The sequence below is a fragment of the Heloderma suspectum genome, chromosome 4 (genome assembly GCF_057233095.1).
Source record: "Heloderma suspectum isolate Gila_16-S chromosome 4, 16-S_ref, whole genome shotgun sequence".
Lineage (NCBI taxonomy): Eukaryota > Metazoa > Chordata > Lepidosauria > Squamata > Helodermatidae > Heloderma > Heloderma suspectum.
Genome location: NC_139461.1, coordinates 265,341,218 through 265,579,142, shown reverse-complemented (window position 1 = coordinate 265,579,142; position 237,925 = coordinate 265,341,218). Strand labels below are relative to the sequence as shown.

The window sequence follows — 237,925 nt, the reverse complement described above, 5'->3', positions numbered from 1 at the left end:
ACCATGGGCAATTAACAATGGTAGAGGTAGGGTAGGTCCCAGAGACAAGCCCTCTGGCAAAAATGTATAGAGATAACTAAATAGATTGGAACATATATACACATCCTGCAAAGGATATATAAATATTAGGGCTATTGTATTCACTTCTATACTCTATAGAGGTATGTAGCAGCTCTAAGTCTACAACAAAACTAGTGGTATATGCACAGTTGTGGCTGGGGAGAAAGATGCTGCCTATTCACATATCTTAAAATATTTGTTTTCATTTATTAACATTTAAAGCTCCATCTCAAAGATTTAGCATGGGTAATGGTGCATTTTCAGACAGATGAAAGTCAAGACATTAGACTTAATTAGATTCTTTTAAAGTGTAATGAAAACAGGTGACCCATTTGCAATCAATTATTCTGTGATAAGTGATCAAGCTTCAAGTTATGATTTTGTTACTGGATAGCCAATTCGCACCAAATCTGGTTTGCAAAGCTATTTTATTTGGCCCTCTTGTAGCCTTGTCAAATTTGAATTGAGGTGTGGAAAGAAATTTTGCCCACATGTTCACTCACAGAGGAAAAAAGAGACTGGTTTTTAAAAGGTGCAAGATAGAAATGTATTTTTATCAGAAATTTATTTGTATACCACCCAATAACAAGTGTTCTCTGGGTGGTTAACAAAAAAAAATTAGAAGCATAAAAAGTAAAACACAAACAAAAAACCAGGATAAAGCCAACTGCAGTATAAAATTAAGACCAGTAAAACTGGCCAGCAGCACATTAATATGGCAGAACTAAAAGCACTGACAAGATCTTAAAATTAAAATGTCTGGGAAAATAGAAAGGTCTTCACCTGGCACTGAAAAGACCATAACATGGGTGCCAGCCTAGCCTCTCTTTGGTGGGCATTTCACAACTGGGGTGCCACCACTGAAAAAGCCCTCTTTCCAGTAGTCTCCTGTTGCACCCCAGTTTGCAGGGGCACTTGAAGAATGGTCTTTGAAGATAATCTTAGGGTCTAGGTAGGTATATGTGGGAAGCAGTGATCCCTCAGCTCACCTGCCCCAAGTCATTTAGGACTTTAAAGGTTAATACCAGCATTCTGAATTGGGCCCCCAAATTAACTGAGATATCTCACACTGTCAAATTACCTCTCCTTGAGTTTGGAAGGACTTGGATTGCCATGAGACAATCTGTTTCCCGCCTCCCAGCTGAGCAGAGCAGAGCAGAGCAAGCTGCTCCAGCTGGTCCAGGGACTACAGAAGCAGGCAAGCTCCCAGAGAGCGAGCGAACAGGGGGAGCAAACAGGAGTTGGCCAGGGGAGTTCGGCAGGGGAGGTCAAGGGGGAGGCCCCTAACATTTTTTTTTAACTAACTTTTTCCCATTTATTTGTCTTGTAACACACACTTCCACACCAGTGGGACTCTGCTTTTAACCTCTACTGAGTAGAGGAGCAGGCACAGGCTAGTCTAGAACAATCACAAAGCTAGACACAAAAAGGGAAAAGAGGCTATGGAAGGACAAGACTCTCCAGTGGTGGTGACCTGCAAGGTGTGTGCAATGTTTGTTTTCTTGCCTGAGAACAACATGGCCTACACCTGCAACAAGTGCAAGTTGATCACGCTGCTGGAGGAAAAAGTAAGTGGACTGGAGCGGCGACTGTCAACCCTCCGGGGAATAAGAGAACACGAAGAGTTCTTGGACAGAATGGGGGAACTACAGCAGCAAAGGGCAGACCAGAAGCTTGAAGAGCAACAGCAAGATGAGGCAGTGGGAAATGCTGAGGTGAAGAAAAATGGAGTAGAGGATACTCCTTGGAAAACGGTGACAGTTAGGAGAAGAAGAACTAGACGCCACTCTGCACCAGTGGAAGCGGTGGAGCTGTGGAACCGATTCCAGGTACTTGCAGATGAGACTGGAGGACAGCCTGCAGAGGAAGAATCACAGGGGACCCTGCATGAGAGTGAGCAAGAGGCTAAAGGTCAGTCAAACAGAGGCGATGAAACCCAGGCCTACAAGAAGAAGAAGAGAAGAGTGGTAGTAGTGGGAGACTCCTTGCTGCGTGGGATCGAGACCCAAGTATGTCGCGAAGACCCGTGGACTCGCCAGGTATGTTGTCTCCCGGGAGGACAGATTAGAGACGTGACTGAAAGGTTGCCTGCACTCATAAAGCCCACTGACAGGTATCCCTTTCTTCTCATCCATGTGGGAACAAATGATACCGCCAAGCGGAGCTACGAAGAGATCACGTCAGACTTTGAAGCTTTGGGAAGGAAACTCAAGAACTTTGGGGCCCAGATAGTTTTCTCATCCATCCTTCCAGTAGTTAGAAGAGGGATAGAAAGGGAACGAAAAATACTCCGGGTGAATGACTGGCTACGAAGGTGGTGCCGACGAGAGAGATTTGGATTCTGGGACCACGGGCTATACTTCCTGGAAGATGGGCTGTTGGCTAGGGATGGGTTGCACCTCACAAAGGCTGGGAAGAATGTGTTTGGCCACAGCATGAAGAACTTCATCAGGAGGGCTTTAAACTGAATCCTACGGGGAAGGGAGATGTAATGTTGGGGGTAACAATGGACGTAGGCGCATGCACTGCAATGGAGAGAACAGCGCTGATAGCGCCCAATAATAGTCTTCAGACACATGTAGGAAGAAAGCCAGACTATGAAGCACATGGTCTTCGATGTCTATATACTAATGCCCAGAGTATGGGAAACAAACAGAACGAACTTGAACTCTTAATACAGGAGGGAAATTATGACTTGATAGGTATAACTGAGACTTGGTGGGATGACTCTCATGACTGGAATACAGCAGTTGAAGGATATAACTTGTTCAAAAAGAACAGGAGGAACAGAAAGGGAGGCGGGGTTGCACTGTATGTGAAAAATACATATCTCTGCACAGAAATACAGGAGGAGGAGCTTGGTAGCCCCATCGAAAGCATCTGGGTTGAAATAAATGGAGCAAAGAATAAAAGGAGCCTGGTGGTCGGAGTCTACTACCGGCCACCCAATCAAGGAGAAGCCAAGGATGAAACTTTTGAAAAGCAAATAGCCAATGTTTTAAGGAAGCATGATGTAGTAGTAATGGGGGACTTCAATTTCCCCGATATTTGTTGGGAGACAAATTCTGCAAAACATGGCCCCTCCAGGAAATTCCTGACTTGTGTGGCGGATAACTTCCTCCTACAGAAAGTAGAGGAAGGAACTAGAGGATCGGCTATCCTTGACTTGATCCTAACCAACAGAGATGACTTAGTGGATAAAGTAGCAGTTACAGGAACTCTGGGGGAAAGCGACCATGTTGTACTTGAGTTCTTGGTTCTAAGGGAAGCAAAAGCCGAGTGTACTCAAACGCGTACCCTGGATTTTAGGAAAGCTGATTTTAATAAACTCAGAACAATGATCAGTAAGGTCCCATGGCAAGCAATGCTAGCGAGAAAAGGAGTCCAAGATGGGTGGGAACTTTTAAAAAAGGAAATTCTCAAGGCACAATCACAAACAATTCCAACAAGAAGAAAAGGTGGAAGACAACAGAAGAAGCCAATGTGGCTTCACAAAAAGCTTAGGGATGACCTGAAAACAAAAAAGGACACATATAGGAAGTGGAAAGAAGGCCAAGTAACAAAGGAAGAGTACAGGCAGGTAGCACAGAATTGCAGGGATGGCGTCAGGAAGGCTAAAGCGGAGAACGAGGTGAGGTTAGCGAGGGATGCTAAAAACAACAAAAAGGCTTTCTTCAGCTACGTGCATAGTAAAAGGCAGAGGAAAGAAATGGTTGTTCAGCTATTAAATAAGGATGGCAAAATGATAACAGAGGACAAAGAAAAGGCAGAGGTGCTCAATTCCTACTTTGGCTCAGTCTTCTCCCAAAAGAGGGTCTATGACCCCCCTGGCAAAGGCGAAGTACAGGCTGAAGGGGCAGGATTGCAGCTTGAGATCGACAGGCATATGGTCAAGGAACACCTCATTACTTTGAATGAGTTCAAATCTCCAGGGCCAGATGAACTGCATCCTAGAGTCATAAAGGAACTGGCAGAAGAGCTCTCAGAACCGCTGTCTATTCTCTTTGAGAAATCATGGAGGACCGGGGAAGTGCCAGATGACTGGAGGAGGGCTAACGTTGTCCCTATCTTCAAAAAGGGTAAAAAGGAGGAACCTGGGAACTACAGACCAGTCAGTCTGACATCAATCCCTGGGAAAATTCTGGAGCAGATCATAAAGCAATCCATCTGGAAGCACCTTGACAACAATGCCGTGATTACTCGAAGCCAACATGGATTTGTCAAAAACAAGTCCTGCCAGACAAATCTGATCTCATTTTTTGATCAAGTCACCTCCCTTGTAGACCGTGGGAATGCTGTAGACATCATATACCTCGACTTCAGCAAAGCTTTCGACAAAGTGCCCCATGATATCCTGATGAGCAAACTAGCTCGAAGTGGGCTAGATGAAACAACGATCCAGTGGATCCACAGTTGGCTACAGAATCGGACTCAAAGAGTGCTTATCAATGGGACCTTCTCAAGCTGGGGAGAGGTAACGAGTGGGGTACCGCAGGGCTCAGTCCTGGGCCCAGTGCTCTTCAATATTTTTATTAATGACTTGGAGGAGGAGGTGCAGGGAATGCTGATCAAATTTGCAGATGACACAAAATTGGGAGGGATAGCTAATACTTTGGAAGACAGAAACAAAATTCAAAGTGATCTGGATAGACTGGAGTGCTGGGCAGAAAACAACAGAATGGCATTTAATAGGGACAAATGCCAAGTTCTGCACCTAGGAAAAAGAAACCAAATGCACAGTTACAAGATGGGGGATACGTGGCTCAACCACACTACGAGCGAGAAGGATCTTGGAATTGTCGTCGATCACAAGCTGAATATGAGCCAACAATGTGATGTGGCTGCAAAAAAGGCAAATGCTATTTTGGGCTGCATTCATAGAAGCATCGCTTCCAAATCCCGGGAAGTACTAGTTCCCCTCTACTCAGCACTGGTTAGGCCTCATCTGGAGTACTGTGTCCAGTTCTGGGCACCGCACTTTAAGAAGGATGCAGACAAGCTGGAGAGGGTTCAAAGGAGGGCAACAAAGATGATCAGGGGACTGGAAACAAAGCCCTATGAAGAGAGACTGAAAGAACTGGGCATGTTTAGCCTTGAGAAGAGAAGACTGAGGGGAGATATGATAGCGCTCTTCAAGTACTTGAAAGGTTGTCACAGAGAAGAAGGCCAGGATCTCTTCTTGATCATCCCAGAGTGCAGGACACGGAATAATGGGCTCAAGTTACAGGAAGCCAGATTCCGACTGAACATCAGGAAAAACTTCCTGAGTGTCAGAGCAATACGGCAATGGAACCAATTACCTGGGGAGGTGGTGGGCTCTCCCACACTGGAGGCCTTCAAGACGAGGCTGGACAGCCATTTGTCAGGGATGCTCTGACTTGGATTCCTGCATTGAGCAGGGGGTTGGACTCGATGGCCTTGTAGGCCCCTTCCAACCCTACTATTCTATGATTCTATGAGACTGATGCTGGGAGGAGCCGGTCCCTCCAGGAAGTGGGTTTTTGTAAGTAATGTCCTGTCTGCCTAGGTTCACATGCTTTGTAACTGCAGAGCACCAAATTGCTTCTAGCGCCAGCTTTATTAACGAATTGTGCCACCTGTGAAGGGGTCAGACTGGGAGGCAAAATATCAGCGCCTGGGCCATTGGCTGGAGAACAGAATGCCTCCCCTAAGAAAAATACAGGAGTTGGTCATCCCTGTTTTACATTTAATTTATTTATCTAGACACCTATATCCCACCTTTCTATGATAGAATCAAAGCCGACATAGCTTACAAATAAAAATCTAAGTTGTTGTTGTTATTGTTAATTACATTTCTATACCACCCAATAGCCAAAGCTCTCTGGGTGGTTTACAAAATATTAAAACCTTAAAAATACAATATAAAACATAATATGAAAACCATTTACATACAAAAACAATTAAACACAATAACAAAATTATGAGATCCAAAGGTAGCTGCAAGGTGAGTTCAAAGAGATGAACTATTCCTGGCAAGATCCTGGGTTCGTATCTCACCATTCCTCTACAATTGGAGCTTCCTTCCCCTTATGCAAATTGCAGGCACGGGGGTGGGGGTGGCCGCTGATCCCTGCTCTAGAGTGCAGCAGGGGGCAAAGAGCTAAAGCCCCCTCCCCCAATGCCAGGAGCCTGATCTGGATCAGGGGTCCCACACTGGCTGTTTCTGGAAGAAAAATTGTGCACTCAAGGGTGTGAATAATGCAGTGGAGGCTGGTGGCTCTGATGTCAGTGGAGGGGTGAATCCGCTCTGGGTTTCAGTCAGAACTAGTCAGAACTCTAAAGGAGCAATCCAAGGTGCTTCCACACCATGGATCGCTCCTTTAGGGTTCTGACTGAAACCCAGAGCGGATTTACCACCCCACTGACATTGGAGCCACCAGCCTCCACTGGAATAATGTACTAACTGGAATCAGGTGCAAAATAGTGACCCAGGGAAGACATGTACTTAGTAGAATTAAGGAACTGGGTGCCTCTGCATGCATAGTTCAGTTGTACCAAGAATTTGTTTTCAGTATCAGAACTGAGCTCACAGTCCTTCCACACAAAAATCCACTCCTGTTTCCCATCCCCAAAGTTCTTCATTTCAGCAGCCTAATTTAGAGGGTGGGGTAAAGCTTTTTAGCAGTTGCTATTATTGTTAAATAATTGGAAGTCAGAAAACATTGTAGATCTGCTGCAGTTCACCCAGAGATCTACCAGGAAACCTTGATTTACTTTCTGCCCACTCCTAAAGTAGACAATGGTGGGGCTGTTTTCTTTGGGGACTAAACTGTACATTGTGTTAGATATGTAGCATGCAGCTTAGACTTTCTTTTTTACTTATAAGGAAGCATGTGGGGCCCTAGTTTGAAATGGGACCACCACACGTGGGTAGGGGAGATTTAAACCTTTCCCTCCCAGCTGCTTGTTTTCCTGAACCCCCCCCCCCCCACACACACACGCTTGGGGGCTAAAGAAAAAAGCCTCCGCTTGCACTAATGGATGCTTTTTTTTCTTCCTTTAGCCTCCATATGGGGAGCAAATTTAGGAAAATAAGCAACTGGGAGGGGAAAGTTTAAACCTCCCCCACCAATGCATAGTGCCTTGATCTGGACTGTCTACAGTTCCATGGTAAGTACATGAGCTGACAGAATGGTTGTGTCACTGAAACACTGGAATCTCTTGGCTGTGTTGACAGTTATACAGTCATAACGGAAAAAATTAACAAGAAAATAAATTCCAAGTGGGATTCAACAAAACAATCTAAGATGTTTAATACTGATGAGACTGTAAAGTGGGGATGCTTGTAAAATTTGCCTCTCAGCCAAATTCACACCTGGATTTTTGTGTCTCCGTATTTTCAATATGTTTTCTGGATTGCAACTTGGAGAGGCTGGATCTGTTTTGGTTAGGGCCAGCCTTAGGGGGCAAGCTGGGTGGTCACTCAGGGCGCCAAGCTGTGGGGGGTGTCAAGCTGGGGGTGCCAAACTGAGCTCAGTGGCTGTGTTTTTTGAATGTACTGTCTGCAGTGAGCTAGGGTGGCAAAAAGCAAGTAACATTTCTTTCAAGGTTCTACAGGTTGTTTGGGTACTAACTACAAAAATGATCTTCCTTCAATTCGCTTAAAGTATGTTTCCTTTTGAGTTTCCACTTTGCTGTCATTTGCGCTAGGCAAAACTCAGTAGAACACAGCTTTACTTTGCGGCAACATTACTGAGCACTTAGCGCTAGTAAGCACTGGAAGCATGATATAAATAATAATAAAATAAAGCTGAAAGCTGCAAGGGGTCAGCTGGATACCTTTTTCATTTATGACTTTTCTTTATTATTTTTAAAGATAAAAATAATGGATATTCTAAAATAAAGAATGCTTACCAAAAGATAGGAACTGCTACAAAACAAAAAAAATCTTATAAGTAAAGCCCGTGATAGTTCTGCTGTGTTGCATAGCGCACTGCCACTGCTCAGAAGGTGGGTTTTCGAACTTTGGCTTGTTCAAACTGTAGCACAGTGGCTGAGAGATCAAGGTTTTGAGCGATGTCGTTCTCGATGGACATCACACCTGCACCAGGCCCCATAAATCCTCTGGGCGTCCCTGCAAAACTGACTGAGGAGGGCACCAAAGGCACTCCTTGCCCAGGGCACTATTTATCCTAGGGCCGGTCCTGGTTTGGGGGCTGGATTCTGGGCAAATATTTTGGGAGCCCCCCCCTGCCAAAAAACGGAACTACTACATTTTAAAATTAACTTTGTTTCATTATTTTCTTTAAAAAAAAGTTGTGAAAGTAGTGCAGCCTCCCCCAACTTGGTGCCCTCCAGATGTATTGGACTGCATCCCCCATCATGCCCAGTCAGCATGGCCAATGGTTGGGAATGATGGGATTTGCTGTCCAACACATCTGGAGAACCAGGTTAGGGAAGGCTATCCTAGCATAAGTCTCAACAGGATAGCTCTATACTCAAGGGATCACCTTGAGAGGAGGTAGCAAAAGAGTTGACATACTTCTCTCTAATCCTCTTTGCCTGGCACTGCACACCATTTGCACTGCAGTGTAAGTAGCATCAATATCAGCCAGCAAATAAATAATCCTGTCAAAATCTGTCACTCCAGAAAAAATTCTAAACAGTCCTGTGAGGAATCTGCCTTTAGGATCCTTATTACAGCAGGCAATACAAAAGGCATCACACAGTCTGCCTTTGTATTGCCTGCTTCCATAAATATTTGCTCATATATACACTGCCATTGATTCTCAGGAAATCCAGAAAATCTACCAATTATCTAAAAATACCCACAGTGTGCTTTGAAAATCCAATTGGCAAAACCCCTTCTTAAAGAAGTGAGGGTGGGAACAGTTTCAGAGCAGGAAGCAAATCCAGCTAGTATTTCTAATAATGCATTGGTGATACTGCTAGCTAATTAACTGATTGACAGGTTAAATTAATTTATATTAATATTTATCTCCTGCCTTTCTAGGCAAATGCCCACTCAAGACAGCTTACAATGTCACAAAATATAACAAAACAAGCTAAGATAGGTCAAATAATAAAACAATAATAAAAAACAGCTGAAAAAGAAGAGCAAAAAAAAAAAATCAATTGGAGGAGAATTTACTTTAAAATGCCTGCCAAAACAATACAGGCTTCAATGCCAAAAAGGCAAACCTCTCTGGGGTGATGTTTCCATCATCAGGATACCATGATGGAAAAGGCCCGTTCCCTCAGCTCCACCAACCGAGCTTCTGTCCGGGAGTGGGGTAACAAGTGGAGCCTCAGGAATGGAGTGTAGTCAAGCAGGCTCATATGGAAGCAAGTGATTCCTGAAATAGCCTGGTCCCAGACCATTTAGGACTTTAAAGGAGAATGCCAACACCTTGATTGAGCCAGGAAACAAACCAGCAGCCAGTGAAATTGACATAAAACTGACATAATGTGACCCATTCTTCTGGTTCCTCCCCTCAATCTGTCAGCAGATTTTGGACCAGCTGAAGTTTCCATATTGTCTTCAAGGGTAGCCCTATATAGAGAGAATTACAGTATACCAAACCTGGTGGTAACCAAGACATAAATGACCCAATTGATCTTAGAGCAGGGGTAGGCAAACTGGTGCCCTCCAGATGTTTTGGACTAGAAGCCCCATAATCCCTGACCATTGTTGACCTGTTGGCTGGGGCAGATGAGAGTTGGAACCCAAAGGGACTGACTTTTAAGGCGTGATCCTATGCTGGCTGGAGCATGCTGGGAGTTATAGGCCTTTTTCTGTCTAAACTTACATAGGATTGTTCCCTTAATGTGTGATACTACATTTTTACACTGTTTTCTATTTAAAGTATGCACAGTGGTATATAAATAAGGATATGGTCAGAGTCCAATGCTAGGGGCTCACAAACCTTTTACTGGCATTTTCCTCTGTGTCTCTTTTAATAATGTACAAACATTTACTCACAAATCTCATCCCCGGTCAGCTCCATTTCTTAAATAACCTCTGGAACTCATCTTCAGGTGAAGACGCATGAAATATAAAAAGCACACCTCACAGTGAGTCTAACCTCACTGTGCCTAAACAAAAGATTGAGTGCTGGGCCCTTCCAAATCTGCTGCTCTAAAAATATTTAGCCTGTTTTCATGGGTCTTTCCCCAACCTGGTGCCCTCCAGATGTTTTGGACTATAGCCCTCATCAGCCCCAGCCAGTATATGCAGTGGACAGGGATGATGGGATTTGTAGTCCAAAACATTTGGAGGGCGCCAGGGTGGGAGAAGCTGGTCTTTACCTTTTCTTACTACCTTACTGAGAGACCTATTGTGTTCTGCCTCTCAGAGCATATTGTACCCCTCCTGCTTTTCTGAGTGTATAAAGAATCACTCTGTCACTTCCTTCCCAGGCGTTCATCTCTTAGCCTCCTCCCAATAGATCCAGGTCCCCACTTCTTTCCACCCACTTAGCATATATTATTGCTCCTTTGACAATGACAAGTTGTAACATAGTTTGGAACAGCTGCTCTGACCCTGCCCCAAGATGCTAGGCTGACTCTACCCGCCTGCACACCCCCTCTTGTGGAATGTGGAACAGACCCTTTCCCTGTGCTGACACACAATATTTCCAACCGTGCTTGCTCCGGGGAGACTCAGCGGAGCCTGAAGTGAAGGGAGCAGATGCTCTACTGAAAAGGGGTTGTGGTGACAACCTCTCCCTGGGGACCATGGCTCCCTGATGACAAGATTTAAAGTCTGTGAGGAGTTACACTCCAGGATATGGTGTAATATCTCATAGCCATCTCCTAGAATACACATAACTGTATTTTTTCTCTTCTCAGGCAACCAGAACAGCCATTGCCAATGGGTCTTTTTAAAACCATACTGTTACATTTGTGCTTCTGAGTGGTGAGATGTTTCAGGGGTTCGAACGCTTACCCAGGGTACAGTTTTCCTAGAAGGAGGTCACTGGAGACTTGTGGCATTTCTGTGATATAAGGTTTACTCACACATGAATACAGGCTGGGCATAAGTTGAGGGTTCACAGCATTAACACACTAACCGATCACAGCTCCCCATTAGATATACGAGGGAATCCACAGTGCCGTACGCTTTCCTGCAAAGAGGAAAGTTGTCTTTCTGCCTCCTTTTCCTATCCAGTTCCAGCATGAATGGACTAAAAATGACAGGACAGTTCAGCTCCCTCCACTTGGCCCACTTAGTAGGATGAGTCATCTTCCATTGATCACCTTTTCCAGGGGTGCAGAACCTCAGGCCCAGGGGCCAAATCTGGCTCTCTGGGGTTCCCCAGAAAGCCACACCCCTTTCCCCTGCCCCCACCCCCTTTCCTCCAACCACCAATTGTTTGGTGGTTTCCTGCCTTTGATGCAGTTTTTTCCCCATTCTCAAAGGTTGAAATGCCGCTCCTCAGTTCGGTTATTGGCAGGAAGAGCTTTAAGCTACAATATGCTGGTATTTTGTCACCGCTGCTTTTGCCTTTGGTCCCACCCACCACTGGAATGTGGCCTCCAAAGCTTCTCCCAAATGGAATTCATCCCTCGGGTTGAAAGATGTTCTGCACTGTTCCTTCTTGGGTCCTCCTGGCTCCCACTGAAAACACATTGCCGGAACATTACCCGCTTTCAGTGCCATTTATCTTATGAGATCTTGCCTTTTAGGGCACCTGCATGGATAGCTTTACTCACAGCGCAAGTACTCTCACAGAGTTGGAAGGGATACTGAATCCAGCGGAGGCTGGTGGCTCCGATGTCAGTGGGGCAATGGATCCACTCCAGATTTCAGTCAGAACCTTTAAGGAACTATCCAAGGTGCAAAGCTGAATCTCTTTGCAATCAGAGGCACTGCATTCAGACCAACCCCAAACCTACAACAATACTTTGCAAAACTGGATAGTGGCAAAATTCAGGTCAAAGGAGGGTGCATGTTGAACCTCATTGTACTGCAGGTCTTTCAACAGGCGCTAACAATCCTTATGCACTCACAAGCAGAGAGGTTAAAGGTGGGTTAAAATGATGACTTTTCACCACCCTGGCAATGCATGCTTAAGGATGGAATGTCAGATGGCATTAGAGACTGTGGCTACAGTCCAATGCAGCGTTAAGCATGCTTAAGCCCATTGGCTTCTATGGACTGAAGCATGCTTACCTCTGTGTTGGACTGTGGCCTATGGGTTTTTGTGAGCCTCAAAGTGTGAAATGTATACACCATGGCTGGTTACCAAGGGATGATTCACATGACTGCCATGGCGAGACTGCCTTGAGTAGCCATTGTGGGGCCATGGCGCGTAATGTTGGCTGGCAATGGTGGGAGTTGCAGTCCAACACATCTGGGGGGAACCAAGATGGGAAAGGCTAGCCAAGATGTTTGTTGTTATATATCTCATTCATCAGATACAAACACGCCCCAAATGTAGTACGTGCTAGCTGAGTTATGAGATCCTGTTGCCAAAGTCTACTTGCAGGCAAGGTCTCTAATGTTAGGTGCAAATCCAGTACACACCAACAACCCATATATATGGCAAAGGTACTGTACATATTTAAAAAGACTGTCTGCTTTCTTATTCCACCTTACAAGCTGGGCACATGTGAAAAAGTGCCATGGAGGAAGGAGAAGAGAGACAAGGCAGAGAGACTGGTGTTTTTCCCTGACCTTCCCTCTTCCCTCACTGGCTCCAGAGTCCAGCTAAAGAAATCTGCACATGGGAACATTTATTATTTTCTGGATCAAGAACGATGAGCCTCAATTGGATGTGCTTCCAAACATGTATGCTGTCTTTACTCTGTCCAGGGAATGGGGGATCACACCTAGGGCTGTATGAGAAATTCATATCAGCTTGTTTTTTATCAGAGTTTATCCAGCTCATGTCTTCTGGACCCAACATGGACTTGGATGCAATCTGCGGTTGAAATCCATACATTTCCGAGCTTGCAATGTGATTTGCAGACCAAAACAAATGTGTTTGACAGCACATGTACATTTGAAAAATGCTCATGAAACAAATGCATACTTTTGAAAAATGCACACAAATACGTTTAATCAATGGGGGAAGAATGTGAACATTTCAAGGATGTGCACAGTTGATGCATACATTTGGAAAAGACATATAAAAATATGTGCAGATTTTCATGCGAAAAAAAAAAAACAAAGCTCACAATCTTATGGACTTGAGTCGGAACAAGCTTCAAGATGGAATTCGAAGAGCTCAAGTTTTGCTGATTCACACATTCCTGCTCACACCCATGCTGCTCCTTGCTGCCACTGTCTACCAGCAGTATGAGGGCAGTGAATATTGCATAGAGGGTTATTAATGGGTGTTTTTTTAAAAAGGATTTTCTATCTTATCCTGGGAATCCTTCGCAACTGTAGGTGTTCCCTCCTCCAGTCCCATCCCTTTCTCCAATTTGGCACCCAGCAGCTCATCACTCCACACAGGACACCTGCTGTACAAAGAGGGAGAATCTCATAAGAGGTAAGTTTCCCAGTCTTTCCCATTTCATCCACTTTCCCAAGCTTTCTTTGGAGAGAAACAAAGTTGCACAAGTCCCCCTAATGGGTTGTGCAGCTAAGCAGAGATCTTACTTCAAGCTCAGCAGTTTCGTCACTGCACCACACCACTTACAGCAGAGATTAGGATCAGACTGCAAAAGCATACTCAGTGCCGGCTCCGGGTTTCAGAGGGCCCTTGGGCAAGAGGCCATCAGTGGGGGCAGGGCGGGGCTCCCTCAGTGAGTCTAGCTTCTAAGTGGCATTGACTGCCACCCCTTGCTTGCTGCCAGGCAGAGCGCCGATGCAATAAACAAATAGGCAGTGGCATCTACTGCTCCTCCTTCATACCTCCATTGTCTGGGCCAGAGGAGAGGCAGGGAACAAGCAGGTTGCAACGGTGAAGAGGTCCAGGGGACTGTTATCTGTAGGCCCCTTGCGGGGGTGTGGGTCCTCAGCAGTTGCCAACCTGTGCATACCACGCACTCAAGAGTATCCCATTTCTCAGGACGTCTGTTTCTGGAATATCTCGCACTCTCTAACACAGGCATACTTTAGTCCCATTTGGAAAAAGATGGTCCTACTTATCTCCTGAACTGGGTAGGGAATCTAGTTCAGTTCTTCTGGATAAAACTACGTATGGAAGAAGTCTGAAGTTGTCACTGACTGACCTGTGCTGTCTTGTGAAGCAGGCACTGTAAGTCACTTGTTTTACTCAGTGTTACTGGCTAAGCAGTTTTGCAGCACTATATTTCACCTGAGTATTTGAGATGGTCTGTTGGATTCCACACTCTTTTGCACTTTCTGGGGCAGTTTGGCTCTTGCTAAGCACACGCTTGAGGAAGAACTGTGATGACATCAAGTGTTAACAAGGGCTTGCTTGCCCTGGGATAGCAAAGGGTGATGAGACAGGTGGCTGTTCCATGGCAGAGCCCTGAAGGAGAAGGATTCTGAGTGATATGCAGGGGCAGACAGAATCAAAAGGAATGACAGCTGTCTGACCATTGAAATAATCTAAGGAAAAAAGCAGAGTTTGCAAATGGCCTGGAAGGGTCAAGCAATTCAAAGACATCACTTCACCTTGATGTTTTTAGCCTTTAACTTCATTGTACACACTGCTGATATTGTGCTTAGCTCACAAACAGGTGTTTCAGTTTGATTCAGGTACATCTCACAGATTGCTCCTGTTTCACCACAGCTCCCTGCAACATGAAACCATATTGGCAGGAATACTGGTTCAAAATGAGCAAATGCAAGCTGGATGACAGCAAAAAAGGCAGTAGGATTGGGGGAAAGGTGTATGTGAGTGAAAAGGTCACATGAACTGGCCCTTGGCACTGTAGCAGGCCATAAGAGACCCCAGGGCCAACTAATGGCAGTGTCAGGCTGGGAGAATCCAAGCTGGGGGCTGAGTGACAGGAAGCATTGATCATAGGAACCAATTTCGTCATGTACATTATTTCACTTTGATAGGGAGCCACTGAGTGAGATCATACGGAGCTTTGCAGTTGGCCGCCGTCAGCATACAGATGACATTTAGCTCTATATTTCTTTAAACCAGGGGTGGGGAACCTCAGGCCTGGGGGCCAAATCCAGCCCTCCTGGGGTCCCAATCTGGCCCTCCAGGGTTCCCTAGACAGCCAGACCCCCCCCCCCAATCGTTTGGTGGTTTCCTTGGCTTTGTGCATTTTTTCCCCATTCTAAAAGGTTGAAATGCCTCTCCTAAGGCTTAGTGACTGGCAGGAAGAGCTTTAAGTTACAATTGGCTGTTATTCTTTTGTATTTTTGGCTCCACCCCTTTTGCCTTCAGCCCCACCTGCCACTGGAATGTGGCCCCCACGAGATTCTCCAAAATGGAATTCCGCTCTCAGGCTGAAAGAGTTCAACACCCCTGCTTTAAACTAAGCAGCCAGGAGCAACTATAATGACTCTGAACCAGTGCCTTGAAGCCATAGTCAAAGGGATGAGGGTAAACAAGCTGAAATGGAATTCCGACCATGGAAGCAACACTGATTGGGAAGCTCCAGGAGTATATTATCTACTATTATTGAATGTATACATAGATCATAGAATCATAGGGTTGGAAGGGGCCTACAAGACCATCAAGTCCAACCCCCTGCTCAATGCAGGAAGCCTGATTCCCAGGCGGAATCTCATCCAGGTACTAACCAGGGCTGACCCTGCTTAGCTTCCGAGATCAGACGAGATCAGGCACATCCAGCCCTTTGCTTGTGCAAGGGCTGGATGTGCCTGATCTTGTCTGATCTTGTGTAGGAGAAGATTCATACCCTGGTCATTATCCAGGACCTATTGGGCAAGGAGGTAGTGGCAGTGGCCAGGGGTGCTTTTTATCAAGTATTATCTGACAGGCTGGCTACATTCCTTTACAGATAAGCAAGTCTTTGCAACAGTTATTCAGGCTACCCGCGTAACCTGAAAGACTGACTACTGCAATGTGCTGTCCTTGGACACAGTTTGGAAGGCCCCACTTGGGCAGAACACCATGCTGCATTTGCTGGAAGGTATACGACTGAACAACAACAACAAATAGGCAGATGAGAACATACTATTCAGTCTGTTCTGTGCCAAATGGCCTGACTGCCAGTGACCTTCCAGGCCTTGGACTGTCACAACGGAGAGAACATCTTTCCCCCTAAGACTTCATTCACTTTCTAAGATCATCAAGAGTTCCAGTATCTCTAGGTTTGGAAGAGTACATTGCCAATGGTAACAAGCAGGGGGTTTCCAGTTGTCACCATGGCTCTGTGGAGTGATCTCCCACAAGAGCTTCATCACTGTTCCCCCAGCCTGGTTTTTAGATGTTGTATACATTTCATAAAGCTTTTGGCTAAGAGGGAGGATCGGTTTTGCTTTCTCACTGTGCCTAAGGTGGCCATGTGTCCTAATTTACAGGGAACAGTCCTCTATTTGAAGGACTGGTTTAAAAACAAAGAACAGAGTCTAGTTTAAAGATAAAGAACCATAAGAAGGGAGTTCAGGGGCCCCTGAAGTTGTAAATCAACAGTTGGTGCTTGGACAGCAGACTGAGCAGCCACACAGGGGACAATCTTTCCTGCTACAGACATGTATTGTCTTTCGATTTAAATGACAGTAATTATTTATAAACATGCATCTATACATATGAATGAATAGATGTAAAATGCATGCAAATCTGTGCCCTTTTTTGTTTGGTGATTCCTTTTGTCCAATTTGGATGATGAGTGAGTGGCTCTGCTAGCTGTGCAGCTATTTTAGTGTTTAGGTTTTAGCTTGTTTTGCTGATGGTTTTATTACATAGGTATGTTATTTACGTATGTATGTATGTATGTATGTATGTATTTATTTATAACATTTATATACCACTCTACATCTAAACAGATTCCAGAGCGGTGAACAATAAAAGATACAAAATAAGATAAAAGAATAAAACATTGTGTTAACATTATTCGTATTTTAAAAAGAAATTTAAAATGGGATTATAAGCTCTTTTGAGCAATTGTGGCAAGGCAGGATAAACATTTTTTTTGTTCTTTTAAATTGAATGAGGTAAGTGTGTTCTGTGGAAGGGCAATTGTGGTAGGAGAAAATAGGTTGTACAGGTACCAACAGCAGATGGACTGGTAATTTTGAGATGAGAAGACAGTGGTATTGGGTGGATTGGCTGCCAGGAATAGCGTGTCACCAGTTACGTGACTTGTCACGAGGCCTTAAAACTTTTCCTCCAGTGCACATTAGAGTTGTCAAAGAAATATCACCAAAAACAAAATGTGGGAGGCGGTGGGGTGACAGCGGTTCTGCTTTGGGTAAAACCTAAAAGGAATTTGGAGGGGAGACAAAAAAGAGTTTTGATAAGGCTAAAGAACTTTTGCAGGGGTGGGGGATGTCCACACACCCAAGGTTTTCCTAAAACAACTTTCCAAGCAAATTTCAAGGTTTCTCTTCAGGCAAAACATCTGAAGCCCCAAGAGTTTCAATAAGGCTAAGAAAATTTCTCAGGCGTTGGTGGGTTCTGCCCACAGCCCTAGAATCCATACAAGCAGGCTGTTGAGTCTAGGTTATGCAGAGCAACTGTTACAAGCAGAAAAGGCAACAACTAGGCCTGACTTTAGCATTTAGCGAAGCCTATTATGCTCTCCTCCAATATTTTGGCCATCTAATGCGAAGAGAAAACTCCCTGGAAAAGACCCTGATGCTGGGAAAGACTGAAGGCAAAAGGAGAAGGGGACGGCAGAGGATGAGATGGCTAGATAGCATCACGGATGCAATGAATATGAACTTGAGCACGCTCCGGGAGAGAGCGCAGGACAGGAAGGCCTGGCGTGCTATGGTCCATGGGGTCACGAAGAGTCGGACACGACTGAACGACTGAACAATTATGCTCTTCGCAGAGACTAACCTTGGAACCTGCCTGACTCCAAACACCTTGTGGGAAGAGAGACAGAGCCTTGCTCCCTTGCCTTCTCCACAGCCTGGCACCAGATTGTGCCTTTCCCCTCCCCCTTCTGTTGTACTGATTCCTCCTTATGGGGCAGCTGCATCTCCACCCTCCCTCCCAGTCCCAGGTTTCTGGAATGATAACTAAGCTCCTGAATGCGAGACATGCTTTGGGTTCTGGCCCACACAACATGGTGCATTGTAAACATACTGAGTCATGCTGGGATGCTCAGCTGTTGAGTTGCTGAATGTGGTGCCAGTGCCAAGGAAAAGGCTGCCAACCTATATTCTAACACATGCTCTCGCCCCAGTCACACTAATGTCATCCCACAGGTCAGGGCACGATCGGCTTGACAATATTTCTGTCAGGACCAAACATTGGCCTGGCTGGCTGTCTCTAAGGGTTGTCCTTTTTTCAACCCCTGTGCGTCAGCCTTCCCCACCCCTTCCTTTCATATCCTCCCTGTCCCCAATTTCTCTGCCCCTGATCTCTCTTGAAGGAATGGCCACTTCCTCACAGCACAGTGTCTCTAACCTGGAGGTGGGTGCTTTGTGAACATACCCAAGCTTTGATGGTTGTACGCAGTGAATGCTTGCAAAGCCCTTGAGCTTTTAAACATGTTCTGGTTGAACACAACAGCTCGATCCCCTTTGGAGTGAGCAGCTGGATGTTCCCTAGTAACAATGGCAGGCTTGGGGCTGAGGCTCAGACTAGACCCTACATGTAAATGCAGGCATCTTTCCCCCACTTTTAAAAGCAGCAACAACAGTAGGGGGCCACTTATGAATCATTGAGGGGACAAAAGAGGACAGTGGTTTGCATAAAATGTGTATACGTCCAATTTGGATGTATAGATGCAAATCTAGAAATAATTATTCTAATTTAAAGAGAAATACAGTACATCTCACCATAGTGCGGAAGACTGTGACCAGGTGAGCTGTGTGCTTGCCTGTTCAGCTTGCTGTCCAGGTGCTAACAGTTGATGGACGACAGGACTTGCGGGTCTTATGATTCATTACCTTTAAACTGGAATTGGACAGGGCAGCCCTTCAAATAGAGGACACCTTCAAACAGAGGACAGTCCTCTGGCAGCCATTCAAACAGAGGATTGTCCATTGTAAAAGGGGACATATGGCCATCCTAAGCTGCAAGTTTTGAATGGAGGAAAAGTGGGGAAGGGTTGATGAATTCTTTCCCCTTGAGTTGTTTTTTCAGCTCAAAACCCCATCCTCCTCAGCTTCCTTTCTGCTGCAGTGGAAAAGACATGTGCCAATACCATTTTGTTGATGGGGACAAAAACAGGTTGAGGGAACAGGTGATTTTGAGGGGAAATGGTAAGGGTTAAACAGATCCTCTTCCACCTTTCTCTTTTCATACAGGTACCCCCTTTCCAATAAATAAATGAATCCCTAAAATCATTATACTCGCAATAAAATGTCATCAGCTGCTGTGCTGCTCTTAGAACTTTTGGACAGGTCACAGGAATCACAGGTAATTGTCTCTCAGCTAGAACTAGATCTAGTGTCCTATTCTAGAGTGTTCAAACATACTTTTTGCTCCCCATCTAGCTGAGTCTTTCTTTAGCTCAGCTGTGATGCTGGGCAATTATACGTTTGCAGACATTTGAATGAATTAACGCATGCCATTTTTAGCTTAGGTGTCAGGCTAGGCAATTTTAAATTGGCATACATTTATTCAGATGAGATATGACACTGCAAGCAGGCCATGTAGGGTGAAGCAGTTACATCCAGTTCCTTCCTTTCTGCCTTCCACTTAATCCACTTGGGTCTCATTCTAACACCTGGGTATCATTCTAACACCTGGGTATTGTGGTTTTAATATTGTGGTTTTAATGTTCTATATATTTTAAATTGTTTTATTGTGTGTTGTTTGGTTTTAGTTTTTGTGAACCGCCCAGAGAGCTTCGGCTATTGGGCGGTATAGAAATGAAATAAATAAAATAAAATAAATAAATCAACAAACACAGCGATGGAAGTAAAGAGAAGCAGCAGTCTATTTGCACTTGCTTACTATGCATAGTACCCTCTAGTGGGAACAAGAAGTTGGACTGATCTGTTCTGCTCTTGGGCTTTTGGGGAAACACTCGGATCCAATGCTCCCTTCTTGCATTCTGAACGGATCTCAGTTCAGTACTTATACCAGCCTTTCCTATCTTGGTGTCCTCCAGACATTTTGGACTACAACTCCCAGCATTCCTTGCCACTGGCCACGTTGGCTGGGGCTGATGGGACTTGGTCCTAAACATCCAGAGGGCATCAGGTTGGGGAAGGCTGACTTATATACAGTGACTACACCTGACCTGCCAAGAAATAAATTTTCTTGGTGAGAAAAATGTATTTAATATTTGGGAATTTAATTCAATCACTGGGATTTGTTTCTCAAGAGAGGTGAATTGGAACATACAGGGATGGTTGCCACCTCTGTTTCCACCTCTGTAGTTCAGATAGTTTATAAATTATGAGCTGAAAATAACTCACTGTTACTGGAAACTTACTGTTTCCAGAGGGTTAGCCATTTTTGGCTGTTGTAGCAAAACCAACGGAGAGTGTTGTTGCACCTTCCAGAGTAACGATTATCATTGAACTCTAGTCTATTAGAGCTTTTCCTATAACACATTTGTTAGTTATTTAAGGGGCCACAGGATTCTTTGTTATTTTAACCCAATTTACAGTGTGCTTTTATAGATGTATACTCAGAAACCCAACTGAGGTCAATGGGACTTATTCCCAAGCAAGTGTCCCAGGGCATAGTCTGAAGGCACATGAGGCAGCCACCTTGCTGAAGCAAAGCAGGTCTGGGTCTGGTCAGTGCTTGGAGGGGAGACCACCTGGGAACCACGTGTAGCCACCTTGAGTTCCATGATGAAAGAAAGGTGGGATATAAATGTAATAAATAAATAAATTATAGAATTGCAGCTCTAAAGACATTTAACACCTGGTGAAGAACCCTTGATAAAAGGCATAAAGGATTTTACTCATGATATATCATAAAATAGTTTAAATGCCATCATACAAAGCTCTTTGAGCCAGGAATATGGTAACTGTAACCTTGGACAAGATATATGGGGAGAAATTCATGTATCAGTTTCCATTTGCATTCCTTCCTGAGAGAGGCCCATTATAAAGCAGGGATGGGGAAAGTGTAGCCCTTCAGATATTGTTGGACTGCAAATCCCATCCACCCTAGCTAGCATAGCCACTGGTGAGGGATGATGGGAGTTGAAGTCCAACATCATCGGGAGGCCCACATGTTCCCCATTCCTGCCTTAAAGATTAAACACAAATATGGGGGTAAATACATTTAGATGTTGGGGAGTATAACTTCCAAGATGCTAATATTCAACATGTTTGTTGGATTTACCCCCAAATCCAAGACTATTATATTTATTTACTGCACTAAGTGTATTTATTATTATTGTGTTGTGAGTTGCCTTGGAACAATCTGGAAGGCAGGATATAAATAAAGAGTACATATTGTCTTCAGGTATTCCAGGTTACTTTTTAGATGATGGGGTAAGAGGGTGAATTTTGATATTTTCACACCTATATTAAACTACCTGAAAGACTATAAGAACATAAGAAGAGCCATGATGGATCAGACCAAAGCCTGTCTGTTCCAGCATTTGTCCTCACACTGGTCAACCAGATGCCTTTGGGAAGCCCACAAGCAGGGCATGATCACAGTTATAGCACACTCCAAGGGCCAAACTAAATGTTCTGCTAATCACACCTAGTATAGCTTTGCATAATATGCTTCCTTACTCTTGTGTAAACATGCATGATTCCAATTTGGATTGGGGCCATGGCACTCCAGGAGGTTTTTTTTGTTTTTGTTTTTAACACCCCCCCCCCAATTTCCCTCAAAATTCCAGCCCTGCAGTTGAGGGGGTAAAAAAAAGAAAGAAACCCATGCTCCATTGTCAATTAAGACTTTTTTTAACCCCCTCCCCACACAGTATTTTAGAGAAAAAATGGGGGGGGGGTTATCCGTCCTCCCAAAGCACCATGGTCCTGGTCCAGATTGGTTACACTTATACAAGAGTAAGGAAAACTATCACACATGAGTGAATAGCAGAACCCTGGTTGATGCATTGGGGAAGCATTCCATTTCTATGCTCTTAAGGCTGTGGGCATTTTCTGAGGATTTTGGACAACGATGACAATGTGAGATAACGTGAATAAACCAAAACTGCTACTAACACTTGCATGGGTGGGGTGGGGCTGGAGAAATGCCACTTTTAATATTTTATTTTCCATCAAATTTGGGAATATTAAATATGGAGCATTAACATTACAAATAGATTCAAAAACAAACAAGTTCAAGTCCAAGTGTATTGTGGGAGTTTACAAGACAGAGCGGCATTGAATTTAGCTGAGCACAGCCAGCTCTGATTGTGTGTAGTTCTTGTTGCAACAAGGAAAGCCATGAGAGTTTACCTTGACAAGTCAACTAACTGTTGGCTTTGGATGCAAACTGGAAGAAAAAGTCATCTTTGGCACAGGAAGAAGGAAGCTGGTGCATCTCTGTGAGTCATATGGCAGATCTCCCAGATTTTTTGCTTGTAATCTGTTCCTCACATTACAATGATGATCTGTCTTTAATTGGCGATTGAAGTTGATCAATCAAACCACGATTAAAGTTGGCAGCTCTATTCCAAGTCCATTAACATGCTGGGGTAAATATATCTTTAAATTTTTATTTAAAATTGTCTTTAGGCTGCCTTTAAGGATGAAACCCTCTCCAGGCTGCATCCTTTTGAATATATCACCAGGGAGTCCCTCTGAGTGAAATGAGAGTATTCACGACCCACCAGTAACTTTCCAAAGCAGCTGGTTCACACTTATTCAAGTTCCCTGTACAAAACAATGCCTTACATCAAATTTGAATGTAATTTGGATCGGTGGCACACGTCGCATCTGCTAGCTAGATCACATTCTTGTTAGGACAGAGGTGTAAATGCATTCTCAGAATAGCCCTGCTGCTTTGGAAGTGAGAAGTTTCACAGTTAAAAAGCTAAGCAAGTGCCTTCCGGGTGGGGCACAACAACTTTATTGGGCATCAAATAAAACCTAGATATTATGAGCCTTAGTCATTACCCTTATGCCTGGACACGCCCTTCCCTCGATGTAAAGGAGCAGTCAGTGTCCGGTGTGCTGTGCTCATGCTTTTGAGAGGAAAGCCACAACGCATGCTGCGCCATCGACAGCCCCCACCCAGCACCGAGGCCACAGTGACTTTTGCTATTCTATGCTTCATCATAAGAGGGCAGCAGCAGCCTACTGAAATCAATTGAGGTTAATGTCTCAGGCCAAATCCAGTTCTTGTGGGCTAAATTCAGAGCCTGAGTCCACAGGCCCTTTGTAGTGTGGTAGCTGCACCATTATGTCCACGCAGAACCTGACAGTTCTGTATTAGTATACTAACCATTGCTTGAGGAAGGGACCATAGTAAAGTCCCTTTACATATGCCCGTGCTGGCTCCTGGTTTTTGAGGGCCCTTGGGCAAGAAACCCTCCGTGGGCCCTCTCCCTCAGTCAGTCTACTTCCTCGCCGCCACTGTCACCAGCTGCTTTTGGTCCTCATCCTCTTCTCATTGCTACCACTTGCTGGCTTGACAGGCAAAGAGCCAGTGAACAAATGGGCAGTGGCATTTACTGCTTCTCCTCTCACCACCGCTGTTGTCTGGGGTGGAGCGAGAGGCAGGGGAACAAGCAAGTTGCAGTGGTGAAGAGGAGCGGCAAGTCCAGGGGGCCCCTGTCAGTGGAGGGGACGTGGGCCCTTGGCAGGTGCCCGACCATTCCTACCTCTAATGCCAGCCCTGGCACATGCAATGCATGTGGAAGACCATCTCCAGTTTAAAAAGGAGCAGGTAGGAGCAGGCGATGTGAATGAATGACCTCTACTTCAGACCCTGAAGAGCTGCTGTCAGTCAGGCTGGACAATACTGGGCTAGGCAGACAGTCTGACCTGGTATTAGGCAGCATCTGATGTATTTATTTATATATACATCCACACCATTGTAGGCCAGTTTTTAGGACATAGTCTTTACAAGGCAGCTCACATAAAAATAAAGCATAAAATATGATATAACCGGGACGGGGGGGGGGGGAGGCGGGGGTGGAATCTTCACAACAACAGGATGAGAAGCGCATTGGAGTATTATCCAGATTTTCATGGAATTGGCTTTGGTCCGTCAGGGATACACGAAGCAAAAAAAGTCGAGTGTGTAGCATACCTTTAAAATCCAGTTTTCACGGGTCGCACAGCACTTGAAAAGAACATACTTCTGGGGTTTGGTGGGGGGAATAGAATGGAATGTTATCAACCTGGCAGGGGCTGCTGAACTGATGAAAGAGGATTGTTTCCTGTCCCTGCACGAGGAAGCCCAAATCCCCGATTCTCCAGTGAAGCATCTGAGGGCTCTCCCTGAGAGCATCCCCCCCATTTCACCCCATTCCAGCAAACTGTCACGGAGTTATAGCTTCCACCACCCCCCTTTCTCCTTTTCTGGGAGCTTTCTCCCTGCTCACAATGACAGGATCCTGAGACCTCACCAGATCACTATTGCAATTAAGCTTTTATGAGCATTGGAGAAGCAATTTAACACAACATTGGAGAATCAAAGTAACAAACATCAGAGAACGGCATGATCACTGAGGCTAATTACTCCCACTGGCAAAAAGGTGATTATGAAGGCTTGAAAGAGCGCTCTAGGGCTTTTATGTGTTGGAAAGGCAGGTGAGTTATTCTAATTACCTAGGCTACTGAGGGTGTGGCCAGGTGAAAGACACACCCCTAGGAATGCCCCGACCATTCTGAATTTGAAGCAGAGGGATGGGCACACAGCAGCTGAACTGCAGGGGAGCCGAATTAAAGAAAAACAATGGAGTAAAAATGCTCTGCAAAAATGTGGCTTCCCCACAGGCAAACTCTGGGGTGGCTGCAGAGTGGCGGTGACATTATATGTACCTAACAATTTTAAGCCACAGCAACATCAGAGAAAACCTCCCATGTAGATGGGCCCCAATTCACAATAAAACCAGCAGCAGTGGGAAAATAATTTTACACATAGATCAGTTGAAATATAACAATAACACACTCAACAAATAAGAATGCCAAGCCTTCCAGTGACTTGTTAATTTTAAAACAGCAAACATAATTCATGAAAAAGTAGCCCCAAATAAATGATTTTTAAAACCTGTTTGAACACTAACATAGTTATAGTTCCTCTTCATGGATCACTGCCTTGTTGTGGTGAAGGGGCTTGCGTAACTCAGTGAAGCCATAAGCTATGCCATGCAGGGCCACCCAAGACGGACAGGTCATGGTGGAGAGTTCTGACAAAATGTGGTCCACTGGAGAAGGAAATGGCAACCCATCCCAGTATGCTTGCCAAGAAAACCCCATGGAACGTATCACAAGGCTAAAAGATTTGATGCTGGAAGATGAGCCCCTCAGGTCGGAAGGTGTCCAATATACTACTGGGGAAGAGCAGAGGGTATTTCCAAGTAGCGCCAGAAAGAGTGAAGCGGCTGGGCCAAAGCCTAAAGGACACTCAGCTGTGGATGTGTCTGGTGGTGAAAAGAAAGTCTGATGCTGTAAAGAACAATATTGTTTAGGAACCTGGAATGTAAGGTCAATGAATCAAGGTAAGCTGGAGCTGGAGGTGGTCAAACATGAGATGGCAAGATTGAACATCGACATCTTGGGTATCAGCGAACTAAAATGGACAAGCATGGGCAAATTTAATTCAGGTGACCATTATATCTACTACTGTGGGCAAGAATCCCTTAGAAGAAATGGAGTAGCACTCATAGTCAACAAAAGGGTGGGAAAAGCAGTACTGGGATACAATCTCAAAAACGATAGAATGATCTCAGTACAAATCCAAGGCAAACCATTTAACATCACAGTACGTCAAGTCTATGCCCCAACCACTGAGGCCGAAAAAGCTGAGGTTGATTGGTTCTATGAAGACCTACAACACCTTCTAGAACTAACACCAAAAAAAATGTCCTCTTCATCATAGGGGATTGGAATGCTAAAGTAGGAAGTCAAGAAATCACCGGGATAACAGGCAAGCATGGCTTTGGTGTACAAAATGAAGCAGGACAAAGGCTAATAGAGTTTTGCCAAGAGAACACGCTGATCATAGCAAACACTCTTTTCCAACAGCACAAGAGGGGACTCTACACATGGACATCACCAGATGGTCAATATCGAAACCAGATTGATTATGTACTTTGTAGCCACAGATGGAGAAGCTCTATACAGTCAGTAAAAACAAGACCTGGAGCTGACTATGGCTCAGATCATGAGCTTCTTATTGCAAAATTTCGGCTTAAATTGAAGAACATAGGAAAAACCACTAAACCATTCAGGTAAGACCTCAATCATATCCATTATGAATATACAATGGAGGTGACGAATAGATTTAAGGGGTTAGACCTGATAGACAGAGTGCCTGAGGAACTATGGACGGAGGTCCGTAACATTGTTCAGGAGGCAGCAACTCAATCCATCCCAAAGAAAAAGAATTGCAAGAAAGCCAAGTGGCTGTCAGAGGAGGCTTGACAAGTAGCTGAGGAAAGAAGGGAAGTGAAAAGCAAGGGAGAAAGGGGAAGATATACCCAACTGAATGCAGATTTCCAGAGAATAGCAAGGAGAAACAAGAAGGCCTTCTTAAATGAACAATGCAAAGAAATCAAAGAAAACAACAGAATGGGAAAGACTAGAGATCTCTTCAAGAAAATTGGAGATCTCAAGGGAATGTTTTGTGCAAAGACGGGCATGATAAAGGACAAAGAAGGCAGGGACCTAACAGAAGCAGATGAGATTAAGAAGAGGTGGAAAGAATACACAGAAGAACTATACAGGAAAGATCTTAATGTCCATGATAGCCATGATAGTGCAGTCACTGAACTTGAGCCAGACATCCTCGAGAGTGAAGTCAAGTGGGCCTTAGGAAGCATTAGTAACAACAAAGCTAGCGGAGATGACAGTCTTCCAGCTGAGCTATTTAAAATCCTAAAAGATGATGCTGTTAAAGTGCTGCACGCAATATGCCAACAAATGTGGAACACTCTACAGTGGCCACAAGACTGGAAAAGGTCAGTTTACATTCCAATTCCAAAGAAGGGCAATGCCAAAGAGTGTTCAAACTACCATACAATTGCGCTCATTTCTCATGGCAACAAGCTTACACTCAAAATCCTACAAGCTAGGCTTCAGCAGTATGTGTACCAAGAACTACCGGAAGTACAAGCTGGGTTTCGAAGAGGCAGAGGAACTAGAGATCAAATCGCCAACATTCGCTGGATCATGGAGAAAACAAGAGAATTCCAGAAAAACATCTATTTCTGCTTCATTGACTATGCTAAAGCCTTTGATTATGTAGATCACAACAAACTGTGGCAAATTCTTAAAGAGATGGGAGTACCAGACCACCTTATCTGTGTCTTGAGAAACCTGTACTTGGGTCAAGAAGCAACAGTAAGAACCGGACATGGAACAACCGATTGGTTCAAAATTGGGAAAGCAGTACGACAAGGCTGTATATTGTCGCCCTGCTTATTTAACTTATATGCAGAGTACATCATGAGAAACGCCAGGTTGGATGAATCACAGGTCGGAATTAAGATTGCCGGGAGAATTATCAACAACCTCAGATACGCAGACAATATCACCCTAGTGGCAGAAAGCGAAGAGGATCTAAAGAGCCTCTTGTTGAGGGGGAAAGTGGAGAGTGCAAAAGCTGGTTTGAAACTCAACATTAAAAAAACTAAGATCATGGCATCTGTCCCCATCACTTCCTGGCATATAGAAGGGGAAGAAATGGAAGCAGTGACAGATTTTATTTTCTTGGGCTCCAAGATCACCACAGATGGTGACTGTTGCCATGAAATCAAAAGACGCTTGCTCCTTGGAAGGAAAGCTATGGCAAACCTAGACAGCATAGTAAGAAGCAGAGTCATCAACTTTCCGACAAAGGTTCATCTAATCAAAGCTATGGTTTTCCCAGTAGCAACATATGGCTGTGAGAGCTGGACTATAAGGAAGGCTGAGCGCCAAAGAATCGATGCTTTCAAACTGTGGTGCTGGAGAAGACTCTTACGAGTCCCCTGGACTGCAAGGAGGTCAAATCAGTCAATCCTAAAGGAAATCAACCCTGAGTGCTCATTGGAAGGACAGATACTGAGGCTGAAGCTCAAATATTTTGGCCACCTAATGTGAAGAGAAAACTCTCTGGAAAAGACCCTGATGCTGGGAACAATTGAAGGCAAAAGGAGAAGGGGACGGCAGAGGATGAGATGGCTCGATAGCATCACCAATGCAATGAATATGGACTTGAGCACACTCCGGGAGAGAGCGCAGGACAGGAAGGCCTGGCGTGCTATGGTCCATGGGGTCACGAAGATTCAGACACGACTGAACGACTGAACAACAACAACAACAAAGATGTGACTACCTGCAGATTCATTGGCTAAGCAGGCAGGTGGCAGCAATGATGAGGAAGAAGAGGAGGAGCAGCTGGTGATAATGCTGGCAAGAAGGCAGACTCACTGAGGGAGATGAGCCCATTGAGGGCATCTTGCTCGAGGGCCCCCCAAAACCTGGAGCCGGCACTGAGCTGGAGGTGACCAAAGCTCCCTCTTCTGGACTTTCAAAAGTTGCCAAGCACAGTAAGAGCATTACCCTAGGCATTCATAATAGCGAGCCCTTACTTGCTTTAGGAGACAAACTAGCATTCCATAGAAATATGTCCATTTTCTGGTCTGCTCCCTAGCTGCCCTGATTGTCAGGAGTTTTAATGACTTCTAGGTTTGCTTCTGCACAGATGGAGTCCAAGAAGCGGCGGTTCCCATGGCCCTGTTTACTGGCAATGTGCTCCCCAGGATCCTTTTTCCTGGTTCCCGTGTCACAGTGGGGTAATTCTGATCCATTTGGTTAATTGTTTCCTTGAAGAAACTGCTGATGGAGGCTGACACTTTTGGCAAGCAAAGCATCTCTCACGGTGTTTTAGATTGCACTTGGAAATTTGTGCTCAATTTGCTCCAGGAAATTTCACTTGACCCCCCACCCATATCTATGGGAGGTAAGGATTTGAACTGAAATAGGCAAGGTTTCCATTCCCCTCTTCTCCTTCAAGAGTCACCTTGAATCTTTCTATTAGGGCTTCATCCCCTCATCGCATTACTTGTTTTTCATGTTCTCCTATAGTATATATTGTGTCAGTTTCACTTGGAATACTTGGAAAACAGAGCTAAGACTGCAGTCCTTAAGCACCCTTCAGTGTATTTAGGATCAGGCTAGCATGAAGGAAGGCTACTCTTGCCACAGTAGGGATAGCCATGGTGCTGTTCTCTCTTAAAAAAGAAAAGAAAAAAAGATTACTCTAAATGCAAAGTCTGAAGATCAAGATTACTCTCAAGGCAAAGTCTGAAGATCTTTGCCAGTTACAACAATAGAAACCAGTTCAACTGGTGCTGATTCCAAGTTTTTGAGGGCCCTCAGGCAAGACATCCTCCATGTGCCCTCTGCCTCAGTGAGCGTACCTTCTCACAACCATTGGCATCAGCTCCTCCTCTTCCTTATTATTGCTACCACCTACAGAGAGCCAACAAGCAAGAAGGCAGTGGCATCTAGTGCTTGCACATCTCACTATCACTTTTGTCTGGACCAGAATGAGAAGGAGATGAACAAGCAGGTTGCAATGGTGAAGAGGAGGAGGAAGTCCAAAGTTGGTGTTGAAGCCCAAAGCATCTGGAGGGCACTGTGTGGGCCAACCTTGCCCTAAGTAAAGTTCAGGAAGTTGTGGCTGAGAGCTTGCTGAGGTTTGGGAGATGTGTTTCTAGGTGAATCATGTGCCACAGCTGAACATTCGAACTAATTTACTGTAATGCAAAGTTTCTATGGCAACACGAATGGCCTTCATTGTGCCAGTTTGTGCAGGGAGCCATTTATCCTGGGGCTGAAAACGAACAGGTGTGCGGGGGGGGGGATGACAATGGCAGAAGTATCAGTGGCCTGATGAGGCCAAGACCTGATCAACAGGAGAGAAACAGACACTTAACATCTGGGCAGAGGAAAGGAAACTTCTTTCACTAACAGGAATGCATCTCTGTTCTGAAGCATCCGCCCTGAGATTTCTAGAGAAAGCCCATCCTTTTTGTCAGAGAAGCAGGCGCTGTGGAGAGCATCGCCCACCTTCCTTTTTCAGCTCATCCCCACCCCGTCCCCAGAACAGGAGACCATCTCTTTCTTCTCCACACCTGAAAGACCTCGGCATCCTCATTCAAGCACAGCTTTGGTTCTAAACAGAATTGCCATCGGGAAAAACAGGTCAGCTCCCATCACATAACTGCTCCTGCTCACATCTCGCCAATGAATCCTGGTAGCAACACATGTCGTTCTTTTGGGTGCACTGTCAAATGTGCCATGAGGATTTGGAGACAACCTCCCCCCCCCCCCCCGCAACCACCTCTGATCGTACCAAAATGTACTGCCATTCTCCAGAGAATGCCTATATAACCTGCCTCCTCAATGCACCCCTGTGGCCAGAAACGCAACATCTTAACTGGGTCATGCAAGTCTTGGTGCCCCTCTAAGACAGCGCTGTCAGGCTACATTTGGCAGTTGGATTAGGTGAAATGACTTCAATGGCCATTCTGAAAGTTGTGAGATCAAGCAGAATTTCATAGAATCTTGGAAGGGATCTACAAGACCGAGTCCAGCCCCCTGCTCAGTGCAGGAAGCCTGATTCCTGGTCTCCCATCCAAGTACTAACCAGGGCTGACCCTGCTTAGCTTCCAAGATCAGATGAGATCATCTTGCTGCATTAGACTTGGGGGCTTCAACAAATGACTCAGTAAATCTAGTCTTCTTCCTATGTTCCTTAAAGATGAATCCATTACATGAGATGCTCTCTCTCTCTCTGTCTCTCTCTCTGTCTCACACACAGTCTATAAATAATATAATATTATAATATTATATATTATATATTATATATAACATATTAATAATACATACTAATATGTAATTTATTATATAATACATATTATATATTACATGCATGCACACACTTCATCTTTCTTTTCCTTTTAGAAGTAATTGTCTTCCACCTTTCTACCCTCCTCACAGCCTAGAAAAACAAATAATAATTAATTGCCCAGTCCCATTGACTTGGATGAATGTAAGCAGGGTATACACCCAGTATGTTTAAGACTGCACCCATACAGCACAATCCTCTGATGTAAGCCCTGTTCCAGGTAGGCATGCTTAACATTTCAGTCTTAATATTTCCCAAGATTTCTTTGTGGTCGAGCAGGGATTTGAACCCACGTCTCTCCAATCATAAGCCTGTATGCAAACCAATATACAGTACCACATTGGCTCTCAAGTGCCTAATGGCATAAAAGTATAAGGGTATTTCAGGTTGTGAGTACATTACATGAAAAAGGACCTTCATTTCCTATACATCTTTCCTATCAGCAAATCGCATGAGCTGCCATAGAAAACCTCTGCTGGTATTTTTCTTTCTAAAAGATTGCGTCACTGATACCTCTTTTCTCAGGGCAATCTGTCCTTTTCCAGGCTGATGGTTGGAGAACCCAGACCGTTTTATTGCATCTAAGCTCTGAGGTCACCAGATCAGAGTGGTGCTTTCATGCACTCTTCCACGTCTTTAAGAGTACAGGGGGTGGGGTGGGGGAATATTCTCTGAAGCTCTCTTGCCGAGGGAATTGATCTTATTTATTCTTTAAATTGCAACATGCTGGTGCTTTGGATGGAAATGTTTGGCCTGTGTCTGCCCTGCACCAAACATTAAATTTGTTATAAATAGTATTAGGAAATACTCTTGGAATTATTCCCAGGTTGATAAAATGAATACAATGAACTCTTTCCAGTGATGACTGAGATTAAAAAAGAGAGACTCAGTTAGTGGAAGTGTTTCAGTGAATTAAAATCAGAAGGATCCTCCTACATAAACTGAATTCAGGCAGAAAAATGCTGACTTCCAACCCTACTATTCTATGACTTTTGAAGGAGTTTCTTCACCAGCAAATGCACCCATCTGATTCAGGGTTTCTTTGGAGATCACTGTCCAAGGATTGTTGGGGATGGGTAGTGGCTAGTGGGTGAGAAAAGGAATGCTTTGTTGCAGGCAAATCAAACAGAGCCAACCCGCCCCTAATAGAGTTAATTACCAATTAGGGAAAGAGCAAATCCAAGGTCACTGATTGTGCCAAGGGCAGTTTGGGCTGAGGTGCTGCAGTTCCTGGCACTTTAGAAATTTACCTGCTTTGCATTAATTCAACAGATGTTTCAGTCCCAGTGACCTACAGTCCTGAGGACATGGTGCCCAGCTGCTCACAGGGCCATTTTAATTTTCTGAGTCCCCCTCCAGTTGCAGATACATGACTGATGTCAAGATTTATGCAGTCTTTCCAGCGGAATTGCCACCTATTTACTGGCAGGCAGAAATTAAACAGGTGCAGTGTTTCCCCATCACTTTGTTGCCATGCACTTTGCCAGTTTAATTTTTGCACCTGGGACAGCTGTTAAATGCATCAGCATCCTGTGTTAACTCCATCACCCTTTAACCCCCAGGATATGCAGCCCCAGCAGTGCAAATGCAGCTTCTCCTGGTATGACCTGCAAAGGGTACCAGGCCCAGGTCTCCCCACCCTGATGTCTGCCCTCTACGTGGAGGGACAAGTCAGTATGCATGGCAGGAGTGGGCAACTTGTGGCCCCCGGGGTGCATTGCCTTACAACCACCATCATCTCTCGCCATTGGCTTTGAAGCCCAGGGCTGAGCGGAGTTGTAGGCCAAAACATCTGGAAGGCCACAAATTGCATACAATTGGGGATGTACAGATTTTGTAAAATCCATTCCATGTGCATTTCATGGATTGTCACATGCCTTTGTTCTGTCGTCCACTCACTGATGGAATTGGATGTTTTCCATTTTCTGGAATTTGCACAAATTTGTATTTGCATAAATGCGTAAATCCCCCCAAATGCGCAAAACCCCTCTCTAAATGTGCATTTTCACATTTTAGCCTATGGGGGAAATGTGCATTTTCAGCCGGCAGTTTTTTATTTATTTATTTATTTATTTTTCTATGACTAAATTTGCATAAAATTCTGGAAAGGAGAAAAACACAACAGTTTGCAAGGCCGCAGAATCCATATGACTCGGGAAAAGCTGGTAGCTGCAGAATCGGCAGCTTGGATTCATAGAAATCCAAACTCATTTGATTCCACTGTGGATTTGTCCGACATCCCTGTTGCCCACCCCTGATGTATGGGGTGCTGTGAGAAATACAATAGGAAGCTTGTAGAAATCTGCTACTGCTCTAGTGAGGGTTAGGTTAGCACTGCTGCCAATCTTTCAGCCTTTCTGTATGGAATAGCAACATCCATAATCAGCATTCAAGTTGGTGGGCCGTATCTGTGCTCATGGCTGCTCTGGTTCAGTGAGACCTCCTTGCCTCACAAAGGCCTATTCATGTGCCTTGCATATTGCATCTTGTTTGTGTTCATGTCGAGTTCACGTCAATCACTGCAGTTCATTTCCCTAAATGATATCACACCATCCAACCAAATATTTATTCCTCTGGCATAGTTCACTTTTTAATTAAGTATTTAAATCATAGATGAAGGAAAGTTTCCAGACAGGAACGTCAAAGCTTCTGGGTACGTATCAGGAGGATTTTGCATGCACACATGCACAAGGCCAGGTCTCTTCTCTCCTGGTATCAATTGCCTTCATACCAGTCATTCCTTCTGGGATTTGAAAGCACAGCACTCTCTCCCTTTAGGTCAGTTTGCCTTTGGTAAGAGTGAGCTTGTATCTCAAGGACAACCTTTTGACTGCTGCATAATACCTTTTTATTTAACTTGGAGCAAACCCATATAGATGACATAATGTACTGCAAATCACTAAGCAATTAACACACTTTACTTCAATTCTCATGAACTTCAAGGATTAAAAGGAAGAACTTATTTGCACTCTGTTTTCCAGATAAGTTAGCTCTGCCTCAGATCCAAACCAAAGTGCATTGCCTGTCTGAAGCTCAGCAACCCACTATCCAAAGCAGATTCCAAACCAATTCTTCCCCCTCCACATTGCACACCCCTAGGAAGTAGCCCCAAACGTGGTAACCTTCTTCCTAGAGGAGGTGCTCCAGCCCATGGAGCATTTTGCTTGCTCTTTTCTGCATCTTTTCCAGTTCCTCAATCTCCTTTGAGATGTGGCAACCAGAACTGTACATAATATTTGAAGTGTGGCAGCAGCATTGATGTGTAGAAATGCATTACGACATTGACAATTTTCTTTTTTGATCTCTTTCCTAATGATTCCTAATGGAATTCAGCTTTTTCCACAGCTGCCACACACTGGCTTGACATTTTTATTGAGCTACCTACCACAACCAATTTGGATGGCTTTGAAAGGGGGTTAGACAAATTCCTGGAGGAAAAGGCTATCAATAACTACTAGTCTTGATAGCTAGGTACTACCTCCAGTACCAGAGGCTGTGAGCCTATGTGCACCAGTTGCTGGGGAACATGGGTGGGAGGGTACTGTTGTGCTCATGTCCCTCTTGTGGGTTCCTGGTCGACAGCTGGTTGTCCACTGTGTGAACAGAATCTTGGACTAGATGGGCCCTTGGTCTGATCCAGCATGGCTCTTCTTGTGTTTGTATGTTCTTAACCCCAAGAGAACTTTCCTGAGCAGTCACTCTGGGCAGGCCTTCAAATTGCCCTTAAAGTCTCCTCTCTTTCATACTAATAACAAACCGGTACAAACCATCAAACAGATGGTGTAGTACAGAGTACGTCCTGCTGTTCAAAATAATATCTCATTGTTAGATTGTGTTTTTCTCACCTATTTGTTGTACCCACCAACTGCAGTCACCTTATATGCTGAAATTCCTCAAGCAATTCTGTCTTTAAGAAGGTGTTCATATGATGAATGAGATACCAATTTCTAATGGAGGCCCTGGAGGAATTCTATACCATATGTAATGTATAACAACTAGTGTAAATGATGGAATGTATTGCCACCATTATCAGTGTTTTATTAATACAATTACATTGCATAAACATAAAATTTTACATATTATTACATACACATTTTCAGTCAGTAAGCAGGAGAGTATGATAGACCTGGGACTTCCATTTCAGTCAAGAGATCGGAGTATGGCCTTTGGCAGACCACTATATGTATATCATTATGCACTCACTTCAAATGGAGCTTTACTGTTTTAATGTAAGTAAATCCAGTGTCCCTGCCCCAAAGACTCTAGACTTTCATTTTAGATGGGGTTGGGGGTTGGGATATAGGAAAGATGACAATAACAAGGGATGAATCTGCTTTTGTGCACATTCACCTCTCATTAACTTTATATCTCCCTCCCTTTGCCCCACAATCAACATTTAGATTGTAAACTCCTTGGGGCAGAGAGCTGTCTGTTCTTTAAGTTATTCTGTAAGACACAATATATAGTGATGGCACCATAAAAATAATCAAGAATAATGAATATAATCAAATTCTGTTCATATAATTAGGTTTCTTTTCAGTTCTTTTCAGCTGAAAGGATTCAGTTCCCCATCTGAAATGGGAACTGAAAACAGTAAAATGGGAAATATAATCATCTAACTTATAAGGTAGTGTGGTTATCACACCTTTTTTTCCTTCTGCAAGGAGCCCAAGGCAGCTTATATGGGTCTCCTTCTCTTCATTTTATCCTCACAACAACTGTTGAGGTAGGTTAGGCTGAGAGTCAGTGACTGGCCCAAAGTCATCCAGTGAGTTTCATGGCCAAGAGGGGACTAGAACCCAGATCTCCTGAGTCCCAGTCCAACACTCTAACCACTACACCACACCGGCTCACTTAGAGCTTTCACTTCCAGCTTGTGTTTAGATTCAGGCTATGATCATGCAAAGACTCTCATGGGGCTTGTATCTGTCACACTTAAGTGCATTGGTTTATTTGTTTCTGGCAAAACCTGGTCAGCCTTTGCCAAGATCTAGTGAAAGCTCTTGAGACTGGCAAAGAATTCTGAGCCATTTCCCCATTTCTTATTTGAGAGAGAACTGGATTCATTCAGGGTGTAGGTCTGTTTTTGCCACATGCCATCATATTGCTGTTCACCTGTGACCCAATTCTTAAAAGCAGCATTAATCATATGAATATTACTTTCCCAGGATGCTTTTTTTTTTTTTTAAACTGATCTTTCAAACAATGGTTCAGATCCTTCCAGTGTATACATGTCTACTCAAAAGTTCAATGGGACTTACCTCCTTAGGTTAGGGTGTATAGCACTGCAGAATTAGCTGAAGGAAGCTCACAGAGGAAAAGTTTCCCATCCGCTCCTCCCCCTGCAGCCATCTGTGCCAGCAAAAGCTGCTCCAGGAGTGGGAGGCTGTCCTGAACTGTGTGGAATGGAGTGCAGGGGAGAATTGCCCCAAACTGGGCAAACTCACCCAATTTTAGGCAAGCCCCCCTTCCCGTAGCAGCTCCAGCCCCCCCCCCCAGCATCTTAGGATCCAAGCCAATGTGCCCTGGAAAATATTTCTGTACAGAAATATTTAATACTGGCCACTGCCTGTAGTTCTCCCAGACTTTAATCAATGCAAAGCAAACTTTTCCATTAGAAAATCAACTCTTCATTTTTCCATTTTTATTGTATTGCTCATGATGCAGACAGCTTTCTCACCATCTCGCTTCTTTCTCTCAAAACCTCTTTCCCGCAAGCTCAATAACCTCATTAAGATTCCTGTTACATTTTTCAGGGGGTGGGGGGCTGTTCGTGGGAAGGTCAGGGGGATACAGGTACGGCCATTGATCGGAGCCAGAGAGACAAGACAGGCAGGATCCAGTCCCAGATAAGAACTCCAGTAAACAGGGATGGTCAGGGTAGTGCTAGGCTTGAAGTCAAGCCTGATTTTGCTCAGATTCTCATTTTTCCACTGCTAAGTTTGTTCTTGCCCAATTCTGCATCAGATTGTCATATCTATCTATCTCCTGCATGAAAATTTGTGTTCATTTTTTTTAAAAATGCATGTTTTATATGCTTTTTAAAATGTACACATTTTGTGTGCTTTTTGCAAAAGTGCCCATTTCACCCCACTCAATAAAGTTTTTGTGTACATTTAAAAAAATACACATTTTTGTGCACATTTTAAAAAAATATACACATTTTTGTGTGCTTTTAAAAAAACAGCACCTTCGTTCATGCTCATGATTTGGTGAACTGCATTGCAAACTTCAGAAATATATGGATTTTGGCAGAAAACTGCATTTGGGTTTGTGCTGAGGTTCTGGAATTACAAATTTAATAAGTGTGCATTGAAATGCTAACTGAACAAATTTCTCACCCATCTGTAAGTCAGAGGCAGGTCTTTCTGGGCTCAGACAGGGCCCAGCGGGTAGATGACTTGTTCTAACAGAAGCACAGTCTCAGCTGAGCCCTTTTATATTTCTTGGGCTGGACTAAGGAGTGTAGAGCCTTAAAGGGCACCCCTCTGCCCTGAATGGTAGTACTCCATTGCCTCTCCATGATTTCTTGTTGGCTGTATTGGTGAGTAGGCTCAGTGGAACACAAGGCCCTTGGGGGTGAGGATGTAAGCCCCTTAATGAGATTGGGTTGGAGGGATTTAGTCTCTGGGGCCAGGCTTGGGGGACTGAAGCTCAGACAGTCATACAAACATAGGAATCTTGCCTTATACTGAGTTAGACCATCTAGCCTGGAATTTTTAATATTGACTGAAACACAGGAGAGTCATTGCCAAGCAGGATTCTTTCCTAGCCCTACCTGGAGATGGTGGGGATCAAACCTGGGACCTTCTGCATGCAAAGCAGGGGTTATACCACTGAGCTATTCCTCTCCTACTTCCCGGGTTGTTGGGCTCAAGCTAACTGTTGGGACTAGGATCCAGCATCTCCTCCTTCTCTGCCACTAGCCCATCACCTTCTGGGTCTGGATCTAGGTCTCTGCTGTAAGTTGCAGTCATGGTTCCAGGTGGGTCTTTTTCTGGTCAACTGGTAACCCCAGTACAGATATTTCCAAATGTTATTTGGTTTGTACTGAGAATCTCTATTTCCTATGCAACTTCCTTAAACATCTTCAGCAGCGTTGTTTAAAGCATTCTAATTCTGAGTCAGTTTTGTGTTCCAGATGTCTTCCATTTTGTTGTTTTCATCAAAGACAAAAAACAATGCATAGGACTGACCCCAGGACTGGAACTGATCTCTGCAGGATCCTCTTCCTTCTTCTTCACCATCATCACCATCATCATCACCATCATCACTTGACTGTGACCTTTCCAACCAGCAGAACTGCCTAGTGGTAGTTAATCCTATACCATAGTACTCCAATGTGCTTCTGCAAATGTCAAGTAGAAATGTGTTACTTGCTGAATTATGCCTGCTGTAAGGACTGAACCACATGGGGGTACATAGATCTGGACACAGATCTGAAGATCCCCAAGTTGAGCTCTGGTACATCCTGGTACATTCTCCTTATCTATTTAGCTACGTCTCCTGCTGGTAGGATGGCAAGAGCAAAGGACGACTCAGATTCTGTACCATTCATCTTTTTCTCTCTCTCTTTCCCTGCTAGCAGCAGTTATTACACAGCAACAGGGGGTGTGGACTTTTGTTACCTTCGTATATGAATATGAATAGCAAACCATATTCAGTGTGCCTCTGACACTGATGCAGTGTATAAGATTAAACTTGGCACGAGCTTATTTTTGGGTCTTCTGTTGTCATCCAGTCGTGACAATTAGCAATTCATTTCTAATTACCAATCTGTCATTTATGAATGTTCATATACCAATAAAGAGGAACTAATTGGTGTGAAGAATGATGATGATACAGGCATCAAAATGTCAGTTTGAGCTGCTCTTCATTGATTTCAATTGGGCTTTGTCTTCCACTATTAACAAGATTAAGTTTGCATCAAGCTTTGTCATATCTTCATAAATCATATTTTGACACCCCGCCCCATCCCATCATGAGCATTCCCTCCTTTCTAAAGATTTCTTTTTTAGGAATGGGCAAATCACTACAATAATGCCCAACTCATCCTAGAATAGCAAGGCTCAGTTGACATGACCTAAATGCCATATGGCTGATTGGATCAATGCACTTTGGTTCACTGATCAAGGAGAGCACATCCTTTTCAGGTCCAGTCTCCAGGTAAATCTGGGAAGGATCACTGTCTGAAACCCCGGAAAGCCATGACAGTCAGTGGAGAGAGAGGGGTCCCCAAATGTTTTGGGTCAGTGGGCACATTTGCAATTCTGACAGAGTGTCATGGTTACTCTCACAAAATGGCTGCCATGGGGGGGGCTTGCTCATTCATTAAATGGCTGCCACAGTGGGCACTGCCGGTCACAAAATGCTCATTTCCCAGAAGGCAGACTGGTGAGACTAAAAGTAAAGTGCCCCAAATCCTAATGATAAGGCAAAGGTGGTGGTCTGAGGTCTGCAAAACATGAAACCACTTTTTGGAATCCAAATGAACATGGTACTGGAGAGAGTGGCATTTTGCTTTGCAGCATGGCAACCTCTCAGTTGTTGTTTTTAAAAGTAAGAAATATTAAAATCAGAAGGGGCAAAGAACTTTGTAGGCATCAAGAGAGGTGTCTGTGGGCACATTGGTGCCCCGGGGTCCCATGTGGGAGATCCCATGTCTAGACAATCCTAGGCTAGATGGACCAAGGGTCTGACTTGGTACAAGGCAGCTCCCTGTGTTCCTATCTATGCTCAAAATCACTCCTGCCTTGAAGCTACTTTTCTTCCCAAGGAGAAAAACATACAGAATCTTTCAGCTTCCCCCCTCCACTGCCACCCTAGATTTCCCCTTATTTCTGTACCTGCCCTTGTTCCAAGCTAGCACCATTCACACAGCATCCGAGCTCTGTGTATACCTTATCTATGAGCCAATGTGTGGGGAAGGAAGGAGTGGGAACCCGCTCCCTCGAGGTCTGCGCATTCAGCGTGGTACCTGCAAAGGGGAACCTACACCTCAGCAGCTGAGCGCACAAAGGCAGTCCATGGACCCCTTCGCAGACCTCGCACTGAATGTGTAGACACAGAGGGGGCAAGGCCAGCGGTACAGCCCTCTGCTCCTGTTTACCATGTCTTTGCCTTGTGCACGGAGAAGGTGTGAATAGTGCCGATGTCTCAGTATAAAGCGGGGAGATTAGCTTAGCCAATGGAGGTAGCTGTATGCATGTTCACCATTTTAAAATCAGTCAGTCAGCAAATGCATGCCCCAGCACTGGAACAAGCAAATACACAACCTGCAAAGAACCATAAGTAATTTTTTAAAAGCGGAACTCTTATGAAATAGTAGGGAATGTAGCCTTGCTGGTGCTCACCGCATTTTAGGGTTCATTACATGGAGCTTTTATCCTGCTATTGAGATGGCTCGCTCTCTGAAGTTTGCAGGTTCTTTAGATGACACAGGGTGTCATCTATCCTCCAGGGTGTCTCCCGCCATTTCCTCTAGCCTATCTCATGTTTTCCCCCCCAATGTGGTATTTTTTCCAGCCCACGGAACAGGAGCGCCATGACCTCCCTGTGAAATTCTGCAAGAGTGGAAGAAACCGCTGTGTCTGCCTGCTGTGGGCGCTGGTTTTCAGTTGTTGGGGGCGCAGTCAGGATGAGATTTGACAGGCGCGAGGGCAAGAATTGCCAGATCGCGTCTCCTGCCTCTGCATTTCAGAGGGAGACGAGGGTAAATGCCTCCCTGCAACAAAGGGAGACACATCTGATCCCCCACCCCACTTAGCTCTGAAGCAACATCCTCTGTTGTTTCAGAGCACCCTATTACGTTCAGTGGGGCTTACTCCCAAGTAAGTGTGCCGAGGGTTGCAGACTTACAGGGCGATCTTACATTTTATGTCTACTCAGAAGTAAGTGAGAGGTTTCCTGGGGGCTGTGAGAAAACAGTACAGCAGAAGTTAAGCTACGAAAACAGGACTCCCCCCCCCCACACACCTTTGTGCACATGCCAGGGAGGGAGGGAGGCAGTCCCTCAATTCAAACCAGTGGCTGCTGTGTAAAGAAGCCCTTCCTAATCCCGCAAAGAAACCGAAAGCAGGAAGCTCTGGAAAGGGTGTGGGTTTTTTGCTTAATGTAGAAACACCCTAAATGTCATGGGGGTCTTGAGATGGACTGGCCTGGGGGAGAAAGCAGCTGCAGGCATTCAAATAAGGCTTTAGCCTGGAGCTGCCCCCAAGACTGCTGGGAGCAAGAAAGGCAGATAAGTTTGACACCCCCTCCCCCTATTTTTGAAAATATGAAATCCAGCTGTTACAAAGAAATGCCTCCATCTTGGGAAAGGTACATAGGTTCCTTTAGCAGTGGAAACAAAGAAACTAGGCAGCTTTTACATTAACAATGCTGGATTTGATTTTAGATGCTGTACATAGGTTTAGAAAGTCAATCGAAGCCAAAATTGGATAGGTTAGGTTTACATAGGAGTTGGAGGGGATGAAACCCCAGAGAATAAAGTCTCAGTTTTAGGTGGTGTAAAATCCTTTTCCTCCAGTGTAGGGTCCCACTATAGGATGGCTAAATTCAGTGTTCTCCAAATCACACAAAAAGCAAAGGCAGCTGTGTTGGCTGTAAGTAAAATAAAATCCAAAATACATATTAGTGTTTTTATTAGGCCAACCTAAAATATCATAAAGAATGTGCAAGCTTTTGAGTTCACCAGATCTCTTCATCAGGCAAGATGTAACAAAAAGCATACAACGTTAACCAGATCACCCCTATGCACATGGTTGCTGGCTGAGACACTCATCTTATATCCATTTATCATGGAGTAAGTCCCATTGAACACAATAGGGCTTACTTCAGAGTAGATATGTATAGGATTGTTCTGGAAAAGATTCATTTCTGGCACTAATCTGCTTTTCATTTCAGATTTCTCTTTCTCCCTCTCTGGTGCTGATCTGTTTCTGGACTACATTCATACTGTAGTATGGTTTTGGTTTAAACTCTGATTCTCTGCTTGCTATTTATACTGGGATGCTGAAGTAGTAGCAGGGGATGGGGTGGTTGGACTAGATGACCTTTGAAGTCCCTTCCAACTCTACAGTGGTATGATCTATGCCCCCCACACATTTTTTTAAAGTTTTCATTCAAACATTTCTAGGCTGCCCTTCTACACCAGTTTTCAGGGTGGCTTACAAAATTACAAAGGAAAATAAAACACAACAATAAAGGAAAACATCATGAAACAACAAAAGCATCCATTAAAAGCAGCATAAAACCCAGCTCGAACAATGATAAAACTCCTGTGACAATAAAAAGGTCTCTGCCCGGTGCCAAATGGATAGCAGCAGCTGAGTCTTATTGGGGAGAGGATGGCATAGATGGGGTGCCACAGCCGAAAATGATCTCCCGAGTTGCCACCCATCAGCCCGCAGAAGGTGGGGACACCCGAGGAGAGCATTTGCAGGAGACTCCAGCACACCGACAGGTTGATGTGGAGACCGCTGAGCCCAGCTTGCAAACACGGGGGCGATTCTTCCCGCTGCCAGGAGGCTTAAATGCTTCCAAGGACGCAGTTCTGAAGTCTCTGTTTCGACACCTGAGGCTGAGTCTTGGAATGGGTGAAGCAGTAACACAAGAAAGTGTCTTTGAGCACGTGCAGAGTCCCTTTCCCTAGTGGTACCGCGTAGGTGCTCAGCCCGTGCTCACACACCGAGGGTTACGAGGCGGGCCTTCCCGGGAGCCCCTCTCCACTGCAGAAATCAATAGAGAGCTCCGCCCTCCGGGGCATGGAGAAGAGCCGCTGCTCGGGGCGCCCCCTCCGACGCAGCGGGCTGCTGCGGCCCAGCGCCCTAACCTGCAGACGCGCACGGAGCCCCATGCGGGGACCCACGGAAAACGGGCGGCGGCCGCTTTAAAACTTCGCAGGCGCAGTGTGCCGGACCATGTGACAGCTGGAGAGGCTGCGAGCAGGAGCCGCGGGAGCGGAGCGGGGCCAGGATGGCAGAGCTGCCCGCCCGCCTCGGGGCGCAGCGTCGCCGCAGCGAGCCGCAAGGGCGCTCCGCCGTCCGGGGCGTCGAGGCCGCCGCGGTCGGGAGAGCAGCGCAGCGTCCGGCAGCGGGATGCCGAGAGGCGCCGGGGTCTAGCTGAGCCGCCAGCCGGCAGAATGGTGCCTTCGCTCCCCCAGCCTCCTTGCCCCGGGCGCGAGGTGTTCGCCCGGGGGAGAAAACAATAACCCCCGCGGGACCCTGTGTAGGACCGAGTGAGTCTGCATCTCGCCCTTCCTTGCCCGTCTGGGGCAGTCTCCCCCCCCCCCCCAGCTTATTTTGTGCTTGCTTGGCCCCATGGCGCGGGGGTCATTTCTGCAAGGCTGCCGGGTTATTTCTGCAAGGTTTATTTGCTGAGGTGGTGGGATGTCATCTAGGGGCAGGGAAGTAGACAGAAGCGGGAGCGGTGGGAACATCCTTCCAAGCGGAGAGCACAGGGAGGAGGGGGCTGCCTTTGCTAGTGAAATCAGGACCCCTGCAGAACAAGATGCCGCCCGCCCGCCCGCCCGGAATTTGCTGTACCATTTGGCCCTGAACCGTAGCCCGGGAAGGGGTAAGAGAGAATAGCCAGGTAAAGGCGGAGAGAGGCTGCGGATCGTCAGAGGTCAGTGGGGCGAATAGCAGGGGAAAGCAGGGATAGAGGTCAGGCGATGGTCACTGTTCTCAAGCCAGCGTCTCCCCTCTGACCTGCCGGGAGAGCAGGCCGGTCCGGTCCCCAGAATGCTACTCTGGATATTTCAAGCAGATCCAAATGGGAGGAAACTGGCAAAGGAAATATGAGAGGCAGTGGAAAGATATGAAAAGTGTTGTGGTACTTCAGCTGCGCTGACCTGGGAGTAAGCCCCATTGGACTCAGTGGGACTTACTCTTGAGCAGGCTTGCACTGTTGGAGAGGAACAGCGTTATGCATCACTTGAGCTTTTCTTAGGCTCCGAGGCTGTGCACAAAGGATAGTTTATCTGCAACAAGGGGCACCAGCCCTGATCCAACACCCACCGCTTTCTAAGTGTAAAAATGTAATGGAGAAGGCGTGGGCGAGCAAGGACAGTCTCCCTGCTTGAGGGAAAAGCTTCGTTCCAAAAGTGCTCTGGTCATGGGGGCGGGGGCGGTGGGGGAGGAGTGTGTTATTTCTCATAGCACCATCCAACAGGAGCTCTTGACACCAAAACATATACACACCTATTGCAACATCACCTGACACTCACCTGAAGGCTTTTTTTCAGTGTTCAAGTTTTCTGGGTGCAAAACCAGTTTAATCTGAGATCATGATGGGGCATCCAAAATGAACTTGTGTATCCCAGATGATAACAGTGTTATGTACGTTGCACCAAGAAGACCCATTGTTTGCACAATAAATCTCCACCGGCTTCCCATTGTTTCGCCACAGTTTGCATGACTTCCCTCCAGGTAGCAGCCATAATGCAGAGATGTCACTTTTTCCAAACACTCAAACAAAGCACAATATTTTGTGCCTGAGGAAATGGGGTAATTCCTTTGCATTGTGCTTTTGTGGCTATTGAATCTTGCTTGTGGTATGATTCATTCCAAGTGACAGACCGCCTCCCCCATGCCTGCCACTCTCTTGTGAATCTTTTGCTTTTATTTATTTGGAGAGTATATGGTGGCCTGTTTTCTACCTCTGGTGCAGAAGTTGACATCTAGCTAAAATTTATTTCTAAGTGGCAAAGGGAAGCCTGGCTATCCACCCCATCTGCTATGTGTTGGACAGGATATTGCATGATTGTCCCGCAAGAGTTACTCGCAGAAGCACTGGCTACAAAGCATTCATGGCACACTTTCTGGGATGATGTGGAAAGATCCCATGTCAAAGGAAGAGGGAGAAGCCCTAGCTCAGCAGTAGAGAACATGCAGAAGGTGCCAGGTTCAAGCTGTGGCTGGCATCTCCAGTTAAAAAAGAATCAGGTAGCAGCTGATGTGTAAGAGTTCTGCTAGATACCCTGGAGAACTGATGTGAGTCAAAGTAAAGGATGCTGGGCTGAACAGATGGAAGAAGAGGCAATTGCTGGATTGGGTGATAAAGTTGGCTGATGGCTCCTAGACAAAGAAAATGGCATATTATATAGCATCATGGAATCAAAGCATTGGAAGGATCCTTGGAGGTCATCTAGTCAACCCTACTGCTCAATAGGACCTGCAATGAAGGATGCAACTTTGCAACTTCCTGGCAATTGGCTGTCCAGCCTTGGTTTAAATAGTTTCAGTGCAGGGAAGCCCACCATCTCCCACGGCCGTCTTTTCCACTGTCAAACAGCTTGCACCATTAGGGAGTTTATCCTGATATATTATTTCAAGGAAAAGTTTGGGAAGCACCATTTCCAGGTATGCCAGGAAGATTCATAATGCTAACAGTTGGTGCAGGCCTGTTAGAGAGAACTTGATCCATTGAAGAAAGGGAAGGCTTGTTCAAGTATATCACTTGTATTAGGTGCAATGCAATGCATTCCTTTGAATGGTACTATTGATCTGCTTCTTGTTCCCAACAAACACTTGGAAATGCATCCCACTGATTACGATGGGACTGGTGTACTTCCAAACATAATGGAGATATAACAGCTTAGGTGCCAAGTCATGCTTCATATTGTTTTGTGTGGCCAGGGAGCATGTGTGGTGAGTGATGTGTTGAAGTGGCAACACCTCCAGGTGTTGCTGGACTCCAGTTCCCATCAGCCTCAGCCAGCCTGGGCATTGGTGGCTTACAATTGGTGGGGGTGATGGGAATTGAAGTCCAACAACATCTGGAAGGCCACTCCCTGACCTCTGGCATATAGGTTCTATGCAAAAGTTATCACTGAAAAGAATGTGGAGAAACCAAAGGGTTTTCTGAATTCATTAATCTATCATCTTGATAATATACAGATTTGGCCTTATTTCATGGCCAGTCTTAAGAGCTTTGGCTGCAGGAGGGTCAGCTTATACCTCTTTCTCAGATGGCGATAGCAGGGAAGTTCTTCCACAATGATATGTGGAATGGGCATTATATACAAGCTTCTTAGAACAATTGCTCTAGGGTGGTTGGCATCATCTTGTTCTAATCAATAGGGTGCTGTCCTGAAGTAGTTACTCTGGCAAATCTACTCACCCCATTTGTGCCTGTAATCCTCTTGAAAGTGTTCCCTCGCCTTGCTGTTGCTAAAAAACAGTGGAGGGCAACGTGTGGCCCTCCAGCTGTTTTGGCCTGCAATTCCCATCACCCTTCACCATTGGCTCTGTTGGTTAGGGCTGATGGGAACTGTAAGCCAAAACAGCTGGAGGGCCACAAGTTACCCATCCCTGCTATAAAAGCTGCATACAAGGCAAGAGAACTGGTTCTGTACATTCATATCCTCCATGATTTTAGAGCAGAGAAAAATAATAGCCTTATGCAGATGCAACGCTTCTTTTCTCAGACCGCAGATAATTGCCAGAGCAACCCCTCCCCTCCCACTGCACTATCACTAATCGCCAAAGGTTCTTCGCTGCCTGCTGTTATATATGGAATGTGTCTTAAGTGCTGCTTCTTTATTAATTTGCCCTGAAATTGCTTGTCCTGCAGCAGCTTGCGATGTACATGTGGCTGGTCATCTGACAAAAGCAGTTCCCTTTTTCAAAAGCTAAGACTGCTCACTTTCACTGGTTGTCAGTGTTGCAGCAACATAGCTGCAATTCTCGATGCATGCCTCCAGCCAGTGTTCAGATTGTGGACGAAAAGGGAATGTGTGTCTTAATGAAACCTGCCAGCCCCAGTCCCTCTGCTGTCTTCTGAGAGTGACCTCTTGTGAGCTGTGGAGGCATGTAGAAAGGTGCTCCCAGTGGCTGCAGTCCAGCGTTGGAGGTTCATTGCTTTAGAAGTCTGCCAGAACCTGATCGTCTTACAGAACTGATGCAAAATAGTTTCATTTAAACAAGAATCTTGCAGATAGGAATAGGTGTATATGGACGTGACCACCTCTCTTAGGAACATTTTTGTTGTTTATTTGGTCAGTCGCTTCTGACTCTTTGTGACTTCATGGACCAGCCCACGCCGGAGCTTCCTGTCGGCTGTCGCCAACCCCAGCTCCCCCAAGGTCGAGTCCATCACCTCCAGAATATCCTCCATCCATCTTGCCCTTGGTCGGCCCCTCTTCCTTTTGCCTTCCACTTTCCCTAGTATCAGCATCTTCTCCAGGGTATCCTGTCTTCTCATTATGTGGCCAAAGTACTTCAGTTTTGCCTTTAATATAATTCCCTCAAATGAGCAGTCTGGCTTTATTTCCTGGAGTATAGACTGGTTTGATCTTCTTGCAGTCCAAGGCACTCTCAGAATTTTCCTCCAGCACCACAATTCAAAAGCATCTATCTTCCTTGGTTACTATGGGGAATACTATTGCTTTAACTATGCGGACCTTTGTTGTCAGTGTGATGTCTCTGCACTTAACTATTTTATCAAGATTTGTCATTGCTGTCCTCCCAAGAAGTAAATGTCTTCTGATTTCCTGGCTGCAGTCAGCGTCTGCAGTAATCTTTGTGCCTAGAAAGACAAAGTCTATCACTGCCTCCACGTTTTCTCCCTCTATTTGCCAGTTATCAATCAAGCTGGTTGCCATAACCTTGTTTTTTTTGAGGTTTAACTGCAACCCAGCTTTTGCACTTTCTTCTTTCACCTTCGTCATGAGGTTCCTCAGCTCCTCCTGGCTTTCAGCCATCAAAGTGGTATCATCTGCATATCTGAGATTGTTAATGTTTCTTCCAGTGATTTTAACTCCAGCCTTGGCTTCATCAAGCCCAGCACGTTGCATGATGTGTTCTGCGTACAGGTTGAATAGCTAGGGTGAGAGTATACAACCCTGCCGTGCTCCTTTCCCAATCTTAAACCAGTCCGTTGTTCCGTGGTCTGTTCTTACTGTTGCTACTTGGTCGTTATACAGATTCCTCAGGAGGCAGACAAGATGACTTGGTATCCCCATCCCACCAAGAACTTGCCACAATTTGTTATGATCCACACAGTCAAAGGCTTTAGAATAGTCAATAAAACAGAAATAGATGTTTTTCTGAAACTCCCTGGCTTTCTCCATTATCCAGCGGATATTGGCAATTTGGTCTCTAGTTCCTCTGCCTTTTCGAAACCCAGCTTGTACATCTGGCAATTCTCGTTCCATGAACTGCTGGAGTCTACCTTGCACAATCTTGAGCATTCCCTTACTGGCATGTGAAATAAGTGCCATGATTCGATAGTTTGAACATTCTTTGGTGCTTCCCTTTTTTCGTATGGGGATATAGGTTGATTTTTTCCAGTCTGTTGGCCATTCTTGTGTTTTCCAAATTTGCTGGCATATGGCATGCATCACCTTGACAGCAGCATCTTGCAAGATTTTAAACAGTTCAGCTGGGATACTGTCGTCTCCTGCTGCCTTGTTATTAGCAATGCTTCTTAAGGCCCATTCAACCTCACTCTTCAGGATGTCTGGCTCTAGCTCACTGACCACACCATCAAATCTATCCCTGATATTATTATCCTTCCTATACAGATCTTCTGTATATTCTTGCCACCTTTTCTTGATCTCTTCTGCTTCTGTTAGGTCCTTGCCATCTTTGTTTTTGATCATACCCATTTTTGCCTGGAACTTACCTCCGATGTTTCTAATTTTCTGGAAGAGGTCTCTTGTCCTTCCTATTCTATTATCTTCTTCCGCTTCCGCGCTTTGCTTGTTTAAAAATAATTCCTTATCTCTTCTGGCTAACCTCTGGAATTTTGCATTTAATTGGGCATATCTCCCCCTATCACTGTTGCCTTTTGCTTTCCTTCTTTCTTGGGCTGCTTCCAGTGTCTCAGCAGACAGCCATCTTGCCTTCTTGGTTTTCTTTTTCTTTGGGATGTTTTTTGTTGCCGCCTCCTGAACAATGTTGTGAACTTCTGTCCATAGTTCTTCCTGGACCCTATCTGCTAAATCTAGTCCCTTAAATCTATTCTTCACCTCCACTGCATATTCATGAGGAATATTCGTGAGCTCATATCTAACTGATCTGTGGGTCTTCCCTATGCTCTTTAGTTTGATTCTAAATTGTGCAATAAGAAGTTCGTGATCTGAACTACAATCAGCTCCAGGTCTTGTTTTTACCAACTGCATAGATGTCCGCCACCTTTGGCTACAAAGGATGTGGTCAATCTGATTTCGGTGTCGACCGTCTGGTGAAGTCCATGTATAAAGTCGTCTCTTAGGTTGTTGGAAGAGAGTGTTTGTTATGCACAGTGAGTTGTCTTGGAAAAATTCTATCAGCCTATGTCCCATTTCATTTTGTTCTCCCAGACCATGCTTGCCTGTAATTCCAGGTGTCGTTTGACTCCTGTAATGAGTCCACGTGTCCAGTCTCCTGTAATGAAAATAACATCTTTTTTTTGGCGTACTATCCAGTAGGTGCTGCAGATCCTCATAGAACTGATTTACTTCTGCTTCTTCAGCATGTGTGGTTGGGGCGTATATTTGGATCACTGTGATGTTAAATGGCTTACCCTGAATTTGAATTGAGATCATTCTGTCATTTTTTGGATTGTATCCAAGCACTGCTTTAGCCACTTTATTATTAATTATGAAGCCTACTCCATTTCTTCTGTGGTCCTCTTGTCCACAGCAGTAGATCTGCTGGTCATTTGATGTGAAGTGGCCCATTCCGGTCAGACCATTGGTCCACCTAGCCCAATATTGTCGACACTGACTGGCAGCAGCTGTCCAGGGTTTCAGAAAGGAGCTTTTCTAGTCCTGTCTGGATATGCTGGGGATCGAAACTGGGACCTTCTGCTGTACCATTGAACCACAGCCCCTCCTCTTAGGAATGGAGGCAGGGCTGTTCTGTGGCCATGTGAGTCAGCAGTGTGCAGAGTTGCTCTCTTAGCTGTTATTAGTGGAACACTATCTGATTGCTGAAGAGGACTGGTGGGGATCAAATATGGCCTCAAGGAAGTCCTAATCTCTCCTCGTAGCCACCAGGACAGAAGGAAGGGCAGATTCTCTGTACAGCCCCCTCATTCAGAGGACATTACCAGCACATGTGAAGTTCTTGGCATCTGCGCTCGCAGGGGATGGCAAACTAAAGCTGACCATTAAGGGCTCAGGCAGTGGCATGGGAAGAACCAGCCAACCTTTGATAGAACTGAGAAATAATCTGTGCAGTTTTGAAGGGATTGTGGAGGAGATTGTGAAATGCAAAAATAAAAATAAAATCTGTCGTCTTGCAAGACTTACTAACTACAGATCAGTGTGTGTGTGTGTGGGGGGGGCAGGCCTATATGAGAAGTTGATTGGGTTTGAATAATTCAGTGCAGCCTTCCCCAACCTGGCCCCCCTGCAGACGTGTTGGACTACAGCATGGCTGGCTGGGGATGCTGGTGGTTCTAGTCCAATATGTCTGAAGGGGGCCAAGTTGCGGAAGGCTGATTTAGTGGCTCCTTCTGTCCTTAAAATCTATGAATCCTTTCATCCTTTCAGGCACCATAAGGGTCCTGGAGCTCGCAGGCACCGCCGACTCCACCATGCCGTATGACATATCTGGCTTCCAGGCTGCCTACATCACCATAGAGGTGCTGATTGCCCTGGTGTCCATCCCTGGGAATGTGCTGGTCATCTGGGCTGTCAAAGTCAACCAGGCCCTGCGAGATGCCACCTTCTACTTCATCGTCTCGCTGGCCGTGGCGGACGTAGCGGTGGGCGCCCTCGTCATCCCGCTCGCCATCATCATCAACATTGGACCACAGATACATTTCTACAGCTGCCTGATGGTGGCGTGCCCTGTGCTGATCCTTACCGAGAGCTCCATCTTGGCACTGTTGGCCATCGCTGTGGATCGCTACCTCAGAGTGAAGATTCCTATGCGGTAAGAACCACTGCTTGGGAGGAAGAAGAAAATGCAGTCAGAGGCAGGATTAGATCCTCCTCCCGTCCACAATACCTAAGATTGTATTGCACAGCAAGGAATCAGTGCTTCTGCTATGGCAGGAGTGGGCAACTCTGGGTGGTCCGTGGGCTAATTTCCCTCTCTGGACCCCCCAGCGGGATACACCTGTGTCGTGGCAATAAGTCACCACTTACAGGGCTTACTGAGGACAACTTTAGCTTGGTTTTAAGCTAAATTTGTCCTCAGTAAGCTTCTGCCAAATTTCAGTGGCAAGTTGGCAATATATATATATATATATATATAGAGAGAGAGAGAGAGAGAGAGATGGGTTCTTTAGATGAGGTCGTGACCCTCCAGTTTTGCTTCTATTTTAAAGAGCACTTTTCTGCAAGGTTTCTTAGAGCAGGGAAAATGCGGTATTATTTGTGAAAGTGAAAGAAAATGGCTTTCCCCCCATGTGTATCTGTCCGATTCCACTATATCCCAGGGCCACCTAGAAGTTATGTAGCAGAAAAGCAGGAAATGAAATGCTCCTCATGTAGTGCTTGGATGTCAATTCTCCGACGGTTGTAGTCCAACATGTCCGGAGGGGTCCAGGTTGGGGAAGGCTGATAGAGCGGATTAACAGGCTTGTGTAGAAAAACCCTTAAAAAGCGTGGGCATTTTCTGTTGTACATTCTATGCAATGTAGATAACATATTTACATTATAAATTGAGGTAAGCACAAATGGAAAGGGAAAACGTTTTCTCTGAATAACATCAAGAGTGGGTCTTTAGGCAGGGCCAGTGCCAGGCCTCTGGGTCCCCTTGAGCATGGTGACCCCTGCCCCGCCTCCTCCTTGCTTTCACTGCCTGCCCCCTCTTTCCGTCACCCACCTGCTCTGCTCTCCCCCTGCTCACCTGCCCCCACTTGCCCCTTCCCCTTCCCCACTAATCCTTCCCCTCCCCTGCACCACTGCTTGCCCCCTCCACTCATCTTTTCCCCTAGGTGTTAGGTCTGGGTTAGAATCTTGGGCTTTCTAGCATGGAATTATAGACCTTTTGAATACTTTCCAGTTAGGAAATATTTGGGTATCCAAAGAGATGACAGGAATAGCAAAATCTCTAATTTGAGGCAAGGGCCCTGGTCTCCTTGCTTAGACTAGATTATTTCCTTGATCTTAAATGATGTCCGGCTCCTTGAGGATCCATGGCGAGGGGTGGGGTGGGGATGTTTATAGGAGGCTCTTTGCCCATGGTGGATTGGAGGACAAACTTTTGCGGGGAGAGGGAAGTGAAAGAAGCACTTTTAAGGGAAGTGAAGGAAGCACTTTTAAGGGAAGTGAAGGAAGCACTTTTGAGGTCACAGAGCTTAGTTGTCCCTTAACAATTTAGCCTCCTGTTGTAAGTACTTACTATTCTTTATTATTTTATTATAACATTTATATCCCGCCTTTTTCCTTTTTGCAAGGAACCCAAGGCAGTTACATGGTCCTCCTCCTCTGTATCTTATCCTCTCTTTTTATCCTGTGTGGTAGGTTAGGCTGAGAGTAAATGACTGGCCCAAAGTCACCCAGTGGGCTTCATGATTGGGTGGGGACTAGAACCTGGGTCTCCCGACCCCCCAGTCCAACACGCTAACCACAACACCACAATAACAGATTTAAGCAGTGCTGAGTATTTTTCCCAATGGTGAACTATTGTCAACTCCATCTTTGCAGTCATGAACTAAACTAGATTTGGAATGGGAGACCCATGAACATGGTCTCCAATTAAAAACAAAACATGTTTTAAAAAGTAAACACAGCCGCTGAGAGACCCTCCCTTTGGATCAGGGCTGTGGTAATAGTGGGAAGGTTAAACTTTCCCCTGTGCTTTCCCCCCAATTTAAATATCTTCCCCCAGTTGCTATTTGCCCTGCAGATGAAAACATGCAAGTGCCAGTTTAAAGAGTATTAGAAAGTGAATTTCCCCCTATCTTTTCAGTGCATGTTTATGGGGATGTGGTGATTCTGATTAGTGGTAAAGATTGTATAAATTGAAAAGTAGCAGTTATTCTGCATTAAGCAACACAGAGGACAAGAGTGTGGTTTTATCTATGTAATTAATAGGTAGCTTAACACTTAAACACGCATGCACACACACATACACAAGTTTCTAGTTTGGGAAAAGCTTCACCTCCTAAATTTCTGAGCATCCATCAAGTTTAGGGACAACAAGGGGAAAGTCAGGCAGTCGAAATTAATAGTAAACGTGATTTTATGATGAAGAGTCAGGGCTGACCCAAGGCATTTGGCTACCTGAGGTGAAGGACAAGATGGTGTCCCACGCCTTCCACGGATGACTTCAGCACTGATGATAGGATAGCATCCTCCACCACACCTGAGGGCTCTTCCCCCTTTAGCATCTATTGCCTGAAGCAGCCGCCTCGCTATACCTAATGATAGAGCCAGCCCTGTGTAGGGTTAATGCCTGCTAGCTCTATACCTTTCTGAGGGCAAAAACAGAGTTTATTTTAAATCCATATCTATCAGCTGCATCTGTTTTAATTTTTACTCTAGATAAGGCACACAGGACCCCATCTGGACTTTAAAAGCTCCCTGTCCGCCCATGCTAGGGTCCTGATCTGCCTACTCTAGACTAATAATAATTTAAAAAGATATAGCTGCTAGATGAGGATTCTAAATAATGTCTGTTTTGGCTGTGATTACACTGAATGTTCCAGAAAACCTGTCGAACTTGTAGCAAATAATTACACTGGTAACCTTGGGAATCTATCGATAGATAGACAGACAGACAGACAGACAGACAGATATTTTGGAACTGCTGGAAAACATAGTACTTAGCAGCTATAATTCTGAGAGAGAACTGAAGGGGGAGCAGAGAGAATGATCAGTGATGCACTGTTGGACAGTTGAGCACTGTTTGCCCTGGAAGCCCACCCTTGACTCTTGAGGCTTTAATTCTAAATGTGTGGAGAGAAAATGAGCTGCAGTCTCTCTGCACATGCTCAGAGACCCATTCCTGCATGTTTCAGAACTTAGCCATGCTGATGTTGAAAACCAGGATCCTTAGGATGTTGACTGGCAGAAATTAATCCTTAAGCAGGCACAAATTTCCTCCTTGGTTTGGGCTGTGTTTGCCTCCCCCAATGTACAGTCTGAGCTGTATGGGAACATAATATAGAATAATACTAACACTTAGTATCTGTATAGTTCCCCCCCATCAAAACCACCCCAACTGATCAAAGTGCTTCACATCACTGCAATAACCCTTAGAATGTCCCCCTCTTGCAGATGAGGCCAGGCTTGTGTAAGGCCACTTGATAGTAGAGCTGAGATCTGATCCAGGGATGTTTCAGCACAGAGGCCGCTACTCAACATCGCATCTCTAAATGATACATGATTCAGTTACAATATAAATATTATATTTATATTATAATATTAATATATAAAAACTCTGTGACCCCTTTTTTTGATGACGCATTTCCTCTTTTCTTGGCCACCCTAGATGGGGATCAAAAAACGTTTGTGGCAAAAATGAGGTAGGTGTGACTGGGGCATTTTCCTGTGTGTGCCTGACTGTATGCACGTGGAATACCATTGGCAGAATCCACAAACAGAGGAACACTGGATTGACTGTGGGATCAAAATGGCCTTCCTTTGTGACATGTGGTTGTTCGCTTATCTGGAGCATTTTGTTTTGTCAATGCTATTGTCTGTGCTACACTGCATTTAATCTGGTTATCACCGTAGATAAACATTTGTGAGTTTTTATTGATTGAACTAGTTGTTCAGGTGCTTGATAAACAACACACATTTTAATAATCATTTGTGCCTACGGTGTCCATTGACTTGGTTACCAACCCACCCACTTTGTCCTGACTTGGGAACAGGAGAGGCATGCCAGCTTATGCTTAAACCCCCACCAGCCCAAAATGTCTTATAGGCCTCTATAGGATGGGAAGTAGGACATTCTCCTCTGTAATAGCAGAATTGCTGCAGCTAAGCTGCAGCTATAAGCCAGGTGGCCGTAGGATATAGATTGTAGAACTGTTGGCTGTGCTGTGTTTCTACCCACATAGTCTGCTTTAGCACCAGATCTCAGAAGAGATTTTTTTAAAGTTGTTGCAAGTTGCAAGTGGATTGCAGTGAGCATTAGGTATATATTGGACTTTTGCCAACCCCCTCCCCCTTCTCCCTGTGGCTGAGAGAAAGGAAAACTACAGGGTTGGTAAGGTACTCGAGGTAAGTCCAGTTTTGATGCTTTGGCTAGTACTAGTGTAAGCACAGCCTGATTCTAATGAGCAAGGGCAATGGATCCAGATGATGGTGGACCTCATATTTTGGAGAACCTGAGATGCTTAGTGGATGAGGCTGCATGGATGGATGCTGGTGTGGATCAGACAAAAGAACCTTTGGTGCTAATTAAACAGCAACCTTCTGTTTGCTCTGAAGATCATATCAAGGCAAAGACTGTTTCTCTCTCTCTCTGTCTCTCTGTCTCTCTGTCTCTCCCTCCCTCCCTCATCTATCTATCTATCTATCTATCTATCTATCTATCTATCTAATCACATTTTTATCCTACCCTTCCTACAAGTCACTCAGGATGACTTACAAGGATTTCCTCCCTCATTTGATCCTCACAACAACCCTGTGAGGTGGATTAAACTGAAAGAGGACAGACTATAAAGCTGCCTTATACTAAGACAGATCATTGGTCCATCTAGCCCAGTATTGTCGACACTGACTGGCAGCAGCTCTCCAGGACTTCAGGCAGGATTCTTTCCTAGCTTTACCTGGAGATGCTGGGGATTGAACCTGGGACCTTCTACGTGCCAACCATGTGCTGGCCAAAGAGCACCTGGGTGATCTCTTGGCTGAGTGGGAAATGGAATCTGGATCTGTCCAATCTTAATCTGGCACTCTAACAACTACACCACAGTGACTCATGTTCAGTTGCCAAGAAATCATTTCCTTCGAGTCATTTGGGGCACAACCCACTGAGATGTGTTCTTGAGTGGCTCCCATTTTGTTTCAAGTGGGCACTCTGTGCCTTGGCATGTGCAAGAAGCCCAGTCTGTATGGAGCAATGCCCAAGTGTCAAGAGTGTCACACTTCACTTGAGCAATAGTATGAACTTTGAGTGAACTCCGCAGCTCGGAGAAGAAATGTTTATCTACTGTACTGCAACCATCTCTTCTCGCACGCACGCGCGCACACACACACACACACACACACACACTTCTCAGCTGCCAGGATTCATAACTGAGAGACCATAATTTTAAATAAAGTTTTATTTTTTATTTTTTAAATGACATTGTTTCCCATGGTGATCACACACACATTTCTTTTGTCCCATCCTCCTCCCTGTTCAAACAGGGCCTGCAGGGTTTTCTGAAGCAGTACTACAAAAAAAACCTATGAACTGAGACTATAATACAGCCTTCCAGATGGGTTGGACTACAACTCTCATGGTTCCCAGCCAGAGTGGGCTATGCTGGTTTGGGGATCATGGGAGTTGTAGCCCAACTGATCTGGAGAGGGGGCAGCTTGGGAAAGGCTGCTGTAATGGGATGGTTGAATATGTGCACCCCATTTCAGGAGAGTCTTATCCCTTCCAACAGCTTGAAAGTACATCATTCATTTCAGCCTTGGACTGTGACATGGGATGGATGTCGGAGCTGTTGGTACACGGCTGTGGAATGGGCTCTGGGTATGCAGTGATGCTGGGACTGCACAGCTGCAAACTCTCCCCTTAAGGTCGGGGATCAGTGGAGTCTGGTGGTGCCCATGTCAGTGGGGTGGTAAATCTGGTTTCAGTCAGAACCAGTCAGAACTCTAAAGGAGCGAGCCAAGGTGCGGAACACCAGCCTCCACTGCTGGGGATGTGCAGATGCGTGAGCTGGGGACCAAGTGAGTTCAAGGAGTTGTTCATCTTCTGGATGCCTTTGCTGAGCTTTGGCATTAGCAGCAAAGGGATAATTAACTGCTCAGCCAGTAGTTATATGCTGGAAGTTCTCTCTGGCCTGGAGGAAGGCAACCAGCAGTGTAGAAGCCTTCTGCAGCATCCTTCGCTCCCATTCTCCCCTGGTTCCCAAATGTCTAACTGAATGGCCCTACGCACAACAACCCTGTTGGCTTCAGGCCTATGCAGTTCTATTGCATTATGTTTGGGTTGTAAATTGAGTTGTTCCTTTGAGTGCAATGCCTGAGTGGCACCGTATAGTTCTAACACAGTTATCATGGTAGGGGAGCCAGGATTCTAAGCTTCTCAGTGCATCTTCTCAAAGTCTTTGGGATACAAAGATTACCAGGATGAGGGCCCCTGCTCTGATGGGCCTTCTTAAAAATGGGATGTTGACTTCCAAAAGTACAGGCATCCCCTAAAAATGATAGAGCCCTAGTGCAAGAGTACTGAGCCCCATTCGACCCAAGGGCCAAATCCAGTTTTGGAGAAGCTCCGGGAGGCGGGGGCATTCCAGTGGTGGGTGGGGCCAAAACACCAAAGATACCAGCATATTTTAGCTTAAAATGATGCTGATGCAGGGATGCTTTGTCACGTGCTAGGAATCAAATGGTAAAATGATAGAATCCTGATTCGGGGGGAGACTGATTCCCAATGGGGAAAAATATCCTGAGATTAAACAGTCAGGAGGTGTGGTCCTACCTGCACTTTCCCCAAATGCATCAGGCAAGGGAGCAGCCAAAGTGCTGCCTGCAGGGTCTGTAACCGTACCACAGGCAGGATGGCTTTGCTGCTGTGAACAGCATGACAAGGGGATTGGTGGCTTGAGAGGCTGAAAGGGCAGAGGTGGCCTCCCTGGAATCGTTCCCCACCATAGTGGCAGCAAGCAGGGCAGGCGGGGGAATGCTGCCAACGTGCTGCCACTGTGTCCATGTGCCCCAGCTGGTAGCAGGGACCAAAGGGATAAAGGCCAGGAAAAGCTGCCCAGCAGGCTGCCGCAATCCAGGCAGGAAGACAGCAGCAAGCGCAGCGGCACGCTAGGAGCCCAGCCTCCGTGATTAGACTCTGGAAAGCGTGAGCAGCATCAGCACGGGAATTTATGTGCAGGCATTCTCCTTTCGGAGATGCCGCATCGCAGCAGCCTTCTGCACGAGCCTGGCCCGAGCATGTCTGTTTGCTACAGCCTTCGGGGACTCCTGATTGATGGCACAAAGAACAGAAGTGATCCCTGGGCAGCCCCCGTCTGCCCCCACGTGAACACGGCTAAAGGGCTAATGCTCGTACTGTATCCATGCATGAGCTGGAACCAGCAGATTCTCCCAAGGACAGAAAAGGACAGGTGGTCTGTGGCCTTCGCTGCAGGCGCTGAGACAGTAAAGCCAGAGGGCTTCTCTGACTGGACTGAGAAGCATGAAAGGCATTTTCCACAGCAGGCTGAGAGAGGCTGCGGCCCGACTAGGTCATCGGAAGGACAAGAGCCGCCACGTTTCCTTGGGACGGGTCCTCTCTCCAGTCCTCTGGTCTGCTTCTCAGATGCAAACGGACCAGGCGCTGCTTGTAGGTAGGCTGGCATTGCCCAGAAAGAGGACAAAGGGGGACACCAATTTGCATTAACATTTGCTCACACTCATTTTAGTTTAGAAATAATAGCGATAATGTAAAACGTAGAAATGCAGGACATCTCACCATGGTGGGGACGACTGTGACCAGGTGTCCCGTGTGCCTGCCTGCGGAAGCTGTCATCCGGGGGTTGCTGGCGTGCAGCTTCAAGGCCCCTGGTGCTCTCCCTTCTCATTGTTCTTTATCTTGCACTGGACAGCCAGTGCAAATAAACAACTGTCCTCTGACAGCCCTTCCAGTAGAGGACTGTCGTCTGCAAAGCAGGACACCTGGCCACCCTGCTCGGTGGGCTGCCTTCATGTTTGCTCAGTGCCACTGACACAGGTGGTGTTCTGGCCATAGAGGCTAGTGATGCTTTTCCTGTGCGTTTGGTTGCTGGGGTCCTTCCAAGCAGCCCAAGGGACAGTGACTCATATCCAAACCGGTTTGCAGCCTAAGGCAAATGGAGCCTGCCTGGTTTCTGGAGCTTTGCTGACTGAGCCTTGCTTAGCATTTCCTGACGCACAAAGGAGGGGGGTCTTCTTGCACTTGCAGCCTTTTACTGGAATATTTATTATCTGTTCTGTGTACATGATGACCTTTAAGCACAGGCTGCTGCTTAACCCCCGCCGTCGGCAGAGGTGGATACAGACATCACACCGGCAGCCAGATCGCTGATGGGGAAAGGAGGGGATGTCATCCATGCTCAGGCCTTTCGTAAATGGCCTGGCTGAGTGGGGAAGGGGCTGCAGGTGCGCTGCTCAAGTGACAAAATGGGGGCTTCCCAGCACTTGCTTTCCCTAGCAATCGTAGTGCCAGTCAGGAGGAGGGAGAAAGAAGAATGCAAGAAGGAAGCCCAAGATATTTTTCTGCCTGAGGCAAAAGGCAAGATGCCCCCCCCTTTATGCCATCCCACATATAGAAGCTGACTGGACTGGCACCTGAATCTCACATCAACACTGGCAGCAGGAGAGAATCCTCCCCAGGGCCTGAAGGCAACAGGCTTGCTGAGTGGGTGTAGGTCAGGTTGTCTGGAATGCACTGCTCCGCCGTCCAACCGAGGGGAATGGGCCCCCTCCAGCAGCGGGGGCTGCCACTGCTGCACGCCCCAGCATCTCCTGCCTGACATGGCTGCCTTGCTCTGCTTAATGCCCTGGAAGAAAGTGCTTGCACAGTGGCTGGTGTTGCTGTCGCTGTGCTAAGGACAGCTATCTAGCTGGCCCGGTGGAGGCTGGTGGCTCTGATGTCAGTGGGGCGGTGGATCCGCTCCGGGTTTCAGTCAGAACTCCAAAGGAGCTGTTCTGCACCTTGGATAGCGCCTTTAGAATTCTGACTGAAACCCAGAGTGGATCCACCACCCACTGACACTGGAGCCACCAGCCTCCACTGGCTCAGCCTTCCCCAGCTTGGCGCCCTCCAGGTGTGTTGGACTGCATGTGTGTTTGTGTGCTTATATGTTGCATGTAAATGGTCTTTGTGTTATGTTGCAATATGGTATTTTTAAGGTTTTTAATCTTTGTAAAGCACCCAGAGAGCTTTGGCTATTGGGCAGTATAGAAATGTAATCAATGCCATGAAACGCTCCTCATTCCCAGCCAGCATGGGCAATGGGCTGGGAATGATGGGAGTGGCAGGCCAACACATCTGGAGGGCACCAGGCTGGGGAAGGCTGAGCTGGACAGTCCAACTGCATTACCAGCTGCCGTCAACATGGGCATTGTCCAAGGTTTTGTGTGGCCACCACAGCTGGGCAATTTGTTTCTTGGGACCAACCCAAATGCTGCAAAAGTCTGTGTCAGCTTTCAGGTTCTCCAGAACTCTCCGTCAGGCTAGGCGGTGAAAAGCAGGGGATGGGGGAAGAACAGACAAGCCCCCAAATTAGTTTCAGATGTTGTAGCCGCGAGGTCTGCAGTTTAGACCCAGTCTAAAAGTTGAGATTGCAGGCTGAATGGATGGGTTAGTAGGTGCTGCAGGCGCTGCATCACACCTCGCAGTCTGGCTCAAAGAAGCAATGGCTGACACTAGGGTGGCCATGTGTCCTTTTCTACAGGGAGCAGTCCTCTGTTTGAAGGGCTGCCAGCAGACTATCCTCTGTTTGGAGGCATGCTCTGTTTGAAGGGATGTCCAGTCCAAATCTGGTTTAAAGATAAAGATCCATAAGACCTGGTGCCCAGTGAATTAACTTCTGAAACAACCTTCTGTTTTTGAACATGCTCCTTCTTCGAAGGGAAAGGAATGGCACATGTTTGTTGAACTGCATAAGAAGAGAATTAGAAGTGAATTATATGCTTCCACTCTTCTTGAGTATTGTCAGGCCAAATGTACTCCCAGAGGCTTTAGAGTTCTCTAGGGCCAGGTATATTTAGAGACAATGATGATTTCATGCAAAAATGATGTGCTATTCTCAATAAATGTTCTCAAGACCTAACGATACTGATTATTGATATGGCTACCAAAATATATCAGCAAATACAGAAGCCCGTAGATGAACAGATTTGGAATTTTAAAACCATTCATAACAATAAAACCCTGGAACTTAAGTTTGAACAGAGTCTTGAAACATTTTCAAGATAAGTTGAAGGAATTCAAATGTAAGAATTTTTTACATGGGGTTCGATAAATTCTTTTTCCTCTCAAGACAGACATAATGGCAAGGGGGAGATATACATCGGCCAGAGAAGGAATGGCTGCAGGGGGCTTATGTCACCCTTTCCTGACACAAAGAACACCTATAAGAACTTTGAAACAAAGAACAGGTGCCTGAGTTTTGCTTTTTTCCTCCTCCCTCCCAATCCCTTTTCCTTTTGTGCCATCTCCTTTAGACTGTAAGCCTGAAGTTAGGGACTGTTTCATTATTAATCTTTATAAGCAACTCTGGGAGACTTTATTTAGCTGAAGAGCAGAGTAAAAACACTGTAAATAAATACATAATACTTGGCACCTTTGAGAACACCTTCTCTTTTCATATCCCAACTGAGAGAGTAATCCTGTGGTCCCTGGGAAAGTGTCCCAGGGACCATAGGAATGCTCAGAAGAATCCTTCTGAGGTTGGAGGTCATGCTTTGACCTTGAAAGGGTGGGGGGTCGCAGATCCACCCCCCTCTCCTGTGCATCTGGCACAGAAAGAACTGTGCCGGCTGCCCTCTGTGGTCAGAAAATCAACTTTGGAGAGGGCAAAAAGGGGGCGTTTCAGTAGGCAGGGAAGGGAAGAGACCGGAGAGGGCAGGATACAAGATATCCTGAGCCTGCCCCAGCCTCCTTCCCTCCCCCTCTGAAGTGCTTTTGCTAGATGGGCTGAAAAGCCCATATAGAAAAATCAGGAAAGACAGAAGATGGGCAGGCAAATGTCCCCTCCTCTGCTCCTCCTGCCCTGCTGGTGTCAGCCGGGCAGGGCATAGGAAGCTTAGAAGCCTCCAGGTTCGGATGAGTCACAATGAATTAGTCACTGGTAGGTGTTGCAAGTGTCCAGTTACACCTAGCATTCTGTGACAAGCAATGGCTGACCCACATTTCTGAAAACAGAAAGGCTGGCTGTAACTCAGATCTGTCCCTTGAGCTGGGTGAAATGCACAGGTTCCTGGGTAGGCAGAGAGCAGAAGAGAAATATGACAGCCTTTCTATTAGTGAAGCTGGAGATTCATTTTTCGTGCTGCACTAGGTCAAAAAGTCAGGTATGATATATCCCACTAATTCAGTGGCCTGCCACTTGCAAAAACCTCCATCTTGAAGCACTGTCAGAACATATCTACGTTACAAAGTTAGGCTGGAGACAGATAATGATTCCCGCGCCCTGAAAGTAATGATTTGGCAGAGGACTTGTTGCTCATATTATGTACTGTTGCCTCTGGTACACAGGTTTTGCAGGGATGGGTGAGGTCAGGTGACTATGTTGGACTGTGGACCATGGACTATGTTCAGCTCACCGAAGAGCCATGATTTGCCTCCAGACATGTATTGGCATTTTAGCCACATGTCACTGTCACTCTTCCTGTTTAGTTGTTTTTGCATGGCCTTTCTACATAATGTTTGCTCGCCATTGTCATCGATGCCGGAGAGATGAATGGTGCTGCAAGTACTTGGTGGTGCTGAGGAGGAGGGAAGCAGCACCGGATCATTCATGGTTTGGATGCAGACTGTGCATGCGTTGAAGCTTGCAATCAATTCCAAACTCGTAATACATCTCAGATATGCAGATGATACCACTTCGATGGCTGAAAGTGAGGAGGAGCTGAGGAACCTTATGACGAAGGTGAAAGAAGAAAGTGCAAAAGCTGGGTCGCAGTTAAACCTCAAAAAAACCAAGATTATGGCAACCAGCTTGATTGGTAACTGGCAAATAGAGGGAGAAAACATGGAGGCAGTGACAGACTTTGTCTTTCTAGGTGCAAAGATTACTGCAGACGCTGACTGCAGCCAGGAAATCAGAAGACGTTTGCTTCTTGGGAGGAGAGCAATGACAAATCTTGATAAAATAGTGAAGAGCAGAGACATCACACTGACAACAAAGGTCCGCATAGTTCAAGTAATGGTATTCCCTGTAGTAACCTATGGCTGCAAGGGCTGGACCATAAGAATGGCTGAGCGAAGGAAGATAGATGCTTTTGAACTGTGGTGTTGGAGGAAAATTCTGAGAGTGCCTTGGACTGCAAGAAGATCAAACCAGTCCATACTCCAGGAAATAAAGCCAGACTGCTCACTTGAGGGAAGGATATTAAAGGCAAAACTGAAGTCCTTTGGCCACATCATGAGAAGACAGGATACTCTGGAGAAGATGCTGATGCTAGGGAAAGTGCAAGGCAAAAGGAAGAGGGGCCGACCAAGGGCAAGATGGATGGAGGATATTCTGGAGGTGACGGACTCGACCTTGGGGGAGCTGGGGGTGGCAACGGCTGACAGGAATCTCTGGCGTGGGCTGGTCCATGAAGTCATGAGGAGTTGGAAGCAACTGAGCGAATAAACAACAAATACATCGAACTATGCTTGCTACAAAGCACTAGAGGCTGGTGGCTCCGATGTCCATGGGGCGGTGAATCCGCTCTGGGTTTCAGTCAGAACCAGTTAGAATTCTAAAGGAGCGATCCAAGGTGCAAAGCACCTAACGAACTGGTTCTGGAAACCAGAGCGGATTCGCTGCCCCACTGACATAGGAGCCACCAGTCTCCAGTGATACAAAGGTAGGTGAGAATTATGGACCAACAAGTTTCAGTAAATGAGCCAAATAATTATGAAATGTGGCAGCATCACTAACTGTAACCACCTACAGCTGAATGCTGTTAAAGTCTTCCATGCAGTTGGGAGTTCTGGGTTCAGATCAGTGGAAGGACTGTGACTGCGTTCAGCCAGGTGTTGTTATGGTCTCTCTTCAGACCTTCCCAGTCAACACGGGGAGGGTGTGTGTGGAGGAGGTGGGGCTGGTGCACACATTCCCATGTCCCTCCCAATCTTTCGGTTTTGACATTCCTGCATAGGGATTCTGTGTAGAAGTCATACTCTCAGCCTCCTCTCTGCTGGTGCATATTTCCACTTATTAAATAAGAATAACCTTTCATTTCCTGCTGGGCTGGTCACAATGCAATGCCACCCCCCCAAAAAAAAATTAATCCCCCCCAAAAGGGACAAAAGAAGACACAGATTTGCATAGCATTTGCATGTGCTAATGTATATATGCACATTTAGAAATCTATAATAATAAAAGAGAATGTGTGTGTGTGTGTGTGTCTGTCAATCATAATGCCAGGACCATGAAATGTAGGTGCTTGAAACTTGGCAAGCATACTAAGGGGACCCTAGGGGTTTGCTCCTCAGGGTTGTTTTGTTTCTAAAATGCATTAATTAATTTTAATTAATTTTAATGTGTCTATGTGGTTGAAGTCTGCAGTATCATCTTCATTCACTAGGGGCAGATTTCCCTAACAAGCATATAACTTTACAGTCTATACTATTTGAAGCCACAGGACATTATAGAAGGTTGAGGGGCACAGTTCTACACCTGCCCACTACCCCCGACTGTGGGGCAGCCCCCCTCAGGGGACTGAAGTGGATAGACCACTCCCTCAGGGGGCTATAGGGGTGCCCCATGGCAGGGGTTGTGCTCAGAGGTGCTGGTGGGCATGGCTTCACCAAGTTTGAATGGGCACAAGATATCCAACTCTGGCAGCTGTGTAAGTTTCCTTGAAGGCTTTGCTCTATCCTACCCGTGCAAAGCCAGATCCATTTGCTCGTAATTACTATAACTGGAGCAAGCCTGAACTTTTGAGTGCATTTGCTGCTTTGCTCCCTGTTCCTTGCTGCAGCCCCCTCCCCCCGGACTCAAATGAAGTGATCCCACTCAGAATTGCTGGGCTGCTTTGGTGTGCCCTTCATTGCATATCTTTGTGTGAGGGAGCAGGCTATTTGCAGTACCTACCTTATCTGTGGCTCTCAGACAAGGATGCCGATAGCCAGAGCTTTGCTTATTTCTGCCCTTGCTTCTATTCTCAGTGCTAGAAGATTGTACTTAGAAAGCAAAAGCTGAGATGTTCTTTCTGCTCTGGGAGGAAAATGTGGTTCAGACTAGCAGAATTCAAAAGTGTTAATTATATGTAGCGTCAACATATTAAGGGGCTCAAGGACTTCTGTGCAGCAGCCTTTCTGAACTGGTGTCCTCCAGATGTCTTGGACTGCAACCCCATCATCCCCAGCCAGCACCGATGGTGAGCACATGTTGGCTGTGGATGATGGGAGTTGTGGCCCAACACATCCTGAGGGTACTGTTTTGGAGAAGGCTACTATAGAGCAATTCCATTTCCATCCCCACCCCTCAGCAAATGTGCACTTCTAGCAGGCATCTCAGATACCAAATGTTTGCAATAATCTGGTTTTTATTTTGACGCTATCTCCAGCACTTGAACGTTTTGAACAACTCACTTATTTAACAAATAGGATCCTGTAGCAAAGCCAGAGAAAGCTTCACTGAATTTATTACAATAGTCAGAAAAGGCCTAAATATTTTTTTTCTTTTGGCCCCTTAAAGAAATTACTCCCTGTTTGCTCTGCTGCCCTGCCAGCTGCTCCCACTCCTACCACCAACTTGTCCTGAAGCCCCTGCAGAGCAATGTTATTTACTGACACTACACTTGTAGACATAAAGACAACAACACGCTGACACTCTAGGTGAAAACATGCAATGGAGCCCATGCACAATAACAGTCAGAAGCAAAGCCACAAGGGCAGGAGGAACAGAGCCACTCACCAGCCATGTTAGTGGTACTATCAGCCACCTGCTGTGATGGTGTAATAGTTACACCACTATAAACATTTATTGGCTTCGGTAGCACAGATATTTTTGATCTCTTTCTCTTTTGGTGAAAAAGAAAGTGAAGGGAGGGAAAGTCCTGAATACAGTAAAGCAGGGGTGTTGACTGTAAGGCCTGCATGCCAAATCTGGCCCCCCAGGGTTCCCCCCCCAATAGCCATGCCCCCTTCCTCCGACCACTGATCATCTGGTGGTTTCCTGGCAGTTGTGTGTGCTTTTCCCCATTCTAAAAGGTTGCAATGCCTCTCCTAAGGTTTAGTTGCTGGCAGTCAGAGCTTCAAGTTGAAATATGCTGGCATTTATTTTATGTTGTTAGTATTTGGGGCTTTGCCCCTGCCTGCTACTGGAATGTAGCCCCCAAGAGCTTCCCTGAAATTGAATTTGGCCCTTGGGCCTGGATGAGGCTCATCGCCCCTAAGGCAAAGCTTTTACTTTGCTGATCCTCTTTTAATTCAAGCTTAGCACAAGGGATTGGGGCACCAGCACAGCCAAACACAAACCAACCAACTGGCTTGTCTGTCTGTCTTACTTTCCCTCTCAGTTCTTTTCTGTTTTGTTTCTTTCTCTTTGGGAGGCTCCCTTTCCTTAGCTCCAGCTCTTCCAGCCACAATGTCATGTCCATCTGGGCTTTTCGGCTTGAAATGAAAGGAGGAGTTCAAGGTGGGAATCCCAGCCTTTAAACAGCTAGTCCATAATAAATAAACACTCTGTTGTAGAGAATGGAAGGAAGACAAATAATACTGCCTCCAGCTGGCTTTTGTTTGATGTAAATGAACAGAGCAGTAGAGTTAAGCCACCCAAATCTGGATGGCCTTTGCTTGGTATTTTGCAGATTGCAACACCCAGCTGGTGAGCAGCTGCAGGACCCAGCAGATGTGTTCCTTCTCCTGGACGATAGTGAGCGAGTGGTCCCATTGCTGCAGCCACAAGAACAAGCCCACATGACTTTTCTCCCTGTTAGGTTATTGATGAGCCATGGCCCATGCCGGTGGTATTTGTCAGTCCAGTTCTCTGTTGCTAACTCCACATATACCTGTAGGATGCAGTAGAGCTGGTGGCTCTGATGTGGGGCAGTGAATCCACTCTGGGTTTCACTCAGAACCAGTCAGAACTCTAAAGGAGCTCTCCAAGCACCTTGAGCAGCTCCTTTAGAGTTCTGATTGAAACCCAGAGCGGATTCACCTCCCCACTGACATCGGAGCCACCAGCCTCCACTGGTGGGATGTGAGGAGGCTGCAACATTTTGAAGCCCACAGAGCAAGGCATTATGTCCGGTCAGAGACCGGCATGGGAGAGAGGTATTGCTGCAGCCCAGAGTTCCAACGAGCTGTCTTTTAGATCTGAACCTGGGAAAGTTCTCCGTTGGGCTTATGAATGGAGATGTCCTTCAGCTGTATATTTTTATTTTCATTTTCATTTATTTGCTACATTTATATCCTGGCTTTTCCTCCAAGGAGCCTAAGGTATACGTGATCCTCCTCCTCTGCATTTTACCCTCACAACAACCCTGTGAGGTAGGTTAGGCTGAGTTGGTGACTGACCCAAAGTCACCCAGTGAGTTTTAGGACTGAGTGGGGACTTAAACCTGGAGCTCCCCAGACCCCCCCCCCCCATCATGGATCACTGCCTTGTTGTGGCGAAGGGGCTTGCATCACTCAGTGAAGCCATAAGCTATGCTGTGCAGGGCCACCCAAGACAGACAGGTCATGGCAGGGAGTTCTGACAAAATGTGGTCCACTGGAGAAAGAAATGGCAACCCACTCCAGTATTCTTGCCAAGAAAACCCCATGGAACGTATCACAAGGCTAAATGAACTTGAGCACACTCCGGGAGAGAGTGGAGGACAGGAAGGCCTAGCATGCTATGGTCCATGGGGTCACGAAGAGTCGGACACGACTTAACGACTGAACAACAACCCCAGTCCCAGTCCAATGCTCCATTACATCACACCGGCTCTCACAGGGCACCTTTATATAGGTTCCCTGTATAAAAGTGCTATTTAATGCACTGAAGGGTTTGCTCGCTGTCATGGCATCTGATGCAGCCTTCCCCAATCCAGTGCCCTCCAGATGTGTTGGACTACAACTCACATTGTCCCCAGCCAGCTGGGGATGATGGGAGTTGTGGTCCAACACGTCTGGAAGGCGCCAAGTTGGAGGAAGTTGCTATTTATGCTTTTCCTGCACTGATGCAGTGCTGCCGATTGAGTACACAGACCATTGCGACTATGCGGCAATTCTGAAATCAAAGGCATCAGAGATGAAGGAATGGGAGCATCTGTCAGGAACTCCTCCCAAACAGGAACCTGTCTGCCCGCCAGTCTTCCTGCAGATCTAGAGTGAAAACACAAAGAAATGTTGTCCCCTGCTTGCCTGTCTCTGTATACCAGCTAAAACACTAAAACATGCTTGCAGAGAAACTTGAAACTTCAGGGGGCTTCATGGTCTGAAAGGAAACCAAAGAGAGAAGCTTTAAAAAATGTATCACTGCTTTGAGAAAGTGACTAATAAAGCAAAGGACTGTGTCCTGGAAATAAAACGGAGGCTAGAAATTGCCTTTCCAGGCCCAGCATAAAGAAACCTGTTGGTAATACAGACCAGAGATACAACTATGGCAGTTTGAAGTTTGCAAAATACTATTGACAGCTCACTCCAAAATTCAGGTACATAGATATAAATATAGGGGTGTGTCTGTCTGTCTTTCTAATAGATAGTTGGCAAAGACTTCATCTCAAGGCAATTTGATCTAAGAGACACAGACAGACAGACTAGTGTTCCCCTCAATATTATATATTTATGATCACAGATGCATTGCTGTTCATGGTGGATACAGTCAGCCTAATGTTACATCTGGAAAGCAGATTTTGCAGAGCTTTCTACTGTTTCAAAACCTTGCAAATCATGTTTAACCAGAGGTAACAGGGCGACAAAAGTTGTCATGCATGCCATGGGTAATAATTCCTCTATCATATCACTTCAACTCTTTGAAAACATATTGTCTGTCTCCAGCCTCAGTGTACTTTAGGTTTCCTGGCACCAGTAACACAGTTTGCATAAAATTCAAATCTTGGTGCAACTCATGCAAAGAAAGTGATTTAAATTTAGGATGCTTAGTTTGTGTAATCTCACTTGGGTGCTTTGTTCCTGTTCCGACCAATTTATCAGGAACGACACGTCTCAAACAGGGTCCCTAGAAAAGAATCCAGAAAGCCTTACACCCAGGGTGGACAATCTTGTGCCCTCCAGATGTTTTGAACTACAACTCCCATATTAGCATAGTCTATGGTCAGGGCTGATGGGAGTTGTAGTCCAAAACATCTGGAGGGCACTAGGTTGCCTACACCTGCTTTCCACCATGCCACACCCCTGAGGCTATGACAGACTTGTCTCGCTGTATCTGTCATCCACTAAGCCACAGAGGTAATATCAACTCTCATGGGGCTGGGTTAAGTTGGCACCCAGTACCTTACTTAAAGATTACCCCATCCCCAGCTATACCACTGAAGATATTTAAGGTCTGGCTAGCCACATGACTCTTCATGTTATTAATCCTCTGGTTTTTGATATGTATATTCTCTAATGAGCATTTATATTGCACCTTCCCTCCAAGGAGGTCAGTTCAGCTTAAATCAATTTTTAAAAAATCACTATGTTGGAATTGGAGCCCTCTGAAATAGTGCTGGAGCTGTCTTAAGTTTAGAGACAGGAAGAGACAGACAGAGGGGGAGAGAGAGAGAGAGGGAGAGAGAGAGAGGCAGAAGCAAAACTGACACACAGCTTTTCAGTTTCAACTGCGGTCTTCCCTTCTCCCTTTGAAGAAACAGTGTTTGGAAACAGTACTTCAAAGGAGCCCCTTCAAAGGTCCAGAATGAAATTCTCCAGTTTCCTAGCCTGGTTGTGAAACTGACCAGAAAAATAAATAAATCAAAAGGCAAGTTTATGAAAGAGTAGAAATAGCAAGCTGGCAAATTTCCTAGCTCACTTGTGAAACTGGCCAGAAAAGTCAGGAATTGCAGCCCCTTTGTAACCATGTTTACTCAGCACACGCACGTGTGCACATGCACACAGTCACACAAAATCAGGGTGCTAAAATGGTGCTGAGAAGCACCTGCTTCAATACTTTGGGAGAAAGGGTGTGTGGTGACCATGAGGGGTTAGGAAGGGGGGGGGACAACAGTGCCCATAGGACTATGTTGCATCCACTGTGTGGACAGAATACAGTGAGATGCACAGACCCCCAAAGTGCTAGGCCCCCGGAAGTGTGGACAGTCCATGGTAATTCCACTTTCAGTGTACAGTGGAAGAGCCAAGATGGGCAGTGCTAGCAGCTGTCCATCTAAAAGCAGCTCTGTACCTCACCAGCTTAATCAGCAGGTTGCTTTACTCCAGTGCTTCTGCTTCTGAATCTGCCCAAGCTCCCCTTTCTCCCAGACACTCCATCCTATACAAAGAGAAATACAGGGAATGGTGATGGGATATCTAAGGGTGGTTTCACATGTGAGGCTGAAAGCTGTTTTTGCCTAAATCAGTTTGCAATATGAATATAAAACCAACATCAGCCAGAATGCACATTTCTCCTTTTGATGTTACAGTGACAACATACAGAGATGAAAAATACAAGAGAAGCTTAAAGGTAATTTAAGTTCATGTGCTACAATGCCTTCAGCTTTTAGACCGCTGTGCTAAAATCATGCATCCTGATCCAGCTTTTTGCTCAGCTGGGGTTCCAATACCAAAAGTGACTCTGCTTGAGAAAAAAGCACTTGAGAAGAGGGACTGCTGCAGGAAGATAAGCCATGGGAGGGCAGGAGTGTTCATCTCTCCTCCCCTCCATAGCCCTTTTACATTTAAGACTGGATCCCCCACTTCCCTCTTCCTAGGCAATTGAGGGCAATTCGTGTTTAAACTAGTGCTGGGCTGAAAATGTCTTGCACATTTTTCCAACCATTCTCAATCAATTTGAAAATAAGTTGCTTTCAAAAAGAAATTCTAAGGAGAAGGAAATTTTGCAGAAATTTTCATGGATTGGATTTTTTTTTTTTTTTTACCTTACTTATGAAGTGGCTGAGAAGTGGGTGCTAGTGTCTTTCATTGAACAATATTCTCTTGAGCAGCCTAGAGCCTCCTTGGCTTCCTGCACTTCAACTAAAGCCCAGGAGAAGACATAATGAGGTAATTCCTCCTGTAGGGCTTTTTGGATCATGAAGCGCAGGCAGCCTGGGAGCAATGAAGAAATGTGTAACAGAAAGAATAAAGCAGACACAGCACCCTCGGTCACCTTGCAGTAAGTAGGTAAGCTCAAAAACACAACCAAAAGGGATTCAAAATAAATTATAAAATGCTCGAAGAATGAGGCAGCAACATGGAAGTCTGTTTCATGGGGAAAGAAAACTCTCAGGAAATTGGAGGACAGATTTTGGCCCAGCACTAGCTCCTCTTCTCTGGAGCTGGACACAACACTGCCCCTTCACACCTGCATTGTGGAGGATGCAAAATGGGGCCAAGTTGCCAAAACAGTTGATGCTGTTGTTACCTGCATCAGTGCAAAAAACCCTTAGGAAAAAAAAGACCAAAGCTGTGCTACAACACCTGCCAGTGGTGAGCCCTACCAGTGAGAAACTGTGAGAGAGTTTTTCCTTTCCTTGGAGAAATTCAGTAGAATTGTCCTCTCAGTTTCTCTGTCCACAAATAGGGTGGAGAATTTCAAGAGGCCATTTGTGCACAGCTCTTAGAGATGGTGGAGAATTCCGCCACAGACTCCAGTGAGGCTGGATTCTTAAGAATCCGGCCCCCTGGAGCCTGTGGAAGAATGGAGCAACCCCCCCCCCACCCCGTGAAGCCTGCACGGACCAGATCCTACCTGCCTCTAGTGGGTCCGGATCCGGCCACTGCTATCCTCTGTCCAGTGTGTGGCCGTGAATGGCGTCATGCGTAGCAGACGCCATTTGCGTCCCTGCGGGAAGCCGTGATAGGCTACATAAATATTTACGTAGCCTATCATGGCTACCTGCAGGGATGCAAATGGCATCCGCTACGCCATTTGCGTCCCTGCTTTAGCCGTGATAGGCTACATAAGTATTTATGTAGCCTATCACAGCCCAAGCAGGGATGCAAATGGCATCCCCTACGCAGAACGCCATTTGCATCTGCAGCAGCCCTGCAGCGGACAGAGGCCTGGCTGCAGATTGACCCGGCCGGCGGCTCCGCCACAGAGCTGCAGAGCTGGCCGGGCAGGATTCCAGGGGGAGGAACAGATTGCCTCCCTCCTGTAGAGGGTTCCGGGGGGAGGAATGGATTGCCTCCCCCCCCCCGGCAGACCCCTGGTGGACCCAGGTAAGTGGGGTTTCGTGCACCCCTAACAGCTCTAGTTTAAACACACAGAATTGCTGCCATCATGTCTAAATTGGCCGTCAGATGCACACGACTGCAATATGGAGTAGGAAACAGACTCATCATTCTGTCCCTTCATTTACTATTTTATTTATTATAACTATTTCTATGCTGTCTCTCAGGGTAGAGCCCTTCCCAAAGCAGCTCACATATAGCGATGCTGCTGACTTTCGTAATGTAGTTGGCTCTCTGGTCAAACTTTGCCTGTTTGTAATGAGCCTGGACGAATTTGCTGTTAAGTTCAGAACTGATCGCGAGCTTCTGAGCATGTGGTTTCTTCACATGGAGCTTTTATCTTGTGATTGAGATTGCTCCTTCATGGATGTTTGCAGGCTCTTTACATGATGCCATGAACCTCCAAGGTGTCTCCTGCACTAAATGCCCTTTGTTCCATTTTTAAATAGATCGCACATAATGAGCTATCAAATTACCCCATTGTGTTCTGCTTGAGTTTCCATCGTGAAAAGAGGGAAAGTGTCAAGAAAAGGAGGGAGATCAATGAAAGATAATGGAAGACTCAGATATGGGGAGAAGGAGGGGGGAAGGGGAGAGGGGAAAGGAAGCTGGTGAAAAAGGGAGTTGTTGTGATCCTGCATTTAAAACGGAAGCAGAAAGCCCCATTTTAAATGCAGGATTTTAAGCTGGTGTAGAGATGCCCTTTATCTAAACAATGCTATTTCTGCACATGCACTGAGTTGGTCAGAAGAACCCTTTTCTTCCTTATGGTAAATTGTAATAATGTCACATCTCTTACTCTTGTCGGATGGGATTTGGGTCGTTGTTGTTCATAAGTACTTTCTTTTATTTTCTTTGCTAAATATACATGTATTTTACTTACTGTTGCTGGTGGGTGGAGTGTTTCTGTAAGAGGCCATGCAAAAACAACCAGTCAGGAAGCAGGTACACAACACGGTGATACATGATGTCATGACACACCACACATTTCCAGATGACAGCTCTGAAGATACACCTCGATATTGTGCTTGCTTGTTTATATGGAATGAGAGTTCATTTTAAGGGAGAACTCTGATCTGAGCTCACATGGGTGAATTCGTTATCATCTGAAGAAATAACAAATTCACCTAAGTTCCCCCATCACTACTTACATCCAATAAATAAAACATTAAACATTAAACATAATTTAAAAATCTCATTTCAATAAAATCATAAAAACCATTAAAACAGTGGTTTAAAAAACATTCCACAGCACAACACCAATTTAAACAATTAAAGCCAGTTTAGACAATTTAGAAGAAATGGTTTAAAACCAGCAGCAATGTAAACCATTAAACAGTCAAACATTCAGCTCAACATCTCAGATAAAAGCAGCTCAAAATAAATTTGTTTTACAGGCCTGTTTAAAAGCCAGTAGTGATGCCTCCAAGTGAAGTTCCATAAAGAAGGGGCTTTGGAAGGGAATTCTGTGCCCTCACCCTATTACTGGAAGTGCAGATGACATCACAGTTATCTGGGACAAGCCTTGGAAAAAAGTTGAGACTCCAACCTCTGGAAAACAGGAAATGCAGAGCTTATCTTCAGGCCAGACAAGCAGAAGGACATGCTAAATAAGGAAATCACAAACCTCATTTTAAATTCTAATCCTGGGAAGTTAGTAAATCAGATTATAAATCAGTTATCCTTGAATGTTATGTTTTCATAAAGACACTAGGCAAAGCAATCAGTTCACATATTGCCCAAATCTGGTCATCTAGCAACCCTAAGGATGAGTTCACACATGCACATTCATCATTCAAGGGGTGCAAGATCAAGTGATGACTTAGGACCAAAACAGACATTACATTAAATGTGTGTCTAGAAGCTATGTCTTTTTTCTTTTTTACTTGAGAGTAGGTGCAGAGGATCTGACCCAGATCTGAAAAGCGCCCCCACCCCCCATGGTAGGGTCCTGATCCATATCCTACTCTAAAGTAAAAAATGGGAAAAAATGTAATTGCTAAACACACGTTTAAAGTAATGTCTGTTTTGGGCCTTATACATGTAGAACAGAGAGAGGTTTGATGTCACCAGTCATCAACTCAAATTAATATACTACAGGCACAATCCTATCTAGATAGGCAGCGGCCTCCAAACTCGGAGGCAACCACCTATACAAAGCAAGGCAGGAGAAGTACGGGGGGATCATTCCCTCCGCACCTCTCCTGCCCTGCTATTTCTGCTAGGCAGCCGATTTTGGCTGTCTAGCTGCGGGGCGAGGGGGGGGCGAGTGGAAGAGGAGGCTGCTGTATGACACATAGGATGTGTCGTACATGCAGATCCAGTCTGCCCGCCCCGGAACGTCCCCAGCCCTGCCCCTTTTCAGCCGCTCCATGCTCCTCTTCCGAGTGCGGAGGATGGGGCTTCTCCATGCTGCCTCCGAGGCAGCGCAGACGTATGGGGAAGTCAGGTTTCCGGGAATTGACCTTGGAGTGCAGGCTCTGAGGTCGGTTCCCGGAAAACAGCATATCCTGTGGCTGTCTAGCCACTGTCTAGCGGCCATAGGACTGCTCCCTTGAGAACATAAGAAGAGCCATGCTGTATCAGACCAAGAGACCATCCAGTCCAGCATTCTGTTCATTCAGTGACCAACCAGCTGCCCATACGAAACCCACAAGCAGGACATGAGTGCAGAAGCACCCTCCCACCCAAGTTCCCCAGCAACTGATGTACACAGGCATACTGCCTCTGGTACTGGAGGTAGCATATAGCCATCAGGACTAGTAGCCATCGATAGCCTTCTCCTCCATGAATTTGTCCAGTCCCCTTTTAATATTTTAATGGAGGCAGTTCATACACTCAGCTGGGAGTCAAGGAATAAGTCGACTGATGAGATATTAAATACATTATGTGTGAACCACCCCTAAGAGAAGTAGTTGAGAATTTTCTGAACCGGGAAATCTGCTCTGTGGATGAAGGTCTTCCACCTTTCTAGATGATTTCACCCTTAGTTACTGAGGTCTTTGCTAAGCAGAACACCCATTTAGAAATGGTCACAATGGTTGTTCCTATACATAAAACCCATATCGCTATGAAAACGAGAGACAGGAAACGTAGATTTGATTATAAGAGAGAGCACGTGTGGCACTATCCTATGTAAAACAGTTGCAAAATGTCACTGAGTTCTAGAGTAACAGATCTTCCACAAGCACGGTACAGTGTGATAAGAAGACTGAGAATGACCAGAGTTAAACTAAACAAGATTACAAAACAGAACAAAACCCAGCAACGTTATACCAGACAAGAAGGTTAAGGTTATGTAGCAGTATTGGCAGGCCTTCAGTTGTATCTATACCAGCAGTTTTTCACATGACCTGCTTGCTGGTATTCCTGTGAATATGAGAATTTGAGCTTCATTTAACTTGGGGATCTCTCTCTCTCTCTCTCTCTCTCTCTCAAACCTCGGGTACTTCATGATCCCAGAACCTGTCTACTCATCTTTTATGGAAGCAGGCTGTTCTAATGGAATTTTCTTTCTCTTCCTCTTGTACTCAGACTAGTGGAGGCTGGTGGCTCTGATTTTGGTGGGACTGAATTCATTCTGGGTTTTAGTCAGAACCAGCCAGAACTCTAAAGGAGCTATCCAAGGGCCAAACCCATTTTGGGGATGGGGTAAGCACTCTGGATAGCTTCTTTAGAGTTCTGGCTGGTTCTGACTGAAACACAGAGTGGATTCACAGCCCCACCAAAATCACAGTCACCCGCCTCCACTGACCCAGATCTTGCTTGGGATGATGAGTTACAGGCCCAACTCACTGGGGTCGAAGCGACTACCCTGCGGCTTCGCCCCACACCGTTCTGGGATTGGTTGGATGCAGGAGCTACGTGGGCAGGGCCAACGGCATGTTTCTTTCCCACCATTGCCAGCAGTAAGGGAAAGACACATTCGATTGGCTTTGCTCATGTAGTTCCTACATCCAAGCAGCCCTGGAGTAGTGCAATGCTGTTGGCAGAGATGGTGTGAGTGGTGCCTGTGTCATGGTCAGGGTGGTTTATAGTACACAGCCCTTCAGCGATTGCAGTCCCCACCCCCCAGGCTGCTCATGATGCTGGCCCATAGTGTTCTGACAGAGGAAGTTCCACAACATGGTTTGTGCAACCCCACTTTCTTGCCTTACCTCCCCACCCGCTCTTCTGTCCATCCAAATGCAAAGCATTTGTCAATTTCACCTCACTTTTCTTTCTAATATTACTAGATGCTCCAGGACTGGTGTGCAGACATGACTATTTAAAGCAGGGGAGGGCAATGTGCCCCCCACCCTGCTTCCACTGGTGCACCCCCACTGCCCCTTGCTGTTGTCACCATGCTGCTGAAGTTTACAGCAGCAGCAGCAGCAGCAGCAAAAAAAAAAAAAAAAAGCGGTTTGCCACCTCATTTTATCAGCAAACCGCTACAGGGTGCTAAAACATGAACACGTGAAATTTGTCCTTTTTAGTGCTTTGTGGTGGTTTGCTGGTGCAGTTTGGCAGGAGTGTGTCCATGGCGGGGGGCAGGTATGAGGGCTTGAAAGTGGCTCCTGGACCCCCTCCCCCAAAGTTGTCCACTCCTGATTTAAACAGAAATAAAATAAATCTTAAAAGTGTTTGAGGATTGGGCATGTGGAGGTAGGGAGAAAGGAGAAGGACTCTGTTTAATAGCTACTAGCAAGCACATGATCATGGGCATGGAAGAAAAAGAGATGCCCATTTGCCTTTATAGGGGGTTGTGTTTTTAGGGAGGCTGTGTTTATAGAGAGCCTGTGTTTATAGGGGGCTATGTTTATAGGGGGTATGTTTATAGGGAAGCTGTGTTTATAGGAAGGCTGTGTGTGACATATTCTTGGGATAAACCTGGCAGGTGTGGCAGATTCAGCTTCTGCTGCTATGTTAAGGGATGCTGGAGAAATTCGAGATGGACTAAAATGAGTTTGGATTTCTAAGAATCCCATGTGCGCAATACACTGCAGACTGGTCTCCTCAGGCCATGCAGAGCCCGTGGACGTTCAGATTTTTTTTTTAACTTTCCCAAAATTTATGCAAATTTATTCATAGAAAAATATCCAAGTTTCTACTGAGACTGGAAAATATATGTGGGGAAAAGTTGAATGGAAAGGGGGACAATATGCTAAATGTTACATGCTAATGTTCTTATGGAATTATTTGCATATTTTTCTGCATAACAATTTTTTTTAAAAATCCGTCTGTGAATGGATGCCGGAATGAACAACACCACACAATCCACAAAATACACATAGGATGGATTTCACAATATCTGGACATCCCTAGCTATGTTCTCTCTCTCTCTCTCTCTCTCTCTCTCTCTCTCTCTCTCTCTCTCTCTGCTGCAGTTTTTTTTTTTAAAAAACAACATTATTCTTAACCCTCAGTATAGCACAATTTTCTCACCTTTCTGACTCTGATTAATAGTAACCAAATAGAAACTTCAGTATTGGAAAGAGAGGCTAAAGTTTAAAAAAACCCAAACTCCACCATTTTACAATGAGTATAGGGAGGGGGGGACAGAATCTGGAGGACTAAAACTGGAAAAGCTGTAGCTTGATGGTAGAATGCATTCTTTTCATGCGAAAGGTCCCAGGTTGAATATGTGGCATCTCCAGGTAGGGCTGAGAAATGCTCCCAGCTAAAGAATCCCGGAGTCTCATGTAACTCAGTGTAAATAGTTCTGAACTAGATATTATTTATTTATTTATTTATTGCATTTATACCCTGCCTTTTTTCCTCTTGCAAGGAACCCAAGGCAGCTTACATTATCCTCCTCCTCTCCATTTTATCCTCACAACAACAACCCTGTGAGGTGGGTTGGGCTGAGAGTCTGTGACTGTGACAGTGAGCTTCCATGGCTGAGTGGGGACTAGAACCCGGATCTCCCAGCTCCCAGTCCAACACTCCCGCCACTACACCACACCGGTGTATAGACCAATGGCATGGCTCCCTAAAAGGCCCCTTCCTGTGTTCCAATGAGTAGCATATCAGACAGAAGCATCTCTTCACAGGTGACACCCTCCCCCCGCCCAACATGCACACTCACAAGTTGAAATGTAGCCTTCCTTTATGGCTTTCATTTGGTTCAAAAAGCCAATACAAGTGCATTTAAAAGAGCATTTCTGGCTTTTACACATGCACACTAACTGGAGAAAGGCTCAAAACCCCTTCAAGTGGCTGATATGAAATCAGCATTTAGCATGGAAATGATTTTGTTGCTTAAATAGCAGAGTCACAACTGGGATGTCTCATGGATAAATTTCTATAATTTGGTCAGACATGGCTGTAAATTTACTAGGAAATGGACACTGGAAATGCAATAACAGAAGAAAGCTTGGTGCAAATCCCTTGGAGTTTATGAGAGGTTATTTGGGCGGGGGGGGGGGAGGTGTATGTGTGATTGACACAGGAACATTCCTGCCATAAAATAAGTTCCCAACAGCCACCATCTAGCCCAAAAAAGGGCCCTTCCGAGATAAATACATGTGGCTAGGGGATGGGGTAAAGCTAAGCTAAGCCAATATTATAAATTGTTTTAAATTCTTCTATCATCAGCAGCAAGGCATTGTTTTTCCTGGAGGGGACTACAAGGAATGAGGAAAAAATCCAGACAACTTTGCAGCTCAGTTGCAGCATGGGAAAGACTCTAGCCACCTTCCCTGCAGACTAGAGTCTTACTTAGCAGTCCCAGGAGGGTGGGAGAGGTTAAAATGCTTCTTCTAAGATTTTGGGGCAACACATTTTAGGTGAATGGATTTTCTCAATGGTCTTTCTCAATGGATTCCAGCTTTTTTCACTGTGAATACAGTCTTGGAGTTTGGGTCATCTCAATGAACTGACACTTGTGAGTATGAAGGCAGCCCATATTAGAAATCTTAATTTCCCCCTTCAGGGAAAGAAGTATGTGATGTAGTAGACTGGGCAAAAAAGATGGCATGGCTTCCAAAAAACAAGGGTGATATCTACAGGAAAAAGTATGTCTTGTAAATGGTCTTGGTTATAACACAGAGTCAACCCATCATCATTAAATCTGACAAAGCTTTAATTTGTGACTTCTAGGAATTCCATCCATCCATCAAAGGTGGGCATGCTTCCAAGAAAGAGGCTCTTTCAAGTATCTCTTTCCATTCCTCCTCTTCTCTTTTCATATCCCTCTTGCTCCGAAGGTTATCTTTGGAATGGGAGAGCTTGAAAATCAGGAGGTTTGCTTGAATGCGAGTAGAAATCTCAGCAGTCGAGAAGCCTGATAAGGCAGAGTCCGTGTTCATGCAGAGAGTTCTACTCATGTTCAAGTGATCATGAGTAGAACACCCTTTCAGACCTTGCCAGTCAGACCTCAAGGGGATGGGGGGCAGTGCACCTGGAGAGACGGCTTGGTCCCAGTACCCACATTAACCTTCACACATTCGCTTGAACAGGGCTCAAGAAACTGAGAAAAGGATGTGGCCATGAAGGTGAAGAGATGGGGCTGTACATTTTGGAGTGGCCTTGATTTTCAGGGATTGGAGTCATCAGGAACAGAGAGCAGGTTTACTCCATACCCCAAAGGAGTCCCCCAAATGCATCCCTTAATTTCTCTGCAAATGAGTAAACTGCTTCCATTTAAGTAAAGTGTCGCATAAGGGGATGCTAGCGGTGAGGTAAAAACCTGCTGTCCGCTCCTGACCCTGGATAATCCAGCTCTCGCTGACAAGGAGATGCACAGAGTGCACTGTGCATAACTTCAGGATCTGTGCAATTCTCACATGTAGCCCATTCATCATAATTTTGCTGGTGCAAGAAGAAACATGGGAACAAAGCCTCAAATCCCAGCCAGCGAGGCAATAGCTTGCACCTCTACCCTTATTTTTGATCGGGAAACTCATCTTAGTGGTATACGCAGGAGGTATCATTTCTCTAGAACTTTGTTCTCTTGTGGAGGCAGGCTTGTGACTCGGATCTTACGCAGTGTGCTATAGAGAAATCCTGCAATGTTGTCCATTCCTTAATGAGAAATTTAAAACCCAGATGTTAGCTGAACTAACAGAGTATTTCATTACTAATAAGGGTACAGCAGGTTTGTGCACCATTGAATGGGAGGCTAGTAAAGCTTTTATAAGGGGCTGAATTATCTCTTATGCTTCCTATAAAAACAAAAAGCTTAAAAAACTTCCACAGACGCACTTAAATAAGAAGCTGAAATCTCTCATAACTCAGTTTGCCACTTCCCTTACAGCACAACTTTATCAAGAGCTACAGAATACTAAGTGTGAGTTGAATAATATCCTTTCACAACAGGCGGAATTTGCTCTGACATGTCTATGACAGAAATATTGGGAAAATGGTGAACATCCTAGTAAGATCCTTGTGCATCGTCTTAAACAGCACCAACATCAAAATGTTATTTCAGCTATTAAAGATGGGAGTGGCAAAGTACATACTTCTTCTGCAGACATAAACTCACAATTTTTAAAGTTTTACGCTGATCTGTATAGTACCGGTAATAAGATATCAGTGCAAGATATGGATGCTTTTTTCCCTCAGATTCATCTTCCATGTTTAGATTCTTTACAACAACAGCTCCTTTTAGCTCCTCTACATTTAGAGGAAATAATGAATGCAATAATGAAAATGAATACTGAGAAATTACCCAGACCGGATGGATTCCCAACTGAATGGTATAAAACATTTTCTAGCATTTTAGCTCCAAAGTTGTATCGCCTCTTTAACCATATTTTTGAAGTGAGCTTCCTTTCTTCATTGTTAAATGATGCTTACATTACTGTGATTCCTAAGCCAGGCAAGGATCATACCCATTGCACAAACTATCAACCTATATCATTAATTAATGTAGATATAAAAATATTAACAGCAATCTTGGCTGATAGATTACAAGAGGTCATGGCTGTATTGGTTAGACCAGACCAGGTAGGATTTATTAAAAATAAACAGGGGGCTGATAATCTTAGATTAGTTGTTGATCTGGTTGCTTTAAAATCTGAAAGAACTGATCAGGCAGCCAACATTTGCTTGGATGCAGAACAGGCCTTCGACAAAATTCATTGGAAATTCATTTTTTACTACATTGACTAATTTTCATTTTCCTATAGAATTTCTGAAATGGGTTAAAATTGTATCCTCAGCTCTTAGAGCAAGAGGAGTGACCAATGGCTTAGTCTCAGCTTTTTTTCTTTTCTTTTTTTTTTACTAGGGCGGGGCACCAGACAAGGTTGCCCCCTTTCCCCATTGATATTCAATTTATGTTTGGAACCCCTGGCGTGTGCTATTAGACAAAATAATAGTATTCATGGATTTGTCCATTTTGGATTAGAATTTAAAATTAGTCTTTATGCTGATGATCTTTTGTTGTGTATCTCGAGACTCCAGTCGTCAGTTCCAGCTTTGATGAAATTGATTAATACTTTTGCCGAATTGTCCGGCTATTGAATTAATTGGTTAAACTCAGAAATAATGCTGATTGTACATAGGGTATACTCTAGTGTATTAGCCAATTGGCAATTTCGATGGTGCCCAGGGTTTATTACTTATTTGGGAATAATTATTCCTAGAGATATATCTCAAACAATTAGTTTAAATTTAAATAAGTTAATGATATTTCATGAGATATAGATAGATGGGCATCTTTAAAGTTGAGTTTATGGAGTAAGGTGAAGACACTTAAGATGAATACCATAACTTGAATTATTTATGTTATATGTAGGATCCCTACACTTATACCTGGCAAATATTTCCAAAAACTCAATGCTTTGCTTTGTAAATCCTTTTGGGGTTCCTCTCCACCAGGAATATCTTTACAAAGGATGCAACTTCCAATTAATAAAGGCGGGTTCAGTTTTCCGGATCTTGCTGTGTATCACTGGGCCTATTTGCTGACCTCTACTAAACTTTGGTCTTTTCCACTCAAATTAGATTTTCCTCCATGGTCAGTACTGGAATCTTCTTGTCTGGAGCCTCTCTTTTAATGGATGGCATTAGGTTCTCAGCATATTAAGGTAGACAGAGCTCCTCCCACAATTTTGGCAGTTAGGGAAGTTTGGTGTATAATGTCACGTCAATTACAGTTTGATCCATTTTCCCATGCTAAATTGACTTTATGGGGAAATCCAGATTTAAGAATTAGCAAGGAAATGTTTTTACGGCGGACCTGGACAGATAAGATGATCTTTACTTTAGCTCAATTAGTGGGGGTTGACGATGAGTTTTTGGCATTTTCAATTTTGTGAGATCAATTTGATCTGCTGTCTTCAGTGGAATGGCAGTATTTGAACTGAAACATCTATTGGTGTCTAGATTTGTTCCTGCTGCCTCTGAGGCTCCTTTGCTATTGGAAATACTGATTGAAGTTGATCAGATGTATGTATTCATGTTTATAAACATTTATTATCATTGAATAAATATGACACATGTGGTTCACAGCAGGAATGGAACAGGGAATTGGAATGTCCCATTTTGCTTAATCAGTGGACTGCCTCTTTGGCATCTGTATCAGACATTTCAATGGATCTTTGGTGACGCCTTATTCAGCAAAAGCTCTTGTTTCGGGTCTATTGGATGCCACAACATCTTTTCAATAAAGGCTTGTCAAATTCAGATAATTGTTGGAGGTAATGCAGTCAATGCCTCTCTTATTGATATGTTTTGAAAATGCCCAATGACCACCTACTTTTGGGAGGAAGTTATTGTACAGATAAATTTTGTATTGGAAAGCTCTTTAATATTTACTGATGTAAATATTCTTTACCTGCTTCTTAGAATGTAACACATGGTCAGCGTAAATGGATTTTTCACGTACTTCTGGTTGCTAAAAGACTGCTACTATGATATTGGAAGGATAAAAGCTCACCGCCTATAGTGCAATGGACTGAAGACTTAACGAGACTAGCAACATTTGAAAGAGTGGTATATAGGCGTAACTTTCAAATGGACTTATATGCGGATATTTGGTCTGCTTTCACTGAAGTTTATGTGTAACCAGAATGACACACATGAAGTGCACTGACACATGAAAAAGACAAGAGGAGAGCTGGCCCAAGACATTTTGCTGCATAGGGCAAAGGAGCAAATGCACCCTAAGTAGGGATGTCAGAGAATTTCTCCATGAATCTCTGGGAGGCCGAATGCCAACGCATTCGGCCCCCCGAAATTGGTGGAGAAACGGTCCGCCCCCCTGGCCCCCCCCCCCCGGGATGGGACTTACCTTGAGCGAATGTCCCTGGTGGCGGCGGCTCCCGGTGGCGGTTTGGCGGCGGCGGCAGCTGCGGCCGGTCTTCTGACCGCCTGCCGCCGCCGCCATTTCCAAGTAAAACAACAACAACAACAACAAACGTGATATAAAACGTTTGTAAAACGTTACGTGATGTAAAACGTAAAGATTTACTTAGCCTATCACGGCTAGATTTTCAAAAAACACCATGATAGGCTACGTAAATGTTTACGTAGCCTATCACGGCTGACTTTGAAAAAAAAAAAAGTGTACACAAATGGCGGCGCCCATGGGCGCCGCCATTTGCGTTCCTTATTTTGGCACAGGTAGTCTACGTAAAAACAAGACCTGGAGCTGACTGTGGCTCAGATCATGAGCTGCTTCTTGCAAAATTTCAGCTTAAATTGAAGAACGTAGGGAAAACCACTAAACCATTCCGGTATGACCTCAATCATATCCATTATGAATATACAGTGGAGGTGAGGAATAGATTTCAGGGATTAGACCTGATAGACAGAGTGCCTGAGGAACTATGGACGGAGGTCCGTAACATTGTTCAGGAGGCAGCAACGAAATCCATCCCAAAGAAAAAGAAATGCAAGAAAGCCAAGTGGCTGTCTGATGAGGCTTGACAAGTAGCTGAGGAAAGAAGGGAAGCGAAAAGCAAGGGAGAAAGGGGAAGGTCTATCCAACTGAATGCAGAGTTCCAGAGAATAGCAAGGAGAGACAAGAAGGCCTTCTTAAATGAACAATGCAAAGAAATCGAGGAAAACAACAGAATGGGAAAGACTAGAGATCTCTTCAAGAAAATTGGAGATCTCAAGGGAACGTTCTGTGCAAAGATGGGCATGATAAAGGACAAAGAAGGCAGGGACCTAACAGAAGCACATGAGATTAAGAAGAGGTGGCAAGAATACACAGAAGAACTATACAGAAAAGATCTTAATGTCCCTGATAGCCATGATAGTGCGGTCACTGAACTGGAGCCGGACATCCTCGAGAGTGAAGTCAAGTGGGCCTTAGGAAGCATTAGTAACAACAAAGCTAGCGGAGATGACAGTATTCCAGCTGAGCTATTTAAAATCCTAAAAGATGATGCTGTTAAAGTGCTGCATTCAATATGCCAACAAATTTGGAACACTCAACAATGGCCGCAAGACTGGAAAAGGTCAGTTTACATTCCAATTCCAAAGAAGGGCAACGCCAAAGAGTGTTCAAACTACCGCACAATTGCGCTCATTTCACATGCCAGCAAGGTGATGCTCAAAATCCTACAAGCTAGGCTTCAGCAGTATGCGAACCAAGAACTACCGGAAGTACAAGCTGGGTTTCGAAGAGGCAGAGGAACTAGAGATCAAATCGCCAATGTTCGCTGGATCATGGAGAAAGCAAGAGAATTCCAGAAAAACGTCTATTTCTGCTTCATTGACTACGCTAAAGCCTTTGATTGTGTGGATCACAACAAACTGTGGCAAATTCTTGAAGTGATGGGAGTACCAGACCACCTTACCTGTCTCCTGAGAAACCTGTACGAGGGTCAAGAAGCAACAGTAAGAACCAGACATGGAACAACCGAGTGGTTCAAAATTGGGAAAGGAGTACGACAAGGCTGCATATTGTCACCGTGCTTATTTAACTTATATGCAGAGTACATCATGAGAAACGCTGGGTTGGATGAATCACAGGTCGGAATTAAGATTGCTGGGAGAATTATCAACAACCTCCGATATGCAGACAATACCACCCTAATGGCAGAAAGCGAAGAGGATCTAAAGAGCCTCTTGTTGAGGGTGAAAGAGGAGAGTGCAAAAGCTGGTTTGAAACTCAACATTACAAAAATGAAGATCATGGCATCTGTCCCCATCACTTCCTGGCATATAGAAGGGGAAGAAATGGAAGCAGTGACAGATTTTACTTTCTTGGGCTCCAAGATCACCGCAGACAGTGACTGTAGCCATGAAATTAAAAGACGCTTGCTCCTTGGGAGGAAAGCTATGGCAAACCTAGACAGCATAGTAAGAAGCAGAGACATCACCTTGCCAACAAAGGTCCGTCTAATCAAAGCTATGGTTTTCCCAGTAGTAATGTATGGCTGTGAGAGCTGGACTATAAGGAAGGCTGAGCGCCGAAGAATTGATGCTTTTGAACTGTGGTGCTGGAGAAGACTCTTACGAGTCCCCTGGACTGCAAGGAGGTCCAATCAGTCAATCCTAGAGGAAATCAACCCTGAGTGCTCATTGGAAGGACAGATACTGAAGCTGAAGCTCCAATATTTTGGCCACCTAATGTGAAGAGAAAACTCTCTGGAAAAGACCCTGATGCTGGGAAAGACTGAAGGCAAAAGGAGAAGGGGACGACAGAGGATGAGATGGCTAGATAGCATCACCGATGCAATGAATATGAACTTGAGCACACTCCGGGAGAGAGCGCAGGACAGGAAGGCCTGGCGTGCTATGGTCCATGGGGTCACGAAGAGTTGGACACGACTGAACAACAACAACAACAAAGTCTACGTAAATATTTACGTAGACTATGGCGAAAATAAGGGCAACGCAAATAGCCGCCGCCATTTGCGTCCTGGCAGGAGAAGAGGTTTCGCGGCCGGAGAGACGGGGCGCTCCCCCCCGCCCAGAATTTCAGGGGGAGGGATGGAGCACCTCCCCCCCACCGCGAAGCAAGCTTCGGGATCAGGTGACTTTTGTCCATCCCTAACCCCAAGTCAAGATGCATAGAGCATGCACAGAATTGGCTTTAAAAGACCAGTTTGTTCCAGATCAGTAGACAGAGCAAACATCACACTACTATGCTGCCTGCCTGCTCTTCCCAAAGGGCCAAAGATATGGGCCTCCAAAACTCAAAGAACTGAGAGTGGACCAGAGATAAATATTTCCTTTAAGGTATAGTATATCCTATGTGTTTATGCATGCTTTGCTCCCTCTTTTGCTGCATTTTCCCATAAGGAAATACCTGTTCGACCTGATCCTATCCCTGTTGGGTTGGGGGCTCAGGAGAAACTACTGTGGGGGGCTGCTGCTAACCCCCAGCATCTGCCACCCAAGGGAGCTGCCTCAGTTTGCCCAATGGTAGGACTGGCCTAGTAATACCACATGTGCAATGGCCTGGTGAAAGTAGGGTTCTCATGTAAGCCAGGATACTCCAGACTGACATGTCGCCATGCTTCCACTAGGGATGGATGGATCTGTCAAGCCAGATCTGGTCAAGGTTCTCATTTTTTCACCACCAAGCTCATTCTGCCCCGGTTCTGCACAGAAATTTGTATGTATTTTTGTGTACATTTTTCAAATATATATTCTTGCTGGGGGGGGGGGGAGATTTTTCAAATGTGCACATTTTTGTGGGCATGCACCCATTGACTAAAGCATGTTTGTGCAAATTTTAGAAATGTATGCAGTTTTATTTGCACATTTTTCAAACGTGTGCATGTTAACAGATACGTGTGTGTGTGTGAGTGTGTGTGTGTGTGTGTGTGTGCATGTGTAATGCATCACAAGCCTGGAAATGTATGGATTTCCAAATGCAAACTGCATTTGTGTCTGCATTCAGTCCTGGGAGTTATGGGTTGAGTAAATCCATTTTAAAAAAATCGATGGAATGAATTTCTCAACCATTCGTAGCCTCCACACCCATCAGAAGGTAGCTACTCATGTGTTCATCACCCTATGGCGATTTACAAAGACATATTTTCCCCCTAACACAAGAAAATGCCATGGTGCTCGAGGAGAAATACTATCAACATCCAAGATGCTAATTCTGAGACATTTGATGAACTGGTTGAATTGGTGCTGGGCCACTTGGTGCCTTGACAACAAGATTGTTGCCCTTATAGATAGGCCATTTTGTGGGAATAACTCTAGAGAGTAAAGAACAGAAATGGTCTGTATTATTTTTTTAAAATGGAGGGGACAGCCATTCCATGTTTGTTTGGCCCAACATTCCTAGGTGTAACCTGAAACTTGCATTACATCTAACAGCGTCTAAACTAGCCTTCCAACCTGGTGCCCTGCAGATGTTTTGGATCTGACCATTGGATATGCTGGTGCGGGCTGATGGGAGTCAAAGTCCAAAACATCTGGAGGGCACCAGGCTGGGGAAGGCAAAACTAATACATTTAAGTCTGTACCTCCTCCTACTCCAATCCATTTTAAGACTCTGACCATGCAGACTTCATGACTTCACATCAAGTCAACCTTTTTTCTTCTCCTCTATCTTCTCCCCCACCTTTTATAACATCTTGCCTGGTGAAGGGATATGGAGATCTTGAAAGCTTGCCCACAACTGTGTGGCATATTTGGTTGCCCCTAATAAAGGTTGGTTGCCCATTTATTGCAGGAAGAACCAGTTAGGAGGGTTTCCCTGAAACTACTGACTTTTTACCTCCGAGATGGCAAGTGACCAAGGCAGAGATTAACAGGGCTAAACCAGTTTCTTTGCAAAGGTGATGGAAGTTGAAGGTATTTTGCACAAAGAGCCCTCGTGAGTCTGTGATCACAGATGTTTCCACAGAGGCTGGCAGGTATCCTGCACTACACAGCTGGGGCTGGACAATTCTGAGCATAGAAACAGTTTCCATTTGGTCTGAGCCTCTTCAGACTTAAGCAATTTATATGGCTGAAGCTGATAAATGTATGGAAAGGGATCAGCCATTCATTAATCTTTCCCCCTCCCTTTCCTAACAACCTCCCCTGCCCAGTGCTTCTCTCATGTTTTCCATCACTTTGCCAAAAGATCTTCATTATGCCTTCTGTGACAAAGGACCATCTGCAACACTGACATCAAACAAATATAGGGTGTGCATTTGTGTGTATGTGCAGATCCTGGTTTTATACATGCATAATTTGTGTGTGTGTGGTGGAGGCTAGGACAGAATCCTAGAAACCTTGCCCCAAAGGCAGGAGCATCCATTACTGGACCCTCAGCCAGTGCAGTCCAAGGCACACTCTGTCACAAGCAGCAAGGTCAGCAGAGTAAATAACTTTTGTGCTTGTTTGTAAAAAGATCACAGTTTTTTTTAATATATATTGGTACAGTTTCTGGTCAAACATTCCTTTGCTAGACCACTGTAGATTAATAATCCAGGATCATCGTTGATCTTCCGTCAATGGGAGCTAATGGTTAGCAACCTGGTGTCCTCCAAATGTTTTGGATTACAACTCCCATAATCAGTGTCCTTTGGAATGCTGGCTGGGACCTATGGGAGTTGTAGTCCAAAATATTTGGAGGGAACCAGGTTGCCTACTTCTGGATTGTCTCCTGAGAGTTTTGAATGAGATACCATTAGAGCAGGGGTGGGTAATGTCCAGGGGCCAATTCCACCCCCTGAACCCACTGGGCCGCACCCCTCCCCCTGTACCAACATATTTGCTGCCAAAATTTGGCAGCGTGGCAGCAAAAAAAGGGCGACTGTTTGTCTTTAAAACAAATACAAGCTGGGCTTTTTTCTTTTTTTTTTATGCTACATTACAGCATCGCTGAATGTCAGTGGCAAACTGCTGCTTGTTTCCTTTGCAACAAGGAAAAACCAGCCCTTAATTGCTGCCATACCACCAAATGTCAATGGGAAATTCAGTGGGGGGGGGGGGCTGCAAAAATGTCCAGCAAGCTGCATGTGGCCTGTGGGCCATGGATTGCTCACCCCTGCATTAGGGGGGAAAAGAGACACTGGTGGAGGGCAGATGTGTATGTGTGTATGTGTCAGAGAGAAAGAAACAGCAGCTGGCAGTTTAGGGACACACAGAGGCAGAGAGTGAGAGACAACGAAAGTGAGAAAGAGAGCTGAGGGTTTCTAGCTACCATTAGCTGAAACTGAGGGTGCAGCCTGGGGACTGCCCAGGTAGCAGATTTACTTACTTACTTACTTATATACCGCTCCACAGCAAAGATCTCGGAGCAGTGAACAGCAAAATAAAATACTTTGTTGTTGTTGTTCAGTTGTTCAGTCGTGTCCCACTCTTCGTGACCCCATGGACCATAGCACGCCAGGCCTTCCTGTCCTCCACTCTCTCCCGGGCTGTGCTCAAGTTCATATTCATTGCATCGGTGATGCTATCTAGCCATCTCATCCTCTGCTGTCCCCTTCTCCTTTTGCCTTCGATCTTTCCCAGCATCAGTTACCTTCTAGAATCTAAAAACTCAGGCTCCCCCCAACCCATCTCACACGCTGTCTGCCATTAATTCATGCTGCTGCCTTTGTCCACCACCCACATAGGCCAAAATAGCACATGCTTTACAGCAGTGGCAGCTGGTGGGTCCAATGTCAGTGGGGTAGTGAATCCACTCCGGGTTTCAGTCAGAACCAGTCAGAATGCTAAAGGAGCTATCCAAGGTAAAACACCTTGGATAGCTCCTTTAGAGTTTTAACTGGTTGTGACTGAAACCCAGAGTGGATTCACCACCTCACTGACATTGGAGCCACCAGCCTCCACTGCCTAACAGAGGGGGAGATACATCCCCTTCTCCAAAGGCTTTTTTCTTTCAGAAAAATCCTGCAGGAGTGGCTAGAAAGTAGACCAAGATCTACTGGTAGATCTCTAGATGAATTGCAGTAGATAAGCAAGGATTTATGTCTCCCAATTCTTTCAAAATAAGAACAGAATTACTCCCCCCATCCTGCAATCCTAAATTATACTGCTGAAATAAGAAAGCTTGGGGTAATTAGGAGTGGATCTTTGTGTGGAAGGACTGAGAGTCTTTTTGCAAGCAATTTCTCCTAGTATAATGCATTTTTGTTCCCTAGTTTCACCAATGTAGTTGTGTCTGTGTGCACGTCCTCCTAATATATGCATTTTTGGTATGCAATTTTTGATAGAACCACATTACAGTGCAAATACTGAAGATTGACTGCATTTTGCTTCAAGCATTGCAGGGGCAGGGAATCTGTGGTCCTCCAGATGTTGGTCTGCAACTCCCATCAACCCCAGTTAGCATGGCCAGTGCTCTGATGGGAGCTGTAGATCAGCAACATCTGAAGAGCCATAGGTATTGATTCAGGAAGTGCGAACTAGGTAGGTTTGTATTACAGTGTGAATTGAACACATTTCCCCCCATCCCTACATTTCACTACGAAGGACAAATTGGCTCACGTGAGTATGCACCTTGCTTGATTTGTCTGTACTAGATTACTGTTCATTTGATGGCTAGCAGTTGAGTGATTGAGCTGACTTCACTGATGAGCATTGTGTTCTGTGATGAAATCAACAATAGCCCATTCGCTCATGCAAATTATTACTCGATGTTGCAGTCATCACCTGACTGAACATGCTTGAGCAAACCAGCTCAAAGTTTTTAACTCAGAATTCATTGATAAAATGCAACAAGTTCAGGAGTCTTGGTTTACAACCTGCCTGCAGTCACGTCTGAGCCACACTGTGCTGGTACTGGTGATGGTCCACACTCTCTCCTTTATGGCATGTTATGATGTTTTTAGAAGTTGCTTGCTGAAATGCTACAAGAAACTGGTATTGTTCATTCTGGAGGAACAGCATTCTTTTAATGTCAGAGAACACACAGCCTTTAGGGCAGGGCATGAAGAAGGTGAGGTTGTGCTACAAATCCAGCTCTTGCTGGGAGGTGCTGCTACACCGCACAGAGATGCTTGTTGATGATCACTTCAAGAATCAGGTCATTCTATAAACCATGATGATAGCAGTCGAGACAGGGGGAAATTAATCTGAGCTCCAATCATGTCACAGAGCAAATGCCTGGGATTTTTTAAAAATCACTTTGTATCAGTAAGCCTCTCTGTGCATGATGCAAAACAAAAATTTCTGTACAGGTTGCACACCACACACAAGTGACAGCCTCTGGGCGGGCAGGTACATCTAGAGGACAATGGGTGGGTGGGTTATTGAGAGTTGGCTGCTTGATGCTGTATTTTCCTTATCCGTATTCCAGTAAAGCAGGGGAGAGCAGCTTTGGAATCTCCAGGAGCCTATTTCACCCCCTACCCCCACCCCAGGGGCTGCACCAGCGAAAGCAAAATAATTTGCAGTTTGCCACTGAATTCTGGTGACAAATTGCGACTGTGGCTTAAAATGGCCAAATTTAGCTTTAAAACAAGGCACATGCTGAAGGTGGCTGTTACAGGTGATGGGTGGATGAGAACATAAGAAGAGCTTGTTGGATCAGACCAGTGCAGGGGCCATTAAGGCCAGCCTCCTGTTTCCCATTGTGAACAATCAAATACCTCTGGGAAGCTCACAAGTGGGGCATGAGGGCAAAATGTTTCCCCCCAGCAAATGGTATTCTGTGGCATACTCCCTTGGAACTTGCAGGCTCCATATAGCCATCATGACTAGTAGCCATTGATGATAACCTCATCCTCCATGAATTTTATCTAATCCCCCTGTAAAAGCCATCTAATCTGGAGCCAAGCCAGTGGCAAATACTATGGCTTGCATTCAGACTTAGGCATACTTTGAATAGATCTATTGAAATAAATGGGACTTCGTCATGGCTGGCTTACATCCCATTGATTTCAATGGGTCTACTCAAAGTATGACTAAATCTGGATCCAGCCCACTATCTTGTTGCAATGAATTCCATAAGTTCTCTATGGATTCTGTGAAAAAGTACATTCTTTAGTTGGCCCAGAATCTAATACCCATCCATTTCATCAAGTGACCCTGAACCCTGGTGTTATGAAAGAAGGAGGAAATATTTCTATCCACTTTCTCCATACCATACATCATTTTATAATCCTCTATCAAATTTCTAGGGATGTACGAAAGTCACTTACCATTTCGCGGATCTGCTTCACGGTGGGGGGGGAGGCGCTCCATCCCTCCCCCCAGAATCCTCAACGGGGCGGGGAGGCGCTCCGTCCCTCCCCCCGGAGTCCTGCCTGGCCAGCTCTGCTCCGCGGGGATTCTGCGGAGCCACCGGCCGGCTCCGCCTGCAGCTGGACATCTGGCTGCTGGGCAGCAGGGACGCAAATGGCGGCGGCCGTAGCCGCCGCCATTTGCATCCCTGTATTTAACTGTGATAGGCTATGTAAATATTTACGTAGCCTATCACAGCAAAGTAAAAAAAAAAACGCGTATGCAAATGGCAGCGGCTATAGCGGCCGCCATTTGCATTCCTTTTTTTCGCCGTTTTAGCCTACGTAAATATTTACGTGAGCTATTTAGCCATTTGCGTACATGGTGTTTTTTTTACCTTGCCGTGATAGGCTACGTACATACTTACGTAGCCTATCATGGCCTCCGCAGGGACGCAAAAGGCGTCCCTGTGTTAGCCGTGATAGGCTACGTAAGTATTTACGTAGCCTATCACGTCTATGAAGAGGAAGCGAATGGCGGCCGCGGTGGCGGCCGCCATTCGCTAGTCAGTGCGGACAGCAGCAGGTAAGTGCTCCGTTTCGCATGCGTGTAGTGGGTTGGGGGCTCCGTTTCGGGCCCATTTCGTGGGGTGGGGGGGCTTCGTTCCGCCACGGATTTCGGGGGGCCGAATGCACTGGCATTCGGCCTCACCGTGATCCGTAGCAGAATAATCCGCCATCCCTACAAATTTCCCTTTGATTATCAGGGGAGAGTAATGAGGTAGCCACATTGGCAGATGATGTGAAATTATTCCAGATGGAGAAAACCCAAATGGACTGTGAAGAGCTCCAAAAGGACCTCACTAAACAGGGTAATTGAGCAACAATGTGGCAGATGAAAATGACTATAAATAAGTGTGAAGCAGAGGAGGGCAACATCCAGCCCATGGGCCTAGTCTGGCCATGCGGTTGCCCAATCAAGCCCACGGAGGTTTGGGCACCATCTGTGGGCCCCTCCCCTCTCCAAGCCCCTCCTCCTGTCCTGGGGGCAAGAATCCCCATGTAATTTGTGATCTCTGACCAGAGATAACAGTGGGATTCCTCTGTGGGAGGGTGAGTGGTGTGAAGGGGAATCCCTTTGTTATCTCCGATCCGAGATAACAAGGAGAGTTCCCCGCACTCCTTCAAGCCCCGGCTGAGTCCCCTTCCATGCCTCTCGCCCCCTGACTGGGCCATGAGCAGCATGGATAGGAGTGGCTTGACTCAGCCAGGGCTTGCAAGTTTTGACAGACTTGCTTTCTCTGTGCAGGGACAGGCATGGAGCTCCAGGCCTTTCTCTTCACAAGGGCCGGGGAGTTTGAAACAAAAAAGGGGGTGAGGCAGACTCAATGATGTCACAGGAGGGGTGGGGCTATAGGCAGGGCCATGCCTTCTTGACATCATCTGGTCTGCCAGCTTGGTCAGGGGGGGCAATCCAGCCCCCAAATCAAATTAGGTTGCCCACCCTTGGTTTAAAGTAATGCACATTGGCTTAAAAAAAATCCCAACTTTGTATTGTCATAACTGTAAGTGGAGAGAGTATGAAGGGGTAGAGACTGTTCCCCATATTGTCTTTTAATAGCTAACACTCCAGTGTTCACGTTTTTAACTCTGAAGCCTCTGGCATTAGCATCCCTCTTCAAAAGCATCCTTTTCATATACATCCCTCCCCCCACCCATGGTTCTTTGGTCTTTTTAAATGTCTGTTTCTATAAGGCACACTTGTGTTGAGTCCTCCCCCTTCTCCCTAGTGTAGGAACATTTACCTCATGTAGTGAAGTCATCACATTGTGTTGCAGCCAATCATGTGGAATGGGAGTGGGGAAACGCCCAAATGTGATGATGTCTTGACTTAGAGAAGAGCGTTCAGATATGTTGCGGTACAGAGCAACCTCCCCCTCCCTGCTTTTAAAACAGTGAGTTTGTATAATTTCATTAGTGCATCTATTCACCAGAGCACATTTTCGCACATCATATTCAGTGCACGGAGGGAGTAATTGGGCCCACTCACCTTGCTCTCAACCTCCATACGTTCAACTTAATGTGTGCAGAGAGCCTATCTGTATACAGCTGTGTATACATTGGGTTCTTTCTACATATTCAGGAATCCAGGAGAAGCAGGGTTCCCAAGTGAGTAGAAAGAACCCAACTCGCGTATAGTGGTGTGCGTGTAGGATCTATCAGTCCATTAAAATGAATAGGGAGGGATGAAACTGTCAAGCTCAATTTTGCTCAGGTCCGCATTTTTCTGTTGTTAACTTTGTTCCATCCTGTGGAACAAGTTCCATCCAGACTTTGTATTTTCATGTACATTTTAAAAAATATACATATTTCAATGCATTTTAAACATACACATTTTTATTTTTCCATTTTGTGTTTCCAATGCATGCATTTTTTCAAGTGATTTTCCATTTACTAAATTGTTTCTGTGCACATTTTTCAAAATATATGATTTTGTATGCAGTGTTTCAAACAAACACATTTTTGTACATTGTTTTGTGAACTGCATTGCAAACTTCAGAAAAATATGGATTTTGAGATCTAAATGAGTTCAGTCCATGTGTAGGTTTGAAAAGTGGGAATTTGGTAAGTTCACACGGAAATGCAAAACTGAACGAATCTCTCACACATCCCTAAAGCTGAACGTGTGGAGGTCAGGGACAAGGGTGGCACCAGATCTCCCATCTCTGTGTTTAATGTAACATGTCAAAAATGTTCTAGGCACTGAGGTGGACATCTCCGACAGTGTATTCCTGTGTATGTTTACTCAGAATTAAATCTCACTGTGTTCAGTGTGGGGCTTACTTCCAGGTAAGTATGCATAAGATTGCAGCCTTGATTTTGTTTAGTAGAAGCTAAACCTCACAGTGTCACAGTCTTTGAGCCTGGCTTTTCCCATCTCAAGACTATGCTCACCCTTTTACATTTTCTTGAAGTATATCTCACCTTTTAGATCCAAAGATTCCACAAGGCAGTTCACAAGGTCATCATAAGCAATGTAAAACAGGCATTAGGCTGCAATCCTATGGCCACTAGTCAGCGGCTAGATGGCCATAGGATAGGTTGGTTCCCTGGAACCGACCTCAGAGCCCACACTCTGAGGTTGGTTCCCTGAGAACCGACCTCCACCCCCTCCCACGGTGCCTCATAGTGAGTGCGGATCAGCCCTGATCTCCACGCTCGTAAGAGCAGCGCGGAGCAGTGAAAACGGGGCATTCCTGGGGCGGGGCGGGCAGAAGTGCCTTTCTGACACTTCCTATTTGTCTGGTGTCCACCCCCTAGCTCCAACTTCCCGCAGCTAGACAGCTAAAATTGGCTGTCTAGCCGCGAATGCAGGGCGGCTGAAGCATGGAGGGGAAGATCCCCTCCACCCTGCTCCTGCCCTGCATTGGAATGGCGGTTGCCTCTGAGTTTGGAGGCAGCCGCCTATCCCTATAAGGATTGCATTGCACCCTTAATAATAATTTAAACCCAGAAAAACAAAAATAAAACCACAGAGCAAGAACTAAAATTCAGAAAAAAGAGAGAGAAAAACTAGCAGCCATATCATCTGCTAGAGACCTTTCAGAGAAGAAGCATTTTTGCCATCTCCTAAAAACTGGTCAGGAAGGATCAGAGCTATCAGGGGGTTATGGACACAATTGCACAAACTTAGTATTTTGTAAAACGGGTGCAAAACCTCTTTCCACCCAAGGGTCGAATTCCATCTCAGAGAAGCTCCCGGAGGGCACATTTTAGTGGTGGATGGGGCCAAAGACAAAAGGGGTGTGGCCAAAAATACCAGCATATTTTAGCATAAAGCTCTTACTGTCAGTAACCAACCCTTAGGAAAGGCGTTTCAACCTTTTAGTATAGGGGGAAAGCTGCACAAAACCTGAGAAACCACCCAATGACAGGTGGTTGTGGGGAGTGGGGGGAGCCAGGGGTGTAGCTTGTAGAGAACCCCAGAGGGCTGGATTGGGATCCTGAGCCTGAGGTTTTGCACCCCTGTTGCAAAAGAAAAACAAACCAACCCCAAGCTCACAATTCCAGGAAGAGGCAGCACAGTTACTGGAAACATGAAGATTTATTTTCAGACAATAAGAGACAAAGCCAAAATGAATGTGACATGAATGCTGGTCTGGAGATACTCTTAGACCTTGTGTCTGTGAGGAATTATGGCTGGTTCAATTCTTTTTGAGTTTTGTTGGAATTAGGTCAGTCCCCGAAAGGATTTGAGGGGGAAATTATCCCTGCATCTAAGTGTAATGAGGCTTTGATACCAGATTTAGCAAAGACAATGTGATCACGCCCTACTTTATATTTGAAAAGATATGAGTCAAACAGCGTATCAGCTTGGTTTAAAGCTATGTGACGTTACAGCATGGAGAAGCAGTTCATAAGGTAGAAATTTGGCCCAGGTCTATTGTAAAAGGTCTTGCTCTGTTCCATACTGAATGGAGGGGGGTGGGGGAGAAAGCAAGAGCGGAGTGGAATTGAATATTTTAGTCATGTATCTAATTACAACAATCCCAGTATTTTCTGCCAACTTTAATCAAATCAGAATCCATTTTTGAAATCCTGCTCAATACAAGTTTTCAGAAATCATGACTCACAGAAGACCTCTGAGCACAATCTCCTCTCTACCATATCAAGCCCAGTGAAATTGCATTTGGCTAAATTTATCTCTTTAAGAAGAAAGTGTAATCTTGATTTGAAGACTTGAAATGATGAGATATCTTCCATCATCCTTCTCAAGTGGTTCTGATGGTTAATCAATTCTCTTGAAGAAAAAATTGTGCTTCCCCCCAACCCTGACCCTCCATAAACTGAATTTGTGCAGCTTTACCTCCTAGGCATTCCATCAACCTATGCTGTACTTGGATAGATTGCGAATGTTAATGAGATTTATGAGCTTCTTATGGCTCTTTGCTGTACTGCGCATCATTTTTCAACATTCTCCCATTTGCGCTTTCGCAGCTGTGTATGATACTCCATCATTGCCTCTTGTGTACAGGATCATTACTCACCCTGCCCTCTGCTCCTGTTTTGTACAGCACAGAATTCAGTTTGCCTTTTGGATGCAGCATCACCTCAGCTGCAGGGCTCACAGGTGCCAGCAGTGGCGCAGGAAGGGGGAGCTGGCGGATAGGAGGGCTGGTGAACCTGGCAATAGCATTGGAAAAAGCATACGCTCCTGCCTGTCTTCCTAGGGCTGTGCTGCTCCCTATTCTTTGGCTCGGTAAACTAGGGGCAAAATGATTCCAAGGCATGTTGAGCTTGTGGGCTGCATACATACGGTTATATATCCATTAGAGTGGCACAATCCCACATGTTGATCTTGACATTAGCATGTTTGCCAAAAATAAGTTGACCGACACTGGTCTTAGGGATGTTGCAGATATCCGGGAGACTGCAGTCAGTGGACCCTGCTGGCCGCATGACTATTTGGCATGGGGCATGAGCTGCCAGCTGGTCCACAGGAGCACAATGAGCGGTGCGCAGCTGCCCACTCCTTCACCAAGCCACCATTTTCCTCAAAACAGCGGCTCAGCGAGAGAGTGGGCAGCTCAATGAGGGAGCAGGTGAGGGAGTGGGCAGCTCGGCAAGGGAGCGGGCAAGGGAGAGGACAGCTGCACACCACTTGCCGGGAACCCGCGGACTTGCTGGTGGCTCATGCCCCATGCCAAACAGTGTCGGGCAGCTGGCGGGGTGAGAGGGGTGCACATTGAGCAGCGCACGAGGTGGACCTGGGCAAGTTTGCCCATCCCTACATTCTGCATGGACCCTAAGACTGGAGACTTATACATACTTTCCTGGGAGGAAGTCCCATTGAACACATGGACTGATGGACCATATTGGCCCAATCAGTGGAGAAAGTCTAGAGATGGACAGATGAATCTGGCAATTTCAGTTTCTCTCAGTTTCTCATTTTTTCCCAATCTCAAATTCAGCTTGTACTGAACTTTCAGAATTTTCCCAATCTTAATTTCATTTCATCCTGAATTTTGAAAATTCTTTAAAGCTTTTCATAACAAATCATGCTCATTTCTGTGCACATTTCTCCTAATGCATGCATCTTTGTATGCAATTTTTCCTAAAATACTACATTGCAAGCAATTTTCCTATTATAATGCATTTGTGAACATTATTTTCACAAATTTATGCATTCTTGTGTGCACCATTCCTTAATATGCACGTCTTTGTTCACATTTCTTAACAAGAAAACTCCATTGCGACGTGCAAATTTCGAAGGATAAAGAAGTTTCAGTTCAAACGTGCAAAACTAGGTAAATTTGAATGATACTGTGAACTGAATGAATTTCTCCCACCTCCCTCTGGGGAACTCTTCTGATTGGAGTTCCATGTAAATCAAGCATTGATTCGAGAAGCTTGAGAGCAGCCTTTAATCCCCCACAAGATCACCAGGCATTTTCTCCATCAGGGCACAGGAGCGGCCTCGCTGCAACACTGGCAGCATCTTGCCATTGGCTGGGCAGGGGAGCTTTCTCAGATGGCAGCTGAGCCATCTAGGCTGGCTTAGCCTCCGTCCCTGGTCAGTGGGCTGAAGCAAGAAGCTCTACCCTGGTGGAGGCGTCTATTGGCTCCGGTTGACCTGCCAGGAATGGACCAAGCCAAATGGAGCCAACAGATGGTAGCTGAGAATGAGCAGATCAGATGAGCAGGTCAGAATATGTCAGACATGGTCTACAGGACCCTAGACAGTTCTGGCAATGCTCAGAGCCAGACCGAGCCCTACGGCTGCTGGTGCAGGCTCTGAAGCCCAAGTCAGGCCCTGCTTCCCTGGGTGATGAATGCCTCCTTAAAGGGCCCGTGCTTATGTTTGGAACCTTGCACCCTTGTGGTTCTCAGGGATCTCTTGGCTGGCCCACTGGAATCTCTAGCAAGTGGTGCTAGATAACTGTAGTCTCTAGGGCAGGGGTAGGGAACCTCCAGCCTGCATGCCTAATCCTCTGCAGGCTCTTCCCCTCCCCAAGCCCTGGCCTGGAGGCTACCATGAGCTTGCACAGGAGGCAGGGAGAAGAATCCCCTTGTCTCCAATCTGTGATCCGAGATAACAAAGGGGTTCCAATTGGGAGGTGCCTCATGGGCTGGTCAAGTCCCAGACTGCTTGCCAGCCCGACCTGCAAAGGAATTTGGGTTTGCGTGCCCTGCAATAGGAGAAGCCATGGGACAGGGGACGCTGCCCCTGCTGAAGTGCCTGGTCATCCAGTCAGTGCTTCAGCTGGAGCGTCTTTGTTGCATGCAGGCCTTCCCCACTGGTGGAAGCCTTTGTGCACAGCAAAGCTAGGTCATGGGCAATGCTCCAGGTGGATCATCCCCCCAGTGCTGGGAACAAAATCATATCAGAGGGCAGGGCCATACTCTCTGACATCATTGGGCTTGATGGGGGTCATCCCGTCCCCATCCAAAAACAGTTCCCCACCCCTGCTCTAGGGCTATTGGTGGGATAGCCCTTCAAGGGGCTCGGGAGAACTTGGCTGCTGGCTCTTGTAGGTTTGCATCTGGCCGTACCACTTCCTCACTGGGCTGTTCCTCTGGAGATTGAGCCATTGGTTCAGCTGGGCTGTCTAGGTCCTGCATAGCCATTTAGCCACCTCATCCTGGTTGGTACCCAAGTCTGTTCCAGGACATGGATCTCCCTTCCTCCTCAGCGTTTGTGTCTGGCTGGCTGAATGGGGACATCACAAGAAGACAAACGCTCATTGGTTAAAATATTTGATTTGCTCTGTCTTGGGCATTCATTTTCTCATAAAACCTAGAGGAGAGAATGTGGGTGACAGCACAGAAGCAGTAGAAAAAAGTATTTTGAATAAGTGACATAAGAGCCGAAGTACCTACAGGAAATTTGGCAGCTGCATAACTATGAGTGTGAAAGGAAGATTAATGGCGGCAACTGGCTGGTGAAAAAGCTACTGATGAATTATCGCTACTCTCAGGCACAGCCTTGGAGAGAGGAAAATGAGGTGACCTGAACATGCTGCAGAGAAAAGCAAGCAAAGGGGGCAGGGTTCAGACAACTGTCCTGTGCACTGAAAGAATGGGTGAGGGGGTCAAAAGGTCATGCAGCCCACCTCTGCCCCCTACCACTGAAATGCACAGTGGCAGGGCCAGCCCAAGACATTTTGCTGCCTGTGGCAACAGACAAGATGGAACCCTCCCATTCCATGTATCAAAGCTGCACCTGAGGACAGCAGCATAGCTTAGGGGACCTAGAGCAGACTGTGTGGCGCACACAGCTTTGTCCTTCGACACCTTACATTGCTCTCTGCCTCCCAGCAATTGCTGCTTGAGGCAGCTGGCTCACTTTGCCCAATGGTAAGGCCGGCCCTGTGCAGCGGCCACACACACACTGCTGTCCACAAGTTTCGTCAACGTGTGCAGAGGCAATCCAGGTGTACTGATGTACAAGCATAGAGCTGCCGCACATAGAGGGGGGGTCACCTGGTTGGGCCAGGGATTCCTCTTTTGTGGTGGAGTTTTATGAGCATACGTCAGTATGCACATCTAGCCCCTTCACATTGGTAGCAGGAGGTGTGGCTGCTGTGCATCTTGTCAGCAGGGGTGGGGCTAGCCTGTGTGATCACCTGACCCCCCCCACACACATTCTTTCTGTTGGGAATATTGCAACCTCATTTGCGAGTCACAGGAAGGGGGCAGTGTTGCAGTTAAATAATGGGAACTTGGGCATAGCTAGCCTTAGGATCTCTATAGCCTACAATGTGTGTTTGCTGTGATTTGCTCCTCCCCTTCCTCCTTCCGACGCTCCTCTCTGACCTTACACCATTGCTGGGAACATGTGGCTTGCTCTCTCTCCTGCCTGTGTGAAGGAACACAAAATAGACTGAACTAACTCTCTTGAAACCCTACTCTCTGCCTGCATTGTATGTGCAAGAATACTTGTGAGTAAAGCTGTTTTCTTCTCTTCACTAAAGAAAGGTGTGTTCTCCTTTTTTAGCCTTTTGTGTACACGTGGGACTGGTAAATGCTCATTCTGTTCTGCCGTTTGTTTTTCTCTGCTAAACTGCAGCAATACCAAATAATCAGCAATACCAAATAATCCCATCACTTTCAATGTATGGCGAGTTGTCTCAACCCCCCTAGAGCCACTCAGTTTACTGCCTCCCTCTATACTGAAAGCGGCTTCAGTGTTGGGATAGGATGGGACAGGCTTGCACAGCTCATGACCCGCTAAACCAGATGCAGACCACCCACTATGTATTGTGGCTTGCCGTGTACTCAACAAGCTCCTTGGTTTTGCAGTTCAAGGCAGGCAGTGAAAAGATGAGCTTCATCAAGGTCCTGATGAGCTGCCATCCATGGCTGTCAGGCTGCTCTTGGAATAACGGGCCACAAAGTGCGTAGGATGTTCTTGAAATGGAAGGACAGTGGAGCAACCTTATCAAGTAAGATCCAAATCGAGCAAGTAGAATATCGTGTTTCCCAAACCACCTGCCAATTTCTTCACTGCGTAGAGATATTTGAAAAACTGCCTCCTCACATACAAACCTGCCAGTAGGTTGCAATCACCTTCTGAGGGCCTGTTATGTGCATTGCCACCAAAAGAAGCTTGGTTGATGGGAATGCAGGACAGGACCTTTTCTGTGGCAGCACCCCATTTCTGTAAATCCCACCCAAGAGAGGCTAGATTAGCTCTATCTCTGCTTACTTTTAGGCAAGGAGCAAAACCAGTTTTTAGTTCTGCCTGGCTTTTAAGGGTGTTTAATTTGAGACTGAAAGTTTCAAATCTGCTTGATTTTAACATCCTGTGTTAATTCTCTTACTGTTTGGCTTTGTGGTATTTCATTTTGTAAATCCCTTGGGGGGCCCTTGTTAGAGCTGAAAAGAATTACAGAAATGTCTTTAGCAATAAATAAATACAATACAAACTATTGAGATAGGGGTTTTGCATTTATAGGAGAGGGATAGAGGGCATGCCCATTCACAAGGAGGACCATTTTCCCAAATCACAAAGCTAACTGGCCTCACAAGAATCATGGCTTTCATAACGATAATTTCAGGATGTGAAAATTCAATAAGCGTAGGGCAAGATGGTGAACAGGAAGAGACCAGTGGTTAAGTTTGCTCTCAGAAAACTCTGGAGATCATAGGGCAGCCATGGGTCCTACTTTACAGAGGACAAGTAGAGGCTGGTGGCTCCAATGTCAGTGGGGCAGTGAATCCATTCTGGGTTTCAGTCAACAAAGACGCTCCAGCTGAAGTGCCGACTGGATGACCAGACACTTCAGCAGGGGCAGCGTCCCCTGTCTGTGCCTTCTCCTACTGCAGGGCACGCAAAGCCAAATTCCTTTGCAGGCCAGGCTGGCAAGCAGTCTGGGACTTGACCAGCCCATGCAGCACCTCCCAATTGGAATCCCTTTGTTATCTCGGATCACAGATTGGAGACAATGGGGGGATTCCTCTCCCTGCTCCTGTGCAACCTCATGGTAGCCTCTAGGCCAGGGCTTGGGGAGGGGAGGAGCTGGCAGAGGGAGCCCAAGCGTCCAAGGGCTGGATTAGGCATGCGGGCTGGAGGTTCCCTACCCCTGCCCTAGAGACTACGGTCATCTAGCCCCACTTGCTAGAGATTCCAGTGGGCCAGCCGAGAGATCTCTGAGAACCACAAGGGTGCAAGGTTCCAAACATAAGCACGGGCCCTTTAAGGAGGCATTCATCACCCAGGGAAGCAGGGCCTGACTTGGGCTTCAGAGCCTGCACCAGCAGCCGAAGGGCTCGGTCTGGCTCTGAGCATTGCCAGAACTGTCTGGGGTCCTGTAGACCAGGGGTCCACAACCCCCGGCCGTGGACCGGGACCGGTCCGTGGCCTGTCAGCAACCGGGCTGCAGGGGTGTGCGAAACCCCCTCACCTTGGGTCCACGGGGGTCTGCGGGGGGGGGGGAGGCAATCCGTCCCTCCCCCTCCCGCCCAGAATCCTTGCTGGCCCTGGCCGGCTCCGCTCCATGGCAAGTCTGCGGAGCTGCCGGCTGGCTCCGGACACTGGCGAACTTCCGGCCGCTGGGACACAGATGGTGTCCACTATGGGGACGCCATTTGCATCCCTGTTCTACAAGTAATAGGTTATGTAAATCTTTATGTTGCCGATTACTGCAAAGAATAGGGACGCAAATGGCGTCTGCGTAGTGGACACCATTTGCATCCCAGCGGCCGGAAGTCCGCCAGTGGAACTGCCCCCCCGGTCCGTGGAAAAATTGGACTGGTCCCTGGAGCCAAAAAGGTTGGGGACCGCTGCTGTAGACCATGTCCGACATACTCTGACCTGTGCTCTGCTCATTCTCGGCTACCATCTGTTGGCTCCATTTGGCTTGGTCCATTCCTGGCAGGTCGACCGGAGCCAATAGATGCCTCCACCAGGGGAGAGCTTCTTGCTTCAACCCACTGACCAGGGACGGAGGCTAAGCCAGCCTAGATGGCTCAGCTGCCATCTGAGAAAGCTCCCCTGCCCAGCCAATGGCAAGATGCTGCCCGTGTTGCAGCGAGGCCGCTCCTGTGCCCTGATGGAGAAAATGCCTGGTGATCTTGTGGGGGATTAAAGGATTCTGGGTTTAAGTCAGAACCAGTCAGAACTCTAAAGGAGCTATCCAAGGTGTTGAACCATCTTGGATAGCTCCTTTAGAATTCTGACAGAAACCTGAATTGATTCCCTACCCCACCAGCCTCCACTGCAGAGGACAGCCCTATATTTGAAGTGCTCTCCAGGCTAAGTCCAGTTTAAAGATAAAGAACCCTAAGAAGGGTGAGCAGGAGCCTTGCGTTGAAGTTGCCCATCAACAGTGATCGCCTGGACAGCAGACTGAGCAGCCATACAAGTCATGTCCTCACATCTTCCCCGCTATAGTGAGATGTATTTTAATTGTATTTAAATGAGATTGATTATTTCCAAATTTGCATCTATACATGTAAATTAACAGATGCAAATGTTAAGTAATGTCGCGGCTACCCTATCACCAAGATTTAGGAATTATGCTAGCAATATATGGAAATGGAGTGTGTGTGTGTGTGTGTGTGTATGGCTGTCGCACTTTTTTCCATTCAGCATTTTGTGCTCACTCTCTGGTTGACTGAGTGACACATGGGTTTTCAGGCAACAAAGGCTGAGCCCCCCCCCCCCCCCAGGCTTTGAGAGACATTTCCCAACCCTGCCAAATGCTACCCTGGGGAGTTAGTCAAGCATATTAATATTGTAAATGCAGTTGGCAAGTTGGAACTTCCCTGGGAGCAAGGAATGAATCTCTTCCACAGCCGGCTTGGTAGCAAATTGGCAATTACATCTATGAACCCATGGAAGGCAGGAAATATCCTTAGAGACGGGAGACAGTCTAATGGCTTTGGTGCCAGCAGCTACTGTACATCGGGATGTTTAGAACAATTCATTTTGAATGCAGTGATGGAAACCCCTCACCTGGGACAGCTGTAATGGGCACAGCCATACTCATAGTGCCTCTTCCAAGCATCTTTGGGGATTAGCTTTTAGGGCTATACAGTGATAGGAGCAGCTAGGTCCTGACCAAAAGAGATCAAGCGACAGCACCCAAAAGAACTCTGCCAGTTGCCAGCAGAAATTCTCTGGAAGAATGCTGTTCAGTCCAATGCAATCATGTTATGCTTAATAACATGGGGGGAAGTCCCCAAGAGAAGGGCAGATCTGGATGTGCATCAGGCTAGAAACAGCCAACTCAAGAAGGAATCGGACCCCATGTTTGGACTTCTATCTCCTGTTACCATTGCTCATCACAGGCCATGCCTCATCCAGTGACAGTGTATTGCACAGAGATGCTTCATGCATATTGAGGTATGAGGTAGCGGACAAAACTAGTCACTGCTGTTTCTGGTGAATGAGTCACATGAGCTGCTCACCAAGAGCACAAAGCTGCTATGGGTTGAAGAAAACATTCCACATAGCATGCAGAAATTCCACGCCTCCCCACACACAATTAGAATTGCATAGGGGAAGAGTGGGGATGAGCCCATACCCATGCTTGAGAAGGCTCACCACATGATTAAGAACCCTGCATAGTAGGGTTCCAAATCGCACAGGGGACCCACTTGAATAGTCAAGGCTTTCCACTGGAGAAGTTACCCATCCAATGCAAGGAGAGCTGCAGGGACGGGGGATGAGGAGGCAAGACTAACAGGCTCATCCCCGCTCTCTGTGTCACATGATTCCAATCAGTTTGAGGCATGTTTGTGTGTGTGTCGGGGGGAAATGTCTGAACAGGACTCCAAGTTCTTGTGACTGTGTGAATCAGCACATAGTACAATGTAATTTCGGCCACTGTTCAAATGTCTGCAGGAAGGGAGCATTCCTGCACACAGCTGTACATACACCAGCTACCACATGAGCAGGAACCATGATAGCACAAGGTTCCTGTTCAAAAGGAAGCCTATGCATGCACAGCTATATATGGGAATGCCACTCCCTATAGGCATTTGTGCTGTGTGCACAAACATCAGGCAGAGGGGCTATGTGACATGCACTACATTGAGGGTGAAGCTGCTCAGTGCAGCCCTGTCCCCATTCATGTCTTGAGGCAATTAGTTTTAAATAATGCCTGAATAGGGCTTTACTTGGCATCACTCTGTCCTCACTCATGTCTTGATGTAACTAGTTTTAAGTAACACCTGAATAGGGCTTTTGGCTAGATGACATTCACGTACCTTCCAACTGTGAGGCTTCTAGGAGTCTACAGGAAGCTGCAGAAACATCCACAAAATGGGCAAGCAGCCACTAATAGTCTCTCCACTATGTACTTTCTGAGAATTTGGACAAAAGGGATTTGATAAGTGTCTTGTTATTCTGACACATGAATGATGTAGCTCAGAGAAACTGGCCAGGAGTTGAAAAGTATTTTCGGACTTGTATCACCTTGTATGAGGGCTTTCTCTTACAAGCTGCAATTTATAATTTTGCCATTTCTGTTGTCTTGCCCCTCTGGAACTAAAACTGTTTAGAAGAGAAGAAATGTTGATGTGTCCAGCACTCTGGCGGATTAGAGAGGTACGTTTGGGTTGGGTGATGAAAAAGTCTGATTGCACAAATTCTTGCGCATTTAGCTCTATGTGGGCGGTTCCTGTATTGTTCTGTATAACTGCAATTCCAACTTTAGAAATTTCGTTCAATTCACATCTTTGCAAGTTTTAGTTCATCTAAGCCCTGTACAATCCACAGGGGCAGAGGTTACGCTTGGACTGTAGATCAGACCTTGTTATTGCTTTTCAGTGGTTGTGGGAAGGAGGGCTGACTCCAGACCTAACTGGAAAAAATTAGGATAATGAGAAGGAAGCATACAAGAAGGAAGCAAGGCAAGAACAAAGATTAGATCTAGGAAATGGTCAAATTTTTTAATTCCAGCTTGATAACTAAACTTCAAATCCTTGTCCAAACAAGGATGTTCAAATTCTAATTAGCTGAATGTGGAATGACCTTTAGACCTGAAATTCTAACTGCTAATGTAAGTTTCACTATCAGTTAATATGAACATGTTCCTTTTTCCTTCTTTTTTAAAAGCATTTTATTGTATTTCTTACATTGGTACAAGCATGCAAGAAAGCTTATTTCAATTTTAAGGATACCTTTTTCTTCATTAGGAAGTAAAGTCTCTGTATAAATTCTACTGGGTCTCGTTTTGAACCTGTAAAATAAAAACATGGCTTTTGTTTATTAATGTCTGTCATCAGCTTACATCTGTCCATGTGCATTCTTTGGTGCCTCTTTAAATATATCCCAGTTTATCCTGAACCTTTCCTGTTCAAATGGGTTTCTTGTGTTTGTACCACTGATTTTATATATGTTCCTTAACTTTAAAAAGAAATTACAAAACAAAACAAATGCAGGAAAGCTCAGAGTGAGCCTAATGAGAAAGAGGATACAGAGATGTCTGTGGAAGGTAAACAGCATCCTGCTATTGTTCCTTTAATTTTAATTAACTGTAATTAATGGGTGATAAAAATGGTGCCCACCACAAGGGTTAGACTGCCTATATGCTGAGCTATGATACTTCACCTGCCCACATCACTGCCCACATCAAACCACACCTCTTTTGAAAAGACAGAAGAGTAGCATTAAGGATACCTGTGGGGATTGCATTACTCTTCCATCCTTCTCAAAAAAGTCAGACTTTCACCAGTAAGAAAAAACGCTGTCGGCAGCACTGGCAAAAGACAGGAGGATTACCAATTGGTGATGATGTCAGGTGAGCTTCCCGTAAAATGTGAGTGAGCAAATCCTTGCCTGGAAGCAGCCTTAGTCACAATAAACTATGTTTGAGTGTTTTCTGCAGGAAACGCTAGTGTAAAATAGTGGTGTATCAGCACTGATAGTGTTTATGTAAACTAGTGGAGCTGCCCTTGGGCTCATGTGTTCTTGTTGTAGAGAGAGAAGGGACTATTCTGAGTCCTTTCCCCAAACTGTGGGGTTTAGAATCACTCTTCCTTGTGATGTGGAGCATCTACCCACAATGTTGGGGGGTGGACTGAATGCACAGCCAAGCAGAGCTAAGTTGACCCAGAGCTTAATATGTAATTCTGGCCTGAGCTAAGTGATTCATGGGAGGCTGATCCCATGCTTAATTCATCCATCATTATATAAAGCTTGTCACACCACCACTCTTAGCATCCAATACCAATTCCATTAGAGTTTAAAGGAGCATGAGCCAAAGGACTTTGTCATGACTTGCCAAAGCCCCCTTCTCTGAGAAAAAGATCCTGATGGGTGCCAACAGACTACCTGAGGCATGGCTGAACCTTTTACCTCCCTAGTTCTCCTGTAACAGACACTTGAGGGCTGCACCTATATCCTGTCCCTACTTTTCACTACCCCAACTCTTACAGTGAACCCTTTAGAGATTAAGGTAGGAGGATTGGATGTAGCTGTTCCACAACATCATCAAGGATGTAATCTTACTAATTTGCATCAATATTGTATTGATTAAAAGCAGCTAATATCTGTCTGAGTATGTGAGAGAAAATCATGGTTATAGATACCTGGTATGTAGATTACTAAGCAATAGCAATCTAAAAACTGGGCCTGTTATTGGTGAGCCCCTCTAAGCCATTGATTGAACTGCTGTGATGTCATGGAATGTTAATGAACATTCTAACTTCTGAGGGTGAAGCTATAAGCAATAGAATGCAGACACACAGTTGCAGCTTCAGAGAGGGAAGTCAAGAATATAAAAAGGAAGAGCGTGGCTATAAGATGAAAGAGTGGCATAGCGAGAGATGTTTAGAGGCTGAGGGATTATGGGCCAAGGAGCAAAGAGGGCAGGGAGAGTCCAAAGAAGCAGTGGAGGTTCTGAATTGTACTCTAATGAACTAGCAATATTTCATGGTAATTTTTTAATAGTAACAATAATGCTATAGACCACCTGGATGTTGTATGTGAGATGCAGTTATGCTATGTTGTTGCGGTAAGTTGTTATAATGATTCAGTTTCCGATCTCTGTGCTGTGACTTTGTTACCGGCCTGTCATTGAGATGCATGTTGTCTCATTTGTTGTTGTTGTTGTTCAGTCGTAAAGTCGTGTCCGACTCTTCGTGACCCCATGGACCATAGCACGCCAGGCCTTCCTGTCTCCACTCTCTCCTGGAGTGTGCTCAAGTTCATATTCATTGCATCGGTGATGCTATCTAGCCATCTCATATCTGTGCTATATTCTTAATTTTCTTCATACATTTGTGGGGAGGGAGATTACATAAAAATATCTCAAACCAGACCTGTAGTCTTATAGGAGTCATTTTTTAACTCCTGAGCATTTGAGGCTGCTTCTGCTGTCAGAATCAACTAAAATTAAACCTTTGTTGTGCTATCTCCAAGCCTTTTCCTTGAACATTGCTCCTGATGTGAGCACTGGATATCAAGATTGTTGATACCATTTTGACATATGTCATCATGGATCTTTGCCTATTTCCTTCTTTGTTTAATGATTTAGACTATGGGCAGTATCCAACACTGCTGCTCTGCTTTTGCCATGCACATAGCACTGGCATAAGTGTCCCATGCCTAGCTCCTGGCTTCTTTCATAGTCACAGGAGTTGAGTCCTTTTGCTAGACAAAAAAATTTATAATGCAGACTAAAAACAGATCATCATTGCCTTAGGCTGCAGATGTAATCTACATGTTAAAATTAGGAGCAGACCTCACTAGCCAGGTTTACATAATAAAGACTTACAAGAACTGCGGGTAACTGTTTCAGGTTACAGCAAGATAAGTGACCCTTGCAAGGAAACTGTTGGTAGGCTCCTATGGCTGTCCCTTCCCAAACTGAGGGGTCAGTCCAAGTCCCACTCTCGAGATGGGTCTTTACGCAGAGTCTTCTCTGGCTGCCAGCCTTTTGGAACACCTTGTGATACAGTGTTGCTCCTCCCTTCTCAGGAGCTGTCTCACCCTTGGGTCTTTTACTGCTAGCCTGTCCTCATTGGGATCCTGCATTCCCACAGTTTCACAGGTGTCTGGCTGGCTATTATTCAACAGATTAAACTGCAGCTGAGTTTCCTCCCCTCTGCTGTTGTTATTCTCAGTGATCTCCCACTCCTGCTGGGCCCAATCCCTACAGTAACTGACCTCTAGTACAATGCCAATAGCATATGCTGGTGCAACAGGTTTTCTTGGGAAACCCATTGCGCCAGCATACCCTATTGGAGTTGCACTAAAGGTCATTTACACTAGTACTGTGTCAGTGGTGTAAGTGGAGTGGCACCACTGGATACTGCCTTATAAGTGAAAATGTATTTAAGCTGGGAAAATCACATGCAACCCTATTTGGGAGATTGTGCAGGACATTTAGAGCTCTATTAAGTAGTGGATAAGGGAAATGGTTGTTAAGTGTATATCTCTGACATCAAGTAGAGGTTATGAAATATTTTTTGGTTGTAAATGTGCCCACTTCCTTCTGAACAATGCACAACTCCACTTCACTGATCAGGATAGTTGTGGAGCACTTCTCATGACTTGGGGGGGGGGCATTTGGGATGAATGGAACAGGCTAGACCAGGCAGCAGACAAATCCAGATTCTTCCAGATTTCCCATAGCCATTTCCACTCCCCGTACTTCTGTGTGTTGCGTCCACTTTTACATACAATTTATATACTGATATACAACTCCATCCAACAATTTTACCCCCCACAAAATGGCTTTTTAGAACTAACGTCAAGGTACGGATCCTTCTGCATCCTAGTTTTAAGACTATTTCAAAATCTGTTCTTACCATGGGACAGCCCATCTTTGGAATTCAAAACTCATAGATTGGCCAGTAATCTGAACATGTGTAGGTCCATTCGCATAACTGCATGAATGTGGACAATTTGACATTAATTACAATGTGGTTTTTAAAAGATAGCTGTATAATAGGAGGAATGATCTTCCACGTGAATCAGTGTAAGACATTTTAGGCACAATCTGCAGCTCTTAGGTCTAGGCCCGTTTTCCACTCCCAGGAGATAATATATCCTTCCTATAATATTTTTAGGTGTACAAAATCTTCTGCTCTTATTTGTCCTTACGATGTCCCAGTTGAATTGCTTGGGCAGAGAAATTGTGACTTGTTTAAGAGCATCACAGCTGAGAGGGGATTTGGACATTCCAATAGCATATGCTGTCCATTGCTCTATGCTGAGTGCTTCATGGATTAGTTCCCCTCACAACACTCTTCATCTGGTTTTATTCTGTTTTAAACTTATGGTTTTTATATTATGTTTGACTATGTTATTGTATTTTGTAGTTTAAAGTTTTGTTTTGTAAACCACCCAGAGAGCTTCAGCTAACGGGGCGTATAGAAATACAATAAATAAATACAGAGCAGTTTGCAAGAGACCCACTAGCCACATGGGAGCTATGCAACTTTATCCACATTTTCATCACTGCTTGTCCAAATGGACTTATATGATCAACACAGTGACCAGAGCAATAGTAGCAGCTAACTAGCCACCTCTGTGCAAATCACCTGTGATAGAAAGTACCTCTTCTTTGAGATACTTCTAAGGTGGCCGCTTGCGCATTACCAAAAAAGAGGATTGAAGAGGGCACTGATTTCTATAAAATGTGCATATGCTAAATTCATACATATGGAGGAAAATTTGAAAATAATTACTGCCATTTACGTAGAAGTACAAGCTATCTCCCCGTAGCAAAGAAAACTGTGACCAGGTGAACTATGTGTCTGCCTGCTCTGTCTGCTGTCCAGGTGCCACATGCCGAGGGGCAACTTCAGAGTCCCTGCTCTCCCTTCTTATGGGTCTTTACTTTTAAAGCAGGCATGGACTGGACAGGCCTTCAAACAGAGGATGCCTTCAAACACAAGATGTCCTCTGATGGCCCTTCAGGCAGATGTCTGTAAAGTAGAACACAAGAGCACCTGAGATACATTCTGTTGCAGTATCTGTATCAATGCTCCCATTGCAGAAGGAGTTGCTGTCTAAAAGCACAGTAAAGGCCATATGTGGGGCAATACATCGGTGACTCCGATGCCAGTGGGGCTGTGAATCCATCCTGGGTTTCAATCAGGAGCCATCCAGGGGGTTAAACCCAACCCCCCAAATAGTCTCAGCACCTTGGATAGCTCCTTGATTGTTCTGACTGAAATCCAGAGCAGATTCAGAGCCCCACTGGTATCAGAGCCACCGGCCTCCACTACCTTGTATGGCGCACTGTGGCCACCACCTCAAAGCATGTGGTAAAACAGCACAGCACATCCCTTCTCAGAAATTGGACAAAGCTAGCAATGCTTAGGTAGAATGACCACAAAACCTGCTCAGGCATTGCCAGCACAACAAAAAATCCTGCAGTATTATCTATAATAACCATGTATGGTTCATCATGGTGATTTTTAGCCTTCTGCTTCATGAAACCAGCATGACATGTTGTGACTATAAGCAGTAGCATGTGAGGCTTGTGATGCAACTGCCATTCATCCGGCCTGTCCTTACATGTAGCCTTCCTTCTGTTCTCTTCTGGGTGGCTGATTTCCCTAGTAAAGCTGTGGGGAATACATGGACTAAACTCTGTGATGTGGTGCAGCAGCTCCAAATTTTGCCGCTGACAGAATCAGGGCACTCAGAACCTTGCACTGCCTGCAGTGAGAAATGCTTTTGCAGTAATAGGCCTTTTCTTTGATTTTAATAGAATCATTATGCAAAAATGGGGATCCTGATAAGAATAGCAGTAGTGCTGCAGATCAGAGAAATCAGCTCTCATTGGCACTTGTTACATTCAAGACTGCCCCAAGAATGAGCCAGGGAGTTTCCAGCCTAAAACAAAATAAAGCTGCCCTCTCTTCACATTTCACTCAGAAGCAGTGGAGGATGCTGGGCCTGATGTCATCGGGGTGGTGATTCCACTCTGGGTTTCAGTCAGAACCAGTCAGAATTCCGAAGGATAGCTTCTTTAGAGTTCTGACTGAAGCCCGGAGTGGATTCACCACCCCACTGTCATTGGAGTTTCCAGCCTCCACTGCTTGGAAGAGAAGAGTCCTCCACCAATTCCTCAAGCCGGCCCCCTGCCCTCAGAATCCCAGCTCATCTTCCTCCTCTTGCCCTGTGAACCTGTCTTCTTGTACCCCAATAGTAAAGGACGGATAAAAGGGTGCTTTATGTCTTCCTCCTTACTATGAGTAGGCCAGGAGGTAGGGAGGCCATATGCTTGCATTGCTGTCTGTCTGCAAACAGGGCTGACCCAAGACATGCCTGAGGTGAAGGACAAGATGGCACCTCTCCCATTCCATGCACAAAAGGTGACTGGGCCCCAGCAGTTGAATCTTACTTCAATGCTGGCAATGGGACAGGAGCTTCCACCACACCTGAAGGCAGCAGGCTAGCTTAGGGAGTGGAGAGCAGGTTACATGGAACTGGAGATGTAAAATTTCTGGAAATTTTGAGGCCATGGGGAAAAAAATGTTGAAAAATTGAAAATTTTGGAAAAATTGAAAAATAAGCAATACTTTTTTTTTTTTTTTAGCGCTCCTTACAGATCTAAAGTCACATTGTTGCTTTAAGACAGCCTTCCCCAACCTGGTGCCCTCCAGATATTTTGGACTTCTGCTCCCATCAGCCTCAGGTAGCATGGCCAGTGGTTGGGAATGCTGGGCACTGTAGTCCAAAACATCGAGAGGGCATCAGGTTGGGGAGGGCTGCTTTAGGAACATAAAGAAGCCTTTCTGTTCCTAACATTATGTTATGTATGGCTTAGTTTGCTCATAAAATTATCATTATATTTTAAAACTTATAAATGTAAATTCAGTTGGTAAATTTGTAATTATAGTCTGAATAGATTTGAAATATATGAAATGACTGCTACAGCATCAGAAACACAGGACCCTATAGAACAAAGCCCAAACTGTCAAGAATGCTCATTTACTGTCAAGAATGCACAGTGGTGACTCTACTCACATGTTGGGAAACTAAGAATAAATATCTATCAGTAAAATATACTTTTGATCAATAATTTTAATGAGGAATGAAAGAATTAACTATGCTCGGAATCTTACAGAGAGGATTAAAAAATGCTCCCCATATTTCCAAACATTTTACATCTCTAGTCTTTCTATAAAAATGTTCTTATTTCATAGTTTTTAGGAATCGTTTTTGGGGGAGTAAAAGCTGGGTAACAATATATATATACTTTGTCTTAAATTCTAAAATAAAATATTTCATTATCCAAAGCTGTTCAATTTTTCTCATTTTTTGAAAACAAAAACACTTTTTCCCCTGAAAAAAAAGGGGGGGGCATTTTTTTCTGATTTTTTCTGGGGGTTTTCCCCCTGGACCTTCATATCTCTACATGGAACACACAGCTCAGTTTTCCAAAAGAGGGACTTGGTGGACAGGAGTGCAGGAGGAATGGCTACAGCTGCCCAGCCACACGATCAGGTATCTGCCACCCGGGGCGGTCATCTCATTCTGCCTAATGCGGTTTAGTGGTTAGAGTGCTGGACTAGGATGGGGAGACCTGGGTTTGAGTCTCCAGTCTGCCATTAAGCTCACTGGGTGACTTTAGGCCTAACCTACCTCACAGGGTTGTTATGAGGATAAAATGGAGAGGAGGAAAATCATATAAGCCGCCTTGGGCTCCTCAGAGGGAAGGTGGGATATACATGCAATAAAATAAATAAATAAAATAAAATAATGGTAGTGCCGTCCCTACCTGCTCACTTAAATACTGACACCCTCTAAGGGTGTGTTTCCACTGGCGATTTACTCCAGCCTGGCTATGTGTTGAGGTCGCACGGTTTACATGACGTCGTGGCCATCCAGCAGGCGTCCCGGAGCTATTCACAGAAAAAACAGTTCTTCTGAGGCTGGTTATAGTCCAACTTTTCCTCTTTACTTCGGTTCGGATGGGATCATAGTCCTGCCCATGGGGGCATGTCGCTCACATGCCTGTGACCTCACTGACCCAACCCTTTCCCTCCCCATTTTCTGAAAGTTTCAATGCTGTTTTGGAGCAGGATGCCAAGGGACCAAGTTTTTTAAAAAACATTGAAAAGAAGCGCAAGATCACTAGTGCATATAAGCATGCTACCGCGGGCAAGCAAGTGCTCCCACTATAGCCTGAAAATGTTTGATCTCAAGTTGCTTCCCCAGAGCTATATGTGGGGAGGATCCATGGCTAATATTCCTTTGTGTCCTTCGGTCCCCTTTTGCAAGCTTCATAGTTCAGCTTTTGTATTACATGCTAAGGCGCTATCTCATTATAACAGTATTGCACAGATCTTTCATCAGTACATATACCCTCTATGTCAGTATCTCGCTATCACTCTATCACAAAATAGTGCTAACACGCATTTGCGCTATCACACGATAACACATTAGTTCAGGTGCGCCTGCTGACTCCTGTTGTAGTCAATGAGGCTTGTCCCCGAAAATGCACTATCACGCATTTGCGCTATTGTGCTATCGCACATTTATTCAGGGGTGCCTGCTAATGTGGTAGCCTGGTATTTAGAGGGAAAGGAAAAAAAGATGGGTGGAATGGAGCATTGGTCTGAGAAGTCTACTCAGAAGTAAATCCCGTTGTGCTTAATGAGGCTTGTTCCCAAGATTGCCATTAAGGGGAGTAGAGCCTGGAGGGGGGAGCCTCTCCTATTTGTTGAGCAGCCCCTGCTGGTCTGGTGACATTCACTTCCAGTCCCCCCACCCCACCCGGAAGTATGTTTCTGTCAGCGACTTATAATGGTGCGGTGCAGCCCTTTGTGGAGCCATGTGCGGAACCATGCCAATTTCATGAAAACTCTGGTATTCCTTTGTTTGCTTCGCCCTTCCATTTTTGTGGAAACATGGCCTAAGTCACTTGCAAATTAGTTCTCCCCTTTCTGTTCTTTCATCAGGGCTTAATTTGAGTCAGGGCTTGCCAAGGTTCGGCCTCAGCACCTATCCTGTATCTGGATCTTGTGTTGGGTCTATATCTGCTGCTCATCTGTCTGACTCTTCTTTCTAAATTTACCCTCCCCTCCAGCTGAGCCCAAGAGAGTGCTCTTTCACAGCAAGGGCCATTAATCTTCCCTTGTTGCTAGATTCATCTGAATTGTATGGCCTTTCCCACCATTAACGAGTCATGTTTTTAGTCACTTCAGCATACGATAACGTTTTTTGAAACTACAGTGATTTAATGAAGGCAATGGGTTCAGAGCATGCAATTATACTGTAGCAGTGGAATATTATAAGAACAAGCAGTATGAGAGACATCACAGGATATGGATCTTCACTGGCAGGAAAAGGTGAGCCAAGCCTGGCATTTCCAGTTGCCTTAGCTGCCATGCTCCTTCTGCCTACTGCTTCTGGGTTTGTGATATATTTGTCAGGTTAACATGGTGATTAACCCAGAGTGAGCTAAGAAGCTCATGGAGCAGGATGGCGGAATGGTCTTGAGAAAACTGCCATTTCTCAGCCAAGCCTACCTTCTAGAGTTGTGTGACCAAAATTCCACTCTCAGGGCCAAATGAGGTGATACATTAAACACATATCTGCACTTAATGCATCTGATTGTTGTTGAAATCACTGAATCATAGAATAGTGGGGTTGGAAGGGGCCTACAAGACCATCGAGTCCAACCCCCTGCTCAATGCAGGAATCCAAGTCAAAGCATCCCTGACAGATGGCTGTCCAGCCTCATCTTGAATGCCTCCAGTGTGGGAGAGCCCACTAGCAACCGTGCCCCTATCAGGACTGTGCCATGTGGGGCGGGAGTTAATCTTTTCCACCTTTGCACCCTAGTTCTGATGAAAATCCCCTCCCCTGATCAAAGTTACTATTAATCCCAAAAAGTAAGCTTCCATTGGCTTCTCTTCTGGGGCAAATAGCAGCTTTTTGGGGAGAAGCTTTTAACTGGGACCATAATTGGGTAGGAAGGGGTTTAACCCCCTCCACATGCAGCCTGGTTCTGATCCTGATTGGGCCTCCCACAGTTGCCCCTCCAAAAATGTATGAAAATCACTGGACTGGATACTTTAGCCCAGCACTAGCGGGATTCCCCAACCTGGTGCCCTCCAGATGTGTTAGAGCACAATGTCCATCATCTCCAGCCAACACAATAGGGATTTGTAGTCCAACACATCTGGAGGGCACCAGATTGGGGAAGGCTAACCTAAATTAACATCTCAGGTAATAAGGCAGGGAAGGACTCCTGTTAGAAGTCTAGGAGACCCACCGCCCGGTAGAGCAGATAATACTGGTTTAGATGGAACAGTGACTATATAAGGCAGTGTCATATGTTCCTGTGTGAGCACCCTGCTCCTTCCATCCACCATCTCTCTCTCTGCCACCTCTCACCCCCAACTGCGGTCACCTCATTTCACAAACACAGGTTTGGGAACCCATGGTCACTCTCATAATGTGAGGTTCCATCTTAACCAGTCTGGAAGGATGTTTCTGAACGGAGAAATAAGGGAAGAACATCAGATCAAATCAAGTTGGTCCCTAGGGCAGCTTTGCACGTGCACTTACCACACGGCAAGTACTTGGTATGCATGGTATTGAAATATTATGGAAATAGGAGATTAACATGCAGCTGATCATTAAGAGTGGGAAAGAGACTGCAAGTATATAGGTAACAGTCTACTCACATAAATATGTAAAACTGTGTGTGTGTGTGTGTGTGTGTGCGTGTGTGTGTGTGTGTGAGAGAGAGAGAGGGGGGGAGAGAGAGAGAGAGAGAGAGAGGATGAGGATGATAGATCTAGATAGCTATCACAAAACCCCTGTGCATAAAGAAACAACTACCTCTAGAATACTGGGGATATACAGGTCCTTAGTGAGGTGGAACTGATACCAGGATCTCCCTCTATCCATTTCCCGAGATTCCCTGATATCATGAAACCAGCAGCATTTGCAGCAGTGCAGGCTGGTGCTCCGATGTCAGTGGGTCAGTAAATCTACTCTGGGTTTCAGTCAGAATTCTAAAGGAGCTAGCAGCTCCTTTAGAATTTTGACTGATTCTGACTGAAACCTGGAGCAGATTCACCAAGCCACTGACATTGGAGCCGCCAGCCCCCACTGATTTGCAAAGCAGCCTGTCCTTGTCACCGTGTGATCAGATCAGTGCTACATGCTGTGCTCTGTTGAGCTATGATAGCACTCAAGAGACCATTTCAACTCCTTCTTGTTCATGCCCTAGGCTAAGGGCCTTTCGAGACATTCAGTATAGTGTGATCAATGTCCAGTTGTTCATTTGTTGTACTGACTCTAGACAGCATCCCTCAAAGTAGTCCGCAATTTCCTTGTGGGAATATCACATTTCCCCAGCCCAATGTAGCCCTTTCTTCATTTCGAGCTTAATTGCCGTGTAGAATTGTAGTTGTGTGAGTGTCACAGGCACCTACTGGACAGTGCCTGTAACATCAACAGTAACGAGCAACTCAACTGCCTCCACTCCTAATAGCCATGCCATTTTAGGTGTTTTGTTTTTGTTTTTAATTGGGTGTGTGCATTTTGATTTATTTTTTAAACTTTGTTTTTAAGTGTTAGGAACATCGGAAGCTGCCTTATACCAAGTCAGACCACTGGCCCATCTAGCCCATTGTTGTCGACAGTGACTGGCAGCAGCTCTCCAGGGTTTCAGGCAGGTGATTCTCCTGCCTCACCTGGAGATGCTGGGGATCACACCTGGGAACTTCTGCATGCAAAGCAGGTGCTCTGCCATTGAGTTATGCCCCCTCCCTTACGTTCTTGCTGTCTGTGTACTTTGCATCATGACAGAACATTCACCTATTTATTTATTTATTGCATTTATACCCCGCCTTTCTCCCTCTCGCAAGGAACTCAAGGCGGCTTACATTATCCTCCTCCTCACCGTTGTATCCTCACAACAACAACCCTGTGAGGTAGGTTGGGCTGAGAGTCTGTGACTGGCCCAGAGTCACCCAGTGAGCTTCCATGGCCAAGTGGGGACTAGAACCCGGATCTCCCGGCTCCCAGTCCGTCACTCTCACCCCATCCCTACTCCCAACTCTGCCATTTCAGGAATTTTTACTGGTTTAAAAAATAGTTATTCATTGTATGTGCAAAACTAGTACTGTATTTTTCATCCAGCCTGTTCTCTGTCCCTCTGCCCCTGCAAAAACAATATGGCTCTTGCCTCACAGCAAGCCTCCCCCCTGCCTGCCCATCCCTGCAGAAAAATTATACTGGAAATTGCTCAGAGGGGCTAGTGAGTACAGCACTATGAAACAAATCCAGGAAAAATCCTAAGTGACATGGAGCTGGTAGAACAAAGTGATTTGCTTTACAGATCGACTGTTTTCCTCCCTTACTCCAGCTGGACTTGACAGCTAAGGAGATACGTTGTTGACCTTGTATGTGCAGATTCACCTGTAGCTTCTCATTGCATTTTTTATTGCTGCATTTAAAGCAATACCTGAGCTTTCAACCATTGTGCTACATGCGCATGGCAACAGTAGAAAAAAAGAGCCAGGCCAAGCCCCCTCTCTGACTCTGTAGCTTGGACTACCTGCTAGATCACAGAATCAGAAAATTGAAAACTGAAACAGGATCAAGGTAGGAAGGTGGAGTCCTGAAAGACCAAATTATTCTGGAAAGGAGCATGGCAGGTTGGGTGGCCACTTACCCATCACCAAAAAAGAGGGTGCAGATTTGCATAAAAAGTGCATATGCTAATTTCTATGTATAGATGCAAATTCAGAAATAATTAGAACAAAGAGTCTTGGGGCTGTCATTTAAATAGAAATACAATATCTCTCACCAGTCACACCATAGTGGGGAAGTCTGTGACTAGGTGACCCACGTGCCTGCTCCGTCTGCTGCCCAGTCTACTGTTGATAGGTAACTTCAGGGTCCCTGCTTGCCCCTCATATGGTTCTTTATCCTCAAATTGGACTTGGACCGGAAAGCCCTTCAAGCAATCCTTCAGAAAGAGGGTGTTGTCCAATAGCCCTTCAACTAGAAGACTGCTCTATAAAGTAGGACACAGCCCTCCTGCCTGGAAACCAGAGCTGATGGGACCTCACCAAGCCCCAGGACAACAAGCCACTTGGTGGTCTGAAGTAAGAGGAAAGAAGGAACCAAGATTCCTTCTGGTAACTTGGGGGTATTCCTAAATTCAGCTGTAGCTTAATAGAATATTATTCCAATTGCATCTGTACATTTTCTTCCTGTTTCCGTTTCTTTGCTCACAGATGCTCTGAGTTTCTCTTCTTTTAAAAAACAAACAAATCCTTTGTCACACATAAGTTGAAACAGCCTTGTATTTTACTGTTGGATTTTTCTACGTCAAACAGTTACATTCTTTCCCTGGAAGTTCCTTGCATGATCATGGCTCAGATTGCTTCTGGGAATAGATGATTCTACCTATCTAAGATTGTTGAATTTCTGTAATTTATTTTAAAGATTTGCACCTTGCCCTTCAAACAGCTTTCCCAGAACAGCTTTACAAAATGGTGTATAAGATCACAGCATCGGAGCCACAATACAAGTTATGCTAACATGTAGCTGAAGGTTTGCATTTTCTTTACTTTAGTGCAAGCATGGATAGTCCCAATTTGGATCGGGACTAGTACAAACCAGGAGGGGAGGATTAAACCTTCCCCCCCATTTCCTCTCCAAATTCCCTTGTGGGGGGCTTAAGAAAAGAATAAAAGCCTCCACTGATGCCAATGGAGACCTTCCCCCCTTTTAGCCTCCCCATCCCCTCAGGGGGGAATTGGGGGGGAACAGGGGAGTCACAATCCAAATCAGGGCCATGCATACTTACACTAGAGTAAAGAAAAAGCTAGCCTTCGGCTACACACGACGCGATTAGCGTTACGTGTGTTGGCTCTTAGTGCTACACAAGAGCAGAGCACTTCCCATATGAAATCAAGGCAGCTAACAAAATGTATAAAAACAAAACTAAAATGCCACCATGTTGCAATGGGCACCATCAATACATAGGGAGTAGAGTGGGGAGCAGGATAGCTGCAGGAACTGAATAAAACCTAAACAAATGTGGGTTGTGTGAATTGGTCCCAAGCCTCTTTGTCTACAGAGGCAGAGATCTGGCCAGACATTTCCACACTAGCTGCCCTCTTAGTGACCGTCCAGTCTCTCTCCAGATGTCTGAAGTAGAGCCAGAAATAGCAGCCAGCGACCAAGCAGATGCCTGGCCTTGAGATTTCGCAGCCAGCCTCTTTCCTCACATCTCTCATAGGAATTTGCAGGCTTGAACCCAGCATAGCAAAAAGGATTCCCTGACTTATTAAATGTCTTTGTGCAGTGTTGATGGCTGAGCAGCTGGAGACACAGAGATTATAACTCAAAGATGTCCTTCCTACGATATACTGAGAGACTGTGGTGGAGTAGCTAGAGTGTCAGCCTTGTCCCTGGCTTTGAACCCTCATCCCCATTGGCCATGTAGCTCCCACTTCAGTCACACTCATCCTAATCGCCTTCACAGGGTTGTTGTGAGGGTAAAATGGGATACACACTCATGCCACTGCTCCCTGCTGCCTTGAGCTGCTTGAAGGAAAGGCAGGATATAAATGAGAGGAATACATGGATGGCACATTGCACATCAATTATGGACTGGATAGCTTCACCAAGGTGCACTGACAACACAGGCTGAGACAGACCTGTATTTCAGATGTCTCCAGTTGACATTTGCTCCCTGGAAAATCCCAGTACAGGTATCCCCAGAAAGATTGGGTATATCTACAGTACAGATGCAAAATGGTATAATTGCCAATTCCCAACCTTGGGAGTTGTTGGGGCTTTTCAAGATTGTGGGACTGCTTACAGTATCAAAAAGACAACTTTCTAAACTACTTAGTCTCAGATTAGAAAAGTGTGTGGGTGTGTGGGTGCTCTTAACTAGTTCCTGGTTCCTCCCTAGGAAGCCCAACACACTGTGAGTACTTCCAGATGCTTCTATTGTGCAGTTGCATGGAATTTTATGGGATGTCCAGATAATGTCATTGTCCATTTGTAGCTCTCCAATGTTTCCTCATCACTACTTCTGCCTTTTTTCTTAACACAAAATATCCATTAAGGATGGAAAGATGGAATAGGTGTGCAGTGTCTTTTGACAGATGGTGCTAGGAGTTGTCCATCCCAGTCCATCTCTCAGGCTGCATCTAGTGACTTTTTCATATTCTTGCAAGGCTGAGGCACTTCGGATATTGAACAGAAAATTCTCAGAACATCATTGTGTTCTCTGCTATACCTTGACCGTTGAATTTTGGTTCCACACACATATTGGCAGCTTAACCACTTTTTTTTACAAGATTATATATAACTCCCTGACAGGGCTTGTAACACAGGCCTGCAGAAGAGTTTCTCCTAGGTCAAGGGGAATGGGGAGTCTGGTGGTTAGATCATCTTTAAGAGAACTGCGCACAGTTAATTCACTATGTCTCTATACAAAACACCTAAAACTTCAACTGTGTGTGTGTGTGTGTGTAAGTGTAAAAGAGATAACCACTTTATCTGTTTGATGTTCAAACAGCACCAAGCAGATACTGAGTGCAGCTATAGGATAGCCTCTGTGAAGATGATGCGTAAAGTAAGCTAGCAAATTCAGTTTATTAATCTGTGATAAGCATCCCGCTCTAACCTAACCCGCCGACGTTATTGTTAACAAAGTGCTGCAATTTTAAGCACTTTGTGGATATTAGGCTGAGCTTCTGCAGTCCTCTTCGTGAGTCTGTGTTGAGTGTCCAGATCAGAAGCAAAGGTAAGAAAGGAATAAGTAACAGAACCCTAAATGGAGCAAGATCAAAGAGATTTTGTCAAGGGATTTTCAAAGGCAGCATCACTGTCTTTTATTCTGCCTCTGGAATAATTAATGCAACAAGCTCTTTTTCAAATCTGACCTCACCCTTCCACTTTCCTGCCTTGTTTTGTTAATAGGTGTGGTATCTTGAAGGAATGATGAGGATGCAGCCAAAAGAATTCCCATGCCAGCTCACACCAGTGGTCTATATCTTGTAGCATCTTCTTGGCCAACTGAGGCCTTGCCAGTGCTTCAGGGAGATGCACAACAAAGGCCAAGAAAGTGATAGCCATCCACGTTTGTGAATCCCCAGGATCTGGTAGTCAGAAATACATAGAACCTGAAGGGTTTCTGTTTTCCCCTATCATGGCTTGTAGCCACAATAGGTCTGTCTTCCATGCAGGAGCATCAGCAAGAGCAAGGTAGAAAGGCCAGCATTTGGATGCATTAAACCTCCCTGCACCATTTGCTTCCTGAAATTCTCCTCTGCCCCCCCAGGAGGTTCTCTCTGTCTCTGTCTCTCTCTCTCTCTTTCGCGCACACACACACACACACACCTCCATTGACACCAACAGAGACTTTTTTTTGTTAACCCCCTGTGGGGGTGATGGATTTCAGGAGACAGAAGGCATCAGTTTTTGCAAGCAGTTAAAGCTCTAATTTGCTGCTTTTCCCAGCGTCATTGGGCATTCGATGCTGTTTTTAGAACTGGATTTTATTTCTACAATGTGTTGGATTTTACCTGTTTCCTGCGAGCCGCTCTGAATTTCAGAGAAAGAGGGTTATGAATATTTGAATAAATAATAATATTATTCCTAAGGAAGAGAAAGAGGATCTATTACCCCTAAGTTATTTTTACTGGCAATCTCATTTTGAAACCGCAGACGTCTGGTTTTACCAGTTAACTCCACTGATAAATTACAGGAAGTGAGTCCTTGAGGGTGCAGTACTATGCACCAGGGTTGAGAACATACCACAGCCCCCTGGTGTGGCCTGTGCCACCCCCATTGCCCTCCTCACCCTGAAAAAAGTAACAAAAACATTAAATAGTAATCAAAATGGTGTCTGGAGCACTATGGAGTGCTGGAAAGGTCAAATCTAGCATGTTTGTAAGCTAAAATTGACCTTTGGGGTGCTCTGTAGTCCTTTGGATTCCTTTTTTTGTAAAAAAAAACAAAAACAAAAAAAAAACCCACTTTAACACTTTTTCTTTGGGTTACCTGGCAGACTGCGGCCCATGGGAGATGGGGGTGGGTCTGTGTGTGTGTGAAAATGGCCCTGGACCTCCTGAAGATGCCCGCTCCTGCTATCTATACTTACCTGGTAATGCAGTGGGACTTACTTCTATGTGGACATGCACTGGTTTATGCTGAAAATGTAGTTGTAGCCCCCATACGTGAAGAATTTGCATGACTATACATGCATTTAGTGTCTTTTTGAAAATCGTAATAAGAAATGGCATTGAGAAGCATCAAGGGGGTGACCGTGGTGCAGTCAAGTTTGCTGGTCAGGTTCATCACTGGGGGCCCTTCTCTGTAGGCCTCTGCTGTCAGAACTAGGCCAGTGGCAACCAGAGAGGAAATTTTTCATGCCAGTCTTCCAACTCTGAAACTCTGTCCCCAGGCTTGGTGCCTTGCCTGATTAGTTTTAGGTAGGATGGGCCCTTGCTCACCACCAGAAAGGAGAAATTTGCATAACATTTGCATATGGGTGTTGGTGTAAATTTAGAAATAGGAACTATAATTTAAATAGAAGTACAATATATCTCACCATAGAGGAGAAGACTGGCTAGGTGACCTGTGTGCCTGCTCAGCCCAGGTGCTAACCATGGATGGGCAACTTCAAGGCTCCTGCTGCTCTCCCATCTTATGGTTCTTTATCTTTAAACTTTAAACTGAACAGCCCTTCAAACAGAGGACACGTTCAAATAGAGGGCTGTCCCATGCCAGCTCTCCAAAATAGAGGACTGTCATCTGTAAAGTAGGACACCTGGCTACCCTAGGTGCCAGGCTAAAACTGATGCTGCTATATTTGTGCATTGTGTTTTATCTGTGAAGTTTATTGTTGCTTTTACTGTGTAGGGGGTGCTTTTATTGTTTAAAAGTTATTTGAGAGATTTTTAAAAGGGTTCTTTTTCTGTTATTTCATTAGAATAATAGAATAGTAGGGTTGGAAGGGGTCTACAAGACCATCGAGTCCAACCCCTTGCTCAGTGCAGGAATCCAAGTCAAAGCATCCCTGACGAGTGGCTGTCCAGCTTCATCTTGAATGTCTCCAGTGTGGGAGAGTCCACCACCTCCCTAGGTAATTGGTTCCATTGTCATATTGCTCTAACAGTCAGGAAGTTTTTCCTGAAGTTCACCCGGAATCTGGCTCCCTGTAACTTGAGCCCATTATTTTGTGTCCTGCATTCTGGGATGATCAAGAAGAGATGCTGGCCTTCCTCTCTGTGACAGCCTTTCAAGTACTTGAACAGTGCTATCATATCTCCCCTCAGACTTCTCTTCTCAAGGCTAAACATGCCCAGTTCTTTCAGTCTCTCTTCATAGGGCTTTGTTTCCATTTCCCCGATCATATTTGTTGCCTTCCTCTGAACCCTCTCCAGCTTGTCTGCATCCTTCTTAAAGTGTGGCGCCCGGAACTGGACACAGTACTCCAGATGAGGCCTAACCAGTGCTGAGTAGAGGGGTAGGCTGTAGGCTCCCTTCAAAATGCTAGGAATTATAATGTGTGTGGACGGAAGTGTTTTAAAATAAATCAAGTAGGGATTTTGGAGAAATCCACAACAGAATCAAATGAGTTTGGATTTCTATGAATACGACCCACAGATTCTGCAGCAGACCACCTTTTCCCAAGTTGCACAGATTCCACGTATGTGTGGAATGTTGTTTTTTTTTTTTAACTTTCTGGAATTCTATGCAAATACATAAAATAAAAAACACTATCTGAAAATGTGCATTTCTCCCATAGGCTAAAGCATGGAAATGCACATTTTGGGGGGATTTACACATCTTTGCACTGGAAATTTGCACAAATGTGAATTTGTGCAAATTCGGGAAATTGGGAAAAAATCCGATTCTTGCAATGAGCAAGTGACGGAACGAAAGGTGCCTGACAATCTGTGAAATGCAGATGGAAGTGATTTTATGAAATCCGTACATCCCTTAATACAAGTGACTGGTTGAAACGTTGCCTCAACCAGGAGAAACTCACTAGATGGCATTTGGCAAGCCGCTATGATTCAATCCTGATCCTGTCTGAAATTTGGGGCTAATACTGATCTACCTTGAAGGGGTTGCTATGATAAGGATTACCAAGATGATGCATTTGGGTGGTTCCGGTTGGAGGCTTCCTAGTGCTACCAGTCAAAAGATATTCCATTTTTTCTTCCTTAATAAAATTTGTTGTGGAAAGTAACAAGATGGAAGACATGATGGGAATACGAGAGGGTTAAAAATGGAAGATGTCATTACCTAGACCCCCTGTAAAATTCTGTGAACAAGACAGAGCAATTGCACAATAAAAGCCCCTTCTGGATGCACCCTCTATATACAACTCTTCAGTTGCATATAAATACTAACCATGATTATCTAGATAGAAGCCAGAAATGGTTTAGAAATAAGCAGACAGATGCTCCTTTGTCATGCATTGCATATTGAATCCATGGCTTTCCTGGAAACGACTCTCTTACAGTGTAGTTGTATGCTGATAGTGTTTCTACATTTCCATGATTTCCAAAACCTAGAAAGTGGTTCAAGCCAGAGTCATGCTTAATCCTTTCCTGTAGTCATGGATATCATAGCTCCATTGTCCCTTGAAACTGTAGCTCCTGGTGGCTTTTGGAGATGGCGTTCAAGTTTTACAGCACAGTTCTATGCATGTTTACTCAGAAGTATGTCCCATTGTGTTCAATGGGCTTACTCCCAGGTAAGTGTGCGTAAGATTTTACTATTAGTCAGATGAACTGTTGGTCAGATATAGTGTGGCATTTTTTAGACACAGATCATACCTTTCAGCTGTATATTAATTACATTTGGCAAGTGTGAATTGCAGTGTTGACTTCAAACAGATTGGTCTTGTGATCTATTGACAGAAGGACTGGTTCTGTTTCCAGTTTCCAAAACACAGTTATTCTGACCTCACATTGGAAGCGGAGTCAGTACAAATTAACTGAGCTGATAGGGTTTTTTTTTTTTCAACTTTCCTTAGAGGTTACTTGTATTTGGTCTAGATCTGGAGCATGAGAAACTGATTGAAAGCTTCCATCCTCATGAACAATGAGCAATGCTGTGAAGATGTATACAGTACAAGTATATATTCTTAAATTGTGTGGTTTCCAGATCTGTTGCCAATTTAACTGGCTTGCTGATATTTCTCAGTGAAATTGATTTGAATCCAGGAGAAAGGAAAAGAAGCTGGGCTGGGATGACTTGACTGGGAAAGCTTCCATTTTTTCTTAATGTCTCTAACATCTACAATTAGAGATGCCTGGTATCAGTCCTAGTGTCATAGTTAGTCATTTCTAAGCATAGAGTAGACTTTCCACAAACACTGTGGTTAGTTATGAATGGCTGTGAACATTAAGAGTATTCCTGATAAAGTTCAGTGTTCTCTTGCTAGTCAACTAGATTGTTTCTGCTCAGAAGCTTCTCTGCAAGAAAGCAGCATGCATCTGCTGTTCTCTATCCAATTTTACATGTCTACAATTTTATTCCTCCACCTGCAATATTCAGTGGCTAATGGTACAATCCTAAACATGTCAAATGTAAGTCCCATTGAATTTAATGGGGCTGACTCTCAGGTAAGGGAGTGTAGGATTGCAGCCTAAATCTGTTTTACTGCAGGCACAGGGCCAATGAGAAATGGAAACTGTGCCCATTCTGCCTAGTCGACTGACCTTTCTAAGCCTCTGAGCAAGCTGATGCCTGGCTTTTCATCTACCATCTTGAAAATGTCCTCAGTTTTTTCATACTGAACAGAAAATATCATACATTTTAATATTGTTTCAATAGCTGTCAATATATTTGGTGGCCTATTTGCACCCTGTTCCCATTGTTCCATCCTAGGGGGTAAACTAAATGTTCATTTAATCTCACATAGTGTAGCTATGCGTGATCTTTTTACTTACTCTCAAGTAAGTGTGTGTGGCCCCAATTTGGATCAGGACCATGGCACTCCAGGTGGTTAAACCTTCCCCAAATTTTTGTCCTTTTTTCCCAATCTTTTATTGTGAATTTTTACAAAACAAAATAAACTGAAAACATTACAAAATCTAAAAAAAGTACGAAAATATGACATGTTCAAAAATCCTCAGTCTCTAATATTACAGTATTCGAGAAAGAAAAAAAAGGGGGGGGGGAAATAGGTTACACATAAACTTCAGTAAAAGCAGACCAAATATCCACATATAAGTCCATTTGAAAGTTATGCCTATATACCACTCTTTCAAATGCTGCTAGTGTCGTTAAGTCTTCGGTCCATTGCGTTATAGGCGGTGAGCTTTTATCCTTCCGATATCGTAGTAGCAGTCTTTTAGCAACCAGAAGGACGTGAAAAATCAATTTACGCTGACCAAGTGTTACATTCCAAGAAGCAGGTAAAGAATATTTACATCAGTAAATATTAAAGAGCTTTCCAATACAAAATTTATCTGTACAATAACTTCCTCCCAAAAGGAGGTAGTCATTGGGCATTTTCAAAACATATCAATAAGAGAGGCATTGACTGCATTACCTCCAACAATTATCTGAATTTGACAAGCCTTTATTGAAAAGATGTTGTGGCATCCAATAGACCCGAAACAAGAGCTTTTGCTAAATAAGGTAACACCGAAGATCCATTGAAATGTCCGATACAGATGCCAAAAAGGCAGTCCACTGATTAAACAAAATAGGACATTCCAATTCCCTGTTCCATTCCTGCTGTGAACCACATGTGTCATATTTATTCAATGATAATAAATGTTTATAAACATGAATACATACATCTGATCAACTTCAATCAGTATTTCCAATAGAGAAGGAGACTCTGAGGCAGTAAAAGCAGCAGGACCAAATCTAGATACCAACAAATGTTTCAGTTGCAAGTACTGCCATTCCGCTGAAGCCGGCAGATCAAATTAATCTCACAAAGTTAAAAATACCAAAAACTCATCATCAACCTCATCATCAATCATCATCAATTGATCTAAAGTAAAGATCATCTTATCTGTCCAGGTCCGCCATAAAAACATTTTCTTGCTAATTCTTAAATCTGGATTTCCCCATAAAGTCAATTTAGCATGGGAAAATGGATCAAACTGTAATTGACATGACATTATACACCAAACTTCCCTAACTGCCAAAATTGTGGGAGGAGCTCTGTCTACCATAATATGCTGAGAACCTAATGCCATTCATTTAAAGAGAGGCTCCAGACGAGAAGATTCCAATACTGACCATGGAGGAAAATCTAATTCGAGTAGAAAAGACCAAAATTTAGTAGAGGTCAGCAAATAGGCCCAGTGGTACATAGCAAGATCCGGAAAACTGAACCCGCCTTTTTTAATTGGAAGTTGCATCGTTTGTAAAGATATTCCTGGTGGAGAGGAACCCCAAAAGGATTTACAAAGCAAAGCATTGAGTTCTTGGAAATATTTGCCAGGTATAAGTATAGGGATCCTACGTATATCATAAATAATTCAGGTAATGGTATTCATCTTAAGTGTCTTCACCTTACTCCATAAACTCAACTTTAAAGATGCCCATCTATCTGTATTTCATGAAATATCATTAACGTGTTTTAATTTAAACTAATCGTTTGAGATATATCTCTAGGAATAATTATTCCCAAATAAGTAATAAACTCTGGGCACCATCGAAATTGCCAATTGGCTAATACACAAGAGTATATCCTATGTACAATTGGCATTATTTCTGAGTTTAACCAATTAATTCAATAGCCGGACAATTCACCAAAAGTATGAATCAATTTTATCAAAGCTGGAACTGACGACTGGAGTCTCAAGATAAACAACAAAAGATCATCAGCATAAAGACTAATTTTAAATTCTAATCCAAAATGCACAAATCCATGAATACTATTATTTTGTCTAATAGCAAACGCCAGGGGTTCCAAACATAAATTGAATTTCAATGGGGAAAGTGGGCAACCTTGTCTGGTGCCCCGCCCTAGTAAAAAAAAAGAAAAGAAAAAAGCTGAGACTAAGCCATTGGTCACTCCTCTTGCTCTAAGAGCTGAGGATACAATTTTAACCCATTTCAGAAATTCTATAGGAAAAAGAAAATTAGTCAATGTAGTAAAAAATGAATTTCCAATGAATTTTGTCGAAGGCCTTTTCAGCATCCAAGGAAATGATGGCTGCCTGATCAGTTCTTTCAGCTTTTAAAGCAACCAGATCAACAACTGATCAGCCCCCTGTCTATTTTTAATAAATCCCACCTGGTCTGGTCTAACCAATATAGCCATGACCTCTTGTAATCTATCAGCCAAGACTGCTGTTAATATTTTGATATCTACATTAATTAATGATATAGGTTGATAGTTTGCACAATGGGTATGATTCTTGCCTGGCTTAGGAATCACAGTAATGTAAGCATCATTTATCAGTAAATTGCATTTCCAAACATACTGGGATATGATCTGACACTACCAATGTATCAATCTTGCAGTCTTTGATTTGACATACTAAAGTTGTAGAAATAAAAAATGGTCTAAAGCAATTATGGTGAACTGGTGAAATAAAAGTATACTCTCTGTCAGCAGGATGTACCCCCCAAATGACGTTCCACCCACCCCCGTCCCTCAGAGGGTTAAAAAAGAAGAAAAGTCTCTATTAGAGTCAATGGAGGCATGTTTCCCCGCTTTTAACACTCTCCCCCCCAATAAGGGGGTGGAATTTTCAGACCAAAAGGGTGATGCAGGAAGGTTTAGCCCCCATTTCGAAACCACCATAGTGCTAATCCGAATTGGGGCTGCGCATGCTTACTCGAGAGTAAGTAAAATACATAGGTTCAGAGATTGAGCCTATGTGTGTTGCAGCTCAAACAAAACCCCCCTGTGTCAGCCATCCCTCCTTTGTCCACTGAGGAAAAGCTGAAGTTCTCTGGAAAACGTCAAACGTATTAAAGCATTTGAGAAAGGACATGTGTTATCCATAGCTGTGCATTTTCAGCAGAGGTGCACAACCTGTGGCCACATGTAGGCCTTGGGTAGTCCCTGTGTGCTGTGTGGGCCCTGAAGGTGGGGTACTGGGGAAGAAACGCTGTTTTCTGGTTCTGAAATCACTGCTTTTCTGCAACTAGTAGTGGTGGTGGAGAAACAGCGGTCTCAGTGGAGACGGCTCGGAGTTGGGAGAGGCTTTTACTTCCCCCCCATCCTTAAATCCCATCGAGCAAAGAAGAGAGATGTGTGTGTGTGTGCATGGGTGTGTGCGCGTGCATGCATGCATGCACATCTGTGGTCTCCAGGGGCCCCAGTCAACACCAGATGTGACTGTTGGGACCAAAAAGGTTGTGCACCCCAATCTATGGGATATCCACAGCACAGAAATAGATCCCTGCTGCCTAACTCTTAGGGGAGCAACAACACAAGACTGTATGGGGCGGGGGGGAGAGAGACAGAGACACTAGGAGTACAAGAGGATTTATACCTACTAACAGCTTGGCATCAGGAGGGAAGCAAACGATTGAGTGAATACAGTCAGGAGGTTCTGCATGCTGCAACTTCAAAGGCACTTAGTTAGGGATGTAATCATCGTGAAGAGGCAGCCTGCTCAGTTAGCAAACCTACATCTCATGTGAGCATCTCATCTTCAAAAGCTCTATGGCAACGGCTCCAGTCAGATTTGCAGGAATAAATTCTCCGTTTCTCACTTCCAGGGGTGACATTACTTCTCTACGTGACAATGACAAAAATCCAGCTTGACTTTTTCTAATGGTAGCCTTTAAAGGCGATCTCCACACTGGAAAGTGAACTTTTGTTTTTCTCTGTTTGACAGGGGGTGGGGGGTGTCTATTGTTTTATTTTAAGGCTTTTAATTTGGCTATCCTGATGGTTAGTATAATTATTGCCATTAGGGATATTTGACATTCTTAGTCATTAGATAAAGCGGCCTTTAGTCCATGAAAGCTTGTGGCACAATAAATACGTTTGGGAGGAATCCTAGCCTTGGGTGAAGGGAAGTTGAGCAGGCTCAGGATGGGCTTGGAGTTTGTCATCAGTAGAGACAAACTCTGTCAGTGGAGCAGCATGTCTGCTGTGGAGGCCCTCAGTATGACCACAGAAAGCTTTTTACTTGTTGATTTTAGTGGCTGTTTAACTGTATTGTTGAATTAAGTTTTAGTGGTTTGTTTACTGTTCATCCCTGCAAGAAACCTGCTGTCACTGGTGTTTCTACCAGTGGTAGGCCCTGAAATGAGGCATTCCAGGGGAGGGTGGCTGTGAATCCACTGGATCCAAAGCCCCCTCGCCCCCCAGCATGCCCCCTGATCAAGCCTGAAACCTACACCAGCCTTGAGCTGGCGAAGGCATTTTTGCTCCCATTGACTTCAACAGGAGTGAATTTTAAAAACAAAACAAAACCGGACAGTGGAACACAGCTGGAAAGCTGCCACCTCCCAGCCTGGCCACTGTGAGCTGGTAGTGCCCCAGATGTGGTGATGGCTCCACGACAGATCTCCCCAGCCCAGCCCTTCCATGTACATTGGATTTCTTTGCCCATCTTTAAGTTGCCACAGGACTCTTTGCCGTTATTTCCCTGAAGAAAGTGAGAAGAGTGTTACTTCCGGTATCTCCTTCCCACAACACAACCAGGGGTTATTGTTCCTTATTACTATTTTATGAGGCATCGATTCCGTTTCCAATTCGTTGAAGAAATGCTCTTCTTTATTTATGAAGACAAATGCAATGATGTACTTCTGCAGCCAGGCTGTCTGTGGTCTGTGGCCCTCTTCCGGGGTGTGTGTCTGCAGCCTGGATGTGTAGTGCCAAAGGCTAGAGGGTTATGTCAGTGGTGCAGAGGCCAATGTTGCATGAAAGCACACAGCACTGAAATCGAGCACCAAAATCAATAGGCTTAAGTGCACCTGATGCTGTGCTGGACAGGGTTTTGTCGGTGTTTTATCCACTCTGCTGTATGGCATGGAAAACCCCTCGTGTTCCAAAATGTCTCCACCTAACAGGTTTTCATTTGTCAGAGAAAACATCCATTTGGTGCACAGTCAGAACCAGTCTCTGCCTTGCCACCACCATTTCTACCCATTTCATGCAGTCTGTCTCTCTGGAATGCCCAGTAGGAGACCTCCATTGTCTTCTGCTCACTTTCTTGTAAACCATCGACCCTTATGTACTGTTTTCACCAAGGAAACACAGCTCAGTTACCACCTCCTCCCGGGAAAGCCCAAGTATATAATTTCTGAGAGCAAAAACCCACATGTGAAATTCTGAGCAAGGGAGTACATGGGTAGATAACCAAATCCTGGCAAGTACCAAACCAATCCTTGTCAGGTTGCAGGACACATCAGACATCAGCCCATTGCCTGCCGTTAAATCATGGAGTCCCACTCTTCATGAATGAGACCAGTGTTAATATCCTGTCACACCTTTTTGGTCATTACGCATACATCAGAAGTGGCAACCTCAGCCTAATTTCAAAGCCCTCTGCATGAGATCAGTTCAGATCTCTGGTGATCTGTCCCCTCCTTGGCAGCCCGTTGGGTAGGAAGAAGAAGGAGAGAGCAAGAGAGAGGCGTGTTTCCATGCTATTGGCTTCACTTTGTTTGCAACTTTGTTGTGATGTTTCCCCAATCACATCTTCTCCTTCGCGTGTTTCCACATCCTAAAACACCCGGCTTCTCATCACTGTAGCCTGGGGGTCTGCGCTGTTTCCATGGATCTCCAATCGCGTTATTCTCTTGATGGCTGGGTGGAGTCTGAGTGGAGTGGATTGGGTCTGCTTACCTCGTCAGTGTTCCCGCCTCCTCCTCTTGACAATTCCCCCTTCCCTCACCCCCTCTGCCCCACTGAAGTTTCCCACTCTGGGCAGTATCTTCCCCACCTTCCAAGCCTCCCCCCGCTTTCAGTGAGTTTTAATGCGCTATTGTACATGAATGACCGAGCAAACTCTCCGTTTTCCTCCTGCTAGCACCAGCACTTGATCCCTTTGGGATTTGCCAATCCACACCATCACCCACAGGCTTTGGGCATGCTCCCCCCCGCCCCTTTTCCCCTGGAGGACTAGCCCTTATGCCTTCTCCCCTTTGCCCATTTCTTACTCCTGTGTTTTCGCTAACATGCTGTAGCACGCTTGCGCCTTTGCCCCTGTATCATGCTTGGCTCCCCACCCAGTTATTTTGCCCATGCATCATATTTACCCTAAGAAGTGGGCCACCAGCGATTCTCCAGATGTGCAGGCCATGCTGGGAGTACTTGCTGGCTGCGAGAGTATGTATACCCAACTATGCCATATAGTTATCCTGCTCCAAAATGGTGGTGGAAATTCAGGGAAACATGGAAGTGAGGGTTTGGGTCAATGAGGTCACGGGCAGGTGAGCAACACACCCACAGGGGCCGGGCCACATGCCCCATGGGCAGGGCTATGCCAGCGCAATTGTGGAAACAGGTCAGTAATGGAGCCACGGTAAGCTGGAAAAGTCAGACCATAAGCAGCCTCAGAAGAAGCGGTTTTTCCGTGACAAAATGCAGTGCTGGGGCTGAATGGCCATGACGTCATGCAAACACAGACCTCACTGCGCAACCAGGTTGGAGTAAATCACCGGTGGAAACACACCCAGAGAGAGAGAGAGAGAGAGCGAGAGAGAGAGAAGGCGGTGGCAGAAAGAGAAAAGGGACTCACCCACTTTTATCTCTGGCCTTCCCTACTGCTGGCTTCAGCTCCTAACAGATTACCCATGAGGAAATATGGCCCTTAACTGAAAAAAGGTTGCCCACCCCTGCCCTACATATTGGGCTGATGCAACACATTGCGGGTTTGATATCCGACGAAAGTAGCCTCATGAACCCAGTGCAACAGTCCCAGCTCCTGAGGCACCGGCATCGTCTGTGCTCCTCTGCATCTGCCTTAGTGCCTCCCTGTTGGAGCGTTGCCACTTGCTGCTGCTTCCTCCCAACTGATGCCTGAGAGGATGCCATTGTCCCTGGGCAGTCTTCCCACCCTCAGAGGATGGACAATGTGCTTTGAATACTGCCCACCCATCACTTCTACATTCCAGCTGCTGCATGTGTAGGTGCAGCATGTCTATGGTAGACATCCATTCCATGTCTTAATGGATCTGGTTAGATAATAGTAATTAAGAAGAGTGTCAAAGGTGGTATGACAGAGGCATGGTTGCCCATAGCATGCATGCTTGTCTCTTTAGTCTTATTGTCACCTCTAGTCAACTACGTTTTGCAAATCTTGAAGTACTAGAAACACTTGTAAAAGCTGCTTACTAAACAGAGGCAAAGGTGCGATTAATGTACCTACCATAGGTAATGATGTCTCTTTCATACCACCTTCAGCTGTGCCACCTACCCCCGCCCCCCAGCCACAAAATCTTCATCATCATCTGTCTCCAGCCTTTTGTCACAGTTTCTGGGAAGAAATTTCAATACAGCACTAGTTTTGAATAATGTCCAGGCTTTCTGGAGAGATTTAGCCCTCTTCACTTTCCCTTTCAGTTTCTTTCTTTTCTTTTTTTTACCAGCCCCCTCATTTTTTAGGAGTTCTCTCTCTCTCTCTCTCTTTTTGAAGTTTAGTGTGACCCTGTTGGACTTTCTTCACAACTGTCCATTTACATATTGTTGTTTATTCGTTCACTCGCTTCCGACTCCTCGTGACTTCATGGACCAGCGCACGCCAGAGATTCCTGTTGGCCATCGCCACCCCCAGATCCCCCAAGGTCAAGTCCATCACCTCCAGAATATCATCCATCCGTCTTGCCCTTGGTCGGCCCCTCTTCCTTTTGCCTTCCACTTTCCCTAGCATCAGCATCTTCTCCAGGATATCCTGTCTTCTCATGATGTGGCCAAAGTACTTCAGTTTTGCCTTTAATATCATTCCCTCCAGTGAGCAGTCTGGCTTTATTTCCTGGAGTATGGACTGGTTTGATCTTCTTGCAGTCCAGGGCACTCTCAGAATTTTCCTCCAGCACCACAGTTCGAAAGCATCTATCTTCCTTCGCTCAGCCTTCCTTATGGTCCAGCTCTCGCAGCCATAGGTTACTACGGGGAATACCATTGCTTTAACTATGCGGACCTTTGTTGTCAGTGTGATGTCTCTGCTCTTCACTATTTTATCAAGATTGCTGTCCTCCCAAGAAGTAAACGTCTTCTGATTTCCTGGCTGCAATCAGCGACTGCAGTAATCTTTGCACCTAGAAAGACAAAGTCTGTCACTGCCTCCACGTTTTCTCCCTCTCTATTTGCCAGTTATCAATCAAGCTGGTTGCTATAATCTTGGTTTTTTTGAGGTTTAACTGCAACCCAGCTTTTGCACTTTCTTCTTTCACCTTCGTCATAAGGTTCCTCAGCTCCTCCTCGCTTTCAGCCATCAAAGTGGTATCATCTGCATATCTGAGATTGTTAATGTTTCTCCCAGCAATTTTAACTCCAGCCTTGGATTCATCAAGCCCAGCGCATTGCATGATGTGTTCTGCGTACAGGTTGAATAGGTAGGGTGAGAGTATACAACCCTGCCATACTCCTTTCCCAATCTTAAACCAGTCCGTTGTTCCGTGGTCTGTTCTTACCGTTGCTACTTGGTCGTTATACAGATCCATTTACGTATATGTTAACTTTAATAATATTGCTGATCTTCCAACAAAATATGTAACCTGTCCCTAAGATCACCTTCTGTACCAGAGGATGTGGAAAGAGTCAATGATCAGAAATGATCTGGAGTTTGGGGTGAACAGTGAATTTGGGGTGAACAGTGAGGTCCGATGTTTCCTGATGACATCCAATTATTCAGAGTGGTTAAAAACAAGAAGGGTAGAGCTCCAAAAGAATTTCTCCAAACTGGATGAATGGACAATAAAATGGAAATTGCAGTTCAGTGTAAGTAAGTATAAAGTGGGGCAGAGTGTACATTGGGGCAAAAAGAATTCCTGACTTCACATATAAGCTGCGGGTTGAGCTAGTAGTGACCGACCAGGAAAGGGATCTTTGGATTATGGTGGAGAGCTCAGTGAAAACATCAACCTAGTGTACACATGGTGTGAAAAAGGTAAATTCCATGTTGGGGATCATTAGGAAAGTGATCGAAAATAAAATTGCCAACATGATAATGGCTTTATACACATTTATGGTGAAGCCACACATGTGATACTGTGTACAGTTCTTGTCTCCACATCTCAAAAAGGATCTTGTACAACTGGAAAAGGTGAAGAAAAAGGCAACCAAAATGATCAGGGGGCTGGAGCAACTCCCCTAAGAGGGAAGGTTAAAACATGTAATTAATCTGAGAGCCATTTAGTTTACAAACAAAGCATAAGAACATAAGAAGAGCCATGCTGGATCAGACCAAAGGTCCATCTACTCCAGGATTCTCTTCATACAGTGGACAACCAGCTGTTGACCAGGAAACCACAGGCAGGACATGAGTGCAACCTCCCACCCATGTTTCCCAGCAACTGGTGTACATAGGCTCACTGCCTCTGGTACTGGAGGTAGCACGTAGTCATCAAGACTATTAGCCATTGATAGCCTTTTCCTCTAGGAATTTATCTAACCCCCTTTTAAAGCCATCCAAATTGGTGACCATCACTACATGCTGTGGTCGCGAATGCCATAGTTCAACTATGTGCTGTGTGAAGAAGTACTTCCTTTTATTTGACCTGAATCTCCCACCAGTCAGCTTCATGGGATGGCCCTGGGTTCTAGTACTGTGAGAGTGGGAAAGAATGTCTCCCTATCTACATTCGTCACACCATGCATAAGTTTGTACACCTCTATCATGTCTCCCTTTACTCACCTTTTTTGCAAGGTAAACAATCCCAGCTGTTGTAACCTTCCCTCATAGGGGAGGTGCTCCAGTCCCCAGATAATTTTAGTTGCCCTTTTCTGTACTTTTTCCAGTTCTACATTATCTTTTTTTTTAAGTTTGGTGACCAGAACTGTACACAGTATTCTAAGTGTGGTCATACCATAGATTTGTATAAAGGCAGTATGATATTGACCGTTTTATTCTCAATTCCTTTTCTAATTATGCCTAACATGGATTTTTTTTGCCCTTTTTTCAGCAGCAGTGCACTGGGTTGACATTTTCATCAAGCTGTCCACCACAACCCCAAGATCTCTTTCTTGGTCAGTCACCACTAGCTCAGATCCCATCAGGTTATACTTGAAGTTGGGATTTTTTGCCCCAACGTGCATCGCTGTACACTTGTTTACACTGAACCGCATTTGCCATTTGGATGCCCATTCTCCCAGTTTGAAGATTGGAGCTCATCACAATCCCTTTTTGTTTTAACCACCCTAAATAATTTGGTGTCATTATCAAACTTGGCCACTTCACTTCTCACTCCTAATTCCAGATCATTTATGAACAAGTTGAAAACCATTGGTCCCAATACAAGCAAATGAAAGGACACATGATAGAAGAGAAATGGGGAACATATGGCCCTCTCGATGTTGTTGGACTGAAACTCCAATCATCCCTCACCATTGGCTGTACTGGCTAGGGCTGATGGGATTTGTAGTCCATGAGGGCCACACATTTCCCACCTCTATGATAGAGGTTTATAGAATTATGCATGGTGTGGAGAAAATGGATAGACAGTTTTTTTTCTCATAATATGTCACACCCTGGATCTGGGGTCCCACATTATCCCAAGGAGGACTCAGATTTGGATAGGTCACAGGTCACCCCACTTCAGGGGGAACCCTCGGCACTCCTTTCTATACTATCCCAGCATGAGGACGTAGCTCTTTCTGAGGATGACTCACTTGCAGCTTCTCCTGCTCCTCTGCCATGCAGGAGCATGAGCTTGCAGAAACAGACAGTACATCCAGCAAGGATGGAGCCACTGAAAGACCAGGCTCTGCCAGCCTTCTTAAGGGCCTCAGTCCTTTGCTGGGACAACAGGTCCTTATAGGACACTACTCCAGGCAGCACTTCTTGCAGTGTGCTATTCAAGGTCCTGATGTGACTTCTACCTTGCTTGATATGATCCAGACAGCAAATGCTATGTTGCAGTCCACTTCCCCTGGGCCTCATGCCTAGTCTGGGCACACGGGGTCATCCAATGAAGTTGAATGATGGGAGATTCAGAACAAACAAAAGGAAGTATTTCTTCATGCAGCACAAGAGCCCTGCCCCTATTCAGGCATTTGGGAACTGTTGATTAAACATGTGAGGAGAGGAGCACACTAGCCAGCCCACCTTGGTTGTTACCCTCTACATGTGGAAGGTGTCTTTCTGAAGGAGAGATCCTCCTCTGTCCATAGATGCTCTCCATGCTATGTTGAATGTTGATTTTCCAATGTTTGAAATTGCATGGAGGGTCTCCATGGACACAGGTGGATCTCCACTTTAGAAAAACACCTTTGATGTGTAAAGGGCAATGAAAATGTTGACTGAGGGGCTGGGATAGTGTTCTCCCCCTCCTGCCATGTTTAATCAGCATAGTCCCGAATGCCTGAATAGGGCTGTAGTCAAACTATGGCATTCACTACCATAAGATGTAGCGATGGCCACCAATTTGGATGGCTTTAAAAGGAGATTAAAGGTGCAATCCTATGCATGTTTAGGCAGAAAAAAGTCCTACTAGTATTCCCAGCATTCCCCAGCCAGCCATTCTGGCTGGGGCATGTTGGGAGTTGTAGGACATTTCCTCTGGCAAAACATGCATAGGATTGTAACCTAAGTCATGGAGTGTAAGACTATCAATAGCTACTAGTCATGATGGCTTTATACTACCTCCAGCATCGGACACGGTATGCTTCTGAATACCAGTCACTCAGGAGAAGGTGATTGTGTTCATGTCCTGATTATGGGCTTTCCATGGGTGTGGGAAACAGAATGCTAGACTAGATGGGCCTGTGGTCTGATCCAGCAGGGTTCTTATGCTATGCCAAATCCTACACAATACATTTACTTCAGACTAATCAAGCTGATATAACTACCACCTTGCTTCCATACTTTCAATTAATAATGCAAATTAAAATTTCAGCTCTTCTGATAATCATGCACTGAAAGAGGAGAAATAACCCAGCAATTACACCACTTGTTAACCACTCTTTTGTTAGTGCAATCCCTGTGATTAAAATACTATGTAGCAGTAACTACATCTGCACTTACAATCTTGAATGTGAACTCCAAGGTTGCCTCTAATTTCTGTTCCACGTTTGAATCATTTAACCTGATTAGAGTTCTCTGAACTGTAGTCATCATGGCAGAGCAGGGCAAGGGGACCACTTACGCATCACCAAAAAGAGGACACACATTCACATAAAAACCACTTTTGCTGATTTATATGTATAGATGTAAATGTTTAAAATAATTGCTCTAATTTAAATAGAAATACGATACATCTCCCCTAGTGGGGAAGACTGAGACCAAGTGACTAGTGTGCCTGCTCAGTTTGCTGTCGAGTTGCTAAGCTAACTATTGATGGGCAATTTCAAGCCCCCCAGCTCTCTCTTCCTTTGGTTCATTATCTTAAGACCAAGCTTGGTGTCAGGATTGATTCTGAGTGCTGGGAGATAGTTAGCAGCTCAGATTCAGAAGAGGAGCAGCCAGAACTGGGGGAGGCATTTTCACAAGCCAGTTCAGATATGGGTAGGCGTGCTTCTCAGGTTACCAACTCCCAGATGGCCGGGCATGAAGCTTCCTCCTTACCCTCCTCTGTGAGAAGCAGCGAGCAGGAGGAGGAGGGGCTTGAGGACTGTGGCCTAAGAGATGCGAGGGAAACATCAGGAGCGGAGCTCAGACGGTCGATCTGGTTAGCGATGCATGAGAGGCTACGCAGGGAAGCATCATGCGAGGGGCAGGACCTCCCTCCCTAAGTTAGCCTAGCTAGATAGCCTCCCTTTCAAACTGCGAACAACTTTCAGTGATCCCATTTGAATCCCCTGGAGGCATTCCTTTGCAGGCAGAGAGTCTTCGAGGATTTACATCTGTAATGAACCTGTGAATAATGAATTAAAGGCAAAGGCGTGAGACTGAAGCCTCTCTATTTCTGTGTGTGTGAGTGCTTAAGGAAAGAGGCAGTCATGTAGGATACATGGCTGCCCTAAGCACTGGCTTCCTGAACATGTGGATATTTACTCCTTTGGTCCTGGCACTTTACAAAATGAAAATTCCTTTGGCTTGCCCTTCACTTGCAGGCATTAGAGTTGATTAATCTTTCATAAAGAACTTTCAAATGAATGAAGGGTGGATTTTTGGTGATTGCTTTGCTCTGCCAGGGTTCTTGTCTGTGGAACTGTGACTGCTTCCCTATGAGATCATCTTTTGCCTTGGCGGGATAGAGTTCCCCTTGTACAGGCAATGTCTAAGAGAGCCTCGAAGTAATTGCCCTTTGTCACCCTATTGCATTAGATTTACCAGAGCACTGCATTCTGGATACTCAGTTTTCTGGGGAAATGATATGGCACAAATGTAATTGCAAGGCCTTCAAGTATCTCTGAACAGGAGTGGGTGCAGGGTGGGGTGCGGGGAATGGAAGAAGGGTATTCTTTTGCAGTCTCTGGCTTCTTGCATGTCTTTAGGATTTGTCACTGGTATCAAACATTTCCTCTGAGGTGAGTGTAAAAACTAAGTGTAGGGTTTAGTAGAGATTTTGCTTCCTTATTTGTTTTTCCCCTCTCTTCCAGCATGTGGCTTGGCTCACTTCCATGAGTCATCTGGAGCCATTTGCTCTGCTTGCAACCTTCAGCAGTGCACCTGCTGTCTGCTTGTGGCATCTGTTGTCTGAGTTGCACAGACTGATCTGTGGAGATCTGGTAGGTGTGTAAGATCCTACTGTTGGATAGGGAATTGGCAGTGGAGGCTGGTAGCTCCGATGTCAGTGGGGCGGTGAATCAGCTCTGAGTTCCAGTCAGAACTCTAAAGGAGCTATCCAACATGCTGGATAGCTCCTTTATAGTTCTGACTGGTTCTGGGTGAAACCCAGAGTGGATTCACCGCCCCACTGACATCAGAGCTACCAGCCTCCACTGGGAATTAGACCAGATGGCTCTGGTCCCTTCCAGCATATTTGATTCTCCAATTTGCTTGCTTCCCTGCCTGTTTCCATGCCTGCTTGGCCTGACTACAATCCAATTCATTCTCGTAAGCCTCAAGAGATTCCACAAAACCAGGCTAGTATCAAGACATTGGGAGGTCAGGCTGTTTTTGTTCCCTGCCTCTCTCTCTCTCTCTCTCTCTCTCTGGCTTTCCCAAATATGGGATAAAGATCTCATTGCATATAGCACCGTACCTCCTCTGACATTAGCAGGATGGGGAAAGGCCAATTTTCCCACTCCAGTCCTGCCATTTCCCCAATTGTCTGAAATTCAGAATATCTGTCGTTTTACAGCTATGGGTACACTTCATTACCAACCCCTGCTTTGTGGAGTTCTTCACATTAACAATGCAATGTCTGCCCAGGAAAGTGTCATCTGCTGAGTTCCTAAATCATTGACTGATTATGTTTGTTCCAAAATGAGCTGCCTGCAGCAAAGAGGGCCAGTTCTAATATAGGCAATTAGAACTGGAAGTAGGTGTGGGTTGTTGTTTTTGTGTTATATAGTATTGTTCTGTTTGGGTCTAGACCAAACTTCTCTTTTTGGCTCTATTAAAACTATTTTTAATTCATTAAAAATTAAAAACAACAACTGGGGTGGGGGGCTGAAGTGCAGTAACTTGACTGCAAACAAATAATAATCAACTATCCCTTGAAGACTGGCATGACATGCTAATGTGTAAGCCAATGGTGTTTATATAAATGTGCTCGGGTAGGGAAAATTCTATGCAGATATTTTTGGAAAAAGAGCATGCATTTATAGTGGCTGAATTCTTTTCTTTAATGAAGAGCGTTCAAGCAGAAGGAATGCATGCACAAATACTAGCAATGCTGTCAAATATTTTAATTATTATGTAGAAGTTCAGAGTATATTAGGGGGTTTACTTTCTTTGATAACTTTGCTCTTATACATTGTAGGAATTGCATTGTTCATAATACTTTTACTTAAAATACCTTTCACTGTTTTAAATTACTTCCTGTAGGGAGAAAAAAAGATGTACTGCATTTTGAGCACTAGTTGGTTTCTAGTGAAGGGATTTTGGTTGCTCTGCATTTCTTGTGCTGCAGGACTTTCCATAGCCATTTCCTAATGTGTTCAAAGCACTTCACATATCTCAGCAATCTTTACAACACCCTGTATGGTAGTCCACTCATATTAGCCTCATGTTGCAGATGGGAATCTGAAAGAGAGCAGCTTGCCTTAGAATACTCAAGGTTCAGCTGAGATCCAGACTGGTGGGGTAGGGTCCTCAAATCCATACCTAATGCTGTTTTCACTCCTTAGCCCACTAGGGTACACATTTACCTGTGGGTTTTAGGCACAGATGCTGGGACTTTCACACAAGTTTTCACACAAGACGCAAAAAGTGGCTTTGATGCTCTCTCACTATTGCTACCATGTGTGGATGGATGGGGCAGTGGAACAGAATGTAAAAGAGAAATTGAATGTCCATTCTAGGTAGTGTGGTTTCAATGTTCGGGTTATACATCACCAATTTAAGCATTATGCAATCTAAGCCTTGTGTGTGAAAATGCCAAAGCAACCAACTAAAGAGCAGTGGATTAATAAAATTTGGGAGACTATGACTATGTATAAACTTACTCAGCAAGTGCAGCGAGGAAGGAATCCTAATTTGAAGAATGATATTACGGCACCGTGGTTTCCATTCATTTCCTTTGTTGAGGAACTTTTGAACGTCAAATCAAAACGTCAAACTTTTGATAAAGTTCCAACAAAGTACAGTTGTATTTTTTTTATTAATATGCACAAACACACAAAATGACATGCACTTACACACACTCCTTTTATATGTTGTAGAATTTGTATTTTTACTTTCTTTCGATATTGAGCTCCTACTTAGGTCATTTTATTGTAGATGTTCCATAAGCATATCTGTTATAGACTAAGATTTATAATTAGTGAATTCCTTTGTTTCTTTAGTGATTTTGATTTATTCTGATGTACGTTCTTCTTTTTGTTGCCTTTATTTTGCTAACCTTATTTTGAAATAAAACACAATTCCATGAGCAAAAAAAAATGCCTGTAGTCCTTTTGCGAAATATCTCCTTCCTTCTCCCCGCCCCCCCGCCCTTCCTCCCAGTGATCAAGGCAGAGATTCACTTTATCAGACTGCCTCCCTCTTTGGCAGGCAGTCAGGCCTTGACGTTCTCTCTACTCCCTGTATTAGCAGTAGACCAAACACATACTTAGTTCCACTTTGTAGCAATTTAGTAGGCATGTCTGCGCCAGCACCTTTCGCTTGCATTTCTTCATGCTTTCTTGTGTACTGCACCTTGTGCACTCTACTCATCCATGAACACATTCAACATGATCCTAAGTGTTTTCTCAGAAATGCCCCACTGAGTTAATTTTGGCTCTGGATGCCATTGCCTGTGTCTTGGGCACCTTGCCCCCTTTTGAGACTTGTCTAATGGACTACATCCCTGTACTTTTATCTAGTTTGTTTATTACCTCAGTCTCTGGGATAATCCAGTAATTCTGAAAAATGCAGACGTATTTATTTGGCACTGGGAGAAGAGCCGAATTATTTGGGTGGAATCTCCCTTTCTCTTTGCCTTATGTCTTGATAGCAGCCTTCCTCGACCTGGTGCTCTCCAGAAGTGCTGGGCGGCAGCTCCCAGAATGGCCATGCTGGCTGGAGATGCAGGAGTCGCCGTCCAACACCTCTGGAGGGCACCAGGTTGGCAAAGGCTGGAACCAGTGGAGGCTGGTGGTTCCAATGTCAGTGAGATGGTGAATCTGCTTCAGGTTACAGTCAGAACCAGTCAGAACTCTAAGCACCTTGGACAGCTCCTTTACAGTTCTGACGGGTTCTGAAACCTGGAGCGGATTCACTGCCCCACTGACATCGGAGCCACCAGCCTCTACTGGCCGGAACATAGGAGCTACCTCATAGTAGGTCAGCCTATTAGTCCATCTTGCCCAGTATTTACGTTCTGACTGGCAACGGCTTTCCAGGGTCTCAGCAGAAAAGCGTCATTCCAGTCCCCTGCTGCCTGATTTGTTGTTGTTTTTCAATTGGAGATTTGAACCTAGGGGGTTTTGCATGCATCGCTTGTGTGCTGCCACTGAGCTACAGTGCCTCCCCAAATGCTGTGAGCACTGGATTGAGATGCAAACCTGGCCTGCTGCCTGTAAGACCTCAGTGAGTGTGTGTTTTATTTCTTCTTCCCACAGCTACAGGAGTGTGGTGACTCCCAAACGTGCTGGGGCGGCCATTGCTTGCTGCTGGCTGGTCTCCCTCCTGGTGGGGCTGACCCCGATGTTCGGCTGGAACAACCTGCAGAAGGTCCAGGAGGGGAACGCCAATCAGTCGGAGCTCATCATCAGTTGCCAGTTTGAGCATGTGATCAGCATGGAGTACATGGTCTATTTCAACTTCTTTGTCTGGGTGTTGCCTCCCTTGCTCCTCATGCTCGTCATTTACCTAGAGGTCTTCAAGATCATCCGGAAGCAGCTGAACAGAAAGGTTGGGTTCAGCAAAACAGATCCGGAAAGGTATTATGGGAAGGAGCTGCAGATCGCCAAGTCCCTTGCCCTGGTTCTCTTCCTCTTTGCTGTGAGCTGGCTGCCTCTGCACGCCCGCAACTGTGTCAGCTTTTTCTGCCCCTCGTGCAGAACCCCCAGCATCCTCACCTATATTGCTATATTTCTGACGCATGGGAACTCAGCAATGAACCCCATCGTTTATGCGTTCAGGATTAAAAAATTCAGGACCACATTCCTGCAAATCTGGAACCAGTATTTTTACTGCAAAGGGGACAAGAACATGAACAATATTGATAACACTGATATTGCCATCTAGGAGTTAACCCGTGTCGGGCTGGCCCGCGGCCTCCAAGCCACACAGCATGGCCTACACACATCCTTTCCATTGTCCAAATGGCCAAGCTGGCTTTATCACCATCGTATGCAATGCCAAGAGCCAGTCAAGGGCATTATTTATTACCACTAGTAATAGTCATTGTACCATTTGGTATTCTAGGAGCTGTTCTTCCCACTGCCCCCACCTTTTTTTTTTCTTTTCTTTTTTTTAAGGTGACACATATTTATACATTTAAAGGGGAATTATACCAACCCGAAGCTGTGGCATATAGAATCATAGAACAGTAGGGTTGGAAGGGGCCTACAAGGCCATCGAGTCCAACCCCCTGCTCCATGCAGGAATCTATGCAATTAACAATTGCATGAATGGTGTAGCTGTTTTTAAATTTAAAAAGCTGCAACTACCAGGTGTGGGAACAACCTGATCCAAATCAGGACCATGGAGGGGGGGAGGGTTAAAGCCCCCTATTCCTATACAGGAGTCTTGATCATAGAATCATAGAATAGTAGGGTTGGAAAGGGCCTACAAGGCCATCGAGGACAACCCCCTGCTCAATGCAGGAATCTAAGTCAAAGCATCCCTGACAGATGGCTGTCCAGCCTCGTCTTGAACACCTCCAGTGTGGGAGAGCCCACCACCTCCCTAGGGAATTGGTTCCATTGTTGTATTGCTCTAACAGTCAGAATTTTTTTCCTGATGTTCAGCCAGAATCTGGCTTCCTGTAACTTGAGTCCATTATTCCGTGTCCTGCACTCCGGGATGATCGAGAAGAGATCCTGGCCTTCCTCTCTGTGACAACCTTTCAAGTGGTTGTCTGTGACAACATATCTTTCATTCCAATAAAGAGAAAACACATCTCTGTGGTTTCATTGGTGGGGAGTTGCTGTTCAACTTTGACTATGGGGTTTTGAAGGCTGGAGGCTGTTCAGATGACACAAGAGGATCATAAGGAAAGAGGAATGTGAAAGTTGTGATAGGTGGCTATGAAAACAGGGTTGCAATTTATTTATTAATTTTGCTAACATTAGTAGCCAATCAGATTTTCTAGGAGCAAGATAGGAGGAGGAATTTATGTTCTGACCTTTGCAGCAAGCCAGGTGCCCAATTACCACACATCACCAAAAAAGAGGACAAAAGAGGGCACAGATTTGCATATGACATATACTACTTTATATATATAGGTGCACATTTAGAAATAACTACTGTAATTTAAATGGAAATACAATACATCTTACCCTAGTGGGAAAGATTGTGACCAAGTGACCTGTGTGTCTGCTCAGTCTGCTGTCCAGGTGCTGCTGGTGGGAATCTTCTTGGCTCCTGATGTCCCTTCCTATGATTCCTTATCTTAGACTGGAAACCATTCAAGTAGAACAGGGGTGGGCAACTTGTGGCCCTCCAGATGTTTTGGCCTACAATTCCCATCGGCCATAGCCAGCATAGCCAATGGTAGGGGATGATGGGATTTGTAGGCCAAAATATGTGGAGAGCCACAGTTAGCCACCCGTGAAATAGAGGATGCCTTCAAATACAGGACTGTCCTCTGGCAGCCCTTCAAATGGAGAACTGTCCTCTGCAAAGTAGGACATATGGCCACCCTAGACCAAGTCCTTTTTTTTAAGGTACCACTAACTATTGGGTATCTAACGTATTTGCACTGTGCTGTAAATCTTCACAGACACCTTCCCAGTTATTCCTATGGTAAAATGAGAAGGCTTAATTCCATCCACCCTCTTACTGGATTCTACAGCAGAGTAATCTACAGCATGAAGGATTTGCACAGGTCAAACCCAAGATATTTTGGCACCTGGGTAGAAAATCCAAATCCTTCCCCACACACACACACACCCCGGCATGGCAGTAAAAATATAATAAATAACTGAGCATTTGTTCCACTTTAATTTATCCAAAATCTGCCACCTGAGACAGCCCGACCATTAAGCGGAGAGAGGCAGCCACCTCAGGTGATGGCAGATGCTGTGGGGTAGAGAGCAGTGGTGAGCTGTTGAACGGCAAAGCTGTGTGTGTCGTGCCACCTGCCCTGTACCCCATAAACTAGCCTGTTGCCGTCAGGTATGCTGGCCCATTGCCATTGTTGAACTAAGTTTCAACTACCAGTCTGGTTTACTTTTGTACATGGAATGGTGAGGGGCATCATCTTGTCCCTCATCCGAGGCAGCAAACTGTCCTTAGCCAGCCCCCGCCATCTCACTTTGCCTGGTGGTAGCACAAGCCCTTGGATTGTTATAGATGCAACATGACCTCAACTGCATTTCTGGCTGGGGCACTTCTTAAGGGGTGTAGGATCACTCCAGTTGAGGTCTGAGATTTCTCATGTTCTCAAGATTTATCAAAGGCTATACATCAAAATGGGATAAAGTTCAGATCTTCCCCACCTGGGAGGTGCATTCAGAAGGTGTTCTCCATATGCAAAGGACTGAGATAGTTCACATCATGGTGCCTTTCCCATGTTAAAAAAAATGAACGTGAGACTCGGCCTGTGGGCCAGTCTCCAAAAGGTGTAGGAGCACGTGACTGGTAATGGAGGCACATCACATACTGTCAGTGACTCCCAAACTGACCCACGCAAGGCCTTAACCAGGAGCCATGAGAACTTAATTGAACCAAGAAGGTGTTAGCAGCTGCTGAGACATTTCTTCTTTTTGCCCCAATCTTAGCAGAGCTGGCCCTACTGTCAGGCAGAGTGACAAACATGCCTCAGATGGCAGATGCTGAGGGGCAGGGAGCAGACAAAGCTTATAAATCTATGGTGTGACCACACTTAGAATACTGTGTACAGTTCTGGTTGCCACACCTAAAAAGGGCATTGTACAGTTGGCAAAAGTGCAGAAAAAGCAACTAAAATGGTCAAGGGGCTGGAGCAATTCCCCTATCAGAAAAGGTTACAACAGCTGGGATTGTTTAGATTAGAAAAAAAGGCGAGTAAGGGGAGACATGATACAGGTGTACAAAACGATGCATGGCGTGGAGAAAGTAAAAAGGAAGTTCTTCACACAGACAAAAGGAAGTACTTCTTCACACAGCACACAGTTAAAACTATGGAATTCACTTCCATGAGATGTAGTGATGGCCACCACTTTGGATGGCTTCAAAAGGGGACTGGACAAATTCATGGAGGATAAGGCTATCAATGGCTACTAATTAGCATCACCGATGCAATGAATATGAACGTGAGCACACTCCGGGAGAGAGCGGAGGACAGGAAGGCCTGGCGTGCTATGGTCCATGGGGTCACGAAGAGTCGGACACGACTGAACGACTGAACAACAACAACAGTGCCTATGTACACCAGGTGCTGGGGAATGTGGGTGGGAGCGTGCTGTTGCACTCATGTCCTGCTTGTGGGTCTCCCTTGGGGGAGTTTCCCTCGGTTGGCCACTGTGTGAACAGAATGCTGGACTAAATGGCCCCTTGGTCTGATCCAGCTTCTTATGTTCTTATGCCCTGCACCCCCCTAAACTAGCCTGCTGCACTCAGCTGCTGTGGAAGAGGCTGTCATATCATTAGTGTTGAAGTAAAATTCAACAGACAATCTGGTCAGCTCTTCTATATGGAATGGAGGGACGTGCTGTCTTATCCTTTGCCTCAGGCAGCAAAAGGTCTTAGACCAGCCCCGGATCTTGGTGTTCAAACTGTGCACAAATGAAGATTAATCAGCAATACAGATAGGTACTAGATTATCCTTTACGTTTGTCAGAAAGGATTTTTGTTATATTCTGTAACAATTTCATTAGGAATCTTAGCAGTACAGATTACTAATGTGGACTATTTCGACTGACCTGCAGGCCAATATAGCTTATTTCTGCAAAATGAAAGAACATTACCTCACAAAGCATAGCATCAGTGAAAGCTGGCTTGTGTGTACTGAATTGCTCCTTGCTGAAAATAAATGTCCCTGGCTTCAAAGCACGGATTCAATCTTGTCGTTTTCGGTAGAGCCTAATAAGATCAAATGCTAGTCAGAAACACCCTTTCCATGCATGCATGAAAGAAACCAAATAAATAGGTTACCAAGTAAATAAAAGGGACCCCCCACCCTCCTGTCTCATAAACCTACTAATTACTTTGTTGACTTGGAGAATCTTTGGGGACTATGCAGGTATGGGGCAGCCTCAAGAATTAAGGGTCTAGACACTGAAATTAACTGGATGCTAGGACTGTTTATAAGCATGCATGCACCACAGGCCCAATTAGCAAGCAACAGCATTCTGTTCAAGTCCGTGTGCTCGGTGAAAAGAATCCTGCTTGAATACTACAAGTATTATAGCACCACATTCCCAAGCACTCCTCCCATTTAATTGCCCCATCTTAATGCCTCTCCAGTGTATCCCAGAATACATGGCTGCATTCCCCCCCGGACACCAAAGCATTCCTGCCTAGGTGGCTAAAGCAAATTTGCCGGAGGAACTAAAACGGAAACCCACATCAAATGAACAGGCTTACACTGGCAGGTTGAAAACGGCTTAGCAACACCAGTGGATGACTCCTGCATCCCATGTCTAATCAACCCACAGTAAATCAGCTGAAGAGTAGGCACCAATTTATAAAAAATGGGAAAGGATACAATGGCTTAAAATAGCTATGAGCTTGAATTTCAGGGTTGGTTGGGACGGGTGTCTTTGTTCTTGTTCTGCGTAGGGGAATGGGGGTGGGGCGTATATTGAATTCTCTAGCCATCTTTTCCCCTCTGAGATGGGTGCAGGGAGCTGAGTGGAGAGAGGGACATACAGTAGCTCACTGGTGTCGTAAAGCCCTAACTTCTGCAAAATACAGCACCATTATTCTAAGTATAAAAAGAAGAAAAAAAGTCAATACTGATTCCTTCTTCTCTCCATGCTCTAGTACTCACTCAGGAGGTAAGACCTTAGTTCTGTGTGGATTTCACTGTGCGATGCCCCTGCAGACCTCAGGATCCCAGAGATTGTGTGTCAGTTCATCAGAAAGGTGCAAGTGCGATATGTGTGTACCCCCAGTTTGTAATGTACACATGTTTCAAGGATCTGTCCATAACAGAGTCAAAACACAGAGTTGGAAATTGCATCTAAAATGGATACTGTAGGACTGGAAAAGGAGCTGAAAGGGGCAACCAAAATGATCAGAGGGCTGGAGCAATTCCCATATAAGGAAGGGTTATAATGACTGGGGGGCTTTTAGTTTAGAAACAAGTTGAATAAAGGGGGGTTCATGATAGAGGTTTACAGAATTATGCATGGTGAGTAGGAAGTGGATATACAGGTTTTCTCCCTTTTGCATAATACTAAAACTTGAGGTCATTCATTGAAGTTGAGCAGTGGGAGATTTAGGACAGACAAAAGGAAGTACTTCTTCACACAGTGCATAAATTTAAGAATGTGCTACCATAAGATGTAGTGATGGCTACCAGCTTAGATGGCCTTAAAAGGGAATTTGACAAATTCATGGAGGGCAAGGCATTAATAGCTACTAGTCCTCAAGGCTATATGCTGCCTCCAGGTTCAAAGACAGTCTACCTAGGTACACTAGTTGCTGGGGAACACAAGTGGGAGGGTGCTATTGTGCTCATATCCTGCTTGTAGACTTCCCATGGGCATCTGACTGGCTACTATAGGAAACAGAATGTTAGACTAGATAGGCCTTAGTCTGATCCAGCAGGGATCTTTTCATGTTCATATGAGCTTAAAGGAAAACAAGTGAGAAACTGACAAATTAACATGTGGAGAACACATAGCAGATAGTTCTGAATGCAAATAGCTCCTCAATGTCATCAACCAAGCAACAAGGCTGCCGGGGGGGGGGGGGGAGGATACAGGCACTGGAGCATTTTTGTGTTATCCAGTTAGGTGGTAAGATGGAATGGCACTCTCACAGTGCACAAATCCTCCCCTGCCATAAGAGAAGACAAACTGATTTCCAGGTTGTGCACGTGAGAGGACTCACCAAAGCAATGTTTATCAAAAGAAATGAAAGGAGGAAAATAGGGTGGCCATGTGCACACTGCCCCAAAAGAGGAAACACGTCATCAAAAAGGAGGACAAAATAGGGCACTAATTTGCATAATATTTGCATACGGAAATGTGGATGTATAGGTGCGAATTTAGAAAGAGTAACTATAATTTAAATAGAATTATAATATATCCCACCACAGAGAAGACTGACTAGGAGACCTTCTCAATCTGCTGACCAGGTTCTAACTGTTGATGAAGGCCCCAGCACTTCCTTCCTAAGGTTCGTTATCTTTAACTTGAACAGCACTTTAAATACAGGATACCTTCAAATAGAGGACTGAACTCTGCCAGCTCTCCAAACCAGAGGAATGTGCTCTGTAAAGTAGTACACCTGGCCACTCTAGCAGGAAAAGGATAAATAGAAGGCATATGTGGCCGTTTTAATTTTCAGATTGGAACATCCCTTTTACACACCTTACTCTCATCAGAGCAGATTTGGGTCATCATTCATACAGCACTTTCTTTTATTTTGCTCAGTAAGTAGAAGTGCTGCTGGTGGGTATGGTGTGTCTGTGAGAGGCCACCCTAAAATAACCAATCAGGAAGAGGGTACATAATGTGGTGACATATGTCATCATACTATGCATTTCCAAACTACAGCTGCCAGGATGCACTTTGGTATTGTGCATAAGCAAGAGGTTATTCATATGGGACAGGAGTTCATTTGGAGAACTCTTGTCTGGGCTAGCATGGGTGAGTTTGATATTATCCGAGGAAATAACAAGCTCACCCTGGGTAAGTTCGCTTATCTCTACATTTCTATATTCTGATGACTTGAGATCAGTGGCAGTCCCAGTGTTATGAGAGAGACATCCGTGTGGCTGGAGTCTTGCATTGCTTTCATAGGTGCTCTGAGCTTTGAAGCTGAATAAACACATGGATTCTGAGGATTATTCACTCCGGGCTTCCTATTTAGTGACTTGCTTGTAAGCTTTGTTGCTCTGGAAATACTATGCATAAATGCTACCTGCTTTAAGCTATTTGGAGTGCAAAGAATATGGAGTGAGCTCAACCAATGCACAGATATCTGACCACATTTGCAGAAAAACCACAATAATAGCTTTGACCTGTGAAATACCTGATGCGTCTCAACATGGTCTCTCCCGCCTGCCGTCAATCCTGATTTTCAGTGCCAACATTGTTAAGCATCTCTATGTCCATCAAAGCAGATGAAAGGCTGGATCCACATTTACTCTGGATCAAATGTGCTGGCAGAACTAGACTTCCCTGCTCCCTCCTTCCCATGGCAGCCCCTCCAGACCCCTGAAAATGTTACTCATGGAATCAGTAGACCCTGCTGAATGGGGTGAGCTGTGATGTGGAGGGACGGAGGGTCCCCTCAAATTGGATGGAGGCACCTCACACAAGCAGAGCCCTTCCTCTCGCAGAAGTCAGAAGCTTTGCAGACCCTTCTATCTGGCAGGACGGACAGTTGCAGCGCCATGTGGTTGTGAAACTAAGCCATGTTGTTATTCCCATCCCCACCCCCATTAAATGAAACCAAACAGTTGGAGTGTGATGCTGTCATTCAGCTGTAGAGACTCTGAACCAAATTATGTGCTAATACTTTGGACAGCGATATTAATCAAACAGGAATGTTTTCAGCTCCAGGAAAATATGCTTAAAACATATTTTCCAATCTTATGCAACATTTTTCCTGCTCTATTCAAAGTGACAAAGCCCAGGAACAAGATGATTCCCCCTTCCTACCAGCCTGTGTTGGCTGGAATGAGGGTTGTCTGCACTTTTTCTACCCAGGAACTAGTTTTACCACCACCCCGTTTCTGTGGTTCTAAAAGAGCACCTGTGGCTATATTTGCAATCATATATATGCACTCAGCTGCATTAAAAAAAAACCCTAGAAATCTGCAGTTGTTTAATATCACACAGTCAACACTCCAGCTTTATGCCTTAGTCCTGCTCAAGTAGCACACACAGCAATATCAATATGAGGGCAAGGAGAGAAGGATTGTGCAATGTGGCCCCGCTTCCCCTATCCACATATTCACCCAAAGCAGGGGTCCCCAACATGGTGTCCAAGGGTACCATGGTGCCCACAAACACGTCTGCAAAGCTCTCCACTCCCTGCCCGCTTCAAAAAATTAGTTTTAAGAAAACAACCTTGAAAAAGGTTAGGGCACAAGTTTCTCCTTCCTGTTCCTGAACCTGCCCCTGATCAGCTGTTCAGCAGGCAGGAAGAGAAGGAAAGCACTGCTTCCTGGCCCCACCAAATCCTCCATCCACACAGACCCTTCCCTGTTGCCCTTTCTATCTCTGCACTCCCAGGCTGTAGCCTTGCTATTTCTCTCCCTTAACCATCCCTAGCCTTCCTTCTCCCGCTTCCTAGCCTCTAGTCTTGCTCTTTCTCTCCCCTCTATCCCTTTGCATTGCTATTCTCCCCTCCCTCCCAGCCTCCAGCCTTGCCATTCCTCTCCCTCTGCCCACTTATTTGACTAGCCTGACCCCCATGGCAGCCATTATGTGATTAGCCACATCCTCCATAGGAGCCATTTTGTGGTGGTGCCTACAGCAGTTTCCCAAGTTTGCAAACGTGCCCATGGGTCCAAAAAGGTTGGGGACTCCTGGCCTAAGGATGTACGCTAGCCTCCTCCAACCTGGTGGCTTCCAGATATGTTGGACTACAACTTCCTTCATTCCCAGCCAGCATGGCCATTGGCACGTTGGCTGGGGATGATGGGAGTTATAGTCCAACACGTGGCCAACCTAGCAATAAAAGTATAAATACAAGGCATACGAGGCCATTTTAATTTTACAGTTTTACTCTCTTGTTTACCTACAGAAGATCAGAGTGTCTTTGCTGTTACCTTCTCATTTGGAGCTGGTTTTGACGGATGACGATAATTTACACTCTGTATGAGTAGAGCTGCTACGGAGAGGTCTTCTTGTTTCTTCTTTTTCTCACAGAGTTAATAATTAAAAACAACAACACAAAGCCCTTCCACTGGGCCAAATTGCTTCCAGTCAGTCAGGGTGCGGGTGGGACTGGGAATGAACTGAGTCTGTAGCATAACTATATTTACTTTTAACAACACATGGAACTGCTGAAAGGGTGCAGGGGTGGGAATACAGTCCAGCCAAAGTAAAGTACTTTAAATCCCAATGGAAAAAAGTGCTTAGCTTGTTAGTTAGTTAGTTTCCTTAAAAACTTTATATGCTGCTTTCAGCAAAAATCTCAGTTGAAATCAAAGTGACTTAAAGTGGTGCTTAACTTAAAACCATGCCTAACTGTGAGTACCTATTAAATTTGTCATGAAGCATGAGTGTCAGGGCCAGTTATGGAGATAAGTAAAGATGAAAAGAAAATGAAAAGAGGACAATGCAGGATCAATCACATGCTACACATTTTTGAGATTTATTTATTTATGTTTTTTTATTTATGTTTTATTTAAAATGATCTATATACCACTTTTTCATTCATTCATTCATTCATTCATTCTATTTCTATACCCCCCAATAGCTGAAAGTCTCTGGATGGTTTATAAAGATTAAAACCTTAAAAATACATTATAAAAACTGTTTAGATACAAACACATAAACAGATAGCACGCACAGAGGCACACATATATCTAAAGAAATTTTAAACAACCAACAATAAGAAAAATCCAGGACCTGATTAAGACCTCATCATATGCTGCCAAATGCTTGAGAGAAGAGAAAGATCTTAATCTGGCCAAAAAGATAACAATGTTGGCACCAGGCAGGCCTCGTCAGGGATATTCACCTTTTATCATAAGAACATAAGAAGAGCCCTGCTGCAGAGGCATTGCTAGGTTCTTTAAAAATCTGAGGCACAGGCCCATAACACAAATGTGCGCGCATCTCTCTCTCTCTCCAAGTCTAAGCACACCTCTAACATGTGTGCGTGTGTGTGTGTGGTGTGCTTGCGTGTGTGTGTGTGTATAGATTACATACATACATAAGCAGTGTGCACTGACCCCTCACCCCACTTCAACTGAGACTCCAATTCAGCGTTTTGGAAAACATCCTGCTTCTGCTCTGGCCAGTTTTTAGTCGGAACACTTCAGCTCAGAACCAGACCTGAGTCAACGTTTGGAAAAATGAGTGTTTATGCTTCCTGTTGACTACCATGGGAAATTAGAAAAAAAAAGGTAGCTTTTTTCTCTTAGTCAGAACTGAATCATAATTTCAGGCATAGTAGCCCCCTAGAAGGGGATTTCACCTGCCCGATGTCAGAAAAATAGATGCAGGGTTTATATTTTGATTTTCTTTTAAAGGGAACTGCCAATAATATTTTTATTACTTGGAAGAACTGGGTAAACATTTCAGAATTCATTGCCCCATCAGAGGAGATCTTGTCTGCCAAATTTCAGAATGATAGCCACAAGGGGTTTGGTGCAAGGGTTGCCTTGGCATTTTGAGGTCTCCAAAAGAGGACATACTTATCTCCCTATTTTCCTTGTGAAGCATTGTTCTAAAAATTACAGACAGCCCAGAGTTGTCCCTAAGTGAGAAACCAGCAAAGTTTCTGAAGGATAGGTGCAGTAGTTCATGTGGAAGGGGAGTTCTCCAATTTGGGGGAGGGAGTAATTTGTTTTCCCTTCCCTTCACCCCTTCCCCAATAGGGTAAATTTTAGGGATGTATGAAAGGCACTTACCTTTCGCGGATTATGTTGATGGTGGGGGGGGAGGCACTCTCTCCCTCCCCCCGGAATCCTGGACGGGGGGGAGGCGCTCCGTTCCTCCCCCCCCGGAATCCTGGCCGGCCGGCTGTGCTCCGCAGGGATTCTGCGGAGCCACTGGCTGGCTCCGCCAGCAGCCGGACATCCGGCCGCTGGCTAGCAGGGATGCAAATGGCGGCGGCTGTAGCCACCGCTGTTTGCATCCCTGCAGTCAGCCGTATAGGCTACATAAATGTTTATGTAGCCTATCACGGCTGACTTAAAATACAACAACAACAACACGCGTATGCAAATGACGGCGGCCATGGCCGCTGCCATTTGCATTCCTTCTTTTGGCACGTCTTAGTCTACGTCAAGATTTACGTAGACTAAGACGGCGAAAATAAGGGGAACACAAATAGCGTAGCGTCCACTACGCTATTTGCGTTCCCCTTATTTTCGCCGTCTTAGTCTACGTAAATCTTGACGTAGACTAAGACGTGCCAAAATAAGGAATGCAAATGGCGGCGGCCACAGCCGCCACCAGTTGCGTACGTGCGTTGTTTTGTGTTTTTTTTAAGTCAGCCGTGATAGGCTACGTAAACGTTTACATAGCCTATCACGGTTTTTTTCCCAAACCTAGCCGTGATAGGCTACGTACATCTTTACGTAGCCTATCACGTCTTTTTTTTTTTTTTAACTGGAAATGGCGGTGGCGGCAGCCGGTCAGAAGACCAGCCGCCGCCGCCGCCGAACCGCCGTCGGAGCCGCCGCTGGAGCCACCGCCACCAGGAAGATCTGCCCCAGTTAAGTCTTGTCCGGGGGGGGGGCGAGGGGGCAGACCGTTCCACCACCGATTTCGGGGGGCCAAATGCGCTGGCATTCGGCCTCCCCGAGATCCGTGGCGGAATTCTCTGACATCCCTAGTAAATTTGCATGAAAGTGCACAGGTCATTCGCGGTATCCCCCAGGCAAGAAACCTACAAAATTTCTGAGGGATATTTGTTGTTGTTGTTGTTCAGTCGTTCAGTCGTGTCCGACTCTTCGTGACCCCATGGACCATAGCACGCCAGGCCTTCCTGTCCTGCGCTCTCTCCCAGAGCATGCTCAAGTTCATATTCATTGCATCCGTGATGCTATCTAGCCATCTCATCCTCTGCCGTCCCCTTCTCCTTTTGCCTTCAGTCTTTCCCAGCATCAGGGTCTTTTCCAGAGAGTTTTCTCTTCGCATTAGGTGGCCAAAATATTGGAGCTTCAGCTTCATTATCTGTCCTTCCAATGAGCACTCAGGGTTGATTTCCTTTAGGATGGACTGATTGGACCTCCTTGCAGTCCAGGGGACTCGTAAGAGTCTTCTCCAGCACCACAGTTCGAAAGCATCAATTCTTCGGCGCTCAGCCTTCCTTATAGTCCAGCTCTCACAGCCATACATTACTACTGGGAAAACCATAGCTTTGATTAGACGGACCTTTGTCGGCAAGGTGATGACTCTGCTTCTTACTATGCTGTCTAGGTTGGCCATAGCTTTCCTCCCAAGGAGCAAGCGTCTTTTAATTTCATGGCTACAGTCACCGTCTGCGGTGATCTTGGAGCCCAAGAAATCTGTCACTGCTTCCATTTCTTCCCCTTCTATATGCCAGGAAGTGATGGGGCCAGATGCCATGATCTTAGTTTTTTTAATGTTGAGTTTCAAACCAGCTTTTGCACTCTCCTCTTTCACCCTCAACAAGAGGCTCTTTAGATCCTCTTCGCTTTCTGCCATTAGGGTGGTATCGTCTGCATATCGGAGGTTGTTGATAATTCTCCCAGCAATCTTAATTCCGACCTCTGATTCATCCAACCCGGCATTTCTCATGATCTGAGGGATATACATGCATGCAAATTTAGAATGACTATAATTTATTTACATTTCACTGATGTTAGCAGCAGGGGAACATGGGTGGGAAGGTGCTATTTCACTCACGTCTTACTTGTGGGTTTCCCATGGGCATCTGGTTGGCCACTGTGTGAACAGAATGCTGGACTAGATGGACTGTGGTCTGATGCAGCACAGCTCTTCTTATGTTCTTAAGTATAGAGTGCCTCTGAGCATGTGTAGAATGCTTTTCATTCATCACTGAACACCTACATTCTCCCCCTACCAATTCTATTCCCCTCCATGCAACCATCCCTCCTCATCCTACCATCCTCCAGCAACTCTTCATAAAAACAGATGTCTTGCTTTGTGCAACTCTCCTTTACTTCCCCCTTGTTATACACAAGCTCTCATTGCATCTTCTTCCCCATAACTTCATTTGTGCCAAGACTCAGCCAATGAGTCTGTTTGCAAAACTAACACTAAGTTATGGAGAAACTCTGGGCATGTACTAAGTGCCTTTCCCTCACCACTGAAGCTAGAGCTCATGCAAAAACTAACAACCCCCCCCCCCCGCTACACACACACACACACACATACAAATGACAAAACATGTATAGGACTGAGCTGAAAGGGTAGTCAATTCATTAGACAGAATGGGGTAGGCACTGTATTAAGCCTGCAGTACCATGCTCACAACTCAGGACTTATTTCTGAGTAAACATGCAGAACCTCCCTGCATGTGCAAACCTCCCTGCAAAAGTAACTTGGGCTGGAATCCCATGCACACTTCCCTGAAGGTAGCCCTCATTAAACATAATGGGACTTCTGAGTAGGCATACATAGGATTGCATGAATTAGCAATATTTATCTCCCCTCCAACTAAAAAATAAACCCCAAATTCCTATTTTTATTTAAGATTTCTGTTCATAGGAACATAGGAAGCTGCCTTATACCAAGTCAGACCCTGGGTCCCTCTAGTGCAGTATTGTTGAGACTGACTGGAAGCAGCAGCTCTCCAGAGTTTCAGGATTCTTTCCTCGCCCTCCCTGGAGATGCTGGGGGTTGCACCTGGGACCTTCCGCATGCCAAGCAGGGGCTCTACCACCGAGCTACAGCCCTTCCTATTGCTGGATAATGGCAACTGACAAACAAAACAGCCCCAGATTTCTCTGCAACCATGTGAACCCGCTTTTGTCAAAGGCTTGAGTGAGAAGGGGAAAAACAAGCCCTCTTGTCTGTTCGTATAAAGTCAAATACAGTTCAGAACTTCTCTTGCCCGCCGAAGAGAGGTTTCTTTTAGAATTCCCCAAGGTATGCTCTGGGTGGAATAAAGAAGAGAAAGAAAGAACAGGATAGGGGAGGAAAGACAAAAAGAAGAATGGTGATTGGAAATGCGCCGGCAGCGGCGGTGGGGGGGAGTTCCCTAAGCCAGGTGGCTCCTTTCAGAGAGGTGGTACTTCAGAGGAATTTAGGAGGCTGTGGAGGGTTTGTAAGGATTGCGTGTAGTTAAATTATCTTTATGAGGTATGGTGGCAGAGGGCTTTTTCTAGCTTTTTTAAAACTGTAGAACCTATTTAGAAGCCCCAGCAGTTCTTCGATCATGATGCCACATAGCCCTAACCCTCCCTTTGGAATAATTTGAGTCCTACGGCTATTTAGGAGAAATTAAAGTGGAGGAGAAAGACGTGTGTGGAGGCTGATTGGATCCTTTGCTGTTCTGAAGCTACTAAACTTCTGCAGAAGCCAAAGGTTCCAGTTTGGGGCAATAAAATCAGACGCTGTATGAAATACCAGTATTTCACATGGAGCTCTTTCTTCCTTCTCCTTCTTCAGAATTTCTTTGCAAACAAGCTCCCTATAGTGGGCCTGTAAGAGCAGATAAGTAGGGGAAGAGTGGTGTTTTGCACTTCAAAAAAAACCCTACACCAGAGATTAGGGATAGTGACCTTAAACACTTTCTGATTAGGATCTCTAATCTCCTGTGTGGCTTGACAGTTTTTACTTTTTGTTTCAGTCTTTGAGAAAAGGAAACTTTATGCATGGCTAGCACAAAAGCTACTGGACCTGTCTGAAATTTGGCAGGTTCAGTCAGCTCCATAGGGGCTGCCAGGTCCCCAAATTCCATGAATTTATGTGGAAGCACAAAAAAATTAGAGCTCCTTAGTTTGACAGATTTTCTTGAAAATTGCAAATTTTACCTGTGACTAGCACAAAAACCACTGGACCTAACTGCCTGAAATTTGGCAGGTTCAATCAGCTCTATGGGGGCTACCAGGTCTCCAAATTTCATGTATTTAGCCTACAAACTAAAAAGTTATGGCCATTTCTGTTTCCAATGCAACTCAATGTGAAAATATTAAAAAATGGCAATTAGGACAGCTCAAAAGATCTGGGGCACAGCTCAGAAAGATCCCATGCCCATGCCCAGGTGCCCCCTTCTAATGATGCTCCTGCCCTGCTGGATCAGACCAAGGGTCCATCTAGTCCAGGATTCTGTTCACACAGTGGCCAAACAGCTGTCGGCCAGGAACACACAAGCAGGACACGAGTGCAACAGCACCCTCCCACCCATGCTCCCCAGCAACTGGTGTGCGTAGGCTCACTGCCTCTAGTACTTGAGGTGGCACCTAGCCATCAAGACTAGTAGCCATTAATAGCCTTTTCCTCCAGGAATTTGTCTAACCCCCTTTTGAAGCCATCCAAATTGGTGGCCATCATTATGTTTTGTGGTAGTGAATTCCATAGTTTAGCTATGCACTGTGAAGAAGTACTTCCTTTTATCTGTCTTGAATCTCCCACCAATCTGCTTCATGGGATGACCTCATTGGGTTCTAGTATTTTGAGAGAGGGAGAAAGATGTCTCCCTATCCACATCATGCATAATTTTGCACACCTCTGTCCTGTCTCCTCCTACCCTCCTTTTTTCCCCAAGTTAAATAATCCCAGCTATTGTAACCTTCCCTCATGGGGGAGATGCTCCAGCCCCTTGATCACTTTAGTTGCCCTTGTCTGCACTTTTTCCAGCTCTACAACATCTTTTTTCAGGTGTGGTGACCAGACCAGAACTGTACATAGGGGGGAGTCTCCATAAGTTGTATCTCCATTGAGTGTGGTATGACTAAAGGGGCCTCCTCAATGAAGTCAGTGAACAGGCTTGTCTAGGTGATGAAGGAGGAAATGGAGACTTGTGGCACCTTAGGGCACAACGGAAAAACATCCTACAACTCCTAGCATTCTCCAGCCAGCATGTGGGTGTGGGTGTGTGGGGGGGGGATGTAAAGAACAATGTCAAAAGGCCATAAAATGGCTGGCTGGGGAATGCTGGGAGTTGTAGGTAATTTTTCTGTCTAAACGTGCACAGAATTGCATCCTCAAAGACCTGAATATTTCTTGGGCCATAAATCTTTGCTGGTTAAAGCTCACTTCATCAAATGCATGAAGTGTTTACCCTGAGCTGGTAAACATACACACCGATATGCATGCATACGTACATGGATATATTGAGAAAACAATGTGGAAACAGTTGGGCCAAAAGGCCATGAAATGCGAGGAGCACAGTCTGTGACACTTCTATGCAAAGCTCAAGTTTCTATGTAAAGTTACACATTTGAGCTTTGCATAGAAATTTCACAGACTGCGCTCCTTGCATTTCATGGCCTTTTGACAGTGTTCTTTACATCCTCCCCCCACACACATACCCATATGTGTTTGTTTCTGTGCATTTGTGCACATGCATACATGCACCAATGGAAGTTAACACATCATACATGTGATGAAGTGGGTGCTATGCATGCCAGGGGGTGCTCGGTATTAGTAGGTGGCGGGGTTTGGACCTCTGGCACTCCTGTAGTTTGCATGTGGTTGTAGCTTGAAGGATTTTTGCCAGACTCATTATGTAGTAATAAAAAGGACAGTTGCGTTTGCAAAGCCACTTGATCTATACATGTTTTTTCGTGCTACCAAGCACAACAGTGGGCTCTAGTCCATAAAAGCTGAGGTCACAATATATCCATTAGATGCTAAGGTGCCACAAGATTCTTTTTCTGCTTTTGCTGTAACAGACGTGTACCCCTCTGTTTTTACATGGGTTGCTTGAGCCGGAGACAAATACATTGTAGATCAGATTTGCAAACCATCAACATGGACAAGGAACCTAAGGGCTAAATTGCTGGACCACAGTTTCACTTTCCTGGGTGAGTTTGGTATTGGGATGTGGTCTTCCAAATGTTCCTGGATGTGGCAAGTGGCAAGATTTAAACTTTGTGGATCAGAGCATTTTTTAATAGCTTACCATGATTGTACTGAGTTGTAACTTTTCCACTTAGGAAAAGCTTGAAAAGCTGCTTCACCATGCCAAGATCACCTGGAAACCTCAGCTCATGCTGAGTTCATCATGTGAAAGAAAACATGGTTGTGTAAACCAGCATTCATAGATGAGGCAGATTCTGCTGGCATATGATGTTCCTTTGGTTAGGAATGCAAGAACATAGTGATGATTGAGGACCAGAGGGCAGGAAAGCCTTTCTGCATTTTCTCTAAGGTGATGGAGGGGGTTCAGTAGGAAGAAACATGATGTGAAAGGCATCCCTCAACATGGAAAAAATTATTTAGACATGGCTTGCAAATGCTTGCAGCAACCACAAACAGCCAAAGATGTACACTATGTATGACATTTATATCCCACTTTTCCCCACAAGGAGTTTCTGCCCCCCCCCCATTTTATCTTCATAACAACTCTGCAAAGCAGGTTATGCTGAGAGACTGTGTGACTGACCCAAGGTCACTCAGTGAACTTCACAGCTGAAAGAAGATTTGAATTTTGTCTTCCCAGACCTAGTCCAACACTCCCCCAAATGTAACGTATCTACTTTTCAAGAATCTGTACACAACAAAGGGCTCCATCACACAGGTGGAGAATTCCACATCAATGCCAGTTCTTTCCCCATCCGGTATCATTGCAGGACTGGGTCGGTCTCTGAAGATGGCTGTCCCTGTCGTGTCATTTTTCGTTTCTTTCCTTCTCACGGGGGTGGTGACTCCACCTTTCCGCAAAAAAGCATTACACACGCTTGGGGTGTAGCAACAGCTCCTCCCTGGTTCCTGCCCTGTTCCCTCCCCTTGCATGTTATTGGTGGATGAGGACTGACACACAGACAGTCCCCCCCACCAATCTTCCCGGCCCCCCCGCCTCCCCGTTCAGTGTTGTTGACAATCTCTGCCATTCACTCACTGGGAATGCATAGTAGGGGGGCATCCCAGCAGGTCGGAAGGCCAGCCCGCTGCTCTGCCAACCTGCCGCTCTGCTGACCTGCCGCCTTGCTGTTCTGCTGACCTGCTGCCTTGTTCAGAACGCTGCAGGCCAAAAATGGCAAGGACCCAAAGTGGTGCAGGCATGGGAAGGAGACACACCCCACAGCCCATCGTCACTGCTTTCGCCATCATGACCACACTCCCAACAAGCCAGAACAAGCCCCCACAGCCGCCAACACACAGCGGTTCATTAGCACCAGGGGAGAAATACACGGAGAGGCCATGGTGCTCTATTTGGCATGTTTGGAAAAATACCACATTTTTTTCCATTTGAGGAAAACACAGGATAGGTGGGCGGAAATGGTGGGATAATGACTGGACAATGACGACGTCATGTAATGGACCTGCACAATTCAGTGAGTGGCCAATCACGGATGTGCAACAAACTGGAGGTGTAGAGACGCCCAAAGTCAAAAGCACAGTTTGGAAATTGTATCTAAAAAGGATATTGTAGAGCTGGAACAGGAGCAGAAAAGGGCAACCAAAATGTTCAGGGGGCTGGAGCCCTAACCCTAACCCTATGGAGAACCTGGGAGGACCTTCTAACCTGGTGCCCTCCAGATGTGTTGGATTACAACTCTCACCATCCACAAACAGCATAGTCATTGGCTGGGGAAGATGGGAGTTATAGTACAACATATCTGGGGCACCAGGTTGGGAAAGGCTGGTGAGGGAAAGGCACTCTGCACATGCTAAGAGGTACTTTTCTTCCCACATTTCAGGACTCAGCCACGGTATTGAAAACTCCTGGGGTGAGGTCGTGGCACAAATTCTGAGGGAGAGAGTGGAGGGACAGACAAGGTTAGCTTGCCTACAGCAATTAAGGCAGTGATGTGTGCATGTGTGCACAGTTGTGAAAAAAAGAAGACTGTTTTTGTGAACAGTTGCTGGAGGAGGGTGGGAAAACCAAGTGGTTGTTTGAGTGGAAAGGGGTAACATGTATGTGTTCTCCATTCATAATTTTCTGGCAACAGAGGTGGGTCAGCACTTAATTTCTAGAGAAGTGCTATACCTTTAATCTCTGTAAACTCTCCTTCTTTATTCTAATTGTGTGGGGAAGCTAGAATTCCTCAGTGGTGAGGGCAAAACATTGTGTGTGTGCTCAGAAGCACTCTTGTTATTTCTGCATAAGAATTCTGTGCCATGGATTCACTGACAGATCTTGAGCTAGTCTTCATGTATTGCTGTTCCTCATCTGTAAAATGTGAAGAGTGTGGTCTGAATGGTACAAATGCAACAGAGTGCATTGTATGTGCTTGACTTGCTGTGCAGCATGTGGCTTGCCTTATGCTTTTGTCATCTGGAGCCAGGGCCAGCTCTACAATTAGACATAGTGAAGCAGTTGCCTCAGGTGGGAGAAGCTAGGAGGCATCAGCAAGATGTTGGGGTAGAGAACTTTGTACCATGCAGTTTACTCTTCAGTCCCTAAGTTAGATTGCTACCTTCAGCAGGTCACTGTCTGATCATCAGTTCTGAAGGGAGATTCATCTGCCAGTCCAGTCAGCTTTTGTACTTGGAAAGGTGTGTGTGTGTGCGCGCGCGCGCATGCGTGCCATCTTGTTCTTCATGTCACACACCAAAATATTGTGGACCACCCTGGTCTGGAGAAAAACTGCTTGGCTGCACTGTCAGATTCCACTTTATTCTTGTAGCCTATTTGCATCTGGATTGTATTGACCTCACCATGGCCTTCCTAGTCACACTGGGCTTCCAGACTTTACCCATCACCCTACCCCACCTATGCACCCATGCATGTCCTTATTTTAACTTGTCAAATGCTGGAGGGTATGAATCAGGATACTTTTATATAGTGATGCTGCCAAATTTAATATTTAGTAGGCTTGCTGGTCAGACTTTGCTAATTTGTAATGCTCACCCTTTTTTTAACAAGCCTGGACCAATGTTTTACGAATTTGCTTTGGAATAAGTTTGGAATTGATCTCAAGCTTCTGAGCAAGCATAGCCTCTATCTAAACAATGCCATTTCTGCGCATGCACTGAGTTGGTTGGATTGACCCCTTTCTTGCTTATGGTAAACAGTGATGATGTCGCATCTCCCTCTTACTCTCATTGGATTGGATTTGGGTCACTGTTGTTTGTACACTACTTTCTTTTATTTTGCTCTGCGAGTAAATGTGCTGCTGGTGGGTGGAGTGTTTCTGTGAGAGGCCACGCCAAAATAACTAATCAGGAAGAGGGTACATAATGTGGTGACGCATGATGTCATGACGCACGTTTCCAAGATGCTCCCAAGATGCACTTTGATACTGCGCATGAGCAAAAGCTCATTCACGTGGAACAAGAGTTTGTTTTAAGGGGGAATTCAATGGCCATGTTGGCTGGGAATGATGGGAGTTGCAGTCCAATATATCTGACAGGCACCAAGCTGGGGAAGGCTGATGTAAACATTGTTTGTGCACAGGCTCTGTAAGCACAGTCTGGGACCCTGGAACAATTTGTACTCATGGAGGCTGTTTAAAACTTTGGGTAAGTGCATGGATGGGAGCTTGGACCATCAGCCTAGACCTCGTTCCGTTCTGTCACAGACTCAACATGTGGGGTTGGGGGGGTGCTCTGATGTAATGATGCCATTTCAGAAGAGCAAATATAGCTGTAACTGTTGCACTGTATCACCCACTGTTTGCCTGGGAACACTCTAGAGAGGCCAAGGGGCAGCCCTTCCCCACCAAAGAGCTACCTTGGGGAATTTGCTTCCCTCCAGGGAGCCCACAAGACATTCAGATTTCATTATGAACAGTGCTTGTGGAATGTGGCCTACTGGCTGTGTAAATAACGTACCAGTTGGAATCTACAAAGGTGTTCAGAGGTCTCAAGGCTGGATTGCCCATAAATTAAAAGTCGTTCTCACTAATGTTCTCAGCAAAGCTCTGCCAGATTTTTTCCGCGTGGACCTTGACGTATAGAGGTGACTCCTGAGGGAATTCTACTCTATTTGGGAAAGATCAGATCAGGGCCTTCACCTCTTGCTTCAGCATGCTACTCATTTATGTAACATGAGGGTGTTGACTTCACAAAGAGAGGGAAGAACTACACTATATTGAAAAGAAGTCAGTCTCAAGGATATTTATTAGGGGTGTGCAGCAACCACAAGATTCAGTTTGGACCCCAATTCAGTGGTCTGGAAAACAGTCCAATTCAGCTCAGTCTGATTTAGAGACCACCTGCTTTTGCTCAGATCCAAATCTTGATTCAGAAATCCAAACCTTCATGCTTCACATTGAGAATCCTCGGAAATCCACAAATGGCTATTTTTTTTCCTGTTTGTCAGAACTGGATGAAATCTCCAGGAACAGTAGTTCCATATGATGGGGTTATGTCTACCCAATTTCAGACAAATGTTTGCATAGGTTTTATGCTTTGTGCCTTTTCACTTTATTAAAAAAGAAAGAACTGCCAAATAACTTTTTGTTTCTTGGCCGAATTGGATATAATTTGCAGAGATAGTTGCCCCTTTTGAGGGGATCAAGCCTACCAAGTTTCAGATGAATAGGTGCATGGATTTTCATGCACAAACAGCCTTTACAGTTTGGGGGTTTCCAAAAAAGAATGTGCTTATCCCCTTATGTTTCCGGTGAGCAATTATTATAGAAATGACATACAGCATAGAGGTGGCCCTAGTTAAGAAACCTGAAAATTGTCAGAAGGATAGGTGCATTGTTTGGGGAGAGGGAGAGGAGAATGTTCAAATGGGAGAGGGAGTAATTCACTTCTCCTTATTCTTCTCCGTGGTTTTTTTTGTGGGGGGCATTAATTTGTATGAAAATGGCATATATCAGAGAGGTGTTTCTAGGCAAGGAATCTGCAACATTTCAGAAGGATGGGTGCAGGGACTAGGAAGTTATAATGGATGAAAAACAGTGTAAGACTTTTTGTTGTTTTCTCCTTAATTAGCACTAAAATCACAGAAAGGACAGGGGTGGACAATGGATGTGGAGCATAAAGCAGCAGAAGCAGGACTTGAACATCTAGCATTTTTCAAGCAAACTTCCAATGCTGCACCCTCCCAGGTCCCACAGACTCCCCCAAACCTCTTTTAGCATTCCTGATCCTGGGAGAGAGAACTACCAAAGAGCAGTGAACACTGGGTCAGTCCTTTTATATGTCACTGCAACATCCCTACCCCAAAGCACTGTAATTGGATGGTAAAACCTTTCACTACGATTAGAAGCTAGAGCTTCCAGTCATAAAACTACACTCCCTCCTCTCCCCACTCTGATGTTATTTTTATTTATTTTAGTACATTTCTAATCCACCCAATAACTAATGTTCTGTGGGTGGGTCACAGCATGATGTTTTCCTTATACGGAGAGCTTGGGGAGAAATTATCCATTTTTTGTGTGACATACTGTCTGTATTTCTGTGTCCCTCTGAATCCCAAATCTTCACAAATTGTCAGATTCAGACTTGGTCTACCTCGGAATAGGGATGTACGAAAGTCACTTACCTTTTTGAAGGGTGACATTTGCAGTGCGGGGGAGGCGCTCCGTCCCTTCCCCCGAAATTCTCTCCAGCCGGCTCCACTCCGTGGCGATTCCGCAGAGCCGCCGGCTGGGGCCGCCCGCAGCCGGACATCCAGCCGCTGGGCAGCCTGCAGGGACGCAAATGGAGGCTGCTGTAGCCACCCTTTGCGTCCCTGTATTTTGCCATGATAGGCTATGTAAATATTTACGTAGCCTATCATGGCAAAAAACCAAACAAACAGCAAACGCAAATGGCGGCAGCTATGGCGGCCGCCATTTGCATTCCCTTTTTTTTTACCGTGATAGGCTACGTAAATATTTATGTAGCCTATTATGGCAAAAGAGATGGGCACAAATGGTGGCCACTACGCCGTTTGCGCCCCTCTCTTTTGCCATAATAGCCTATGTAAATATTTACGTAGGCTATCACGGCCAAAGAAAAAAGGCAACGCAAATGGCGGCCGCCATAGCTGCCGCCATTTGCGTTCCCTTTTTTTTGCCATGATAGGCTACGTAAATACTTACGCAGCCTATCACGGCTTCCACAGGGACGCAAATGGCGTCCCTGCGTTAGCCGTGATAGACTACGTATTTACGTAGCCTATCACGGCTATAGTGAAGAAGCGAATGGCAGCCGTGGACGCGGCCACCATTCGCAAAGCAGCGCGAACGGCAGCAGGTAGGTATCCCATTTCGCGCGCCTCTCGAGGGGGGGTGGGGGGGCTTCATTCCACCATGGATTTCGGGGGGCCAAATGCATTGGCATTCAGCCTCGCCAAGATCCATGGTGGAATTCTCTGACATCCCTACCTTGGAAGAGTGCTGCTTCGATTTGGACATCTCTTGAAACTGTGCTGATCAGCCAGGAGTGAGAATCTGAAGCACACCCCTAGTATTTATGTGCACTTCCCCAGACAAAAAGGTGCTTCCAGATGGATGGCTTCTAGCACTACCAGTCAAAAGCAACTGTGCAGCTATCCCCACCTTTCCTTACTAAACAGATTTTGTTGTCCTAAGAAAAAAGGCAGCAGCAGCAGTTAGAAAAGGCAAGAGAGTTACAGACTTGTTGGTCTTGATGGTCTTCCAATATGCATGCACACATGAGATGGACACATCATCACACTGAAAGTTCAACAGTACCCAGTGATGGAAGCAGGAAACTGTTTGTACAGATGATTCCTATAGAATCTGCTGCAGATTTTTAAGGCTCAGCAGCACCAGACCCTGGAATTAAAGAACTGGTTTCCACACAAAATGCGTGATTTCTAGAATGAAGTTTGCAGCAAAAAGCAACATACTACTTGGTGACCAGTGAGGTATTTAAAAGCAACAAATACAAGAATTCATTTTTTTATTATTATATATATATATATATATATATATATATATATATATATATATATATATATATAAATGTTTGAAGTCAGATCCATTATTTTTGTGTCTAATCTTTTCTGAAAACTAGCAGATTGTAAACTGAGCAAATATCTGAGGGGGTAGCAGCAGCTGCCAGGAGCTCCACCCAGAGGGAAATTGGTGCTATGGTGCCACCTGGTGACCAAAACTACAAGGATGCACTTTCTAGAGATGGCCACTTTGAGGACATGATGGGCCATGGGAATGCAGATGAGAGTGATGGATCAGAAGAAATTCTCTTAGGGCACAATCCTATGTATGTTTAGACAGATAAAAGTCCTACAGGTCCCAGCTGGGAGCTGTAGGATTTTCTTCGTCTGAACATGCATAGGATTGTGCCCTTGAAGACAAGACAGTTCAGGAGGAACCATTCTCCCATGCTAGGCCTTATTCAGTGTGATCTCCTGGGGTGGGATGGTTTTGCATCCCTTGAAGGCAAAGCTCATACATAGCTCAGCTGCAAGTCTTCGTCCTCAGTGAGTAGTGCCACCACATACGCATTGCCAAGAGGAATTGTGTACCAAAAAAGAGAGCAAAAGGCTCTTTTATGTATTTGCATAAAATTGGCATGAGCTAATTTATATGGGTAGATGCACATTTAGAAATAATTACTATCCTTTAAACAGAAATGGCCATACATCTCAACATAGTGGGGAAGACCACAACCAGGTGACCTATGTACCTGCTCAGTCGTTGGCCAGGTGCTAACTGTTGATGGGCCACTTCAAAGTTGGCTGTCATACCAACTCAGACCTCTCAAGTGCACTGATTGACATGGCTATATCTGTTGACACGATCGCACCCAAGTGCCCTCTCCCTCTAAGGAGAGCCCAGCCAGCTCCTTGGTATACACCTGAGCTGAGGGCAATGAAGCAAGAGGGGAGACAGCTAGAATGCAGGTGGAGGAAAACTCGTGCTGAGTCTGACTGAATGCAGGTAAGAGCTCACTCTCGAGCCTACTCTGTGGCAGTGAAGGTGGCAAAGAGACAGTTCTTTTCCACTAGCATTGCATCTTCTCAGTGTCGTCCAGCAGAGCTTTTCTAAGTGGTTGGTGGTCTGTTACATTCTGGGCCAGGGAGAGAGACTGTGGAACCCTCAGTTGCACGCTGTGACGAGTTTGCATGGCACTTTGAAGTCGCTCAGATTCACCATGAATCGGACACCACAATTAATGCAGTTCCATTGGTAGAGGCATTCAGAGCACCGTCTGGTCGTTTTATTGGATGAGTTTCAGTCATTGAGGCCTGAGGATGCGGACAAGGTGCTTGGCCAAGTCTGATCAACCACTTGTGTGCTTGACCCTTGCCCTTCATGGCTTATTAAATCAAACGAGGGGATGTCCGGCTGGGTCCAGGAGGCTGTAAATTCCTCCTTGAGAGAGGGAGTGGTGCCGGCCACTTAGGCAGCAATCAGACCACTCCTGAAAAAGCCTAACCTGGACCTGGAGGATATTAACAATTATAGGCCAGTGGCCAACATCCCCTTCCTGAGCAAGGTGCTTGAGCGGGTGGTTGCAGGACAGCTCCAGGAACTCTTGAATGAAACAGATCATCTAGATCCATTTCAATTGGGCTTCAGGCCTGGTTTTGGAACGGAAACTGCCTTGGTCGCCCTGTGAGATGACCTCTGCTGGGGGAGGGGAGTACAACCTTGTTGATTCTCCTGGACCTCTCAGTGGCTTTCAATACCATAGACCATGGTATCCTTCTGGATAGGTTGTCTGTGTTGGGAGTTAGAGGCACTGCACTACAGTGGTTCTGCTCCTACTTGGGTGGCCGATTCCAGAAGGTGGTGCTGGGGAATTATTGCTCTGTGCCATGGCAATTGTGCCATGGGGTTCCACAGGGCTCTATTTTATCCTCCATGCTGTTTAACATCTACATGAAACCGCTGGGGGAGGTTATCCGGAGGTGTGGGCTGAGGTGCCATCAATATGCGGATGACACCCAGCTCTACCTCTCTTTCTCATCAAACCCAGGTGAGGCAGTGGCTGTTCTGAATCAGTGCCTGGGCACGGTAATGGACTGGATGAGGGCCAATAAACTGAAACTCAATCCAGACAAGACGGAGGTACTGTTAGTGGGTGGTTCATCTGCCCGGCTAGGTGACATTCAACCTGTTCTGGAGGGGGTTGCACTCCCCCTAAAGGATCACGTTTGTAGTTCGGGGGTGCTCTTGGATCCAGAACTGTCACTTGAGGCACAGGTGAACTCAGTGGCACGGAGCACTTTTTATCAGCTTAGGCTGGTATACCAACTACGCCCTTATCTGGACAGAGATAGCCTAGCTACAGTTATCCATGCTCTGATAACTTCTCGTCTGGATTACTGCAATGCATCATACATGGGGCTGCCTTTGAAAACCATCCGGAAACTTCAGCTAGTCCAAAATAGGGCAGCAAGATTGTTAACAGGGACTGGCCAGTGAGCTTGTATTACGCCAGTACTTTTCCAGCTGTACTGGCTGCCAGTCCATTTCTGGGCCCGATTCAAAGTGCTGATATTAACATCCAAAGCCCTTAATGGCTTGGGGCCAGGTCATCTGAAGGATCGCCTCCCCCCATAAGTGCCTGTCCGGACCTTAAGATCATCCTCAGCAGCCCTCCTCCATGAGCCCCTGCCAAAGGAAGTGAGGCGGGTGGCTACTAGGAAGAGGGCTTTTTCTGCTGTGGCACCATGGCTGTGGAATGAGCTCCCTAGTGAGGTTTGCCTGGCACCTACACTGTATTCTTTCCAGCACCAGGTAAAGACCTTTTTATTTTCCCAGGCATTTTTAGCATTTTAGCTTTCTAGAGTTTTAGCTTTGCTGTTTTAAATCTGTATTTTAAATCCCTGCATTGTTGCTATGTTTTATTCTGGTTGTATTGTTATACCGTGGTTTTAATGTTTTATATATTTTATATTGTTTTATTGTGTGCTCTGTGGTTTTAATTTTTGTGAAACACCCAGAGAGCTTCGGCTGTTGGACGGTATAGAAATAAAATGAAATAAATAAAAAAATCTGATTTAAAACCAATTTTAAAGCTGTTAGCTGCAAAACGTTACTAAAGCCTTATCGACAGAACTTGCATTTTTCCCCTTGTGAAATCCTCCATCAAACTTCCATGGCACTACAGCAGAGGTTGTCACACTATGGTCCATGCATCACTGGTGGTCTACATGTTCCATTCAGGTGGTCTATGGAAAGGTTATGGAACGATCAAGAATATCTGTACTTTGCCCTTCCCTTGATTTATTTTTTCTGATGGCAGAGACTGAGGCTGTTTTGACCAGAGCCAGAATATCAAATACGTTAACCAGGCCCTAGCCTAGGCCTTGTGATTTTCATAAAATGGCGTAACATATGCATTGCCCACACTAGGCAACATATGCGTAACATATGAGTTATGTATGTGCTTTGATTTGCCGAACAACAAAAAAAGTTTACTAACTGGTCCAATAAGAACCCCAGCTATTTTCAAGTGGTCTGTGAAATTAAAAAAAAGAGAGAACTGCTGAATGAAACCACATTAGTTCCCCTGGTTGACAAGATGTGTTTGGGGGTTGAAGGGGGAGTGTGATGTCGTTATTTCATTTACAGCTCTCAATGGCCTTAGCACCACTAGTAATCAAATCTTTTTGGAACAGCCTGCAGGTTGGGGAATCTACTTTGAGGTGGTTTACTCCTACCTGAGTGGGTAATTTCAGAGGTTAGTGCTACATAGGGATGCCGGAGAAATCTATTTAGGGGGGATGGAGTTCGACAGGTTTTCCTAGGCTTAGTTCACTGGACTTCATTTCAGTTCCTGCTGTGCTGCCTGACTTGATCTGCAGCAAACTGAGCCAGTTCATGGATTTTCTGGGAATTTTGTGGGGGGGGGGGTCTGCAATTTGCCCAGATTTCTGAGCAATTTGCACAAATTATGCAAATTACAGTCAATCCTGTGTAATTTGCTCAAATTGCTCAGAAATCTGCACAAATTGCTCAGAAATTTGCAGAAATTGCAACCCCCCCAGTGTAAAAAAGTTCCTGGAGTTTGGGGAACAGCCTGCAGCTCAGTTCACATATGCAAAGCGAACTCTATCAAGCAAAAGAACTGGATTTCTCAGCAGCAGACATCCCTAGTGCTGAATTACATCTATTCTGTCTCTTTGGAGTTGACTTGTGGGATACTGCAAGGGGCAACAATCACACACACAGAGTAGGGGAGGCTCATTCTTCACTTGGATTGCAGTTATCAGTGTGCTGACAATGACACCATGTAGAGAAAACTGCAGAATGTATCACTGCCAGTGATGAGTTGGAGCACCCTTCCCTAACCTGGTGCCCTCCCCACCTGCCAGTGGCCACGCTGGCTGGGAATAACGGGTGTTGTAGTCCAACACATCTGAAGGGAGCCAGGTAGGAGAAGGCAGAGTTAGAAGGTCCTCCCAGGTACTCCATAGGGATTATTTAATTGTCATGCTAAATGCACATTTATTAAGGACCTGTAATGACCGTATTGCAGGGCCAAAGACCAGAAAAGCATAAATGACAGCCCCCACATCACAGGAGACATGGTCAGTGCTCTTTATAGAGTTAATCCAGTAGCAAGTTCTGTCCTCTGTGAAGCTTCTGTTTTTTGATAAGACACATCAGCAACTTCACTTCCGACCTGCAGATCCCTTCTAGGAACCACAAAATTGAGTGTGAGAATAAGGCATCATTCCAGAGCAGGGAGACTAAGAGGGAATTTTGTGAAGGGCCTGCCTGCCCTTCCACAGCAAACACTGAAACAGAGAGAAGTGCAGAGTCAGTGGAAGGCACTGATGCAAGACACTCATAACAGACCCCTATTTCACTGAAGTTTGGGGCTCGCTTTCACCTGGCTGCGACTCGCCACGATAAAGCGCCACTCCTTCGTGGCCCTCAGGCACTCACCCCTCCCACGTAACTGAAATATCTACCTTCTCTCTCCCTCCCTCCCTCCCTCCCTCCCTCCCTCCCTCCCTCCCTCCCTCTCCCTCCCACTCCTCACACACAGACACACCACACCCAGTAGGCCTGCTTCTCAGATCTTATAAGACAGGGGTGGGGAACGTGTAGCCCTTCAGATGCTGTTGGACTGCAGCTTGAGAGCCGGTGTGGTGCAGTGGCTAGAGTGTTGGACTGGGACTCGGGAGATCCAGGTCCTAGTCCCCACTCAGCCATGAAGCTCACTGGGTGACTTTGGGCCAGTCACTGACTCTCAGCCTAACCTACCCCACAGGGTTGTTGTGAGGATAAAAGGGAGAGGAGGAAGATCATGTACACCGCCTTGGGTTCCTCGTAAAAGGAAAAAAGGCAGGATAGACATGTAAAAAATAATATCAGTATTAATAATAACAACAACTCCCATCATTCCTAGCCAGCACAGAAAACAGTGAGGATCGATGGGATTTGCAGTCCAACAACATCTGGAGAGTCACACATACATTCCCCATCCCTGTGATAAGGGAACCTTTCAGCCCTGGCCCAGATCTTCTCCAAGATCTATCCATACTATTATACGTTTAAACAATTGCCAAAAACAGCTGGTTACTTACTGGATCTGAGGTCTTTTGATTAAAGAAGTCCTTTATCTGTCTTGATAAATTTTCATTTAAATTAGGGTGGCATTGTAATCCACCTTACAGAGCAAGGTTTTGCCCACATGGTTCAGGGGCTATTGAGGGGTTTTCTTATTATGTACAGATCTGACCCTAAAGAGAAACTGTTAGGTCCTTTTTTGGCCACAGTGGTAGGCTGGCCATTGTTGTGATGGTGGATGTTACTTTAACAATGGCCCAGCTTGCTTTTTTGCCAGCTAAAGGTAGACAGAATTTTGTGGATAGGAATGTAGGAGGCAATGGGGGTGTGAATCAGAATCTTTCTTCCTTGAAAGATTCTGTTGGGGTGAGAATCAGAACTGTTCCTTTTTATGCATCCCCCCTTCTGCTTCCCCCCTCCTTTTTTGTTCTTCATATTAATTGTCATTACTGAATGCAATGTATATTTGTTTACATTACAAAATGTATACAAATATGTTTTATACATACAAATATGATTTATGCTAGATTATGAAGGCTTTTCAGTGTATGATAAATAATTTGCTTACTGGTCGAGATCCTGCCATTTTCAATTGTTTCAGAGATCGGTTGGCCACAAGACCCAGGAGCAGCAGAAGCCCCCATCACAATTTCATTGGGTAGTATGTCCACTCTGCATCCTTCTTTTTGCTATATCCCTGCTCCTGCATCACACAGCTAAATGCTCTAGCAGAAATGCCAGATGGTCTTGGGTTTGGTACTCATGTTGTCTCCAAGGTCAGATATGGACTATTGAACACAGTATATTCTGGGTGAGACTTAAGTTGTAATGATCTCTGACGGAGTTGCAGTCAAACCCACCTTGTTCTTCATCTGATTCTCCAACCATCCTCATTCTGAGACTGTAGAAACACAAGAAATGTGATAGCCAGTATGCAAGATTAGTTCCCATGCATCCCTTCATGCAACATGCATCTTTTTTGTCCTACTGGCAACATAAATGGCGACACCAGTTTTTGCCACAGAAAGCGAAAAGGACTGAAGAAAAACCCAGCCTACTGGCCAGAACATCTGCTACTAGATACTTTGACTCCATGTATCTCTATGGTGAAAACCTGCTATGTCTGGCATTGCCAAGGACTTCAGTTTAATACACCAGTAAAGACTGCATTGGGACTTGGGTCCTTCGGGAAGCAATTGTGATCAGCTGCAGTGCATCAGAGGGGAGTTACTCCTTTATAAATAACTTCAGTCTTATAGAAACGTTTCTTTATATCCTCCACAAGGACAAAATGCAAAGCAGATAGCTGCTTAGCTGACTCAAGTCTCCAGGAAGGTGTTTAGAGACAGTGCACTATATCTGATACACTAAATGCTTGAAAAGCTCTTGTTTCTTAGCCTTTCTCTCCCCAGCTAACTATGCTCTGTTTTGCTTCTGCAGTGTGAATGTCAACTACTTTTTGTTTTGGAGTTTTCCACTCCTGGAAAGTACGGTGTTTAAGCACATGCTAAAAAGCTCTGGAATCCCCTTCTGGCTTTGTTTCTAGTGTTCATTCATGAGAGATGTGCAACATGGCTGTTTCAGGGGAGGGAAGAAGGTGGTTTGTTTGTTTTTCCTAGCCCTGATGCTAGGTAATGCTTTCTTTAAAAAAACAGCAAAGGTGTCACCATCACAGAGAGAGAATTATGCGGAATCCAAACACTGATTAAAAAAAGGGTCCTACTTGGTCAAAATTTTACCATTTATTTGAGTAAGGCAAGAAGTGGGGAACTTCCGGCCAGTGGCGCCTTTGGATCTGGCCACAGCTTCCCCTCCTGGCCCCCATGTGGCAATTAGGCTTATAAAAAAAGGCTCCCATTCATGCAGATGGGACCTTTATCCTAAGCCAAATGGTATGCATGTATGCATTTATTTACTAAATAAATTGTATTTAACTCTGTCTGAGAATGTTGGCAACTTTACTGGGCAAATGCCAACCATTTTAGATCAACATCATGCCTCATACCCCTACCAGGTCACATAATTCCCTACAATAGGGCAGTTTAGAACAGATATTTGCATGAGAACAGGAAACCACAATGCCAGCTGCATGAGAAATGTCAATTGCCTTTCAACCACCTGGACTTTGCCATGTAACAAATGCACCAAGCATCTTGCAGGCCTGAGAGTAGATCTGTCACTTGGGTTAGAACTCTGCAATGAGAGGAACAAATCTTTCTCGATGCTTCAGTGTTCCATTTGTTTGCTTGGGGAGTCATGCCTTCTCACATTTGGGATGTGGGAAAAGGGACCTCTGAAACAAGGAAATATGAGCAAGAAGCCTTGTGTGGGCAATGAATTACGGCTACTCAGCTGGGCTGAGTCTGCTGTAGATGGAGAGGGCCGCTCAACCTGCTTGCAGGAGGATCTTTGCCATTAATACAGTGGTGGATAAATAAATATATCACCTACACAGTTAAGCTTAAATGGGTCTTATTTGGGAAATACTACAAGGCTGCAGGATTCCAGAGCCTGGAAACATGTTCGGGTGCAATATATGGTATTTCATCATTTCAGTCACTAGGTTTGCCAACAGGAAGACATTCACACACTCTCTTCCTCTCTCTTAGCTAGTTCTTATGTTTCTCTCTCTCTGTTTTAAAATAATTTTTGATTTGGGACCTGCAGCTACTGGCACAAAAGCAATATAAACCTAAACCAGTCAAGAGATTCCTGTCCATCACCTTCTTGAAAAACTCCAAGGAACAGGACAGGAGAAGATCATGCGTGGCACTGGGCAGCTGCACAGCATGCACTGGAGCAAATGAACTTGGTTCCGAGGGGATCTCTCTGCCACAAGTGGGTAGGTGGGGTCACTGCCCCACTTGCCTCTAATGTAGAGTGGAGGGCCGCCCACCACCACTGCAACTGCATTTCTCCACCTGGCAGCGGCTGCTGATACTGCCCCCACTGCTGCTGCTGTTGCCTGCCCGCTACGGAGCATCGCCACTGCTGTTTGCAATGCCACAGCAGGAAGGTGGCCGGTAGGGCTCACCAGAGCATTCCTCAGAGTGATGCACTTTGAGTGAGGTGGCCTGAAAACTGCCAGCACAGCCATGACAGCAGCAAATACTGTTTGAAGTACGTTTAAAACTTCTGAGCAAGGCATGGGACGGGTGAGATCGTCCGTGTTGCTGCCGCTAATGTGGTGGGAGGGAAAGGCAGGGTGGTGGAGGAGGCGGCGGCGGCAGGCCCTCCTGCATCAGGCAGTGTGACATCTTGCACTGACTCTGTGTGGCATAGTGCGTAACAGACTGAACATGTCCCTGGTTTAGTTCTGCCTCTGCCAGGTGGCCTTAGACAATCCACAATCCAATATCTCTCCTGCATTATGGGGATAATAATACTAACCTATCTTACAGGGTTGTTGTGGGATTACAACAAAATCATGTATGCAAAGTACTTTGAAGGAATACTCTCGAGAGCTATGTAAATGCTAAATATTGTTACTAAGCTGGTTTGCAGCAAATAGCATCTGCTCTGCCATATGCAAGGGTTGATATTACTGCACTTTTCTGGACTGAGCCACCTTCTTAATCTTAATGAATCAAAGTAGAATAAGCAGCATTTGGCAAGCTCCTAAGTAACTACTTGTTGCTGAATGGTGTTTCCTTGGGAAATGAAGAAAAATGTTTTGTGTAAAAGGCAATCAGTCCTGGAAAGCAGCATTAACAATGTATGAAAGGGATTCTGGGAATGTCCCAGATGGAAATGGCTGCCAGCAGTCCAAGCAAATGGATGGCAGAACACCAACCTTCAACTACATCCAGCAAACACAACATGGGCCCCTTCACACCTGGCTTTTATCCTGCTATGGAGATTGCTTGCTCCCAGAGGTCTGTGAGTCCTGTACACACTGCAGGGAACCTCCCACTCTTTGTGAGCTCTGTTGTGTTATTTTCCATGATGAGGAAAGTCTGGCATTTTCCCTTCTCCTGCCATGGATTCGACATAAATGAGGGTATACAGTTTAAAGTCGCTTTTATTACAACTAAAACAACACTGCCACCTAGTGGCTTTGTAATGAAACACATAGATCGCATTGAGAAGTTTAGGGTTTTTTTCAAAGCCACGTGGAAAGGACCTGATCTGATACCAGAAAGATTCCGGAAGCAGACGCCCCAGTAAATTGCAGGATATTTAGCCTTGTGAGTTGAAGCCTCATACATGTCTATCACTCCTCTACAGTGGGCTGAAATGCAGAGCCAACTCATTACATGATTATAGCTGGAATTCCCATAGAGGTACAAAGCACAAACGATTCGAAGTCTCTGTGGGATTCACCCAGAACTGCCACTTGATTCCCTGAAAAACTTAGCAATCACATCAAAACAGATAATCCCAAGCAAACAGCCCAAACGCTACATTCATACCTACGTACCTTTTACATTCAGCCTGCAGTCTACCGAGGCTTCCCCAAAAGGGTTCACGGCTTTGCAGGTGTAGACACCACCATCAAAGGGGCTGGGCTTGCGGATTTCTAGGCAGCAAACACCTTGGTTCACGACGGCAAGATACTTGGGGTCTTCTCGAATCTCCATTTGGTTTTTCATCCAGATCACTTTGGGCTGAAACAGAGTAAAAGTACTGAAATAGCAGAGATGAACCGACATCTGCAAAAAGGGGGGAGAAGATGTTTATTGGCCCCACATGGGCAGCAGCTTCCCCTTGTTAGTGACTGGTATCTAGACAAACTCTGTCCTTCGTTACTCTTGTACTCTTATCCCTCTTGGCTGCAGACTCACTGGGACTACTTCATTCCTATAATGTCATTGACACTCTCCCAGGGTTGTCCTAAGTTGCACCACACGTGTCATGTTTCCTGAACCAGGGTGGCTCGTGAATGTTCCCATCTGTATTCTATTGCTCATGAGTATCTCTGCCAGTTTCTAAGAAATTGCTGAAGATCCAGGGAGCTGGTAAAATGCACATTTCTCTGTTTTAGTCACAAGAAAATGTTCATTTCTTGTGATAAAGGCCCTCATCATGGACAAAGCGGGCTATAAGCACACAACCAACATTGTGTCAATATACAAAGGCTGAGAAATGACATGTATTTGTCCCTTCAGAGTGCTTACTATAGAAGACAGGGCAGTACCTTCTTTCCATGCCAACAAATCTGGAACACTCAACAGTGGCCACAAGACTGGAAAAGGTCAGTTTACATTCCAATTCCAAAGAAGGGCAACGCCAAAGAGTGTTCAAACTACCGCACAATTGCGCTCATTTCACATGCCAGCAAGGTGATGCTCAAAATCCTACAAGCTAGGCTTCAGCAGTATGCGAACCGAGAACTACCGGAAGTACAAGCTGGGTTTCGAAGAGGCAGAGGAACTAGAGATCAAATCGCCAACATTCGCTGCATCATGGAGAAAGCAAGAGAATTCCAGAAAAACGTCTATTTCTGCTTCATTGACTACGCTAAAGCCTTTGATTGTGTGGATCACAACAAACTATGGCAAATTCTTAAAGTGATGGGAGTACCAGACCACCTTACCTGTCTCCTGAGAAACCTGTACGAGGGTCAAGAAGCAACAGTAAGAACCAGACATGGAACAACCGATTGGTTCAAAATTGGGAAAGGAGTACGACAAGGCTGCATATTGTCACCCTGCTCATTTAACTTATATGCAGAGTACATCATGAGAAATGCCGGATTGGATGAATCAGAGGTCGGAATTAAGATTGCCGGGAGAATTATCAACAACCTCCGATATGCAGACGATACCACCCTAATGGCAGAAAGCGAAGAGGATCTAAAGAGCCTCTTGTTGAGGGTGAAAGAGGAGAGTGCAAAAGCTGGTTTGAAACTCAACATTAAAAAAACTAAGATCATGTCATCTGGCCCTATCACTTCCTGGCATATAGAAGGGGAAGAAATGGCAGCAGTGACAGATTTCTTGGGCTCCAAGATCACCGCAGACGGTGACTGTAGCCATGAAATTAAAAGACGCTTGCTCCTTGGGAGGAAAGCTATGGCAAACCTAGACAGCATAGTAAGAAGCAGAGACATCACCTTGCCGACAAAGGTCCGTCTAATCAAAGCTATGGTTTTCCCAGTAGTAATGTATGGCTGTGAGAGCTGGACTATAAGGAAGGCTGAGCGCCGAAGAATTGATGCTTTCGAACTGTGGTGCTGGAGAAGACTCTTACGAGTCCCCTGGACTGCAAGGAGGTCAAATCAGTCCATCCTTAAGGAAATCAACCCTGACTGCTCATTGGAAGGACAGATAATGAAGCTGAAGCTCCAATATTTTGGCCACCTAATGCGAAGAGAAAACTCTCTGGAAAAGACCCTGATGCTGGGAAAGACTGAAGGCAAAAGGAGAAGGGGACGGCAGAGGATGAGATGGCTAGATAGCATCACGGATGCAATGAATATGAACTTGAGCACACTCCAGGAGAGAGCGCAGGACAGGAAGGCCTGGCGTGCTATGGTCCATGGGGTCACGAAGAGTCGGACACGACTGAACGACTGAACAACAACAACCTTCTTTCCATATCAGAAATTGAGAAACAGAAACAGAGAGGGTAAGTAATATACCTGAGGTTACACAGCAAGACCATAGAAGAGTTAGAATCAGAATCCAATTTCCTGCCTACAGTTATCTGGATGAACCTTTTGCATCGCTTCCTGGCATATGGAAGGGGAAGAAATGGAAGCAGTGACAGATTTTATTTTCTTGGGCTCCAAGATCACCGCAGACGGTGACTGTAGCCATAAAATTAAAAGACGCTTGCTCCTTGGGAGGAAAGCTATGGCAAACCTAGACAGCATAGTAAGAAGCAGGGACATCACCTTGCCGACAAAGATTCGTATAATCAAAGCTATGGTTTTCCCAGTAGCAACGTATGGCTGTGAGAGCTGGACTATAAGGAAGGCTGAGTGCCGAAGAATCAATGCTTTCGAACTGTGGTGCTGGAGAAGACTCTTACGAGTCCCCTGGACTGCAAGGAGGTCAAATCAGTCCATCCTAAAGGAAATCAACCCTGACTGCTCATTGGAAGGACAGATACTGAAGCTGAAGCTCAAATATTTTGGCCACCTAATGCGAAGAGAAAACTCTCTGGAAAAGACCCTGATGCTGGGAAAGACTGAAGGCAAAAGGAGAAGGGGACGGCAGAGGATGAGATGGCTAGATAGCATCGCTGATGCAATGAATATGGACTTGCGCATGCTCCGGGAGAGAGCGCAGGACAGGAAGGCCTGGTGTGCTGTGGTCCATGGGGTCATGAAGAGTTGGACACGACTGAACGACTGAACAACAACAACAACTGATGAGGCAGTATTTGTGGTTGGAAAGCAGGGTACATCTCTTTCAGCACACCCACATATAGGCTCATGGGAGTGGAGAAACCCACACCAACTGCAGAGGGATACTTGAGGAATCCAAATTTTGCAAATTCTGTTACAAACTGACCTAATCTGCACCTCCCAGACTAATGTTTCTTTTTAAATTCTTTTAAATTTCTTGTTCAATGCTTGGAAATCTTGTTAGATATAGAGTGGTATATAAGTGCTTTAAAACAAAATAAATTAAATTAAATAATGTGTGAATCAGAATCCACTGGATTTTGCACTCCTCTGAATGTTGTGAATTCGCTCAAGAAATGTATGCATCAAAATGCATATTTTGAGATAAAATACATTTAGAAATGTGCATTTTGAGAAAAAATACACTAAAACACATATTTAAATGCATAGCAAAATGTGAATTTTCATGCAGATTAAAAAAATCCCGCAGCCTAATACGGAAATGGGACGGAATGTAACGGACACATGCAAAAGTGGACTGGAAATAGATTGATCTATCCATCCCTAATTAACCCATTCCCCCCTTAATGGGGAAAGAGGCAGGCCATACCACCCTTCACTCTTCCTGTACCTGCTGTAGAAACTTGTCTTACTGCAGATGATTAGTGTTCGGTGAGTTCCTAACCCACAGCAGAACTCACCTTTGGGAAGCCTCGGACACAGCAGACAAGTTGGGTACGGTAACCCAGAGTGGTGGTTCTGTCAGTCAGAGGCTGGGTGAATTTTGGAGGTTCAGAGAAATCATGGCTGTTGAACATCTCTGATTTGTACACGACCGCTGGGAAAATGGGGCAGATAGATATAATTGTAAATAAGAGGAAGAACCTGCTTCAAAGCTTTTTGTACATATATTTAAAAAGTGCAAAACCTGTTTATCAGAAGAAATGTGTATACTGTGAGCAGCAATTCCTGACCCCAGCTGCATGTGTACATTTCTAATTGACATCTCCATGAGAGGCAGCAAGGAGACGTTCCCATTCTTCTGTCAACTGCACCACTAACCCTGACTCTGTCTCCCTCATAGCCATTGCCTAGAGTTACCTGGCCTTAGATAGTCTGGCCGGAACAGTCTGGCTGCTATAGTTCAACCACCTGACCATCAGCCCTACAAGAGAAGGGATGCGGTTCTTTCCTACAAAACATCTCTGGCCCCTACCTGATTTTTTTATGTGTGCCACGTCCTTGGTGATAGCAGGTTTCTCACTGAGGCCACAGGGGTTCTCTGAGAAGACTCGGAAGGAGTAGCTGTTGCCAATGATGAGATCGGAGACTGTGCAGCTGGTGCGGTTGCAGTGTTCCAGAACTGTGAACCATTGCTAGAAAGCAGGGAAGACCAACCTTTAAATATCCGAAGTGCCCACATTCAGGGCACATGGCTGCCCTCTAAGCCTCCTTGGGGACTTGCTTGCTGAATTATACCAGCAGCAGGACCAAAACCTCCCCAAGGCAAGAACTATGAAGAGTTCTTTTTGAAGCCAACCAATCTGCCCTGAGGTGTTGATATGTTGGGGACTTTTGTTGTGGGGTTTTGCATGTGGGCAGACGAGGAGAGAGGGTGGCACTAATGGGAGCTTCTCTCCCATGCCAGACAGCAGTGTCTGTGTGCATATTCTTGTGATTTTTGTTGGGCTAAAAGTGCAGGACTCCCCCCATATGCTGCACTCTTCATCTTGCCAACACTACGCATTTAACTAAGTTGTAATTTATCCCTGCCATTTTCATTCCACCAAATGTCCCAGAGGGGTTGTCAGAGGAGAGAAACAGCCCACAATCCAATTCGGTAAACTGAGAAGGAAGAGGGAAGAGATGAAAGCCTCCCTACCAAGCATTCTGTTGCTGCAGGTATTTATATTGCATTGGGGTGGAGATTCATGACTGGAATTACCCTATGCACAGCAAACTACTCCTCAGTGTGGGCAACAACATCAATAAAGCAGAGAAAACATACCCTCTCTCCAGTCATCTAGCACATTCTCCCACTTACTTGAAATGTGTGTGCCATGCTAAGAACTGATAATATGCTGCACTGAACCCTGAATTCTTATATATTCGCATTTAAGAGTACAAGACACCTTGTACCTTGTAGCAAGGCCCTTGATTCTTAGACATGGAGGAGAATTCTTGCACATCTGGCAGTAGTGATGTACCTAGAGTCAGCCCTCCTCCCCCACATTTTGAAATGGTTTATTCCCAAGAGGACTGTACTGTGTGTGTTTCTGAACATTTGTATGAGTTTTCAGCTTGAATGGAAGGGCACAGAGTGTTTTACTTTATTATTTATTTAAAAGAGTTATACCCTGCCTTTTAGAGTAAACCCTCCCAAGGCAGTGTACAGCAAAAGTGAAAGCCACAAAACATAATAATGCAAATAATAATAAAAACAATTATAAAATCAGAATTAACAAGTAAAACCAGACAGTATCATATACACCAAGAATGGGGAACACGTGGCCTTCTGCAGCTCCCAGCATCTCTCACCCATTGGCTATGCTGGCTAGGGCTGATGGAAGTCACAGTCCAACAACACCTGGAGGGCCATGCATTCCCCACCCACGACGCAGTAAAAGTCTAACTCAGTTATAGGTCAAGGTAAACAGATGAGTCTTAAAGATCTGCTTTTAGGGTTTATCCTAAACGATGGTTTGTTATTTGTATGGGGGAGAAGGCAATTTAAACTGGTAGGACAGAACTGAAAGTCTAAGAAGAGAGGGCTGGAAAAGCAAGACTGTGGGTGGCTGCTTCAAATGATACAGTAGAAGCAGGTACATATTAAACATTTAGCATGAGACGTCTTTTTTTCCACTGCATGGAGAACCCACAAGAACGACAACTGGCCCCGGCTCTCCAATGCATATACATGGGATGAAAAGACTCATAGCTGTCACACATGATCCACACATGTACATGCTAAGTCTTTAATGTGCACCCACATTTATATGTGAAGTGTCCCCGACAGACCGGTGCCAAGGGTAGGCATGGCTGGGCACCTGTTGAGAGCCCACACCCACAGCAGGGGCCCACTGACAAAAGCCTGCTAGAGTTGCTCCTCCTCCTCACCACTGCAGCTTGCTTGTTCACCTGCCTCTCTCTTTGGCCGAGACAATGATGGTGGTGAGAAGCAGGAGCTGTAGATGCCACGGCCTACTTGCTCTCCGGCTCTCTGCCTGTCAAACAAGCAAGTGGTAGCAATCATGAGAAAAGAGGAGGGGTCGCAAAAGCAGTTGCTGACAATGGCAGTGAGAAGGTGGGCTCACTGAGGGAGGGGCCCGCTGAGGGTGCCTTGCCCAAGGGCCCTCAAAAACCCGGAGCCAGCCCTCCTCCCTGGGCATCTGGACACACAGGCTCATAAATGCTAGGAATACTTCTAAAGAGCAGCTATGTGAGGCACATGCCATAGTTCTGGGTTTCCAAAAAGAGCTGAGGGTGCCAACTCTTCCAGGGGAAATATGACTGGAAGGACCCCATGAACAAAGCTCTGTTACAAAGGCAAACCAGGCTGACCTACTGCCATTTCTGAAATAAATGCAGCCAATGGAGGATCAGAGAGGAAAGGGTTCTCAAGGGAAAGATTTGTTGGACTAAATAAGGATATATTTAGAGAGTTATTTAGGTTGTATACTTGTTTTTTTTAATCAGTTCATACATGGGGTTGTTGTTTTTTTACCCTGATTTTCCTTCTTATTCAAGATACTGTTACCAATTCATGTATTTTTATTTTTAAAATTTATAAAATAAACATTCCAAGCAGTGTCCATAGTTCTATTGTTCTTTTCCTGTCCACACTTCCACTAACTAAACCAGCTGTGGCCAAATTCTGTATTTCTGGGGGTCATTCCATTCTCTATATTGTGGTGTGGCTGCTAAAGGATATTTCGCCATAAAATCAAAGCTCTTCAAGGGTAGACAGAGTGTATAACCAGCATGAGAGCCAATGCAGTGTAGCAGTTAAGAGTGTTGGACAAGAGAGGCCTGGGTTCAAATCTCTGTCATGAAACTCACTGCTTAGCCTTGGGTCAGTTGCTCTTTTTCAGCCTTAAGTTAATGACCTCACAGGCTTGTTGTGAGGATACACAGGGAAAGGACTACGTATGGCACATTGAGCTCCTTTGACAAAAGGTGGGATAAAAACATAATGAATAAATAATAAAACATAACAGTGCCACCTAGCAGTAACAACTTTGTAGCTATGGAGCACTTCACTTGGGTATGCCTAGGCATTGCTCCCAAAGAAAAGAAGCAACATCCTAAATTATATAAACCCATAGTCAGTCATTGCTCCATATTCTTCAGTCTCTCCAGGTGTTGGACCAGGCACCAGAACAGAACAGAACAGAACCACTAAGGATACATCTATATGAGCACACATTTGCACATTGGTTGTGATGAGACCAGCTGCCTACAGTCTCACAACAGACCCACGGCATGGGCAGTGCATCAGCTCTGGGCTCATGCTCAGCTGAGCTATGTGATCCAAAGAACGTATCAGAGAAGTCACTAGTGTGACAGCTCAGCTGGCACTCTCACAAGGTTTAGTGAACAGGACATCTCAGATCATTCTGTTCCTGTTTTATTACGGGCAGATACTTGCATATCCAATCTGTAAATAATACAGAATAAGCAGATTAATTTCCCAGACATCCTCTGGATGCCCAGAATGGTAATCTAGAGTTTGAATTGAGACCCTAAACCAGGGGTGGGCAACTTGTGGCCCTCCAGATGTTTTGGCCTACAGCTCCCATCATGCATCAGCATTGGCTGTGCTGGCTAGGGCTGATAGGAGCTGTAGGCTAAAACATCTGGAGAGCCACAAGTTGCCCATCCCTGCCCTAAATGCTGGGGCATGTTAACAACATCAGCATGCAGTTTTTAGGGCTCTGAGACCAAAGCTCATGCTACACCCATCATGCTGTGAAACAGATTTTTTTCGTTGCCACCCTCCCTATTTCATGGTAGTGGGGAGGGGGCTGGTCAGGCTTCATTTGCAGCAGTGAATTAAGATAAACTCTGAAGAAACAAACAGGGTATCATTGTCTATTGTCACACCTCCACAACTCTTCCCAGGCTAACCACAATTTCTGCTTCTGTTTTCTGTGATGCAGATTTCCTTGCTCTATTCCAGCTTCCCAATCAGGCTGACGTTTGCTCCTCTAAATGGGCTCCATATCACATCCTGAGCAGCCATAATCTGGTTTCCTAGAACATTCTTTCCTGGATGCCTTTTCTGAGGAATTTCAAACACCCACTTTGCACAATACAAAATTAGATCCAAGCAATAGTAGCATCATCTTCTCTGGGATTTGTTTTGGGTTGATGGGAGGTTGCCATCAGTTCTTAAAATCCTCTTATGCTAAAGAGAATGTAAAAAAAAAAAAGTCCCCAAAACAAGTTCCAGAAAAGATTTTACTGCTTGAATCACATTTCGCAGTGCAAGGTGAGTGTTTGGAATCCCTCAGACACCAGGTTATGGTTTCTCATCCTTATTCCCAAGCTGTGCTTTTCTGTGCAAAATCTCACCCACTGAGGGCCAAACTAGATATGACCTTAAATGTATATTTGCATTTAATGTTCATTTTTTAAAATGTAAATTGCATCAGTTTGGTGGAGGATGATAATTACCTGGATCAGAGCAAGCAGGGAGAAGGAATTTAACTCTTTCCTCCCCTGCTGTGGTCCCAAGGAAAATCTCTCTTCTCAAGCTAGTATTTGCATTGGGAAGGCATTCCTTATTACAGCTTGGCCATCTGCCCTGCTGTCTCACATCACCACCCTAGCCAGCCAGCTGCCACCCTCTTAGCTATTCCCAGCTCCTTATAGCAATCTAATATCAGTGTCTCTGAAAGTAGCAGCCACTTCACAAGAATTGTTGACCCCACTGTGCCAGGTAACAGATTTCCCCCAGAAATTTCTAATCTGCTACCTCCCAATCTGTTGCACACCTTTTCTCATCCATGGCAGTTTCTAACCCATGCCCTTACAACTCAGGGCTAGGCCCACCTCACACAGCAGGAAACACAGACGCACGCTTGGGAAGACATATTGCCATTCCTGTCCTAGATACAGTGGTGGATGCTGTTCCAATGTCAATATGGTGTGGCTGATCAAGTATTTAAATAGGTATGGAGGACTCAGGTTCAAGTACCTGATCAGCTGTGAACCTCACTCAATGGCTTTAGGCAAATTCAATCTCAGCAGAACTCACCAGATGGGCTGTTGTGAGAATCAAAGGGATGAACATTGTACAGTGGTAAGTGCTATAGAATTATAATTATTTTTAATTATAATAAACAAAACCCTAAAATATCTTTACTAAACAGGAAGCTAGGAGAGGCCTGTAATATTATTTTTTGCAAATATATTGTTGTTTAGGAGGTACAACAAATTCAGGATGTATTTGAGAATTTCTTGGTTTCCTTACATGAAAGTAGGTACAATCTTCAATTAAATCTATGCCAAGTGCTAGATTAAGGTATAACCTTCGGGTACTTCTAGATAAAGGCTCTAGTAAGGCAAATAATGTCTTATTATTATGTCTTATTTGCCTTACTGCTAAAGGGCTTATCAGTAGTTTAGTTAAATCCATTTCAGAATATGGATTGGGGTGATGGCTACAGGACCCACTACTGATCCTTGCAAGAACTTCAACTCCCAGCTGTTCCATTTGGGGGGGGGGGGTATCTCCACCAGTGATTTACTGAGCTGGCCACGTGGATACATGACATCGTGGCGATCCAGCAGCCACCCTGGAGCTTATCATGGAAAAAACGGATTCTCTGAGACTGCTTAAAGTCCGTTTCTTGTCCTTAAGTTGGGTTCTCGCTGGCATAGTTGTTGTGTGGCTCAACCCCCACATGAGCGCCAAAGAATTGATGCTTTTGAACTGTGGTGCTGGAGAAGACTCTTACGAGTCCCCTGGACTGCAAGGAGGTCCAATCAGTCCATCCTAAAGGAAATCAACCCTGACTGCTCATTGGAAGGACAGATACTGAAGCTGAAGCTCAAATATTTTGGCCACCTAATGCGAAGAGAAAACTCTCTGGAAAAGACCCTGATGCTGGGAAAGACTGAAGGCAAAAGGAGAAGGGGACGGCAGAGGATGAGATGGCTAGATAGCGTCACTGATGCAATGAATATGAACTTGAGCACGCTCCGGGAGAGAGCGCAGGACAGGGGGGCCTGGCGTGCTGTGGTCCATGGGGTCACGGAGGGTCGGACACAACTGAACGACTGAACAACAACAACAACAAAATGCTAGCCCTGCCCAGGGGTGTGCCTTTCACCATGACCCTAGTCAAGGGGTGTTTCCTGTCCCTGTGTTTCCTAGCACAAACCAATTAGTGTCTACTCTGAAGCAACTCCCTTTGTGCTCAATGAGGCTTGCGCACATCAGAATTTACAGAGATCCCCCTGAATTGAAATACAGATTTTAAAGCACTGATTCCCTGAAGTCTGTAAAGCACTTTACTGAACCTGCGATTCTCCATGGCTTGGTTTATTCCCTTCGGAAATAACTAATTCACACCTCCATTACAGTGATCCTGCGCAGCATCGGGTTACAATGGGGTCTGGTTCTCCATCCCCGTGTTTACTGCTGTCCTTCCCAGAATGAACCCATTAGTGTCTCCTCAGAAGTAACTCCCATTGTGCTCAATGAGGCTTGCTCCTGAAATGCAGGTGCATCTGGAGTTTCAGGGGAAAGGAGAAAGGGGGGAGAGGGAGGGAAGCCTCTCTTACTGGTTGAGCAGCCCCTGACAGTGATGGAGTGACGTTCACTCCAACCCCCACCCCCACCAGGAAGTATGTTCTGTGAAGTGATTTTTACTGGTGCGGAGCACTCCCTCATGGAGCCCTGTATGGACCAAAGTGCAGCAAAGCTTATTCTTTTTTTAAAAAATCAGGTACTCCTCCATTCTCTTCTCCTGGGTTGTATCCCTTCCAGTCCCCAGTTCTTACCTTAGTCTTCATGTCTGCTTTTTGAACTGTGTAACCCTTGAGCTCAGCATTGCCATTATCTTTGGGTGGGTTCCACTGCAGTGCCACATTAAAACCCCACACATCCAGCAGTTTCAGGTTCTCAGGAGGACCTGGTCTCTCTGAAAGGAAAAGACACATTACTGAAGCATCAGCTCTGGCTACCTGCCAGAGCACAGCATAGAGCAATGCAAGAGGAGGCACCAGATAACAAAGAGCAGAAAAGAAGACACTATAAGCATGTTGGAATATATGCCTCACCCATGCAGGATAAGCTGCCTTTTCAGCCCCATCGTCTGCTACCTGACCTGAGTGTAACCTTGACACCAGAAACAATGGCTCCTGATTTTTCAGTGTCTTTTACCTATAGACCTTCCTCTTCCCCAATTACATAATGGACTCAAGCCTACCTTCCTTGTGACATAAGTGCCACATAATCCAAGGTCTAATTATGCCAGGTCCAGCTAACAACCCTTGCTTTAGAGAGCCTTGCTTCAAAGGAAGAGGCACCTGTCCTCATCATCCTTCAGATAATAAATCAAACCATATGGTTCCATTGCCCTTACCAATCACCTGGAGGTCAATGATGGCCTTGTCTTCTAGTTCATCTAAGACCTTAACACTCATTTCATATTTTCCAGAATCCTTGCGCTGTGCTTCGCGGATAAAGAAGATGGAGTCCTTGTCACTGTTGCGCACAATCACTCGCTTGGGATCCAGAGGTTGGCCTTCTTTGGTCCATGTCACCTGTGGCTTTGGCTTTCCCTAAGAAAAGTATGTGGAAGAGAATAGATAGAGGTTGGTTTTGTTGTATTTGTCTAAGGCGGGGTGCAGAATGTCTGGCTTGGGGGCCAAATCCAGTCCTCCTGGAGTCCCAATCTGACCTTCTAGGGTTCCTCAGATGGCCACGCCCCCCTCCCCTGCCTCCTTTTTTCCCCTGCCCCCCTTTCCCCAACCACTGACCATCTTATGGTTTCCTGGCTTTTGTGCAGGTTGTTCCCCATTCTAAAAGGTTGAAATGCCTCTTCAAAGGCTTAGTTACTGGCAGTAAGAGATGTAAGCTAAAATAGGCTGGTATTTTTAAGATCTTTGGCCCCACCCACCACTGGAATACAGCCCCCGAGAGCTTCTCTGAAATGCAGTTTGGCCCTCGGGCTGAAAGAGGTTCTGCACTCCTGGTCTAGGCAACTAATGCTTACAAAAGTACAATGAATCGACAGCAATAGGCAGCTAGTGGTCTTTCATGATGGCCTAGAGAAGGCCAGTGTTCAGTAAAACACTATTGAGCAGGGTTTTAGAGTTCATGTGTCGAAGCCGAACTTGTTTAGAAGACCAAAGACCTTGTGGGAAAAGACCATATTCACCATGACTGTCTGGCAGCCCAAACTTTACACTAGAAACCATTACTCATTTGTTCCCACTTTCTAGCTGGGTATGATTTTGGTTTCGATAAATTAAAAAAAACCTACATGTTTCAGATTTTATTCAGAGACAGGACAGTCGCAGACACACATTTCTTTTAACATCACCCATATTCTGCATTCTTTGCACAAGGGGTATTTCCATCTCTGCAGGGTCTCCAAGATATTAGCAGTATCCAGTTATAGAACCACTGTTTGTGTGTGTGGGGGGGGGGGCACAATGGTCGTCCATGCACAAGAGAGATGCCATTTTTTTTCATGCAGAGAATTTTCCTAAAAGCCCTGGGCTCTGAAGTCACCCCCACCAAAAAATCTAGGGACAGCTGAAGCTAGTATGAATGTGTGTCAAATGCAGTTGCATCCGGCAGCTGTCCCTTTAAGGGAGGAGCCTAGATCCACAGTAGTATCAGTCTACAAATATCCAAGAACCAAGGAAATGCATGGAGTGCTATACTCTATTCAAAGCCTCTCTTTGCCACTCCATATGGCTTGCACTTGCTATTTCGGGCAGAGAGCTATTTTAGGCTCTGCGCTATAAAGCCCACTCCAGTGCTGGACTGGAGCATATTGCTTCTGCATTCTGTATGCAGATAGCAGTGTAGAGATGATCTGTTAGGTAAGAGCTCTTTAAATCAGAGGAAGATAAAAAGGAAGATCCAGTGCCAGAGTTCAGTGCTGGGAAAAGTCAAATCAGATAGATACAAGACCCTTTCTCATCAGTGTTCTGGGATTAGGAGGCTGCCAAGGGGTGAAGGGAGTGGAGGCTGGTGGCTCTGATGTCAGTGGGGTGGTGAATCCACTCTGGGTTCAGTCAGAACCACTCAGAACTCTAAAGAAGCTATACAGTTCTGACTGGTTCTGACTGAAACCTGGCGGGAATTCACCACTACCAGCCTCTGCTGGGTGATGGGTTTGGCATGACTTGAAATATACAAATAAAATGCTTTTGTAAACCATATATGTTAGCCAAACATAGTTTGGGCTTGTTTAGGCATAACAGTCTGGGACTGAATGGCTTGTGAAGTACCCAGTTTTGGCCCAGTCTGAATCTCTTCCCAGGCTCTATATTTCCTTATTGCCCATTTCTCCTTTCTCTTCCTCAGTAATCAGGCCATGTTCAAGCACAGTTGGGCCTCTACCAGAACTTTGATAAATTCTCATTTAAAGTCAGGTCAACCTGCTCCCTCTCTAACCCTGCTTCGGTTGCTGAAATCGTCTGCCTACTGAAACCCACCTGAGAGATAGTCTAACTTTGCTATTTTCTGCCAACTGTTACTTTGGTTTATCCACTATTGTTAGTTTCTTGACCCTTATTCGAAGGCTGTTCTTCAGAAGAGGCTGGAAGGGCAAAACAGCCATTAAACAGGAATCATGATACACCTACCCGAAAAGGGATCATCAGGTTCACCACATCTCCCACAGTCCTCATGTACAATTCTCTCAAGTAGCGTGGCAGACGGATCTTGGGATGCTCTGGACAAAGCAGAATAGTATCAGTCTATCATTAGTATTGTGGAACTCTGTTGTGGAAGGACAGGTGAATCTCCTTTACTTGGAACTCTCAGGGGAAGTGTTAAGGGAGAACATGCAGATAACGACAGGGCAAGGATGGGAAATGTGTGGCCCTCCAGATGTCGTTGGACTGGAACTCCCATCATACCTCATTGGCTATGCTGGCTATGACTGATGGGAGTTGCAGTTCAACATCTGGAGGGCCACATGTTGCCCACCCCTGCCACAGAGTAATGTCTCAGCTGTCCACAGCACATTTTATATTTCCCAGTGAGGTTGATTTTCCCAGTGAGGAAAATCATGGGGATTTTCCCTCAGCAGAGCAATGCTTCTTCCTTGGACCATAAACACAATCCAGGGACATAAGGAAAAGAAACTGGCTAGCTTTACCACCGCAGCCTGGAAAATCAAGACAGGAATGAGTTCTGGCCAATGCTACAAAGGCAGTGCTTTACCTTCTATCCAGTAGTAAATGACACATTTATAACGCTCCCCAAGCCATGGAAGTCTTCAGGTCAGGTTAACAACTTTTAGAAAAAAAATCACTGGAAATGAGAGTTTTATTATTCTTTTTAAAGGCTATCCCTAGGGATAGAGGGAGCCCGGGGTTCTCCCCATCTCCTAAACCTCATCTGTGCATCTAGCATCAATAGCTAGTCAAGTGCCTCTTAGCAGCCACAGACCTTTCTTGCTGTATCCTCACCATCAAGCTGACACATATCTCTTCCTCCTTTGGTGTCAAAAGTTAAGTATATAGTCGTATTTGCCACAATTCTGCTGTCTGTGTGGAAGCACCTACTCAAGGTGCTTCCACACAGAGGCCTTCTAACACTACCAATCAAAAGGCAGCTATGTACAGCTATTCCATCTTTTTATTTCCTTAACAGAATTTCTGTGGTAAGAAAAAAAAAGGACGAAGGGGTGGAAAAACATGGGAGCGCTATGAGTGGAACATCATCCGGACACCCCCCCACACACACACCCGTAAAATTCTGTGGAAGGTGATGGCACCATGAAAGCCTTGTCTGGAAGCATCCACAGTGGAACAAGGAAGAATGGACACATTCTCACCCTTTAACCCTGAGACTAATTCAAGATCCAACTATAACATGCTCTCACAGGCACAGCCACTCTGAGTTCCCATTTTCACAACACTCAGGCTGTCTTTACGTGAGGCATTTATAGTACGCTCATGATTGGTCACTCACGGAAATTTGCTGGTCATTTACATGATGCCGTCAACCTCTAGGACACATCCAGCTGTATTTGATCTTTATCCCGCTTTTTAAAAAAGCTTGAAATAATCCACTATTTAAATGTAAATCTGCTTTAATGGCTGTGTGTACATGTGCGGTTCCGATATAACCACAGCCTAGGAAGAAGAAGCCATTGGGAGGAGCAGGAAAATCACAACTGCACATCCCCTTCCCCTCGTCCAGCATGTCTGCCTGTTAATCTGGGCTGAGAGGAGTTTTCTTGGCCAGGCTAGGAGAGGCACAAGGTGAGCGCGGAGCTGGCCGGGGGGAGGAAGAAGAAGACAGCAACTCCCCATGACAGCAACAAAGCCCCCCCACACACACACACACCATGTGCTGCTTTGCAGAGAGAGAGCACAAGAGATACTTGAATCCCTTGGGAGACCCACTGATTCACTGCTCACTCTCTGCCCCAAGGCTGCAGAGAACTTGTCTGTGTAAAGAGCTGATCTTTATCTCACTTAGAATGCGGAAACATAAGCCCCGGTAAACTGCGAAATAAATAGCCTTGCGTGATGAACCCCTCTGTGGAGTTCTTACTGTTGATTCCCTGAGAAGCTGAAATTGGTAGATGTGACTTTCCTCCCTGTGTTATACAGAAATGTCATTAAGCACTGCCTGGAATCTTATTTCAGTCAGGTTATTATCTTATTGATTAGATACCAAGGCAAAGAGATAGACCTTCGTTCAAGAGATGGAGATGTCTTCCCATGCAATGAAAGAGCTGGTGTAGTAGGAAGCTCAAATGTCTCTGTACGTCTCTGTCTCAGCCAACCCTAAACTTGCACATCTATCTACTAGGCAAAAATATGGAAGTCCAGTTTCGTACAAGATGAAAAATCATGCAAATAATGAAAAATCCAAAGCAAGACTCTTGGCTTTGCATCTTGCTACCCCAGCTTTTTCAACATATCTAAGGCCTTTCTAAGTATAGGTCTTGCTCCGTATTCTTCTCTGCGTCCCACCAGTGCGAGACATACACTATGGTGGGACGTGGGAGAGGGCCTTCTCTGCTGTGGCACCCCGGTTGTGGAAAGCCCTCCCCTTGGAGGCCCGATTGGCGCAGACATTGGTCTCATTTCAGTGCCAAGTAAAACATGGCTTTTTACCAAATCCTTTGAGGGCTAAATGCATTCCCTAAAGTAGCACACTGTTTCAACTGTGTTATTGTTTTAGATTTTAATTGATATTAGCTTGTTTAATGGTTTAATATGTTTTTAGCTGTTTAAATTATTTATTGTTTTATACTGTTTAAATTGAATTTATCTGTATGCCGCCCTGAGATCGTGATGATATAGGGCAGGATACAAATGTTTTAAATACAAAAACTAGTAATAAATAAACAATTCTGACCTGGATATATTGGATCCTATACACTGTTACTTACTAAGGCTGCAATCCTATACCCACTTACCTGGGAGTAAGACTCAATGAGTCTTACTTCTGCGTAGACACAGGATTACGCTGTAAAGCTCCAAGCAAGGATGGCATCCCTGGAAGTCTTTAAATATAATACTGGATGGTGGGTGCCAGTTGTTGTAAGACTCCTTGATGATATTAATTTAACGGGGAGTATTCTTTCTGGTTGGAATAGATTATAGTCCCCATATTTAATAGGTGTAATAAGAGTATCCCTACTTGCTAAGAAAACTGGAGGACCAGCCACTGCTGAACAGTATGTTTATTGAACAAGAAGCTGGATTTACATGCGATATTCCACATCGGGCAATTGCTTTGAACTTGCTCTTCTGATTCACAAATAGGGTAAGATTTAAAAAAATATCTTAACAGTCATCCAAGAAGATGTGTGTGCATGAGCAATGCAGCCAACAGCACACGCTGGAAACATACCTTTATATGTTCCCTGGGGAAACATTGTGTGAGATGCAAATGAAGCCTGTGTATGTTTAATGGCTTGTTGTCACCTTCCCTAGCATCAAAATAGCAATGGCGTAACCATATCATGCTACATTTGTAAGCTGTCTCCTGAGTGGTAAAGGAATTATGTTGAAGTTGAATGAAAGAGCTATGTGTGCATCTAAGGCTTAAACATGAAGCAGCTTACATTCCACCAGTGTTCATGTAAAGAACGAGTCAGGATTAAAATGAAGTTGAAAGATACTTTATCTATTGTGTGCATAAAGCACCCACAGTACACTAGGATATACCAGAGGAGAATCTGACAGACCTAAACGCCCTGCCAACAACTAAAACAGCATCTTCACTCACCCATCTACTTGGCTTTGCAATGCCTTCCTAGCACATATCCTTAGTCTAGAGAAATGTAATACTCCAAGGGAAGGACTTAATTTCTATATAGTGTTTCATGTCCCTGCATGCAAAGCAAGGCGCAGCTTGCCTATTAAAGGGACCATGCTAACTGTTTACCTGTGCACACAAGGATCCTTTCTATGCTAAGTTCATTGTGGTGTAATGGCTAGACTTGGTTGGAATCCCTACTACACCAAACAGCACTTCTGGAGACAAATAGTATGTGTGTGTTTTAACAGAAAACATGCATGGATGACTGACTGGGAGCATAGTGCTGGATTTGGGCCCCACTGCTGCTTTTCTTTCAGAATAAAAATGGCAACATTAAGCCAAAACCACTAGTTTAACATCCTGCTTCCCACAGTGACCAATCCAGTGGAGGCTGGTGGCCCCGATGTCAGTGGGGCGGTGAATCCGCTCCAGGTTTCAGTCAGAACTCAAAGTACCTATTCAAGGTGTGAAGCACCTTGGATAGCTCCTTTAGAGTTCTGACTGGTTCTGACTGAAACTCAGAGCAGATTCACCGCCCCACTGACATCAGAACCACCAGCTTCCACTGGACCAACTTGATATCTATAGAGAGCCCTCAAGTAGGGCATGAGGTGATAGCCCTCTCCTACAGTTGCTCCCCTCCCACAGGATTCAGAAGTATGCTGCCTCTGATCCTGGGGGCAATATATGGTTATCATGACTAATTGATTTAGCCTTATCTTCCACAAATTTATCTAATCCCTTTTAAGGCTGTCTATGTTGATGGACATCACCACATCTTGTGGAAGCAAATTCCTTAGTTTAACTATGTGAGGTGTGAAGAAGTGCTGTCTTTTGTCAGTCCTAAATGTCCCGCCATTCAGCTTTACTTAAGGAGCAAGTCTATGCATGTTTAGGCAGAAAAAAGTCCTACAACTCCCAGCACTGTATCACTTTTTTCTTTCTAAAAATGCATAGGACTGCACCCTAAATGACCCTGGGTTCTCGTATTCTGAGAAAGGGAGAAAAACTTCTCCCTATCCACTTTCTCCACACTATGCCTACTTTTATACACCTCTATCCTGTCCTTCCTTACCTTTTCTTTCAAAACAGAAAAGCTCCAAATGTTATAACCTGTCCTCAAAATGGAGCTGCTCGGCCTTAATTTTCTAGCAGGATTATCATGAGAATAAAATGGGATATCCCCTATGTACACTACCTTGAACTCTTTGGATGAAGGATGGTATATAAATATGATAAAGACTGTAATGTCGAGTGACTGACTGGAGCTTTCCCTCTTCTTTTTCCAGCTTCACCAGTTACGTCACCCAGCTGTATTAAATTGGCATCCTGAATTTTTGTAAGGGTGATGGCTTGCCATAACATAGATTAGTGTAAACAATATGCTGCTCAGCAAGCAAGAGGTTAAATCAGGAAGAAAACAAAAAAGAGTTCCACAAAATATTGTAGGGCCTTTTAGAATAAACAAGCAGTGTTACCAGCCCCATTCTCAGACTCACTGCGCCAACAAATGCTTACTTTGGATGATGTGTACCAACTGATGTGCCAAAGACAAAGGTCACAAGCTATAAGCACCTGACACTGATAGTCTTGAGATGCAATGTCACCATTTGGGCCAGATATTCCAGCACTAAAAGTCTGCAATTGGGTCCACTTCCTCCTCCCTCCAATTTAACTAAACCATATATACAAATTTACACAATATGGGATAATACTGACCTACTTTATTACTGAGAACTCTTGTTCAGGGGTGGCCCAAGACATTTTGCTGTCTGATGTGAAGGACAAGATGGTGTCCCCCTCCCATTCCATTTACAAAAGCTGTCTAGACTGGCAGTAGTATCTTACTTCAACACTGGTGACAAGGAAGTGTCTTCCACTGCACTTGAGGGCAATAGGCTAGCTTAGGGGGCACAGGTTAGGTCATGTGGCATACACAGCTCTGTCCTCCAACATCTCACTGCCACTCATCCCCCTCCCTGCATCTGCTACCCTAGGCAGCTGCCTCACTCTGCCTAACAGTAGGGCCAGCCCTGCTCTTGCCCATTCATTGAGCTGGTTCGCACACCATGAGCAAGTACTGTTGGGTTAACTCTGGATTGTTTAACCCATAAACAACCCAGAGTTTCTGCGCTGTTCCCTTTAGAATGGAAAACCAGCAAGTGGGGAAAGGGTTAAACACCCCTTTCTCTGCCACTCCTCTGTTATATATAGCCCTTTCCCAAAATAGCTTTTCTTATATATGTACACATGTAATGAAATAGCTTTTCTTAGGGATATATGCATGTAATTAAACCTCTTTTTGATATTTTCTAAAGAGAAAAACCTTTTTGGGAGAGGAAATTTAGAATGAAGGAGTGGCTGGAAGAGGGGCTTTCAATCCTTCCTCTGCAAGTTGTTTCTCTCTTCCAAACTGTTTCCCCACCCCTAGCTTTTCTCTTTGCAGGGTTCCAAATGAACATTTACCTTCACATCAATCTTAGCTCATGCGGGGCGGGGTGGACAGCAAAGGTTTATATCACTAATTACATTATCCCAACAATCCTTTCAACATACAATAATGTAGGTCAGTATTATTGATTCCATATTGTGCATGAAGCGCTGTGGCTGAGAGGGGCAGGTTGCCTAAGACCCCTAGTGAGTACCTGGCTAATCTAGTACTGCTGCACTACTCCAACTCTCTAGAAAACTAGCTGTGTAAGTAGACCTGCAGCCTCTAAGGAGCTATAACACTTTTTGACTACATGTTACTACAAAACAGCAGATACTCAACTGGAATTTGCTCCCCAAAGTGTACATAAAGCAGCCTCATTAGCTAAACAGAATTAAATGCAAGAACAATTTAAATACTGATTTCTGGTCTAGATTTTATATTTTGCAAAAGACAGGTCACTTAAGCTACAGAGCCTACCACAATATCACAGTTTTCTCAAAGCCAATTTAAATTTAACTTACTGATGACAGCAAAGAGATATGTATAGACTTCAAACAAGGACAACACGCCACTCCAAAAAGATTTTTGCCAAACACTAGTAAGTGGGCTTGAGGCTGCAGTAACTGGCATGGCCATGCTGGCTGGGGGTGATGGCAATTGTAGTTTCAACACATCTGGAGAGCTCTGGGTTGCGGAAGGCTGAGCTAGATAAACTATATATGACTTCTCACCCTCAAATCCTTTAACCCTGTCCATTGAACAATAGAGTTTTTGCACTTGAATTGAGTTCATCAGAGGGCAGGAAGATGACACCCAAATTCTGTGAACATTCACCAAGATCAGGACTCGTGGCTCATTTGGTTCCGATGAAAACATTAGTATTATCAGAGTCAAAATGTGTGTTGCATACATTGTATTGCATGGAATGGTGCCAGAATTATGATAATTGTGAGAATATGGCATGAAACTGAGCTCTCCCAGTAAAGTACTGTATATACCAAAGAAGTGTCATTTTTAAATAACAGCTAGTCAAACATAGCTATTGCACATGCCTTGCTCACATTAGGACATTTTGCTAAAATCGCCCATCTGCTCAGCTCCGACAGAATAAAGCCGGTGAAGTACTGCCAATATGTTATCTTGCAATAGGTTCATTCAGATCCAGCTTAAAAAGCATTGCCTATGAATTTTACAAAAAGTGGCAGACACCTTGAGGGCCGCACTCCTTCCATCCATGCCTCCTGCTAGTGGTGCACAAGTAATGGAAGATAGTTCTTCTATAAATGTGGCCACAGTCCGGGCTGGTAGATGGCACGGTTACAGGCTGCATTAGTGAACCCACTTACAGATTGGCTGACAAAATATGTTCATCATCAGCGTTCATCCTTTCCATCAACAGGTTTGTCTAAAAATAAGTCCTCTTCACAGTGGAAACAGAAATTAGGTTAGTCTGGGGCATGATCCTTCTGTCCAGGTTATACAAGGTCTTCGTAGTTCACACTCCACACAACATACTTGCTTACCACAGAAGAGGGGAAGTTCTACCTTGGAGAGGGTGAAGGTGCTTTCAAACTTATAAAATGCAGCGAAGGTCACATAAACCTTTGCTGTAATTTGAAATGGAGCTAGGGGTAAGGTGACCCAGATGAAAAGGGGAGCAGGACTCCTATACCATTAAAAGAGGGGAGGATTTGGGCAACATGTCATGCAGTGGTGTGAAAAGCTGTTCACGTTAAATTTCCTCTCCTACATAGCTCCTTTTTTCTGGTCCCTAGCTAGAGAAGAAATTTACATACATGTTCTAAAGCATATTACAGCACCATAGGCTTATGGTCATCCTATGCAGGGCAGGCTTTTTTTGCCCATCTAGTGAATGTGTCTTGGGGGGGGGGGGAGGTTGGAGAGACCTCAGAATACCTCATATCCTGGCCTCTCCAGTCTCCTCCCCTCCCCGCTCACTGAAACGCCCCCTTTCCCCCCTCTCCAAGGTTGTATTCCCAACCTCGGAGAGATAGCCGGGGTGGTTCTTTCCGTGCCAGCTGTGAGGGAGAGATGGGTCGGAGCTCCGATTCCCAGCTTCCAAGGTTGGAGTGCTGTTGCCAGTCTCAGATCTGGGAATCTGAACCATCCTATGGGCCCTCAGTCACTGTCTAGGGGCCCTTGGATCGTTCCCTAAACTGTTTTAAATTTTTTGTGTTAAATATTTTATATTACGTTTTTATCATCTTGTATTGTGGTGGTTATTTTTCTGAATCACCATGAGAGTTTCGGCTATTGGGTGGTATAGAAATGAAATAAATAGTAATCGTCTTCATCATCATAGAACTCCCAGAAACATACAGTTTGGCCATTTATGACGCTAGTTTCAATGGAGCTGGAGTAATTGTTTTAAGATTACCCCTGCTACCCTGATTGCAAAACCATGTTCTCTGAATAATCAACGTTAATGTGCACCTTCGGCTACACTAAATGCACTGAAGATACATACCAAGAATCTCTCTGATGATGACGGGTTCGTTGAGGATTGCTGGGTCACTAACTCCATCACCTTTCACAGTTTTCACACGAATGTGAAGTTTATCTCCAAATGTTAGATTGCGGATAACGTAACGTGTGGAAAGGAAGGGCTTGTTGTTGGCAGCCACCCAGTCTGTAGCTAGAACAAAAAGATATGATAGATAAGGCAAATGATTAGTTGCAAACAGCTCCTTATGAAAGAACTATTGTAAAAACCAGTTCAATGGACAGTGAGTTCAACGGACAGTTCAGACTTTAAAACATACCTGTCTAGAACAGATGTGTTGGACTACAACTCCCAGCATTCCATTGGCCATGGAGTGATGGGAGTTGTAGTCCAACACATCTGAGGGCACCAGGTTGGGGAAGGCTCCTCTAGAAAGTCCGCTCAATTCTTTCTTTGGAACAAGAGATGAAGGCTGTATTCTGAAGCACACTTTGCTTCAGAATAAACCCCATTGAACACAACATTCTTGTGAATATGTCCAAGTACACATTCACAAGATTTGGCTGCTCAAAACAATTTAATTACAAGCCATGCTTTGCTAACTTACAGGTCTACTTCTATCGAAATCTGAGGTTGCACGATGTCCATTCTAGCCTTCCATGGGTTATATCCAATGTTGGTCCTACTTAGAGTAGACCCATGGAAATGAATGGGACTGAAGTTAAACTAACATTGGATACAATGCGAAGTGTAAAAGGGCGATGTATAGCTTCATTCTTACATTCAATCTATTCCTACTGGAGCGGAACAGTATTTTATCAATATCTGGACATGTTTCTGCTACAATCAAGCTCGGACCACCTTTTGTGAACATTTGTGCCATGCTGACAGCAAGTGTTTCTTGGCTCAGGGTCAACAGCTTCTAATAACAAATCAGGGATAGAAATGCTATGCAGCAATGGAATGATAAATACGTGAAAATTCATTTGTGCAAGCTGAAACTATCTCATATTAAATATTCAGCAAACAATTTGGAATACAGAAAGGAATCTGCAAGCAAGAAAAAGAGCTAAACTCAAAATAATTTATTTATGAGAAATTATTCATCCAGCTGTAGCCCACCAGACATCCCAACTAACCAACACACTTAAACTCATCAGTATTTCAAAATGAAAATGGGTAACATGAATTGTTCATAGCAATCAATAGGAATGCCACCAATGTCAGAGGAACATAGCGGGTCTCATCCATGATCATCATAGCATATTTAATGTGTAAGATAGATCTTGTAAACCCCCACCACCTATTCAGGCTATGACATGATCAATCAATCACTGGTCTATAAACCAATTGCTCACAAATGTAATCCCTAAGTTCCTAATGTTTCCAGGTTTTAAAAAGCAGATTTCATAGACTCTGTTGCCCTTTTTCATAATAATATTCTGCACTGTACCTTCTATAAACTTCTATGGTCAGGGAAGCATTGGTCAGGAGGGACGTCTTTGGCAGCTTCCATATCTGCTTCAAGGTTCCAAAATTCTAGACATAGGGGAGAAAGAACCATTCCTCCCTACTTCCCAATTTGGAAAGACATCTCCACTGTTATCGTCTATAAGAGTCTGAATGCCCAAATCAGCTTTCTCCAACCTGGTGCCCTCCAGATATATTGGACTACAACTCCCATGACCTCCCAGCCAGTATGGCCATGCATTGAGAAGGCTGGCCAAGTTTGTCATTTCCTGGTTGGGAAGTAGCTTCCCCTCTTTGAATAATTCTACAGCAGGCATGTGCAATATTTCCTGCCCCAGCATGCAAGTTCTGTCGCTCTGCAGTTGGATGGAACCACTCCAACCTTTGAATAGGGGAAGTTACACCTGTGGAATATCTCCTCACCTCAGAGCTCCTAAAATAAGAAGACTTGCATCAAAATTCTACAGCCTTGTGACTTGCTACGTCTGGGATTCTAAGTCTTCCTCAGCTTGAGCTCAGAGTATATCCATTACAAACCAACAATAGTAAGCATGTAAACTGCTGATCAGGTGCAAAGAAAATCACATACTAACAACAATAGGCATGTAAACTTCTCTACACACCTGACTAGCGGTTTTCCAGGTTTTAATGAGCACTGCACGAAAACCATCTGGCTTTCCTCCCCACCAGATTATGGTTGCAGATATGTCAACAGAGGAAAAAGCAATCTATGCTATGCTATTTTCCACATCAACACATGCAGCTCCTCATGCTTACAAGAGAGTAAAACCCAAGCCTACTTCCATCTTTGCAGTGCTCAACCACATATCCATCCAGGCCAGAGGGGCCCACGTTCTCCGGTGCATCCCATGTTAGAGTCACAGAGTTGTCGTTCACATCATCCAGTGCCAGATTCAGTGGAGCACCAGGCGTTCCTGCCACCACAAATACAAAGGCATTAATAAGGCATTTTCAATCCCCTCCAGTCCGATCCTTCTTATGCTGTACTAACCCACAGTACTTCCTTCCTACATGAAGGGCTTAGCCAGACAATCAGAGGATGCACGTCCCAATTTTAGCCACTGCATGATAACTATGTCAATCTCCAGGTCAGACAAAGCACTTGCATGTTTAGCCAACGTGTGAGCAGGGAACAGGGTTGTGCCAGCTAGCCATGCCCCAATGTCGGTGCAGCCCTCTGACCATGTGTCCCAATGTTCACACATTCAGCTGAACACATGGAAGGGGGCCCTACATCCACACATCCACATAAGAATCTCTATGTGTCTGGGAACCCCAATTGCAGTGGGATTCCTATTGCATGGAAGCCCTACACACATACAGCTCTACACACGTAGAGGCCCCTTTCACATGTTCAACTGAACACACAGGGTTGGAGGTGTGTGTGGAAATATAGCCAAAAGGGGACACCAACATCTAGAGTGTGGCTGGCATGTGAACATTTCATGTGAACAAGGCCACAGTGCTTTCCCTAGTTACACAAAGAATTTTACAAACACTACCTCAGCAGTAATCCTTTCAATCCAGTACAGGGACGGCCTTACCATTAGGCAGAATGAGACATCTGCCTCAGGCAGTGAATACGAGTTGGTGGCGAGTGGCAGTATGGTGTTGGAGGATAGAGCTGGATATGCCATGCTATGAATTTTGCCCCGAAACAGACTGGTAGCCAGTGAAGCTGCAGTTACAAAGGAGTCACACGCTCCCTGTAACTGGCCCCAGTTAACAGTCTGGCTGCAGCCTTCTGGACCAGCTGAAGTTTCTGAACATTTTAGAAGGCAGCCCCACCTTGTCCAAAGGGGAGGTAACTAAGGCATGCGTGACTGTGGTTAGATCAGACATCTGTAGGAACAGGTGCAGTTGGTGCACTAGCCTCAGCTGAGCAAATACGCTCCTGCCAGCACCAAGACCTGGGCATCCAGATTCAGGTCTGAGTCCAAGAGTACTGTGAGCCTGAGTCTTCAGAGGGAGAGTAACCCCATGAAAAAGAAATCCGATGCTGTAAAGAACAATATTGTTTAGGAACCTGGAATGTCAGATCAATGAATCAAGGTAAGCTGGAGGGGGTCAAACATGAGATGGCAAGATTGAACATCGACATCTTGGGAATCAGCGAACTCAAATGGACAGGCATGGGCGAATTTAATTCAGGTGACCATCGTATCTACTACCGTGGGCAAGAATCCCTTAGAAGAAATGGAGTAGCACTCATAGTCAACAAAAGGGTGGGAAAGGCAGTACTGGGGTACAATCTAAAAAATGATAGAATGATCTCAGTACGAATCCAAGCAAACCATTCAACATCACAGTACTTCAAGTCTATGCCCAAACCACTGAAGCTGAAGAAGCTGAGGTTGATCGGTTCTATGAAGACCTACAACACCTTCTAGAACTAACACCAAAAAAAGATGTCCTCTTCATCATAGGGGATTGGAATGCCAAAGTAGGAAGTCAAGAAATCACCGGGATAACAGGCAGGCAAGGCCTTGGTGTACAAAATGAAGCAGGACAAAGGCTAATAGAGTTTTGCCAAGAGAACACGCTGATCTTAGCAAACACTCTTTTCCAACAGCACAAGAGATGACTCTACACATGGACATCACCAGATGGTCAATATCGAAATCAGATTGATTATGTCCTTTGCAGCCAAAGATGGAGAAGCTCCATACAATCAGTCAAAACAAGACCTGGAGCTGACTGTGGCTCAGATCATGAGCTTCTTATTGCAAAATTTTGGCTTAAATTGAAGAACGTAGGGAAAACCACTAAACCATTCAGGTATGACCTAAATCATATCCCTTATGAACATACAGTGGAGGTGAGGAATAGATTTAAGGGATTAGACCTGATAGACAGAGTGCCTGAGGAACTATGGACGGAGGTCCATAACATTGTTCAGGAGGCAGCAACTCAATCCATCCCAAAGAAAAAGAAATGCAAGAAAGCAAAGTGGCTGTCTGAGGAGGCTTTACAAGTAGCTGAGGAAAGAAGGGAAGCGAAAAGCAAGGGAGAAAGGGGAAGATCTATCCAACTGAATGCAGAGTTCCAGAGAATAGCAAGGAGAGACAAGAAGGCCTTCTTAAATGAACAATGCAAAGAAATCAAGGAAAACAATAGAATGGGAAAGACTAGAGATCTTTTCAAGAAAATCGGAGATCTCAAGGGAACGTTTTGTGCAAAGACGGGCATGATAAAGGACAAAGAAGGCAGGGACCTAAGAGAAGCAGAAGAGATTCAGAAGAGGTGGAAAGAATACACAGAAGAACTATACAGGAAGGATCTGAATGTCCCTGATAGCCATGATAGTGCAGTCACTGAACTTGAGCCAGACATCCTAGAGAGTGAAGTCAAGTGGGCCTTAGGAAGCATTAGTAACAACAAAGCTAGAGGAGATGACAGTCTTCCAGCTGAGCTATTTAAAATCCTAAAAGATGATGCTGTTAAAGTGCTGCACCCAATATGCCAACAAATTTGGAACACTCAACAGTGGCCACAAGACTGGAAAAGGTCAGTTTACATTCCAATTGCAAAGAAGGGCAACGCCAAAGAGTGTTCAAACTACTGCACAATTGCGCTCATTTAGCGCTCACCAGCAAGGTGATGCTCAAAATCCTACAAGCTAGGCTTCAGCAGCATGTGAACCGAGAACTACCGGAAGTACAAGCTGGGTTTCGAAGAGGCAGAGGAACTAGAGATCAGATCGCCAACATTCGCTGGATAATGGAGAAAGCAAGAGAATTCCAGAAAAACGTCTATTTCTGCTTCATTGACTATGCTAAAGCCTTTGATTGTGTGGATCACAACAAACTCTGGCAAATTCTGAAAGAGATGGGAGTACCAGACCACCTTACCTGTCTCCTAAGAAACCTGTATGAGGGTCAAGAAGCAACAGTAAGAACCGGACATGGAACAACTGATTGGTTCCAAATTGGGAAAGGAGTACGACAAGGCTGTATATTGTCGCCCTGCTTATTTAATTTATATACAGAGTACATCATGAGAAATGCCGGGTTGGATGAATCACAGGTCGGAATTAAGATTGCCAGGAGAATTATCAACAACCTCAGATATGCAGACGAAACCACCTTAATGGCAGAAAGCGAAGAGGATCTAAAGAGCCTCTTGTTGAGGGTGAAAGAGGAGAGTGCAAAAGCTGGTTTGAAACTCAACATTAAAAAAACTAAGATCATGGCATCTGTCCCCATCACTTCCTGGCATATAGAAGGGGAAGAAATGGAAGCAGTGACAGATTTTATTTTCTTGGGCTCCAAGATCACTGCAGACGATAACTGTAGCCATGAAATTAAAAGACGCTTGCTCCTTGGGAGGAAAGCTATGGCAAACCTAGACAGCATAGTAAGAAGCAGAGACATCACCTTGCCGACAAAGGTTCGTATAATCAAAGCTATGGTTCTCCCAGTAGTAATGTTTGGCTGTGAGAGCTGGTCTATAAGGAAGGCTGAGCGCCAAGGAATTGATGCTTTCGAACTGTGGTGCTGGAGAAGACTCTTACGAGTCCCCTGGACTGCAAGGAGGTCAAATCAGTCCATCCTAAAGGCAATCAACCCTGAGTGCTCATTGGAAGGACAGATACTGAAGCTGAAGCTCAAATATTTTGGCCACCTAATGCGAAAACTCCCTGGAAAAGACCCTGATGCTGGGAAAGATTGAAGGCAAAAGGAAAAGTGGACGGCAGAGGATGAGATGGCTAGATAGGATCACCGATGCAATGAATTTGAACTTGAGCATGCTCCGGGAGAGAGCGGAGGACAGGAAGGCCTGGCATGCTATGGTCCATGGGGTCATGAAGAGTTGGACACAACTTAACGACTGAACAACAACCCCATCCAGCACAGGCTGAATCCCGCGATCTGTTTTTTTTACTAACCAGGAGCACCTCCATTTTGTTTGGATTAAGCTTAAATTTGTTTGCCCTCATCCAGTCAGTTACCACCATCGGGCACCAATTTAGAACAAGAACAGTTCCTCTGGATTTACATGGAATGGAGGGATAGAATTGGGTGTCAACGGTGTACTGGTGGCACCAAACCCCAGAACTCCAGACAAAACTCTCAGTGGTTTCATGTCTATGTTAAATAGCTTGGGGGATAAAATGGAACCCTGTGGGACACCACAGGTCAATGACCACGGCACTGAACAGGAATTCCCCAGCACCACCTTTTGAGATCGACCCTGCTAGAAAGACCAGAGCCACCATGTAACAGTGCCTCGAAGTCCCACCTCAGGCAGACACCTCAGGATACCACAGTCGATGGTATCAAAAGACCAAAAGGCCCAGCAGAACTAACAGGGACACACTTCTCCTGTCCAGTTCCTGGCATAGATTGTGCACCAAGGTGACCAAAGCAGTCTCTGTCCCATAATCAGGCCTGAAGCCAGATTGAAATGGATCTAGATAATCTGTCTCATCCAGAAATCCCTGGAGCTGAGACATCACCACACACTCCAGCACCTTGCCCCAAAATGGAATATGAGAGACAGGCCAGAAATTATCTAATACAGTGCGGTTTGAGGAGGGTGTTTATTTTTATCACCACCTCCTTTAGGCAAGATGAAATCACACCCTGCACACACCTTATTAACAGCCCTCATGGCACAGAGACACCAATACCTGAGGCTGAAGACAGACAATTGTGTGTGGGTTTTCTTTTCCCCAGAGATGGGGTGGGTGTTTCATAGAAGTTTATTGATCATGGTGGGTAGGCTCATCCACTTTCACCCACGATAAGAGGCTTTGTCACAAAGACCCATCTTTGACCAGAGGCAAAAGCGGTGCAAAAAAGAAATGTGTGTCGCTACACCACAGATACCAACACTTCACCCAAACCACTTTCATTGCCCTTTCAGAAAATGTGGGCAACCTGCCCGAACTAGAACACAAGAGCCATGCTGGATCAGACCAAGGGTCCATCTAGTCCAGCATTCTGTTCACACAGCGGCCACCCAGCTGTCGACCAGGAACCCACAAGCAGGACACAAGTGCAGCAGCACCCTCCCACCCATGTTCCCCAGCAACTAGTGTGCATAGGCATACTGCCTCTGATACTGGCCGTAGCATACAGCCATCAGGACTAGTAGCCATTGATAGCCTTCTCCTCCAGGAAGCTCCAAGACGCTTTGGAAGTCATGGGGGAGAACCCCTTATCAAACGTAGGGCGAGGAAAAGCCCTCCCGGGCCTACCCGCGCCAAGCCACGCCGCGCGGCACTCTCCACGTGCCACTGCGCCGTGTTCCCCGCCTCGTTCCACCCCCTGCCTCTGTCGCCCTCACCTTCTTCGGGCTTCTTCTTCGAAGCTGGGGCTGCGAGAGGGTCGCTCTGTGCCACGGGGGGAGTCGGGGCCGGCTCCGGCGCGGCGGCGGCGGCTGGTGCTGCTACGTCCGGCTCGGGAGCAGGGGCAGGTTCTGCTGGAGCCGGCGGGGCTTCAGACGGGGCGGCCTCTAGCGCGGCCGCCTCTGGTGCCGCCTCTTGGTCGGACATCGGTCGAGGCTGGGGACTCCGCTCTCTGCACCGGGGTGGTGGGCGGTGTGGCGTCCGGTGGAGGTGCTGCGCGCGCGGGTATCAACTCCAGCGGATGCAACCTCGGGGGTCGCCCTTTCCCTGAGCTCCGCTCGGCTGGGATTCCTTCTTTCTGCTGTCCGCGGCAAAGGCGAGGGGGTTTATAGGTCCCTCGGTCACCCCCCGCCCGCCCCCTCCTCCCCTCTCCGCGTAGGCCCACCTGTCTGGGCGGGGGGCGGGGGCGCCAGGAATAGCCGTCCAGCAGCTGCAAGCTGCAAGTTCAGCACCTCCTCGGGAGTCGCCGCGGACTGCGGGACACCGCGGGACCAGCCCTCGGGCAGTTTCCTACATTGCTCAGTAAACAGAGCGATATATCTGTAACCAAAGCGGGGCTTAACGTGAGCCAGGCTTTAGCAAGGCCTGCGAAGATTTAACAGCTTTGTTTTGTTTTAAATGACGGGCCGCAGCCCTGAAGCAGGTAACTAATGCCTCCGAGCATGTGCAGACTGTTTTTTCTTGTTTTTTTCAGACTGCTCCTTCCTTGTTCTCCTCGACCTCTCAGCGGCTTTTGATACCGTTGACCACGGTATCCTCCTGGACCGCCTGGAGGGGTTGGGCATTGGAGACACTGTATTGCGGTGGTTCCGGTCCTTCCTCTCCGGCAGGTACCAGAGGGTAGCACTGGGAGAGGAGGTTTTGGACCCGTCGCCACTTACTTGTGGGGTGCCACAGGGTTCCATCCTCTCCCCGATGCTATTTAACATCTATGTGAAGCCGCTGGGGGCTATCATCAGGAGGTTTGGGGTGCAGTGTCATCAATATGCGGATGACACGCAGCTCTACCTCTCATTCAAATCTTCACCAAGGTTGGCCGTAGAATCCCTGTCCAAATGTCTGGAGACGGTGAGTGGCTGGATGGGGAGGAATAAGCTGAAGCTGAACCCTGACAAGGCCGAGGTACTTTTGGTGGGAGACAAGAGGAGGCTGGGGGATGTTGACCTGGTGTTGAATGGGGTACGGCTACCCTTGAAAGACCAGGTCCGCAGCCTGGGGGTCATTTTGGACTCCCAGCTGTCCATGGAGGCTCAGGTGTCAGCTGTGAGCCGGACAGCGCTGTATCAACTCCATCTGATATGGCGGCTGCGCCCCTTCCTTCCCGACCATCTGCTCCCATCGGTAGTACATGCCCTGGTCTCCTCTCGTTTAGACTACTGTAATGCGCTCTACGTGGGGTTACCCTTGAAGACGGTTCGGAAACTGCAGCTGGTACAGAACGCGGCGGCTCGCCTGATTAAAGACAGCCGCCGGCGAGATCACATCACTCCAGTGCTGAAGGAGTTGCACTGGTTACCAGTTGTTTTCCAGGCCAAATTCAAGGTGTTGGTTTTGACCTCTAAAACCCTATATGGTTCCGGCCCAGCCTATCTTAAGGAGCGCCTCCAGCAACACCAGACAGGCCGCTTAACAAGATCAGCCTCGGATGGCCTTCTCTCTGTCCCATCAGCCAGGACAGCTAGACTGGTGGGGACGAAAGAGAGGGCCTTCTCTGTGGTGGCCCCCACTCTGTGGAACTCCCTCCCTAGGGAACTCCATCATGCCCCCTCTTTAATGAGCTTCCGTCGTGCATTAAAAACGTGGTTGTTCAGGCAGGCATTTGGGGTGGGTTAGGGTATTTAAAAAAAAAAAATTATGGTAAAATTTTATTGTTTTAAATTGTTTTATGGTGGGTTGTACATCGCCCAGAGTGGCTGGGTGACCAGTCAGATGGGCGATTAATAAATTTAATAAATAATAAATAAATAAAAATTTTCCCCATCCACGTGTAAACACAGGGAGCCCCTATACTTCTGATTTGGGGGATTAAGGGTGCAATCCTATGCATGTTTAGACAGATGGGATCTCTACACCTCAAGTTTATTGCACGTTCTTGGTTGCTTACTCACTGAATTGTGCGGGTCCATTACATGACGTCCTCGTTATCCAGTCATTATTCCACTATTTCCTCCCACCTATCCCGTGTTTTCCTCAAACAGAAAGAATGGGGCATTTTTCCAGATATGCGCAAATGGAGCGCCATGTCCTCCCCGTGGATTTCTCCCCTAGCATGAATGAAGTGCTGAGTGTGGTTGTTGGGGGCGAAGTCATGATGGCGAAGGTGGTGACGAAGGTCTGATGGGCGTTCAGCCTTCCAGTGCCTGAGCCATTTTGGCTCCTCTCCATTTTCAGCCTGCCTTTTCAAAACAGAGTGGCGGAGTAGGAGAGCAGCAGAACGGCAGCAAGGGGGGGCGGCAGAGCAGAGGAGCAGCAGACGGGCTGAGCAGTAGGGACTGGCCAAAAGCATGGAAGAGGGCGGCGGGGCCCAGGTAGATGGGGGGGGGGCTGTCCGCGTGTCAGTGCCCATCCACTACTAATGTGCAAGGGGAGGGAAAGGGGCAGGAGCCCAGGAGCAAGTATCGCTGAACCTGGAGCGAGTGAAATGCCTCTTCACGGAAACATAACGCTATGGGAACAGCTATCTACGGAGAAGGAAGCCCGTGTAAAGGGAATCAGTTGTGATCCTGCATTTACAACGGAAGTGGAAAGCCCCGTTTTAAATGCAGGATTTTAGGCTGGTGTAGACATCCCCAGAAAAAGTCCCACAACTTCCAGTATTCTCCAGGTGCTGGGAGTTTTAGGACTTTTTTCTGTCTAAACATCCACAGGACTGCACCTTAAGGTGCATAACACCCACATAAGCTTGAACCCTGTATCTTCCTCTCTCTTTATAAAGAAAAATCAAGCCCTGCATTTTTCAATTCAGCATTTTTACATTATTTATTGATTAATGTATTGATTTGATTTGTACCCCACCAAGAAAATGGCTCAAGGTGGCTGAAAATTAGACTAGAAATGAAGCAAGCAATACCCACTCACCTCCCAAAGATGTATTGTGTTAGGTAGAAGTTGGTTTGTCTTTTTACTGGTGCACCCATGCTAACCCCATGATTCCACATCCTCTCCGTATAGACTGGGGTGGGGGACCTTTAGCCCTGCAGTTGTTTTGGACTTCAACTCCCTGAAGCCCTAGCCAGCATGGCCAATGCTAAGGGATTATGGGAGTTGTAGCCCTAAACATCTGGAGGGCCAAAAGTTCCCCACCTCTGGTATAGACCAATGCGGGGGGTGGGGTTAGTGCGGGGCCACATGACGCAGGGACCAGATTGCACCTCCAAAGCCACAGCAATCAGTTTATTATGGGATGAGCTTTTCATTGGAAAACAGCCAATTAAAATATACTCCTTAATTACATTGAAAACATGCAATTAAAACTCAGTAAAAATAATTATTAAAAAGAAGAAGAAACAGCCAAGACAAAATACGTCAAAATTTAAAGAGCCGCAAATTTCTTTAAAGAATGAAAATATACATTCCAGAGGAATAGCTTTGTTAGTCTGTTGCAAGAAAAACAAGAGAATTGTGGCATCTTTAAAGAATAACGCATTTATTGTGGCATAATCTTTTGTGGAATAAAAGTAGCATGAAATCTATACTTAATAATAATCAATATAGCTACCATAAATACATAATATACAAAGCATAATGAAATTGTAAACAGACCTATTCACCTTTTTGCCAAATGGAAGGAGGCTTGGAAGAACTCTCAGCCTACTGAAGTTGGAGAGTATTTTAGCAAACAGGAATAATAATAAGATATGTTTCCTAAAGTGTATGATGGCTTGACATGTCTGAAAGTGTATAAAGTTTATTAGGAGAGTAGGAGATTTTTATTACTATAATACCAGAATTAGGAGTCTAGCTGCATCATATGTGAGGATCCAGTACTGAGCCTCTCTTGCTGGTGGAAGTGGTGGCAGCATACTAGTACAATCATTTAGGGAGCAATCCTATGGCCCACTAGAGTCTAGAGGACCATAGGATTATTTGGTTTCTAGGAACTGAGGTCAGAGCCAGGATTCTGGCCTTGGTTCCCAGAAACCGCACTCTCCTTCCCCACTCCCTTGTAGCCGGCACGGTTCTCTCCATGCCGGCTACGTCTCTGTGCTCGGAAAGAGACCGTGGAGGCAGCAAAAAGGGGATGGTCCCGGGGGCAGGGAGGGGTAGAGACTGTGGAAGCTGCATTACACAGCTTCCTATGCACCACACAGCCCCCGCCCCTTCCTGCTCCAAAACTCCCCAGCTAGACAGGTGAAATCACCTGTCTAGCCAAAAATGCAGGGTGGTCGGAGCATGGATTGCTTCCATGCTCTGGCTGCCCAGCATTGGATAGTCACCAGCCTCCGAGTTCAGAGGCTGATGGCTATCTCCATAGGATTGTGCCCTTAAGCCAGTACAGCAGGCTGGGGAATGCTGGAAGCTGCAGGACCTTTTTCTGTCTGAATATGCATGGGATTGCGCCCATATGTTACTTCTTCTCTTTAATGCTGTCAGATATAAGTGTGGAAAAAGGTTTAGCAAACAGCCCACTATTAGGGCATGTTTGCACCACTGATTTTGCACAGTTGCCCTGTGTGGTATTTGGACTTTGCTGGGCCATAGGAGCCAAATGGCTGAAAAAATGCCAATAGTCTGCATACCTTATGGAGTTGTATTGGTACTGAACTGTCCCACATTGATGGGCTGAACAAGATGGTTCTTCTGACCATGTTGCCAAATGTTGTTCCTGACAGACTGAGAAACAAGGAACCATTTATGTTAACCTGGATACTGATTTTCCTAGGAAGCTCACAGTGTATGGACACCCCCATACATAATTTCCTGGACATGCTTAATTGAATCAGTGCTTAATTTCCTGGGCATATGTCGTAATTCTTTTTAATGCCCAAACAGGTGTTTCATTTGATTTGATGTATGTTCATCTCCAGTGACTCAGTTAAGAAACAGCCAGCGACTTTGCTGTAGCTTGCGAAAGCAGTTGATGGAGATCTTAAATGTCAAAGGGTTCAAGCCTGGCTTCTCTGAAGGGATAAAACTTCATGTTGTTAAGTTGTTATTTTCTTAAATACATTTCAGATCAGGCTCAATGATTATTCATCATTTTAAATTTAATTTGGATGTGCATGTTAATATAAGCCGATAAAGGTCCAAATAGTCAAGTCAGCCATTTTGTGTGTGTCATAGGGAAGCAGGTATTAAATGTCTTCAGGCATCAAGGCTAAATATCTCACTGTGAACAAACATGAGATTCCTGTGAGTCATGTAGCACATCTTTATAGTCTGACCTGAGCGGCTCGAGATTAGAGCAAGAGAAATGTGCTATGTTGTCAAAATACAGGAGCCAGCAGGGTTCTCATACCATAGTGCAGCACTGTTACCCCCCAAAATCTGAAATAAATTGCAGGTTCTTATTATCAACCCAATCACTGAAGTTTACTCTAATGCAGTGGTTTTCAAATGTTCTATTTTCTGGAGGGACCCTTTCCCACACTGGCTTGTCTGCCATGGAAACCCTGTGGTTGTTCTAGGGTGCACAGTCAGTTCATGCATGCCATTGACTAGTGGGCCTGTCAGGCCTCACTCTTGCCTCACACAGACATAGAACATACCTTATAACAGATCCAACACTCCCTGCAGCGTGACTGTACATGGCAGGGGAGGATCACGTGGGCGACCAAGAGTAGTGGTCAGCAACCTGTCTTTCATGAAGGCTTCCCTCTCAATGCATCTCTTTGCACCTTGGATAACTCCTGTAGAATTCTCATTGGTTCTGACTGAAACCCAGAGCAGATGCACCGCCCCACTGACATTGGAGCCACCAGCCTCCACTGCCTAGAACACAGTTTGAAATCCACTGCTTACGTTTTGCGTTGGCCATGAAATCACTGCACAAGCCACTGTTAATATATGGGATGTCATGCCTCACCTGTTGTGATATTTTCTTCAAGAAGATGTGTGAGAATGTGTTACTGTGCTGGACGTTGGAGAAAATACATGAAACAGAGCTCAACAAACTTTGAATAACTTTTCTCTTTAGTCTGCAAAGGTGAAACATCACCCATAAACCATTCTTTACCAAGCCATGCTATTTTTAAGCATCAGAGTTCCGCAAGACATGTCACCTTCGAAGAATCGAAGGTCACTTGCAAATTGGTACACACAATCCTCCTCAGGCCTTCTTTCTGCTTGAACTCTCATCCCTTGTGGTTTTTTGTGCATTCTCTTCTCTCCCTCTCTGCCCCCATTAATGACAAAGAATGATACAAAATTGGAAAGATCACAAGGAAAGTTCATTAATCTTGACTGCAAATGCTGCTTAATACAAGGCCGCCTTCAAGCGTTGCTTCATATGTCTCCAGCCTTAGAGAAGCAGCATTTCCAGACTTGGTGTCGTCATGTCATTCGTTCAGAGCAGGCTGAGTCACATTCTCTTCAGTACCCAGCAGGTGGACTCATAAACCGAGAAACTTCTCATTATGCCTATGAAACACAATTGCATACTTACCTCACTTGTGAACAATGATGGCAGGTGTGAGCTCGGGCAATATGACAGGGTCCATCATTTAGAAGATCATTGCGGTAGTAAGACAGTACATTCTGGTCTGTTCTCAGCATTTGGGGAATATACTTTTTTATACATCTTATTAACAATGTAACTCAAAGTGCAGTTCAGCTGAAACAGTAGGCCTTAAGCCAACTGATTCTCGTTTAGTTCAATGAGATTACTCTCCTGAATCTGACTGAATTATGGAGATGGTTGCAGTTAAATGGTAAATGGTATTCTTTGAAACAAAAATGTTCACAAGGACCACTGTTATATAACTCACTATCCCAGTAGTATTCATGGAAGTACTACTAGGTCTGCTTCTTGATTTTTCTCCTGTGCTGCCAACACCTACTTTGAGATATAGGAACAGATTTACTAGAAAATATTGCCACAAAATTTAAGTTTACAAATCGCAGAAAGCAGTTCTTACAGGACGTTCATATAGTAACAAATACGACTATACAGTCATTAAAATTTGCTTGATTTAATATACTTATAGCTGTATAGCAGATCACATCATTTTGTGGTGTTCTCTGGATAGAAACCACTTTTGAGTAATTTCACATACACTGCTCTTCATGTTTATTTTGATTGATTGATCCTTTGTATTGCAACAATTATTGTATGCTGTTGTTGTTGTTTGCTGCCTTGAGAACCCTTTTAGAGGGGCTTATAAATTGTAAATAAATATTATACAAAAGCAAAACCTATCCTAATAAAACTCTGTATTAGTATTTGTATTAATACCATGTGCCTACCATTTACTTTTCATAATTTTCTAACAGAGTTGAAGGTAAACTTTGCTCATGCCCAGGTTGCTTAACTCCACATCTCAGGCTGCAGTTTTATATACCAGGGATGAGCAAAACGTGGCATGTGGACTGCATGTCCCCCCCCCCCCAGTGCAGTGGCCGGTATCACCAAATTCAACAGCATGGCAGCAGGAAAAAAAAATTGCTGAAAATAAGCTAAATTTGGCCTTTCCGAGGCTCCGTAGCAGTTTGCAGCTGAATTTCAGCAGCAAAATGCCAAAAAGTTTGACCATTGCCATATCAGCTGTGGGGAAAGCACTGGGGGGTGGAAAGCAGCCCCCGGACCCCTCCCAATTTCACACCCCTGCTATACATGCTTATCGGGAAGTAAGCCTCACTGTACTGAGTGGGACTTACTTCTGCATAGATATGCATATGATTTTGCAGTCAGATGGTTATTTTGTTATCTCCTTCTAGCAGACAGACAGGAGATACAGCATACCTATATTTTCCAACTGCAACTTGGGCCAGATAGATTATATTTAATGATGGCACAAACAGAATTGTCAGCTTCTGTGGGAGAAGGGTAAGGATCTACACTTAGTATAAAACCTGTTAATTCAAAATGTTGGATGTGTTGAGCATAGGACATGATGGTATATAGTTGCTACAAGTTAAATAGTCTTCTCTGGAAAATAATTTCTGTTGAGAATCCAATTTACCCTGATGACTGACATGTAAAAATCTATTATATGGGATATGTCAGACATAATACGAAAATTCATGAGGAAATGAGAGAGGGAAATGGTACTTACCATTAACAGATTTACCTGTAGGGAGAAAATGAAAAGTCAATGGCTGCTTGGACAAGTTTCTTGCTATGTGATGGATGTCTTGTGTGAACTGTTTAACAGCTGCTGAAGGGATGCAGGGATCAACAATTGGGAATACAAATATGAGATCCCACAAAGGACAAACTTCAAGAAAATCAAAACAAATATTGTACTTCAGTTCAAGGAATATATTACAGAGTGAGAAGATATTTATCTTTTTAAATTAAAAACGTGACTTGGATTGTTTGGGTGGTTCAGTCTGAGTCACCTGAAATATCTCATTCACTACAGATATTTACCCAGAACCTGGACAGCCATTTCTTAGGGATGGTGTAGTTGCATCCTTCATAGAGCAGGGATTTGACAAGATGACCTCTGAGGTAGGGATGGCGGAGAATTTCTCCCCGAAACTTCGGGGGGCCGAGCGCCAACTTGTTCGGCCCCCCGAACAAGTTTCGGGGAGAAATCCTCCGCCCCCCACGCCCCCCGCCCCCCCCCGGGACGGGACTTACCTTCCCTGAATGTCCCTCCCGGCGGCGGGTCCAGCTGGCGGTTCGTCCGGTGTTCGAGCGGGGCGGGAGCGGCAGCCGGTCTTTCGACCGGCTGCCGCCCCCGCCATTGCAATGAAAGAAAAAAAAAACAACATCCCCTGATAGGCTACGTGACAATTCACGTAGCCTATCACGGCAAGATTTGCAAAGTCAGCCGTGATAGGCTACGTGAATCGTCACGTAGCCTATCACGGGTGACTTTAAAAAAAAAAAAAAAAGTGTGTACGGATAATGGCGGCCCCCATAGGGAGCCGCCATTCCCGTTCCTTATTTGGTCGCTGTAGTCTACGTTAATGTTTACATAGACTACGGCGAAAATAAGGGCAATGCTATTTGCGTTGCCCTTATTTTCGCCGTAGTCTACGTAAACATTGACGTAGACTACAGCAACTAAATAAGGAACGCGAATGGCGGCTCCCTATGGGGGCCGCCATTCGCGTACGCGCTTTTTTTTTTTTTTTTTTAAGTCACCCATGATAGGCTACGTGACGATTCACGTAGCCTATCACGGCTGACTTTCCAGATCTAGCCGTGATAGGCTACGTGAATCGTCACGTAGCCTATCAGGGGACTTTTTTTTTTTTTTTTTTTTACTTTCGTGTTCGCGGCCGGGCGAGGCGGGAAGCCTCCTCCCCGGCCTGAATTTCGGCCAGGCGAGGCGGGAAGCCTCCCCCCCCGGCCTGAACTTCGCGGGGGGAGCAGCGAAGCGCTCCCCCCCCGCGAAAAAGCTGTGAGAAAAGGTAAGTGACTTTCGTTCACCCCTACTCTGAGGTCACTTCCTGCTTTAATATTCTATGACACAGCCTGATTTTCTAGCAGAACAGGGCTATCCTATACATGTCTACTCAGAAGTAAACCCCACTGACTTCAATGGGGCTTACTCTCAGGTATGTGTGTGCAGGATTGCAACCTAAACCTTTCTTGCATATATTTGTCCCCTATCTGTTCTATGGTTGTGCTGGAACATGATACAACAGGATATCAGTTTCAGTTACAGTTGTGCTGATCAGAACTGTGCTTCAGCAAAGGCTGGAATTTCCCGTGGAGCTGAATTTCCCTAGTGTAGATCTGAAAGCAGTTTTAGTAAGGAAACTCAACACCTACTGAAAAAACAATGGAAAAGAGACCTGTAAAGTCCCAGCCTTACCAGTAAATTGTTTGTTCCTTTAAACCCGCCCAGGCAGCAAGAAGCGTTGAAACTCACGGGCTGCCTCTGTCCTCCTGTTAATCCACATGTGTACATTCTGTTAGGAACATTGAAACCAATCTGATATTTTTAAATTCAAAACATTTTTATTGCTACATGTGGAACATTCAAAGCAGGGCCAGCATCAAGGGTAGGCATGGTTGGGCACCTGCTGAGGGCCCACACACAAGCAGGGGCCCAATGACAAGAACCCCCTAGACTTGTCCCTCCACTTCACCATTGCAACCTGCTCGTTCTCCTGCCTCTTGCTCTGGCCCAGACAATGGCGGTGGTGAGGAGGCGGAACAGTAGATGCCACTGCCTACTTGTTCCTTGGCTCTCTGCCTATCAAGCAACCAAGTGGGAGCAATGAGGAGAAAGAGGATGAGAAGCAAGAGCAGCTGGTGACAATGCCAGGGAGAAGGTAGACTCACTGAGGGAGGGCGGCCATTAAGGGTGTCTTGCCCAAGGGCCCTCAAAAACCTGGAATCTGCACTGATTCCAAGGACAAAGTTCAAATAATTTGAAACAATTCATTTTAGTGTGTGTGTGTGTGTGTGTGTGTCTGTCTATGTATCTATCTATCTATCTATCTATCTATCTATCTATCTATCTATCCATGGACATATGAATACAATAAGTCTAATATAAATATATGTGTATATATATATAATGTTCTCCAAATGAATTCATAATACTTCACGATAAAAAAAACAATTAGTAGTGATATTATATCTAACCTAAAAACCACAAGAGAAATGTATTTATCTAACAAAATTGATTCATCATGAAATTATTAACCTCTAGGGGATTTAGGATTGCTCCCTCTGGCTGCAACCTTATACGCACCTGGGATTAAGTCCTATTGAATTCAGTGGATAGGACCATGCTGTAATTTTGTTAATTGTGCCAATTGCCAGTTCTTTGCTGTAATTAACTTAGCGGTTGTCAATAAATGAGAAATCATGATGATGTGCTTTGGGTGTTTTTGGTCATTCATTCCTAAAAGGATTATTTTGAGTTCCAATATTAATTCGTATCTGACCATGCTCTGGATAACATGTTTAACTTGGATCCAGAACATCTGAATAGTGTGTCAGCACATGTGCAAATAAAATTTTAAACAATTCAGTTATAGCAATTGTAAACTCAATGTGAATATCTTCAATTAGGCCTTTAGGGTAAATTGGTCTTTGCCTTGACCGTAGTTGCCCCTTCAAATGCCCAGAGGAAAGATGCGTCTGAAGCCTAGTCTACTACACTGTCTCTCCCTTGAACACTGACCTTTCCCAGTTTCTTGGGTGGGTTGGAATTTTCAAAATTCCAGATGCTGAAACATCAAGATTTGTTCACTGAAATAGAAAAAATATCTTGAATTTACATGCATGACATGCCTGAAAATCAGGATAGCTTTATATGTTAACTTTCCCATGAATGTGAGCATTTTTAGTAGGGTAATGCGTAGAGCCATATTGTAGGGAAGATTTGGATGTCTGATCCCATCACTCCCGCTACTGCACACATGGCCAGAAATTAAGTAGCCATGTGTATGGAGAAGGGCCATAGCTCAGTGGCAGAGCACCTGCTTTGCATGCAGAAGGTCCCAGGTTCAATCCTTGGCATCTCCAGGTAAGATTAGAAAAAAATTCCTGCCTGAAACCCTGGAGACCTGCTGCCAGTCAATGTCAACAATACTGGGCTAGAAGGACCAAGTATAAGGCAGCTTCCTATGTTGCTATGTCTGCATCAGCGTTGGGAGGAGGAGGAGGAGACATTTATGAGCCTTCCATATGGTAGGGATACACACACTTCGCAATCCCTATACGTGTGTGTGTGTGTGTGTTTGGGGAAAGGATAAGTGAAAAAAATCTCTTAGGATCATGTTTCTAAGAAGCGTGCTCTGAAAACTGCATCTACTTCAAAATTACCCAGCAAGAGCCTTCAAGTGTGGAGGATGTAATCTTGGAGACAACAGTATATTGGAGATTCCCAGCATCCATCCACCCTTACATAGGCTACCTCACTCCTATGGACCGCACTATCTGAGACAACAGCTGGGAGCTGTAATAAGGCTCTGACGCATGGAAGTGCTGCTAGGCAACCAAACTTTGTGGGGGTTTTGAGCCAGACGTATGACCTGCAAAACAAGTCAAATTGTATTCCTATCTCCTGTGTCAGAGGTAGGATACACTGACTGACTGAGGACATCACTTTCTGTTTATAAAAAGAGGTAAATGTAAATCCTCGTCCTATTTCTGATCTCCCGTTTCAGAATGTGGATGAACAAAAAGGATGCTAGCTGTCATCTGAGGTCAGTCAGCAAGGCACTGATGAGAGAGGCAGTGCCATCATTTCCACAAAAATAGTCTTTGCTTACCATGAAGTGGGAGATAAGGACAAGGAGATACCACACCTCTAGAATCATAAAGTGGGATGGAATCTCAAAGGTTGTCTAGTCCATGCCAGTGCAGGAAATCCACTCTCGTCACTAGTCCAGCTCTAAACTGGGGAGGTGCAACCCTACAGGGCATTGAAAGAATGACCTGGTTCACACGACACGGCTGGCACATCATTAAGTATAATACAGAAATTGTCTTTCTGTCTGTAAGTTCTACATCTGGTGATATGAAAAAGAATATTGAAAACTCCTTAAAACAGAAAAACACTAGAATACATTTTAAAAGAAGCAAACATATTCTTCACTGGTTTAACTATGACCTACAAAAAGCCAACACAAAAAAATAGATCTAACAATGTTTCCATCATACGCAATTTCCCTCAAGCAAATATCCAATATTTCCCCTCCATTTTGTTTTCCATTCAGATAGCTCTCAATATGTATATCTTAAAGATATCTAGAATAATTCCTGGCTGACAATTCTGAAGGGAAAGAGAGCATTTCCAGACTGAGGAAATTTCTACACCCTCTCCACCTCCACCACCAATAACAAAACCAAGGACTTGTTCTTGACTTGGCATGAAAATTTCAAGAAATCAGAACAATGACAGAAGTCTAACACAATAATAGAGGAGGATAACGGGAGAGGTAGTTCTCAGGACAAGACTCAGTTGTAGCCAGAGATCTTTGGAATGGAGCTACATCCTCTATAATGAAAGCTACTGAGGGGATGTGTCTTGGTGGATCCCCACAAAAGAAACTGTGGTATAGTGGCTAGAATGTTGGGTGTAGACTGGGTAGTTCCCCGCTGAACAATATAGCTTACTAGGTGATTTTATGCCCATCACTGGGTGCTTCCAGATGAAGCTTTTATCACATCATCACCCTGCCTCATTCCTGGAATTTTATAGGGGGTCCACTCCAGACACTGTTGTCTTCTACTCATGATTCTCCTGTTTCTCCCCCCACTTCTGCCATCTTTTTTTTTCTTACCACAGAAAATCTATTAAGAAAGGAAAGATGGAATAGCTGCACAATGCCTTCTGAGCAGTAGTGCCAAGAGCCCTCTGTCTGGAAGCATCCAAACTCTCCCAGCCTAATGTACCTCAGATGGTTGTTCTGAGGATACAAGCAGGCAGGCAAGCCATGTTTGCCACTCTGAACTCTTTTGAGGAAGTGTGAGATTAAAAAAAAGAAAAAGCAATAAGGAGCTAAATAAATAAATTATTATCTCATGAGCTAGATTTACCCACAAGGAAAAGTCTCCAAACAATGCTTCTGAGGAACAACATGAGCTACCTTCAAAGATCATAATGCCTCCATTCCCTGGTATGTTGTGGGGGGTTTTGTGCGGGAGGGGAGGATAACCATACAGGTGGCCATCTGTACAGGTATGGACTGGATCAGCCCTCCCCACACTGGGTCCTTCTGAATGTTTTGGACTAGCATTCCCATCATACCTGACCATACCTCATAGTACAAAACATCTTTTGGAACCCAGGTTGCAGAAGGCTGGACTAGACAATCCATTGAGTCCCTTCCAGTGATTCAGTCCTTCCCAGGGCTCTTTCTTCCATTGCACAAAGCAGTGAAAGAAACAGCACGAGTGACTCACTTCTGCCATTTTATGCAAAGGGGGAACTTGCACACCTTCCTCATGGAAAGATGCATGAGTGCCAGATGCTGAAGAGGCATTTGCTGCAACCGTAGTACATTGTACTACAATGTAACTGTCTCCCCCTCCCCAGTTTGGGGCTGCCAGGCTGACACCTGTAGCTCTGGTCCAGAGATGGCCACATTAGGAAGACAAACGTGCATTTGAAATTCCAGGGTGGGGGGGAGCTACGGGGGGGGGCAATTTGGAGCAGGGCAGGAGAGGATGGGCTGAAAAGGGGTGAAGCACCCTCCATCCTCTAGAAATTTCTCCACCTCTTCAAAGGGGGTCATCAGGCTATAGTGACACATGTTAGCATGTAAAATGTCATTGAGTCCATAGAGCACATTCACAGCAAGCTCTCCTGTACGAGTGCCACTCAGAATGAACAGTAGTGCAGGAGTGCTGTGTGCTGGTTGTGGTTGTGGCGGGGGCCATTTGGGTTTTCCACCTCAGGGACCCCAAATAGCTTAGGCCAGCAGTACATTGGAATCCTCCACCTGAGCCCATTGTAAACAGACAGGGATGGGGGGAGGGGATATTGAAAGAATTATGCAGTTGCTTCTGCTCATCGACTATCCTGCTAAGGAGGACAGATGGTGAGTTGAGGGCAGTTATTACGGAGTCTATAAACACTCCAGGCCTCAGCCAAGAAGCGTCCTGACTGGAATGTGAAGGATGAATTTCACTTCACAACCTGTAAAGACCTTTGCAATCCTGTAGGGTGAGAACCGCAGGAATGCAAGGGATTCCCAATATTACCCAGCCTGTAAATCTTTGGGATCCCCGGGGGAACAAGGGCTGCTATATAGCCTGACAGGCTGGTCTTGAAAGCCTTTTTTTGAGTTATCTGTAGGTGAGGGGCAGGGATCACCTTCCTTGAAGAGGTTTACTTTTAATTTTCACAGCCGGGGAGGCCCCGCAGGATCTTGCGAAAGGCTGCTTAGTTTCCCAGCCAGACAGTGTGTCTCATGGGGAAACTTAAAGCTGAGCTTTTCACTTCATATTTTCACAGCAGTCATCATTTTGTCCACGTGTTCACTGCTCGGTTGACTATTTCTCCTTGGTAAACACAATATGCGTGGCCTCCATCTGTCATCTGCCACCCCCCTCAGACTTCCCTGCCCCCTCTGAGCTTAGCTGCAATCCTCACCGTAGCTGCGAGGGGGATGAATTTTTTCCAGCAACAATATATATTTGTGAGCTATCCCTATTGGGAAGCAACGTATTTTGGAGTGGCCTGGCCTTGATTGGGCAATTCAGACCCAGTTGCTTTATAACAGACCAGCTCCTGGTAGAGATGAAAGTTGCTAGAACTGGCTTATTGATATGGATCAACTCCATATCAGCTGCTGAATGTTTGTGCTTTCCTTAGGGCTGTGGCAATAGGGACTGTCTGGGTGAGCGCCTCCACTTCAAAATGTACCACTATGCCACTGATAGTAGGTGACTATGCAAAGATGGCAGTTGCAATGGGAGCTAAGGCAGGAGAGGAGTATCCTGATGGTTAGGGAGTCTCTGAGGACAACATTTGGGGTAGCACATCTGCTGCCTTGTAGAAATGCTCTATTGCCTCCATTTATGCTCTGTTTGTATATTTGTAAATAAAAGCAAATCTGATAAAGATGCCATAACTCTTCAGTACTCTCTCATCCAAAATAACAACCCAGTTCCAACAGTGCTGCTCCTGGAACATCTTGCCACTGGGGAAGGAGGGAGCATGTAACAATATTACAAGTCCCCATGGGCACTGGAGAGGTATTGAAAGCTTACACCATGGTGGCAGATGTCCATACTCTAAGTACTTCTAAACATTACAGGCTTGGCAGGGTTCACTTGCCGCAGGAGGGCTGTTTTCAACGGTATCCCTGGGGTGACAGTAATGAGTTATCTTGCCTTCTGCAAAACATAGAATCAGGATGCTAGGAACAGATTTCTAAATATTATAATGTGGACCAAATAGATATACAATATAACTGGAGACAAATCATCCAGCCATTTTTATTTTGCAAGTACCATTTGCATAATTCTTGCTTTTGTTCTCAATCTAAAAGCTTTGCTAGTATATATGGATACTTGAAATCCTGATATTGATAGGATTTCTGTGATAGGTCTGGTTTGTACAACACACTGAAAGGCAAATGGATTGTGACATCCAAATGGCAAAATAGATGTTTCTTTGCTGTGGGACTCACCAGCCACCAGGTTTCACTGAACACTTGCTCTCTGACACACCACTATGGTGGAGTAAAACAAGTATAGCTATTTTCACCTGACAAATCCTACAGAGTCTTCCTGATATATCTAACCACTTATTTGCAGTGAAATCACAGATTAAGATTATTAATGTGAGTGGATCTCACCAAGTAAATTGATTTAGCCACACTCAACCACCCCCCACAAAACACGTGTGTAAACAGTCATAAACCTACTGTTAATAGGGTTACCAGCTTTGTTTCTGGCAGGCCGCCTGTGCCTTCAACACTGGCGTGTCATGCAGAAACCAGCAGGTGAAACTTTTTCTAGCACGCAGATGCGCTGATGAAAAAAGATTAACGTGCTGGATTTTTGCTTGTCAGTCACCCTGTTAAAGCAGGGGAAGAGAACCCGTGAGCCTCTAGATGTTGCTGGACTCCAACTCCCATCAGCACCAGCCCATATGACCCATGGTCAGGGATGATGTAGTCCAACAACATCTGGAGGGCCACAGGTTCTTCATCCCTGTGCTGAAAGCCATTGCAGCTCTGCCGACAGCAGAGCGGTCAGCTGTAACCACAAGCGGAGTTACTGAACATTATGAAAAGAAACGCGTTTCCTTTGTGGAAACTAGGGCTGTAGCTCAGTGGTAGAGCCCAAGCTTTGCAGGCAAAAGGGCCCAGGTTCAATCCCTGGCATCTCCAGGTAGAGCTGGGAATGGGAAAGACTCCTGTCTGAAACCCTGGAGAGCTGCTGCAAGTCAGTCTAGATCAGGGTGGGCAGAAGCTAGTCCAGTTAGTCCAGTGGAGGTTGGCAGTGCCAATGTCAGTGGGTTGCAAAGTACCTTGGATAGCTCCTTTAGAGTTCTGACTGGGTCTCACTGAAACCCAGAGCGGATTCACCACCCCATTGACACTGAAGCCGCAAACCTCCGCTGGACCTACTCATAGTTCATAGTTCTCTGGGTGATATGCAGTCGCTTGGCACGGATTTCTGATTCCCAATTATTAGCAATAGCAAAGACAAAACGACTTCACACCCCTTCCCTAAATTATATTGCTGCATTGAGGAAAGCTTGGGGAACCAGAAGTGGATTTTTGTGTAGAACAACTGTGAGCTACGCTCAGTTCTGGTACTGAAAACAGCTTTCTAAGCTTATAATTCTTTAATTATAGGAGTATATCTTTTGTTCCTGGATCTGGTAAATAGATCTTAGGGTTCTAGTAAAAAAACAGTTAGATCCTGTGAGCCTGAAGTCTGCCCACCACTGATATAGATGATACTGAGTTCAATGCACCAACAGCCTGGAAGGCAGTTTTGGAGACAGTTACGTTTGCAAAAGGGGAGTTTCGTTTAATAACCATGTCTGGTGCTCCAGCTCCATCAGGCTCTGCTCTGTAGATGAGGAGAGCGAGGAACTTGTTCTGCATTTCAAGTTCCCACGTCTGTCTTGCTCCATCCTCAAGGGACATTCACAGCATCATCTTCTCCAGCAAGGCTAAGATTCTGAGTTGTGTGTTAGTTTGTAGGATATTGTGTGATTTATGAGGTTACTGGTGAAGTGCACAGATCAGTCAGGATCTGCAAAGCCAGAGCATGAAAACAGAAAGTAGTAAACACACACACGCACCTCCACCCGCACACACACACACACACACACACACTGACACCTGATTCCACAAACTCCAGAGCAAACATAGCATGGCCTTTCGGAAAGTACTCCATGTGGTGAGGTGCACAGTAAATTACTGCTCCAAATGCCAACAGATACTTAGGGATTATCAGAATTTATTAAATGGCTCAAATGAGAGTCCCAAACTGATTTGCAAAGAAAGCTTTCAACCTAAGTCATTATCTCCTCACAAAGCTAGGCAGGAGCCCTGTACAGCCTCCTCAGCCCTTCCATTCCATTAGGAACCCTTGGAAGCAGAAATGATTTCTTGTAGCCGCTCTTGTTTCTTCCAGCTCAGAAAGAACTACATGAATGGGAGGGCCACAGAACTGCACAAGGTCACTGTGAACATTGCAAGGCATTGAGGGATACTAGGATCTGCCACCACCTTCCTCCCACCATGGGTCATAACAGCAGCCATTCATAACACACTCTCCAACTATCCTTAATGAACAGATACAACGGGTGGTCCAGTGGAGCCAGGGCCCACAGGGTCAAAGCACCAGGCCTTGTTGATTAGCAGGGATGAGGGGGCGGGGGCAGGAGTACCTGAACTTTTAGACGCCAGGCGCAGATGCAGGGACAAGAGGGAGATGGCACGGGCAGAGTTTAGGCGGTCTGCCCGATTGGCTCAGCGTCAACAGCTGCGTCTAGAGGTGTCATGGGAGAGAGGGAGATCTTCCCCTCCCACCCCTTAAGTTAGGATAGTTTGCCTCCTCCACGTTTTGCAAATCTGCCATCCCCCACCTCAGATTTCCCTGTTCCTTCTGTGATTAGCTGCAATCTTCACAAGAGCTGGGTGGAGATGGATTTTCCCTGACACAATATATTGTTGTGAGTTATCCCTGTTGTAATGCAAAGTATTTTGGGGGTGGCTTCATCTTGAATGGGCAATTAAGACCCATTAGCTTTATAAAAGACCTGCTCCTGATGGAGATGAGAAAAGTTTGTTTGTTGATATGGATTAACACAGCTGTCCGCATTTTGGGGTGTCAGCAGCACCGCTATGGGGATTGTCACGATGAGTGCCTGTATTTCAAAAATTACCACTACACCACTGGGTACAACACCATTTTTTTAGTTGCTGGTATTTAATGAATGTGTACTTCATGCACGCTTACCTGCTGTCAGGATCCCCTTTGCCCCTACTGAGAACTCCGAAAGCCAAATCAAACAAAGACAAGAGGCTTCAATTCCACAGCTTTAATCCACTTACCCTAATGGGTTGTACAGATGCAAATTGCTAGTGACTCACAGACTACAAAGAAAAAGCCTTCAAGGAGATCAAAGGGAAACTACGAAAGTTGGCCACCGTTTGGGGAAAGGTGGCAAACTATCCTAACTTAAGGGGTGGGAGGGGAAGATCTCCCTCTCTCCCATGACACCTCTAGACGCAGCTGTTGACGCTGAGCCAATCGGGCAGACCGCCTAAACTCTGCCCCTGCCATCTCCCTCTTGCCCCTGCATCTGCGCCTGGCGTCTAAAAGTTCAGGTACTCCTGCCCCCGCCTCCCCCTGTTTGATATCTATCACAGGGATGTGTGAAGGGGGCCCCTCTCCATCCAGCTGTGCCTCTGAAGCCTGGGAAAGTTCCTCCTCCACGTTTTGCAACTCTTCCTCAGAATCTGAACTGCTCTGCCACTCTATGTGCTCAGAGGCAACCCTGACACCTGCCAACTGAACACATGCAGTTGGCATTTCAGCCAAACTAGGCATCCTGTTAATTGCTTGAATGCAACTGATGTGCACATTTTTTGTTATGTAAATAGCAGCTGAGAGGAAACCTGAGCCGCTTCAGGACTCTTGAGGGATGGGGAGGGAAATGCAGAAAGCAGCTTTGGAGAGCTGATTTTTGTTGGGATTGTGGCACAGAGTGAAGGAATTAAACTTCTCTTTCCCACACCGTTGTTCTGAGGCTGCTCAAGTTTCCCCTGGGCTGCTCTTTACGTAACAAAAAAGTGTGCACAATGACAAGTTTGGCCGTTAGACACCGAATAGGTGCTAGTGTTTCGCATATGGAATAACCATGTAAGTGTCTGGCCCAAACAATGCTGGTGGTGAGAAGGTGGAGTAGCAGACACCACTGCCTACCATCCCACTGCTGGTCAAGCAAGCAAATGGTGGCACTTGATATGGCAAAGAGGATGAGGAGCAGTAGCAGCTGGTGACAATGGTGGTGAGAAAGTAGACTCACTTGAGGTTGTCTTGCCCAAGGAATCTCAAATTCCTGGAAACAGCACTGCCTCACCAAGCCGGGAAAAAGACTGGGCGAGGAAACTGGCAACCCCTGGTGCTTCCAAGCCAGTCGAGGCTTTTATTGTGCAATCGCCCTGCCTCTTTCACAGAATTGTACATGGGAGGGTTACAAATTGAAGACATCATCATGTGGGCCCCATGTTACCCCACTATTTCTTCCATCCTTTTCTTATCAGAAAAAAAAATAGTTAAAGAGGGAAAGATGGAATAGCTGCATAATGCCTTTTAATTGACAGAGCTAGGAACCATCTGTCTGGAGTAGGGATGGGGAGAAATTCATTCAGTTCACATTTTAATACGACTTTACCTAATTTTGCACTTTCAGACCAATATAACAACCAGTACACAGTTATCCTTCAAAATTCGCATTTCTCCAAATTTTGCAATGGAGTTCTCCAATAAAACATGCATACAAAAAATGCATATATTCGAGAAAATAATGTTTAAAACGCATTATATTAGTAAAATTGCTTGCAAAAATGTGTACATTAGACATCATAGCATATGAAAATGCAGGTATTAGGAGAAATGTTCACAAAAATGTGTACAAATGTTTATGCAATTTTTTAAAGACTTTGATACAAACTGAACTTAAGGTTTGAAAAATTCTCAATGTTTGGGATGAACCAAATTTAAGATTGGGAAAATGAGAAACCAAGAGAAACCCAAATGGACAGATCCGTCCATCCCTAGCCTGGAGGCACTGCAAGGCCTTGTTCACTCAAGGGAAGCCACCAGTGGAGGCTGGTGGCTCTTATGTCAGTGGGGTGGTGAATCTGCTCCAGGTTTTGGTTAGAACCAGTCAGAACTCTAAAGGAGCTATCCAAGGTGCTTCCACAGATTCACCACCCCACTGAAATCGGAGTCACCAGCTTCCACTGGAGGCCACAGCATTAAGGGGGATAGGCTGGCCTGCAAAGACCCCAGCCAGCCAACAGAGCCTGCCCATTCCCCTCCAGCCTCTTGTAAATAAATAAAGTCTCACCCCCCTTCAATCAGCAACTCTTCCCTTGCATGGCCAGATCATAGACGTATGCAGTACATGACGCTTGCACCCCCTCAGATGCGGTTTCAAAAGCAATGTTCTAAGTTTCAAAAAAGTCACAAGCTGCTAGCACAACAAGGAATCAATTTCTGCTACATTCCTGTCATGAGGCTTGTGGGAGTTTGTTTTTACCATCTGAATTTTAGTGCTATGTAGCCCCGAGGCTATCAGCACAGCAAAAAACACCTTTGCCCAAATGCGTGCCATGTCGTTTCTTTGTTGCTACCCTGACACCTAGTGGTGGAAAAAAATGGTACATCAAATAAATTCACTAGGATTTTGCTTTTTACATTTTAGCAGAGTCCTTAGTACTACGAGTCCTTAGTTCCACATTACTTCATTCCACATCCCACTACTCATAACAGTTAATCATTTGCATGAGCCATGCTTTAGATATCCTCCTGCTCCCAAACATTTAGCGCTTTAAAGGCCATAACCAGCAATTCAAATCCCTCTTCACGCATTTGGTACCCGTGGATAGGCAACCTGGTGCCTTCTAGATATTAGGGACTACAACTCACATAATCCCTGACCATTGGCCATGCTAGCTAGGGCTTATGGAAGTTGTAATTCAAGCCAAATGAAAGGCACCAGGCTGCCTACTTCTGCTCTAGAATGTGCAGCTTAGCCTCACTCCATATATGCCAATGTGTGTGTTGGCCATGCCCCCGGGTGACACGTGATTGGTGTCAGTCTGAAGAGGGCCTGCATGCATATGCCAAGGGCGTGGCCAACACATGCACTGTCATCCGGGCGGCATGGTTAGTCCGCGTGTCCTAGAGAGCTCTTTTATGGTTTTGGTACCCACAGGTGCTGAATGTCCAAATAAGGCTTGAGTTGGGCTTGGAAAGAAACTGGAAGCCAGCAAAGATGATACAATAATGAAGAAATATGATCCAACAAATTTGCCCTGCCCAGAACTCTAGCTTTAGCATACTTAAGCACTGAAGTTTCAGAACATTGCCCCCATGTTGCTCACTGATAGCACATGAGAAACTAAATGGAACTTTTAGCATCATATGTGACCTGCATCAGACTGCAGGTTTAATATATGGTAGAATCACTGAGCCATGAGATTTATACTGCAGCCTAGCATGAGCCCTGATGCTCTTGCTGCCATAGGATGTACTTGATTTCAGCGAGCTATACTGGTACTGGGTTATGCTCTGCCATGCGACTCTTCAAAGTACAAGATTTGTTGTTGTTCATTCGGTCAGTCACTTCCAACTCTTCGTGACTTCATGGACCAGCCCACGCCAGAGATTCCTGTTGGCCGTCGCCACCCCCAGTTCCCCCAAGGTCGAGTCTGTCACCTCCAGAATATCATCCATCCATCTTGCCCTTGGCCGGCCCCTCTTCCTTTTGCCTTCCACTTTCCCTAGCATCAGCATCTTCTCCAGGGTATCCTCTCTTCTCATGATGTGGCCAAAGGACTTCAGTTTTGCCTTTAATATCATTCCCTCAAGCAAGCAGTCTGGCTTTATTTCCTGGAGTATGGACTGGTTTGATCTTCTTGCAGTCCAAGGCACTCTCAGAATTTTCCTCCAGCACCACAGTTCAAAAGCATCTATCTTCCTTCGCTCAGCCTTCCTTATGGTCCAGCTCTTGCAGCCATAGGTTACTACGGGGAATACCATTGCTTTAACTATGCGGACCTTTGTTGTCAGTGTGATGTCTCTGCTCTTCACTATTTTATCAAGATTTGTCATTGCTCTCCTCCCAAGAAGTAAACATCTTCTGATTTCCTGGTTGCAGTCAGCGTCTGCAGTAATCTTTGCGCCTAGAAATACAAAGTCTGTCACCGCCTCCACGTTTTCTCCCTCTATTTGCCAGTTATCAATCAAGCTCCTCCTCGCTTTCAGCCATCAAAGTGGTATCACCTGCATATCGGAGATTGTTAATGTTTCTTCCAGCGATTTTAACTCCAGCCTTGGCTTCATCAAACCCAGCACGTTGCATGATGTGTTCTGCATACAGGTTGAATAGGTCATTATAAAACCTTCATTACCCTTTGGAATGGTGACAGATAAATGAAGTCTGCCTAATAGGGCCTCTTTGGTGGTGGCAGCCTCATTGTGGAATTGCTTCCATGGGAGGAACCATGGAAGGAACCATGGAACCAGTACAGTGCAATGGACTGGGGAGACTTACCTTCAAATATCCACTCAGACATGTCCACTGGGTGATCTTTGGCCCCCAGTCTCTAACCTGTCTCACAGGCTTCATTGTGAAGATAAATTGGGCTAACCTCAGATATGCTACCTTGAGCTCCTTAGAGGAATGGTGAGAAATAAATGTAATAAACTGGGAGGGCCACTGAGCCTGCTGTCTTTTGGACTTTAAGGTTGTAATCCCATGCGTATTTAGACAGAAAAAAGTCCATGGAATGCTGGGAGTTGTAGGATTTTTTTTCTGTCTAAACATGCATAGGATTGTGCCCTAAGAGGCTGATTAAGGGCCAAACCACATGTGATGCAGGCAATCTGTGACTATGTCACCCCATTCCTTTAAAAGCTGCTATTGCGGGATAGAGCGCTGTCTGACTTTGATTAAAGCACTAAGACTGGAAAAAAGTAAAAGTATGTATAGGGTGCATGTATGTTTTTCTGTGGTGGGGTTAATAGTAGCTTACAGGGATAAAGGTTACCGCCCATCCCTCAGACTGCTGTTCCAAAACCATCACATATATTAAAACAGATATTAAAAGGTTGGGAGATATAAATACCCGCCCCCTCGGTACACTCACATGTGGTTTAGTAGTCCTAAGAAAGACTTTGGAGTAACAAACTGAGTTAGTTTGTTATGGGTCATATCTCCATTGTGGTTTTTATTTTACTGCATTTTTACAGGTTTGTTGAACTGTATGTTTTTACTAAGGGTTTTAGACTTTAAATGTTTTGATCCACTGAAAGACCAGTTAAGCCAAAAGGCAGGGTATATACAGTGAATAAAAATAAATAAATTGGATATCTTGTCTGAGCAACTCTGATTTTGCCAGGCCAAAAATGACAATTGTATAAACCTCCTTATAAAAAGTGACAGAGGTATCTGTCACTACTAATGCCATAGGCAACACAATGGCAAAAGAATTGCTAAAAAAAATGCAAAATAATGTACACAATGGTAAAATAATTGCAATTATATCCACACAGTTATTTATCTTGAGATTGTGGAGTCATTGTGAATAGCCCCAGAAATAATGACATAATTATCTCAGAGCAATTTTTTTTAAATGTTGGGGATTATTAGGAAAGGGACAAACTATTGCAGAATATATGAACTACAGTACACTAGATAAATAGGTAGGGAGAGAGAGCGTGCCAAATATATTATATTATATTAATTATATTATATTATATTGCAGAATATATAGGGCACAATCCAGCAAAAGTTAAGCTTTTCTAAGTCCCATTGATTTCAGTGCGAATGTTAAGAGCATCTCCTATTGCATGGCTCTTAATCAAATATGTAACTTTAGTCTAGGAGTGGGCAACCTGTGGCCCTCCAGATGTTTTGGCCTACAACTCCCATCAGCCCTAGCCAGCATAGCCAGTGGTGAAGGATCATGTGAATTGTAGGCTAAAAAATTTGGAAAGTCACAGGTTGCCCACCCCTGCTTTAGTTCATACTGTCTACAGTTCTAGTACCTTCATCACAATACTGTATTTATTTACAGTATAGTTCCTGGTTTGCACATAATACTAACCTATGGTTTATTAAACCTGTGATTTGTTGCCTTACCCAGGGTTTATCTGGCAGACAATCAAACAAACCCTGGTTTTCTCAATCTCCGGCTTGTTTCCCTCCTCCTTGACCCACTCCCTCCCTGAATTCCAAATGTATTTGTAGTACTGTAGTTCTGCCATGTAGAGTGGTTGGTGTGTTTTTTTACCACTCCTGCCCACTGCCTCTATAACCTGTCGAAACAACCCATAAATAACCAACAGTTCTGGGTTCGCATGTAACAACAACTCAATGGCTTTAAAAAGGGGTTAGACAAATTCCTGGAGAAGAAGGCTATCAGTGGCTAGTAGTCCTGATGCCTCTATGCTACCTCCAATATCAGAGGCAGTAAGCCTATGTACACCAGTTGTTGGGGAACACAGATGGGAGGGTGCTGTTGCATTCCTGTCCTCTGTGTGGGTTTTCCATCGACAGCTGGTCAGCCACTGTGTAAACAGACTGCTAGACTATATGGACCTTTGGTCTGATCCAGCATGGCTCTTCTTATGTTCTTATGGTTTATACAATCCAAAGTTCACAACCTAACAGCAAACCATGGGTTCTCTTTCTGGGTTGTTTGTGATTAATATATTATGGTTTGTTAGCAGGGCCATGTTCACACATCACAACAACCCAGAATTCAACAGCCCATACCATGGGTTAGCATGATGTGTGAATCAGGCTGTTTATACTGCCTTGCAGTAAAAAAACAAAACAACAACAACAACAACAATAGGTATTAGGGCCTATCTTGGTCCACTTCCACTTTGCCTACTTTACATGCACATTGCTTCATATCACAGTGATGTTATCTAACAGTTTTCCTGTGTATTAATTATTGTATACCAGGGTGATACTATGCATGCACTCTCAGGGTGTAATCTTACATGGATAGATGTCAGTTGCCAAATTCTACAGTGCTTCCAGATGGAGGGCTCCTAGCGCTACCGCTCAGAAAACATTGTGCAGCAATTCTGTCTTCTTTTCTTTTCTTTTGTCCTTGTCAGATTTTCTTCAGTAAGAAAAAAGATGGAAGAAGGAGTGGGAAAAAGCACAGGAGGGTTATGAGAGGAAGACGTTCTTGTCTAGACACACGCATACCCCCAAAGTCTGTGAATGATGCAAAGCAATGGCATGTTAAAGCCTCATCTAGAAGCATGCCTAGTCTCAAGGTTTCTGAGGAGTTCCAAAGCTGTCACAATCATCGGTCCATTTGCACCCTCACAGAGCAAGGTGGTTTCCCCAGGAGAGTACAATGTTTACAGAAAATAATTGCCCAGATTCTGCTGATTGGTTCCAGAGGAATAGCTCCCTTCTAATGGTTTCTTGTGAACATAAATGGGGAAAGTGAACTTGTTGTACATTCCATTGCTGCTTTGGCTGCCAGCCCAATAGATACAAGACGTGTTCTGTGAGCAAGGACCATTCTTCTTTCACACTGTGGGTAGCCGTTATTGTCTCCCCAGAAAGAGCTTTTGGAACAGTTCTTCAAACTGAAAACTTCAGCTTCTTTAGTACTTTGAGTTTTGCTCAGCTGTACTGCTTAACACAAAGGGGACCCTTTTCCTACTGTAGCAGAGCATAAGAAACATTGCTCTTGTGTGTGTGTGTGTGTGTATTTCATTTTTGTTATAAGGTACATAACAATCTTAACATCTAAAATCATTTTTACGCAGAATACTTTAACATATCTTGGAAGGCTTGCAGCTCAGTGGTTTGCATTTATCTATTGAATAGATTTATATATAGCTTACCATAGCTAAAAAAATCTATAAGCATTTTACCCCCAGCCCCAAAAGATAAACATTTATAGAAACAAAAGCACTGGGCAGCATAATCATTCAGAAAGGGCCTGGGTAAAGAGATGAGTCTTTAATTGGCACCTAAAATACGCCACCATTGCCACCTCCCAAATACCAGGGGGAAGGGAATTCCATAAAGTGGGTGCCACCATGGAGAAGGCTGATTTCCAGGTTGCCACAAGATGGCAATCTGCAAGTTGTGGTACAACCAGCAAGACCTCCTCCAGTAATCTTAGCAATCACACAGGTCTATATCGGGGAAGGCTATTTCCCAGGCATGCATGCAGAAAATCCCCATTTCAGTCCCTAGTATCTCCAGGTGGAGCTGGGAAAGGCCCCTGCCTGAAACCCTGGAGAGCCACTGCCAGTCTGTGAAGATAATACTGGGTTCAATGGACCAATGGTCCGATGCCATATTAGGCAGCGTCTTATGTTCTTAACCTTTAATGTCTTGAATTGCTCCTGGTAGCATTCCTGTTTCAGTTTCCAGACTTCCTAGCTATTAGTCCCCTCCAGAAGTATGACTAAGTATCTGGTGGATGCTAATCTGTGGAGCCTGCATAAACAAAAGTTATAAAGGGAAGGCAAGTTTCCATAAACCTGTGCTTTTTAATTGTTCCCCTGATTAATCTACTATGCTGTGTTATTTTTTTCAGGTAAAGCCAGAGGCAACCTTAAAAGTCAATGTTCAAGTGGAGAGGTGCAGGGGAATGATCAAAGGGAAGGGTGCCTTCACACAACACATGAACTCAGTTTTTCTATCAATAAAAAATGCAAAAGTTGCATTGGTTGGATCAAATCTATGGTTTCAAACCATGGACATTCACCATGGACATACAGATGTTTTAAGGCGCAATCCTATGCATGTTTAGATGGAGAAAAAGTCCTACAGTTCCCTGCCAGCCCTGCTGGCTGGGGAATGCTAGGAGTTGTAGGACTTCTTTCTGTCTAAACATGCATAGGGTTGTGCTCTGAGTGTCTAAATCCAGCATGGTAAAGTTTGGGAAAGCACCATCATTAATTCATAACTTTATATGCTGCTTTAGAGACACAAGTATGACCCTCCAAACTGGCTTACAAGAAAAAAGTAATACAATAACATTCAAGAAACAAATAATCACAACATCCAAATTAAAAGTGTTCATTTTAAAACTACAGTATCATCAAAATCTGGGGGGTCAGATAACATTAAATGTTCACCCAAAGGAGGACTTCTTTCACAGTCCTTCATTAAGGCCCTAATCAGCAATTGACACCCCCGCCAACGTATTGCCTTGATTATCAGTGTGTAATTGAGGATATATGAGTTAAGGCAGAGATAGGCAGAAGGTACACTGGTATCTACTGGTAGACCTCTAGGTCATTTGCAGTGCATAGGCAAGGATTTCTGACTACCAATTGTCTAACAATAGCAAAGACTAAAAAGCTCCCCCCACCCGCCACAAAATAAGTTGCCGAAAAAGAATGGGAAGAAAGAAGGACTGGATTTCTGTGTGTGAAAGGACACGATTCTAGTACTTGATTCTGGTACTGATCACAAATTCCTGGGCTAAGCATGTGCTCAAAGACACCCTGTTCTTTAATTCTTAACACACATCCACCCACCTGAGCCACTGTTTTGCATCTAGTTCCTTCTGGTGGATGTCAAGTTTCTAGTGAAAAAGCAAGTCTGAAGTCTGCCCACTGCAGACATAAAGCCTTGAATAGACAAGAGGATTTGTAGACTAATCCTATCCCTAAAGCATGTTATGAGCCTATCTTCTTGAAAGCAGATGGAATCCTTTAATATTTTTGTCTCTGGAGAGCTATTCCTAATGTTAATGATTCGGGGACTGTTTTTCATACCTCAATGGAGAATTACAAGGCTTGTGTAAATATCCAAAGCCAGGGGAAATGTAATATGCTTTTTACATATCAGACCCCCATACAATTGTGCATGTCACAGTACCCACCTACATATGTCTACTCACAAGTAAATCCCATTGAGGGGCCACAGCTCAGCGGTGGAGCATTTGCTTTGCATGCACAAGG

General features: G+C 45.1%; 2 protein-coding genes across 4 annotated transcripts; one reads left to right on the top strand and one right to left on the bottom strand.

Moving 5' to 3' along the window:
- The first annotated feature begins 42,836 nt into the window (after positions 1 to 42,836).
- On the top strand, positions 42,837 to 149,355 carry LOC146348639 (adenosine receptor A1-like). Its single transcript, XM_084853670.1, has 3 exons — positions 42,837 to 43,275; positions 50,521 to 50,905; positions 144,783 to 149,355. Exons 2-3 carry the CDS (start codon positions 50,565 to 50,567, stop codon positions 145,408 to 145,410), a joined length of 969 nt encoding a protein of 322 aa, XP_084709796.1. The 5' UTR covers positions 42,837 to 43,275; positions 50,521 to 50,564; the 3' UTR covers positions 145,411 to 149,355.
- A 24,184-nt stretch (positions 149,356 to 173,539) lies between these two features.
- Positions 173,540 to 209,730, bottom strand: MYBPH (myosin binding protein H). Of its 3 annotated transcripts, none has more exons than XM_084853668.1 (11): positions 209,121 to 209,730; positions 203,609 to 203,743; positions 201,363 to 201,530; positions 192,795 to 192,883; positions 190,556 to 190,754; positions 189,972 to 190,111; positions 183,178 to 183,337; positions 182,663 to 182,799; positions 179,088 to 179,274; positions 175,528 to 175,568; positions 173,540 to 173,889 (listed from the first exon to the last, which is right to left on the bottom strand). In XM_084853668.1, exons 1-10 carry the CDS (start codon positions 209,326 to 209,328, stop codon positions 175,558 to 175,560), a joined length of 1,434 nt encoding a protein of 477 aa, XP_084709794.1. In that variant the 5' UTR covers positions 209,329 to 209,730; the 3' UTR covers positions 173,540 to 173,889; positions 175,528 to 175,557. The 3 variants fall into 3 exon arrangements, 2 of the variants coding, with proteins under 2 accessions (XP_084709794.1, XP_084709795.1); XR_014790686.1 differs by having other exon boundaries at positions 173,557 to 173,889; positions 175,236 to 175,568; positions 209,121 to 209,493; XM_084853669.1 differs by lacking the exon at positions 203,609 to 203,743 and having other exon boundaries at positions 173,541 to 173,889; positions 209,121 to 209,705.
- Between the last annotated feature and the right edge of the window lie 28,195 nt (positions 209,731 to 237,925).

Excerpts from the sequence above, each read along its gene's own strand:
- MYBPH (XM_084853668.1), bottom strand. The coding sequence starts at position 209,328 with ATGTCCGACCAAGAGGCGGCACCAGAGGCGGCCGCGCTAGAGGCCGCC. Across the intron at positions 190,755-192,794 it reads ACCTGATGATCCCTTTTCGG|GGAAAGCCAAAGCCACAGGT; the intron begins GTAGGTGTATCA and ends TACTTTTCTTAG. Across the intron at positions 182,800-183,177 it reads GGCACACATAAAAAAATCAG|CGGTCGTGTACAAATCAGAG; the intron begins GTAGGGGCCAGA and ends CCATTTTCCCAG.
- LOC146348639 (XM_084853670.1), top strand. The coding sequence starts at position 50,565 with ATGCCGTATGACATATCTGGCTTCCAGGCTGCCTACATCACCATAGAG. Across the intron at positions 50,906-144,782 it reads AGAGTGAAGATTCCTATGCG|CTACAGGAGTGTGGTGACTC; the intron begins GTAAGAACCACT and ends TTCTTCCCACAG.